This window comes from Letharia lupina (genome assembly GCF_014066315.1).
Source record: "Letharia lupina isolate WasteWater1 chromosome Unknown contig_18, whole genome shotgun sequence".
Classification (NCBI taxonomy): domain Eukaryota; kingdom Fungi; phylum Ascomycota; class Lecanoromycetes; order Lecanorales; family Parmeliaceae; genus Letharia; species Letharia lupina.
In genome coordinates, this window is record NW_023502987.1 from 80,985 (window position 1) to 308,515 (window position 227,531).

General features: G+C 50.0%; 75 protein-coding genes across 75 annotated transcripts; 40 read left to right on the top strand and 35 right to left on the bottom strand.

Annotated features, from left to right (window-relative positions):
• Positions 1-4,159: 4,159 nt before the first annotated feature.
• HO133_003540 (uncharacterized protein) lies at positions 4,160-5,378 on the bottom strand (the record flags this gene model as incomplete). Its single annotated transcript, XM_037294462.1, has 5 exons — positions 4,160-4,613; positions 4,662-4,699; positions 4,753-4,824; positions 4,874-5,131; positions 5,217-5,378. The coding sequence occupies 5 exons, from the start codon at positions 5,376-5,378 to the stop codon at positions 4,160-4,162; spliced, it is 984 nt and encodes a 327-aa protein (XP_037149150.1).
• A 3,732-nt stretch (positions 5,379-9,110) lies between these two features.
• On the bottom strand, positions 9,111-10,423 carry HO133_003541 (uncharacterized protein; the record flags this gene model as incomplete). The annotated part of the gene is made up of 4 exons (XM_037294463.1): positions 9,111-9,184; positions 9,237-9,627; positions 9,683-9,946; positions 9,998-10,423. 4 exons carry the CDS (start codon positions 10,421-10,423, stop codon positions 9,111-9,113), a joined length of 1,155 nt encoding a protein of 384 aa, XP_037149151.1.
• A 2,376-nt stretch (positions 10,424-12,799) lies between these two features.
• Positions 12,800-13,625, top strand: HO133_003542 (uncharacterized protein; the record flags this gene model as incomplete). Its single annotated transcript, XM_037294464.1, has 2 exons — positions 12,800-13,166; positions 13,312-13,625. 2 exons carry the CDS (start codon positions 12,800-12,802, stop codon positions 13,623-13,625), a joined length of 681 nt encoding a protein of 226 aa, XP_037149152.1.
• Positions 13,626-16,546: 2,921 nt separating this feature from the next.
• HO133_003543 (uncharacterized protein) lies at positions 16,547-17,927 on the bottom strand (the record flags this gene model as incomplete). The annotated part of the gene is made up of 2 exons (XM_037294465.1): positions 16,547-17,710; positions 17,772-17,927. 2 exons carry the CDS (start codon positions 17,925-17,927, stop codon positions 16,547-16,549), a joined length of 1,320 nt encoding a protein of 439 aa, XP_037149153.1.
• Positions 17,928-18,417: 490 nt separating this feature from the next.
• HO133_003544 (uncharacterized protein) lies at positions 18,418-20,892 on the top strand (the record flags this gene model as incomplete). Its single annotated transcript, XM_037294466.1, has 1 exon — positions 18,418-20,892. One exon carries the CDS (start codon positions 18,418-18,420, stop codon positions 20,890-20,892), a length of 2,475 nt encoding a protein of 824 aa, XP_037149154.1.
• Positions 20,893-21,958: 1,066 nt separating this feature from the next.
• On the top strand, positions 21,959-22,418 carry HO133_003545 (uncharacterized protein; the record flags this gene model as incomplete). Its single annotated transcript, XM_037294467.1, has 2 exons — positions 21,959-22,033; positions 22,071-22,418. The coding sequence occupies 2 exons, from the start codon at positions 21,959-21,961 to the stop codon at positions 22,416-22,418; spliced, it is 423 nt and encodes a 140-aa protein (XP_037149155.1).
• Positions 22,419-22,876: 458 nt separating this feature from the next.
• On the top strand, positions 22,877-23,696 carry HO133_003546 (uncharacterized protein; the record flags this gene model as incomplete). Its single annotated transcript, XM_037294468.1, has 2 exons — positions 22,877-23,292; positions 23,639-23,696. 2 exons carry the CDS (start codon positions 22,877-22,879, stop codon positions 23,694-23,696), a joined length of 474 nt encoding a protein of 157 aa, XP_037149156.1.
• Positions 23,697-24,269: 573 nt separating this feature from the next.
• On the bottom strand, positions 24,270-25,142 carry HO133_003547 (uncharacterized protein; the record flags this gene model as incomplete). Its single annotated transcript, XM_037294469.1, has 1 exon — positions 24,270-25,142. One exon carries the CDS (start codon positions 25,140-25,142, stop codon positions 24,270-24,272), a length of 873 nt encoding a protein of 290 aa, XP_037149157.1.
• A 1,319-nt stretch (positions 25,143-26,461) lies between these two features.
• Positions 26,462-28,000, top strand: HO133_003548 (uncharacterized protein; the record flags this gene model as incomplete). The annotated part of the gene is made up of 4 exons (XM_037294470.1): positions 26,462-26,488; positions 26,555-26,636; positions 26,980-27,393; positions 27,477-28,000. The coding sequence occupies 4 exons, from the start codon at positions 26,462-26,464 to the stop codon at positions 27,998-28,000; spliced, it is 1,047 nt and encodes a 348-aa protein (XP_037149158.1).
• A 728-nt stretch (positions 28,001-28,728) lies between these two features.
• Positions 28,729-29,346, top strand: HO133_003549 (uncharacterized protein; the record flags this gene model as incomplete). Its single annotated transcript, XM_037294471.1, has 2 exons — positions 28,729-29,280; positions 29,338-29,346. The coding sequence occupies 2 exons, from the start codon at positions 28,729-28,731 to the stop codon at positions 29,344-29,346; spliced, it is 561 nt and encodes a 186-aa protein (XP_037149159.1).
• Positions 29,347-30,050: 704 nt separating this feature from the next.
• HO133_003550 (uncharacterized protein) lies at positions 30,051-30,890 on the bottom strand (the record flags this gene model as incomplete). The annotated part of the gene is made up of 1 exon (XM_037294472.1): positions 30,051-30,890. The coding sequence occupies one exon, from the start codon at positions 30,888-30,890 to the stop codon at positions 30,051-30,053; it is 840 nt and encodes a 279-aa protein (XP_037149160.1).
• Positions 30,891-33,667: 2,777 nt separating this feature from the next.
• Positions 33,668-35,024, bottom strand: HO133_003551 (uncharacterized protein; the record flags this gene model as incomplete). The annotated part of the gene is made up of 5 exons (XM_037294473.1): positions 33,668-33,956; positions 34,047-34,157; positions 34,217-34,334; positions 34,395-34,785; positions 34,836-35,024. 5 exons carry the CDS (start codon positions 35,022-35,024, stop codon positions 33,668-33,670), a joined length of 1,098 nt encoding a protein of 365 aa, XP_037149161.1.
• A 1,512-nt stretch (positions 35,025-36,536) lies between these two features.
• On the top strand, positions 36,537-37,520 carry HO133_003552 (uncharacterized protein; the record flags this gene model as incomplete). The annotated part of the gene is made up of 1 exon (XM_037294474.1): positions 36,537-37,520. The coding sequence occupies one exon, from the start codon at positions 36,537-36,539 to the stop codon at positions 37,518-37,520; it is 984 nt and encodes a 327-aa protein (XP_037149162.1).
• A 125-nt stretch (positions 37,521-37,645) lies between these two features.
• On the bottom strand, positions 37,646-38,689 carry HO133_003553 (uncharacterized protein; the record flags this gene model as incomplete). Its single annotated transcript, XM_037294475.1, has 1 exon — positions 37,646-38,689. One exon carries the CDS (start codon positions 38,687-38,689, stop codon positions 37,646-37,648), a length of 1,044 nt encoding a protein of 347 aa, XP_037149163.1.
• A 472-nt stretch (positions 38,690-39,161) lies between these two features.
• On the top strand, positions 39,162-41,319 carry HO133_003554 (uncharacterized protein; the record flags this gene model as incomplete). Its single annotated transcript, XM_037294476.1, has 6 exons — positions 39,162-39,677; positions 39,738-39,840; positions 39,929-40,057; positions 40,250-40,734; positions 40,824-40,916; positions 41,038-41,319. The coding sequence occupies 6 exons, from the start codon at positions 39,162-39,164 to the stop codon at positions 41,317-41,319; spliced, it is 1,608 nt and encodes a 535-aa protein (XP_037149164.1).
• A 2,552-nt stretch (positions 41,320-43,871) lies between these two features.
• On the top strand, positions 43,872-45,224 carry HO133_003555 (uncharacterized protein; the record flags this gene model as incomplete). The annotated part of the gene is made up of 3 exons (XM_037294477.1): positions 43,872-43,962; positions 44,019-44,272; positions 44,346-45,224. The coding sequence occupies 3 exons, from the start codon at positions 43,872-43,874 to the stop codon at positions 45,222-45,224; spliced, it is 1,224 nt and encodes a 407-aa protein (XP_037149165.1).
• Positions 45,225-46,396: 1,172 nt separating this feature from the next.
• HO133_003556 (uncharacterized protein) lies at positions 46,397-48,013 on the bottom strand (the record flags this gene model as incomplete). The annotated part of the gene is made up of 1 exon (XM_037294478.1): positions 46,397-48,013. The coding sequence occupies one exon, from the start codon at positions 48,011-48,013 to the stop codon at positions 46,397-46,399; it is 1,617 nt and encodes a 538-aa protein (XP_037149166.1).
• Positions 48,014-53,354: 5,341 nt separating this feature from the next.
• HO133_003557 (uncharacterized protein) lies at positions 53,355-54,794 on the top strand (the record flags this gene model as incomplete). Its single annotated transcript, XM_037294479.1, has 1 exon — positions 53,355-54,794. The coding sequence occupies one exon, from the start codon at positions 53,355-53,357 to the stop codon at positions 54,792-54,794; it is 1,440 nt and encodes a 479-aa protein (XP_037149167.1).
• Positions 54,795-56,209: 1,415 nt separating this feature from the next.
• On the top strand, positions 56,210-57,562 carry HO133_003558 (uncharacterized protein; the record flags this gene model as incomplete). Its single annotated transcript, XM_037294480.1, has 1 exon — positions 56,210-57,562. One exon carries the CDS (start codon positions 56,210-56,212, stop codon positions 57,560-57,562), a length of 1,353 nt encoding a protein of 450 aa, XP_037149168.1.
• A 623-nt stretch (positions 57,563-58,185) lies between these two features.
• HO133_003559 (uncharacterized protein) lies at positions 58,186-59,215 on the bottom strand (the record flags this gene model as incomplete). Its single annotated transcript, XM_037294481.1, has 3 exons — positions 58,186-58,635; positions 58,681-59,148; positions 59,192-59,215. 3 exons carry the CDS (start codon positions 59,213-59,215, stop codon positions 58,186-58,188), a joined length of 942 nt encoding a protein of 313 aa, XP_037149169.1.
• Positions 59,216-60,246: 1,031 nt separating this feature from the next.
• HO133_003560 (uncharacterized protein) lies at positions 60,247-61,545 on the bottom strand (the record flags this gene model as incomplete). Its single annotated transcript, XM_037294482.1, has 2 exons — positions 60,247-61,310; positions 61,482-61,545. 2 exons carry the CDS (start codon positions 61,543-61,545, stop codon positions 60,247-60,249), a joined length of 1,128 nt encoding a protein of 375 aa, XP_037149170.1.
• A 4,009-nt stretch (positions 61,546-65,554) lies between these two features.
• Positions 65,555-66,702, bottom strand: HO133_003561 (uncharacterized protein; the record flags this gene model as incomplete). The annotated part of the gene is made up of 2 exons (XM_037294483.1): positions 65,555-66,493; positions 66,580-66,702. The coding sequence occupies 2 exons, from the start codon at positions 66,700-66,702 to the stop codon at positions 65,555-65,557; spliced, it is 1,062 nt and encodes a 353-aa protein (XP_037149171.1).
• A 381-nt stretch (positions 66,703-67,083) lies between these two features.
• HO133_003562 (uncharacterized protein) lies at positions 67,084-69,814 on the bottom strand (the record flags this gene model as incomplete). The annotated part of the gene is made up of 4 exons (XM_037294484.1): positions 67,084-67,358; positions 67,423-69,167; positions 69,217-69,666; positions 69,717-69,814. 4 exons carry the CDS (start codon positions 69,812-69,814, stop codon positions 67,084-67,086), a joined length of 2,568 nt encoding a protein of 855 aa, XP_037149172.1.
• A 1,009-nt stretch (positions 69,815-70,823) lies between these two features.
• On the top strand, positions 70,824-73,316 carry HO133_003563 (uncharacterized protein; the record flags this gene model as incomplete). The annotated part of the gene is made up of 7 exons (XM_037294485.1): positions 70,824-70,928; positions 70,977-71,002; positions 71,063-71,312; positions 71,376-71,763; positions 71,823-72,040; positions 72,089-72,879; positions 72,929-73,316. 7 exons carry the CDS (start codon positions 70,824-70,826, stop codon positions 73,314-73,316), a joined length of 2,166 nt encoding a protein of 721 aa, XP_037149173.1.
• Positions 73,317-74,556: 1,240 nt separating this feature from the next.
• Positions 74,557-76,340, top strand: HO133_003564 (uncharacterized protein; the record flags this gene model as incomplete). The annotated part of the gene is made up of 4 exons (XM_037294486.1): positions 74,557-74,901; positions 74,966-75,371; positions 75,711-76,111; positions 76,179-76,340. 4 exons carry the CDS (start codon positions 74,557-74,559, stop codon positions 76,338-76,340), a joined length of 1,314 nt encoding a protein of 437 aa, XP_037149174.1.
• Positions 76,341-76,754: 414 nt separating this feature from the next.
• HO133_003565 (uncharacterized protein) lies at positions 76,755-79,488 on the top strand (the record flags this gene model as incomplete). Its single annotated transcript, XM_037294487.1, has 5 exons — positions 76,755-76,859; positions 77,375-77,386; positions 77,437-77,746; positions 77,799-78,359; positions 78,413-79,488. 5 exons carry the CDS (start codon positions 76,755-76,757, stop codon positions 79,486-79,488), a joined length of 2,064 nt encoding a protein of 687 aa, XP_037149175.1.
• Positions 79,489-82,182: 2,694 nt separating this feature from the next.
• HO133_003566 (uncharacterized protein) lies at positions 82,183-83,266 on the top strand (the record flags this gene model as incomplete). Its single annotated transcript, XM_037294488.1, has 4 exons — positions 82,183-82,223; positions 82,274-82,425; positions 82,600-83,043; positions 83,115-83,266. The coding sequence occupies 4 exons, from the start codon at positions 82,183-82,185 to the stop codon at positions 83,264-83,266; spliced, it is 789 nt and encodes a 262-aa protein (XP_037149176.1).
• A 1,463-nt stretch (positions 83,267-84,729) lies between these two features.
• HO133_003567 (uncharacterized protein) lies at positions 84,730-86,328 on the top strand (the record flags this gene model as incomplete). Its single annotated transcript, XM_037294489.1, has 1 exon — positions 84,730-86,328. The coding sequence occupies one exon, from the start codon at positions 84,730-84,732 to the stop codon at positions 86,326-86,328; it is 1,599 nt and encodes a 532-aa protein (XP_037149177.1).
• Positions 86,329-86,502: 174 nt separating this feature from the next.
• On the bottom strand, positions 86,503-86,952 carry HO133_003568 (uncharacterized protein; the record flags this gene model as incomplete). Its single annotated transcript, XM_037294490.1, has 2 exons — positions 86,503-86,719; positions 86,822-86,952. 2 exons carry the CDS (start codon positions 86,950-86,952, stop codon positions 86,503-86,505), a joined length of 348 nt encoding a protein of 115 aa, XP_037149178.1.
• A 1,061-nt stretch (positions 86,953-88,013) lies between these two features.
• Positions 88,014-88,871, bottom strand: HO133_003569 (uncharacterized protein; the record flags this gene model as incomplete). The annotated part of the gene is made up of 2 exons (XM_037294491.1): positions 88,014-88,597; positions 88,703-88,871. The coding sequence occupies 2 exons, from the start codon at positions 88,869-88,871 to the stop codon at positions 88,014-88,016; spliced, it is 753 nt and encodes a 250-aa protein (XP_037149179.1).
• Positions 88,872-92,267: 3,396 nt separating this feature from the next.
• Positions 92,268-92,722, top strand: HO133_003570 (uncharacterized protein; the record flags this gene model as incomplete). The annotated part of the gene is made up of 2 exons (XM_037294492.1): positions 92,268-92,451; positions 92,502-92,722. The coding sequence occupies 2 exons, from the start codon at positions 92,268-92,270 to the stop codon at positions 92,720-92,722; spliced, it is 405 nt and encodes a 134-aa protein (XP_037149180.1).
• A 5,015-nt stretch (positions 92,723-97,737) lies between these two features.
• On the bottom strand, positions 97,738-99,222 carry HO133_003571 (uncharacterized protein; the record flags this gene model as incomplete). The annotated part of the gene is made up of 1 exon (XM_037294493.1): positions 97,738-99,222. One exon carries the CDS (start codon positions 99,220-99,222, stop codon positions 97,738-97,740), a length of 1,485 nt encoding a protein of 494 aa, XP_037149181.1.
• Positions 99,223-101,644: 2,422 nt separating this feature from the next.
• On the bottom strand, positions 101,645-104,542 carry HO133_003572 (uncharacterized protein; the record flags this gene model as incomplete). Its single annotated transcript, XM_037294494.1, has 2 exons — positions 101,645-103,880; positions 104,148-104,542. 2 exons carry the CDS (start codon positions 104,540-104,542, stop codon positions 101,645-101,647), a joined length of 2,631 nt encoding a protein of 876 aa, XP_037149182.1.
• Positions 104,543-105,394: 852 nt separating this feature from the next.
• HO133_003573 (uncharacterized protein) lies at positions 105,395-105,771 on the top strand (the record flags this gene model as incomplete). The annotated part of the gene is made up of 2 exons (XM_037294495.1): positions 105,395-105,515; positions 105,677-105,771. The coding sequence occupies 2 exons, from the start codon at positions 105,395-105,397 to the stop codon at positions 105,769-105,771; spliced, it is 216 nt and encodes a 71-aa protein (XP_037149183.1).
• A 492-nt stretch (positions 105,772-106,263) lies between these two features.
• On the bottom strand, positions 106,264-106,543 carry HO133_003574 (uncharacterized protein; the record flags this gene model as incomplete). The annotated part of the gene is made up of 2 exons (XM_037294496.1): positions 106,264-106,404; positions 106,430-106,543. The coding sequence occupies 2 exons, from the start codon at positions 106,541-106,543 to the stop codon at positions 106,264-106,266; spliced, it is 255 nt and encodes an 84-aa protein (XP_037149184.1).
• Positions 106,544-106,617: 74 nt separating this feature from the next.
• On the bottom strand, positions 106,618-107,879 carry HO133_003575 (uncharacterized protein; the record flags this gene model as incomplete). Its single annotated transcript, XM_037294497.1, has 3 exons — positions 106,618-107,345; positions 107,399-107,466; positions 107,521-107,879. 3 exons carry the CDS (start codon positions 107,877-107,879, stop codon positions 106,618-106,620), a joined length of 1,155 nt encoding a protein of 384 aa, XP_037149185.1.
• Positions 107,880-110,486: 2,607 nt separating this feature from the next.
• On the top strand, positions 110,487-111,868 carry HO133_003576 (uncharacterized protein; the record flags this gene model as incomplete). Its single annotated transcript, XM_037294498.1, has 6 exons — positions 110,487-110,764; positions 110,815-110,959; positions 111,014-111,515; positions 111,569-111,608; positions 111,667-111,767; positions 111,828-111,868. The coding sequence occupies 6 exons, from the start codon at positions 110,487-110,489 to the stop codon at positions 111,866-111,868; spliced, it is 1,107 nt and encodes a 368-aa protein (XP_037149186.1).
• A 2,604-nt stretch (positions 111,869-114,472) lies between these two features.
• Positions 114,473-115,625, bottom strand: HO133_003577 (uncharacterized protein; the record flags this gene model as incomplete). Its single annotated transcript, XM_037294499.1, has 3 exons — positions 114,473-114,671; positions 114,728-114,974; positions 115,025-115,625. The coding sequence occupies 3 exons, from the start codon at positions 115,623-115,625 to the stop codon at positions 114,473-114,475; spliced, it is 1,047 nt and encodes a 348-aa protein (XP_037149187.1).
• A 4,739-nt stretch (positions 115,626-120,364) lies between these two features.
• HO133_003578 (uncharacterized protein) lies at positions 120,365-121,717 on the top strand (the record flags this gene model as incomplete). Its single annotated transcript, XM_037294500.1, has 1 exon — positions 120,365-121,717. The coding sequence occupies one exon, from the start codon at positions 120,365-120,367 to the stop codon at positions 121,715-121,717; it is 1,353 nt and encodes a 450-aa protein (XP_037149188.1).
• Positions 121,718-122,931: 1,214 nt separating this feature from the next.
• HO133_003579 (uncharacterized protein) lies at positions 122,932-124,374 on the top strand (the record flags this gene model as incomplete). The annotated part of the gene is made up of 1 exon (XM_037294501.1): positions 122,932-124,374. The coding sequence occupies one exon, from the start codon at positions 122,932-122,934 to the stop codon at positions 124,372-124,374; it is 1,443 nt and encodes a 480-aa protein (XP_037149189.1).
• A 514-nt stretch (positions 124,375-124,888) lies between these two features.
• Positions 124,889-127,163, bottom strand: HO133_003580 (uncharacterized protein; the record flags this gene model as incomplete). Its single annotated transcript, XM_037294502.1, is given in 2 exon segments — positions 124,889-127,135; positions 127,155-127,163. 2 exon segments carry the CDS (start codon positions 127,161-127,163, stop codon positions 124,889-124,891), a joined length of 2,256 nt encoding a protein of 751 aa, XP_037149190.1.
• Positions 127,164-128,329: 1,166 nt separating this feature from the next.
• Positions 128,330-130,426, top strand: HO133_003581 (uncharacterized protein; the record flags this gene model as incomplete). The annotated part of the gene is made up of 4 exons (XM_037294503.1): positions 128,330-128,366; positions 128,420-128,630; positions 128,898-129,524; positions 129,748-130,426. 4 exons carry the CDS (start codon positions 128,330-128,332, stop codon positions 130,424-130,426), a joined length of 1,554 nt encoding a protein of 517 aa, XP_037149191.1.
• A 1,628-nt stretch (positions 130,427-132,054) lies between these two features.
• Positions 132,055-132,969, top strand: HO133_003582 (uncharacterized protein; the record flags this gene model as incomplete). The annotated part of the gene is made up of 1 exon (XM_037294504.1): positions 132,055-132,969. The coding sequence occupies one exon, from the start codon at positions 132,055-132,057 to the stop codon at positions 132,967-132,969; it is 915 nt and encodes a 304-aa protein (XP_037149192.1).
• Positions 132,970-134,569: 1,600 nt separating this feature from the next.
• On the top strand, positions 134,570-135,439 carry HO133_003583 (uncharacterized protein; the record flags this gene model as incomplete). The annotated part of the gene is made up of 2 exons (XM_037294505.1): positions 134,570-135,306; positions 135,403-135,439. 2 exons carry the CDS (start codon positions 134,570-134,572, stop codon positions 135,437-135,439), a joined length of 774 nt encoding a protein of 257 aa, XP_037149193.1.
• Positions 135,440-136,908: 1,469 nt separating this feature from the next.
• HO133_003584 (uncharacterized protein) lies at positions 136,909-138,136 on the top strand (the record flags this gene model as incomplete). Its single annotated transcript, XM_037294506.1, has 3 exons — positions 136,909-137,092; positions 137,154-137,425; positions 137,498-138,136. The coding sequence occupies 3 exons, from the start codon at positions 136,909-136,911 to the stop codon at positions 138,134-138,136; spliced, it is 1,095 nt and encodes a 364-aa protein (XP_037149194.1).
• A 177-nt stretch (positions 138,137-138,313) lies between these two features.
• On the bottom strand, positions 138,314-139,830 carry HO133_003585 (uncharacterized protein; the record flags this gene model as incomplete). Its single annotated transcript, XM_037294507.1, has 5 exons — positions 138,314-138,448; positions 138,558-139,006; positions 139,089-139,628; positions 139,693-139,713; positions 139,794-139,830. The coding sequence occupies 5 exons, from the start codon at positions 139,828-139,830 to the stop codon at positions 138,314-138,316; spliced, it is 1,182 nt and encodes a 393-aa protein (XP_037149195.1).
• A 535-nt stretch (positions 139,831-140,365) lies between these two features.
• Positions 140,366-142,671, bottom strand: HO133_003586 (uncharacterized protein; the record flags this gene model as incomplete). Its single annotated transcript, XM_037294508.1, has 6 exons — positions 140,366-140,410; positions 140,465-140,809; positions 140,862-141,057; positions 141,106-141,884; positions 141,940-142,395; positions 142,504-142,671. 6 exons carry the CDS (start codon positions 142,669-142,671, stop codon positions 140,366-140,368), a joined length of 1,989 nt encoding a protein of 662 aa, XP_037149196.1.
• A 708-nt stretch (positions 142,672-143,379) lies between these two features.
• On the top strand, positions 143,380-143,725 carry HO133_003587 (uncharacterized protein; the record flags this gene model as incomplete). The annotated part of the gene is made up of 2 exons (XM_037294509.1): positions 143,380-143,552; positions 143,608-143,725. 2 exons carry the CDS (start codon positions 143,380-143,382, stop codon positions 143,723-143,725), a joined length of 291 nt encoding a protein of 96 aa, XP_037149197.1.
• Positions 143,726-144,835: 1,110 nt separating this feature from the next.
• HO133_003588 (uncharacterized protein) lies at positions 144,836-147,888 on the top strand (the record flags this gene model as incomplete). The annotated part of the gene is made up of 8 exons (XM_037294510.1): positions 144,836-144,889; positions 144,948-145,026; positions 145,081-145,155; positions 145,210-145,331; positions 145,386-146,689; positions 146,741-146,856; positions 146,917-147,275; positions 147,484-147,888. 8 exons carry the CDS (start codon positions 144,836-144,838, stop codon positions 147,886-147,888), a joined length of 2,514 nt encoding a protein of 837 aa, XP_037149198.1.
• Positions 147,889-149,853: 1,965 nt separating this feature from the next.
• HO133_003589 (uncharacterized protein) lies at positions 149,854-150,532 on the top strand (the record flags this gene model as incomplete). The annotated part of the gene is made up of 5 exons (XM_037294511.1): positions 149,854-149,954; positions 150,008-150,074; positions 150,139-150,319; positions 150,375-150,447; positions 150,502-150,532. 5 exons carry the CDS (start codon positions 149,854-149,856, stop codon positions 150,530-150,532), a joined length of 453 nt encoding a protein of 150 aa, XP_037149199.1.
• Positions 150,533-153,739: 3,207 nt separating this feature from the next.
• On the bottom strand, positions 153,740-155,057 carry HO133_003590 (uncharacterized protein; the record flags this gene model as incomplete). Its single annotated transcript, XM_037294512.1, has 2 exons — positions 153,740-154,333; positions 154,911-155,057. The coding sequence occupies 2 exons, from the start codon at positions 155,055-155,057 to the stop codon at positions 153,740-153,742; spliced, it is 741 nt and encodes a 246-aa protein (XP_037149200.1).
• A 758-nt stretch (positions 155,058-155,815) lies between these two features.
• HO133_003591 (uncharacterized protein) lies at positions 155,816-156,317 on the bottom strand (the record flags this gene model as incomplete). Its single annotated transcript, XM_037294513.1, has 2 exons — positions 155,816-156,065; positions 156,277-156,317. The coding sequence occupies 2 exons, from the start codon at positions 156,315-156,317 to the stop codon at positions 155,816-155,818; spliced, it is 291 nt and encodes a 96-aa protein (XP_037149201.1).
• A 627-nt stretch (positions 156,318-156,944) lies between these two features.
• HO133_003592 (uncharacterized protein) lies at positions 156,945-157,440 on the bottom strand (the record flags this gene model as incomplete). The annotated part of the gene is made up of 3 exons (XM_037294514.1): positions 156,945-157,007; positions 157,070-157,276; positions 157,351-157,440. The coding sequence occupies 3 exons, from the start codon at positions 157,438-157,440 to the stop codon at positions 156,945-156,947; spliced, it is 360 nt and encodes a 119-aa protein (XP_037149202.1).
• Positions 157,441-158,015: 575 nt separating this feature from the next.
• HO133_003593 (uncharacterized protein) lies at positions 158,016-159,415 on the top strand (the record flags this gene model as incomplete). Its single annotated transcript, XM_037294515.1, has 2 exons — positions 158,016-158,339; positions 158,393-159,415. 2 exons carry the CDS (start codon positions 158,016-158,018, stop codon positions 159,413-159,415), a joined length of 1,347 nt encoding a protein of 448 aa, XP_037149203.1.
• A 65-nt stretch (positions 159,416-159,480) lies between these two features.
• HO133_003594 (uncharacterized protein) lies at positions 159,481-160,113 on the top strand (the record flags this gene model as incomplete). The annotated part of the gene is made up of 2 exons (XM_037294516.1): positions 159,481-159,668; positions 159,918-160,113. The coding sequence occupies 2 exons, from the start codon at positions 159,481-159,483 to the stop codon at positions 160,111-160,113; spliced, it is 384 nt and encodes a 127-aa protein (XP_037149204.1).
• A 3,523-nt stretch (positions 160,114-163,636) lies between these two features.
• HO133_003595 (uncharacterized protein) lies at positions 163,637-164,593 on the bottom strand (the record flags this gene model as incomplete). Its single annotated transcript, XM_037294517.1, has 2 exons — positions 163,637-163,758; positions 164,068-164,593. The coding sequence occupies 2 exons, from the start codon at positions 164,591-164,593 to the stop codon at positions 163,637-163,639; spliced, it is 648 nt and encodes a 215-aa protein (XP_037149205.1).
• A 1,598-nt stretch (positions 164,594-166,191) lies between these two features.
• Positions 166,192-167,212, top strand: HO133_003596 (uncharacterized protein; the record flags this gene model as incomplete). Its single annotated transcript, XM_037294518.1, has 3 exons — positions 166,192-166,369; positions 166,548-166,695; positions 166,750-167,212. 3 exons carry the CDS (start codon positions 166,192-166,194, stop codon positions 167,210-167,212), a joined length of 789 nt encoding a protein of 262 aa, XP_037149206.1.
• A 795-nt stretch (positions 167,213-168,007) lies between these two features.
• Positions 168,008-170,275, top strand: HO133_003597 (uncharacterized protein; the record flags this gene model as incomplete). Its single annotated transcript, XM_037294519.1, has 5 exons — positions 168,008-168,025; positions 168,233-169,267; positions 169,326-169,487; positions 169,544-169,736; positions 169,794-170,275. 5 exons carry the CDS (start codon positions 168,008-168,010, stop codon positions 170,273-170,275), a joined length of 1,890 nt encoding a protein of 629 aa, XP_037149207.1.
• An 8,738-nt stretch (positions 170,276-179,013) lies between these two features.
• On the bottom strand, positions 179,014-179,331 carry HO133_003598 (uncharacterized protein; the record flags this gene model as incomplete). The annotated part of the gene is made up of 2 exons (XM_037294520.1): positions 179,014-179,103; positions 179,158-179,331. The coding sequence occupies 2 exons, from the start codon at positions 179,329-179,331 to the stop codon at positions 179,014-179,016; spliced, it is 264 nt and encodes an 87-aa protein (XP_037149208.1).
• Positions 179,332-179,829: 498 nt separating this feature from the next.
• Positions 179,830-180,127, bottom strand: HO133_003599 (uncharacterized protein; the record flags this gene model as incomplete). The annotated part of the gene is given in 2 exon segments (XM_037294521.1): positions 179,830-180,002; positions 180,019-180,127. 2 exon segments carry the CDS (start codon positions 180,125-180,127, stop codon positions 179,830-179,832), a joined length of 282 nt encoding a protein of 93 aa, XP_037149209.1.
• A 5,027-nt stretch (positions 180,128-185,154) lies between these two features.
• On the top strand, positions 185,155-185,761 carry HO133_003600 (uncharacterized protein; the record flags this gene model as incomplete). The annotated part of the gene is made up of 2 exons (XM_037294522.1): positions 185,155-185,317; positions 185,340-185,761. The coding sequence occupies 2 exons, from the start codon at positions 185,155-185,157 to the stop codon at positions 185,759-185,761; spliced, it is 585 nt and encodes a 194-aa protein (XP_037149210.1).
• A 1,119-nt stretch (positions 185,762-186,880) lies between these two features.
• On the top strand, positions 186,881-187,576 carry HO133_003601 (uncharacterized protein; the record flags this gene model as incomplete). Its single annotated transcript, XM_037294523.1, has 1 exon — positions 186,881-187,576. One exon carries the CDS (start codon positions 186,881-186,883, stop codon positions 187,574-187,576), a length of 696 nt encoding a protein of 231 aa, XP_037149211.1.
• Positions 187,577-190,584: 3,008 nt separating this feature from the next.
• HO133_003602 (uncharacterized protein) lies at positions 190,585-191,919 on the bottom strand (the record flags this gene model as incomplete). The annotated part of the gene is made up of 2 exons (XM_037294524.1): positions 190,585-191,233; positions 191,330-191,919. 2 exons carry the CDS (start codon positions 191,917-191,919, stop codon positions 190,585-190,587), a joined length of 1,239 nt encoding a protein of 412 aa, XP_037149212.1.
• A 1,914-nt stretch (positions 191,920-193,833) lies between these two features.
• HO133_003603 (uncharacterized protein) lies at positions 193,834-195,008 on the top strand (the record flags this gene model as incomplete). Its single annotated transcript, XM_037294525.1, has 3 exons — positions 193,834-194,082; positions 194,421-194,628; positions 194,722-195,008. 3 exons carry the CDS (start codon positions 193,834-193,836, stop codon positions 195,006-195,008), a joined length of 744 nt encoding a protein of 247 aa, XP_037149213.1.
• Positions 195,009-196,443: 1,435 nt separating this feature from the next.
• Positions 196,444-197,295, bottom strand: HO133_003604 (uncharacterized protein; the record flags this gene model as incomplete). Its single annotated transcript, XM_037294526.1, has 3 exons — positions 196,444-196,966; positions 197,021-197,044; positions 197,108-197,295. 3 exons carry the CDS (start codon positions 197,293-197,295, stop codon positions 196,444-196,446), a joined length of 735 nt encoding a protein of 244 aa, XP_037149214.1.
• Positions 197,296-197,507: 212 nt separating this feature from the next.
• On the bottom strand, positions 197,508-198,594 carry HO133_003605 (uncharacterized protein; the record flags this gene model as incomplete). Its single annotated transcript, XM_037294527.1, has 2 exons — positions 197,508-198,328; positions 198,381-198,594. The coding sequence occupies 2 exons, from the start codon at positions 198,592-198,594 to the stop codon at positions 197,508-197,510; spliced, it is 1,035 nt and encodes a 344-aa protein (XP_037149215.1).
• Positions 198,595-198,943: 349 nt separating this feature from the next.
• Positions 198,944-201,253, top strand: HO133_003606 (uncharacterized protein; the record flags this gene model as incomplete). The annotated part of the gene is made up of 5 exons (XM_037294528.1): positions 198,944-199,014; positions 199,076-199,233; positions 199,298-200,566; positions 200,628-200,882; positions 201,144-201,253. 5 exons carry the CDS (start codon positions 198,944-198,946, stop codon positions 201,251-201,253), a joined length of 1,863 nt encoding a protein of 620 aa, XP_037149216.1.
• A 503-nt stretch (positions 201,254-201,756) lies between these two features.
• HO133_003607 (uncharacterized protein) lies at positions 201,757-202,995 on the bottom strand (the record flags this gene model as incomplete). The annotated part of the gene is made up of 1 exon (XM_037294529.1): positions 201,757-202,995. One exon carries the CDS (start codon positions 202,993-202,995, stop codon positions 201,757-201,759), a length of 1,239 nt encoding a protein of 412 aa, XP_037149217.1.
• A 6,224-nt stretch (positions 202,996-209,219) lies between these two features.
• Positions 209,220-210,736, bottom strand: HO133_003608 (uncharacterized protein; the record flags this gene model as incomplete). Its single annotated transcript, XM_037294530.1, has 5 exons — positions 209,220-209,548; positions 209,666-210,108; positions 210,161-210,284; positions 210,355-210,496; positions 210,560-210,736. The coding sequence occupies 5 exons, from the start codon at positions 210,734-210,736 to the stop codon at positions 209,220-209,222; spliced, it is 1,215 nt and encodes a 404-aa protein (XP_037149218.1).
• Positions 210,737-212,798: 2,062 nt separating this feature from the next.
• Positions 212,799-214,470, top strand: HO133_003609 (uncharacterized protein; the record flags this gene model as incomplete). The annotated part of the gene is made up of 5 exons (XM_037294531.1): positions 212,799-212,961; positions 213,189-213,264; positions 213,373-213,782; positions 213,837-214,269; positions 214,377-214,470. The coding sequence occupies 5 exons, from the start codon at positions 212,799-212,801 to the stop codon at positions 214,468-214,470; spliced, it is 1,176 nt and encodes a 391-aa protein (XP_037149219.1).
• Positions 214,471-216,743: 2,273 nt separating this feature from the next.
• HO133_003610 (uncharacterized protein) lies at positions 216,744-217,216 on the top strand (the record flags this gene model as incomplete). The annotated part of the gene is made up of 2 exons (XM_037294532.1): positions 216,744-216,858; positions 216,888-217,216. The coding sequence occupies 2 exons, from the start codon at positions 216,744-216,746 to the stop codon at positions 217,214-217,216; spliced, it is 444 nt and encodes a 147-aa protein (XP_037149220.1).
• A 1,773-nt stretch (positions 217,217-218,989) lies between these two features.
• Positions 218,990-219,991, top strand: HO133_003611 (uncharacterized protein; the record flags this gene model as incomplete). The annotated part of the gene is made up of 2 exons (XM_037294533.1): positions 218,990-219,002; positions 219,138-219,991. The coding sequence occupies 2 exons, from the start codon at positions 218,990-218,992 to the stop codon at positions 219,989-219,991; spliced, it is 867 nt and encodes a 288-aa protein (XP_037149221.1).
• A 995-nt stretch (positions 219,992-220,986) lies between these two features.
• On the top strand, positions 220,987-222,844 carry HO133_003612 (uncharacterized protein; the record flags this gene model as incomplete). Its single annotated transcript, XM_037294534.1, has 3 exons — positions 220,987-221,917; positions 221,983-222,349; positions 222,493-222,844. The coding sequence occupies 3 exons, from the start codon at positions 220,987-220,989 to the stop codon at positions 222,842-222,844; spliced, it is 1,650 nt and encodes a 549-aa protein (XP_037149222.1).
• A 929-nt stretch (positions 222,845-223,773) lies between these two features.
• HO133_003613 (uncharacterized protein) lies at positions 223,774-224,383 on the bottom strand (the record flags this gene model as incomplete). Its single annotated transcript, XM_037294535.1, has 2 exons — positions 223,774-223,863; positions 224,021-224,383. 2 exons carry the CDS (start codon positions 224,381-224,383, stop codon positions 223,774-223,776), a joined length of 453 nt encoding a protein of 150 aa, XP_037149223.1.
• Positions 224,384-226,548: 2,165 nt separating this feature from the next.
• Positions 226,549-226,882, bottom strand: HO133_003614 (uncharacterized protein; the record flags this gene model as incomplete). The annotated part of the gene is made up of 2 exons (XM_037294536.1): positions 226,549-226,767; positions 226,823-226,882. The coding sequence occupies 2 exons, from the start codon at positions 226,880-226,882 to the stop codon at positions 226,549-226,551; spliced, it is 279 nt and encodes a 92-aa protein (XP_037149224.1).
• Positions 226,883-227,531: the final 649 nt, after the last annotated feature.

The following is a 227,531-nucleotide window of genomic DNA, read 5'->3' on the forward strand; positions in this document are numbered from 1 at the left end:
TTGGTGGAAGCTCCGATCTCAACACTAGCTGGCTGGTGCAGAGGTGTTGTTTGAAAACAAGCATGTCATGACAGCGCGAGAGAAGCCCGTAAAGAAGATATGATCTTCAAGGGCTCCCAGCAACAGTATACCACCAACATCGAAAAGAGAGAAGCTGCTATTTTTATATATGTAGGAAACCAAACAGGACAGGAGAAGTCAGAATGGACAAGAATACGGTTCTTATAGTCTGGACACTACACCGTATAGGCCCGGCCCGGCCCCAGAACGGCCATCGCCCACGGGAGAAAGGTGCAACAACAGACCTTCTCTACAACATCAGGTCAAGGTGAAGGTCAGTATTTAAAGGCATCAATGAGTCCGCCAAGAGTCAATTCACTGCTCTGGGTGAGGGATCCACTCTTGCCTTCCGCATCACTTCTGTCAGTGAGCCCGTATCCACGACTGTATTCATTTCTGTCAACTTCCCCAGGCCGGCGTCAATGTTCCGAATGGTTTCTGAGCACTCTCCGACCAGTCTGACTAGCCTCCCACTATCTAACCCCGAACTCGATATTTTGTGGGTGCTGAAGAATCCACTAAAGCCTCCCTATGAATACGAGTCAAGGCTGTATTCCAGACGTAGGACCTTTTGTGCTGGCGGTTCGAGGAGGAAAGCAGTTTGTAGCAGTTTGTTCCCATTCTTGATTCTTGACCCCAGTATCCACCAGTTTCGGCAGGCCATTCTGGTCTTATTCAAAGCGTGCAGAGATAACCCCGCATACAGTAACCTGGGGCCTCAGGTTCCGCCAACTCAAATATCCAGTAGAGGTCTTACCTGCAGCCTCCCTGCGACTCAGCCCTCACGACCGCATGGAATAGCCTATTCGAGAAAGAAAACGTCTTCACGGACGGCAACATGCTCAAAAAGTGACATTTTCTCAAAAAGCATGAGTACGATGTTCTGGACCAACAGCCCTGGGAAAGCAATGATAGTGGATCGTCCGGTGAATACACAGCGCTTTGGTGGCAAAGAAGGGTGGGTAGACGATTTTTTCCAAGCACATTTTGGACTTTACGCTAATTCTGGCGGAGGTGGATGGGAAGTGCTCCACCGTAGCCGCATCCCAATCTCTCGTTGGAAAGACTTGAAATTTGGGGCGGTAGCAATGAGAGGCTACTGATCTTTCTTTGGGCCATCCTGCTCACAGACATGGTATGGTCAAACCTTGTAGAGAGCAAGCGCTTGTTACGGTGATTGAGGCAGCCCAATTGTTTTTTGATTGCTGCGATACTGTTGTGGTTCGTAATCTTGCAGAAAGCAGTCAATGAAGAGCGCTCATGTCAATAATGCAGCCATCCAATGGTCAAGGGTGGCCAGCTCTGGTTTGAGCCAAGCCGAGCGGTATGTTGACCTTGTCGACCTTGTGTTGCACTGAAAAGGCGGAGAATTTATATCTCTCCCGAGATGTGTTTGGACTTGGAGAACGGGGTCCGAACGTTGGCGCAGTCACCCGTAGCGTTGTGGCGCGTGTATTAGCGTATGCACTAAGGTCCGGAAGGCTTGCCGCTGACAAGAATAGAATGACTTTATCGTCTCCAATATCGAAATTTACTTCCTTACTAGTACTACCTTCGTAACAAGTAAACTTCCTATATACATTGCTTAGCCTTTTCTTCATTATTTTCTTCTATCAATCCCACATAGCTCCTATTCAACGTCCATTGAATACCATCCTTTCTTGACTCAGTAAGCAATTTCCCACAGTAAATTTCCATTCCTTTTCATCTCTTAGTCGCGCTTCTCCCTTCAAGCAGCTCAATATGTTGTATTCTCAGAAGAACACAACAGATCCGGAGCTCAGTGCCACCTCCTTGTTCTATAATGAAGGCACACGGGCCACCCGTACGCCAGAATTATCTTATCTCAACAGGTCCATCCTCTCTACTGTAGCCCGTCTATGCGATCCCAAATAAAGATCATCAAACAATTGAAGCCAGCGGAACAACTGCGGCTCTGCGCCTTGCTATGGATGGATTCGTTTCGCCTTTCGCCGGAAGCAGGTACTAAGGCTACCCGACTAACCGCAAAAGCGATTTAGCGGCCAAACCATTTACGCCAAGTCAAGATCCTGACACCCTGACAATGACCGGGGGGAAAACAAGGAACGAGCTCTAAGATGCTGACTTTAAATAGTGCCCGAGGGCCCCCAATTGCTAGAAATTCAATCTTGCAAACCGACCTGACCGGAGTGCAAACCAAAGCCTTAATTAAACCGTCGCCGCCATGTATATCTCCAGCCTGACCATCTTCTCCCTCGCCATCGTCACCATCCACGCCTGCAACCCCGGCACCGACGGGTGCGACCATCCTGGGAACTTCACCGGGACACGTGAGCCATTCATTCTCCACTCCCACCCGACCGAGAAAATTAGCTGACGACAGAAAAAAAAAACAGTAACCGCACTCAAGGACCCCGCGGCCGCATACTGCAATCCCGGCACCCAGACGTCCATCTACGCCAGCATCCCCGCCTCCTTCTACAACCCGCCCGAGTGAGTCCGCCACACCCTACCCACCCCACCGGGCCGCTTGTCTTTCTTTCCCACTCAAGCAGCGGCGACTAAATCCCCGCCAGCGAGTCCCCCTGCGACGCACCCATCAACGTCACGAACCCGAGCACGAAGAAGACGATCGAAGCGATCGTGATCGGGGAATGCACGACCTGCACCGGGGACAACATCCAGCTGACGACGGCCGGATTGGAGGCGTTGTCGCCGAGTAAGTGAACGCCTTGTTCCCAAAGAAGATTGATCCTCTCGAGGTGCGGAGCGGAAGCTGATGGCATGGCAGATGGGAAAGCCAACAAGGCGCCCACGACGGTCAACTGGACTTTTATCTAGGCCACTTCGGTCCTGCGCCGAGGGGAGGAATGATGGGAGCAAAAAGCATGAAATGGTTTCCGGTCATGATCTGGACGAAGCGATGGTAGGGAGTTTCACGGGATATGGACAAAGATTGAAAGCGTCGGCATTGGCGGGACACGGCGAGAATAGATATATGTAATGTACATGGAGATATGACAACAGGAAGCACCATGTCCAATCCAAGAAACCGAGTACAAGGACAGAGCACACGCGATTGCAAGACCGAAACCGCACAGTAATTCCGCGTGTAGAGAAACCCGACACCGCTCACCAGCAAACCCTAGTTTCGAGTAACCATCTCGCACCGTCTACACCCGACCCGAACCTGTTGTTAGAGGTATTTAGTTCGTATTAGGTTCGATTCCTAATGGCACTGGTACAATGGTGTTGCGGTGCTTCTTATTTTCCGAACCCCCACCACTCCCCCCACCCCCCCTTCCAACACGCCACCACACCACCCCCAGAACCACGAAAAACTCAAATTGCACCAAGAGCACAAACCTCCAGGAAGCGTTCACATCACATCACATCACATCATCCCGCAGCAGCGAACATCCCAACCCCGACCCATCCATCCATCCATCCAACAAGCCCATCAATCGCCCCCCGCCCCACCCTCACACAACATACCCCCAACAATCCCCACAACAAACCATCCCCAAACCATCCCCAACCCACCCCCCCTTCCCTCCCTCCCCCCCCTCCCCCAATCTCCCCATTCCCCTAACAACCCCCCCTACACCAACCCCTTCTCAACCCAGCCCACTCGACCCCATCGAACCCTTTCCGCCAGCGATCCCACATATGGGCGCCAACTGCCCGGACGCTCTGGGACTGGGGGGGAGGCGGTGAGGGGGTATCCTTGACGATGGGAGCGGATGATGTCTGAGCGGGGAGGTGGGCGGGTAGAGGATGAGGAGATGGGTGAGTGGGGGGCGAGTGGGTGGTGAGATGGCTGATGGAAGAGGGGGAGGTGTGGAGGGAGGGGGGAGGGAGGGAGGGAGGAAGGGGCAGGCGTGTGCTGGGTCAGTTGCTGTGAGGCGTTGGCGGCTTGATCTTCACCGTCCGGACGATCTGACGGGGTTGGATCGAAGTTTGGGATGGATGATGATTCTTCAGCTCGATGAAAGATTTCCTGGCTTAGACCCGGCTGTTATCGGGATATCGATGGCAAACCTATTCTGCCCTTCCTCCTTACGGCCTTCACGTCGTGTACTACACAACAGCGGCGGGAAATGTCCGGTCAGATTGCTTACCGCATCGCCTCTGCTTTCTCCACGATCCCTTCGATCAACTTCTTGAACTCCGCCCTCTCCTCCAGAGGCAAATAATGTCCCCTGCCCTCAAAGATCCTCTTCGTCACACCCATCTCCTCTCCTCCCAATTCCTTCGCCAGAATCTCCCCGTGCGGGACCGTGATCAGATTGTCCGTGGTGCCGTGTATCACGAGAATCCTCTCCCTGCCCACCTTCTCCGCAATCTCCGTCAGCTGCTCCGGACTCTTCTTGTGCCATCCTGCGGCCAAAGCTTGGCAGATGAAGCCCTTGCGCGTGAAGCCTTCGGTGTCTTGGCGCTTCGTGAGTTCCTGAGCCGCGAACCGGTCGCCGTTGGTTGGATAATCGCCGTCTTGGTCCGGCTGCGAAAGCCATGAATCACTGACACGCGTCTTGACCTCTGCGATTTGCTTGTCGAGAGACTTGGGGATGCTACGACCGTCAACATCGAGATTCAGCGCCCGTTCAGATGTTCCTTACAAGATGTTGATGCGATCCCGTAGGTTTTCGAAGTAGCCCTTTTCTTTGTCAGTGAAACTCTCCGCTCAGCTCACCGGCTCTCGGAACGTACAATGGTATTCTTAAGTTGCGCTGCTGTTGATACCAGTGAAAGACTGGCCATTCTTCGAGGGTCCAGACATGCCTAGGTTCCCGTCAACACCGCTTCCAACGCTCCGGCCGCGGGTCTGTACCATCTCCTGGGCTATCATACCGCCCATGCTGATACCGATGACGTGGACGGATCTTTCGCCAATCCAGCCAAGGTGATCGAGCAGGTCAAAGGTATCCTTGGCCATCTCGGACGTCGAATACCGCATGACCGGCTTGTCACTTTCGCCCATACCGCGGTTATCGAAAATGAGACATGAGTACTTGGAAGGCTGGTCATGACCGAAATCTATGGTCTGCCGTTGCCAGTACCATTTGAAGGCGCCAAGACCCATGATCCACTGGCTTCACCTCTCAGCCTTGGACACACTTCAATGTTTTTGCTCGTAGCCCGATCCATTCTACCGTATCTTGGATGCGACTTACTACTAGCTTTACAGGCCCAGCGCCATGGATCTCATATGCGATATCGACGGGACCCCCTCTCCCGTGCGCAACAGCACATCTTCCCTTCTCCGTTGGCTTGAGATCCCAGATGACAGTATTGAAAGCCGGATGTTCAACGACTTCGGCAGCAGTGAGAGACATGTCTCGTTTTTCAAGGAGACACGCCGTCAAGCGTCGCTTCGACCTTTTAGGTGTTGAAGCTGAAGATAACGGAGTAAGATAGTGGGTGGGTGCACGGACCGCCAAGATTGGGCACCATGCGGGGGGTCTCCCGTGATTATGCTCCGAAAGTCTTGGCTGTGAACACGGGGATTTATGATTGATCGCATGTTAAACAAGCCATTCCTTATTGCATATATGAGAAGACCTATCGAATACCTTGTCCATCGTAAGCGACCCAAACATGTAAACAGCGTGCCACACATCTTATGTACTTTAGTGTTTCGTGTGGCTCATATGCATACTTTATGCAGTTGCGCCAGCTGAAAAGGTAATTACCCCTGTCAGTATGGGTTGCCGTAGTAGGTAATCATGGTATCTCGGTACCCGGCGGGCATGCCCGAATCAAGGTTACTCCCCGAGCTGCCCCGAAGAACAGCGGGCGGGGCCCCCGAACACGCACCCAATCAAAAGTGCAGCTGTGCCGACACGAAACAACGGCGCCTCTTGGGATTTATTCCCCCGCTCCATCATCCGCCGCAGGAATCCCCTGAAGACGTGCATGCTCAATGTGAAACCATACTTACTTTACAATATCAGCACATATTATATCGCAGATTAAACACACGGAGGGGGCTGACATGATGATCACTGTACAAAGGGCTGGGCTTACGCTCGCCTGCCTTTCTTCTCTCTCTGCTGTCCATTCAACCTTCTCCTTCTACCTGCGTCTGCGATTACTGAACGCATAGAATCCCCAGCTGGTCTGCGATTCGACCTCAGTCCCTCCCACCCTTAACCCGTCCACCAAAATGCTCCTCCTCAACATCGCGCTGCTTGCCCTGAGGTGAGTGACTCACAATCCCTCAGGCGCAACCCCCCTCCTCTCCCACCCCACCACCCAAACTGACCCACCAACCCCACCAGCGCCCTCCCCACCGCCCTCACCAAAGCCCCACCTCACCACCTAACCCACCCCCACACCGCCAGCAGCACCTTCTCAACCCACCCCGCCAGCAGCACCTTCTCCACCCACCCCCCCGCCACCAACGCCACAACGCCCCTGACAACCACCCGCCCCGTCGCCGACACCGGCTGCCCCACCGTCACGAAGACGGTCGCCAAGACCGTCGGCGTGTGCGAGGAGATCCGGTGCCTGCCCGTGCTGGTGGGCGGCACGACGCCGGTCGCGACGTCCACGTTCGCCGTCGGCTGCGCGTGCCCGGCCGCGACGCCGACGGTGACGCTCAGTCGGTGCGATTTGGGGTGTGAGGGGTTGACGGCGTGGGTGTATGAGACGGCGGGGGGGTGTTAGAGAGGAGGGGGGGTAAAGGAGAGGGGTGGAGCATATGAGATGAGATGAGATGGGATGAGAGAGGGGGGTTGGGGGCAAAATGGGATGAGTGGAAAGCGGAGACTGACTGACTGACTGACTGTTCATTCGTTGTATATATCCACGGATTTTGTTGGATTAGATTAGACATCTATAGGGCAAGAGGGCCTTGTCGGAGCTGGTTCTTGAAATGCTAGGCAGTCGCTACCGCCGGGCGAATTACAAATTCATACCCCAAACTATGGGATTCTTACAAATTCATACCCCATCTTACATTTTCATACCCCTCACCAAAAAAATGGGGTATGAATTTGTATCCCTATACCTGTAAATCATTAGAAGGGTATTTAGGGTGTTCCAGGCTACCTACCCCAATTGTTAGTAACCCGAGTTACCGCTAAAGGGTTGAATAGGGGTGTTTGTACTTCACGCTGCAGACATCCCTAAGGGGCCCCGCAGGGCCCCCGGAGGAATAATTCCTAACACCAACCCGCCCTATAGATGGCAACTTACAAAATCATACCCCCATTAATGGTATCTTACAAAATCATACCCCTATTAGTGGCATCTTACAAATTCATACCCCGTTGGGGTATGAAAATGTAAGGATCGCATAGTTTGGGGTATGAAAATGTAATTCATACCCCGAAACTATGAATCCTTACCGAATCATACCCGTAATTACTGAATTATACCCCTAGGGGTATGATTTAGTAATTTGCTATTACTTGGGGTATGATTCGGTAATTTGCTATTCATGATAAAAATCGCAAAGGAGAAAATTCGCGACCTGGGCCATCCGACTGTAGAAAAAAGGAAATATCTCCGACCGTATTTAATGGGTGATCTACCAGCTTAAATATATTAGACGAAAGCCGAGTGGGTGTTAGTAGCAGCTCCCACGGGGGCTCTATTTAGGTTTAAATAGGGGTGTCTAGCTGTTAAGCGTAGATACCCCAGAGACCATCAGCTCAGCTAAAAAATAGTCTCGGGGGTGTCTGCGCTTAACAGCCAGACACCCCTATTTAGACCTAAATAGGGCCCCCGTAGGTAGGGCTGTCGCAGAGCCCCCCGTGGGGGGGCTGCTGCTAACAGTGGGCTAAATTTAACCCCCCAGCCTGTCTACACCCAGTCTGTGACTCTCACATATACTCTTTATTCCTAATAGCCTACACAGGTATAGATACCTAGATTACACTCTTACCACTATGGCAAGTTTGATAAATTACTAAATCATACCCCAAGCAATTAATCCTTATCGAATCATACCCCAAATTTTGATATAGGGGTATGATTCAGTAATTAAGAATATGATTCGGTAAGGATTTATAGTTTCGGGGTATGATTCGGTAATTAGAGTCTATCTGGGCTATAACGATTCGCTATATAACGATATTCTGATTGTAATAATTATATAGTCATATAATAATTATTTTTGATATAGAATAACGATAACTTATCTACTACAATATCGTTAGTATTTATCTAATAAATTCAGTAATATCGTTATATTTAATGACTCTAAACAATATATCCTCGCTATCGTCGCCGCTATTGAGATAGAGTTTTAGTAATCTTAAAATATCTATATCCCCTCTACCGTTTAATTCTACTCGAAAACGATATTAGATAATTATCGACGCTAAACGACGAGACCTACGTCTATATAATATAACTAGATTAGATAAAAAGCGTAAGATATAAACGCTTCAGGCCTGGTTCTTAGAGAAATACGGTTATCAATTAAATTAATCTACGATCTCTGAGAGCCTGTCAGCTACTAAAATGTCTATAATTATACGAGGAATAATAAAACGACGGCGATGATATACTAATTACACGTCTGAATCGATATAAGAGAGAAATTAGGGCTCGTAAGGCTTCTGCGTAAAAGTAGGCATCGATTCAGGCGTATTTCAGTAGTAATTAGTGCAAATCTAGGCTTAACGATAATTTGGTTGTAACGATACTGTCTCCATGAAACGATATATCGTTATAGCCCAGGTAGACTGTAGCCCACGGAACGAAGAAATGGGAATATCATGCCGTTCAGCCTCGCCTTGCTCGCTGATGTTTATGTCGCTCGTTATTCGTCAAAGTGTCAAACACTCCACACTCACACTCACATTCACGAAAATGAAAAATATCTGGACTCTTGTGCTCAATCGGTTGTTTTTTTAGCTGCACCTCTACATCCATGTTACAGCCTTAGACCTCCGAAACGATTCTGATACATGTAAAAGCAAGCAACAAGATCTTCTTTCCCCATGACCGTATCCTACATCGCAGCTACAGTACTTACCCCCAACGGGAAACCAGACCAGCAACAAACACCGTGCGCACGGCTTCAGGCCCGCGACCTACAACCAGCTATCGACCACCTAGATGCCAGCGCAAGGATTCGAATTGACGGCATCTTTCAGGTTCTGCGGGATCGCACCCGCCGTCACGGCCGCTGCCCACGTTTTTCAGTGCAACTCTCGAGGCATAACTCGAAGGAAACTCACCTTGATACGACCACCTCCAATCATTCCTCCCCGCGATATAATCCGCCTTCCAGCTCCAGAAGATCCAGCCGTCCTGCTTCTCGTACGCCTGGATCTGCGCCGCGAACCACTTGGCATACCAGCCGACGTGGCTATCCGGCGGGGCGAACTCGGAACTGTTCCACTCGAGGTCGTCGGCGACGCTGAGGCTGAACTCGCCGACCACGGTGGGCCAGTTGCCGCCGCGGTCGTCGTGGCAGGATTCCTTGAGGTAGGCGGCAGGGGTTCGGCCGGTGCCGGGGTCGTTGATGCCGTTGTCGTCGGAATATTTGAGGTAGCGGTGGTCGTCGTAGGCGGCGAAGGTGTCGTCGGTGAGGTGTTGGTGCGGGTCGCCGGAGCCCCATTTTGCGTTCTACGTTTCGTATCCATCAATCAGTATTCTTTGATCGGGTGTGGGACTCCCTTACCATCATCTGGATATGCAGAAGGTTGTTCGGGCTGATTTTGAGGGCAGCTTCTGCGGCTCGGATGCGCGCCCATGCGGTGGGGTAGAACGTTTGCCTCATGGAATCCGTTTCGCTGTTGCTGCCTTGGACGGGCTGGCTGAGGATTTCCAGCATGCCGACATTCCTGTAACTCTTGTCCGTGTGGATGATGTTTGCCATCCATTCGAGGAACTTGTACGCGCGCTCGTACTGGTAGTCAACGTAGAAGCCTGGCGTCGAAGCATCCTGGAAGTTGGTCAATTACTGTCCGTCTCCACATCTCTCTGCCAAACATACCTGTCCGGTATCTGCATTCCGAGCAACCTGGGCTCCCGGCGCACCATGCAAATCAATAATGATATAAAGTCCTGCGTCGCTCGCCCATCCACAGATCTGCTCCAGATAGTGGAGTCCCCCTTGCGGAAAATGTTCGCTGTCAGAATACACCAGATCTTCACGGATCCAGTATCCAACAGGAATCCGAATAGCATTCAGGCCGTACGACCGCATCTTAGAGATATCCTCCTGGGTGGTCCAGGTGTTCCAATGCATTGCCCAAACCTTGTTGGCTTGAGTCTGACCAAGCTTACTGACGCAATCGAACTCGGATGCTGTACCGCCGCAACCCATGCTGTTCCACTCATCACTGGCCATCCAGGGCTCGACGACGAATTGAGAGCCGAGATTGACTCCACGGAGTGGCAAGGTGGCACTCGAGGGCATCCATGCCGCCGAGAGGCTTGCAGAGACCGTGATTGCAAGGGTGAGAGACCGCATCGTTAGTGACACACACCGAAATGTAGGTTGAATGTTTGGGGGACCGCTGATGATCAAATACAGAAGCAATGAAAGCTAGCTTGATAGTCAAACCGAGGTGAGAACGAGAGTGAAAAGAAACCAGATCAGATACTGGATTTGAGCATCTTATATACATATGCAGTGAGATTTCAGGAAGTCGGCATATTGTGCGTGAGCAGAGCCTACCTTTGGGGCTTATTCATTACATTGCGCTTCCTGCACCCTCCTCGATCCTACACATTCCTGCAGTCAGCTTTAGCCAAGGCACCAAACTCTGCTGCGTCTTGTGATCCGAGTTTGTGCGTGTCATAACTCGCAGGTGCACCTCTTTTTCGTAAACGGACCACGACGATGATGGCTACGTTACCTGAGGATTCTCTGATGCCCAAGGAAGAGGAGCATCAAGATCTTAGGTGTCTAGTCTTGGTAGAGCTACTCATTCTGTAGCCACATCAAGGTGTGCAGCTCAGAAGATTGACGAGGCTGAAGTTCTTGTAGGTGAGAGGATTGTTCAATTACTCACTTATTATTCTATGAAACAGGAAGCCTGCAGCAGGATATAACCCCACCAAGCAAAGCAAGCTAATTCATCCCATCGGCTGACAGCGTGTAAAATTCAGCAAATTCAGGGGTTCCGCCCGAACATCAAAAAGTCCCTTCTTACAACCTATCACAACTCTACAACGAGGGCACGCACGAAAAAACCTATAAGTTCGTAATTGTTCTTCTTCAGCAGATATCAAATTTTACAGCCAATTATTATACTGTAAAGCTTGTCATTAAAAACTTACTACGTCATTAAAATATGGCACTTTGGATGTTCTGCCACAGACATTTTACACGCAGCTTGCCAGTCACACTTGCAAGCCTACTCTACAGCCCGACCGCCCTCCGCCTCGCCATCCTAGAAGCCGACACGCCCATCGCCCCTTTCCTAGCCCTGCAGCTCTCTGAAACCGGGTTGGCAACGGTTGAAACATTTGGTTCTAGGCGCTCCAACTGCAATCGGATTTGAAATCTTCAACCAATTACCCGTTATATTTATAGAAAATAAGTACTAGTTATCAGATAAAATAATCGGGGAGTGATTTCAGTGGTTGAAGACCAGAATTTCCGTCAGGTGAGGCCTCTGCTGATATATCTTTTCTAATCAGTGTATTCCCTACTATAGAATACTACGCTTTAAGCGATACTACTGTAACATTCGATCATTTTGGTAGTACCTTTAGGTGTGAGGGTGATTAAAAAACTGGTGGGACAATGGGGCTTCATGAATGGAACTCTCTACACATCGCATACCAGAGGGCTGAACCGTGCTAGAAATACCTCGATATACCTTTTACTGATAGATCTCAGCAAGCACGACTTATTCATGAGGAAGAGGTAAAATGAAGTATGATGTGGTCCCAGGATGTAGCTCTACCTCTTACCAGCCTACACTGCCCGTAGTGACTTCGAACGATGTCGTCAAGGAAGAGAAAGGAGGAAGAAGGAGCCGGTGACTAGCTGAATCAAGGAGTTGTTGAAGAGAGATGGCTTGATAGAGGGCGGATAGCTGAACGATGGAAGAAGAACAATCGTCAAGGCTGCAAATGGCTTCAAAGTAGCTATGTCCACAAATCACAAAACTAACAGTTGAACCATTTGAAATAGTTGGTTTCAAGATCAAAACTGCACCAATTACCAACCGTCAGACCTCCAACTGCACCACCAACGGTAGAAATCGACAAGTTAACTGGCAGTGGAGCATTTAGTTGATGCACCGTTACCAGCTTTGCTCCGAAATCAAAGACGAAACCAATATGTTGTACCAGCGCCATTACGAATCGAACCTAAAAAGATTGGGTAACACTACCTCGACCACACACACTCTCTCTCCATTCCTCCGTAGCTGCCATCATGATCGACGTGTTTGGAATTCCGTCTCTAGTTGGAAATCTCATAAGAAGTCCGCCTCTGATGTCCTAAATCGAACATCTGGTCCATAGAGCGCCGTTGAGAACGAGGGTTAGAACGCGACAACAGCTTATTCGCAGAATTACTCATCCCCCCGAGTAGGTCCGTCGCACATGCTCACGCGAGCATATTGTGATCGACTGCGATCGGGGATTTTTCTAGACGACGCGCACCAAAGGGTTGACGGCTCGGCTTGCGCAACTCGCATATACACCACTCTCACCCCCCGTGCCCCCACAATCCTAACCACCTTTGAAGAAAACTTGTGGGGACAGCGTCTCTTCTCGGGTAAACCAGCGCGCTCTCCGTCACGAAGTTCAGCACGCTTCCCAGCATAGTCTCAACATGATCTTGTATCTTCTTCTTCTTCTCCTCACAGACATCCTGCTACCTGCTGCCCACGCGGCCAGCATTCCCTCCTCGTCAAGCATTTCCAACATTCCCAGCTTCGTCAACCTCACCTCAGCCAGGGAAGTCAGCCAGTCTACCAATCGATCTGCCATCGAAGGCGACTCTTGGGAATGGTACTGCACTCCGATTCAGCGATGGAATCAACCTCCCATGGAGAAGGAGGACTGCCGGGGAGTGCTCGACTACTTTTACTACGAGACGATGATGGATGGCGGCAGAGGACCCATGGAGTTCTTGTCGCCGGGCGCGAAAAAGACCGAGCACGCGAAGGGGCAGATGACGCCTCGGAAATATACATTCGGTAAGCGCCACGGGACTCCGGTCTCCATCTCATTCTCGGTTTCTCCCTCTCTCCCAGTCCCAGTCATCGCCGCTCCAATCTCAAATGAGACGTTTTCGCACACGGCACCCGCTGGGGAGACTAATGCCACCCGGGTCCGAGCTAGGCACATGCACATTAGCTTTGATCATCGTTCGAGACTTCCCCATCCCTGATATGCTGCCGGGAGGCTACAAGACCGGGCCGCCGACGGAAGCGACCACCTATCTCAACCTGAACCGGGTGGCGGCGAGCCTCGTCGAGAGCTGTGTGATCCGGAAGGGGGAGGCGGGGTGGCAGCCAACGGGCCAGGACGACGGCCTCGGGGTGTTCATCTGGTCCACGGATTCTCAGGAGGACAAGGAGATTGAAGATGAGAAGGAGCGGTTTGTGCTTCCGAAGTTGAGAATATCTAGCAATGACTCTGCGGCGACTTCGTAACAGTGTGCTTATGCAATTGCCTCTAAAGCTACATTCCAACGCTCAGCAAGTACCAGAAAATCAAGTCTATAGCATAGGTAGTATGCAAAGCATCCCTTCAAAGTACAAAATAGCAAGTAGAAAGAAACAGAGCAAAGCATCAGAACTCGCAGTATTGATATTCGCCCAAACACGCGCACAGATCTCTCACATTCTCAAGCCATCCACCTCTCCAACGCGGGCTTCGGACGAATATGCCAGTGCGACCGGCCCCCCAAGCTGCGCAGCTACAACAGAATCCTGCCCCCCCTCTGCGAGAAACCCCTACTGCCTCCCAGCCTGTTCCTCCCGTGCTCTTGCTTGCCGCTAATTCTCAAGTCGTGTGAGGAATAAAGCTCAACCAGTGTACAGACTCGTAGGCACTGGGAGGTAGTGCTCGGAGACTCGCGAAAGCCTCGGCGATCATGAATAGCCGGACGAGAACGTAAAGCGAGACAATGACGAGTTGCGCCCAAAATGAGACCATCTCCGCCGTAGCGTCTCGAATCCAAGACAAGTCTACGCAGATCCAAGAAATCGATGTCAACAGAAGGAATAGCAAACCTGCGGTGCAGCAATATAGAGCGCTTGCTCGCCACAACCACTGTTCCACGTTTGAAAGAAGTCTGATGTTCCATGACGCAACGTGAATGGCGCCGAAGATTGCTGGGCAAAGAGGAATGAGTCCCCATAAAATAAAATGTGCCTTATCGCTGCCGAAAAAATGTTTACCCCGCTGCTGGCCTTCCCAAAAATAATCTGTCAAGTTAATCTTGCTATAGTACAATGGATCCTTTGTACTTCTTTTAGGAAAGTCTTCATCAGAGCAGGGAATCATGATCGGCAAAGTAGCATTCTGTGGTTTCTCCCACCAAGCGACATAAGCAGTCAATGCACAGGCTACGTACGCCGATGTGCTGACTTCCAAGAGCGTTACAGCCCGATGCTGACATACTCGAAATATGACTTGAGTCACCAACCATAGCGCCTGGCTACAAGCAATGAATTTCACCAGGGAATTTGACGTGGCGTGGTCGTTGATTTGAAAATTTTCCACCTCCTTGAGCTTCTGAAGCCAGTCTGGAGATCGATTTCCTATTTCCTTGCCCGCGTCTATTGCAGACCGTAGTTCAATGCCATCGAACTGCAGACGTTTCCCTGAAGGGGTTTCAAGACAGAAACCGCCCATTTGCAGAAAGAAAGTATGGGTCAGAGTCCAGTTCATTTCGGTTATCCTTTTTTGGTGCTTCCAAGCGAAAATTAGCTCCTTGATGGCGGTAAAGGTCAAGAACTCCGGGGCGATGACACTGATCACTGCTGGCACGATCCCATTTCTGATGATCCAATTTCTCCAAGACCGCGATGGTTCGCCTGGTATGGGTTGACCATTTTGGAAAACTGAACAACATGGAAGCGGAAGATGGATCACTGTCCAAACACAGAGGAGTATAGTGGAGAGGCAACTCCATAGGATGTCGCTCGTCCCTCGTCCACAATCGGTCGATTTCCAGCCATGTACCAAGGTCTGGTTTGCCGTCATGTCGGATATAGTTGTGGAGATTCTTTTCGTAAGTCTTGAGGAACGTATACGTTGGCGGATGGAGATTAGGTGCTTGGTATTCACTGCAACAGCCACCAGGCCTCGGGCAAGCACCACGCGTGAGATTGTTTTGGCTCTCAAGCACAAGGGTTTGCCGGCGAAGGTTGAAGGCTTTGCGAACAAACAGACTTGGCGTGGAAGCTGTGGAGAACACTTCCTCTTCAGCTTTGGGATCGGCCGGAAGATACAAGCGTCAGAATTACCGACAGGGCTATCAGGCTTTACTTTTTGTCGTCGTTTTTGAAAATTTGACTGTGGACTTGGACACTTGGTTGATGGATGTTTGCGCGATTCAGCAGATGCTTTTAGTTGCGTTTTTCTAGATGACTTAGACGGGCTTGCTAAAAGATATATAGAATGAGTAGGCGTGACTGTTCTCAACGCAGCCTTGTCCAACAATGTCGTGAAAGTCAGGAAACTAACCGAGCTTGGAAGACTTTGCAGTTATAAAATGAGGAATAGACAGTGAGGCGTATGCCAGAGCGCCGAGAGGAGGTGCACAGGAAAAATTACTCGGGAGAAACTTGTCAGAGAAGCTCGGGGGATCATCAGACTATGTATATGGCATTGGGCGTTAATTCTGCAGCTTTTCAAACTGCACCACCTCCTCGTTTTGGAGAGGACCAACCGCGTTCTTTCACCACCCACCCTCAAGAGATGCAGCTTACGATGCATGTGGGGCTGGGTTATTTTTGAATCACTAAATTTGGGCAATAGCCGCTCGCACATCATGCAGGTGGCTTCGCAAAGCACATTGACATGCCCAAGGGTGCTGCGCGGCCAGAGTGGTGATGTGGAACTTTGTAGAGAGACCCGCGACATGAAAAAAAGAAAGAGGGAAAGCTTTTTGATCCGTTGAAAATGAAAGATCTCACTCATATGGACGTCAACCGAAAGTCATGAATACCAGGGCTCCTGCGCCAAGATTTTGAATAATGACTCCTAGCCAGAAGGATTGCCTGGACGATGCGCTCAAAAATAAGGTTTCTCAAGGCTGAAATCTGAGAACACGCTCGCAGGATAAGATTCTACGGTTTCTCCGCGGAGTCTCGCCACGGGATTGCCTTCCGAGAAGAGGGTGAAGGCTGGTAGTAGCAGTGGTGGCAATGCTTTGAAATTTTGATGCCAACCCGCCGTACATTTCCAATGTCGCGTTAGCAGGAAACAAGAAGTCTCAAGAAAAGGAACGCAGGAAGAAGGAGCCATCCTTTAAGGCTCGGGCGGTGCGGCGTTAGATTTAGGGGCCGTTAGCCTTAGGGTGCTTTTAGAGACTACTTTACTTTAGGGAGCGGGCTTTAGGGACCTATCCGGCGCTGCTTGAATCGCTTATGATCCCTAGGCGCGCCATCACTTCAAGCAACGAGGTATATTCAAGTCTCATGGACTGGAATGTTAAACATATGGTTGCTTGTATACCAGGTTCCTCCACACACGCCCCAATTCCAGCGCATCGAGTCTGCCTCATAATCATTCGCGTTACACCCAATATTGCTGCAACATATGGGCAGCGCTGCGACCAAAATGAACGCTTTCGACCCCTTGTATGATCCGCGTCCTTTTTCCCTGTCCTCGTTGCACCAGCTAGGATTGTACCAATTGGCCCAATCTCTCCAAATCGCGACTCTTCCTCTTCAGGTCCATATGCTCGCCAATGGCTCGTAGATAGTCTGAGGCCGTAGTCCTCGAATTGTATTGTTTCGCCAGTAGCGACATCGGTGCCTCTTTTCCTTCTTTCCTTCTTCTTCTTCCTCTCCTTCGATATCGATGTAGGCTTTCGCTTCGCTGGGCTGGCATGCATTTTGTGGGACGGTTGCGGCACGATGACCATCTTGGCACAAGTTCCTAGATGATTCGACGTTGTTCCATCATCGGGTACCACAAGGCTAAGCGGTCTGAAAGGACACTCCTCGGTATCGTGGAGGTCGCAGGAGCATTCGACGTAGGGGTTGAAGACAGCCTTCAGAGCTTCCAGAGTTGCGTTGGGCTCCGGGATCTCACGGTGCCTTTTCGCCGGCTTGGGCTGGCGCCGAGTATATTGTCTCCTCTTTTTCTTCTTCAAGGTCGACGTAGGGTGTAGACTTGGATTGGCTGGGGTGGGATTTGCGGGACCGGTGTAATTGGATCGGCCTGTAAGGCAGTTCGGGAGGTGGAAGGTTGTTGATCCGTCAAAACGAGTGTGGCACATGGCCCTCGCTTCTTCACGGACAGCTTCGTCTTCGGAGTCGCTGAGCATGTCACAGCAGCAGCATTGTGCGAACGGGTTGCGGGCCGGGTTGACAGCTTTCATGGCTCCTGCCCTTGCCTCCAAGTCTCGAAATCTTCGCGCCTCCTTTCGCTGGCGCCAAGCATTCTCCCTCCGTGTGTCTGCCTTGGACTCCTCCCTCTTCTTTCCCCTGAGACCCAGGTATGATGTTGGCCTGTCGGGGCTTTTACGCCTCTTACTTGTCTTGGAGCGTACGGTGCGGAGCTGAGGGCATTTCAGTAGGTGGTAGGATGTCCTCCCGGTGTCATGGTATAGAGGTACGAACCATTTCCGGAGACAAAGTAGTCCCGCCATAGGAGATAGCCAGATCGCACGTGCACGGCGTGTAAGGATTGAAGATTGGTTGCCTTGCTTCAGCTCTTGCCATAGCAACTTGACGGCGACGTGAGGAACCTTTCAGATTTAGCAGTGGCTTGAACATAGCGACGGTCGCACAATGAAGTCGTGGGTGTTTCCTGAGCTCGCACAATTCGTACGTATGGGTTTCATCAATGAAGGTTGTGTTGAGATGGGAGACGCGGATACTTTGTGTGCAGGCGAAAGGCGTCTAATTTAATTTCCGATGCGGTTCTACGCAGTCTTCTCACTACAACATAGTTAGTCGTCGCATCTTTACCAGCGAGGTGACCTAACAGTACTGAAGGAACGGATGCCTAGAATATTTCTTGGATACTATCCAGGCACAGAGTGCTGACCTAGGGTGCTGCCTGCTGGAGCCTCGATGCTGCTTCAGCCACACTCCAGCCTTAGTATACGGTGACGGCTGTTCTCGAAGACCAGAAAAAGGCTTCTTGCCAGACATTAGATCTACATCATAACCCTACGGAGAAGTGCAAGGGTCGCAAAGAAACACAACTAATGCAACGACGATTTCGAATGATCAATACTACTCCTCCAAGATTAGCCAAACCATGAACTCAGAATCGCAGGAAACTTCAAGAGTGTCTGCTACAAGCGCCGGATTCAATCTTGCGACAGCTCTTCTCAACCTTGCTAATCCCGCAGGGGCGGTTGTGGGATATACACGAGATCTACTGAGATGGCTTGAACGCTCTGGCGTAGATGAGGCCAATTTCGAGCGTTGTATGACTGCGGCTCGAAGCCTCGCCTATCCAAACAAAAATGGAATGATACTTTCTGGCAGTGTTGCTCATGCCGATGAACGACTGCAAAGGTTGCAGAAGAGGCAATTGCCACTAGCGTTGACCTTTTCTCAAGCGCTTGGCCGATACATTGTTAAGGAGCCCGAGATCTGTTATATGGCTTCCACGACAGCCTGTCTTCTCGCACACCACGACCTGCCTTATACCATGTCAGCACTTACTTCGATGGTACTTGATAAAGGTGGACACCAAACAGAGACCAAGTACAGTTACGAGGTCTGGAGGGCTCCAATCAGGGCCGTCATTTCAAAAGTGGTCGAAAGCATCTTTCTCAATATCTCAAATGTTGGACATCAAACAGGAAACCTTCCTCCAGAATTGGCAAATCTCCATGTCCATCCCGTGGATGATACCAATTTTGCTGCGATTGTGATGCAGACACAGAGGGCGTCCAATGATCTAGTACTGCGCGCCGACAGGTTTCCTGGTGACGTTGTTCTGTGGCTGCTCAACCACTTTGAGGGGTACCTCGAAGTGTATGTGAAGTCTGCAAAGATTTACGAAGCTAAGCTTGGCGCTCATACCAGAAAAATCATCACCATTATCCAGGAGACCTGCACTAATGATCATAGAGCCTGTAACAGCCGAGCATGGCCGGTGGTGCTCGCTGAGATTGTTGATGGCGAGCCTTGCCGCTTGGTTGGGGGATCATCATCTGAGCATCTGAAGCCCCGTTCGTACCAAAGACAAAAGCTCTACACGACCGAGAACTTCATGAGCACTACACACAGCTCGTACAAGGTACATCTTGGCAAAGAAGAGCGGAATGATATAAAACACGCGGCGAGGCGTATTACAAAATGGCTGATGCATGTTCCTATCAACGTAAAAGATTGGCCCCAACATGCCGGGTTTTGCTTCAAATCTGAGCTTGAGTTGGATGAAGATCGGGATCGCTCGCGCGATCATAAGATTGCGCAACTCCTCTTTAGGTCACCTCGTCTTTTACAAGAGAAAACTGGGGAATCAGGGAGCTCAGCTCCGCCTTTTAGAAGACCTCTTTGGCAGGGCTCGCCAATGAGCTCGCAGAACACTGACCCAGAGCAGTGGGGGTCCAACGCCACTCCAGAAGAGGTTTTGAAAAACTTTCCCAGCGCCGAAGAAATGTTAGAGACAGTGCAGAAATCTTGTCAATGTCCAAATTGCCGATCCGAAGGGAGTCTTTCTGGCAGCAAAAGGGGCTGCTTGCGCTACTCCGCTGTGCTGGAACTCGGCATCCTCGTCTCGCATGCCGTAGCTGATGCTCTCGGAGCGGATGATGTTTCCGGAGCTCTGGACCCGGAAGACGCGAGGGCGGGGGTCATAACGCTGCTCTCGGAGATTATAGATCAAGAAATCGTTCGATGGGACACTTGGTTTAAAGTAGCAGCCTGTGCGGTCACTGGCTGCTCATGGGGCTCATATGCCGATGCCCCCGAAGACTCAGGACATATAAGCAGACCCTCCTGGGTTGGGGTGCAATATGGGAGTCTTGCCGTCTTAGCGCCGTGGTTAGATTTCCGTGCGCCCCTTGACATCGCGGGATCCTTCAGAATCCATATTTATGAAGGCATTATCCAGGGCATCAAAGACGACATAGCATTGATTCAAACCGAGCGAGCATCTGCGGCCCAATACGACCACTTTGACCGGATGGATGTAGTCTCAAATTCATCCGAGAAGCTTGCCGAAACAGATGACACACCCCTCGAGGTCCAAAAAGCCTTATTTCGCGCCGAAAAATCCCTACATAGACTGTTGGTCATCGTTAAAGTCAACAATCATCTTCGCCTTGTGGATCCGACTCAATCAATGATGAATCTTTCAAGGAGCCATCAACCTCTCTGCACCCACAGTCGGTCAAGTCAAAAGCCTGAGCAGCTCGAGGAAACGCTGGGGCCAAACCTGAACATCAACGCCTGCACGTTCGAAGATATCTTCACTCAATGGGTAGACAATCCCAGCAATGGCTCCAGAACCGATTATAGTACAAGCTTGAATACGTCTCTTGTTTTTGATGACACGAGAAAGGTGCATATATCGCTTGCGCTCTCAGGCGGCGGCGTAGTCCTCCGCAATTCGTGGAGATGCTGCTTACCATGTGCTTTGAAAATTTGCGTTGACTCTAACGCAGAGGCCGATGGTCTCCGCTCTATACTTAGCTTTGATGGCTTGCCACGGGGGCAATTTGAAAGACTGGCAAACACCCCAGTCAAACAATCGTTGAGCAGAACTCTGCCCTGAGCCGTCATATTGGTGCAACAGACCGTAATACTATGACCTCCAAGGAACAATTCCTCCGGCTTCTTGGGACCGGCTCGCCGAAAGGCTCCGTCAATTCAAGGGTCATGGTTTGGTGTGTCGTTTCGACAGCGCATGAGATATGTCAAAGGGAATGGCCGGCTCACCCAAAATCAAGCAAATTCAAAGCGACATGAACCTACTACTTATGGCATCCACGGATAGTGAGCTCGGTACAAGTTCGGGGTACATTTCTGACATCTTGGCGGACTCCTTGCGGAGCACAAATGCTCGTTCCGCTCCTCCATAGACTTTTTATCCTATTGTAGTCATTACTTGTCTAGTATATCTAATTCATTACCGAATACCTCATTATATGTACCTCTAGGGACTCAGTTTGTTTGGCTCCTATTTTAGCTCTAGCAAATCTGTGTGAAGCGCTCGAGTTGATGACCAGTCCACTTGTTGGACGTAACGCAAAGCTTTCAGGTTTGATTCATATGTTGCATTCCACATCAACGACCCGTGTCGGGAGCATGAATAACTCGCTCTGATTTGGACTGCGATAGTCTGCAGACATTGATCAAGCCATACTTGAGCTAAAGATGCACACTTTCCTATGTATCCCTTAATTTGAAGAGGTACACTACGAACGACATCTTTCTCCGTCTGACGCATGGGACCGGGGTCGAACAGGAAGAATCATTAGGTACTCCGGGTTTCGCATTTTCTATGAAAAACACCCAAGAATTCAGGAATATTCATTGGGGGCATTGGAAAGAACTTCGACGCCCTGAATCCTAGGCAAATCGCAATTTTAGTGTTTCCTCGTACAGTTCTCGTTGACTTGTTTGTCGCTGAAGTAGCCCCAAAGATAGCGGGACTCTACGATATAGATAAAGCGAGGTCTGCTTCAAATTCAACCTTCCAGACTACAGTGCCTGACTTGCTATGAACTGACACCAAGGCCATGTATTTGGTTTTCGTGTCTTGAGAATTACTATTTCTAAACAAGAGCTCTACTGCTGCTATTCTGGTTCCGGCGATACCACAAGTCATTTCAATCAGCATGTCTCATCAGATCTTTAACGTGACGGAAATAGCCAACGATGACCAGAAGCTCGAGCAAAAGGTCAAGGAACTGGTAAGAAAAGACTTCCAGCCCTACTTCACCATCCCAGACAATTCTCATATCTAGCAAGACCGCTATGAGCGCCTTTATAGGACCTACACAGCCTCCACATGATCCCGAAACCGTGTTTCCCAATGGTACCTTCGCTATCTTCATCGCGCAACAAAGCAGCTCAGACGTCATTCGAATTACCACGTGGGAGAAGGAAACCGCTCCCGTATACACTTATCAAAGGAAACCCGTGAACTCTTACATTCTAATTGTCGATAAAGATTATAGGTTTAGGATAGAAGGAATCCCGGTGGTGAGATACTTCAGTCTGCGCAAAGACATTAAAGAGGTCGTGGAAGCCGATAGGGCTATTCGAGCCTATAAAGAGATCTACAACCATATCTGATAGAGCTTTTGTTACTTCACTTCCTTCCGACTTCACTTGGCAAAGGTCTCTTGGGGGAAATCATCCTTCATGTCAAGAGAGCCTCTCTATCAGTCAAGACTAACAACCCCTTCTACGAGCTCATGGCTCGCTCGTTCTTGTTCTTAATACACCCTCTTCGAGATATGCTGACAGTGATAGAGTGAGACACCTTACCAGAAGGGACGGTGAATGCTTGGGAACCTAGACGATAATATGTCTGACGAGATTCCGGGACTCGGAAACAAATTACCTAGCAGACTTTGCCTGAAAGCCTCGCTACTTCTCATGAGGTCAATCCTTCAAACACTCTCACTCACTGTGCAAGACAAACGTTTCGAGACAGCGCCCTCAAAACCCTTCCGCCCCATCCACCCAAACTTCCACATAAGGCCCCAAACCCCGTCATCCCCCTCAAAGCAGACCTCACCATCCCCACCATGTCCATCCCATCCGACTACCTCCTCGTCGCAACCCACCTCGCGCACTCCCCCTCCCTCCTGGAAGCCTTCGTCCACGAAAGCCTCCTCCGCCTGACCAACATCTCCATCCCGGTAACCATAGACGACGTAACGCGCAACCTCCCCACCTCCCCACCGACGACCGTCCCCGAAGACGTCGTCGCCATCCTGATCCGGCAGCGCGCACTTCCAGCCACGATCGGCGTGAACGGGGTGGAGGCCGGGTACGTCGTGACGGAGACCGCGAGCAGCACCGCCGAGGTGTTTTGGGTGCTGTTTGTGAATTTCGGGCCGGGGCGTGCGTGTACGGTGGAGGGGGCGGTGGAGGTGCGGTATTTTTACCCAAGGGATGCGGACGCGCGGGCGATGTTCTTGGCGGCGTACTATGACGATTCGTGAAGTTGTGGAAGCTTTCGGAGGGGACGGTTGAGGTTTCGATTTGCTTGATGTCCCGTGGCGGAATGTAGAAACGTTGTAAGTTGAAGCAGAGTTATGGGAATTCTGGCATAACAACTTTCCCAAGTAGTGAATTCTCTTTCCGAACAAGGCTCCAATGCCTTCTCATTCGTGGCCAGACTTCGAGGGTGTAGATCTCATACAAGGGTACTTACCCCCAACATGTTCGCAAGTAAATCGACCGCCTGGATTTGACTTCTATGCTCTTCCAACATCGTGCCTCGATACAAACGCACCCTCACAGTCATCAGAAGCTCCAGCCTGCATTCTAACCAACATTCTTAGGGTCATCGCCTTCCGCGTCATCGAGATAGCGAACGACTCTCAACGGGTCGAGGACTAAGTGCTCGTCATAATGAACAACTTTCCAGATATCCTCCCACCCCCCTACCCCCCGACACCCGAAGGCCCACAAGCTAAACATCCACAAGACATTCATCGATACCACCTTGGGTTTTGAAGATGTTTTGAACAATAATCTTAATGCCAAATACATCCACGTCCACGACGTCGTGATGACCAAATCCGAGGTCAATTCTAGCAATAGCGTAGTAGTGACATTATACGGAGCGAGTTCCATGTGGGTCAGAATTGTTTCTCTGCTCGACCCCGACAACCGATACATTATCATCAAAGTTGCTGAAGTAGAAAGTGTGGCAGATAAGAGGTCCTGCGGTACGATACTTTCGTCCTCGCGAATGGATTATGATACACGTCGATTGACTGCGTCGGAACGATCTAACCCGAAACGCTGTCTGAACCCTAGTGAATTTGTGCTCTGAGCTGAAGATGCATGGATCCTTGCGTCTGGGTGTGTATCTAAGCCTCCCTGTCACTCTCTCCACGTTCTCATGAAGGATCTACGCAGCTTGTCACAGGTATCCTCTTCGACACACAGTTCTCCAATTCCGATCTCTCACCTCGAAGTTGCTAATTCGTGTGGTGGCCTCGGATTATACAAAATTAAGCCCTCACCAGCTGGCTTACCATCGTAATCGATCGTAAAGGACAATCCCTCCCACCTTTTATCCCTCAACGTAGCATACCCCAAGGTGCCGTACTCCCAAACCGTGAACAAAGCCCGTATGAGTATGCCCCAGGTAAAACTCGTGCATGAGATATCCCTGCGTACGTTGATTGACGTGTGACGGTCCTCGCTGTAGGCAATGATTGCAGCGTCTGTTTCGTCATGACCGTGTACCGCCGCAGTGGCCAGGGCATCCAGGTAGGCGGTAAAGATCTGACTAGACGAGATTTTCACGCCGTCAAATTCGTAGTAGATCTTCAACTTCGTGTCGTCAGGGTCGAACGCTGTGCCGTGGTCTACTGTCAAAATACTACTCGGTGACAGTTGCAGATCGGATTTTTGACTTGAAGCGGCGATCGAGGTGTAGTTCACAGGATTATCGCCATTCAAAAGAAGCGTGCTATTGGTCGGGTACCCGGACAGCCCGGGCAATTTTGTTTCGTATCTTCTCGTATCGTAGGTAAAGAACCCAAGCGGTCGACCCTGCAGTACCATATCCGCTTGAAGCCTAGCGTGCTTGCCTCGGCCTATTTGGAGACCTGTTTGATAGAGACCCCAAACGAGGTACTTTATCTGAAGCGGGGGCAGTAGAGTGTCTACTACAATCTGTGTGGTAAAGCGCCGCCCAGCAAAAACCGTCACAGGGAAAGTTCGGAGCTCACTGTTCCAACCCAGCACAGCCAAATCCGCCATGAGGTCGATCGTGTTGCTGTATACCTGCTCCCATTTGAATTTCACCTTCTCATTCCACGAGTACCTCATTTCAAAGTCTGCGGGCGGCGGTGGTGGTGCCGTAAGTCCCGTGGCACTGGGGTTTCTACGGTAAGCTTATTTGGCTGGTCGATGTGAGTCATGCTCTGAGCTTACTTCTGAAGAGACAACAAATCTAGAAATGTATCATTCACAACTACAGTGTCTGGATAAGTATCGTTCGGAGGTAATTGAATCGCGGCGGTGATCGACAGGGCAGAAACCAGGGCCGGGTTGCCAAAGGAAAGCAAAATTAACAATAACTTAAGTCTCACCATGGCCTAGGTCAAACAGCCAGCACGTTCCGAGTAAAACAGATGAGAACAGATGGCAATTGAGGTCCTGGAAATGAGAAGGTGGCGTCGCTAATGTTTTTGTTTCGAAAGCGGATATCGCCTTAGGGGACTCTGGCGTCTAGCGGCCCGCCACGAAAGATGAAATCCCTGCTGGCGCATTGAAGGGAAGAAGAGATTTTACGGGAATGCATCGAGCACGGTGCTGAATGTTGTGTCTATAACGGTCTAGTCCAAACACGAAGTCCTGGTTCTCGAATTTCATGGATATGGCAAGGCTGAAACCTGATCACTTGGGTCCACCAGCATCATCCCTTGAGCTCAGCACCAATGCCGGCATAGAAGCTGTCGCTCTCCCATTTTTTCGTCGTTGGCTTGGCCATGATTCTGGGTGGACGACAATGCCAACGGCAATGCTGCTCTTATTCACATTCAAGTGATTCAAATAGTGTGTGGGCGGACTGGTGTGATCGTGGACTTCACTACTTGTAGTCATCCAGGTATGGAGACAACGGAAAGGAGATCAAATACTGAAGCAAGGCATTGTCTTGCGAGTGTAAGTCTTGCATTTTGTCTGTGGCAAATGTACAGCTTGTGACTATGCTACTGGTGGTAGCAGCTAGCCGCTTTGCCACTACGGTAGATAATCCTGCCAAGGCGCCATTCCCGTTTGAGGTTTCAAACCTTGCCACCGTGGAATTACTCTACAGAACCAACTCACTGATTACCTATAGGTCCAATGCCAAAACCGTCACCCTTTACTAACAACCTTCCCGCTGTCGTTTGCTTGTTGCTATCTGCTTGACGCTACATTTACTTGTACCTTGTATGATGCTTTGGAAAAGCTGACGCTTAGCCACGACTCGTCTGGGAGCTGTGTCCGATACCCTCCTCTGCTGCGTGGTGGCAGTTCTCCGACCTTGTGAAGTCTGACAAAGTACTCACAGACGACCGACTTTACTATCGCCTTCGCCCAACCAACCAACATAAGCAAGAATTTGCGGGTGTTATCCTTCGGACAGAGACATCATGTCATGGATGGATAGCTGGTCTCGACCTACAAAGGTACGCTTCTCAGTTGAACACAGACAGGCCCACAAATGACGCAAAACTGTACTCAAACTATTACAGCACGCCGCTACGCCTCCACCACTCTATCTGACACCTGGAGGCGAGGCAATTCCGTATTGTCATACTTGTGGCCGCATCATCAGTGAGTACTGCAGAAATCCATTTGTGACTCTTTATCCTCGTTCTCGCTTCCATCTTGTGCCCACTCTGCTTGAGACTCTACGCGAATTTTCATACGCATAGGACGAGCTCCATGACTCCGGATTCCAACATGCCACAACGCTGAGGGGACCGTCAAACCCATGTGGACATCTTGTGATAGATTCAGACTGTTCAAGTTCCTCCGTTTCGCTTTCCCTCTTTCCATAGGCGATGAAAAGCATGCTTCCTTTGCTCTACCATGCGATTTACGTTTCCTAGGAACCTTTTCTCCCCTAATGTAGTTCCCCATTGTCATGCAGCATGTACTCACTCTACATTCAAAGGCACCCGGAAGTCACAAACTACCAAAGCCGCCTCAACTACCGTCAAATACTGCTCCGATCGATGCCGTCATAATAAACCAAGCCAAGCGCCTAGCAGCACCGACCGTCGCATTCAAGACACATTCATCGCTTTACTCGACGGTAAAGACCTCTCGCTGTTTCTGTCGCAGGACTCTAACACTGTAGTATCACCCAATCCATCTGTCCTCAAGGGTACCAAAGGCGTCTCGAAGAAAGTCAAAGGCGAAACGCGTGTCACGGTATCCTGTGCTGAAATCGAGGCGCTTGTTTTTGGCGTAAGACACGACCCCGAAAAAGCATATGGGAGGAAGAAGAACAGAGCTCGGCGAGGTGCTCCCGAACCGAAGGAGTGGAAACCCGTTGATATGGAAGACAAAGATGATGATGCTGAAAGTGAGTATTCGAATTGACCTACCAATAGAGCCTCTCCATATAATCCTCCATATAACATCCACGCGCTAATACGTCTGCTATAGATCCCCTCACCGTCAACCCCGTCGATGCTACAAATTCGTCCTACTCCTCTGAAACCGAGTCTGACATCTCTGCCACTGGCCAGGTCGACATGATAAGCCTTCGAGTCCGACCCCCTCAATCGAAATCTGAAGTGAACGGCAGCATAGGCGGCGAGAAAGGCTGGGCGGAGAAGATTACCGAAACCCCGGAAATGCTAGAGAAGAGGCTAGAAGGGCAGAAGCGGGCGGAGGAGAGGGAATTGGTAAGGTGTGCGGCGAGGAGACTGTGTGCTTTCGGGGTTGTGGTTGATGATTTGGTTGGAGGTGAGGATGGGAGAGATAGTGGAGGGAAGGGGAAAGGCAAGGAGAAGGGCAAGGGCAAGGGCCACGGCAAGGGAAAGCAGAGCGTTGGATTACTTAGAGAAGATGGTGATGATGGAGGAGGAAGGCAAGAGTCCAGGAAGAAGTGCGAGGCTGTTATGAGCGGGAATGTGGTCGAGGCAAGTTATGCGAAAGGGGAATGGGGGATTCGGTGGAGGGAGTAGACGTTGTAATATGAACTACAATGGTTCAACAGACATCCACGTAGTGTCTCTCTCTAGCCTGACTGGAGTATTCGACATCACGTTGATCCACAAATCCAACCCTCTGACACTACGATGTGATTGCTGTCCGGATGTCGAAACTCCTTTGGCGTCACTTCTTCCTGTGTGCACAATCAACTGCTTTGACAAGACACCGAGGAATGCATAGGTAAAGGCCGACGGCCATACCGTCCATTGCACATGAAAAAGCACAGGCGATGATTGGAAACCGGTGCCGATATTTTGGATTTACTCATTCGACAAGAAGACCAAAGCTCACCCTGCTGCTATTATTAGAGAAAATCAGCCCGTTTGAACGTGGCTCGTCACCATACAAACCGGAAAAGCGTATCTCCCCGCAGCCCTAAAGATGCACGTTATTCTTTGCGCCAACATTATTACCCGCCCAACATCATTCGTCAATTTTCTCTTGGCATCGTATTTCGAGCACCTAGGTAATGCGAAGAACTGCCATTCTTTACCACTTTTCATGGAGTAAGTGTAGTCGTAAAAGCCAGCTCTTTCCGTGTTCATGCCCCAAATTGACAATGAACCAAGACAGTCTTAGCCTTTCAGACCGTCACTATCTCTAGCAGCTTACCTGGCCGACATACCTCTCATTTCTAAAAGTATCCCGTCTTTGGACCTCCAATCTCATCGACAAATTTCCAATCTACACAGCCCTCATCATGCCTCCTACCATACGGCAGAGACTGTCCAATCAGTGCGACGCCAATACTCGAGAGCACGTTTCATCCCACAACCCACCTAAGAAGCCCAAAGTCGATCGCTCTTTACTCACATGGGACGATCTCCCCTCATGGTCCCAGGACAACGAATACATCCAAACTGGCTTCCGGCCAACCTCGAACTCATACATTGAGTCCTTCCTCAGCTGCATGTACGTGCACAACGAGACCGGCAACATCTATAGCCATCTCCTGGCAACCTTATGGATGATCGGCCTTCCTATCTTCTACTACCCGTATGCCAAACGCCATTATTCAGATGCGAACACTGACGACTGGGTCGTCTTTGGCCTCTTCTTTCTCGGCGGAGCTCTTTGTTTCGGCCTGTCGACCGGGTATCATATCCTATCAAACCATTCTCATGCAGTCCATGATGTTTACCATCGCTTGGACCTTCTTGGCATTAGCGCCGTGACCGCAGGCTGCTTCCCGCCAGGTATGTGGTACACCTTCCCGTGCTCGGCGAGGAGTACGAAGATGTTCTGGATCAGCGTATGTACAAATCCCGCCTTGACTTCGAGGCATTATCCGAGACCTACCACTGATTAGGCCTTTTAGCTTGATCTCGTGGCACAGATACTTGCAGCAGTCTTCGTGCTCTTCGTACGCCGTGTCCGCCAGCCGGCATGGCGCCCTTTACGTGGCTTTCTATTCTCATTCATGGCTTCGTCGGCTTTCTACCCCATTATATACGCATGCTTCGTGCATGGATATAACCAGATGGACGTCGAGGCTGGAGCGACCCGATACGCTATCACAATACTTGTGTATTTGAGTGCCGTCACGATTTACGGGGTAAGTTACTTGAAAGACGAGGTCTCTGCTCAAGGGCACAAAGCTAAAGTCCGCGGCAGACTAGAATACCCGAAGCGTGGCGACCAGGATGGTTCGACTCGTGGGGCCAATCGCACCAGATTTTCCACGTGCTCATGGCTGTCGGCCTCACAGTGCATTTTTTGGCATTCGCAAAAGCCTTCGATTATGCGCACAGGGTGAAGCAATGCTAGAGAAGACTGCCAATGGGACGTGAATTAAACCGTCCATTTCGTTTCTCATTATTCTGGACGGGGTTTGCGGCTTACGAGTGTTCTGAGTATCCTTTACCGTCCTTTTTGTGACTACATAACCTCATCACCTGACTGACATTCAGCTACCGAGATCATCAACAGTCAATTTCATGAAACTCTACATCACATGCTCTTTTTATCAACAAATCAACCCCTCTCAGCCAATCTCTTGGATCTCCATCATGCACAACAGCATTACTTTCGCGCCGTAGCAAGGGTTGCCGGAACACGAAGCTCAACGGATCCATCTTCCTTCCCACACTCCTCCTTAATTATCCTCTCAAAGATCGGCCTAGCCTCATCCACCTTACCGCCGAGCGCCTTGAACGAGTCAAGCACCTTCACATTCCCTGGGTTGCCTCCCTCGAAATAGTACCCGGACAATGCCTCGACACTGTCCCATCGCCAAGCCACATTTTCCACCCAGACGTCCACGTCTCCGAACCCCGCCTTCTCAAGTCCCGCTTTGACATTCTCGGCAAGCGTCCATTCGGCGGGCATGATCATGGGAGGCTCGTAGTCCGAAATGAGCCTCCGGCACGCCTTCTCCCACGGCGAGGAAAAGGGACCGAAGCGCGGATCGCCCCACACGGCCAGACCGAGCACGCCGCCTTGTTTCGTGACGCGGTGCATCTCGGCGACGATCTTGTCGGGTTCTGGAGCCAGGCAGACCATAAAGGTGGAAAAGGTGTGCGTGAAGCTGCCGTCTTTGATGCCTTGGAGGTTCCGGCCATCGACGACTCGTGCGGTGACTTCTTCCAGTTTCTGAGCTTGAACTCGGCGCTTCAGGATGTCAACCATGCCATCCGAGTAATCGGCTGCGAGGAGCGGGACATTTGGATTCTGTTGTTTTAGAATGGTGGTCAGAACGCCGGTACCGCAGCCGTTGTCGAAGGCCGTAGTGTTGGGGGCATTGAGCGGGAGGATTGCAGAGACGCGGTTTAGGAGTGATTGAGAGGGCGGGGTGGTGACGCGTTCGACTTGCGCGTAGGCTGCGGCTGCGGCGCCCCAGCCTTCGACATCGGTTACTGACATTGAGGGTTTCCTGAGGGACACTTTGGTTACTAGCTTCGTGCTCTGAAAACCGGTCTAGAAGCGTTGGTGCTGGTGGTGCCGAGAATGATCAAAGGGGGAAAACTGGAGGTTCGTTATAAGGTAGGAAAGACTGGAGGTCGCGCAAGTGATGATGAAATCCCCGAGCACGCCCGGAGACAAGAATGGGATAGCGCTTTTTCACTTTGAAGACCACGAGTTGCCTGCATGATATCCCCGTACCTGGCAATTGAGAGAAAATAAACGTGGGAGATCTCTGCATCGAAAGGGGACAGCGTGACCAATCGCAGATGCGCCAGGGAAAACTTAACGCAGTCGGCTTGCATAAGCTCGACATTAGTATCGACCTGATTCGGTCAATATGCATGAGTGACGCACAAACCGCGGGGTAAAATTCATCGGACGAGATCTAACTCAGTATGTCTCTTTTGCTCGAAGGAGAAGGTATGTCGCGCCGCGTGCCGGAATGGGTAAGACTACAGCACATAATCGTGGATGCACAGCCACAAGGGAACCTACATCTGCTACCCCATAAGGTTGTGAGTTTTGACCTCAGACAGTAGACAGCGCCCTTCTTCCCCGCCAGAAATCTGAGGGATTCAATTCTTAGTTTGCAAGACAGGGGAAAGGCGATACATACCATGACGTACGAATCAAAATACTGGCTCATAGCCCAGCGTTCAAGCAGCAGCTCAGTGTCGATGCATTGCCTCATAAACAATGGCAATCCTGCACTCGATACGCGTCAATGGCCCGGGATATGGCAGTGCATCTAAAACACCCACGTCGCCGGCCTCCTCGCCCGTTACCAGCTGCGAGTCATCAAGCGCAGGGAACGGAGCCAAACGAGACGGGCAAATTTTCTTCCTACCGCTCGTTTCCTGCTGTCTCCCGCTGCGTGAGCCCTGGTAAATGGTTCTGTCCCCCGGACTTATCGCCCGAGAGTGCTTCTGGAGAGATGATCAGGGTTTCCCTCTAAAACCCGTTTCCACCATCTCCCAAATGAAATCACTGAGCTCAACAACCCTCATCAACTGGCCATGCGTGAGGATGCCGAAGACGCGGAGGAATGTCCCTGCAGAATGGAAGCCCGGAAGAAGCAAAATGCCACGACCCCCTGAAGTAAAGACGGGCAGTTTTGGGCCCCCGAGGACCTTGCTAAGTACTGCTGTTAGACTTACCTTGAGCCCAATTGTTGTTAGAATCTAGCGGGCTGCGGACCGTCTCGGGCGCGGGGGGGTCGTGCTGCGGGTGGATCTCGGATCTCGAGGTTCGGTGTCTATGACACAGGAAAGGAAACAGAGAAGCATAGAGACAACACTATCCCCTCCAATGATCCAAACAAACAATCCCGCCAAACGAGATCGACATCCCAAAGACGTCCCCTGGTACCACCGCTCGCTCCTCAATCCGAGCCCAGCACACCGCTCGCTCCTCGAACACTACACCCACCCCCCTCTTCCCCCCACCAGAAATTACCACCCACGTCCTCAAAACAGTAATCCTCCGTCCCGCCATCTCCATCTCCATCTTCTCCCGAACCTCCAGCAACGCTGACCTGCAGCCAGCGAGAACGATCCTCGTCCTGACTCCCACATCCCCTTCCTCTCCCTCTCCCTCTCCATCCCCATCACCCTCCAACCCGCATCCTCGCCATCCCCACGATCCCCACGCACGCGCCTCGACCCCGCCTACTGCCGCTGCGCGCATTCCCGTGCGGAAAAGACCCGCGTCACCGACGGCGTGCGACCCCGACCGGAGCTACGATTGATTCTCTAGAGACGGAGATAAGTACGACGAACGGGCACTTCTTCGACGGCAGACGGCCGTGGCGAACGACGACGACGACGACGGTGCATGCTCTGGACCGGTTCAGGTTGCGGGGGGGAGATGATGGACGGGGTGTACGCCGCGGATTTCTTGCATGGGACGGGCGGGTGAAGATTTGCGAGAGGGATCGATGGGCAAGACGGCGAGGGCTCGGAAAGGATGTCTGGGGTATGGAAGGCAGCTGGGGAATCTGATAGGGGAAGAAGGATGTGGCTGGCAGGGAGAAGTAGAAAGTCCTGGGGTGAGTTGGATGAGGAGGAAAGCGTGGGTGCGTGTCGTTGGGCCGAAAGGGCATTGAGGTTCGGGGTCGAGGAGAGGGTGGAATGATTGTAGTGATGTGGCATCTGCTAGCCTATGGCGGGAATGGACCGTGGGGCTTTCTGCCGGGATTGCGTCCGATTCAGGCTTTGGAACACGAAATGCATGCTTTTCAGGAGTCGAACCATCGCGTGGTTGATGCTTTGAGATCAAAAATATTTGACGGACTACGTATTGTCCGATCAGTAGGGGCCGATAATTTGCGGATCCGGACCTCACAGTCCACCATAGTGACCGCGCTTGCTATCGGTTCGTGAAAAGGACACGCTGATGCTGAGTTGCTTCAGCGAGTTCGGAAGCCGCTCACGACGCGAGAACTAGAACCTTGAGCTTGCGGAATGTGACAATGGGGATGATGTTGAAATGTTTCGCATCGGAAGCACAACATGATGCAAAGGGAAATTTCGAGCAACACAATATCTCGAAGGATCCAATGTTCACACCTACCAGTCCCACGGTAAAGCTTCACTGAAACTTACATATTTCCTTACAATGCCTCGTTATACCTTGCTTGTTCCTTCTCACGTATTTCCGTTCCCTAGCGCAAGAGCCCATTATCATCAATAAAAATATATTCAGGAATCTCATCTCCCCGGCGGCCATCGCACCGCTTAAACCCTCGAGTCCGGCGGACTTGCAGCATCAGACGCCCCATCATAGCGCGCTTGGCTTACTCTGGAGTCCCCACTCGAGTTCAGGGAATTTGCCAAGGAGGAGGGCAGCGTGCTCTCCAGGGTATTGAGGGACAGTATCTTCCGGCAGGCCTTGTCATCGTCCAGTTCAGGGGTCTCGGCCGCTTTGCCGGATCTGAAAAACCTGAGGTGGGAAGGACGTGAGTGGTCGAAGAGGGGTTTGAGAGTCGGGATGCAAGCGGCTATGATGCCAACGTTTACTTCCAGGCTTCGAAACAGTCAATTGCGGTTAGCGGTGACCGATAGGAAATGGTGAGACGGTAGGAGGACAAGCTAGGTAGAGTCCGAGTCTACTTACATAGCCCAGATAGCTTTTTGAGCGGGACCGCTTTGAAGGTATTCGTCTGTCGGTTTGAGAAAGGGTTGTTCCTTGTCCAGGAGGGTGCGGACAAGGGCACATATTCCGGTGCTAACATTGGGCGTATCGGTCAGCAGCAAATTATGCTTGGGCCGCGAAGACGAACGTACAAGTAGCCCATTCCCATCAAGGCGCATATCCCCACCTTGACCCGGACCCTCATCTGTAGATTCCACATGAACACGATTGGTAAAGTTGCCAGTATCCAGTCGCAGAGCACTGACGTCACTAATATAGTCTTAGCAAGCGACTCGAATGTAAAAGCGATTCAGGCGCATTGATACTTACCTCCGTACGCATAACTCGTGCGGCTCAGGATGAGAGGTGACCAGCAAGTCCCTGGTGACAACGGATCCCATTGTTTCCGAATCGGTTGACAATGGGCAAGGAGGATGATGTGGGTGGGTATCACCACGGCCGTAGCAAACGCCATCACAGCGTAAAGACCCATTCTCCATGCTCTGATCGATCGAAAGATCCGTAGTAAGAAAAGACAGACGGAAAGTCTAGTACATAGACCAGAAAATATTCCGACTGGCAACGACAGAGCAAGCAATTTTTGAGCAAGAGTGAAATTGCTGATGGCTGCGACTGTTTGACCTTGGGAGCGATCGGAGAAGTATTGCTGAATGTAGTGAACGGAAAGGCTGGTCATCGCACAGACGACAAGAGCGATGACCTAAATGTGGTCAGTACAGCAGAAGCCTTGTGCTAATCAGGATCATTTACCAGACCAATCACGATGAACATGTCATCTAGACCAAATTTTTTGATAATGATAGACCTTATATAGATCCGTGTCAGGACTAAAAGAGTCCCAATGGCAACGCTGGTCGATTGAGTGGCAAGCCATACAGAATCTACCTTACTATTTGCGCCAGCTGAAGATGAAGGTGTGGCGTTGCTAGATGGCGCCATGAGGTGTCGATAAGATAAGACAATGTGACGGATGTCGGCAGCTTTCTAAAATTCGCAAGGGTGCCGTTGCATCACAGAACCAAATTGAAAGGTGACTGTAGGGAATAAGTCTTTCTTTTGTATCTGAGATGGAAAACATTGACGGCATCTTATGGAGTTGCCGAGAAACGGCAGCAACGGCGTAGCTTAATTGATTAATATTCGTGTGCAAGATTTTACCTGTAGAACATTTAGCATCGACAAAAGGGCAGACACACCCCCACCCCCCCCTCCGCCATCAATTTATGTATCATTGAACCCTTATCGGAGATTTTACACGTACCTAGTCTGATGACAAGGTTCCATGTCAGGAATGTGATCGAGCATCTATAGCTGATATTTAAACGCCCTCTAAGATCTTCGTAGGGTAAATTGTAGAGCAGGCAGAATTGACCATTCTTAGGCCGAGATACCTATTCTTAGACTAGGAGATGGTGGGCCTATAAGGGGTGTTTCCATGGTACCCTTTCATAGGTGTGCGCGATGTTCTCGATGCCGAGACTTTGACCAGGGTTCGAGGTCCACTTCTGACATAGTAAGGGTCGGGAAGCTTTTTCTGTACCGTAATTTAGCTATATCAGGCATAACACTGAACTAGCGTCACTTTAACGTTTACACAACAGAAAGTAGTTTCACTGCTGTGGTCCTAGTAGTGGTGCATGATGCCACCGAATGGCCAGTCGAATGGGGAAAAAGAATCATACAACTGGACTGCGTGCAATCTTCATTGTGACGGTGGACAGGTCTGAAGCGAGATCTTGGGGCTGGCGCAAAAGAACCAGACGTGGCCATGCGCATGAAATGGTTGCATTGTGTCATCATGGCTGCAGGATGACTGCATTAGGACTGAAGTCTAAGGACTCCTTCGCCGTAGAAGGCTGAAGCCGAGGATCATTTGGCCAGCGCCAAGCCCTGAGAGGAGAGCGAGAGGAGAAAAGAAGACCGTGGTCATACTCATAGGAACATTTCTGGCGACTAATGAAGCCATGAATCAACAAAAACCATGGATCAACGAATCTATGAATCCACACCTCTCATCAGCATCGCAAGTCACATTCGAAGCTCGGAGGTGTAGAAGAGTCTTCAATAAAAGATGGGCCAGGCTGAAACGGATCAGGCTGAGATGGACCAGGCCAAGCTGTGCCCGGGAGTTGCTAACTTAGTGAAAAGGTCTGATAGGCTGATGGCCGTTCTAGCAAGTAACATGGTTAATGATCCTGCGACGCCCATTGGAAAAAGATTAGACGAGAATCTTGGCGCTTTGATTGTATGTTGTAGAGTACATGTGGTAAGGTACCATGGGTACTTGTACAACAGGAAAGAGGCTGAGAAGAGTCTTGGCGCCAAGGAGATTCATTTCCTCGGTACACCTTCCTTTTTAGATATCCACGCGGACTTGAAAAACAGTCGCAGATCGCGGTCGAGGGAATGCTGAGCTTGCAAGAGAGTTCTTTTCTCAGCGGAAACAGAATCATGACCATGAATGATATTGAGTCACAGAGGCAAGAGAACATCAAGCGTAACCGAGAACAACTGACGCAACTCGGCATTTACCTCACTCCATCAGCCAGCTCTCCTCCTCTTGCCAAGGGACCACCAGCAAGAAAGCGAAAGCTTGACCATCCACTCCCGCCCTCGCGATCCTCCGCACGCATAGCCTCAACGCCCGCCAAACCCTTCTACGTCTCAGAAAATGAAGCCGAAGATTGGAGACACTCCCGCAAGAAAGGCTCGCGGGTAGGCCCAAAGAAAGCGAAGGAGCCCGTGATCAAACAAGAAGCAGTGGCCATAGCACCAATACCAGCGAAGGACATAGAGAGCATACGCGCCGGCTGGATAACGTGGGAGTCCAATGCATCTCCTCCAATCCGAGATGACGATTCCACTTTTCACTTCCAAGATCAATCGTCTTTCACGCCTAACAAGTCACCGGAAGAGCTGATACGAGAAGGCTGTTTCGGTGGCTCCTACTTTCGGCCCCTATACTCGCGAAGACTCGGCATCACAGTTACCGATGACTATAGACAGCTGCCGTCCACATGGTATGCCGGCCTCGACGTTTCCCGATCTCTCACCTCCCCTACCTATGATGCGGAGATCAATAAGTATAAAGTCTCCTCCGGCCAAAGCATAGAAGAGTGGGAAGCTGCCGGGTGGATCAATCATACATATGATGTAAGAGGATGGTTTCAATGGTACTGCCGCTTCTACATGGGACGGCGGTGTGAAGACGATGAGAGGCAGATCAGTCGATGGAGGAAATGTGTAGGGGAAACGGGGAGGTGGAGAAGAATGCTGTTGAAGAAATATGTGAGCATGGGTATCAAGGAAGTCTTTGATGACGGAGAAGACGAGGAAGGGCGAGATGTCAGTCCGGTTATGCATCAGACTTGTCATCATTGGGCGTATGAAGTTAGGCAGGGGGACTTGGAGAGATTTTGGAACGCGGGAAAATAAGCAGCCTTGGAGCTCGTGTCCTTTTTGGAATGGACCATCTCTCCCCGACGAAGTATGCTTGCCGTCAGGCTCCGACTTGGGTCCCACTCTGACAATCATTCGTCCATGTTGATGTGGCCTGGAGCCTACAAGAGAAACAACCTTCCCCACTCCGAGTACTTGCCCTTTTTCGACACGAATATCAGACCAAAATTATCAATCTGAACAGTGCGTCGGTGCAATTCTAATGGGAGGTGAAACTCTATGAAGGCGAACCGGAGATCGACAGCGGCATTTTTCCTTTCCCGAAGCCAAGCGAGAAGCCTTCGCTCTTTTGCCTTGGGCAAACCCCCTTGTCTCTCAACCCACACCAAGTCGATGCTACGGATTGTGAGGCTCATAGCTCGCACGGTGACATTGAACACAGGGGGTAAGGGCTTTGGTTCAGTGACTGGGATATTGTTCCTACCTGCACTCATTACTCGGCCTTGGTGATACACTGCCAATGCTGCCTGGCGCATCTCCAATGTTGAGTTCTCCATCAGCGAATTGTCTATCTTCCAGAACGAGACGGGTGGTGCGGTTGGGAAATTGATCCCCGTCACCCCAGGCTGTACAATGGCTACTCTGGGGGTTGGCTGAATTTTCTCGCTCTTAACATTCGCCTTATCCCCCAGCACGATGTCAATTCTGGCCATCACGGTACGGAAGATGAACCTTAGGTATTCAACGTGTTCATTCGTCATGTCCGCGAGCTTCACCTTCCAGGGTTCCTTGTTTGCCAAATCGTACATCTCGCCCTCCTCAGCAACCACAACAGCTTGCATCGCCTTGACCAAAGATCTTTTGCGTTCGTATAGCCACAACAAGAGTGGCTGAGTCGGATGCTCGTTGGGCGATTCGATCGCTTTTTCAAGCTCGTCTTGACGATTCATCGCAAATTGCAGAGCATGAATAGCATCCGGGTCATTCTTGTCGCCACTGATCATCGGTGCTTGCTGGTGGTTGACTTTCTGGTAGAAACGTATGCATGATTCCGTAACGCGACCTACTTTTCCTTTGAAATCCTGCGATAGCTCCGATATGAGGGTAGAATTGGGTTTCCAGTAATTTGGACCTAGCAGATCTTCCGGCCACTCCAACCGCTCGAGGTGCTCATAGCCTTTCTTGGTATTCGGTGGTGGTGGCATTGCGATAATTTCGAGGGTATGGAATCAGAATTACTTGATCACATGGAGTCACGGTTTCACGTTGGCAAGTCGTGGCTAATATACTCACGGATAGTTTTTCAAGTTTGAACAAACACACCTTCTGCTGGCGTTACATTTCTTGGCATGTCATCAAACATGACAGCACATAGGTCGAATCAAAATACCCTCCTGATTTTCAAACTGAGGCGAAAGTTTTTTCCCCACCAGTCTTCAATCTACTGAATAGGAACCAATCTTTAGTAGGAGTTCGGAAAGTGCAGCATCCGACTCTCCGACACGTCATCCATACATGCAAGGGGCTCAAAATCTGCAGAAAAGTACTCGGTTGCCTGACGCTTATGGGAATTGCTGCCTGCCTGTGCTCTCGCTTGCTCATCAGCTTAAATGCACCTGACTTCGCGCTTTCTTCGCGTTTTCCACATCTATTCGATCAAAAACCCGCTCAGTAATCATGGCTGACGGTCAGAGCAACCATGGAGTGCAAGAGGGCAACACCGCGCTGCTACAGAAACTCGCGTCTGCGGTCAACGGGCATGCTGCCACTGCTACTTTTGCTTGCGGCGGATCCGTACCTATCTCAGACCTAAGTACGGGCAACCTTGGGACTGGCGCGCAGAACTTGTTTCCATCTGTCACCATACGATGGGACTCGGAGGATCACTATATCAAGCAATCAAAGATTTCCTTTCCTCTTCCACATCAACACGATGGCTCATTCCGAATGCTCAACGGCCTCCTTTCTAGTTGCAAGCGTGCGACATTCGGCGTTGGTGGCCACGATGTCCTGGACGAGAAATACCGAAAGGCTGTGAAGCTAGACACATCGCAATTCTCCACTGATTTCCACCCGCACGATTGCGGTATCTTGGACTCCATCCAGCAGATACTTCTTCCGAGCACCATCAGAGGCGGACAAGCTGTCGGCATTGGTCCGCAAGGCGTTCGGGGGGAGCTCTATAAACTCAATGTATGTACATCAAAACAAGACTACTGTCAAGTCGCAAATGGGACTAATTGAGAGCTCCAGATTTATTCTGCACCCTCTGGTAAATTCCTGTCCCATGTGGATACCCCACGCGGAGTCATGCAATTTGGCTCACTCGTTGTATGCTTGCCTTGCCAACACGAAGGTTCGTGACTCGGATTTTCGTGACTCGATTTCCCGGCACCAGTAGCCAAGCGCTTTGGTTACTGTCACTATGCTGATTCTTTAATCAGGCGGTGTACTACGCGTCAAGCACCGCGGCGAAACAGTAGACTTCGCATGGGGCCATACCAGCCCACAGTCTGTCCAATGGGCAGCTTTCTACGGAGATTGCGAACACGAAGTCCTCGAGGTTACGAAAGGTCACCGTATCACCTTGACATACAACCTATACTACTCCTCGATCGGAAAGCTTGCGCAACCAGTATCCCATCCTCATCATCTGCCGCTTTTTGAAATTGCGAATGGGATGCTCCTCCAGCAAAAGTTCATGAGACAAGGCGAGCTCCCCGCATCCACCGCTGAATTGATCTCACGCTGACATGATCTCCTAGGCGGAATCCTAGGATTCTTCTGCCACCATCAATACGCACACTCTCAGGGAAGCGGTCGTAAATCGATCCCCGGTGCTTTCAAAGGCGTCGACCTCGCCATATTCTCCGTATTCCACGCTCTGGGTCTCAAGGTCGGCGTTCATCCCATCATTGAGAACAGATCAGAGAACATGGGAGGCCTGTCTGCCAGGGAGCTAATGCGGGGCCCAACCGTCCCCAGGGAAGGGGATTTTGTCGAGAATTGCCTCACGAACCTCTCCGGGAAGCCAACACACCTTCGTGGCGAGGGATTCGATGAGGATGTTGAAATCTCGTATGATGCAATGGATGACAGTGACAGTGAAGAAGAAAAAGAGGGTTTGTACTACTATAACAATCTTGAAGACAAATTCTCTAAATGCGGCCAAGCAGAATACACCACCATCGTTGGGACGAAGCTCCACGGGCCCACTTTCGATAAATCCTACGAAGAGGAGTCCAAAGAGGTGAGTCCCCCCAACAACATCCCCCCCCCCCCCACAAAAACCCAATCACCATGCTCTGCGAACCTAATCTCTTCTTTACTCACCGCAAGCCCGTCACCGCCGCATGGCCGCACCAGAAAGTACCTCAGATCGTATGGCTAAACGAACCCATGCACAAAGAATTCGCGCATGCCGGACTGGCGGTACGTACGAAGCCCCAACTAAATATAGACCATTCCCATACCCACCCATTCCCCCAGACTCCCCCCAAGAAACCGCCAACGATAACAACGCTAACTCACTTCCCTTTCGCCACAACCACAGTACGGCAACGAAGCGACCCTGAACTACCGCTTCTCCGCCGCCGCGATCCTCGTCGTCGTCCCGCCGAGCGAGACGCGAATCCACACAGCTGCACCACGGGCAGAACGAGTCGTCTCGTCGAGCTTGTCGCCCGGCACCGTCGTCGGCACACCAGATTCCAGCGGGAGTGTAGACCCGGGATGCGTTTACGCGTCCGGCGCGATGGGGGCGCGTTGGGATGGGGAGGGGGGTGGATCCGGGGGGATGATTGGTTGCGGGGAGATCGTTTCTAGATCGAGATGAGGACGGTTGTGGTGGATAGCGGTTCTTGCTGTGGGGATGGATGATGGTGCTATGTGGAGAAGCGCTGGGACAGGCATGGGAGGGGTGGAGTGGATTGGGGGGGGGGGAGGGGTTTTGTACGAGGGGAATATGTACGCAGTGATTACGAGGTGCGTTTCGGTTGACTCCGATAGATCTACCAGTTTTCAGATCCCTATAGCCGACAAAATAATTGCATCAAAATACATGTTCCACCATCAACACTTTTCTCCGACAGAACCTCCTCCCCCCCATGCTCTCCTTCCCCAACCAAACCCAAACCAAATCCAATCACCAAACTTAAAATCCGACCGATCATCCCCCATATCCCGCAACAACCGCATCCACACCCCTCTCCCCCCTTCTCTCCTCTCCTCATCCTCCACCCCCAGCCCCAGCCCCAGCCCCAGCCCAACCACAGCCGCCACGACCACCAACGCCAACGCCGACCCAACCGAACCGCAAACCCTTTCCATCTCTAAAGCGACCCCTCTATAGCAAGCCGGGAAGACAAGAACGACCAGTACCCCGCCCGCCCGCACGAACCCTACGCCGATCTGCAAACTAGCATTCTTGTATTTCCCGCGCAGGTCATTCGCCATCAAGGATCGAAGCAGCGAAACCGAGATCTAGAGTACGATTCAGCTTCGAACGAAGTCGGGAACTGCATATCGTATCGTATTGTATCGAGCGGTCATGTTATGAACGCCGCTCTGATGCGATGAGGTGAGAATGCCGAAGAAGCTGAGTAAGTAAGTGGGCGGATTTGGCCGGCGGGAGGGAGGGAGGGCGGTGTTTTGGGTGGTTGGAGAGGGAGGGATGCGGTGGTGGGGGGTGAGTTAGAGAACAAAAGGGTTGAGACGATGAGGATGGGGCCGAAGAGGTTGATAGGGATAGGTTGATGCGGAGGTGGCTGTGTAGATTTGGATCGGAGTAGAGCGACTTGGCGAGGATTGGCAGGATAGACGAGCTTATCTGAGTTAGATCTTTCGATGCGTAAGTGGGCGTTTGGCCGCCTGAGCATCAGGGGTATCCATCCTGGCTTGAGTTGCGCCTTAGAAAATTCTCGCCTCGAGCAGCTTTCGCTCTTCATCGTTCAGAGAGGCCGCCTTAGGTGGTTAATCTGAGATAAGTGAAACGGCAGAACAGGCCAAAGCCATATTGATAAGGATCTTGATGATGAACATCCATTTCCACCTCAATTTACCATCCGTGCCCGCCGTCCCCACAATCGCATAAGCCAGCAACCCACCCAAAGGGGAGGCGAAGCGGTTGAACACATCAAGACGCTTGGTCTTTATTGTAGCTGAGAGCGCGGATAGTATGCTGCGAGGAGGAAGACAGTGCCTGAGATAAGACACAGCTTCAAAGATACTTACAAAACCCTCATGGCAATCAATCCTCCATATATCTTTACTACCCTTCACAATTTGTGAAGACACCTATGGACAAGGTTTGGCTGCTAAGCTATACTGGTAGGAAGGTTGTCCTCATGCCGAGATTTCTTAAGTGCCTCAAAGATGATAAAGGGGATGAAAAAGACGACGAGAGTGAGGTTATTGATTGCCCGTCACGCGAAGGTCTGTTTCCAAGCCTTGGATGCGGGCATTGCCGATGTTGATGCAATCGATGAAGGGGAAGAACCAGATTAGGAAGAGAGGCGGGATGAGGTGGCGATCGCATTTTTGGGTCAATTTACGGACTCTATCGTGTTCATAGGTAGTAGCGGTATACTCGAGAGCGGACACGGGGACCTTGTCGTCCTCGAAAGTGAGTGGGGATTGCCTCATGTTTGAGCGCACAGTGTGACTTTTGATTTTGGGAAGTCATAGTCCAAGCTGTACAACGATAAGTTTTCCAAGAGGAAAAGGAAAACCATAGGGTAAACATGGCATTTAGGGCATGCTGCCACACCAGATCCCAAGAGACACGTCATAATCTATACATACCGTAAAGACTAGAGCTGGAGACGCATCGTGCTGGGAGGAAGATCAAAACGAAGGTTGAATATCTCCTCACATTCTCTTTTCGACATTCTGATGGACCATAAGAAGTAGACTTGTTTGGTCATATTCCACTCCTCTGCCAACAGGTTGAAAACAGGAGCCAGAGACAGTCATCCAAATATCTACTTCTAAAGCAGGCTTCTCTGTTCGGCTCAATATTAAAGTGTTGTAAGATGAAAGCCGCAAGACCAAACATCCAGTATGTACGGGGGAGAAAGGGGGGGCAGGGTGATGAACGAGGAAGGTGAAGACAACGTCCGAGCTTCCCTCGTTGGTCAACGGCCGCTAGCGTGATTGGGGCAGGTGGCCAATCAAATCTCCACTAGGGTCATTCTGGTCGACGACATGACCTCTCAGCAGCTTTCTTTTACGGAAACCAACCTCCAATCCCCTGGCCAAGAGGAAACGCACGGGGCTTCCCCACAACATCAGCAGAAGCAAGACGGTCCTTATAAACATGGCAGCATCTGCGTTTAACCTCTGCAGCATGCACTTCCAGCAGACCCCGCTGCTCCCATCTGCCTCACTATGTTCTTCTCCACCACGGGAGCGAGCCTTTGCGCCGCCATAGCAGGAGCGACAGTTGCTCATGCTATCCTCCTAGATGTCATCGATGATAGTACTTCTTACCCTCTTGCAACTCTTAAAGCAGCCCATTAACATCACTTCTCCTAGACTCCATCCGCAGCGCCGCCTCCACGATAGCCTATGGCATGATGACCTACTACACCGGCAACCAAACCGGAAAAGAGCCTGGCCTCCTCTCTGCTCCATACTATTGGTGGGAAGCCGGCGCGATGTGGGGGGGAATGGTAGAATACTGGCACTACACCGGCGACACCAGCTACAACGATGTGGTGTCGCAAGCTATACTGGCCCAAGCAAGCCCGACGGACGATTTCATGATGCCGGAGGAAGCGGGCCAACTCGTGAGTCGTCACCTTGCTCTCATTTGCAGGAGCTATCATTGATTGGATTAGTACTGATGGAGGATGACATTAGGGCAACGACGACCAAGTCTTCTGGGGCCTCACCGCCATGACCGCCGCCGAGCGTTCCTTCCCCCTTCCCTCTACCGCCAACGTCACCTACATCGAGCTCGCCAAAGGTGTCTTCAACGACATGGCCGGCCCGCGCTGGAACACATCCACCTGCAACGGCGGGTTGCAATGGCAATTCAACCCCAACAACGCTGGCTTCTACTACAAATCCTCCATCGCCAACGGCGGCTTTTTCCAACTCGCCGCACGTCTTGCAAGATACACGGGCAATAGCACCTACAGCGACTGGGCGGAGAAGACGTACGACTGGATGGCGAGGATTGGATTACTGGATGGCAACTACTACGTCTACGACGGCACAGACGACACCATAAATTGCACCGGTATCGATCACGACCAATGGTCCTACAACGCAGGAACGATGCTCCTCGGCACCGCCGTCCTCGCCAACATCTCCTCCTCTCCCAACAGCACCTCCCTCTGGGCGACACGAGCCCAAGGTCTCCTGACCGGCGCGCAGCACATTTTCTTCTCCCCCTTCCCCAACGCCACCAACGTCTTATTCGAATTCATGTGCGAAGAAGCCTCCACATGCAACAACGACCAGTTCAGCTTCAAAGCGTATCTTTCGCGCTGGATGGTCGCCGCCACGCAGATGCTGCCGAGTCTGAAGGCGCAAGTCTTGGATCTGGTAACCTCGTCGGCGCAAGCGGCGGCGCTGTCCTGCTCGGGGATGAACGCGAGTGTCTGCGGGACGAAGTGGTATGTTGGGGGCTGGGACGGCACGAAAGGGTTGGGGCAGCAGATGGCGGCGCTGGATACGATTCAGGGGCTGTTGGTTAATGGAACGGCACCTCCTTTGATCGTGCCGGGGAGCTAGAGTGTCTACTTTAGCACATAGCCATCTTCAAGTCTACACAACCCCCCCCCGTACATAAATCTCCAAACCGCACATACCACCTACGCCATCAACCCCAACCAAACCATTCGACTCAAGACTACAACCGACCCACAACTCACCTCAACTCACCTCACCTCACCAGATCCCATCCCCCCCAGCCCACCAACCTCCACGAAAGAGATGTCCCAACCACCCACCTAACCAACCAACCACCCTACCCATCCATCCATCCATCCAAGCGCAAACCCACGAGAGATACCATACCGCTAGACACCATCAAGGAATCAAATCCACATGTCCCAAATCCCAGTAATGAGAAGAGCAACGAGTTCGATCTACATACACACTCAATGCAATGCAATTCTGCTACTCATTTGCGCATGGAGGGGTTCATCTGGTGTGTCAGTCAGTTGGGGAGTGGGGCTGTTTGTGTGTGTTAGAAGGATGGGGTGGGGTGGGGGGGGGATGGTTCTGGTGAGAGGGGATGAGGGAGGAAGATGGGGAGGGGTGTTTGTTTGGTATACAAGGCAAGAGGGTTTATTGGTATGATTTTAGAAGCGGATGTGTGTGTGTGTCTGAGGGTTGTGTATGGTTGTAACGACGATGGATGAGGAGGGGTTGTTATTTGGGGAAGGACTGCTTATTGGTACAATCGAGACGCGGCTGTTTGTGTGCTATGTATGCTTTTAACAACCCATGGATGAGGAAAGGTTGTGATTTGTGGAAGGACTGCTTATTGGTACAAACTGAGAAGCGGCTATGTGTGTGCTATGTATCCTCCTAACAACAACGGATGAGAAAGATTATAGTACAAGAATCGAATATGACGGAGCGGAGGTGTAAAGTAAGTATGCTTGATGTGCCCTCGTATGTACGAAGAAAATCCTCCATACAGCTTCCATCATACACAAGCGTGACAAGCGACTCCCCTTGTTAAAAGTAATCGATGCATCAGAAAGCTCCTATCGTATCAGATAGATAAGCGACTCCCCTTGTTAAAAGTAATCGATGGATCAGAAATTCTCCTATCGTATCAGACAGAGCATGGGGCTTCCGTACAGTTGGTGATTCCCTCATGCGGTCCATCTCGCTTGCCACACTCCTGTTGTAAAACGTACAGTCGACTCAACAATCTAGGCGGCGGTGGTGAATCAGAATCGATCCATGATGGCCTCGTCGGACTCCGTATCCACATACTCCCAAGCATCCTCGTCCGGATACACATAAGCACGGTAATGCTCCTCGGCCAGAGCGTTCAAATCCAGCAACGGCGCCGCACCACCCTTGACCAAATACTCCTCAACCGCAACCTCGATCTTCGCTCTCTTGCCCCCATTGAGACCGGCCGGGAGGTCGAAATAGTAGGACTCTTCCGGATCGTTGCTTCTCAGCTTGCCAGAGAGGACTGCTTTCTCTAGCTTGAGAACTTTGCGTGCGCGTTGTATTAGGGGTGCCCATGATCCTGTGGTCAGGAGGATCGTATCCAGGCGGATCTTTCGCAGGGTGCTAGCGTGTCTGGCGAAGAACTGGACTAGGCAGTCTTCGTCGGCGCTGATGTAGGCGAAGGCTGCGACGCGTAGAGCATGCCATTTGAAGGTGCCAACACTATCACAAAGGCTAGCCGGAGGGTAAGGATCGTCGCAGTCGAAGTTGATGTCCAAGCGCTCAAGGTCTGGGCTCGCGGTGATGAAGTCTTTGAGATGGGAAGTTTCGTGCAGGTACTTGGCACACTCTGGTACCATGACGTGACTGAGATCGTCGAAATACATGTCATAGTCGTACTCGCTACTGGTTGAGATGTACAGCTTCAGGGTTCGTAGAGACCGTACAGTTCTTTGCATTTTCCGCAATACTTCGGGGTTCTGCTTGCTTGAATCCATGAAGAGACTCCAGTCCACGTTATCCATGTTGTCGGCAGACAATGCCTCGAGATTCTGCTTGCTTGGGTCCATGAAGAAGCGCCAGTCCAGGTTACCGGCAGAAAGCGTCTCGAGCTCCAGACCAGCAACATCTGCGGCGAGGAGTAGAGACCGTAATTGCCCGACCCCACAGCCTTCCGCTGTTGACCTGTCCCCATATGGCGCTGACAGTCCATCCTTGAAAGCTTGCTCCATCCTCGTACTACGGCCACTGTTGAGACAACACTCTGTTGACATCTCGATGGTCTTCAGGTTCGGCATCTTGATCATAGCATCCTTTAGCATCTTCACATTGTAGTCTTGCGCTCGAATGCTTTCCTGATCCGCTAGGTACCCCTGGAATATGTCGTATGCCCTTGTCAGCAACCTATCCGAGTGCGTGAATTTAGGCCCGTGCATCGTCTTCTTCAGATCGCGTTTGTAAGCCCGCTGCTCCCTCTCACTAGCCGTTGGTGGAGGAGGATGGAGATCCCCTGGTGACAGATTCTTATACCAACCCGGAACACAAATGTTCTCTTTCCATACTTGCATTGAGCCATATCCTTCCATGGTGTCGGCTTCGTAGAAGAGGGTGTTGACTTTCTTGCTGATGGTGGGATGTTCGGAGATCTGGCGGAGCTGTTCAAATTGGCTGGATTTGAAGAAGAGATGGACTTCGGAGAGGAGGTGGTAGTTGCCGATATCAGCGAAGCGTTTGCAGACAAGACGCAGGCGGGCGATGTCTCGCTGTTGGTATCCTCGCGTCAATTGTTCGAAGACCATGTGTATGATTTCAATGGGTAGACGATTGAGGGGGAATGCGGTGGAAGCCATTCGAGGTGAATGCGGGACGATAGCTGTGGTTGCCATTTTGACGAGCTGTCCTTGATAGGCCAATGTCAATGTCTTCTTTGGATCTTGTGTGACTACGAGACAGTGAAAATCTTTGGCGTAGGCGAAGCATTTCTCAAGTACCTTACTAAGCGTGCTAAGGCGCGTATGACGCTAATTACGCGATGCCGGCTACCCGGAGTACCCATGCCTGATCTAAATCCGATAAATCCGAAACTCCGTAGTTACCTAGTCGTTTGCAAATAGTGTAATTATAAGAGTCTCTGACCGCCTTGCTCACCATACAAGTATAGTCTTCGGCCAAAAGACTAGGGTTTCTCTACCCACTGATGAGCCATGAGACTCGGAAGGATAAACCTGGACAACCTGGGCCATCCCAAAAGGCAGACGCTCAGATACCTTAACAGTGCGCCAGCGGCAAGCAAACGGTCCAGCATCCTCACAAAATCACAAAATCGCTTGACCTTGGTCCCGGAATATCGCACCATTCAGCGTAATTCGTAGGGAACCAAGGTTGACCGAAGCGCCGAGGAGGAAAATGATTCACTGCGCGAAAGTGTCTCTTCGTCAAAGAAGGTATATCTCGGTATAATGGTTCAATATCCGCGAGCCTTTTACTGCTACTAAACCTATGCATAGAGCATTTTAAAATTCCGAAAAACCCACGACGCTTTTTTACTGTAGGAAAAGCTGGTAACCAACTGCTTGTCTCTACTTTTCTTTTACTCGCTTACTGTGTTCCAGATATTTGTCATTATTCAGACTCGCAAGGCGCATGACCCCCAGGTTACTGCTTCGAACAAGTTGAAGTATCAGAGCGTATTTTACGACGAAATTGTATACTCGTCCACTCACCCTTTGTTAGTCGTCAACGAGGCCTTTGATGGGGACTTCTTCTAACAAATATGAGGGCTAGGGAGTATGAGCCAAAAGTCCGAATGTGCAAAAGGTCCACGTTATGCTCCATTCCACAGAGATTCCCCCATCCAAGCAAGAAGCAGCAATTCACATGACAAGAAATCCCCTAGCAGTCCGGGCGTACTGTTGGTCGCCGCCTGGGGATCATCGCCCAGTTGATCTACGGGTGGTATGGCCCATCTACTACGATAATAGAGTAAGGAAATTGGGAATGGTGAAACGTCAATCTCAGAGGAAGCTACTTCGCTACCGACAGGAACACGAGTCTGGAAAGAATGGCCGGCGATTGCGTATCATGAAACCAGAAACTTCCATGTGGCACTGGGATTATAAAGCTTCCGGGTCATCGACCAAATAAGTGCGCTGAGATTGAATACCGAGGAGACAAGAGTACCATCACGAGTTATGTGCACGGATTTTTGTTCAAGAGAGTACGTGGTCCGGACAACTTCGATGAGCCGTCCTTGTCGAAGTCTTGTTTAGTGTTAAAAAGAGATCCGCGATAACAGTATCAACCCGCAGTCATTAAAATAATCGAACTCGCTGAAAGTCTGAGGAGAAAGATGATGGCCAAGTCTGTTTAAAACATCGATGCCGCCAAATAATTGGAATAGGCCATCTTTTCAACTCTACTTTGTTCACTGACATTTAGAAGCGCAACTTTGTATCCACAATATTCATGATGCTTTCATCGTTACTCACCCAGCGCTGGCAAGCAGTACTTTGTCTTCTCGATCTCGGAAGCAGAACTTCAACAAGAACTGCATGTAATTACAAACACCTTATGCGATAACACGCCATTCGGGAAAAGGAGATCGGGCTAGACGGTTTGTTCTAAGAAGTACATAGATATACTTTCACTGTGGTTTGATTTGAGCTCGTGTCTAGGCCACCACAGGCTGCTAGCACTTCAGAGCAATGCCAGGGGTCCAGTGCAAGTGTAGAACCAGCGGATGAGCGCGTTTCGCACAAAGGAGAGCACGAAGGAGTGCCGATCGCCTTTTCATATTTAAAACATCAATTGATAATACAAGTTATCTCGTATCATTCAAGTCCGTAGCGAAGGGGAGGGAGCAGAGCAATTTAGGCGCGTCGGACATGAGAGGCGCTAGAATTTGCCACCTCCACGCCCGATCGCAGGGCTTTTCTGCATTGCCAAACTGCCTTGAAAGACCTCGTCAATGTTTACTCGTCGTTGTTGAGGATTGTGCTCAACTACCCAAAGAATCTCAATTACTCTGGCCATGCTGACCCGAATTTCATGAACATGGAGTTCGCAAGCAACACTCCCCGCCATATCAAGCCGCTCGCGCCCACATGTTCCAGTGGCTTTTCAGCAAATTCCCATGCCAAACAGGCGCGTTCTCAATTCGCAAACCCCTCGTCGCAGCTCCGATGCATCTTGGATCAGCACGCCCAATCTGACACGTGAAACCGCTTCTATGACCAAAGAGGACTATCTTAGTATGCATTCAATAGTCTCACCATGAGTCTTTAGCTGATGCTAAACCTACGACGGGGGGGAAGAAGGCCGTCAAGTACCTATCAATGATACAAATACATCGTCCGTCATAAATAGTCGGCACCGAGGGCCCTTTTGTATTACTACCATGTGAGGTTGAAGCTTGGACCAACGTAGAATTTTTGAAGATACTACAACACCGAAAGGAGACTTACAACAGGGGAGAGGAAGGCCGGCGAATACGCCCTCGAATAAAATACTTGGCACTTGCAGCTCCTTGACAATCTCCTAATAATTTACGCCGCGAGCGAATACCGCGAAGATGGTTTGAAAACACCCAGCGAGTTCAGCGCATAAGGCCGTCTCGGGGTGGATAGACTCTCACTCAATCTACAGCATCGTCTTGAGCTCGAAAACAAGTCTATATCAACTTGCTCTGCGGACTTGGAATGTGTATTCCAGATCGTCTAGCTTGAGGCGGTCTTTAGAGTGCCTTGCTGTTCAACGATCCTTGATCGAAACATCACTTGATGCTCTAAGCTGAGCAGAGAATTGTCACCATCAAACGAGGGAGGGCAGTCAATGCCCAAAACTCTACCACCTCTCTTCGCCAGCAGATGCCGCCGATAGTGCCGTCTAACACACTACCACACTCAAATCAACCTGCAGAGCAAGCACGAGCTCCTCAAGCCCAAATTTACCGTTGTACTGCAGGCAGAGGCAGTCGCTGCACGTTATCCACCATTCACAGCCTTCGTTGAAGACAGCCAGTTGACATGAACTGCTTTCCAAACGACTTCTCGGAGCCCTCAAATCACTGGTTCTGGTCATCGACTAGACGAAGCAAGATGTGACGAGCGAATTTATATTCCATTTCTTAGCTTGATCGGCCGCACGGATGGATCGGATATGAGGAGAATGCTGATCTCCCGAATGGTGTAGGAAGTCATTCGGAGGTGTTCGTTCTACTTTCACGGGATCGTTGGAGTGGGTGTACGCTATCCTCAGTCCACGTACTCATCCTTGTGGGCAGGTACTTTCTCCGATAGCCCGCGGTCTCCAAATACTATTGTATGTGGCGAAAATCGTTCTGGATGGCTTCGATCCGCCGAAAGCCTAGGTTTGGGAAATGGACACGGGAAGCCGCATGGAAAACTTCAATCTTGGCAGCATGTCGATGGCCATTCACATTGTTCACACGATCGCCATGACACAGAGACCGCATCTTCGTAGATCCAAGGCCGTGCAGCTTTCCTTCACTTGTTCTTTGTCATTCTTACGGTCCCAAATAGCCACTTTCAGGAGTCTGGGTTCCTTCTTGCTTCTCAATGATGAGATGAAATAGTAGATGCACGCTAAACACAACGCTAATTTCTTCCTCGTCGGAGATGTTTTTTGCCATCAGTTAGCCTTTTCCTAGTATGCTTGGTCGGTTCAGTGGCTTTGATCCAAAATTCGATGTCATTGGCAGGGAAAGTAGCCTGCCACGCCATATGCAAGATCCAACCGATCCGGAACCGAGACCGAACGTCTCTGGCCGGTAGCGCGATACGCTACAACCTCCACCGGTGTTATTAGTTATGCAATCATTGCCGGAGAATCTGCCAGAAACTGCCTCCTTAGGCATTCGACTTTCCTGAGAAGAAATTAGCACACTTTTGGCTCCTTTCTCATTTTTTGAGAACGACACAAGAAAATTCACGCACATACATAAGCGTAATCCCGGACGACAAACCGCACTCTTAGACGCTCCACATACCCTCCCATTCGACATTCAATCTCCTCACCTCCCTCTTCCACTCCTTCGTCAACCTTTTCCTTACCTCCTCAATTTGACCCTTCCCAAATCCCAGCAACTTTCCCTTTTCCATCTCAACCCTCGCCTTGAAGGTAAACTGCGCCTCTATGGCTTTGAGCTTATTCTCGTAGCAGAAGAGGCAGAACTCGATACTGTGGTGTCGGATATGGCATACGACATCGTTTCTGCCAGAGCAGATTTTGTGAAGCAGGTCCGGTGTGCGTGGAGAGAGGTGGCGCACTGGGGTGGTGATGGTGTGGGAGCAGCCGATGCAAATCGACTGGTTCATGTAGCACATGGTAATGACTAGATGAAACTACGCCGGTGGAGGTAGAAGGTAGAAGATAGCAAAGTCGTCGACTTTGTCTTCGAAGGGTTTTTTTCAGTGGTCACGTTCAGTCAAGAAAGTAGGCTGGGACAGCTGAGCACTGTTGACATCCTTTGTCTTCTCGGAATCATCCTAGCATTTTTCCGGACTGCGGTTTGCACATCACGAACAAAGCGATACCCACTCGCTTTTTGGCAAATGCGCTGTTTTGGGAAGTTTCCCCCCAACGGAGTTTCTTCTTGTGCTTTGGTTAGGAATAGAGTGTGCCATTTCCGGAATTCGATGTAAATGAAGTAATCTTCATGCGAAAAAATTGCAAGCACTGGGAGCGCCCAATTATGCGCAATTGTCAGGTCTTTTAGCCTCTTGAGCATAATGACTGTATCTAGGCACAAGCGCTAGGGAAGGCGGAGATGCTGCTATTTAGTACCAGGTTCAACTATTTCTTCGTTCAGGATAAGTCCAGCTAGCAGCGTCCTACCAATGAATGCTTGCTTTATGGTTTCTGACCGGACAGGTTCCCCAGATCATTTTCACTGGAAGGTGGCCGAAGCACCGATGGCAGAGACCAGCGATTGACGACAAATCTGATGGCAGGAGGTTAGAGGTTGTGGAAGTTAAGGATAATGCCAAGCGGGGTTAAGCGAGCCAGTTCAGGCACAGAGGCAAAACATCGCGTTTCCTTGGCACTTTGGCCGGGCAACGACAACAACAAACGTCATTTCTGACTAAAGCTCCCCGAGTCCCCTGCGGTGATTGCTACAGTACATTACGACATCAGAAAAGCAGCAGCGCGCGTTGAAATCCATCGCCACACTGCTCAGTATCTATTTTCACCAAAGTCGCACTAAACATGCAGAGCCCCTCTTTAGACACGCTGTGCATGAGGTCAAATCCTTCAGATAGCACGACACACTTCGTTGAACACATCTACGAGCAACATAAATTCCCCAACACTTTGCAGCCTATCTTCTGCACCCCATTCTCTCTTTCAGATCATCCTCAATTAGAGCGCAAGCCTAGTCAGAAACGGCGCAAGGTGGTAGCCTACAGCACATCGAGCCTTGATCGTGGGAGAGACACCTACTACAAGGACTGGACGGCGAAGGACGCAAGATCTTTCAAACCAGAGCCGACTTTCCTCACGGAGACCGATTCAGAAAGTATTACCACTTTGTGGGAAAAGGTCAGTATGGCAGGTAGCGAGCGTACCCTGCGTTCACAAACAGTTTCTCAATCTGCATCAACGACTTCCAGTAAGAGGCCAAAGCGACCTTCACCTTACGACAAAGACTTTGATTCCCGGATTCTGGTTCCCCGCTCAATCGCAATTGAATCGGGCATCTCCGTCAAGGCCTACATACATTTCGGGGTCAAAGAGCCGACGGGAAATCGCTTTCAACATTATATAAAAGAAAGGGGAGCCAAAGATTCAACACTATGGCTAGAGGATGATGAGGACTTTGTTAACAGGATTGTGGCGGAATACGTCTGCATGGTCCAAAGCGGCTTTTGCGAGGCTGAATTCGCGTTCTACGCCGCTGGGACAATCTTGAAGGCAGAACCTCGTAACGTGAACCTGGCACTGAAGCGTTGCTGGAGAACCGAGAGAACGGTCCAGCTCGTCGCAAAACCTATACTAAAGCAGTCATCGAATTGGGTTCCGCCGCCAGTCATAGCCAACGACAATCACGATCATTCGACAGAATACGAATTCGACCTCCGTCCAGATTGTGCTTTCTGGTTATCTCTTCAACCCTTCAACCAAGATTATGTGACTCAACTTCAACGCATGGTCTTCGTAATCAAAAAACGGATGACCTGCCCATACCTCACAATTGAATTCAAAAAAGACGACGAAATGGAGCAGGCAGCGCTCAACCAGGTCGCCGGGGCTGCGGCTTTAGTCCTCTACAATCGCTTCATCCTGCGGAAGAAGACCATTGGAATTCTAGGGAGGAGTTGGACGAAGTCGCTTGTAAAGACCCTTAGACACTATGGCATTACCTGGACCGGATCGGAGTTCGATATCTGGTGCATCGTACCTGTACTGACCCCGGAATTCGAATGGGCAGGTTGTAAGATGACGGAGGTTTATCATGGAGACTGTATGAACACATCCAGCGTGCGGGAACTGATCAATTGGCTCAATGAGATCCACTGCTGGGGATTGACTGTCCATGGCCCTAGATGCGAGAAGGATATCAAGTTTCGTATGAACGCGCAAGAATCTGGACTGAGGATCTCTGACATTGGCGCGGATTCCGAAGATGAGTCTGATGGATCAAATTAGAGCTGTAAGGATGATCAAGAACGAAGGCATTCTCCTGTACCACAACTCTAGAGTACGGTTGCAGATAGGGAAACCTCCCTTAATCTCAGACCACACGGCGACTTACATAGGACTACATTTGTTCAGTAGCCATGTGGGTAGGAACGTGGACTGGTTAGCAGGCGCGCTGCCAGTAACGGTGGAAGTCGCATTGGTGGGATTCCTGAATAGATACGCGAATGCAATAGCGTTGATAAAGACGGAGATGGCATCATTTGACATTTGACTCAACTGTTTCCTCGTCCAGGATGCTCCACATAGCAGTGTCAACTAGCCATTAAGAGGTTCGTGGCTTGGGAGGTATCCAGGATTGCCCCCCACTAAATCTTGGGCGTAGAACCAACGGAGCGCTGCTCCCTTTCAAACCGAAATCTCGATGTCTTCAAGGATCGGATGTACGATCATAACTACCATGCCTCGTGAGATTGCAAAGATGGCGCCGTTGACCGCATGATAGGTGAACACTACACGATAAGTCAGGATTTGCTTTTGTCGGAAACGTTCGGGAACGTATGTCGCAGTTCGTTCGTATTTTCAACGACTCGATCAGTGCCTCCAGTGTCCAAGGAAATGAAAGTCCTGCGTTAAGAACTCTTCTCCTTGGGAGGATGGTGAGTAATATACAGAAAGACGGCTCTCAATAGTGCGTGAGATGCCCTGGCTTTCCTTGGTCCACTCAATCTCCCTCATTCTCTCTCATTCCTCAACCTGCGAAATAAATTCGTGGACATTTTCTGAATGCTCGAAAATACTTCCAACGGCAGAGATGAAATCGATTTCCAGCCCGAACGAGACAGTGCTCCGAATGCAGCTGGTGGGACCATCGAGCTTGTCAGGCTGCAAAATGCAGACGCGGAATCCTGGGGTTTACAAGTCGAGCTCTACGTAATAGACGATAGCGGTGGCCATTGTCAAGGCAAATTGCCAGTGTGACGGTTCCAGTTGCGTTTTCGGGCCTGGGACAAGAAAACCTATCGTTGTTTCTGGAGATAAAAAGGAGAAGGAGGCAGGTAATCTCCATTTACAAGGCGTCTCGCTCGGAGACTGTATTTCCGAGTTACGAGGCACATATTGAGAATCAGCAGATATCTGATACTCTTGCTGTAGGTGTATCTTTAAGATCAGTGAAATTCTTATAGTCTTGACAGTCAACGTCTCCTACTTAGTGTTTGCTATTGTTCATTTTCCTGATACGAAAGGCCAGGACCGCCTCCGTTATCAAGCTCAATGCCGCCGATATTCGGATGGGGCCTAACGCGCTCAAATATACTCAGCTGGTGCCCCACCATACAACGCGCTGGTATTCACTCGTTAAAAAAACTCTCCCTCTTGAAGTCATTCTCTCCTTTCATCCACCACACCTACCCAGAAACGAAATGGCAGGATTCTCTGACCTTTGCAAAGAGCTCGTCTTGGAGATCTTGCGGCATGTCGCTCCTCGCGATCTCGGTTCAGCATGTGCCGTCACCAAATCTATCTCCTACTTGGCGGCGCCGATTCTCGCAGAGCACCGCAGACTAAAACAATGGTTCTCATCCATCGATAATTTCGGTGATCGAGACCCTGCGTTAGCTAGATTCCTAATCAAGATCCTCGCTAAACCTCGAATCGCTCACTACGTGCGCAGCCTGACCGTGGACAGCTGGGGGCCTGTGTGGGAGGCCATAACTGACAATGCTCGAAGTCCTGCGTCTACAAAGTCCCAGAAATCTCGGTGCCGTTCGAACAATTTGCAGCTCGTCAGGACCGCACTGCAGAAAACGCAGATCATTCGGGCAGACGAGGTAGATGAGTGGCTGCAGGCCATTCAACACTCTACCGAGGATCATCCAATCCTCGCTCTGCTTTTACTCCAGCTACCCAACTTGGAGGATCTCGAGATATCTTCAATTGGAATGCCCATAGAATATCTTTCGAGAACAACTCAAAGGATCAAAAATGCACCTGCAGGCACATACCTCTCCCATTTGAAGCATGTCTCGATCAATATTGACACGGATTGGGAGGATCCTGACTTGATGAAGATTTTCGACTCCTTTATATCACTACCTTCCCTGGCCTCATGTTGTATAGAAGGTTTAACGATTGGCAATGAGGAGCGCGATTTCGAATGGCACCTGCGCCCGCATGAACTAAATATCGTCGACCTCGCTTTCATTCATTGTAATATTGGCGAAAAGGCGCTTTTTGAGGTACTTGGGTGTACTAAGAATCTCAGATCTTTCACCCTTACCTCCCTCAGATCGGATTCCCTTTCTACACGGCAACTGCCGGACTGGTACTGGCTCGGCGTCGGCCTGTTGCACCACGCTAAGCAAAGCCTTGAGAAGTTGATCTTGCTGCCCCAAGGCACTGCATATACTGAGAGCTGTAGTCTTCGCGAGTTCAAAGTGCTGCGAGAGATCGACACCGAGCTGGCTCTGTTCTTCAACGATCCTGACTCCAGTGTCCGAGGCTTTCCCGAGATGCTGCCGCCTTCGATCCGGATCGTCCGTCTAAGGCCTCTAACCTGGCCTTTCATGCCTTCCATGCGCGACGTAGATGTATCCAGAACGTTAGAGCAAATCCGTGAAGCAATACTAAGCACCTTGGAAGTAAAGGACGTGCTGCTACCGCAGCTATCTGAAATTCATGTGTTCACTGGGGACGACGCGCCAAACAATGTCTTTTGGGATATACCAAAAGCTTGCGATGCACAAGGAGTCTTGTTCTCGTTCAGTGTGCGATGACACCAATTATATCCACACCGCCCGTAATATTGCTCACACTCCATCGGGCGGCCTCCATGTTCCCACGCCAACCGCCTTTTCCAACATCTGTTGTTCCATACCTGCAGCTCACGTACACCTCTTAATGCAACAGACAATGGCGTACTCCCTCAAAGTTGCCAACATGATGTGACTTGTTTAATTCTGAGTCGTATTTGTATCATCGTCCGCAAGGGCTACACAGCCGTACCTTTCTGAAAACACCACACCATGACTAACATCAGACACGTGTACTTAGACACTGAAAAACTTCCATAGCCCAAGTCAGCGATGCCGGTGTTCTTAACAGCCTAAGATGAAACAGCATGTTTGAAGGCAAACAGACAGCTGATTGGCCAAATGATTCTTTAAAGTTTTCCCATCTTACATCGCTTAGCAAAATACCCTTCCTTTTCCTTGGACACTCAAGTCAGATTTTACGCTTTCGGAACTACCTAGCATCCGCAGCCGTGAATCCACTACAATATTATGAATCCCGATCGATGACGAAGACATCAACATCTCGGTCGAATTTGAAGAGCTGTATGTCCTGGCATATCCCCACGGCCTGACTGCGCTGTTGCACCAGGACGCCGTCGCTAGCCTCATGCCATAAAAGCCTGCATAGTCCCAGCGACAAGGCCACCGAGAGACACAATATACGCCGAGACGGCAAAAGCTGTTTGAACATCGTGTTGCAGTGCAGCCCAGCATATGCCAAAAGCAAGGCTCCCGAAGATGAACAAGATGAGGATGAGAAGCCAGACTCGTGCGACGACCCAGCCTTCGACGAGGTGGATTCCCCATCCCACGCTGGTGCCTTGCTGTGGACAAACTGAAAGCTTGGCTTTGCGCTTTTTCGGCGCTCGGAGACATGTTATCGACCTCTCATTCGCATCCTCGGGGTGGTGGAAGAGATGCGCCATCAGATTTTCGCCTACGGGAGGGACCAGGTCGCAAGGTTGGTAGAGGTATTCATGTTTTCTCGTCTCCGGGGGCATGTCGGGTACCTTGCGGATGTCTACGAGATCTTTGATGTGCAGTTCAAACTGACCCTTTGCATAAGCGAGACCTCTTTAGGCGTGTTTTTATTGGCTTACCTGAACGAAACGGATACTCTGGACCTTTTTGAATGAAAATACCCGGGCCCATTTGCTTTTCAGTCTCACATAAGTTTGCTTGAGATCCTGGAAGAGCTCCTTGTCAGATGAGGTGCAACAGAGGTCTAGTTGCGTAAGACTCGTGGGCCGCTCCTTTGATCTCGCACAGACTAGCAGCCAGTGGCGTTCCGGATCGCAATCTATGGATATTGAATCGTCGGCTCTGCCCCGTAAACATGGCTCATAGGATCGAGATGGAGTCTCCAATGATATATCGTTATCCCACGAACGCGGGCTTTGGGCACTGACAGTGGTTGGTGGACTTTTTGCTCGGGAGTTTGCGGCCGACCTTTGATCTTGGCTGGGTCCAGAGCCGGTTGCAGCCTTCTTATTCAACCGCTTTTCAAGGTCTCTGGCAGCGCCAGGCCGTCGCTCTATAAAGTCGTCAAACATGCGACGGCCGCAACGCTGTTAGACTTGATCAGTACAAAAACTAATCAGTTTGGACTACCAAGGATTGCTTACGCATTTCCATCGCACGCGACATTTGCCTCTTTCTAGTAATGGCTCACTCAGACCCACAACTCGGAGGCTTTTCAGAAGCATGGCCTTCATCGTGCTGAACACCGTCACCGAGGGAATAAAAGGTTAGGCGTATCACTGTTGACGCCGGAAGTGATGCAGGGGTGAATTTGATTGGCGCTATCCAAGGCTCTCTTGCGTCCTTGGTTCAGTTTATGTGGCTTGTCTCCCACAACATCGTTGGACTCGTGATGCCTAGTCCGGTTTTCGTCGCGGGGCTCGTCAAGGCTGGTAGATCTTTCAGCTCTCGAGTTCCAACATAATACTCTTGTTGATTTGAGAGTCTCAAGATTCCGTAAGACCAGATTTCGCCTCGAGCTTCCTGTTACGCATGGCTGGTCAATCAGAAGACTCAGCAGCCTTTTATGATTGCCTTTCAGGTTGGACACTCTCAGAGTGGCATCGTGGCATTTCCGGCATTCAGTACGACCTAGACGGATTTTGGGCAGAATTCCCGCCTGGCACTGTCGAGGCAGGAGAGATGGTCTGCAGAGAGCATGCCAATAGACTCTGGTGAGATTGCCGAGAACAGTGTCATCGATAGACGACAGGCAGAAAGCCCTGACATCGGTCTGAGCTTTGGTACCATAACATGGAGATCGCCAAAGAACGAAGCCGCTTTTGCAAGTCCAGAACCCGGGGAAGGGTCTTGAAATCCATTCATCGATGCTAGATTGGTCTTTCGAGCCTTGGCACTCTCTCAACGAAGGAACAGCTGCTGAAATTGACTGCCATCGACTCTGGCGAAGAACCCACTGTAGTATTCTATACAGATGGCACAGGGTGATCGTTGACAAACTTCCTTGGCCAACATTAGCAGGTTCTGTAAGGTATAGTCTTCACAAGCTCACCAAAAACTTCAAGCGAGAAAAAAGTAAAGGCTTGAACTAAGCGAGCGGCCAAAGGACCTGTTGAACTTCTTTTCTCTGCTGATATTGCCTTTCTTTCGATACAATCGGCACCTTTGACGGTAATTATGTTCAGTTACTGAGGTTTCGTTATGAGAACAGGTTGAGCATTCGGAAATGTGGATCCATCAATAAAGGCTCGGACATTATCACGGAGGAAGACCATGACAAGCTTTCTCGCATAGATGCAGTCATAGAATGGTCCCTCTAGAAGCTTTCGTTCGCCGGCGGTCAGTGCAAATTCGCTTGGTTTAGCGTGTGAGATGTTGCTCGTGCGCATCAGGGCATCCGACAGCATGCTCAGTATGGTGTGCAGTACGCTGGTACCGAGATCTTGCGACATTCGGCGTATTGCCAACCATGGTCTGGGGGTCCTTGTATGAACGGACGCCAAATCATCCATCATTGATCCAGTTGGCGCTTTAGCGCAAATGCTGTCCATACGGCTCTTGATCACGTCTGGCTTCATGAGGGAAATTGTGTCGAGGAAATGGTATCTCATAATCAAAACTTGAAGCTGAAACCGCGGGAAGGTTCTCGACGCCTGTGTGGTTGCACTTATATTTGATGGAAGCTGAATTTTGGGAGGCCCCGCGCTCATCCATGAGTCGATTGCGGAACTGCTCTGCGATCTCGCCAGGGTACTTCTTCGTGTACAATTCTCTTTCGAGTTGCTTTCCCGAAGGAGACTGAGTGGGCAGGCTTTCCATTCTGCGAGCTGTAAGGCATCACTCGCTCTTGTCGCAGACGGCGACGCTCTCGGCAGAGAAGGGTCCCCTTCAATGTTGTCTTCTAGCTTGTCCGATGGCGGCGAAGGACTAGATTTGGTGGCGATGCTTGCGGTAGTGGTGGCGACCAGGTCCGCGCTCTCAGCTGTGGGCCCAAGACTGGCACTTCCAGTATTCTCAAGATCATAGCCAGGTGTCGTGATCTGCCGTCCACGCCTCTCCATTTCAAGTTTAAGGATTTCTTGCTGCAGTTGATTGATGATGTCGATCGATCGTTGTACCCCTTTGTCATCAGCCTGCTCCTTGCTTTCCAAACATTCTATGCGATCCCATTCCTGCTGTTGCCCGTGGCGATTTGTCGTTATCTTGTCGCAGAGACTACACTTCTTCTGCAGTTGAAAGACCTCGTAGGCTGTTTTCAAGCCGCAAGATCTTCCACGCGGACAAAAGCGACTGCAACGACGTCTGAAATGGCCGAACTTGAAATCTCCGCAATCGAACTGGTACTGATCGTAAAAGCACATGGTGAATGTCGAATCCCAGGACTTAGAAAAAGACAACACCAGTCAACGACTACCCGTACGTGCCTTGATCAAACAGAAGAGTAAGTGGATGAAAGGGGACTTCTTTTGCTGAGGCGGTTTCATGTTGCCGTAGGATTCATCTCGCGACGAAGAACAGAGACAAATACTCAGAGCCATGTCCATACACTAAGACATGACGTACCCGATGCATCAGCCACTCTTCACGAATCGCTTTAGTCTCACCAATCGACGAAATGATGGCTCGAGCGTATACTCTATGCGCCATCGCGCGCTGCAATCCTACTGGCTAAGCGTACAGCCTTTTACCACAGCCTTGCGCTAGCAATTTCCTTTGGCATGACACAAGGCATTCTTAGGCAAAGGCGCGCATGATGTCGTGGTAGTCTATGCTCTGTACAGCTCGACCTTTGGGATATATGCGACATTCGAAAATGGAACTGCCTCCTTCTGTCAACCCTTTGACATGTCAGCCTCCTTAGAAAATGTTTTTTATTTGGGTTTTGACAGTCCTGTACCATACGGTGTCTCATGGTCTCACTTGAGCCAAGGTGAGATGAGACTTGGAGGAACAGATGACTGTTGACAGAAGAACGAGATGGTATTGTATGACCAGCTGCAATTTGCGAGCACGAAAGAGGCAGTGAACCCGTCCTTGCGAACTTCTCACATATCTACTTACGTCTGCTTGTCAGACGTGCAATAAAGGAGAATCACATGAAGAGATTGCATAACGCCAAGCCATTCCCACACGGCCGACCATCGGTCGGTCTCATCAGAACATTCCTCCCGCCTCATAAACTTCCTCATCAGCCAGCTCCGCCATCGTTCCTTTCCCGCCTCCAGCATCATGCCGTAAAGCTTTCCTACCATATGCCTACGATCCTACGTGCGATTTCTCATGATCCCACTGCCCACCAGACCAACCTGTCTCTCTTGCCAATCTCTCCAGATCTCTCCTCCGCCTCCGCTCAGTCCACGCCGCAAAAACCAGACTCAGCAGGAGCAACAGACCCAGCGGAACCCCAACTCCCACCCCAACCTTGGTCGCGTCAGAATTCGAATGCCCGGCGGGTTTCGCAGTCACCGTGGTGACTGCAGTAGTACTCGTGCCGTTGGTGCCGTTGACCGTTGACGCCGCCAAGGTGACGGGCGCATACGGCCTTCCGAAAACGTTGCCGAAGGTCGCATTGCAGCAGCTGGTGGTCTGCTCCAGCGAGCAGCAGAACTCGCCGTTGTAATTACCAGAACCGCCACAGGGGACTGCCGCGACCGATCTGAAGGGGACCGCTAGGATAAGGGAAACAGCGATCAGCTTGACCGAACATTATTGCCATGCCATCACCAGTTCCTGTTCGATGCCGCCCGAGATTTACAGAACGGATGGAAGTGACTCACCATCCAGGCAGTCGCTGGCGCAATTACCCGAATTCCACGACTTGTCCGTACAAGCGCCTCGATACGGATAGTACTGATTGTTCAAGCAGTAACCGCCGGTGGTGCAAATGTCAGCCGCAGTGCAGCAAGCGCTGCCCGCGCTGTCAGGGCCCGCAAGGGTGGAGTTGCAGAGCTCGAAGCCGGTTGCTATGCTCTTGTCGGGGTAATAGCACGTTGCATGTCAAGTCATCATGAGCCTTCGACCGCTGATATGAGGATCTGTAGGAAATCATAGGGAGTGCCCTGTTTTTGGGGGAGGATACGCAGCGCATTGGGATTCCCAGGATCCGCAGCTGGATACAGTGCGGCATCCTTCGTTGAGTATTGCGATTCCATTTAGGGGCTGTGAGGCTGCGAGATGCTCCCGCTGCGCCGCCATGGGACGTCAGCTTCTGTTCTGAAACGGCCGACCGGAGTATCAGCTTGAGTGAGGATCGGTCTTGGAAAGGGAAGCTCGTAACAATATAGATCTTTGACATTCGAAGAAATCCTTTAACGAGGAACGTAGATTCATGAATGATGTTGTATCCGAAAAAGATGAATGGGGGCACCGCGGAGGGAAGACAGTAGCGATGAACGTGCCAAGTTGCATCTAGTCCTCATAGTCGCCACTATCATCTAAATGCATCGAATCAGACCAACGCGAAAGATTACTGTAAACTCCATACCTCCAATTGCTCCCGTTGAGAAACACACAGCCCTCATATCATATTTGAACACGAACATATTGGACGATGAAAAAAGGACATCGATTTAGTATTCTTTCAACAACAGGCACACGCGTTGTTTTCCCGGCTCCTAGAATTTCCCCTTGTCCTGCACCCGAGATCATGAACTCCGAACGGCACGGATCCCTCACAGCGCTCGAAAATCTGAAGCATCGCGACTTCTACCAAAAAGGGCCACCAGCGAAACAGCCTAGCCTAGTATGAAGACAACTCCAATAGCTAATGCTTATTAGAACTCCCATACGTTGATAAGTTCAAAGACCTCAAAGGCACAGTCAACTCTGCAGGCCTTACTCTAATGTCAAACATGGGGCTGTTGGCGGCGCTGCCATCTCTCCTGGGCATGAAAGGTTTCTTGTCTGTCTTGCGGTATCTTTCAGTCCTAAGTGTCTAGGAGGACACGCCGTCCAAGCCTGTCGCTTCGAGTCCGAAGACAAGCAGTCGTTGACTCTCCCGCGCTACTGATAGCGAACAGCTCGAGGTTCAAATCGAGGAGATAGACATACTTCAATCTATCCCAACCCTCGCTTAGTCGCAGCCTCTCTTAACTCGTCGTCTCCAAACATACTAGACGACCCCTCTCCAATGAACACACAGCGTCAAATATCCTCACTCAAAGCATTCTTGGAAATTAGCATCACATCCACCTCGCCTAGATCGCAAAGCTACCTCATGGGCGCCGGGAACTGTAGGACGGCAAGGCGATTACAAAGCAATCCAGCAACTCTGTACTCTTCCCCAGTGATCAAGCGAACCATACATCGAACGCTGGTCGACGCTTTCAAGCTCACGAACGAGCCAGGTGGAAATAATGCTCTATCCTTCCATCCATCGACAGCCACAACCTCGACATCCAATCAGATGCAATCAGCCAAGAAACCCAGTACGGAGCTCGAGGACGGCGAAGACCCCGGGGTATACGGAGTCTAGAGCTAGCGACTGGCGAGAGCTAATCGTCATTACTCATGTGAAGGCGTCCGGGGTAGCACGAGCGTCGAGTCGACGAATGACTAGACATCCATATCATTGTTGTCGTGCCACACGACCCCTTCACATCCCACATCCCAAGTCTCGATCTATCACGTGCGGTGATGCTCAACGGACCCTGCACACACAATTTCGCGGACTCGAACGAGATATGCGAAGCGAGGGAAGGAAAGTCGATATCAAATCCGGCGGGTCGGTTTTTACCCCGACGGGATGCAAACGCATGCTCGATCTCCCCCGCAATCCGTGCGTGATGCCCGCCACGCCAGGCTTCACTGCCTTCGATGACCCATCGACCGTAGTCAATGGGGGAGTCTGGAGATTTGACCGAAGCAGCAAAATGCGCGTGGATCAGCAGCCTGGGTCCCACATCCACCGGACAGCGATGCGCTCAACCATCGGAATCTCATTCAGACGAGGAAAAGAGGAGGAGCAATGCAAGAGACAATATCATGGCCGAAAATCCCGCCGAACGGTCGATCGCAGAAAAACGCTCGACCGGGACGGTCTCCGGCGGCGGGGGCCGAGCCCGAGTCGATAGGTACGTGAAGAGACGGTGGGTGTTTTCCGCGCCGCAGTTCTTGACGGCAAAGGCGTACACGACTATGCTCAGGGGAGGATCGCCTCTGCGAGTGGACAGGATCTGTTGGGTGAGCGGAAAAAGGGAAGGAGGCAAAGTGTGATCTCGCAAGCCGATCTTTTCTCATATGCATCGTCGGGTCGCGCTCTCGAGTCTCTGGGAGGTTTGATGCGGGATCTTATTCAGCAGCGCTTGACATATCTCGTCGGTGGTGAAGGAGCTCGGAAGACATTGAGGAAACGTGAATGCAAGATAAATGGCGATTGTAGGAAATCCAATATATATATATACATAGTCGTGCACCTCAGTTTATGTCAACGTTTAAAAGCAGAAAATCCGAAGATTATAGAGTTACCATGATGTCGGATCTAAATCTATGCAATCAATACCGTCCCAGAACCACCCCTCCGTCACCCGCAAACTCCTCATTCAACCCATCCAACGCCCCCCACATCTCCGCAATCTTCATCCCCCTCTTCCTCTCCTCTTCCACCTTCTCCCACGTCCACTCCCCATCCTCATTTCCAACACCAGCCTTCAAGCTCGCAACTACCACATCCTCCGTGTTTCCAGGCGTTATGTGATCGACAATCGATACAGCCGCAGCAGTGTTCGACGTCGACTCTGGAGTCGACGTTGGAGTGGCGGAAGGAATTTGGTAGTCTGCGGGTTTTGGAGGCAGGAGCTCGGAGGCTCTGAATACGCGTTCGGGGGGGATGGTCAGGCGGCCTTTTTTCAAGACGTATTTGGCGATGCCGGTGGCGAAGATGGCGGGATGTGGTGACGGTGTTGTGTTTCCATTGGCAACAATTCCATCAATTTCTGCGTCGTGATCTTTCTGCCGTCTTCCGTTCCGCCAAGGCTGCAGCATATAACTCTTCGGCCTGAAAACCCCGGGCTTAACGAAATGCGAGATTACATAAAACCACTTTCGATCCCAACAAAGCACCCGAGTCCACACTTCGAACTTCTCATACGGCTTGATCTCCTTTCTAAATTGACAGCTCACACCACCTAATCTGATGTCAAATCTCCCCTTTCCCATTGCTCCATCACCTCTTCCCTCTTTCTCTTCCAGTGCAAGCTCCTTCCTCGTCTTGTCTAAACCATGTGAGCAGAGGGATACTAAGAGCTCGAGTCGCCCGACGTCAAAGTCGGAGAAGTAGGTCGAGTTGGATTTGTGCAAATTGTAGTCGCATTCGAGGAACCCGGAGCGGGAGGAGGTTATGAGGGGTTGGAAGAGTGTAGAGGGGCCGGGAGTGGTCGTTAAGCGGAGGCGGGATGTGCGGCGCTGGGCGAAGAGGCCTTTTAAGAGCCGGATCTGGGGAGCGGGATGTCAGTCTGGAGGGCTATGATTCAAAGGCTCGGTGTATGCGATAAGAGGAGAAGGGAACCGGGAGGTCTTACGTGCCAGACAAAGGGTAAGCTTTTAAGATTCAGAAGGGCGAAGATGAGAGCGAGAAACTTCCAGACGCCAGCCTTGCCAGCGAAGCCGAGCTTGCTGCGCAGAGTGGACAATGTTGGCGCCATTGCTTGAACTGGGAAGATTTGGTAACTTGCTCGGACGCGGTAAGGACAGTGGTGAGAGCCACAGATTGAATTTGAAGAAAACAAAGGCAAAGGGATTTAGACATGGCCCAAGGGCGAAGAGGCTGTACTTAAGCCTCTCCCTGCCTGCACATGGACGCCGTTATTAGGAGACAGGAGACGGAAGGCTTGGAATCCTCCGATCGAGGCGGATTGACACGATATTTACCTCGGCATAGAAATGCTTGGCGCCAAGACATGGCATGCTGCTGCCCCCTTTGAGGCTTCGCCGCACGGCCGTATACCATTTTCTAAGTGTTAAACTAATTAAATGATGTAGATGTCTTCTGTTAACCAAATATACAAGGCCTCAGGCCTGTAATTTCATATTTCATCGTCTTCCTCCTCTACAGCCGCCTTTCCATGCCCGTTGAGTTTCCGCATCTGTACATCATCCTGGCCACTCATAGCCATAGCCTGCCTTCCCGCATTACTCTCCTCTAAGAACTCTCGCAGGCGCTTCTTGCCCTCCTCCAATGCTTGGGCTGAAGCTGCATTGGCCATCTGGTACATTGGACCCCAGAGATTAAGGGTGTAGGTGACATAGGCGCCGACGCCAAAAAGGATCAGGAAGATGAAATAGACAGGATTTCGAAGCACTGTGAGTGTATGAGTACTGTACGGCGTTGTGATAGTAGAGGGAGCAGGAAATGTTCATCTCACCAGCAACAATCTCATTCCATCCCAGCGCCAGAAGCAACCCATAGAAATACAAAGGCACCTGAGTCATGCCTCCGATAGCACTTCTCTTCGCCTCAACATAAACCCCATCAGCAGTCTTCTTGAACCGAGTCGTCACATCCTGTTTTTTGGCATCACTCAATATCAACATTTCTTCTTCCAAGCTTTTGCCTTCTTCCTCATCCACACCGCCGATTGGCGTGAGGTCCTCTTCGTCTGCGGGAGTTGCTTCAGGCGGCGCATTGCCAATCCAGTCATCCAATGGTGGTGGTGTCGATGTGTGCGAGGATTGGAATCGCGACAGCAAGGGTATCAATGTGAGTGTCGACTCTCGTGCTTTGGTGTAGATGCCTTCGATATCATCCGTAGGGCGCCATATCCTTGGCACACCAGCTTCGTCGTAGCGGAACTTGTCCTCGAAGTTCTCCCGAAGCTTCAAAAGCAAGTTCCCTTCCATCATCTCCTCATCAATTTTCGCACGCAGCACACCCCATGATTTTCGTCTCAGTCTCCATAAACCCACATCCACCTCACCAGGACTTGCGTCGAAGCTCTTCGCACGATCTGTGAACCTTCGCTCGGCTTCTTGCACAGTCTTGATGAAGACGTTCCATATCCGGTCCCAAATCTCTGTTTCACTGCCCCTTTCACCTGTCTCTGGGGCACCTGAGCCCCCTCTTCCAGACCCCAGCGCGTTGAACTCCAAGCCTACTAACTCGCCGAGCCGTGATCGTACCCAGCGCTCAACACGCGTCGCCAATCGGCGCATTTCCTCTCGTCTGAGTCGTCCGCTGACCTCATTCAGGTCCTTCTGGTAGAGGGACATCTCCTGCTTGTAACTGCTCCATGGTGCCCCTTCGACCAGAACGCCCCTGGCTTCTTTGTCATACTTCGATAAAGCATTCTTCTTCTCCCGATCTACGATTTCAGCGAAATCGTAGCTTGCACCCTTTTTCTGCCCAGCTTTCACAGCGGCGCTCACTGCATCACTGAAATCTTTGACTCCGGACTTATGTGCGGCCGAGAGCTGGCCTTGGAACAGTACCTTGAGACGTCCGTCGATCTTGCTCTCCAACTCTCCCTTCTTCCGTGCATAGACACCCTTATGGTATCTGCTTGCCTCCGTCTCAAATGCCTTGACCGTCTTCATCCTAGCTGTTCGCATTGCAGCTCCTAAGCCTCCAAGGACCTCCAGTTGGCCCAATCGAGTGCCCTCAGCCTGCTTATTCTCAAATGGTATGATCGTCTCATCGAATCCTTCAAGGACCTCCCGCGATATCTCGTCACACCGGAATTGTGCCATCAACTCTTGTTGTGTAGGCAAGTCCAAGTCCTTGTTGTTCACAATCTGATCCCAAACCTGCTGTGCGTAAATCGAGAATCCATCCGCAGGGATCCGTCGGTGGTACTCCGATAGGAAGACCCCATCAGACTCTTGATCACTTTTGAAAGCATCCCGTCTTGGATCTCGGAAGCCTTCTCTGAATCTTGAGCCCAACTTCTCCACCTCGGAGACAAACCGGTCTGGTTGGAGTATCTTATGTGGCAGCGCCGCGAAAGCAAAGTCAAAGTAATCCCCAATCTTCGACTTTTCCAAGCCTGGCGGTTTGTTCAGGCCTGACCAGATGCGCGTGAGATCTTGTATGAGCGTGTTCCGAAGATTTGCGAGTGGCGTAGTGCCTAGGTGATCGCGGATGACGAAGAAGAGTAATGACCGTGGATTCGATCTGTCTCCGTTTAGCACCTTATTCACAGCCCAGAGCCTGATGCGCATACTTTTTGTCCTTTAGGAACAGTTCGAGATTGACCTCGAAGACCACCTTCAGCAACCCCATGTTTGCACCTTGATACAGTCCTACTTGGTGCTCCCAAATATTGACTATGAGAACTTCGCTCGTGGCCAACGCGAACAAGGCACTCTTGCGTTCGAAGTCTTGGTCCTCGCCGCGTTCCCTGCCGTCTGTGCCCTCGACATCCATGACCAGGATATTGTCCGCCATTGTCTTTGAATCTGTCACTGCATGGGACTTTTTATTCTTCGACATCCATATTCCCTTTGTAGTCTGCCTCCTATCGTCCTCGGCCATGACCCCAAACTCAGTACCAAACAGGTAGTTTAGCAGCGTAGATTTTCCGGTTGACTGCGATCCAAAGACAGATATAAGATGATAATTGAAGCCAGCGGGCGAGACTTTCTCGAAGGATAGGTAATTCGGGAGGGTAGGACTAGGTCTGGTCAGTCTTTCCCGAGCCCACGTACGGACGCGGGCGCCTACTTGAATTCCTGGTTCTCGTTGATGACCTGTATTCCACGCTCATACTGCTCTTTTGTGGGCTTCTCGCCCATGTTTGCAAAGTGGCCATTAACAGACATGATGGGAGGCGCTGTGGGGTGCCGAGTGCTGATGGAAGGGCGACGAGGTGAAGATAGGGCAGCCATGACGCAAGCAAGGATTCAAAAAGGGGTACAAGCTACCAAGGCTCCAGATTTGATGTGGCGGGCAGTGATTAGCTCAAATTGGTATTGGGAGTGTGATCAACCTTTTTTATTTTTTTGGTTGGTGTTCGCCCTCACAGCGAATAGCTCCCGGAGTGACGCCAAGCCTGTCTGCTGCTAGATTAGCGCATGTGCGATTTAACGGCCGAGGTCTGACCTCACCCATGTCACCAAGACCTTGTCGTCTGCTCACATCTCCCCATCGTCTTTACGCTATCAATTATCAACAGATTTTTGCAATATTAAGAGGATCGCATGAAAGAGCTATGGGCACACTTTCTATGTGGTATACGCCTGGTCATCATAACAAAGGCATTCATACCCACTCTGCTTACTATTCTCTGCGAGAGTGGCATGCTCAAATTTGTAGCAACCGGGCTTGGAGGAAGATACAACCTGGCAAGGGCCTTGAAGTAACAAACAAAAAAAAAGGGAAACGCCTTACCACTGTCTTAGGACACTAGCTCAATGAAACCAAAGAATTCTCTGTCAACGAGCGAAGAGCGTGGACTAAAGTCTTGTTGTCGAGCCGTAGTCGCTGAAGGAGATGAAAGTCTGGAATGCGTAGACTCTGTTTAGGAGTATCGATTGCTCTAGAAGGGGCATTTACGATCGGTGGCTGAGTCGAAAAGACACGATGTCCTGTGCTCGCCCTTGTCTTTTTCACTTCAAATTCAGAGCCAGCTCATTTCCTGTTTCTGCGGCTTGCATGACATGTGCATGTCGCATAACCTCCTTTGGGTCTACTGCATGCATTTTCCCGTCATTTCTTTGGCCACTAGCAAACAATCTTCCTTCCCTCACCATCACTTCCATTCTTCCATTCTTCCACAGAACAGAACGGTCTCTCACCGTACACTACTTTCTACTGCAGATTGTGCTCATCATGGCAGACAACTCATCAGCAAAGAGCCTGGCTGATCCTGTCCTCTTGGAGACGATCGACAAGCTGTTCCAACACAACATTGGCGAATACGTCTCTCTTCCCCAGGTAGGTATCTAGGATCATCAGGCGAGAAGCTGACTGACATTGCCATAGCTACTTGTAGTAGGTGATCAATCAAGGTACGTCAAGCAGCGGCAAGCAGCGCGTAGCAGCCAATCAGCCACTAATGATTCATACAGTGGAAAAAGCTCGGTGCTTGAAGGCCTCACAGCCCTGCCTTTCCCACGTGACAGTGGACTTTGCACCAGATTCGCCACTCACATTACATTCAGAAGGACTGCCACGACAGAGGTCTCCGTGTCAATACTTCCCAGCGCAAACGCGCACCCTGATCACGCAGAGAGACTCAAGAAGTACCAGAGAAATCTCGAAACTTTGGACCAGCCAAAATTCGCAGACGATCCAACGTTCGCAGAAATCTTACGAGAGGTGAGCCTTATCAGACCATCCCAACAATAATCACTTTCGGCTCATGCACTAAACTGCGGAAAGGTACACAAGCTCATGGGCCTCAAAGGCTTTGGAGCTCCTGATGAAAGAGCCGATACATTTTCTGACGATGTGCTGAAGATTGAGATCTGTGGCCCGAAGCAACAGCACTTGAGCGTCATTGACGTTCCGGGAATTTTCAGAAATACCACAGTAGGCGTGACCACGGACTCAGACATTGAGGTTGTCAGAAATATGGTGAATCAGTATATGAGGAACCCAAGGTCGGTCATTCTTGCAGTCATCCCAGCAAATGTCGATATTGCCACCCAAGAGATCTTGAAGATGGCGGAGAAATGTGACACAGAGGGTCAGAGAACCTTGGGGGTTTTGACCAAGCCAGATCTCGTCGATAAAGGGGCCGAGCATCGCGTCGTTGATCTTGTGGAAGGTAAGTCACATGTTACAGACCTCCGCAGAAAAGATGCCCACGGTACTGACCTTCAATAGGTCGAAGCTATAAACTCAAGCTCGGCTGGTCGATGGTCAGGAATCCTGGGCAATCGGAGCTCGAGAATCCTAGCTTTGATAGACACGCCTCGGAGAAAAATTTCTTCAAGAGCAAAGAACCCTGGGCCAGACTCCAGAAAAACCGCGTTGGCGTTGAGTCTCTTCAGGGACAGCTCCGCGACATCCTGACGGAGATGGTGAAGAAGGAGTTCCCAAATGTATGGCTTGGTCTCCAAAGATGTGGAATTCCGCAGCTGATTTTCTAGGTAAAATCCGACATCAATAGAAGACTGAATGAGCGCAAGAGACAACTGGAGTCGCTTGGGCCTTGCCGGGAAAATCGAGAACAACAGCGCGAGTATTTGCTCAACCTTGCGACCCGATTCCATAGCACAACCTCCCTTGCCTTGGCAGCCCGCTACGGGGCCGACGACCTCTTTGACAGCGTCCCGGGCCTGAAATTAGCCACAGCTGTGGCTGATCGCAATACGATCTTCGCTGACGATGTTTGGAAGAGAGGTCACACTATGACATTCAGCCAAGGTTCTGAGCTGTCCGAGGAGGGTGATCACGTCGAAGGAACCGAGGAGGATGATGACGAGGACTCCAATGAGCAATCTCACAGTGTTCGTCAAACAGGGCCCGAGCCTGAACTTGATGACATCCTACACGAGGACTGCGAAGTGCCAATGCCAAAGCCAACGGGTATCATACCGTGGCTCGATAAGGTCTACAAGAGCTCTCGGGGATTTGAGCTGGGAACGTTCGATGCGTCGCTTCTTCCTATCATTTGGAAGCAGCAGTCCGCCAATTGGGATAATCTCGCACTAGGCTACGTTAGTGATGTCGTGTCCCATGTCCACAACTTCATCCTTGCTCTAATTGCAGCTATCTGCGAGGACCAACGCGTTCAGTCGGCACTCGTGTCGGTGCTCATGGATGGTCTGATAGAACGCTATAAAAAGAGTATCGATCATGCAAACTTCATCCTCTACGTCGAGAGAAATGGCACTCCGCTAACAGAGAACCACTACTTCGCCGACAACCTCGAGAAATGGTATGTACAGAGCACGAAACCCTCAGCTACCGACACTGACATTTCAAAGCCGACAGCAACGTTTGAAGGCGCTCATGGAGAAAATGAAATTCGACGTTGAAGATCACGGCGACGTGGTGAGAGTTGACGACATCCTGCAAACTTCGACCGCAAGCAACACTGATCACACTATCCGTGACCTTCATGATATCCTCAAGTCCTATTACAAAGTGGCTCGCAAGCGCTTTGTGGACGTCGTCTGCATGCAAGCAGTGGATCACTACCTTCTTACAGGACCTACTGCGCCGGTCCGGCTGTTTTCTCCGAACTTTGTGAGTGGGTTGGAGGAGGCTCAGTTGGATCGTATCGCAGGGGAAGATGTCTCTACGAAGAGGAAGCGGGAAGAGCTGAAGCGCGAGATCGAGAACCTGAGAAATGGGAAAAAGATCCTTGTCTAGTCGAGCGAACCACTTCGGCCTACAGTTGTTCCTGACTCTGTGTACGATCAGACAGACAATACTCCTGCATACACGAGTAAACTGTCCAACTCGAAACCCGACTGATACTTTACAAGATCGCTACAAAACTGGCACGAAAAGACCAAACGCGTATAAATATGCTTCAATCAGTTCATGAAGCGCCCCTCACAATGTCTCCAAATGGAGATCACTCCTCCGCAGTATCCCTCCCTCGTCCGTCCTCATATCTCCATGGCTGTATGTCTCTTCCGATATCTCTTCCGTAGCTACTCTTCACTGTACCCTGCTCAGCAATCTTGAAGCCTCTATCACTAGAATCGGGAGACCAACCAACGCCTCTGCCCAGAAACCCCACCGTATCACACTTCCGATAAGAGCCTTCTCCACGGCGCATGATACGATTCGTTTGACTCTGAAACATGTTATGTCACCGCGGTCAAGTTCCACCGAACATTTGGCCAACACAACCTGGTGAGTTGCTAAGGTATCAATTCGATTGATGATAAAAACCTTGTTTCCGTAAAAGCCGTTCCTATGCTCAGAATATGGGGCGTTCCTTGAGATCACTGAAGGGGTTGTCTCTCTTGTTTTCGTCAGTCATCTTGGAGATTTTTGTTCTCTGAGCTTACGATACAACCATAGCTTCTCCAGCACTGCTTATTTTATGTACGTTCTCGAGTCTGAATTGACAAGGCTGAGTAGCGCCGTAGTCCTAAGTCCAAAACATAAGGCTGCCATTCATACCACGACACCATGACTCAAATCTCCTTCAAAACCTGCTGATTCAGTTTTCCAAGTTTGCAAACCCCGCATACAGTAAATCCACTCATTAGTGCTCGCAAACAGTGAGGCCATACAGAAATGACGCATGCACAAGTAGATATGTAGATATATGATTGGGCATATCCAACACTGGGGCAGCTAAGACCTTTCTGGACATGCAAATAGCCCAGAAAGGCCCCCCAGCGCTAGAAAAACTCCCATGTTTAAGCGACATGACCTGGAGTGAAAATGAAGCTATATATAGGTGTGGGTGGGAACAATTCGAATGAAGAGCCCACTACTGGTGCAGTGACCATACAAATAGTACTCGCCATGGCCACCTGTCTCCCTACTATCGCATATCGCATATTGATGGAACGGTTGATCAAACAACCACCAACGCTATGGCCTCATAATGGACCCACTAACCCACAGTCCCACTGTTGCGAACACCATCATGTACGAACACCAGATGAAAGTCGACTTAGGAGAAGAAATGTACAACACCTGCGACGCAGGCTCCCTCTCCGCCATCCTCGCATACCTCTCCAACCATAAACTCCAAAACCCCTCCTCTGATCCCCCTCTCTCAACCATAATGTACGTCGCCGCCGGCAAGGACCACTCCCTCATCGACCAACACTGTCTCGCCTCCGGCGGTAAAGTGACCAGTCAAGTCATGGACCACATCCGCAACAACCGCTCGATCAAAACCTACGACGCCATCCTCGCCGCCGAAGCCGTAGACGTCAACGACGTCATGGGGTACATGGGAGACATGCTCACCTGGTTCGCGACCGATGTTCGTCAAGCTCTGCCTATCCCATGGCGCGGACACCAATCGCAACCTCTTTGGAAACTATGAGACCGCACTGGCGATGGTAGCCGAGGAGGCTTCGGTAGCGATGGCTGTACGCTACTTGACAACCAAGCTGGAGAACAACACCGTGGACATTACCCCGCACGCCGCAATCCCTGGTAACCTCCTCCCACCAAGAGACGCATCACCTTGTCCGCTCGATGAAGACTGCGGCCCAATAGTGGTCGGTCCAACTCCGACTACCACTTCGTCCATTTCAGTTCCATCAGCCACGACATGCACAGTCCATCATGGACCGGTCCCTATTGGCACAGAATGTTTCGAGAGCGGACCTCATGCGGGACAGTGTATCACCTTCGAGTGTCTCGAATTGCCAAATGCTTGTGGTTGTCCAAACGCATCGCCGCCAGCGGCAAGCAAGGAAAAGCGAAACGAAGCTGCTTCGTCTGACTGTGAGCTTGACGGAGGATGTAGTCCAAATACTGTCGATCCTATCGTCCTAATGCCGATTTCCACGTCATCCGCATCACTTCCATCAGGCACGACATGCACAGATTATCGTGGATCAGACCCTCTTGGTTTCAAATGCTTCACGAGCGGACCTCACGCGGGACAATGTATCAACTTCTTGTATCTCGAACACCCAGATGTTTGTGGATGTCCAGCGCCAGATGTGAAAGAACGCAGCGAGGTAAACAGGCATGATCCGTGTCTCGGTCGCTGTGTTCTTCGCTCTAAAAACTCCCTGACCCATATGTGACAGACCGCACCGAGCAAACGCTAATCCGAAGGCGACAATTTCATCGGCGAGCCTACTCCCGTCTGTACTGACGAAGATCCCAGACGCGGGCAATGTTCTCAAACCACTCCACGCCGCACCGTCTTACCCACGCTCGTCAAAACATCCTGCGAATTGGACGGCTCGGGCTGTGTATGCCTTGATTGCGAGGAAGAAAAACACAACGAATCTGAAGATATTGGGGAGGTCTGCTTTGTGAACGGAACATGCGCTCCGACTATCGAATGCTTAGAGTTCCCTGATTCCTCAACATGTTTGACACCAAAGGAGAAACGTAGCGAAGCTCTTCCGATCGGCTTCATCTGCTTCGAAAACGGAACATGCACAACCTTCGAATGCCTAGATCACCCTGATTCTCCAGGCTGCGCGACAGAAAAGGAGAAGCGTAGTGAGGTAGGTTGTATCCTTTACTCATCAAGACTTCTCTACCAAAGATCGTTGCTGAACACATTTGAATCAGGACGCACAAGTTAAGCGTGACGACTCAGCCTGGCCTATGCGCGGAGGTTATGGTCCAGTCTGCGTCGAGCCCGTTTGCGAGTCCTGTCCAGATCTCCCCGAGTGTGCGGGTGTTCTCAAGCGGAGCCCACAGGAGACATGTCACCAATGTGGCCCGTCGTGATGGGCATGGCGTTTATTCGTGCAATGAACCATTGTTGAAATAAATTGAAACGGCTCAAAAAGAGTATTTTGGTAAGCATGGATGATAGCTTCGTATTTTCTTATTCAGTGCTGTACGTTGCGAGAGAAGGTAGATTGACAGGTAGCTCGTGGGGATTACACGCCCGTTCAAACACATTGGCTTTTTGTAGCTTGCAGAAGTGACACCCTCCCAGCCTGTCTTAGTTCTATTTTCAAATTTCCATGCAACTGAACGATCGGATTTTGCTTTCTTATCTAGGAAATCTGAGGACGCATTGATTCCCTGTCGGTTCCTCTACTGTCCAAGTTGCCTTCTCTCAAATAGTCCAATCAGTATCAACCACCAACAGACTCGAATCATCAACCCGATGTGCATAGACGAGATACACACTGGATGGCTCAAGCTGTCAAAGCCCGCGATGGTAGTGCTGTGAGAAGCGATTATAAAGCGAACGACGCAAGCTTGGCGTCAGGCCATGCTATGGAAATAGACATGGAGGTACGAGCTCTTACAGGCACGCATTAGAAACAATGCAATGTAATTGTTAACGACGTCTGCAACATTAATGACAGTCTTCTTCCTTTTCTCTTTCTTTAATCTTATTAGTAGCTTTCGATATGCACATCAAAGATGGAAGGATGACTCATGCGAGGTCTTCATAGAGTGGGCAAGATTGCAGTAGAGGTGAATTTCGAGGTGGTTCTAGTACCTGAGATGCTATTACATGTAGAAAATCAAAAACCACTACACCATTGTACCAGCGCCAATAGAAATTGAACCTATTACGAATTAAATACCCTCTAACCTCATGTTCGATTGTTCGTGCCAACAAAAATAGCAGAAGAGCACAGGAAGGAAGCGCATATGAAATCCCTGGGCTTTTCACCTCAGCTACCCGGCGCCTTGACCGCTTCATTCTCAGAAGGTTACGACAGCACTGTTGCTTGTCACGACCGGCGCTACGACTCCAACATTCACCCAGACATTTGGGTACTCAATCCAATATGTTCAAGAAGAAGCCAAATGTACCTGATGTCCTGACCCTTCCACGCTCCGTTGCTAAGCCCTCGCACAGATCAAGCCCCTTGCCCCTCTTCGCTCCTCGGACAGACGCAAAATAGCAGACCAGATAATCAGAGACTTCGACATAGAGGTGCCTGGCAATGTTGAAGAGCCATTAGACAAGATTCACGAGGCATCACCTGCCTTGAGCTTGGGTAGCCTACGCAACTCTCTAATGCCGGAGAACGCCCTTTCAGCCAGGTTCAGCACGACGGCAGGACCTGATTTGAAGCAGGTTTCTGGGACGGTTTACGCTGGGACACACCCGGGAGAGGAGCAACGCATACTGTGGTTCAAAATTGAAGAGAGGCTCATCCCGACTGGTAAGCCCTAAAGTCGTCGACCTTGGATCAAAGGTAACTGTGTGATTGGCAGTCTACACACTGTGGCGGCATCCACAACTGGTACCTCTCCTCTACACGCCTGAGATTGTCTTGAAAAAGCTACGCAGCGGTGCTCCTCTTATGACGCCAGGCTTGGCTCGCGGACCGCCGTTCCCGTCCAAAGCAATTAAGGACTCGATTGTCGCCATCGCCAGCCTCGACAAGCCCAGCGTGCCTATGGTCGTGGGGATCTGCGAGATCGATGTTGCTTCTCTGCAAGAGGTGAAAGGCGCCAAAGGACATGCTGTCCGAGGGGAGCACTGGGATGGGGATGAGATCTGGGCATGGAGCCCAGCAGGCAAGCCTGGAGGAAGCGCCCCGGAACGCATTGAAGGGTGGGATGTGGATACTACTGATGCAAGCTTGAGGGGAGGCGTGGAGCACTTGACCATTGAGGACGACGACGATGATGATGATGCTGAGGGGGGAGTATCTCTCAATCAGGAGCCCGAGCAGCACACGAGACTCGGATCGCGGAATGACTTTGTCGAAGGTGAAGACGCTAGGCCATATGAGGTAGTGGGAGAGGAGGACAAGGAGTTATCAACTAAAGGCACGATGCCAATTTAACGAGCCTGGAAAAGTCCCAATGCTTACAGATCTCAGACATCGATGACGCTTTCTGGAAGGCCTTCATATACGGTGTCCACCACCACCGAAACACCCATAAGAGCGATCCACGTCAAGGCTTGAACTTCCCAATTAACCAGTCACTGGTCATCTCCAACTTCGTCCTGCCATACTTACCAATCTACTCGCCTGCCCAGGCGGCATCCCTACACATCAAGAAGACAAGCTGGAAGAACGCGAAAAAATTCATCAAGGCTCTGGACAAGCAGAAGCTTCTCAAGTCCAAAGACCGTGATGGAGGCGAATGCGTTGTTCTGGACATTGCCTTTGATGACGAAATCTTTACTAGTTTCAAGCCTTACAAGTTGCCAACGAAAGACACGCCTGGTGCAGAGTCTGGCGGAGGTGGTGGAGGCAAAAGTATCGCAGCAGGCGACTCTCCGAGTGACGACTCAATTGGGCAAAAGCTCCAAAAGATCAACCTATTCAGACCCAAGGAGGCGTTCTCGCCAGTCTTCGAAGCATCCAGTGCCAGTGTCAAAGCGCTCTATCTGCCCACAGAAATACGCCCGATAATTGCATCCTACATAGAATCTGAAAATCTGATATCAGACAAGAACAAGCGCTTGGTGAACCTCAACCCTATTCTAGCAAACGCAGTCTTTGACGGCAATTCCTCCCTAGACCGCGAAGTCATCGCCAAAGGCAGCGTACCTCGTGACGCTCTCATCGACCGTATGTTGCAAGCCTGCTCGCCGTTCTGGGTCATCCTTCGAAACAACGAAACAAGGGAGACGGTCAAAGCCAAGTCAGGAAATGCTCCCAAAATCCAAATCACGCTTGAGACGCGTTCCGGTAACAAGACCGTGACCAAGCTATCTGGTGTAGAGGTTTTCCACATCAACCCGCAACCTCTGGCCGAGGAATTGCAGAAAGCTTGTGCGAGCTCCACGAGCGTTGGCCAATTAATGGGCAGCAGCCCAAAGAAACCGGTACAGGAGATCATGGTTCAGGGCCCGCAGAAAGATGCCGTGGTGAAGGCCTTAGAAAAGAGAGGCGTGAATAGGCATTGGATTGAGGTCTTGGATAAAACGAAGGGGAAGAAGAAATAAGAGACAGCATAGTAAAACCCTCATGTTGGGGGCTGCCGGACTGAGGACGAAGCAGAAGATGAAGAAAAGTTAAACACAAGGTTCGATAGAATTCTCCATATCTATGAAACCTATCTGGTGCACTGCATGTGCTTGCCAACGGCTTCTCCACGCCCGCCCATAAAATTAAACTCCAGTAAGCCATATCAATGAACATACTAGCGACCACAAAGGCAACGGGAAAAATTCGGCATAAAATCCGCCCCCAGTGTTCAAACCGTCTCGCTCACGAATATGTAATGCACCTTAGTGTTAATCAACTCAGGCGCCGCCGTCATCTGTGAGCACGATATTCTTGGACAGCCGGGCAGCAAGATGGCCCGTGGTTGCTGGTGCGTTCGTAGTCTATGAGATCAGCACACATTTTTATCGTTTGGTTTGGTTTGGTATGGTTTAATTCAGTTCGTCTCGTCTGACAACGAAAATGTACGCGTATTCAGGGAGCCGAAGATACCATCGACGGAACCGTTGCTAGGCCAGAAAAGCGTGACCACGTGCCAACCAAGCGCAATTCTGCTCATCAGTGGCGTTCAAAACGCGTGTCAACCAGTTACAGAACCAGGAATACTACATCAGGACACTGGCCACAACATGAGCGCTAGCAGGTCATCATCTGTCAGATCCATTCTCCCGCAGAAGGACGAGAAACATGCTTTGGAAATGGTGTCCTGCAAAGAAGCAGATACCGCGCTGGTGATGAGATTTGACAAGTTGGAACTGCCCATCCGACCCGCAGCCTCTGGGTCGTCAGCTCGTGCCCGATTGATACGTTTACAGAACTGTGGATTGAGAAGAGAGCGTGGATGGAGGAGGGGAGCAGTTGTTGGAAGTGTACGCTTAGCGTCTCACTCGCTTTTGGATACTGTGAGTCCTGCAATGTAGAAGTGAAGTTGGCATTGCCCTTTGCCAGACAGACTGAGCGTTTTACGGCAATCTCAAAAGCACGCTCAGTTCTGAAATGATGGATAGACATGGCATCAATCTCACATTCCCATAGCCCAGAGAAAAGACATGTGTGCCCATGTGCAACCCCAGAAAGGCACAGTTAAATAACTGCTTGGGGAAATTCAACAAGAGGCAGAGCGCGAAGGATCACTCCTTGTTGATTTGCATTATTCGGAAATGTGCACCTTGAGATTGGGGAATGATTCAAATGCAGATGTTACGTTGAGGGGGGTAGACAACCAACGTTGTCATTCAATCCGCAGTGTACAGATCTGTTGTCCGTGTTTCAAGAACGAAATATGACTGATTCTACTTACTGAAGGGCCATTCAAGAGCACAGTGGGCGTTACGACAATTATCATGTAGGTCTTGTGAGATGACCCTGACAAAGCGTGTAAGGTCGCAAAGCCAGAGGTCAAAAGAGGCATGGGAAGTCCTGTCGAACGTTCATTCTTCTGCATCGCTCGCTTCCAAGCACCTCGAGATTGATTAGCTCGAGGTGCAGGTAGAAGCGCTTAGGGATGGTCGGTGGACAGCTCGGCAACGCCTCGAGTCCAAACTCGTCTGTCCACGATGAACCGTAGTCTACGAATTCGTCTCTAACGCTTATCGGTGAGCTTCCCCGTTCTGTGCATAGTGTGGGCAATCGAAAGGATGAGATCAGAGTAGAGCGAAGGTCTTATGGGCATGTTTAGTCATCCATGTTAAAGCTATAAACGCCACGTCAGAAGACTTATGGCTTCGTCCTACACTATCTTGACGAACTGTTTACGAAAGGACGAACGCTATTCAGTGATCCCAAAAAGCTCACTGTTTAGAGCACCTGGGAGATAAAATGGGCAACGGCGCTCAGAGCATTTCTTTCTTTTTCTGCATTCCTCGCAAAGCTCGCAGCATGAGATTGATGAACTCATGAACAGGTGTGATCGTGAGTATGGGAGTAGTGACACCATGACCGGAAGTAAAAAAATTGTCACGTGCCCACTATGATCCGTAGTCTACGAGATCATCCTCTTAGTACAAAGGGCATGGTGCGCATAGCATTGTGGTGGTAGGAAGCAAGAAGGAAAGGTGAAGGAAGTTTTGCATAGTTCATAACTAGTCATTCTGAAGCTGTGAAAACTCCCCAATGGATAATGAAATGTCCGCATACTTGCCCCAGTCACTCCAGCCAATCGGGTGACTGGAAGTCAAATAGTCGCGCCGCCAAACGCCATGTTGTATCAGTCTGCGTATCTCATGACCGCGCACTTTGAGAGAGGTTGAACCTCAAAGGCCAGGATAGTCATGAGAACGTTCCAACGCTAGTGCCTGCGAACATATATGCTCAAGATGACTCGTAGTCTACGAAGACACTTGAAGCATAGGTGTGGTAACGACGTGTTATGAAGGATTTGATCGTGTAGTGCGTTGCATTGTAAATTTTGAAGAAAGAAAGAAAGAAAGAAAGAAAGGGGCCGAGGAGGAAGGGATTTTGCGTTAATCGGCATTTGATTCTGCTTAGTCACCATGGCAATGTCCGCCAAGCCAAGAATGGCATTGCGTCATGCTGGAGCTTCCTCGGAGCCGGATAGCGGGCATGGGTGCTTCTCCGACCAACATCCCATCTTTTTCTGGGCCAATTGACCTACAACTCAGCGCTCTGTAGCTTGCCCGAGCTATTGTCGACATCCTTATTCTCCCCTCTTCCTTTTCTACGGCCTAGCGACTATGAAGATTCTTACAAAGGAAGAGGAGCAAGCTCACTACAAGTAGGCCCCCTTCAACATCACCTTCCCTCCAACATCGCTAACGATTGCAGTGAGACGCTCAAGGGTGGTGCTCTTGGTGGTACCGTCGGACTAGCTCTCGGCGTTGGAGGAGTCTTCGCAGCCGCAGCACGATACCCTGCCTTTCGACAATTGACCCTCCCTCTCCGAGCCTTCTTATGTACATCGAGCGCTACATTTGGCGGTGCGTGCGTCTCATCCAATCTCCCTTCTCTGCGTTGTGTGAACTACAGAGATACTGCAATGCTATCTACATACGGGCTCGCAAGGCGTCTCAGTGCCTTAAGCGAGCGATCCTACTTTAATCTTCTCCCCCTTCAATGATCTACACACCCACTAACATGTGCTCCTCTTACAGCAATCGTAACAGCCGACCGATTCTCCCGCTCCTTCGAAGCCTCCCGCCACCCCGATGAAGGCTACCAAGATGAGGCGGCCCGCATGCGCGCCGAACAAGAAGCCAAAAAGTCATCCTTCGAGCGCTTCATGGATTTGGGCAAAGAATACCGCTATCCCATCGTCGGCACGTCATGGGTCTTAGGCATGGGTATCGCGCTAGGCGTGGTCGGTCGATCACCATATCTGTCGACGCAGCAGAAAATAGTGCAGGCCAGGGTGTACGCGCAGACGATAACGATAGCGGTGCTGTGCGCTACGGCGGTGTTTGAAGTGGGTGATAGGGGGAAAGGGGAGGGGAGATGGGAGACGGTGAAGATTGTGGATCCGAATGATCCTACGCATAAGCATCTTATCGATAAAAAGATTCATCATGAGAGATATGAAGGGGAGGACCAATGGAGAGGTGGGTTTTCCATGCTGCTTGTGGGCTTGGGGGTAGTTACGAAGTGCGATTCACGGCTGACTTGTGATCAGATATGGTTGAGGTAGAGGAAAGGAAGATGAAAGAGAGGGAAGCGGCAGCGCATGAGCAGGATAAGCAGCATCACAAACAGCATGCGAAGAAGAAGCCGGAGCACGAGGAGGAGAAGAATAATGAGAAGAAAGGAGGCGGAGACAAGAAGTGATGAAGTGGGCTCGATGCTTGGAGTCAGGGTCACCGTTGGACCCCACGTCCCGCAAATATATATGCGACATTCCTCGTCATCTGCTAATCGAATTCCAGCGAAGAGGCACTCATGTACATACAGCTTGGGTCCAGGCAAGTCTCATAGGAAAGCCGAACAGCGGAGAAGTGGTTTGGGAAACTTTATTGGCTTTGTACCTATCAACATGCAACAGTCCCCTTCAGCACAATCCTATTGCACTTTACCACGCAACCCGCTTTTTCAGATAAAGTTGAGCATCAATCCCAGCAAATCTCGTACGGTTCCAACCCTCATAGCTAGCGCATTGGAGAACCCCTGTCCCAAAGCCGTCTTCCGCCGATTTCGGTCCAAGCAAGTACACCTCACTGATCACGGAGCATCCTCCGAAGCACCTCGTCCCAGCTCCCCGCATGCACGCCCTTGATTCCTCTCATTCTTCGTCACCGGACAGGTAGGCTTGGTGTGGGATGTGATACCGCAAGCACAATTCCGCTCGCATAGTCAGCGGACATCTATCCGAACTAGGGGTTCTGAGTGAGCGTGCCGTCTCCCGCACACTGGGTTTTGATTCACCTACGGGTTTGTAGCTGAGGATTGAGCTTAGCTTCGAGAGATGTGATGAAAGATGAAAAGTGAGGTTATATTTACCAGCCTGAGTTACGTTGATATTCCGAAAACTTTTCCATCACTCGTTCATGGGCGAATTTGCTCGAATCCTGTACACCACCTTCACAAGCACTAACAACTAGCAAGGACAATAATGATATTCCCCTTGAACACGCTACCTGAAGGGGATGTTTCTGGAGAGTATATTTGCAATTTGGAAGTCACTGCAACGGTTACTTGTCATACAATGGTCTGTAATGGGGCCTTGCTTCCTCTCTTGGTGCCTGCTTCAGATAGATTGCAGATTCAGCACGATGTTGTAAATTCCATTTGTATGCTACTTCATTGCGTTCCAACTTTGACATAGCCTCTGAGACCTCAAGTCTCCTTGACGTACCACAGATAGTTCTACCCCTTCGGATTTCACAGCAGTTCGATCAAGGCCACGGACATCATTCCTCAAAAAGAAAGGAAAGACGGAGTACAGCAGTCAAAAAGCCTGCATGCCACCACCTGTCACTTCGCATGTCAAGATATCGGCCAACGTGGCGCCTGGCAAATACTTGGGGGGCTTTCCAGACACCTCCGGCAGCAACCGCGCCAGATCCGGGATTCAAGTTGGTCGCGAAGTCGGATAATACTCATGTTGATGCAGGACAGATCTCACATGCGACGTATGAGCAGGAGCGCCGAGCGCGATAATACTGGATGCGTCGCTATGTGATAGCCGCCGGCCCTGACCTTGCAAGCTGAAGAAGGGACCATGAAGAAACGAGACTACAGCTTTTTTTCCCAGCAAATCCGTCATGGTGCATCTCTTTAGCTCCACCTTTGTAATGTTCGCCATCATCTCAAGGGGTCTGCTCCTCGGCTCAAGTACCGTTGCAGCACCTCTTCAGCTTGCTGGCCCGAATATCCTCAACGCTTCATCACTTGACAGCTCAGGCGCATTGACCTCGCACGCCTCGAACGTTTTCCAATGCTTCACTCCTTCATTCCGGCCACCAGGCCCCTTCTATCCTATCAAATACCCAGGATGCACAGATGCTGCTGATGAAATACTTGCAAACGTGCGAGGGGATGTGCCGTTGCTCTTCAGCCGCAGCGAAAGCGCAGATATCCAGCTTCCGTGGCGAGCGCGCAGCGCTAATTGTGTGATGGCTCTGGATGTGCTTAATGATGACGATGAAGACATCATTGGTATCCAAGACGCGCATGGAATTGCTTTAGCTTTATGTAGCAATTGTGTCAAGGGGTATTACAGGTATGGTGGGAGAACGCCAGTGGGACCAAGAGGAGTGGTTTATATCTCGGTCTATGGGACCATGCCACTTTCAGTCGGCGCCGCAAGCCCAGTGGCACCTCAACCGTCTAACGTCGTTTCTACGCGAATCGAGCGTAGAGATCCAGGCCTGCTCGATGCCCCATCACTTGCCATCACTGGTATATCCATTCTAAACACTTCCAATCCGGACAAAGGGGAATGTTTCAGCGAATCTGGTCCATTGGCCCGCAAACCTCTCTACCCAGTCAAGTCACTGGACTGCATGAACGCCGCCGACGAGATGGTGAAAAACAGGCGAGCTCATAACTGGATGACATTCGGCCGAAGAGCTGGCATGGACTTCAAACTTCCTTGGACAGCGCGGAGCAAATCTTGTGTTGTCACCGTGGATGCCCTCAACGATGTCGACTTTGACACAATCGTGCTCTTCGAAGTATACCTAACGGCATTGAACCGAATCGGAGAATGCACGACGGGCAAAAACATCTTTGGCGGGAGCAAGGTAGTGGGACCAAAGAACGTGATGTACGTTTTTGTTTTTGGGATTGGATCGCCGCTTCAAGTGTCCGCACCCGCTTCGCCTGCACCCACTCACGTTGTTGCTCGAGCGCAAATCGAAAACAGCGAGCTGAGCCTGCTGAAGCCGCAGACCACCGAACCACCCAACTTGACGACCGCACCGACGACAAACGCCTCAACTCTCCGCGGCGTACCAGAATGCTTCGACCCACCCTCCCCCCGCGAGCGTTCCGTACCCATCTCGAACTTCGCCGACTGCGAAGCAGCCACGACAGAGATAGTGGGTTCCAGACCCCCGACCCAAATCTACATCTTCAGTCGGAGGCCCAGCGCGGACCCGGACCACTATCAGCTCCCCGCAACTTTCCGGACCGGAACCTGCGCGGTCCATCTGGACATGGAGTACGCGAACGACGAAGACACCGTGAGGTTGTCTTACGTCGAGAGTACGGCCTGGGTGCTGGCGCGCAAGTGCTCGGGCTTGGAAAACCCGCAGCAGAAATGGGGCGGGACGATGACGGTGAGTGTGGGCGCGAAGGATCTGATCAGGGTGTCGGTGTACGGGGTGTTACCGGGCCCACTGGACAAGCCTTCGCCGTCTCAGGTCGCACCTTTGCGTGAGAGCGAATAATAGAACTTTTTGTAAAGCAGAATCTCACAAAATTCCCCTTTTCGGGACCCCAGCATACGCATTTCCAACGCGCGAACATGTGCCAACAAACGCCACAGCCCTCCCCTCGCCCTGTATCCAACCCATCATACCCCCTCGCCCCCTCCTCAACGCCCACTCCCCACCACTGACCCCTCACAACCCCAACGGATTCCCCGCCGTCCCCTTCCCCCCCGCACCCCCCTTACTCCCACCCCCCATAACGGCCTTCTTCCCCCCATAGCTACCACCGCTCACACCCAACGGATTACTCGCCGTCTGCGCCCTCGGACCCTCCGCCTTCGTCCAATCCTTGACCGCGTTGCCGTAATTGGACGCGGAGCCGCCGGCGCTGTTGGACGCGTTTGTGACGCTGGGTCGGTGTCAGGCTTACATGGTCGAGAGGAAGTGAAGGGGGAAGGAAGGGATGGAAGGAAGGAAGCGTGTTGTGGAGAGCGGGAGGAAGGGTACGTACCTGTCGCCAACACCGCGCCCAGCGCCCGAGACGCTCTTGCCCGCCGCGTCGACGACGCCGCCCGCGTAGCTGCCTGCGGTGGCGACGCCGTTGTTGACGGCGCGGGAGATGAGATTGTCGTTCGGGGCCATGGTTGGTGGGTGGGTATGAGCCTCTCTCTGCAGGAGTGTCTTGTGGAGTGGGCTGCAGCGGGCGAACGTCACGGTGCATAGGTGCGCTAGTGTTGGCGTGTCTGCTTTCTAAGGGGCTTCCTGGCCTTCTTCATCCACCATTACATTAGCCATCAAATTAAGGTACCGCAGCCTTTGTCTACAAGCCACCTTGTAGATACCGTCTAAGCGGGTGATTCTCCGTGTATAGCCCCATGCCTACTCATTGTCCATCCCAAATAACAGCAGCATCATCCCATGGAGGTACATCCTAATCTAAATGCATTCATTGGGCGAGCAAGCATCTTGCCCTCTACAGAGATGGACGGCTGATTCGCGTGGGTTTCATCTACGTGGAGGTGTTGTTGATACGCAGAGGAAGTGGTGAAGCTTGAGACAACCCGTAGCCGTCAGTGCGAGGGGTTATTGGGATATCTCGTTTTGGAACTAGAGACGCAAAGGGTAAATCTAGGAGTTCGAGTATCGCCAGCAACGTCCGTACTAGATAGGTAGTTGGCGATAATTATTGGGAAGCGTAAGCCAATTATTCCGACTTCGAGTGGTGCGGGGCTCTTGCTTAACGGTACTCACTGTCCATGTGAGAGTCTCGAGGCGTATAAACAGGTGTGTGTGTGTGTAATGCTGAGGCGACAAGTGAGTGTCCTCACACAGCGCCGAGTTCAAAGGAAGGTCAAAATTGACTAACGGGAGAATGAAACTCAGGAGTTCCGGTACTCCACCAATAGATCTAGTGGCGGTGACGGAGACTATATCATTGGACGACATACGTATCTTATTCGTTACAATCTCAGCTATGGCACAGGCACGCTACTTGTTCCTGCAAGCCCCGTCTCTGAGCCGTATCCCCTGGTTTTATGATCCAGGCCTGGAATTCAAGTGCATAAAATCTCAAGCGACTTTGTACGCTGTGTATAGGCTGCGAGGCTGTAGATGCGCTCTATGCGCAGTTTGTGATCAATTTGACTAGAATCATCGATTTGCAGCTCGTGGAGGTGGCCTCGAGATCTAGGTGCGCAAATCTCTTAAAGCGTCGAGCGACTAGCATCCAATTCCGCATCTATTCGGCCAACAGACAGTTCAAGATGTCTCTGATGGGCGTCCAACTCTCCCATAATCTTCTCCCCCTTCACAAAGGTAGCCGGCGTCTGGGACGCTGCTTGGGACCTTCTGCGGTCTGATTTCGTCTTCTTCCAAATCAGAAAGCCAATGAGACATATCATCGCGATACCGAATGGTATGCCAACTCCCAGACCAATTGCGGCTGCTAGGTGAGGATTGGGATAGGATGTTTTCGATGGCCCTGTTATTGTTAAAGCTGACGGCGTGGTTGAGGTGGTCATTGACCCGTGGGTGGATGCGGCCTGAAGTTTCGAGGGGGTAGGAGAGCCCGAGGAGGTGGTGGAAAGAGCTTGCAGGTTCCATGTCATCGTTTGAGAGATCTCCCCAAGGTCGTGAACGACGTTGAATATCGCACTGTCGTACTTTTGCTGGATTCCATCGTTGGTGTTGTAATTGATATTGAATTGTCCAAGAAAATCTGAAGTGGTACCAACGTCTAGAGCGACACTTTTCGAGCCATTTGCCGGCACGGCTTCTATCACACCACCTGTGGAACAAGGGAACGTTTCATTAGTCTTCGCTGTTAATCACTGACATCGACCCTGGATTGTAGCGGTGGATTGTGGGGAGGAGAGATAATATACAGACATACTCAACGTCCAATTTGCCGGGGCATCCGTGATATAGTACCATAGGGTAAGAACCCCCTGGGTAGCGTAAAAATCATCGGTCACCCAAGAAGCCACTATACTGTCTCTGAAGTCGAATTTGAGGTTGCTGTTTTGAGGAGGATAAGTAAAGTTTCCTGATACTGCGTTCATGTTGGCTAGGGAACAGGCTGGACGATTGACGCGGATCTTGGGCTAAGTGTGTCCTAAACACAACCAGCGATTGGAGATTACGCTGATGATGATTTCATCATACGAATAGTCCACAAGACTGTAATTGCAAAGTGGGTGCAGTCGATCTGATCGGCGAGTTGGTGTAGACCTAATTCAGAATTTCCAAGAAATTCAAGGCAGCTGGGGAAAGATGAGAGAATCATTGATGGTAGGATCCTCAATCTGACTAGGCTGCGCACTGAAACCAGCAGCTGACCGCATTAAATGGAACTCGAGGCGTCGCTCAGCCTCTGTTCGGTAGCATTGCCATCGATCCAATGGTGGCTACATGAAATTAGGCAAGGCACTGTCGTTCTGCCGACTACTCAAGTGCTGGGGGCTGGCAACGAGATCCACCTATACGTGGTGCCGGCTACGAACCCTCTAATAAAGATTTTTATACCTTCGAAAGTCTACTCTATATCTATTTAATAGCTACTACGCGTTGATTGGGTCTCGATTTATCAGCTACAGTAGACGTAAATTTACGATTTAACACGTTAGAGGAGCTAAGAGATCTTAAGGAAACGTATATTTATATATAGATATACGATCGAGTTTTTCGATTACGATAACGATTAATTACGTATAAGCGAAAATTAAATAATAAGACGCGTTAGATCGAGGGTTAATGCGTTCCTCTTAAAGAATTCGATATTATCGATATAACGGCGAGCCTTATCTCTCTTAATCAAATAATACCTCTCTCTCTCGCTAATTAATAATTTTTTTCTAAATATTATAAATACTCGACTTCAACTATAAACGAGTTAGCTCATTTATAAGAATTATATAAAGATTTTCTATAGAAAAGAAATTAGATAAGAGAGTTAAATCTAATATGCTTAGAAAATATCCTCTTAATAGCGGAGTCAGCGAGTAACAAGTGATGGCTATATATCTTCTAGTTAGCTATCGATATACGAATAAGCCTCGATTAGATCTCGTATCCCTACGAAAATCGAAGCGAGCTCTCGACTTCGGTTTGACAAATGTCACTATTCTCTCTCTTACGTGACGATATACAATGAAATACTAGGTGTCTGAGGGTACATAGAACAGAGAGGCTAGAGCTCGGCCCGGAGAAACGAGGAAAAAGCTTTGGGGTACATTGCAGAGTGTAATGGTGTCTGGTTGCAATGGAGGCTTTGGAATTCCCAACATAATGTACATAGCCGTGGTTCTCACGATTATCTGCCGTACCTTAAATGGGGTACGGATGCCGGACATGGCCGTAAGGCCGAGTGGGTAAAAACGGTTGCACTCTGGGCTACGCCTTTCAATGGGAAGGGGTACGAACAGAGGCACGGCCCTCCGATGTAGGAATTACACACACACACACACACTCAAGTGCTGGGACTGGAGCACCCTTCATGCAAAAGACGTCTTCTGGTACGAGGCGATATCCAAAGGCCCGACAAGGCGGAGATGCCGAAAGGAGGTTACACGAAGCGAACTGTAACGGCAGAATGAATGGGAACCGGACAATGATGCCACATCATCTAATCTTCGGCGAGCTAGGGCCATGAGCAACGTTGCAGGTTAAGACTTACAGCAAAAGCCTTGGGAACGTGAAGGTTGCAAAAGCCTCTTTTCCTGAGGCTGTATTCGAAGCACAGGTAATCAGTTAATGCAACACAGGGTTAGATCATCATGCGTTAAGGTAGGCACTATCTTGTATGGCACCAGTACCGCCAAATTCAAGGAGAAGGAAATAGGGGCTCTTCATTCCGGTCTTACTCGTGGGGTCATTTGATTCGACCGAACACTCTCCGCGCTTGCGCACGTAAGCCCGACGTGCATAACGACTCCCCGTTCAGAAAACGGACATTAGTCCCTGATCCGTGTCGAATCCTTTCGTCTACCTAGGCACAGGCGGGGACTCTTCCGTGGGTTAAATTCTAGGATCCAGATGATAGTCGTATTGGCGCTTCATCTAGAGCAGATACTGCGAATTCCTGTGAAGAACATGTGAATACTGAGCGGATTGACCTGGAGTTCTGTATCGGCCGCCCAATCGACCAAACGCAGTGTTGAGGAAGCAGTGCCGTAAAGGATGGCGTACTGCGGCTCACGAGGCGTCTTTTCGTCCGTTAATTATTGCTAATTTTGAAGCGCCTCAAACGTGACCTCACAACGTTCATATGCATCTAGTGACTAGCTGCATCCCAGCCTTATGCAATGGATGGCGGTAATTGCCTCGAGAGGTCAAAAGCTTCTCATCGAAAGATGCGTACCTAGAATTTGTTACCCTTATTATGGCTTATATGTTCTACCGCAGATCTTGCTGGCTCAGCCCCGGAGCTGACTTGGGTCAGGTGCAAATAACATGCAAATACTTTATCGCAGTCCTCATTAACAGACGTAGAACAGGACTACTCGTTCCATAGAAACGGTGCCCAGACTCGGAAATTTCTCGTTCACAAGACTCATAGTAGGGTGCTATGAATGTTCGCATATGTTCATGGATAGCGTACCCTTCCATGGATGAAGACCGTGGACGAGTGGCGTCGAAGAGCTGGCTAACAGATACTTCACGTGACCCTGGTCTTAGCGCCGATCACGTTGTCGAATTGTGTGAAACATGAGGTAGTCTGAACCTCCTCCCTTCTCTTCTCCAACTTTCAGACCCACCTAGCGGTCCTTACGACTCTCAATAATACCCCCTGGCAGTCATCTAATTGTCCATCCAAATTCCTGGCTTCCCACCGTGCCCCACTGCATCTCCACAGCTCTACACCTACCATATACGCTTACTTATATACTGCCGATTTGGCATACCTGCAACCCAGTGTGTTGACCCCTGCCCCGGATTGTGAAATCTAGCACCCTTGCTTATTGAGAGTTGGATTCTGTGAAGTATCTTGACTACAGGGAAAGAAAGCACGGTCATTGATGCGTTTTAAGTACGCTGCTAATATAGAATGTTAAATGTCAAACGTTGTTAGCGAGTAGCTCCATTTACACTCCTGGAGAAGACTGATTTATCTTGCGAGTTGGGTGATATTTGGCTTTTCTTTACCACCTCAACTCACCTGTTGAAAATCCCAGATTCCGTTTGTACGGTCGTCTGGGTGATACAGCAGATGCAAACATGTCCCTGTTCCAAGGTATACCTGTGGCGCGCTCTCTACTACACCATTATAGATTTATGGTCGACCAAGCACAACTAGTATTAGAGACTGTTTTACACCTCGCCAGCTGCTTGAAGAATGTTTGTCCGAACGCTTTCAGCAAACTCGAGACTTTCGCTCGGTTATTGCCAGTATAAGAGCAGTGTTGTGGTCATCTTTTCTCTGCCATCTCTACCACCACTTACGGCAGAACGCTTTCAACATGACCTCGAACGCAAAAGACATCAAAAAGCTACTCGGAAACAGATACGAACCACATCACAGTCCTCCCTCAGACTTCAAGATCGAATGGGAAAAAAGCGAAGATTTCCACCACGATCTCAAAACCCAAATGGAGGCATTGGAAAAGCGCATCGAGAGCCTGAAGAAGGAGGAAACGCGCCAGCGTCAACCATGACTACCCTTCCTGAACTTCTTCAAACTGACAGACATCTAGGGTCCCCTACAACCTCGGTCTCGTATATACACCCTCGGATTACTTCCTACAACGCCCTTTTCGACGAAATCAGCCATCCACCGTGTCGTGGGGAAGCAGTGGTTTGCCTCGTGCAAGAGATCTGTGCAATAGCAATGGCGCTGCAGGGGCTGAAGAATGAGGAGGGAGAACTCAAGGAGAAAAACGGAGTTGCAGAGGGGTCTGGGCAATTGAAAAGCTAGGGTAGGATAGGTGAGGAGCAGCAGAATTTCAGTCTTGAGGCTTGGGGGTTGCGTTGAAACGACTTGAGATGCTGGGATTTAGGATACACATGTTACAATAAGCGGTTTTAGGGCACTTACTCAAGGACTTGTGTAGCACCATCGCGCGAACACTGCGCCCGCTAGATTTGTGACCAAATCCTCCAAACGTTGCGTCTTATTGCTGATAAGGCACATGCGCCACTATGCAGAGATGCTTGTTCTTTCCGCAAAGAGTTCACAAATCGCGGAGTCTTTCCTACCCTTCGCGAAGATCGCATTACGAGATTCGCAAGTCGCCAGCATTCCTAACGCGCGCTGAAAACCATACGGGAATGGGAGGGTACTCCTGGTTTGGAGATGCCAAGCTGAGAATGACTTAACAAGAACCGGACGGGTGATGGTGCGTACTGGTGCTGGGGAGAGAAATGGAGGAGCAACGTGGGCTATTCCATCTGTGGCGGGGACTAGGCAAGTCATCCACTACTTGCGGACAGATGAAGGGGTCAGCATGAGCTACGCTGCGAGTGAGTTCCTGACGGCTCATCAAACATTGAGGGAGAGTCGGTAGGCACTGCAATAGTCAAGCAAATAACTTTCCGCCCTTCTGCAGACTGTGATTCTGTGCGTTCTTCAAATAAGTCTTGCCTTTCTTGACGGCACCAGTGGGGCCATGTACCGACGGAGTCCCCACCAACCGCTCTGTAGCAGCTGGGTGTTCAAAAATCATAATACCGTGCCAAGATCACTCGGAGACGACTAATCGGACGCTCATTCCCATTCCGCAAGGGAAAGTGTGTTTGGCTACACGTCAATGCATATGCCTAACGCAATCTTCTTAATTCTTGTGGTACCCTATTCAAATTGAAACGTCTAAGTGTCTTCGACTTCTGGGATGCATGTCATCTCGTGCGTACAACATAAACATCAAATCGCCTCTCCATCACGAAGGCAAATCTACCATCGACTCCTCCCCTATCCATTTTAGCCTGCAACACTACACTGCCTGCGTAGGTCTAGCCTAGAGACCCAATTATGTCACAGCATCATGCACGCCTGGCTAGATCCTCTCCCGAAAGCTGGTGCCCTGTTTTCGTTCCAGTAACGACGGCCCAGCATACTGGAAAACACAAGAATTGGCACACTATCTTCACCTCCCACATCAGGCCTAATAATACCACTAAACCTCGCAGCTTGCTCCACCACCTCCGCCACAGTGACGGGCTTCACCAGAGGCTTTATCGGAGGCTTCACCGCAGGCTTTATATTAGTAACGACAGCGAAGTGGAAGAGGTAGAACAAGTTGGAGGTAGAAGAGGTAGTAACGATTTTTTTGAGATATGGTAGGGCGATAAGGCCTAAAAAATGGTGATTTGGGCTCTCCGATATAGAAGCCTTAGTATTAATGAAGGATCATTGTTATTGTACTAGTTTGTCATACAAAAGGTGAGAGGTAGGCATTTGGGTGTTGCGTCGGGATTATCGGATTTAACATGGGCGTAAATGGGGGCAGGGTAGACACGATTACTCCTTCAAAAACCGAAGCCTTGAATTTAGATACCAGGCAATGGCTAAGCGAGATATATAGGAACTTTACCAGTTACGAAGGTAGTCATTGAATTACGATATTGAAGAAGATGAAGCTATTCACTACTATTCTTAATGGGGTGTGTGCGATTTTCTCAGCGCCAAGGATTCAGGACCTTTTGTGCAGACGCTAAATATTCATGCATTAAGCTTGCATTAAATATGCACGACCTTGCATGATGTCTTACTTGACCTTAACATCAACAGCATTCATTTCACTAGACGGCCCTTGGCGTTCTTCCAACACAGGAATAAATTAGCGCTGGATTCTGGTTGTACAACGATGCTGCGTGGGTCGACATCACTCACTCACATACTCGATAAGTCCCTCGCCGCTGACCGCATGTTTCTCTACAGCACCGCCACCACTTCCACTCTCAATCCCTAATACGCACACGCAGAACCCGTTCTCCTGGTCAGACGAATGTTGGTGCCTAGCAGCTTGAGGCATCACCGTAAAGAAGGAAAGCGAATTACGTAGATTGGTTTTGTCCCTTTGTCAGGCTGAATTTCGGTCACGGCAGACAACACCCATAACCACGTCAATTAAATTCACTCGCAAAACAGCCACCTCTGACGGGCATTGGAGCAACAGTATTCGATCACAATACAGTCAAGCACGTTGCCGAATACCGTGTCATGACAGTTCAAACGCCACGACACCATAGGGTCAAATCTTCGACCCGTCTTTATCAATCCACAAACACCTTATCCTACACTCAATCCCACGCCGTGATGGGGAACACACCCAGCTTCCTGCAAGGTGATAGCATTGGTTCCGTGCCTGGAACAAGCGTATCCATGCTTCAAGGCCTAGCCTATCCTGTCGATGAAGGAAACGGAGCGCTGCCCAATGACGGACTGCGGTTTTTTTCCTTCTTCAAGCTCCCACTAGAACTTCGTCGAGAAGTCTACAACTATGTTCTAATCGAGGACAAGCAGCCGTTGCGCCTTGTAAAGAGAACGAAGGCCGACGGAAAGTCCAAGAACGACTCCATTGCCCTCTTAACAACAAGTCGCCAAGTCAATCTCGAAGCTTACCCAATCTTCCTTTCACTCAACACATTCGAGATCTGCGGCACCAACAGCCATTGGCAATGGTTGAAAAAGCTCGGCCCTGACGGTCAACAGGCGCTTCGAAACGTTGTGTTCTCCACTGGCTCGCTATCATACAATCACAGCCATTTTCGCACCTTCAACATACTGGCCGGATGTCCCAAGATATCGTTAACCCTCAACGTTCATTTCGACCAACTCATGAATCTGTACCGCATGGGTATCTTCCGCTATCTACATGGATTCTCTCGGGCAACTTGCGCTCGGACGACTGTTGAAGCAAACGGAGACTTGGATGCAAGATGCTCAAAGCACGGAAGTGGATGGCGTTTACTTATACCTTGCGAGGATTCTTGGAGCGAATATGCAGGCAAGCGTGTTCAAGTGCTGCTGGAACAATCCTTGTCGGCATGCCCAAAGAACTGTAAGGTGCATAAAGCGAGGACGGAACCACATACTGCAAGCGTTGTACATTTCATGTATGGCGACGGGTGTCCGGTTTGCTATGCTCGTGTTAGTAGTGGCCATTAGGCCCCTCAAGTCTTGCCCAGATCGATACATTGTACATTAAAAGCCCATTTTCCACGAGCGCAGCGACTACTTCCCATGACTGTGCTTGATGATCAATACTTTGAGAAAGTTGTTACTCTTTACACGTTCGTTCATTCGTTCTTCCAGAGTGGACAGTCACGCCCCTGCCACGCCTGTTGAACTTTCAGTGTTGCTCGCCTGGTCGGCTGCCTGCCGAACTCCCAAGGCCAAGCAGACCTCTATGGCTCCGGAAGTAGACTCGGATCTACTTCCCTGACAAATCACCGCTTCAAAAAGAATAATCTTTCCACGTCCGACATCAACTCACTCGTCTTGCTTCCGCTACCCTCTATTCTACCTCACGCCCCAAGGCGCTGCGCAATAAACAGAAAGCACGCTCCACGTTACGATCCTTCTGAAGCTTTGCTCCGACTTTATCTTAGCCGCTCTGAAGTACCCCCAAGAGGCGGCCTCGCATGGTTGCACTCTAGCTCGAAGGGTACTAGCTACTTGTAGAGTACAGTCTGCTTTAGCATCCGGTTCTGGGATCACGGATTTAAGAGTGGCCCTACCCATCTTGAGTCTACTGCAAATTTGGTGCATTCTTCTTCGTAAGACTTCCGATTCATGGCCACTTCTTTCGTCGAGTCGAGTCGGTCTTCTCGATCCCCGCCTTGTTGCTTGACCAGCTCCACATCTCCTTCCGAGGGGGTAGAGCCACGGTAACCTGCTACAGAAACTCCTGACATTTCCCGCTGAGTGACGCACCCAGCAAGGAATCTCTGACACATCTTGCGCCAAGCAAAAAGAAGTCAATGGAAACGCGGCCATGATTTCCACCTCCGAGATCTCGTCTCGAATGAGAAGATGTGAAATGTATTGCATCTATTGTGTTGTGAATGCCGAACTGGTCTGTAACATTCAGCTTTGCGTTGCATACTAACACGAACTTCAATAAAGTAGCCTAGAACCTCTGACACCTCGACCATGTGTTCCTCCTACGAGCCTCCACTGATGGTTTTGCGAACTCCAAGTAGGAGAGAAATAAGGTCCAGCATTGAGCAAAGGCAGCTCAGAGCTAGTTAAACATGGCGGCGTTGTGGTTCATTACCAGCCATATGCCGTTGGACTGTCTTCCTTGAGACTCGATTGCCGGAAAACCCCGGCAAGCATAGCATCCGCCAGCACACTTTCAAATACTCGTTTCAACGCGCCATATCCTCCAATAAACCGACAGTCACAGTCCGGAAGTACCGGTTACCACCACCGCCACCACCATCACTTTCCCCATATTTCCCACAAAGAGAATCTCCACGCCTCTACCTACATTCCCAGAGCTGTTTGTAGAGTCCAAGAATTGCAAGTTGCCGTCTTCGCTTTGGATATTAATGTTCTTCACTTCGTCAGTTTATAACCGTCACTGACCTACACAACGCGAAATAAGCGCGCATTATATAACACTCCACACATGCATCAATCAACAAAGAGCTTCTCATTCCAAGTGTATATGCGGGAATCTACGCCTAGTTGAAGTGCACTACTACTTTCTGCACTGCGGCTGAAGACCGTAACCCTCTTCACACAGGTCGTCCGCGACGATCTTTGAGGTCTGCATAGATAGAACCATGGTCAATGCCCGCAAACATGCTTGACATCAACCTTTGTAACATCCCAGCCAGCCTCTCCCATTCAGTAAGCAAGGAAGCAACGCGTCGGAGCCTTCGAGAAGTTATTCAAAAGATATCCACCGTTCAGCCGTTCAGTCATCCCACATAAAACCTTTGCTCAGCGTTGCATATATAATTCCTATGGATGATCAGTCGTCACGTCGCTTGCCCCATCTGTTCCAGTTCCGTCAACTCTTCCTCGTCATTTGATTGTCTGGGGCTGGTAACCTGGTCCTTCGACTCATGTGTGTGTAGCTTCATATTTACAAACATAGCAAACAAGCCAAGATCATAGCAGATCCGCAAAGCTCCCGCAACCACGAAAGCGATCCAGAACCTATCATTACCGGCGAGTAAGCCGGTAACACTAGGACCAACCGCCGAAGCCAATGTCCTTAACATGCTTGTAATTCCCATGACTGCTGTACGCTCCTCAGGTTTCACTACGGCTGCTATAAAGGCTGTTCTTGGCGCCTGATCCATATTGTTCAGACCCGTGCGAATGAAAAACAGAGTCACAGTCAGAGGGACTCCCTGAGGAATAGGGAAGAGGAGAACAGCCGTGGAGGACGGAAGATGTGTGAAAACCATGGTGTTAATAAGACCAAGGTGTCGAGCAAGGGGCCCGGCGAAGACCGTGGAGCAGGAAGAGAGTAAATAGCTTGCAGATGTTATGTCTCCAAGGGTTGACTTTGATAGATGGAATTTTCGGTCGATGTAATAATAGGTCAAGGATAACGAAACCATTCCGTCGGCCAGGGAATCGATAGTCAAGAGAAACCATAGTTTGTACATAATCAAACGAGTCTCTGACGATATCTGAGCAAACAGAATTTTCTTCTGAGGTGTTTCCGGCTTGTGAACCGGAGCCGAATTCAGGTCCTGGTTGTCCTCATCATTGTCCTCATCCGCAGCTTCAGCCCTTTGCTGTCTCTCGTCAAGCAACCTCTCAGACGCCTCAGCTTCCGGAGGCGTCTCTGCAACTTCGCACTTGTCGCTCATTAATAGCGTGAAGATTATAGTCACTATCCCCATAACTATGTACAGCCAGAATATCGCATGATACGCATTCGTTATTGTCCAACCGTTGAGCTTTCGTAAGAAATCAACAGCGCGTCCAGAAAACTCGGTACCAGCAGCCGACCCAAGGCTCGAGACTGTCACATACCAGGACAGCACATCCGAGCGTGTCTTAGGCGTAGTGAGATGGGATATCGTCGACTCTTCGATCGCACGGAAGGGCCCGAAATCACCACCAGTCGCGCTGATAACACCAACCACGGCAGCAACGAGGAGGATCCAGAAATTCTCGGAAATGGCAAACACTGCCCCGGATAATACCATCAAGGAAGCGCCGGCCAAGAGGATGCGGCGCCGGCCGACTCTGTCCGCCACCAGAGTCATAAAAAGAGAGAGGAGAACGTCTCCGAGGAGGGTCAGGGTCATGAACAGCCCAATCTGGAAGTCTGAGAACTGAAGAGAGGAGAAGAAGAGAGCCATGATAAGGGAATTCGCTCCGTAGGCGAACATGCGGCAGGATCGTCCGAGGATAACGAGCCACGCATCGCGGCCGGTGTGATAGACAGAGGCGATGCCGAATTCATTGTAAAACCATTTGATGGGCATGAAAAGGGAAGACATTCTCCGCCACTAGAGGTCTGTGATATGGGTTAATCAGAAGGGTCACTAGGATGGTTTCGTTGGGCTTAGAAGACGCTACTCAAGCGTCTTAAAAGAACTAGGAAAGGGTGCCGATCACCGATAGCTGCAGCATCTGACAAGGATGCTCGCTCTGCCATGGCTAAATTTCGGGGCTTTGTACAGCGTTCGATTAATGAGGTGTAGAGTTCGAAGAAACGCAATCGCTTTGGACGACCCTAGTTGCTTGGTCATGGATGGAAGTCCTGGACAGCGCTAGTAGAGCCCTAACCCTACTCTCGGAAGGTGGCCCCGTAGTGGAGGACCTGGGAAGCGGGAGAAGAGGAGGGCAATGTCAGCTCCACATTCTATGCCCTAGTGCACCTCTTCGAAAGGGCCCCTTGCAAGCGCATGCCCCCAGCTAGAGTCGCCGATGGAGGTCTCCCAAATGAGATCTACACGCAGATCATCAAGCATGTTACCGACATGGAGACACAAGAGTCATGTATGGAAGTGTCGAGGGCATTTCGTCGTGTTTGCCAAGAAGACCTCCTGTTCGCTGAAGGCATAATCTTGGAACCTTCCCACGCCTGTCAAGGCTGCGATGAAGCGGATAGTATCCCTGACTGGTTCGAGAAGTACGACGTCGCCACCGGGACCCACTCACAGGTTACATGGAAGGGAGCCGGCGGCTTCCGTGACAGCGGAGGCGAGTCGTGGAAAGTAGCAATTGGGTCCAAACCCAGCAAGAAAAGTCTTCTAGAGGAGTTGGCGTTCAGATTCGCCAAGGTCTGATAAGCAAGCGCCTTAGTGGCACTCCGGCTCCTGATATTCTACACATGCATCTCTGCGAGATTCCGAGTGCAATATGCTCAACTGTTCTCGCTGCTAGATAGGTTCTTCTAGAGTAATCTATGGAGAGTAAATCCCATATTCTCGAAAACCCGCCTCTGATGAAAACGAAATGGACGTAGACATTGCGAACGCCGAGTCCACGCTGTAAACATTATCCTGAGATGCACCATCCTAGCTCCTGATCCATCAAAGTCAACACCTTAGACCTCCAATACCTGCAATCCTATCAGGAGGACGAACTCAACAAACGATCTCCATTCGAGCAAACACCATGGCCTCAAACTCATCCTAACATCCCAAACATTTACACTAAATACCTCATTACCACCCACCTAGCGACTCAGCCCAGCATCGCACCGCAAGCCCCCAATCCCCCAGCAAGCTCACCTACAATCGGAGACAACCTCTCAAAAGCACCATTGAGAATCTGTCCAAAAAGCATCACGATGCCGTTGATGACAGAACTTTGCATCCATATTGTAGTCCGTCACCCCACGTCTACCCAGCGTCGATTTTACCTCCCTACCTAACTAAACAAAAAAGACAGCGCCGCCGCTCTACCGTCGCGCGATCCGATCTGAGTGGTTGTCAAAAGGAACTGATACCGGTACCATACATCCGCTTTTGATACGTTGGCCACCCACCCCCCTCTGCACATCCGGGTGCTGTCTCCCGACTGAGTGATCAGGCCGGGCGCAGTCTCGGGGTGTCTCAAAGCCCGTACCTATCTGCAGGGTCATTTATTTGCGAACATGATTCTCGCTCCCTTCGGGGGTCGCTTTGTATGCACTCGTTCGTTTACTCATTTGGTGCGTTGAAGCTTAAACAGACTAGCCCTTTCGGGTTGAGAGGGTTGTTGGTTATGATCAATAGATATTTATGTTGATCAGGAAGAGGCTATTGAGAACAGAAAGTAGAGTACGTCGAGACTTACACCTATCGTACCTGCGAACTGTAGCCTAGTCGTGCCTGGATGCGGAGAGGGTGTATATGTATCACGTCAATTTACAATGTAACACATTTGTATACTTACTTCGGTAGATAGATAGATCAGCCGGGTGATTTACGTACATACAATCCACCTACTGTCATTGCAATACGCCATTGTCCCGTGACATGCTCCATCTGTACATACAACATGCGACCTCGAGTGCCTACAGTCCTTCAACAGATAGGGTGAATGGAGCGTGGCTGGATAATACACCACCGGTAGACCATGGGTAAGGGGCAGGAACGTCACTGTGGGGTTTGGAGTATGGGTTTTGAGCATGAAGCTTCTGAATCTTGTCTTCTAGGAGGATGGACTTGCGCTTTCTAGATACCCGCGACATCGGATCTGTTTTCCAGATCTTGCGTTCTGAAGAAGACAGTGCCTGCAGATTCTTGGAAACTCTACCATGGGGCGTGGGATGCTCGGTGTCCGAACACTTCGAATCGCTGGTACGGTAGCTGTTCAGCAAGTGAGCAAACCGGATCTGGAATTGGCAAAGCAATAGATTGAGATGAAGTCAGCTGCAGCTCTGACGAAATTCTATCACTAAGTGCAAATTCTTCCGATCACCCCGAATGATTATTTGGCTCCATATTCCTTCAGCACTCTGATTAAGACTTGCTGTTCGCTTTTGGGATAGACGTGGTGGTGCTCACGAAGCCAGGACAACACAGATTTCCCATCATTTCTCTTTGCCGATGGATCGGCCCCCCTTTCACATAACAGCTTCGCTATGTCCTTTCGAGTCACAGATTCAGCGCAAATCGCGCACCATTCTTTGTTACAATCCTGGGGATGTGCGTAACAGAGGCTTCTATGTAGCACTGTCTCGCCGTAATTCGTTCTTGCTCTTTTGTCCGCTCCGGCAGCAAGGAGCAGCTCAATGCTTGTTCTATGGCCCCAGTAAGCAGCGAGCACTAGTGGTGTTTGACCAAGGTCTTCGCGTGCTTCCAGGTTTGCTCCAGCTTTCAACAGCACCTCAACTACCCCAGTATGGCCCCAATAGACTGCGTCATGTAAAGGTGTTATACCCTTATCATCTTTCACATTGACTGACGCTCCAGCTTTCAACAGCACCTCAACTACCCCAGTATGGCCCCAATAGACTGCGTCATGCAAAGGTGTTATACCCTTATTATCTTTCATATTGACCCACGCTCCAGCTTTCAACAGCACCTCGACTACCCCAGTATAGCCCCGATAGACCGTGTGATGCAAAGGTGTATCACCCTCATTATCTTTCACATTGACCGACGCTCCAGCTTTCAACAGTACCTCGACTACCTCAAAACGGCCCCAATAGATCACGTCATGCAAAGGTGTATCACCCTCATTATCTTTCACATTGACTGACGCTCCAGCTTTCAACAGCACCTCAACTACCCCAGTATAACCCGACCTAGCCGCGTGATGCAAAGGTGTATTACCCTTATCATCTTTCACATTGACTAACGCTCCAGCTCTCAACAGCACCTCGACTACCTCAGTACGGCCCCAGAAGGCCGCCTCACTCAAAGGTGTAGAACAAAATTCGTTTTTTGCATCGACTGACGAGCCAGCATTCACCAGCATACTAGCCACCTCGGTATGACCATTTAACGCGGCTAGAGAAAGCGATGTATTATTCCCCCCCTCCCTCGCATGGATATTCGCACCGGCTTTTAACAGACAGTCTACTGTCGGTGCCCGACCCCAAGAAGCAGCCAGTGAAAGAGCGTTCTCGGATTTCTGTTCAATATCGACGCCGCTTTTCAACAAGATTTCAACAACTGGTGTATTTCCCTTTACGGCAGCAAGGTGCAAAGCAGTAAGACCCTGTTCGTTCTTTACATTGATATCTGCATTTCGCTCAACAAGTAGATCGATCAGGGCGGTGTTTTCTCCATTCGAAAGATGGTGCAGAGCCGTCTTTGCATTGGCATCTATTGCGTTCACATTGGCGCCCTTCCCCAGCAGATATAGAAGTGCCCCTTCTGTGTCAGAGCGGCTTCCCACGCCTTGCCCAGCTGCTGTCTTGGCCAGCTCAAGGAGTGCGTCATTGGAATTCCACTTCTTCGCCTCAAATCTCATCATGAGAGCCGCCACTAACTCTTTTGCAGATTTCTTGTTGTAAGACGTACCCACGTTGGGGTCCGCTCGATGTCCAGTTGGAATCTGTTCGAAGGCTATATCGAGATCGAGGTCTTCCTCAATACTGACAGATTTAATCTTTTCGTTGGGTTTCCGGTGTGCGAGCTTTTCCTCGAAGATATCCTTCGTCGGGGTTTTCCTTCTATTGTCCATTCTTTTCGGGGGGCCCGGACCCTTGCCAGTCTCTGAAGTAGACCCTGGCATTCCCGCTTCATTGATCTGTTGCGACCGTCTGCGTCTATTCAAGCCGATACTGCTGACGCTGTCATCGGGCATCAGCTCACTGGCGCTATCAGATTCTGATCTCGGTTCCTCGTAATTAACGGTCAAGCGGGTGATCCACTCCTCAATGTCGCACTTTCTTAGTTCTTCCGAGAGCTCTCCAGAGCTGGCAGATGATGGATGTTGTCGATCTTTTCCACTCACAATGGTAGACTGCGATTCAATAACAGTACTTGCAGAGGCAATCACTGCCTCTGCAGTGCGCTTCAATTGCTGAGTATGTCCCGCAATATGAGGATTTCGGAAGTCCATCGGTAATTTGTCATCTTTAGTAGTCCACTGTGACGAGAGGTTCTCAACTTGCTTTATCAGACCTTCGACTTTCGAGACGAGAGGGAGGATGGTATCGATTTTTGGATTGATGACATTGAAGATATTATCATTGGTCCGACAATTGATGGCCCTGTTAATGACTGAGCACAATGTTGAGCCATATATGGCAACGAGACTTACAACGCAGCTGTTTGGAGCCCCATTTCTGCGCAGATTCCGAAGTCAGCATCGTCCTTCGCGGATAATTTCTCGAGTTTGCAAGACAGATATAGACACATGATAGGAGAAGAAACAGGGTCATTGCTCCCAGTTACGACCCCAAAAAGGGCCTGGATGGAGGACAACCAACTCCGAGAAGTACGTACGAAGGATGGTTGAGTGCCAATGAACTCTTGACCTGATGTTGCTGATCTCTTCTGAATTGATATTCAGTTGTACCTGCTTCACGGCCTTCTTGAAGCCATTTGTGACTTTGCTAGGAGGCCCGAGGCGATCAAGAACCTTCTGCAGAGCCTCGATTGTGCGCTGGGTATCTTGAATAGCATTGTGTATTGGGTCCCAAGCGCCATCTGTTCTGGACGAAGCATAACTTGTTTGAGCGATGACGGTATCTTTGGGAAACGCCTCGATATCCTCCAGCACCCGGGTCAGGCCTCGAACCTCTCCTTGGAGGTCCTCCAAGGACTTGCCAACCTTCTTCGCTGAGGTGATGAAGGTGTAGAGTGTCGTCGTGACAGAGTACAAGGTTTTAAGAGCCGGGCCGACAGCGGCCGCTATGGAGACTGGATCCATGTGCTATATCCGAGACAGTGCTCGAACTTAGTGATAGCGTTGATCGGTAAGTATGAACAAGCTGACATTTGAGTTGGAGCTTTGGCGGGGTAATCAGGCAGCACACCACGCCTCGCTTGCGGCTGCCTTGTAGAAGTCTGGGCATTGATACCTTGGTACCGGAGGTACAGTCTCAACTACAGCCTTGTAAAAGAAGCCGCATCGCCGAAAGCGCCTCTGAAACATTCAACTGGGCCCTTTCCTTTTCATTTCGAATGATGGATCGAATTAGCACAGGTAAGGTAAGAGACTATGGTATGATAGGACAGCATCGTACAGTAAGAGAACATGGTAGGGTAAAAGAACTTTGCAAAGTGAGAGAGTATCAGATACGGTAGAAGAATATCGTAGGGCGAGAGAGTACGGAGGCCCGCACACAAAGTCGAATGCCAAGACTTCTTCTACCTTACGCCAAGATCTTGGATAACGCCCTGCCTGGAGGTTGCCTTCGACTTCGGAACTGCGCCCATCCTGACCTCACTTTGGGGTCCATTGTCCCTACCAGGCCCAACGGAAGTCCGCCCTCCGCTACAGGGTCACCTTCCGAAAGTACATAGCGCTTGTCCTGCCAAGCCAGGACCCCTGAACCCCTGCCAAGGCCCCATCGTCACCGAGTCGACCCCGCCAACCCCTCCTTCCTTGATTTATCTCCAAACATACGATCTCCTCGCTCTTCCACTCACTCACTCACTCACTCATTCACCCACCTACCAAGACCACCCACTCAACAGCCAACCCTTCTTTCAATCACAACTACCCCTACCAATTACACACACCCACCCCAATCTACACACAACTCCCACCTCACACACAATGGACAACATCGAACAAGACGCCATGAAAGACATGTCCGGCGGCGGCGGAGGAGGAGGAGAAGGAGGAAACCAGCAGGGCGGAGGCCAGTCCAGTGGCATGGACAAGACCATCGATCAGGGTATGCCGCTCCCTTTCTCTCACCTCTCCACATCACCTTCCCATCCCATCCCATCCCATCCCATCCCATTCCCCCACTTCCCTCCCCCACCATCCCATCCCTCCACCCCCACCACCACCCGCATCCGAACCGACCCGACGCTAACGCCCACGGCACCGCAGGCGTGGACAAAGTAGCCAGCGAAGAAGGCGTGCCGGGCATGGCGGACGGGGCCATCAACAAGGAGGTGAACTCCGAGGTTGGGAAGTTCACCTGAAAGGCGGCTGTGGATAGGGTTGGTGCGAGAGGGGATGGGCTAGGGACGTACATACATACATGCGTACGGTTGATGCGTATAGAGGGGACGAGACAAGGCAAGGGAAGGGAAGGGAAGAAAAGAAAAGATGAGATGAGATGAGATGAGATGAGAAAAGGAGGGTGGAATCTTGCTCAAGACAATCACAAGCAACTTTCAGGCTTCAACTTCAGCTTCAGATCAGATCAGATACCCTCTCTACATCACTATCCACAAATGCCTTCGTCAAGATGCTCAACCCCTAGGCAAATCGCCCCACGCCTAACCCTCTAAAGCCGCCCCCTCTCACTTCCCTATCCTCATCCTCATCCTCATCCATCCATCCAGCACAGTCCCCATCCCACCCCCACGCCCCCTCCCTCCAATCCACCCCATCCCACCCATCCATCAATCTCCCACACCAACAGCCCACCCCCCAAATTTCCAAAATTACATACATACATCAAGACCAGCTCACACCACACAAACCCGAGCGAGCGGCACTGTTCCCTTCTCCCGCTCGATCCGTGGCCGCTGTAGCGCAATGCCTTGCTTCTTCTTCTTCTTCTTCTTCTTCTTCTTCTTCTTCTTCTTCTTCTTCTTCTTCTTCTTCTTCTTTTTCACAGCACGCGACGCGTACCGCCAACGAGTCTTTCTCTCCCATACGTCTTGCGTCCGCTTGTATCATACCCGACCGATCGATCCTCCTCGTAGGCGGAAACCTCTTATCCGCAGGTCGTAGCAATTCTAGCATGGTCGGTTGGGTATCCGAGTCTGATCTCTTTCTTTCTTTCCAGACAGCTCCACAACGGAACCCCACGACGGGTTTCAAATCCAAGTGCGTCGTTCGCCCGTCATGGGCCAGCCCGCGCTCTCCATCTTCTTCCTCATGCGGCGGGAGCGCTCCTCGCGCGCGATGTTGTCCACGTCGTTGAAGGCGTTGAAGCGGGACACGCCGGCCGGCTTGGTCTTTTGTGACGTTCGCGTTTCCGTCGCGCGCTCGATGTCGTAGGTATCGTGCCCCTCCTCTTCCCCCTCCTCCTCCCCCTCCTCCTCCTCGTTTCTCCCGTCACGGATCGGCATCGGCTCGTCCGTGGGATCGGGAGGTATGGGTTGGTTGGCGCCGAAGGAACTCCTTTCTGTCTGGTAGCCCTTCCGTAGCAAGTGGCGGATAGTCTCTGCCGGTTGCGTTGACCGCAGCGGCTCGTCCTGGAAGTCGGGAGGTAAAGGTTGGTTGAAGCCCCAGGAACTCGAGGCCGTATGCTTCCCTCTGCGAATCATGTCCCGGATAGGTCTCAGTCCGGCGTTCTCCAGAGCCGGTGGAGCAGTGTTGTGACGGGGCCATTGTTTCAAAGACCATCTGTTCTGGCGGTCCGTGGACTCGGGCTCGGGGCTGGGACGGGCTACGCGGCCGGCTGTGGAAGGTGTGCTTCGCTCGGTGTCAAGTATGCCAAAAATTGCGAAATCGAGGAGGGGTTGCATGGCGGCGAAACAGGCGCAGAGGACCCCGGTGCTGGTTTCGAGGGCGGTCCAGACGCTGAGGTCAATGAGATCATCTGTGGAGGAGTTCTTAGCTATTTACGTTAGAAGGGAGTCTGGGTTCGCGCACAGGTAAAGTCAACCGAATGTTTATGGACGGCAATGGTGTTCAAACGAAGAGTAGCCGCGATGATGACGCTGGAAAGTGCTCGTTAGCGAGTTGGATCGTCCTGGGGATTGCTTGTTACTCACAAGCCGCCAAGGGTGAAGACGAACAGAAGTCCAGCCTTGTGTGACGATAGAGTGATGTGGGATCTCCACAGATAGGGCAGGGGAAGAATCATGATCACGACATCCAAGATGATGTTGGGTATTTGTATGCCCAGGAAGTAATGCAAGGTATTAACGCAGGCTTTGTTCGTAATCTGGGTGTCCCAATAGGCATTGATGGGATTGCAATTGAATATTATCACCACTAGTGTCGTTATTCCCCAAGATATGACTGACACACCAATCGTCGCGGCGTATATTTTGAGTCGAGGGACATGGAATATGCGGTAGAGTAGGGACAGTATCGAGCATTTAATGAGGACCACGGATACTGGGTACATTATTTCCGAAGCGTAAAGGTAGATCCAGAAGTGCCTGATATCGGAGGCTGTCGCCCACTGTATATGCTTTCCGAAATTGAAATGCTGTACACCTGAGGAAGCGAACTTTCAGTCGCCAAAGCCATGCACGCATGGGTGTGCTTCTTACAGTATATCATTAAGATACTAGGGATCCATGCCACAGGCTGTTTGCGAATGTCAGTCGCATGTTCCCAGAGAGAGTTGCGCGGGCATCACTTACCAAGGCGATCAAAATCAACCAGTCATCCCACGAGAGTTGCACCCCGGATAATCTCCTAGAAGCAAAGCGAAGGGCCACCGCTATAGCCGACAAAGCGATCATAACAGAACATACTCGGACGAGATGGGGACCTTTATTCGCATAGATGTCGAAACCTGGAGCATTTGAAAAGCTAAGGTAAGACATCAATGAGGGTGACGGGCAGCGACGACGTTGAAGACGAAGGATAAAAGACACATTGGTACATGCAGTCCCAACTGACTTCTCCAGATAGAAACGCGAAGTCGCGATCCATGGGCTGGGTCTAAGGTACCCAAGGACCCCGCCGAGAGCACAGACCAGCGCCGGCCACAGAAAGGCAAAATAAAATATAATAGTCATTGAAACACGAGTCAGTGCGGGAAAGTTAAAGTTCCCTGAGATGACGAGGCACAGCGACGTGAACCTCTGAACCAGAAACACTACCCGACCCGTGAGCCAGCCTAGACCACAAATGGGCAGAGAAGCAACGGGGGAAATTGATTCGGGCCTATGACTCGTTGGTAATTGCCACGAGACACGGCTAGAGCCGAGTTGAGCCGCCAACGTGCATTTGCACATGATTGATATATCTCTGACGGACAGGGTACATCTCTGTTTCAAGTCATTGTCGTATTTCCTTGCTACCTTCTGTCTCGTTCCGAAGCCGGTGTAGTCACTGTATCGACCAACGTTTCGACCTTGCCATGGCGTCAAACAAAATCCAGTGGCTAGAAAGTCGAGTCCCTCTAGGAAGAGGATGTCTCCATCGAAATTGGCATGTAAGGTAAGGTAGTCTGGTAGCTAAAACTCCAAGCTTTTCCCTTGTAGCTCTCCCGTACCGAGATCGCTAGCTCCGGAGAAATGGAAGCATTGACCGAGTGGGTACTGACGATGATTGGTCAATGCATCCTACTTTCAAAGCTTGTGACGAGCTTGTGTGAAATTAAAGCAGATGGTATACGATACGGTAAAGCGAGCTTGCCGACAGCAAAGACCAATGAAACGCTTCAATTTTACTTTACCATCGTCTGGGAAGGAAGAGCGTCAAAAGCACCTCTTCCAAGAGACCAGAGCCTTTGCGCCGAGCAAAAACACAAAAAAGCACCTCAGTTTCTCTGAAGAGAGCAAATGGAAAGGGTGGCGGAAAAAGAGGCCCGTGACCAGAATTTGGATGTAAGCAAGCTACCACTCGCACAAACCAAATACTTAGAAAGGCACTCTCCATAAGCCAAATTGCGTTCTCGTATTCGAGAGTTCTGCACATGTCAAATGTGAAATGAGACTTAGGTACGACAGCACTTCCGTAGCTCCTCCTAGCCGGTGATCCTATAGACTGTAACGGACTTCATCATTATTTGTTAAACATTTCACATCTCTCTTTCTGGAAATCATCGGAGCCAAGGCCCAAAGAGCCGAAGGGTTGAGCGATATCATCTTGAATACGGTGACGTTGAATGGTGAGCGATTGAAGCCGCCGGCAATAGTTAATCTTCAAGATCTGAAGTAGTGGTGAGACTGGCTGGCTGCTGGCTTGGTCCGAGAAGGACCGCCCGAAAACATCGGCTTCTAAATGCTCAAAGGGACTTTTATATCTCTCAAGTCGAATGGTAATAGCAGTATCGGAAAACGCAGCGTTGAGCACGCGTCATGCGTCCAAGTTTGAAAATTTAGTATCATCAGACAATCGCTTCTCCATCTGAGGCTCTGAGCAGCTCTGCCTACCCGGCTGCGCGGTACTTGTCAGGGACCGCTGGAGCATCAAAAGTCCTCTTAGCATCTGATTGTGAAGCAGACCTCTGAATGACAACGATAGTGGAGATCTATTGACATTGAATGGCGCTTGCATGGAGAGAGAGAAAACCCTCCAGTTGAGCCGATCCTGCCAAGCATTTACCTACCTCAGCACGTGCTCAGGTTTTATCTTTCCGTGCCAAGGCTTGGCGTGCATTCAATTCATAACGCGGTGGGCTTTCGACTTTTTCTTTTCTCGCAAGTCACGTTGCACCTGCTGTTTGCAGGAACGCTGGTGCAATGATGTTATTTGAATTGGAAGATTTAAAAAGATCATAAACGTTCCTTCGTGGTCACGTCCCTCAGCTTTGTTTATTTATTATAAGGTCTGTGGTCCAGACTTATTTTACAGACGCCAAGGACGATCAAAAGCTACGTAATGCCTCGGGCCTCAGAATGCGGGGATATGGGACATCACGGCATTCGTCAGCTTTTCTTCTCTCTCAAACACTCCTCTCTCATTGCTCAATTGATCCTCTCATCAATCGCCCTTGCAGTGTCCTTCCTGCTATCTTCCTGTTACTTCTCAATTTTGTATTCTATGTTCAAAAATCATGGTAGACGGTAAATCCATTGCCCAGAGCCGGCTAGGCCAAGTCAAGGACTTCCTTACACTGAACAAGACCGCTACGACCATCCCTTTCGACCCCAATTGCACCAAGTTTCCACAGCGGAAAGACGTTCCACAAGCCCCTTATGCACCTCCAGGAGTGCCGACGGCTTGGGTATGGGGCGAGACTGATTTCGTAGGGCGTCTCAATCTATTAACGCCGACGAGGGTTAAGGCTGCCGCGGCAAGCGAAATCAAGACGGGCGACATTGTCTCATTGAAGTAAGCCAGCCGCTATGGTCAACAGAGGCGTGCTAAAAGCAAGACTGTAGTCTCCCATTAAATCATCCGGAAGTTCCAGCTTTCGCCCGAGAAAGCTTCAAACACGAGATCAAGACTCTGGCCGAGAATATTGCATACGATGATAAATACGAGTTGAACACTCAGAGTGGGACGCAATGGGACGGGTTCAGACATGTTCGTCTCACCAACAACCGGCGTACGTCTTGATGTCCGCTAAAGGCTTCTTAGTTTGGCTGGATACCCGCCCCAACCTTCTACAACAACACCCACGGCGAGGACATTGTCGGTCCCAAAGCGAACCACAAATGCTCCATCCACCATTGGTCAGACCACGGCATCGCAGGTCGTGGTATCCTCCTTGACTACCGCTCTTACGCAGAGAAGAAAGGCGTCGCTCTGAACTCATACGAAGCGGATCGCATATCATATGCAGAGCTCGAGGCTTGCGGAAGAGACCAAGGCATTGATATAAGGCCTCAAGCGCAAGGAGGTGATATACAGATTGGCGACATGTTGTTCATCAGAAGCGGGTTCATCAAAACATACTACAGCAAGCCGGTAGAGGAAAGGAACCAGCTAGCACTACGACATCATGAGCTAGGGGAGAATGATGGCCAACGGTACGCGGGCGTCAAGCAGGAGGATGCGATGCTAGACTGGTTACACGATTGTTACTTTGCCACTGTTGCGGGAGATAGCCCGACCTTTGAGGCGTGGCCTTCGAATCAAGGTCTCTATCTAAGTCTCGTCTTGGAGTGAAGCCATGCTAACCCTGTTTGGCAGAGTATTACATCCACGAGTACCTGCTTGCGATGTGGGGCTGGTAAGATATTGGACCGACTAGCCATAGAGCCTTTCAAAGACTAACTTGCGGGTCTTAGTCCTCTCGGAGAAATGGTCGACCTCGAAAAGCTGGCGCAGACCTGTAGGGAGAAGAACAGGTGGACTTTCTTCGTTACTAGCGCGCCCGCAAATGTCCCTGGTGAGACGCTACTCCTGCCCCTTTATTGCTTGTGCTAGATCGTGCTAATGCTGGACCTAGGTGGCGTTGCCTCGCATGTGAATGGTACCGCTATTTTCTAGTCGTCTGCTAATGAAAGAAGCCATTCCCAAGCTTCATGCCCGACGTCTGTACATATATGCTTTTAAGTCATTTCCATGTGCGAAGATGTCTTGTTGAGCTTAAAACGGATTAATTCGTTTCCCGTACCATGGTACGCACATAGGACCGAGCCTTCTGAATCATCTTCAACCTTGGCTATAAGTGTGCGAGCTTTCATAAAGGACTTCATGAAGAGTTGTTGCACTGTTCTTCCATCTCTTTAGTCTTCGATTTCACTGTCAGACTCCATCGACAACGTCCATTCACTCTTGGCCCTAAAGACCACCAGTTAAAAAAATTCCGTAATGTGATTACTCTTCGGAAACGGATACAATCTTGCATTTTGAAGTTTTTGTTGTTGGCAGGGGAGTGATTGCGTCGTGAGAACCCTCCGTGCCCCTCGCCAAGCTTGTATCCTCTGGCGCTCACTCCACCAGAGGGTGCACTGAATTACTTCACTCGGACCTGGTATCATTCTCACCCATCAACTCTTGCAACGTAGAGTTAGGGCCAGTTCGGTAACCACATATTTTGAAAATAACCCCTACTTATTTTCAACTTAGCGTCATATATATACAGGGTATCGTTCGGTTACCATATTTTCAGAATATATTTTCAAAATATCTGAAAATAAGCCTCGAGCCTTGTTTTTTGGCAAAATAAGGCTAAGCACGCTAAAATAATGGATATTCGTGATCAATATACATATAGGTATTAGGGTTACCCTAACCCTAACCCTATCAGTAGGGACACCAGTAGGGATACCAGCAGGGACACCAGCAGGGACACCAATAGGGACACCAGCAGGGACATCAATGGCAATGATGGGGGCAATAGAAGTATCAATGATAGTTAAAGCCTATACATCAGTAGCAGCAGGTGTCTCCCGCCATAATAACGTGGAATTATAGAAATTCAATGGTCACTGATAGAGAAGATGATTTTCTCAATTTTTTACGACGTTTCTGACTCAGCCTCAGAAACAGGGTTACCGAACGGAATCGTATATATATTTTACATATTTTGAAAATAAATTAGTGTCATTTTTAAGCCATATTTTCATTTGCCAAGAGGTGGCGTTATTTAGTGAAAATAAGTAGGGGTTATTTTCAAAATATGTGGTTACCGAACTGGCCCTTAGAGTGCAGTACAGAGATCGGAACCGAAAGTCCTGGAGGGCGCTAGTACAAGCCCTAACCCTAGAGTACCTACCTACCCTCGGCAGCCAGCCCTACTTGTATACTTTAATCGGGGCCTCTACTCCGTAGAATGAGGTCCTTAGGTAGGGCGCACGAAGTGGATCCAGGGACCTCTTTTGGGCGCAACACATATAGGCATTGAACCCCAAATTGTTTCTCGGGATCTCCAAGGCGCATTGTCCAGGGCCGGGGCGCTATCCGAGATCTTGGCGCATGAGTCTTGGCGTCCAGGACTGTCGGTGCCGACCTCTGTAGCGTCAGTCAGTGACACGATGCGGATCGAGCACTTGCGATTGTGTTGGCCGGAGTTAGACAATCTCGTCTTCCGCCGGGGGGCCTTCCCCTCACCGATTAATGGAACGCAGCAGCGCCAAGCGCCACGCGGACTACAGAAACGAGAACATTGCTGGATGACACTCTTGAGATCCTGGTATCAGCTCTTCTTTCGCTGAGCAACGGCGAAGTCTGTAGAAATCCCGGCAATGGCCTCGGCAGTACCCATGCAGGCGTCTTACCGGCAAGCCCATACGCTGCGTTCATTCAGGCTAGGCCGCAAGATTCAGAACTCGTCAACATATCGATCATGTTCCAACTCAGACACTTCATGTCATTTCACCCTTGCTGCTATTGGAGAGGGATGCGAAGCAGCCGGTTTCTTCGGTTTTTTTGGTACAGCATCTCGCCAAGGTTAATGCGATCAGCGCGCAGGAATCGACTGCGCCAATGTCTACTGCCTCGCCTACAGGAATATCCACCACGCTAGAAACTACCACATCGAAAAAGCAATCTACGACTTCTCCGGCGATTCCAAAACAATCCACATCGACGGGAAAATTTCAACCACCTCCAAGAAGACCTCATCAACAACCAAACCTTCAACCACTTCCAACAAGACGACCTCGTTAACCAAGCCCAGAAAAACCCCTCCCACTACCGGCCAAAGAGTCACCAGCACTTACCTGACATCATTCACAACAACCGAGACCTCCGGTACGTACAAAACAACAATAACAACAACAAAAAAGACCACAAGCACACACACAACAACAATAACATCAACCAAGAAATCCAGCACCACCACCGCCACCAAAAGGACCTCCACCAAAAAAGCCACTTCAACCAGCAAAGCCTGCAAAGACTTTGCGTCGAGCTTAAGCTACTATGAAGCCGACGTCGAAGCACTCAAGGCCGCTAAGATTGCTGTCCCTCCCTACTTGGCGGGAGCTCTGACCGCGCTACAAAATGCTGAGGAGGCGGCGGGGTGCGCGACGTGATATAAATTGTTAGGTGGATTCGGATGCTGAACGTATCGTGTATATAGTCTTGATCAATTGGGAGATGTGTACGTTCCGATATGCTGCGACATGCTATCAATCTAGATCAAACCTAAGAATTGCCACTTGAGGACTCGGGCGCAGAAATCGCATCTTGAAGTGGAACGGCCTTCTCAACCTCGTCTTGCGGTGGTGTACTCGACGTCGACGGCCTTGTTCCATCGTGACCCACGATTGCCCAAGCTGCTTTGTCTTCTTCATCCGTTCGTGTCGGGAAAGGGAACGATAGGCATAAGATATGATAAGCGAACCTGTGTCCTAATGAGCCCGCGTTTCAATATGACGGAATTTGGACGTCGAGACTCACCCAGAGAAGAGAAGTCCCTCGAGCCAGCCCAAGGAGGTGAAATCCACGTAGTTGCGTGATACTCCTTTGATCATGGGATTGATTTGGTAGGCGAGACCGGGAAGTTGTGGTACCATACCGACAGTGAATGCTGCCACCGCTCGCACATTGATGCCTGCTGTGTACCAGTAGAGGCCGGATGGTTTGTAAAGCTGGTAGACATTCAATTCACCGGACCTTCTGACTAGAAAGAAGTCGGATAGGAGGACTATGTCAACACGTTAGAGACCACCGAATGAGAAACAGCATTCGACCTACCGCCAGCGACAGGCCCAAGAAACGGTGCCGAGTATCCGTTGAGGAACGCCAAGAAGCTCTGAGCGCTCGCCTCGATTTTCCAAGGGCAGATGGCGAAGCCGAGGATTGCACAGAGAAATTGCCCGCGTCTCAGGTTCATGTATTTCGGGAAAAGCGCCATGGTGTCGTTGGCGAAAGGGACTGAGTTCCCAGCCACGTTCGTCCCAATCATGGCGAAGGCGAAGAGAAGACCGACGAAGAATTTTGCAGCCCGATTATCCCACATGAGAACGATCGTGAGCGGGTTCCACTGGATTTGGCCATATATGACTTGCGACGAGGCTGCCATGACGACGCCGAGGAAGTAGATGAGCGTCATGCATACTGGGAGACAGATGGCTTGAGCAATGGTGGCAGTCCGCGGATTACGGGCGTAGCGCGTCAGGTCAGGGATGTTGATAGCAAAGGTTGAACTGGCGGAAATGGCGGTCGTGATGGCGTAGCAAAAGGCATAGCCCAGAGACATTCCATCCTCGATCTTATTCGGTATTCGGAGTAAAGGGCCAAATCCGTGCGAAGCAGTCACCGCCCATGTGAACAGACAGATCCCGAAGATTGGCATGATGATCACTTTGATCAGGAAGATCCAGCGGGGGCAATCAGATAGGCTATGAGAGCTATGCCAGGATTGAGACCCAATGCGACACTTGCTGATGCAGTCTGAATCTGGGAAGCAGAAAAGCCTTCAGCGATCCAGAAGCCTCCGACGTGGTACCACTCCCACTTCTTCTGATTCCTCGGGACTGGATCTAAGTCTGAATTGCTCCAGCGGGAGATTTGGCCTTCGGCTGTGAAAGAGCCTGAAGAAGGTTGGAGAATCAGGCGTCGGCGGTGGAAGGACTTGAGCCTCTCCATATTCCTTTTGGATCAAGCTGGCTTTAACGACAAAGGATGGGGAATTGAGTGCACAGTTAAGATTGCACAGAGACAGTTACGGTGTAAAGATATTTGAGGCCCCCTTTCAAACCCCATATCTTTGAGCACAGCGAAGTTCTGCTGAATCACTGACTTAGAACGCGCATATGCATGATGATATCATGATGAGCGGTGGCCTCTGCGCCAACAGCGAGGTGACCAATGGATTTGCATGTAATGCTGCAGGTTACCTCATACATTTAGTGGGATGAGAGAGGTATAGCAACGAATTTCGATGCCTAAACAATTCGCACGCTAACTACATGTCGTAATAGTTTTTTGAATGCCGTATTCAAGATATGACGATGGGATTCGAAGCGAGTCTGACAATTTTCAGCTTGTCAATCATGTAATTAACGGACTTGATGATGCAAAGCCACAAGACATTGCGTTCTTTTGCTGCGATACTTCCAGACATAAATGCTTCATGTAGAGTACAAGGTTTCAAAGAAAGCCATCCACGCAAAGTCGACGTAACACATTTCTGGTAAATCTAGTCAAGCCTGGCGGTAAGGAACTCCAGCTATGGTCTTGAATGCAATGTGTAATACCTTTCGGCCTCGCTAATGCTGCAGGCTCACCTCATACACAAACTCTAGTAGGAATGAAGCTTTGGGGAGGCATAATAGCATAGCGACTCGTAGATGCCCACCACATCACCAAGTCGATGGAGAGAGTCATCTTCCTTCTCGACGCATAGATGTAAATGAAGACATGAAGCAACATGATCTTTGAAGGAGGTGGGCGTGAGGGTGTGAGGCAGATTGCCATCCTGTAGGGCTGGAAATGCTTGGCGAGGGTTGGTGTGACTCCAGCAGGATTGACTGTCTTTTCATTGATGGGCAACGGCCCGGCTATATAAGGTACTACAACATACTACGTGTTCTCTGAGTATACGCGACAGGTTCGATAAGACCCTTGGCGAGCTCGTAGAATACGTAACTCGGTCCGGGTTGAAAACCCCAAGAAATGACAAATTATCGAATCGTACCCCAGAATTTGGTGGAATTTGGTGTAGGGGTATGAGTTGGTGATTAAGGGTATGATTCGGTAAGGAACCATAGTTTCGGGGTATGAATGGGTGATTTGCCCGCCTCATTCCTCCGCGTCAGACCAGTGTCGCCGTATCTACCCAGTAATCACCTTGTAACGAATCGGCACCTAGACCTCCAACGCGGGCAGCGCACTACGGTGCCCAAGACCGTAACATAACAGCTCTTTTCCTTGCGAACCCGAGGGATATCTACATATCACTGACCACGCTTCCAGCGTCCGTGTCCCGAACATCCGACCTTCCCGTAATCCCACTCTCCATTACACGATCTAAATCCGGTCTCGGCGAGCCTCGATTCTCGCGCTCTCCTTCCACCCCCCTCTCAGACCAGACTAAATCTGTCGTCGATGCAGACTCGTTGAAACAATGCTTCCCGGACGAGAGATTCTGCATCTGGCTCCGGCGCAGTACGATCGGGATGCTGCCCGACGCGGGAGATTCGATAGTGTGTATTGCGCGCTCGGAGTGTGGGCACGGGCCTCGAAGCTTGCGGACTAGGGGTCTGAGCAAGGGCAAGCAGGCACTTATGACTCCGAGGAGAGCTTCGAGAGAGGTCAAGAGCGCGACACGACAGTAGGTGTCTTGCGCGTGCAAGTTTGTGGGGTCACCGATCGTGGAGGTCACTTGGACGCGGTAGATTGTGATGGCACAGATCCTACGGCGAGAAATGCGTCAGCGGTTTCTTTTTTCTGTTTCCTTTCTTTTGCCTGGAAGCGCCAGGAGCTGCTCGGCTTGAGAGCCGTACATGATACCTATCCCGAAGACGCAGCTTAGCCCCACCTTCTTACTCCTCGCCATTTGCAACCCCCACAGTATCGGCGTCGGTAGGACCACAACCACGACGTCCTGTAGCATATTGAAAATAGCGATAAACATATCGAGCGATTTCTGATCTCCGCAAGAGCCGTCAACCATACTTGGTGCCCACCTGTACGTTATTGGCCAACAGATGAGGCAGTCCGCGATGACTGCGCTCACGCCAAAGATTACATTCACCGCCAGCGCCGCATAACACGCGATGAGAAAGGAGCGGTTGGGCAAGACTTGGATATAGAGGGAAATAATCGCGGCGCGGATTATCGTCACGGCAGTCACCCAGAAAATAGGCGACAGAAACAGGAACTGTTGTACCCAAGTCAGACCGGCTCATTCTGAGACAGACAAGCCTTACCTGGAGGCCTACTACTTCCGGTACGGTGCCCATTCTCCGTAAGAATGGAAAACAGCAACCTGGCAATTGTCATTGACCGTGCTCAGTCCAGAGAGGTATTGCTGTGGGTGAAAAGACCTACTATAAATATTGACACCAGTCTCGGCGAGTGCGAAGATCTGCGATCATCCATCATCAGTGGATAAGGCTTGATCCGTGACGCTTGAGGGATGCTCACCAGACCCAGTACTGTCAAGTAATCATGAAGCGCAAATGTTTGGGTTTTTATGTTTCGTGCCCAAAATCTCAGTACCACAGCGGCGGTTGCGAAGCTGGAGAAGACTACAAGGAGGATGAAGTGAGCGACATGGTTTTGCATTTCCTCAGGTGCGTAGCCGGATTTTGCGGAGTTCAGAGCTCCTTGTGCTGTGACTTTTGACATCGAAGGAAACAGGAGCAAGTGGAACTCAAGGGTGACGGCTCGGAATGGGAGAAGAGTCAAGATTGGTGTGTCGTGATATAAGAGACTACTCTAATGACACAGTAAAGCCGGATAGAAGATATCGGAAGATATAGAAGCATTAGTAACAGCTGGAAGCACGAAGGATTGTATGCCAAGAAAAGGACACTTAGACACGGTCGCAGTTGCAGAAGGGACTGGCACTGCCTAGTTGCGCAAAAATGCGATCAGAACATGTGGAAGAGCAGTACCTAAACAAAAACCGTAGCAAGGCTGCGAGGCACTGCGTTCCCTTATCATGCCTTCGTCTTGAGAGAGAATGGGGCGTTTGATTCGGCGATAGGCGTGTCTCTCAGCTTGCATTGCATGCTGGTAATTTTCAGCCTCTTTCCTCTTCCCTCTTCCTGGGTTAGAAAGCCCCGCCGCGGAAGTGTACAGAACGAAGTGATCATGGCGTACTTCAAAACATGATGAGCATTGTATAATCAGCAGGTCCCATTCAATGTGTGCGCCGCCGCAAGATGGGAGAAGGTACAAGAAACTGCGTAGACAGGCACGAACAAAACGCACAGTATCTGCGAAAGGGGCTGGTGCTGACGCTTTCGCAGCAGCATCCACTTCAGCCGCACCGAGGGAGCATCATAAGTACAGAGAGGGGTTCTCTCCTGATACGAGGGAAAAGAAGATAGGTTGGTGGGGTATTGACGGATAGCCCCGGATATGAAGAAGGCGCATCCCGAGCTGCAGAATCCTGCGGACCATCACCTAGTTTCATCACGGTAAGTGGGTTCCGGCGTTCCAACCGCGCTCTGGGTTTTATTTACTGTGTAGCACCAGCCGCATCATCGGCACAGTCTGGGCCCCATTTGTGGTCAAAGGTTTTGCGGCTTAGCGTGCGTGTGAGCGTGTGTGGAGGTGCGGCTCCTGTGTACTAAGCACTGCTCCCATAGAGGTGTGACCTCCTTCGCAATATTTTCCGGATCGAGATCTTAACCGTAGAATTTGTCGGAGATCTTCGTCAAAATTCAGCCCACTTCGGAAGTAGGTTACAGCTCGGCAAGGGTGAAAAAAAGTTCGGTAGAGGTGAAGCTTCGGCATACTCGCTTCACCCCGGATGAACTCATAGCATATACTGAACGTATCCGTTTCACCCCCGATGAACTCGAGCCGGGTCGAAAATAATATCGGTACTTTAAGAGGGGGATAGAGGCATATACTAAGCATATACTATTAATTTTTTTATTTCTAATTAATATAATAAGTAAATAACTCTTTATTATTAATAATTATATTAATAGATATACTATTTAATAAATATACTATTTAATAAATCTATATATGCTAAGCATTAGCTCCGTATACCTATCTTACATATAGATAGGGATTCCCGTATCTCGCATACGTAAAAATCGCTGGACTGAATTTAATTTTCTTCACCCCCGATGAGGTGCTGGCATATGCTGAGTGTATCCCTTTCACCCCGGACGAGGTGCATATACTTAGCATCTACTCACCCCTACCGAACTTTTTTTCACCCCTGCCGAGCTGTAAGCCCCCCTCGGTGGGCGACTCAAATCTTCTCAAACCCCACCACATTCGGGTTACAGCTCGGCAGGGGTGAAAAAAAGTTCGGCAGTCATTCTGACTCACGAGACACGCAGAACTACGCACATCATCAATTCAATCAATTCAGTCGACTAAATCAATTCAAGCTTCACAGAAATGTCTCAAAATTTTCGCATCCCAGAGCGATGCAGCAGCAAAAGAGCCTTTGCAGAAATCGAAGCTGACAAGCAAAAGATAAAATATCTTGATGGCGACATTGAGAGAGAGTCAAAAGAAATGAAGGTAGCGGAATATTTTGATTCCAAGTACTGGACAAAGCTCAGCGAAGTATCTGAGCTTCAACTGAAGCGCTCCCAGCTAAGTCTCAGGGTGCTGAGAGATGAAGTAACCGAGGGAAGTGCGTGGAAGGAGAACGAGCAAGTGAAGCGATTGCAGGAGGAGGAGCAAGCTCACACACTAGAGGCTCAGATCTTCAGGAAGCAAGCGTCGAGGGTAGAGGTGAACCCCCGCGATGATGGCAAGAACCGGAGAGAATATTTCATGCAACTCTGGAAGACGAGTAGCAAGGGGCTAGGAAATACTGGCAGTGAGACGGGGAGAGGGAAACGGTCTCGAAACACCCAAGAGCAATTCCGGGAGAACTTGATCAAAGTCTGCAGGAGCAGAGACCCCAACCCGAAGGCCGATGAGCTTTGGTGCCCTATCCTGGGCCATTTCTTCCCTGATGACGATGCCATGCGCGCAGCTCACATTTTCCCCTGGACTGAAGGCCAAGTAGCGATGGATGAGATCTTCGGTAGAGAAGTTGGGAATGTGGAAGAGCTTAGTGACGTTCGAAACGGACTCATGCTCTCGAAATACGCTGAGAAACGATTGGCAGATGGCGACATTGTTCTCGTGCCCGACGTATCAAATGCCGCCAGCCAAAAGGAAATCGACGCTTGGTCTGCCTCGGAGCCCAAAGAGTACAAGATCAGAATCCTTAATGGTGGAGCCAAGGGAATGGATATGTTCCATCCGGGGTGGATTCCTCCAAGAAAAACTTGGAACGAGTTGGACGGAAGGAAGGTGCAATTCTCGAGTGACCATCGGCCCCGCGCGCGATATCTCTATTGGCAGTACTGCAAAACGATGCTGAGGCATGCGTTGCAGGAGAAAGGTACAAAAGCGGAGGGCGTGCTGATGCAGGAACGTGGCAAGCAATTTTGGGGGACCAAAGGCCCGTACATTAAGAAGAGAATGCTACTCGCGTTCGTCGAGCAGCTAGGGCACGACCACGAAGCTCTAATGGAAAATGCCATGGTGGAAACAGAGGATGATAATATCCCTGAGTCAGACCCCTCCGCTCTCTTGCTGGCTAGCAGGGAGATCCGCAGAGAGAATCGCAGATACGGCGATCATTGGGACGAAGAGGACGAAGGGGACGAAGAGGACGAAGGGGACGAAGAGGACGAAGGGGACGAAGAGGACGAAGAGGGCGAAGACAGTAGCGACGACGAGTTGTTTTAGGTGTTGGTGTCTGACGTTGGTGTTTGCTGGCCTCTGGGTTTGTACACAGAATGGAGAATTTATCAGTAGCTATCAGTAGCTACTCCGACAATGTTCTTGCCAGTAACAAGGATCAAAGCTCTGAATGTTTGGCAAAGTCGGGACAAAGGTCTTAGACCGTAGTAGGTGGGTCAACCACACGAAAATCAAGTTTTGATTTTTTGATTTTCGCGAAACCATAGAGTACCTGTAAGAATGGCCGCACTATCTTAGAATAGGCTTTAAAACTATATCTAGCCTAAGGGTTCCTTAAAGTCCAACGTCTATATTATATCTGAAAGAGACTTTAGAACTTCATCTTCTCGACTATCGAATGATAATTCCAGAGGAAGTCTATCACTTAGTAGTCCATATCCTCAGTGAGTTAGTGTATATTAGCTATACGAAGTACGCGAATAACTCTTCTCGAATTCCCACCTGAGGTCTCAAGTCAAGGATGACCACAACATGGAAACACTTCGGACGCGCATCGTCGAGGAATATTGCGTCAATGTCGTCCGAAAATTTGCGCGAATATTCCCTCTCGCCTCCGAAGATTGAATGCGAATGGTCGCGTACTTGTAACAAGTCGCTGGTGCGTGTGCGCTTATCTGGCCGCCCGGAACGATTGCAAAATGCCGCTACAATAGCGAAGGAGACCGTCTTGTGGCAAGAGCGATACTCGAAGAGATAGGTCATGCCATTGGTGTTCGTCAAGTAACACCTCAGATTTCAGAGCTTTCTGACCGAGAGTCAGAGTCCTCATTCGATGTGAAAAGCTGCGCGGAGACGGTATTCAATAAAGGGTAGCCCAGCGACTCCAATCAATAGCATTCGTTTCCTCCACTCCGGGAGAGTACCATTTACTTGACCTTGTCGTTCAATCATATCTTGTCTCCCTCGGTAGTTCCACGAAATTGTGACATTGGAGACACATTCGGCGCACTCTCGTTCATGAAATTACAAAGTACATGTACACGCTCTCGAGCCAATGCCAAGCATTCCAGAGAATTTTGAAGACGCTAAGAATCTTGGCGACGACAACCACACCTCGTACCCTTCGATCCCTATTAAAGTATACCTTAACGCAGCGCAGGCGTCACGTCCCCGGCATCCAAAGACGGTACTCTCTCACATTAGTATCCCCACCCAAATCGACTCCATCCCACCTCGGGATCGTCCCGCCACCAGCAACCATGCCCCGCGCCCTCTCCACCGCCCTGCGCGCCCGCATCAAAGCCGACCTCGCCGCCGGTCACGACATCAAAACCATCATGGCCACGCACGCCATCTCGGACAAGAAAGCCCGCGCGATGAAAAAGCTCTACGACAACTGCGGCGAGGTATGGCTGCCGAAGAAGAAAGGCGCCCGCACCGGCCGCCCCCCCAAAATCACCCCGGACCACGAAGAGCGCCTCCGCGCGTACCTCGCCGACCGCCCGGACGCCTACATCAAAGACATGTGCAAGTTCCTCGAGGGCGCCTGCGGCATGCTGGTCGACGAGAGCACGATGTGGCGGACGGTCCGGCGACTGGGGTGGCAAGCGCAGCGGGTCGTGAAGCCGAGGGACGCCCGGGGGTTCTGGGTGCAGACGCTGCCGCGGGACGAGTCGGGCAACGTGGTGACGAACGCGCAGAGGAGGAAGCCGACGAAGCGGCGGGAGCCGAGCATGGACCCGAGCCGGGCCATGGTGAAGCAGCTGATGGCGAAGACGCGGGGGTTCGTCCGGGACTGCATGGCGCGGGCGCCCTTCGACGTCGCGCACGACTACGCGCACGTGCGGCGCGTGCTGGCGCTGAGCGTGGAGATACAGCGCGTGGAGCAGAAGAAGTACAGGCACATCACGTTTGACGCGACGGTCACGGAGCTCGTGGCGCTGATGCACGACATCGACGATCACAAGTTCCGGCAACCTCCCCCCACGCAGAACCACGCCTCTCTCCCATCCCCACCCTCGAACCTGGACCCACAGTATCCGAACCCCTCCCCCATCGACCCAAACCTCCACCTCCCTCCCCCGCCGCTTCAACCCCCCATCCCGCCGACACCAGCCGTAGAATCCCATCTCATCAACCTCGGCTGGCCCCCCCACATCGCCATCACCGTCTCCATCATCTGCGCCTCCATATCCTACACGACCGAAACCCAGCACCCGGACATCCACCTCTCCGCCCTGCGGCGCTTCCCCGAACTGGCCATCGTGCAGGACGCGGACCGGCTCGACGCTCTCGGGGCCATCGGCATCGGGCGGACGTTCGCCTACGGCGGGGCCCGGGGCAGGGATTTGGGGGACACGATCCGGCATTTCGAGGAGAAGTTGGTGAAGTTGGAGGGCATGATGAAGACGGGGGAGGGGAAGCGGATGGCGCGGGCCAAGAGCGAGAGGATCTCCATGTTCAAGGAGTGGTGGGGGGAGGAGATGGGGATGGTGGGGATCGGTGTGCCGGGAGGTGGGGTCGGGGTGGGAGACGATGGTATCGCTTTTAGCGGTGCCGAAATGGGAGACGGTGGCATGGGTGGCGAGACGGCGCGCAGGGCAAGCGATGAAGATCCAGGGAGGCAGCTGATGGAGGCGAATGACGGCTCGGATGACGACGGTGAAAGCAGCGGGGAAGGGACTTCCAGTGATTCAGCTTGAAGGGGGGCGTCCCTAGCGGTTCGAGAATATGTATGACCTCTGTTGCATATGCTCATCTATGATACAACCTGCAGCTCAGGAGCCAATATCAGACAAGGCAAGCTTTATCTACACCCCGCTCACGCTATGTTCATGTGCAATTGTTTCAAGCTCACTTAACCGTTCGTGTATGCCTTATGTTCAATTTGTTCAGGCGAGATGATCGCTCCATGTACACCATACCGAACGCCACGCTCAATGGCAACAGCAAAGCCTAGCCAATTTGAGCTTCGCATCGCTTCGTCAAAGGTACTGTACTATCCAGCATGTCTGTGTCCTAGGGGAGGAAGGAAGAGGAAATGAGAGAGATTCGTGTCTACCGTTCCCCCAGGTTCATGACGACGGAGTATGTAGTATCGATGTTCCGCATCGAATGAGATTGAGATCCTAGGAGAGCTGTCCGAGGGTCGAGAAAGGCTAGTTTCAGTCGAGGACAGATCCGCGGGTTGGCCGAATCTTGCTGATAGAGTTGTGCTCAAAAGACGTCATCGTCCCACTCAAATTCGTTGGTCTTAATGTCAGGTAAAGGCTTATTCACACTCGCTCGTGCAGCTTCTGGGACTTCCGAAATCGTATCTATGGGGGGCTTCGCAGCAGAAGGATCCGCTTCTTCATCCGCGTGAGGCGATTTTTGATTGGCAGGAATAGGTAATTTCTCCATAATAAGATCTCTATGGAACTTTTTCGCAGAAGATAGACTTGGCGGTGGAGGAGAAATACCACGCTTTGACGCTCGGGCTCGGGTCTTCATGGGTGAGACGGAACCAGGACGACCAAGGAATGGTGACGATGGACGATCTCCATGCGAGACTGAAGTAACATCTGTGACCTTTTTCGATACGGTCTGGCTGCTCATATATGCCATCAACTCGACTTCCGTGGCCTCGGGATACTCCTTTCGAAGGTTCTTCATGTCGTCCCAGGCTTTCCCGAACGGAGCGTGGCTATCAGGAATGGCACGCATGGCCATGATTCCGGCTTGATTGACGCTTGTTGGATCGAAGACTGTGCCCTTCGCAGGGACAGGTGGCACTTCATCCTTGTTTGTCATCGGCGAATTGCGGGGAGTCCTTGCATAGACCTTGGGCGGGCGGTTGTGTACCGCAGAGGGATCGTGAATGCCGGAAATTTTGATTTCCTGGGATTTCCTAGGTCTTCCGCCCTTTTTCTTCGAGGAAGAACCTTTCGCTGCCTCGGACTCCAGAACGTCATCAATCTCGGTGTCGGCCCCCAAGGCCTTAGACTGACGCGCTGCTGCATTTCGTGCTGCAATGTCACTGGCCCTCATGTTCCACAGCGCTTGTTTCGCGGCCTCTGCACTCTCATTCTGGGCATTGGCATTGTGCTTTCCCTTTTCTTCGCCTTTGTCGCTTGTGCTTGTGGTAGGACTGTATACATCGACAGCGTTAGCGGCTTTCACATTGTCTCGATTCGCGGCACTATCATTTCTACGGGTTTGCGGCGTCAGCAATCGTTCAGAAGGTAGAGAGGCAAGAGCTCCTGGCACAAATCGTTTTCGTCCAATTCGCGCGGGAAGATCCGGAATGGCTGGGGCCTCTTGAATTGACAGCTCCAATTGTCGACGAGCGATCTCAAGCTTGTTTTCAAGGTCGCTCACTTTCTTACTGAGCTTGTATTGATTTGCGATGTCCTTCTTTGACGCTTCGCTGCGTAGCCCCGGCCCTGCTACATCAGCTGTTTCAATTGATGGCACAGATGGCCCATCCTCAGCGTGTTTTTTGATGGACGGTAGATGAATCTGGGACTTGACTCTCTTCAGACCCTCCAACGAGGGTTTGTGAAAACGAATAGATGATCGGCGTCCAGCACTAGCATCGGAGAAAGGACTTGCAGAACGACGACCTGCCGTTACGGCTGGAGGAGGCATGAGTTTTTCAATAGAGACAATGAATTGATCGCTGTCCTTTCGATCAAGTGACGACCGATAATCGTCGACGTCTACGCCAGAGTCACGAAAGGAACTCCGTCGAAAGTCATCGGTATCCTCATATTTAATTGCTGGGACCTCCTGAGTCTCTGGCCGAGCTGGAGCATTCTGAGTGCCCTTGTAGCCGCTCTTCTTCAACTCGGCATATTTCAGCTCTGCTTTAGCCTTCAGGGTGTCCTTCTCTGGCTTCGCTCGATTCTCCTTTTCTTTCTCCTTCCAAATGCCGTTGAAGCCTTGCCAGACATTGGAAGAGTTGAAAGCATTAGCGATGGCTTTGCCAAATCGGAACATACCCGAGGGCTTGTTCGATTCGATTGCCGCATCGTATTCCATATCCACATCTTCCATGTCCGCACCTGCATAATGTTCCATTGCCTCTTCTTCACGGATGTAGAGACTCGGAGGCCGCTGACTAACTTTGTCGTTCATGCTGCCTTCCACAAACCTTGACGGTCGTATGCTCGACATACTATTCCGTTTTTGACAGGACGAGGGCAATTTTCGGTGTGCCGGCCGTAAAGAATTGTCAGACTCAGCTGCATCATCCGAGTCCTTGAGAGGCCACTCTTCTACCCGCATCCGCTTTGGTGAATGCGGGTCACCGGCCTTATCAGCATGCCGTAGGATATCCTCATCAATCGTAGTCTCCAGCTGTGCTGCTGGGTCATAGCTGTGGGGTCGCTTTCGGGGGTTGGTCCAGGAATTCGAGGCTCGTGTGTTCGACGATGTAGAGCCGTTGGCCTTCTCATTTTCCTGCTGAGCGTCACGTTCCATCTGAAAGTTCCATTAGTACCTCATGCATGTAGGCGGGCCGTTGCAGCAGAAGTGCATGAGTGACAGCGTGGGTGGAGTGAGGCTTGGACCTACCGCTCCTGATAATCTTGTTGCACTCATTTGGCACGCCGCTTATCTATGGAGTAAATATGTACAACGATGGACACGGCACAGCGTATTGCGGACTTGTTCGGTACTCTAATCATGTACGTTTTGGTAAAGCGGTTTTTGTGTACGGGTGGTGCGGGAAAAGTAAACAGACACCGAGAGACCCGCGCCGTTGCCAAGACTTCTGCAAGGAAAGTATGCCGAGACATCCGAAGTTTCACCAGCGGGAAAGCCTTCTTTCGTTCGAACCTTGTCTAATTCACCCTTACCTAATTGAGCTTGGTACATCTTACATCATCGAGCTTCTCACCTATTCTCACTAAGGTATAGAAGGCACTACTGTGCTGAGATTTGGGAATCTGGAAAGCTGCTTTTACGCAGTGCCTGCTCTCTTTTTGAGGCTTTGGGAGTCACCAATACCTAATATTACAATAGGTTGCGTCGTTTTCGGTGTTATTACACCAGTATTGCTTTGTCCAGGTTTGGCTATGACCTTGACTATTCTGAGCACTAGGTGCTTCTCGTTGCCAAGGCGGGTCGGCTCTTGCGCTCCAATGAAAATCCATTCTCCCTCCCATTAGCTAATCGTTTCTCATAAGTAAACATCGAACGTTCCAAAGTGTAGTTCGGTTTCATACAACATATTCGAAATTTTCATTTCAATGCTTCCATGGAATCATAAATTGCAATATGAACTGGCCTATCATTTCCTGTCAGTGTAAACATTATCTGTTAGTGTAAAGAAATGATAGCATGGTCTAGCGAAGTGAGCCTCTGACTCCGCCTCAGAGTCGTTTTCTACTCCAAACATCTACGTCGTAAGTATGGCAGCTGCTACAAGGTCGAAGCTTGATCATTGCAACTTTCGTTCTCTTCCTTCTACTCTTATAATAATCCTCCTGAATTCCTACTCGAGGCTTCTGATTTCGAACGCGGCACACAACGAGTACACGTAAAGCCTTGATTCTTTTTCTTTGTTTCATGATTCCAGCGTTCTTTCCCTAAAGATGATCTCGAGCAATCTTTTCCCTTTCTTTCAGTGTACACTTCCGCTTCTGTTCACGCTGTCCATCGTCCACCTGGCTCATGGCGCCCCGCAAGCCGCCCCAGTATCTTACAGTGTGTACACCTTCCAAGAATTGAATTCGGGGTTTGTATATTTGGCCTCCGAGATAGGCGCGGCCGAGCGGAACTCCGCAACAGCTGGCAATAACAGTTCCAGTGCCACAACATTTTCCGCTGCGGCGTTAGTGGCATCGATCGCCCAGCAACTTGCTCCATCGGAATCCTCAGCGTCCGTGGCCTATCAGATATCCGGAGCATCAGCTGCAGCTCTCCCAGTTCCTTCCTCCCACGAATGCAGTGACAGCATCGTCCGCATCTATAGGTCAGCAAGGAGCGTCTTCGCTTGCTTGGCCTTCGTCTGGGAACGGACTCGTTGCAGCTCCCACTCCGCAAGTAACTCCAACCTCACAACACAATCCCACTTCTGGGGGGTCGCCGGGAAACGGATCGGCAGTAGCGCTCCCCACCGCCTTCTCTGCTTCCCCCTCGAGCCTGAGTGGTGGCGGTATATCTTTTTCGGGACAGGCACCCTCAAGCAGCGCGGGCCTAATTCCCACCATCACCACTAAACCGGGTCCGGCACAATCAGCGGGGGCCTGGAGCCTGATGGCGTCAGAATCGTTGGCGCTCCACCATACACGCCGACCATAGGAGACGGGGATTCATCCCCACCACCGCCTTACGAAGCGCCACCACCCTACTCGCCGTCTCCAAATGGACCGCCAGCCGACCCGGAAGATCTCAATGACCCAGATGATGATGAACCAACCAATACAGACTCACAGCCATCACAGACATATTCACGGCCTTCTTCCATTACATCCAGTGCCTTACGAATGTCCAGCGCCGTATCCTCCGCTTCATGTACCAACACCATGTCCGGTGGGTGCTGCTCGAAGGCAACCGCTCTCACACTTTCAGGTACCGAACCAACCACACTCTGCAATCTTGTTATCGATACCTGGGTCGACGTAGCCTACGACTTCATGACTGGCTCTATCGCCGTACCAGCCTCTGCAAGCCCAACATCGATGCCAGCAGCCCCAATCACAGTATCAAACGCTGGCGCGGTTTTCTCGTCGCTTGCGAACGCCATATCTTCTTATCTCTCCAGTCTATCTCGTGCCTCTGGCCTCCCAAGGAACAAGACAGCCAGCGCAACAGTGGCAGCATCTTCTACCACGCAGCCTACACCCACAATTTTGGTCATGACCACGTAAGTTGCCCTCATTGCGAGCGCGTTTGTCTTTCCGGCGGAGGAGTAAGCACTGACAGGCTAGCATTTCAGTGTGAGTGGGTACGTCTTCTGTTCATCTGGGCACGACACCGCTGGCCTCTCCACGACCACGATCGACCGTACCACAAGATCATGGTGCGCAACGCCCGACGCTACGGCTCCCTCTTGTGGCACTACCAAGTAAGTGCCGTCCTTTTCTTAGAGCGCTTGCTAGTTCCCAACTGGGCGGCGAAGAACTAACGCCACCCTTTCCTTTCCAGCTTGATGGGCAAACCCTATTGTACCTGCGGAGCGGTTATAGCTCCCCTTTTAAGCACGGTGATCGCCGATACTACCAGCTCTTGGTGAACAACGCCCGGAGTCGTAATCCCAACAGGTCCTCCAATCAGCTCAGTTGCACAGGCTGCTCCTCGTCCGACGCAAATGAGTCCCATATCGCCCCCCACCACAGCTCCCACTCCCACCCGTCCATAGGGGCCTTCGAAACCTGGCCTGAAGACAGCTGCGATGACATCGGCTGCACGAGTAGCATCTACGGCTGGGACCTAGGGGCTCGCGCCAGCGGGTCAGGTCATCGATCCCTGCACGAACAGCAAGTACACGTACAATTGGATTTCGCTCAAAACATGCAGAACGACAACAGCAATTACACGATCACCATGACGGGGATCCATACGCTTGGGTACAAAGGGATGAAGTATCTGGGATCGAACGATGGGTACTACGAGGCGCCCAATATAGTTACTCGGACATTAGTTCCGTCAGATGGAGACGAGAACATCTTTTGTCAACCTGTCCCCGGAGCGGTGGCGAAGAGTTATTCCGGGTCCAACAGTCTCGACGAGGATAATTGGACGCCTATTAGTTACTGTCTTCGGTAGTAAGGGAGCTTTCAAGCGAGGACGGGGTCAAACGTTCTATTATTTAGGGCCTTAACTCATGTTTCAATTCACTCAAAGGCCCAGTACTGACCCTGAATACAAGCCGCACATGTGCCGATAGCCTCATTACCGGGGAAATACACACCAATTCCTATTCGAGCATCATCGATCTTTGCTTGGCCTTGCCTACCTAGGTCCGTCCGATTTGGGAAGCCCTTCATGGGCATGAATAACATCGATTCGCTCTCTCTCTGTTTGTCACAGGTCCGTGACTTCGATAATGCGGTCTCGTCTAGTGTATGCATAGCCAGGTGCTAACGACGGGATTGCAAGGTGCTGGATTCTACCGTAGCCTCTTTCGCGGTTTTACCAACCCAAACGACCCGGATCTGAGGGACCCGCCCAGGTTGAATAGCTTTTCCAGGTGGAATGGGAAAGGCAAATTGTATTGGGCCGATATACCGAGGGTGTATATGCCACCTAGGAGTTAAGAGGGGGAATCCCAATGGACAATGAAAAAGGTATTTTTAGAACCTCGAGGGATTTTTGGGCAATGTGCTTTAGTCTATAACGTGGACAACGAGTTTCGACACCACCCTCGCCCAACCCAACAGGTCATCACTGGTCTTCCATTTTACTTCGACTTAGAGTGACAATCTACAGTCCCTCGGCTGTGGTGATCGGGAGTGGGGGCTTGAGAAATTGAGACTTTTGGTGGTGACGCGAAGTGGTGGAGCCCAGAGACAAAGCTCCGACATCAAATCGACGCTCTCACCGAACCGAAGTCACTGTTTTAAGCGGTAGTAAGTTTGATGCCTTGTTCTCTATACACGTTCTTTCACATTGTGCTCCTCTAATGTGTCGACGACGTTGCGACTTGATGCAAAATGTACAAGGTTAGTCGTTTGCAGTTTTATCGCTGTCATATTCAAGTTGCAGACTAGAGAGGGCATGGATGGGAGTTGGGGAGCGCGATAAAGAGAGGCTAAAAGAAGAAGTGCAATAATAGAGTAGTGAAGGGGAGGGGGGCAAAAGGAGGGGCGGGGGGGGAGGGATGGACAAAGAAACGCGAGGGTTCCCTGCGGCGGTGAGACGATCTGGCGTGTTGAGTCCTACCGTCGATTTGAGCAGCATACACGAAATGAAAGCAGGTCACGATACGGAGTCGCCAGATACAATAATAAATACGTATTTTCCACGATGACGTGAACGGCCAGCAACAGGGCGAGGGAAAGCCTATACGAAAGTCGAAGGTGGTGGCATCAGCTACCGAGCAGCCAAACCGCAAAAGGATAGAGCGTAAAGTGCGCCCGTTGCCAGGTACGAAAATTCTTCCACTCTCTAGCTGCATATGCAAGCTGCAGGATGCGGCGATCCCTTCCCAATACCCCTCCCTCTTCTCCGCATGTGATGGTACAACCCATTACCACAGGATGAAATAGGTGTTACTTTGATACACGAGCTTCTACACTACCTGTCCTGCACCTTATTGTCTTTCCGCGGATTGCGAAGATAACACATTCAGTCGACTGGCTGAGAAGGTCCGGAGAACCAAAAGAAACCCCCCACAATCGCATCGACTTCAGAGGACGAGAGGACGATTCCAGATCCACGACACAGCATCGACAATGCCAGTCGGACCCAGCGAAGAAGAAAGTCCCCGAGAAATAAAAGACAATGAAACCAACCCGTACATCTCCAGCATAGCCCTGTACAACCTTTCCCGAGCGCATACTCTCCTCGCCTCCCTCGCCACCAAGCCCAAATGGACCAACGCCGACACCTCCTCCGTCGACTGCATGCACTATGACGGCGACACCGCCCTCGAACACTGCGCCTCTCAGCTCGATCTACAGCCGAACCAGCACGTCCTAGACATCGGATCAGGCTTCAGCGCCACGGGCCGCTTCCTCGCGTCCAAGTACGGCGCACATGTGACCGGCATCGAACTGCAGCGCGAGAACCACGAGCTCGCTCAACGCATCACCGTGCGGAATGTCGACCCGCGCGTCGTGGAGAGGGTACGGAGTGTGAATGCGGACTTCCTGCGCCTTACGCCGGAGAGTCTCGTTGTGGTCGGCGGTGATGGAAAACCATCGTCTGCACGGTTTGACCATGTAGTGTCTTTGATGTGCATAATGCACATACCCGAATCGGCTCGATCGGCTGTGTTCCGACAAGCCGCGCGGTTCCTGAAAGCTGGGGGGAAGATGTACATTGAGGATTTGTACGACAAGTCCTGCCAGAGAGATGCAGTATCGCATCTCACTGAAAGGGAGTTGCATCAGTTGCGAGAGATCGTGGCATGTCCTTACCTTCCCTCTGCCTCGGGATATGTTGCCGATGTAGCAGCCGCGGGCTTTGATGGGGTCGCGTTCGAAGATGTCTCGGAGAAGTGGACAGGATTGGTGCGCGCGCGCACGGAGAACTACAGGGGCTCTGAAAAGCCCAACGCGGACCTACAGAAGTTTTATGATACCATTGCCGAGGTATTTGAAGGGGGTAGTGTCGGTGGGGTCAGATTGACTGCTGTGAGGAGATGAGGATGTCAAAGTGCTATGTCACGTCCGTTCCAAAATTCCGGAAATTACTCCGTTCTTGTTAGATGTCCTCAAACATGTCCGTGACATTGCATTGACCCTCGAAGAACATTCGGTCAAATACTGGTGACCAATTTGATGGGCCAGTGTCTGATAGAGACTCCGCGGAAGCTGTTTGTTCGATGATTGGAAGGGAGCCGATGTCGGCTTTCCTCTGCGTAAATGTTGTTCGCCAGATGATCCATCAGAACGCGTACTTTCAAGCCAGTCATATCATAGATCAATGCCTTAGTGCTCCAATCACCCCGCTCCTCGTATGATTGAAGTGTTACAGGTTCGGCACCCTGGAGACTCGCAGAATCATCAAAGCCTTAGAGCAAAGGCTCCGTCCACCTTGAGGATCTGCCAGTCATCATCGATCGCATGTTATCAAACCTTGCGGAAGGGAGGATTCTAGAGCAAGAGTGCGTGATATGCATTCATTGAGCGATGCGAGAAACGCCCAGTCATCGAGAATGGATGTCTCTCAACCCCACATGCTGCGATGACAGCGAGGTGAGGCCTGCAAAAATCGACTCCCACGAGTAGTGTATGTAAAAGTTGATCCCCTTCATCGAGGACTTATCCTATTATCCCCCCCCCCCAACAATTCTCACCATCTCTTCTTCAATATTGATCTGGCTTTCCACGTTTTCGGAGACCAGATTTGTTGGCCCAGCTTGTTACCCTTCTCCCACTCATACAATTCCTCAACACTACTCACAACGACCGCGTCCCCGGCTTTCACCTTAGCACGGATCAGATTTGCCGTCACGATTCGAGTTTCTCTCCCTTCCCGTTCGTGGTTCTCCCTCTCTGGTCATGGCGAGCATGCGGATATCATCAATGTCTTGTCTAGGCTGGCCACGTCAGAAGCTATCAAAGTTTGTCTGTCAAGCCGTCCTTGGAACGTTTTCGAGAATGCCTTGGGGAAAAGCACTAATCGGAAGCTGTTACTTCAAGACTTGAACGCTCCAAATATCAAAATTTACGTGAAGGATATGCTTGACGGCGATAATGAATACCCTCAGCTCCATGTTCAAGATAATCGATACGAAGAATTGGCAAAGGAAATTGTCAACAAAGCGCAAGGAGTGTTTCTCTGGGTATTCTTGGTTGTGCGTTCTCTTCGCCGAGGTTTGACTAATGCAGACACCCTTCTTGTTCTCCAAAACCGGCTCCGCCAATTCCCGACTGACCTCAAGGAATTTCACCTCCAAAAGCTGGGAAACATTGAGGACGTCTATCACGAACAGATGGCCCAGACCCTTCATATCGCCGTAGCGTTCTCTGGACGACCCTCCCCGTGCTGCTATATTCTTATCTGGACGAGGCAGATGAAGCCTACGCCGAGAACCTGGAAATACAGCCTTGGAGTGGACCATAAATTGTTGATCGATGCAACCTAACGGGGAGGCGGCTAAATGCTAGATGTGCAGGTCCGATCGAGGCTTTCTGCGAGAAGCACATAAACACGATCTTCAAAAATAGAGTAGACTTCATGCACAGAACGGGGAGGGACTTTCTGCTCGGACAGAAGGTGCAAGACCTGCTGACTTGCAGGATGCAACGTCCGTTCGATGTCAGAGCTTATCTATGCAGAGCTCTCTTGGCTCAGATCAAGCTCATTGCTAGCTTGATGCCAAATCATGGCATGAGAGCCCTTGACATGGTCGATCACCGATCTCATCTACTCCCTGACCTTACAAGGACCTTGGACATATTAATAAACGAGGTCTTGCATCCTGTACATGAGATTGAGAAATCTCGTGGTCATACAGAATCTTCCATCCTGGATGGAATTGAACGTGTCATTCTTACCAGAAAGAAATTCCGTCCCAACAGCCCACCAACTGGACTTGTATTTGAATACCGTAAGGCGTTCAGACTTGACTGCTTAGATCAACGAGGGTGGATGTTGGGGAAAGCCATTTTTGCCGGCCTTACCGTGTACGTTAAGGAAAAACTCGAGAGCGATCCTAGATACATCAAGAATGTCTATGGACGACCGCCTCTACATCTCGCAATGCATGACAATTTCCCCAGTCCAGACATGGTACGATTGCTCTTACACTACAGTGCATCTCCGAACCAAGAACAAGCCGGTACCACGCCGTGGAGCAAACTCCTCTATGTTATCCAGCTCGTTGAACCGGAGTCAAAGGGTGGAAGTGGTGACTGGGCTGAACTCATAGATGTAATGGTTGGTGCCGGCGCTAATCCAGATCCCAATCCCTTTGGCAGGGAGGATGCAACAATAGCAACTTTGAAAAGGTTCTGTACGCCGAGCGATGTGGCTCGGTACGTTGTTCTTCTTGAGCAGAGACGCTCGTCAAGGAGAAACGCCAGGCTTAGAATTTCTAAGCTGCTACGACAGCTGAAGGGACGTCGGTGTAGGACGCGGCAATTGGGTGCAAAGCTTCTGCAGTCTTAAGTATACTAGGCAGCAGAGCTTTTGGGGGAGGTATAGTTTCCTCTATCTAAAATGGTGGTACGGTTACCTTATAAGTCTTATGAGTGTTGCTATATAAATGTTAGGGTTGCGAAGATTCAGGGCAAATCCTCTTGCTGTAGAATTTGATGGCGGACTGCCCTTCATGTGACCTCGGAGTCGGAGTAGTCCTATTTGTCTTGACTCTCGAGCCAACACACGGATGCTTATTGAGGCAAGAGGGGCTAATTACTAATTCATACCCCGAAACTATGAATCCTTACCGAATCATACCCTAATTACTGAATCATACCCCTAGGGGTATGATTCAGTAATTTGCCATTACTTGGGGTATGATTCGGTAATTTGCCATTCATGATAAAAATCGCAAAGGAGAAAATTCGCGACCTGGGCCATCCGACCATAGAAAAGAGGAAATATCTCCGACCGTATTCAATGGGTGACCTACCAGCTTAAATACATCAGACGAAAGCCGAGTGGGTGTTAGCAGCAGCCCCCACAGGGGCCCTGCGACGGCCCTACGGGGGCCCTATTTCTCAGCGAGGCACAACGGTGATGATGTAGAATGCATGTAGATTCAGTGGAGGGGCCATCAGCTATTATGTAGCTGATGGAGAACAAAGCACTGCTATCTATGGCTAGCTACATGAAAGGAACAATGATGGAATATGCATGGAAGGATGTAGGAAGGACGCATGCATAGAAGGAACTAGACACGCTGACACTATTTAGGTCCAAATAGGGGTGTCTGGCTGTCAAGCGCAAACACCCCCGGGATATTTAGGTTCAAATAGGGGTGTCTGGCTGTCAAGCGCAGACACCCCCGGGACTAGGCTTTTTTTGCGCTTGACAGCCAGACACCCCTATTTAGACCTAAATAGGGCCCCCGTAGGACCGTCGTAGGGCCCCCGTGGGGGCTGCTGCTACCAGTCGGCTAAATTTGACCCCCCAGCCTGTCTACACCCAGTCTGTAACTCTTACACACAGTCTTCACCCCCAATAGTCTACACAGCAAGTTTGGTAAATTACCGAATCATACCCCAAGCAATTAATCCTTACCGAATCATACCCCAAATTTTGGTGTAGGGGTATGATTCAGTAATTAGGGGTATGATTCGGTAAGGATTCATAGTTTCGGGGTATGATTCGGTAATTAGCCCGAGGCAAGAGTCTCTGGATGACACTCAAGCAGTCTTCGTTGTAGATACCCTTAGCCCAGGTTACAGGTAGTAGACCTTTCCATTCTCCAAACTAATGCAGAGGATCTGCACGAATTGCTGTCATACCAACAGCCAAGACTGTCATCGCTTTAGAAGCGGCCCTGCATTATCACGTGCCTTACGGTCCTAAACAAGACTAGCGTGATATCTCAACCTAGCGTGCTCCGAGAGCTTGAAGCTCATTTCTTCAACAAACACCACCTACACCCCACACCACCTCTCGCCTCCGTGATGCCTGCCACCACAGCCGAAACCCTCTCTCTCGTCTCACGAACCGTATCCGTCGCCCCCCTCGTCCTCCTCTCAGCCGCAGATCATTTCGGCCGCTCAGGCAAAGGTCTACGAAAGCGAGTGGTAGGCGTGCTACTGGGGCAGAACGATGGCAAGAACGTGAGAGTATCAAACAGCTTTGCCGGTGATTCTTTCTTACGCCTCCCTTGTACCTACAAGGCCTGTGCTGATTTGAGGAAACGCAGTTCCCTTTGAAGAAGACGAAAAAGATCCCTCGGTATGGTTCCTGGACCATAACTACGTGGAGGGCATGAACGACATGTTCAAGAAAGTCAACGCGCGGGAAAAGCTGATAGGATGGTACCATTCTGGCCCAAAACTACGAGCGTCGGATCTCGAGATCAACGAGCTGTTTAAACGCTACACGCCCAATCCACTGCTCGTCATCATAGATGTGCAACCGAAGGAAGTCGGTGTGCCCACAGACGCCTACTTTGCCGTCGAGGAGATCAAAGACGTAAATCTGCCCTCTCCCACCTCTCCTCTCTTGGGTTTGAAGCCGCCGCTGACAGGAAGGGGTGGTAAACAGGACGGCACGACAACGAGCAAGACCTTCATGCACACCCCCTCGATAATCGAAGCCGAAGAAGCCGAAGAAATCGGCGTCGAGCACCTCCTCCGCGACATCCGCGACGTGGCCGTCGGCACCCTCTCCACCCGCATAACGTCGCAACTGCAATCCCTGCAAGGCCTGCACCTCCGGCTCCGCGACATCGGCCAATACCTGCAGAAGGTGATCGACAAGGAACTGCCCGTCAACCACGCCATACTGGGGAATCTCCAAGACGTCTTCAACCTGCTCCCGAACCTGTCGAACCCGACCGCCACGCCCTCGGAGACGATAAGTGGAGGCCAGGAAGGAGGGGCGGGGAAAGAGGGCGATACGGAACTGGCGCGCGCCATGTCTGTGAAGACGAATGATCAGCTGATGGCGATATACCTGTCCAGCCTGATACGAGCGATCACGGCGTTCCACGACCTGATAGAGAATAAGATCCAGAACCGGCAGCAGCAGGAAGAGAAAGATGCGAAGAAAGAAGAGGAGGGGAAGGACAAGGACAAGGATGGGAAGAAAGCGGGCGATGAGGTCAACGGGGTCAATGGGGTTGATGGGGAGTTGAAGGAGCAGGAGAAGGATGGGAAGGGGAAGGGTGATAAGAAGCGGTAGTCCGGGTCCGAGTGGCTAGGGATTCATGATCATTAAAAAATAGCGCGGCATAGAGGAAAGACCACGCTCTTCGCGGTGGGAGGCTTTTGATGTACAATATGATTCATTCGGAAATCTATGTACAAGCGAGCAGTCGTCGCTCGAGCTTTTGGTGTCCACATCCTGCGCTCTTCCCACTCACAAGGAGACTGGATACTCCGTCGTCTCGATCTTCTCCGGGTACGTGACCCCTCCCTGTTTCCTGACCTGATCCATCGTCTCCATGATCACGACACTCTCCTCCCATCCCATTCCCGCACTTTCCAACTTCCCCTACGAAAAGGAAAAGTCGATGTCAGCGTCTCTCCTCGTGCACAGATGCCCGCAAAACATGTCTCCCGACCAAACCGTGGCACGAAAAGGGGGGGAATGTTTCACTCACATCCCTAATACATCTACCACACTCATCCGCCTCCCAAAACATGCCCTGTCCCGGAATCTCACACTCCACCTCCCTCACCTTCTCATTACTCCCCTTCTTGACAACCTGCGGATCCAGATCGTCCTCCGCGGGAATGAACCTATAGTGCGTGGGTCTGAACGCCGGCCCATCGACCTGAATCTCTCCCTTCGTCCCTTGGATCCGAATAGCAGGTTTGGCCGTATTGAATCCATCAGGCAATGTCGCGACGCGGAAGTTTGTAAGGGCGATGCCGTGAGCGGTATGTTTGCCGCCGGGGGCAGAGGGGAAGGTCAGCAGGATGGAGGTTTTTTCGTCGGCGCCGGTGCTGTACTTTTCGACGGCTGCGAGGACGGAGGGGGCTTTGCGGTCGGAGGCGGGGACGGTGTGGTAGAGGGTTTGGAAGCACCACGTTAGCGGGTAGACGCCCACTAGTCAGCCCATGGTGTTAGTTTACCCAAGACCATCCTTGGTGATGGGGGCAGGAACCGATGGCTAGAGGGAGCGACTTACGATCAAGCATAGCACCACCCGCCAAATCTGGGTTCACCATCCTATGCTTCGCGCCATCCGCGCCCCACGTATTCTCCACGTCCTGACCAAAGCTCAAATCCGCAATGACCCTATGCACAGCCCCCAACTCTCCATCCTCAATCATTTTCCTAATCTGAATGCTTAATGGGAAAAACCTCGTCCAAACCGCTTCCATCAAGAACAGCTTCTTCTTCTTAGCCGTCTCAACCAATTTCTTCGCCTGCGCCGCATTGACAGTGAACGCCTTCTCGCACAGTACGTGTTTGCCTGCTAGGAGGCACAGCATGGTGTTTTGGTAATGATGTGAATGCGGGGTGGCGACGTAGATTATGTCGACGTTTGGATCCTTGACGAGTTCTTGGTAGGAGCCGTAAGCAGAGGCGGAGGCGGGGCATTTGCAGGATTCGAGGAACTGTTTGGCGCGGGAAGAGGACGATGAGGAGGCGGCGGCAGTGACGGTGTGTTTTATATCGGAGACGGAGCGGGTGGAGGGGTCAATCATTAGATCTTTGGCGAATTCTAAGACCGTGAGTGTTGGTTAGACGTGGGCCATTGAGGGGGTAGTAAGGTGAAATGAGCTCACTCTCGGCGATGCCTCCGGTTGCTGCGTCTCAAGTCAGCTCTGGTGTCGAAGGTTACGCAGCAGGACCATTGCATGGTAAAGCTGTAGGGAGTGGAACATACCTAGGATTCCCCAACGGATAGTGTGAGGCGACGACATGATGATTGACCGTGCTGGCGAATTTTGTAGGTGTTTTGAGTATATATGAAGGACAGTTGTTGAGATGAAGTTCGTACAGAGGCCTCAAGATTTCATAAACGACATTGTCATTTCGTGGGGAAAGCCCATGCGGGGTCGTACGTCACTGGCTGCAGGCATATTAGGCTAAATGCGAGAAACACGCGACACCAGGCGACATTGATCTTCGGCACTCGGGTGTACGAGTATCGAATATCCTGCAGGTCCGTGGTGTATAGGAATTTGAGGCACAGAAAAGTCATGCGTGAGAGTGAATGTGTTTAGATCAAATGTTCATTGTGTTCTGCAGCATGGGATTCGGCAAGCACCCATCTAAAGCCCAACAACCTAATGGGAGAAGAGCGTGTAATGATGCCGAAGATAGAATGGAAGATACTTCAAAACCTCTATGCATGCAAGAGGCATGGTTGAAAGAGGTGCGCAGAAAAGATCGCTCGAGTATGCCGAAGAAGAGGAGACGTGAGAACACAAAATGCACAAATACCGCTTACGAACATCATGCCTTGACCGCTTTTGCATTGCCTGCGTTATAATCACCGACCTAGAGACTGGTCAATTCTTGACCTTTTCAAGTCAACAATGTTTCAGTACTAACCGCCTTCCTCTTCCCCAATACACTATCCGGCGTGCTCGTTCTCAGAGGTGTAGTGCCGCCTTCTTTCTTCACCTCAGAATGGCAGCTGGCATGATAAATTCTAGTCCCAATTTTCATCGCATCCATCCATACAAAGTCCTGGACTTCGTCATTCCATACCATATCGAACTTCTCTTGGCAGATAGGACATGGCTGATTGGCAAGAGCTGGGTCGGATGGTACAGGGATGTGCTTGTTCTTAGGATCGGCTGCAGCGAGAGATGCAGCAAGTGCAGCTCTTGTGGCATCGGAGGAGGCATCTGTAAGTGGAGCATCCTCAGGATTGTCACGAGATTTAATCCATTCCTAGATTTTTTTAGTGGAAGAGTATGGAGAGATAGACAGTGGAATGACTTACCAATTCATCAACGTACCAGCTTCGATTCTGGCCCCGCTTGGCAGAGTCGGCTAGGCGTTGGTTCGTTCGGAAATGCCAATCCAAATGACGGGCCTTCTTCTCTTTACCCTCTGCTGTAGCGAGGAATCGTCTACCGCATGTTGAGCATTGATTCGGTCGAGCTTCGTATAACGTTGAGACCTGGTGGATCCGGGGTCTTACAAATGTTAGTAGAAATGGGTGGACAGAAGATGATCAAACCTACCGCTTCAACGATGTCGATATAACCTCAACATCGTTAATCAATGCCGGACGTGGGAAGCCTCCAGGTATAATTGGTGGGGTTTGCGTGACAGATGGCGGAGGTGCATATCCATGGGAGCCATTGACTGGTGTGCTTGAGGTACCAGAGAAGATACCTTTGGCTTTGAGAGATGCCAGCATATCACCTAGATTGGCCGACGAAGACGGTGTGGACGAGTTGTGTGGGGCTGGTTGCGCTTGGGAGAACGGTGCCTGGGAGATTGGCGGAGTCGCTGGCGCTTGCTGAGCCTTCGCAATGATATCGGCCAAGTTCTTCGACGATAGCAAGGACTGAATGTCCGGATTTTGCGGTGCCGGTACCTGTGCGGGTCGTTGCTGCGGGGAAATTTGTTGTGGAGGTACGTAGGGAGTCGAAACCGAAGCACGAGGAAGCGCCGAAGCCGCTGGTCCAGAGGCTCCATAGACCTCAGCGAAGAGCCGGGCGACCTCATTCCGAGCGGCTTGAAATTCTTGGGGTGTAAGGGTCTGCGACTTCAAAGCACCCTGCAGAGCTAGCAAAGCCTGCAGACGTATTCGCAGCGAGTCGTCGTTGACATTGCTCGAGAATTCAGATCGTGCGGCACTGATGAGTTTTTCGACGTCTTGATGTATGGGATCTGAGTTGTTCGGAGGATGTTGGTACTGGGGATACGCTGGTGGCTGTGGGTAAGGTTGCTGATAATTGGTCGTAGTTGGCTGTGGGGCAGGGTAAATGGCAGTCTGAGGATACTGCGAACGTGCCTTCCCGAGTCAGTAGGTACGCGCGCAGAGTAAAGCGAGTAAAGATCTGATTTACCTGATAGTTACCGTTAGGTATATTCTGCTGACCGTACATTTGCTGTGGCGGAGGGTAGTAAGGACTGCGGGCTTGAGGTGGTGTAGGGGTATTGCGCCACTGTGGATTCGGTGTTGCCATTGGTCGACCGCGAGCCATCATCTCCTGTTGGGCCCTAGACTGTTGCTGTTGTTGCGCCTGGACGGCGGCAGTGCGAGCTTTAATCAATGCATTCTCAATAGGTCGGATAGTTTCAGCTGGAAATACAGGCCTTGGATCCAGTGACCCAGGCACTGGCTCTTTCCATGTCTTGAGCATTTCATCAAGCTTGCGGCGTACCTGATTGTTAACCAAGCTGTAGGCATTCATGAAGATCGTGTACAGATTACGACCAAGGAATAGCGTGTAGGGCGTTCCAACATTTTTAACCACAGAATCTAGGACGTAAAGTGCTGGTAGCTTGCGGTCTGGAGGAGTCTACAGAGATGTTAGGTTCTTCTTACTAACATCTTCGCATGGTCATCGATAAGATATTCCCGACTCCTTGCCATCACAATACTCTTCGGAAGAGGTATAAATACTTACACTCTTGATGTGATTCTCCAACACCCTTGATATTGCCATAGCATGCTCTGTGTTCTCTTTTGCAATGACAGTTAGATTGCTGATCTCATATCTCGAGTTGATAGTCAGATCTTCGAGGGAGTTTTTGTAGTCTTCAGCGACTTCATCGGAAGGAAGTCCAACAGACATGATGGGCTTTGACGGTTGCAAAGGTACAGGAGCTGGTATGGTTAGAGGAAGACGCAGAAAGGAAACGGATGTCTGCTGGCTGGATAAGAGTGGTTTTTTAGGGAATGGTCGTTGCACGAAGCGCTATTGATGATTGCTTTTCCCTTGCGACAATAGGCAGACCACAACCTCAATACGATGCTCTTGAAAAGACAGAGGCACTGATGTTTTTGAAGTCACTGCTAGCTATGTTCAATACCAAGCATGAATGCCTGGTATCCGCAAACACAAATTGCGTTCCACCGCCAGTATTTTTCCTCAGTCTCCAACACCCGCCTGTCCTTCCCCCTTCTCCAAGATTGAAGCCTTAAGCAAGAACGAACCTTTGAAGATATGGGTGGTATGGTGTGATGGTAAGCTGGTAGTGAGCGACCTATCTGGGAGGTGTTGTATTGGATGGATCAGGTAGAAAGGATCGTGGTGATGGTGGTGGTAAATAAGTAACAGAAGTCTGACAAGCCAAGTGAGGTGTCCATTCAAGAACGAAAATAGCCGCTTAGTCACAGATCGGGTAAGGCTTAGCGCAAAATGTTCTTGGCAGCCTCGGCAGCGAGACAGCCTCATGAGGCAGGCGACATTTGTCTTTGTTCTTGCTTCACTACATCATCTATCACTCTCAAGTCTAATTCTCAGTCCTGTCCTTTTCACTCCGGGGTCCAGCTTTCGATTATGAAGATTCAAGTTCTTCTTGCGCTCTTGGCCCTGGGCGTTAACGGACTGGCACCACAGCAGCAGTACCTCATCACATATCCAAAAGATGCTCCACAGTCCGACATCGACGACTACAAGCATACCATAATGGCTGCTGGGGGCCAAATCCTACACGAATACGAGCTCATCAAGTAAGAACACCTGCCTTGAGAGATAATGGAACATGCATGCTGACTGCGTCTGCAGAGGTTTCGTTGTCAAGGCTTCTGCACCAGCTCTCGATACCATTCATACGTTGTCCCAGAAGTATGCGCCGACTATTGAAGAAGACAAGACTGTGACGATACAAGACCAAGGCTTATGAGGCTGTCTGAGGGTTTGGCTTCTATGGAGCGGATAGACAGGATGTCCGGTGTCCCATCGTCAGTCCTCGAGCTACTCGTATAGAGGATGTTTTAGGACGCGGATAACATCTTACGGCTTGTCATAAGCATCTATGTATCAATACAGTCAGGCTGGAATACGGGAGCTGTCCGAGCATTTCTCACAGAGCGAAAAGGGTGCGCTTGGTCCCAGAATACTCACTGAAGGCTTGGGGGGTTTTGACAGCTAGAAGCCATCAGCACGCTTCGTAAAAAACAGAGATTTGATACCCTATACAGAGTCCTTTTTAAGCCAACCTTGGTCCTTTTGGTCCTGTCGATAGTGGCTGGCGAGTCTCGTAGTATCCGATAACCTCCCACATGTAACAAATCCATTTTTCCTACTACCCCTCGTACCATCTCCACCACTACTCCACTCCCACCATATAATCTACTATGAATGGCTTGTATCTAGTCTAGAGACTACATAGCAACTACCCTATCATGAAATCGCTTTACATAGTGCCCTTTGCGACATAAGAAGACTTTATATACACTGCACCCCCCTTAGTCCTTGGGGAAATACCACTATTACTATTAATCTCTCTATCAAAACTTCTCCCCTTAATGTCTATGCGACATTGAACACACGTACGACTATCCTTCAAGTCCTGCCAGTTATGATTACCTCGTAAATGCCCTGATAGTATGATAATAGGGGGTGGAGGTAGATTTGTTACATTAGATCCGGGAGGTTATCGGATAGTACTGCATTCTGGCAAAATTTTAGGAGAATTTGAATCACCGTCTTACGCTCCTTTCACAGAAGAACAACAGTATCTTCAAAGCCAAACAATGTGTTGTATTCAAAAACAATCGGCCTTAAAAGCTCATGAAGAAGTGGCTTTGTCAAGTACCTGGCACGCTAACGGAGCTTTCAAAGCCCGACAGACAAGGGTGCCTTTGGTGCTTTGTTGAACATCGCGTCTCCCCAGGCCACTCCGCAATCCTCGTTCATGCCCTATGCTCACAGCGCCCCGCCAAAATGCTCCATAGCTTTCCTTTCTACTTTTCTCATACCTACCTGAAAACGAGACCACACAGACTACGCCATGGCAACGAATGGAACTCTTCCCCACGGAACCGAGGCGGCGCTGGTCGTCTGGGTAAGTCGCGCTTTCCCCAACCTGCCAAGGCTGCCACAATGTTGACATACATGTCTAGGTCAACTCTTTCCCCCTCACCAATCATGTGAATTCGCTAAGCGAGATGAATGATGGACAGGCTCTTTGGGAGATGCTCCGTAAGTACTACCCCATGCAGTAAACGAAATGCATGCTGATCAAGGCTGTTTTAGGCGAAATACATGCGGAGGCATTTACAGGAGAATTGCCAAGTAAGAAACAATCCGCCTATGCACGGCAGCAGAATTGTAAGTCACTCTGAATGTGAAGCCACTCGAAGCATGAAGGCTGAGATGAAGCAGTGCAGCACGTATACAGGAAGATAGCGTCACACCTAGACGAACATGACGCAACTTTCACTATCTTTACCGACGATGAGTTGAGGGATATGGCTGTCGATGAGTCAAGCACTTCTATTGCCAAAGTGCGTTTACCACGGTCGTGGACAACAGCCACAATGACTAACCTCTGGGTACAGTTCCTGCAGCTAGTCCTCCAGGTGGTCATCACTCCTCCAAATGAAGCCATCTTCCAAAAACTCCGAATTTTGCCAGACCCCACTCCGCAAGTCATTCTGAGACTTTGGCAAGAGACGATGGACCAAGCTGAGGATGAAGAAGTGGACGAAAATAGCGACATGGGTTCCGGCCGAAGAAGTTCGAACAGCGGCTCTAATCTCTCATCAGCTCGGGTTATTGATCGGGAATTGCGGCTCGAGCAACATCTCGCCGAGCTCAAATCACAGCTGGATCGCTGCGAAGCTGAGGTCAAGGACTTGAAGGAAGCAAAGGAACAAACAGATGATGCATACAATCGGCTTTCAGAGAGTTACGACGCTATTCGGAAGGAAAATACCGAGATCGATAAGCAGCTGAAGAAGTTCACCGCAACGCACAACGAGAGGGAGCAGCGGTCAGTGAAGGAATTGGAGACCAAGATCTCACAACAAGAAGAAGTCATTGGTCGCCAAGAAACCCAGATCAATGAATCTCGATCAAAAGAGGCAGAGATGCAACGAAAGATAAAGAAGCTTGATGCGGCCGACGACAGATTACAAAATCTTCAAGATGACTTCGACGTGCAGAAAGTGGAATTGGAGCATCAGACAAGGAAAGCAAATGCGGGTGAAAAGTACAAACAGAAGGTCCAAGCCAGTCAAAATCTTGAGAAAGAGCGCGACTCTCTGCGCAAAGAGCTCAATGAAGCTCGTTCTAGGCTTGAAGAGGCTGGGGATCTCCGCAGGGGCAATGTGAAGCTTCAACAAGAGAATCGCGAAATCAGCCAGACGCTCTCTCGGAGTGAGAGGGACAATACTGAACTAAGGGAGACAAAACAGGCATATCTTGGCGAAATAAATAGGCTCCATCACGACTCGAAGTCGCTGCGGGACGCTCTGGCGCAGTCGCAAGACAGGATAACAGACTTGGAGGAGAGATTTGGAGGCCCGGAACGCCATTCGTCAGTGGATCATACGCTCGATTCCGAACTCGCCGAAGCCTTGAACCACGAACAGCAAATGCAAGTTGCCAGTACTGTTCTACTGTGGACACGAGTACTGATGAGTAGCAGGAAAATCCGGATTACCGAGCTCGAAAAGCTGGTCCGGCAGTTGAAGAGTGATGCGAGTGACAGAGATACTAAGCTCGCCATGCTTCAAGGGCAGCTTGACAGTGCCCGAGAAGACTCAGCCGACCAATACAAACAAGGTTTCGAAGTTCGCCAAGAGATGTCTGTCCTCCAGTCTTCTCTCACAGAAGTCAGGCAGGGCCATTCGATCGAGGGGTCTGTATCCGCCGTCCCACTTGTTGATCTTGTGGCTTACGATGTTAAAAGCACGGAGACATTCAAAAGGATGCGCGAACAAATCAAGGCTCAGCAGAAGCAGTGCGCCCATCTCGAAGAAAAGCTGTCAGCAGCACAAAAGGTCCTCGAGGCAGCAGAGAGTGATCGTATGTCGTCCTTCGAGAATCATTGCATGTTGACAGATCTGACCATTGAACTCTTTGAAGGAGAACTCATGGACAAACCGAAACTTCAAGTTATCGAAGAGGTAAGGATGCAAAACTCGCTAGCAATGACGCAACTCCAGAGCGAGCATGATGCTTTACGAAATCGACACAATCGACTACATGATATGTTCGTTGACCTAACGGAGGAGCGCAATGCCGCCTGGCACGACTCTCATGAAGCTGTCATGGCGAAGGCTGAAAGTGACATGAAGGCCGACGCCGACAGCCAAACCCTCCAAGAATCGACCGACCTCCTGCGGCAGGCTGGGACACTCGGTTCAATTGACGAAAGTAAGGGCATCAAAATATACGCAAGCAAGATCGAGGAAAGCAGAGAACGGCTGGCAAAGGCCCAGAAGGTATGCAAAGAGGCCGCTCTCTCAGACGTCGCTTTCCAGCCTGTTTCTCATCCCCAGCAACCGTCATCACCGCACTCTCACTCCTCCTCATCGCGCTTATCTTCACTCGCCTCCTCACGCCTTTCCTCAACCTCCTCGTCCCGCTTCTCCAGAGGACTCTCGATGTTGGATTTCCGCGGCGGCTGATGCTGACAAAACTTGGCAACAGCACATCGAAAAACAAGATGCCCTTGTCAAAGACCTTGAGGCCCGTCTCGAGCAGACCAACGCCTCAGCGCAAAACAACGTGGAAGACGCCAATAAACTACCAGCAACGAAGGTCAGTCATCGGGTATTCATCACGAGCTTCTCCATATTCAGTCCTCTTCTCGTCGGCGGAATATCACACTTTACTGATCATAGTACCCCCTCTCAGAATGTTCCCACGTCCGCTGAACGCTCATATACGCAAAACCTCGAGCGTGAGATCAAGCTCATTGCGTCCGCGTATCACGATCTCGCAGGCCGGTTGCAGATGAACAACGTCATCTTGCAACGGAGAACAGAAGCTCCGAAGAGCTGGCTGGGTAGGCAGAGGAAGGCGATGGAGGGGGTTGGGGGTCTTGTACGGTAGTCTCGTCCAGCGGGGAGTGGCGGGGCTTGGAGGTGGAGTACTGTTTTGCATAGCGGTGGAGTTCTGTCGCTCTCTATTGGGATATGAGAGATGTTTGGCGTTCTTGGCCGAGCGGCATTATACCCATTTAGATTCATGTTTTCATCTTCGGGGTCCTGGATATTTCATACTTCTTCTCCCATATATCGTGCATGCATGACTTTTGACCGTATCTCATTCAGTGCCTTCCCAAGCAGCTTCTTCCGCAATACGGCAGGCAGTTCACACGCTCATAATTCTATAAAACTAACAGTACCTGCCTGAATGAATCATCCTCGCACAAACATCCATCCGAAAGCAAGCTCATTCCCGTCCTTACACTCCTATCATGAAAGAACTCCCTAGCTAAGGTAAGAGTATGTAGCAGAAGTCATGCATAGAGGGCCATCCGAACTTTAATTTTTTCTAAGTCCTACAGTGGTAGCCCTATAGAACTTTGCGGAGAATCATTGATTTCTCCACTGTAGGACTTAGAAAAATTAAAGTTCGGATGGCCCTCTATGCATGACTTATGCTACATACTCTTACTTTAACAGTCACTCCACCTAGCGCACGTCTTGAAAACTGGAGTATGTAGAACAGTAAGCTCGTCCCGTGCCACTTGACCAATCTTCCCTTGCTATGCAATTCACTCAACTCGCTTGTTCAAGTGGCCCCTTTTGCTAAAAATGATATACGGCAAAGCAAAGGCGGAGCTTGTCTCATTCGTTTCGCACCGTCTTTATCATCCAATTGCTTCATCAATCAGATGGGATAATCCGAATGGCCGCTTCCCCCGGAAAAGTATCAATCGTCGTCACGGTATAGCTTTGGGAACGAAAGGAACAGGCATGTGCCCAGCCGTCTTTCAAACCGTTTTCCGTGATCAACTTCGAGCCTTGCTTGCTTGCTTGTTTGCGCTTACAAGGCCGTATTTGATTTGGTAGAGTTCTGTGTTCGGGGCAGACTTTGGTTGACAACCGCCCTCAACACGACACCCATCCCCCTTCCAAGTCTCAGGGGCTATCGGATGAGACGGTGGGACGTGCAAGGCTTGCAGACGACTGGACTGTTCTGAATCCCAGCATCGCGACTAGTCTAACGCCTCACAGGCATTCATCAGGCTCCGACAGGTAAAGAAGCGGTGAAGAAGGCAAGGATCGTTTCTGCGAGGAGGATAATTAGGGAAGTGTTCAGAGAGAGAACGACCTCCATCGCATGGAACCAAGACACGTTCCTGATTCCTGGTGCGCAACTTGTACATTTGGGCTTGAGGCTGGAAGCCGGAGCTAAAAGATGACGGCGCAGAGGAGAGCAGGCTGCGGAGGAGAAGCGACACGGGCTTCAGTCGAGAAACGGAATACACAACTTGAGCGAGACGCTGGCTTGGGGTGATGTTTCCGGATATTGCTGACAGGACCAAAGTTCTAGACTTGTTGATGATGTGCTCGGAATCGCTCGGAGAAATTCGCGCAAGGTAAATCTTACCGTTTAGAAGGGAGAAGGGGTATGCATCATGCAATAGTCAGCGCCCTGTACATACGGCGATTTTATGGCGTGTCAACCACGTGCATTCTTCCAGAAGAAATGTGGTGCGCAAATTTCGCGTCCACTGCTATGGGTCAGGCTTTTTTTCATTTTCTTTCCTAACGAGGCGTATGATCGCCATCTCATACACTGTTATGATCGCTGCAGGCTCTTGGTCGGCCAATATCGGAGACGTGTCGATGGCTCTTTGAAGACCTCTGCATAAATCCCTCACCGCTTGCAGTAATCAAGGCTGTGACCATCGTGGATGACCACATGGAATCATTGTGCTGAGTCTGGCTAGTCAGACATATAAGGGCGAGGTTTACGCACCCAAACCTTCTTCCTCAACAATTCAACGGAGAACCCTATCTAGTTCAGGGATACCCACAAGTCAATTGGCAGGACAAATCTTCCACAATGTTGCTCAGTTACACCTTCGTCGGCTTGTACCTGGCGGCTCAGAGCTTTGCTGTACCTGCTGCGAGCGGCGAGGATGCATCTCTAGAGCGCCGTGTGACGTGAGTTGAGTCAAAATATTCCATCTCAGCATTCTGACACATTGTTTGTACAGTCACTGTGGCGATGCCACATACTATACTCAGGGAGGAAACGCGGGATCCTGTGGCCAAACCAATCCGGTGTGTCTGCCATTCTCATACTACTCGCAAAAGGATCTTGCTGATGTGCGCTTCCTGTTCTTAGGATAGTGCATATATCATCGCTTTGTCCAATTACTGGCAAGACAACGAGTCGCCAGGACCATACTGTGGCCGTAAAATCCAAATTACGAACCAGGGAGGCGGTGACGACAACAATGGACAGGGAAAAGTGGTCGTGGCTACGGTCCAAGATACTTGCCCCTCATGTGACGAAAATCATCTCGGTATTCGTATTCTCTCTCTAACAGTCAGGAATGTGCTTACATTTCCTACTGCTAGACTTGAGCGAGGGAGCTTTTCAGGCCTTGACAGGTGGCAGCCTTGATCCTCCAGGGGAATTCAATATCTGCTGGTAAGGCCTCGTGGCATGTTGATATTCGATTTTGCTGACTGACACTTCTACAAGGCACTTCTGTAACGCAGATGGCTCGTGTTAGGTAATTGCGATCCTCGAAGGCTGCTGCCGCCGCAAGTCAGTGTTGGTAGTGACGGAGTCAAACATGGCACTGCCTAGTCTATTTCCTTAGCACACTCATTGGCCAGGCGAGGGACGCCTCCAAGGTCTGGTCTCCATCCATCAGATAGAAAGTCTAGTACTGCAGCATAAACTATTCCCGCAGCTGTTACCCCGATGAGTGAGACAAAACGGGAGACGCATGTAGACGAAGGAATGTCTGTCGTAACCAGAATTTGAGGGGCTTAGGAGGAGATGAGTCGCGCGCAACAAAAGGGATAATTCTGATAGCTTGAGAGACCTCTAGTAGGAGGTGATCTGAAGTAAGGACATGCTTCTCGTCTACCGGTATGCGAAGTTAACTGCGGGGTATACAAGTATGATTGGAAAAGAGGAACACAAGCCTGGAAGATGCACCGGCAACTCACCTTGCAAAATGCGACCATTCTAGTATCTGATATTTCTTTGAGAGTGGAGGAATGCCTCCCACCAGACTCCGTAGTATCAGGGACTTCCTCGCGGCAAGCATCTAAAGTAGATGAATCGTGGCAAAATGATGGCGAAGGTGAGTGAGGTGGCTGTAAAGTAAAGTAATCGAATCGCATAATTTACGGTACGATATGCCGTTGCTCATCTTCCGGGCTTCATCGCGGGACGGACTCGGGCGGGCTAGTCGGGCCGGCCTGGCGCCAGGTTATTTCTCATGCTCTCATCTCTTCAACTGTTCGACATCCCCACTTCTGAAGCTTCCGGGTGAAATCAGAGAGAAGATCTTCTCCCTCACTGTCGGGCATAAATTGATACATCTTCGGTACTATGAACAACGGAAAGAGTGGTACCTCCCTGCAAGTGGAAGATTCCGTCACACCGTCTGCACGGCCACCACCTCTGAGAATGAAGCCTACGAGGGATTCATGACCGCCCAGACTCGCATCCCTTCCAATGACTCTGCCGAAATCCCTAGCGTTACACTTAGAGCGCGTCACTTCCACTGCCAGTCCCGGGTCATGGAGGACGAACGATATTTTGACGAAGAGCAGATATGCTTGTCCAAACTCGAGACTACGGCAGAGCGGCATAAATGGATGCTCAATCTATCGATCCTCGGGGCATGTCGACAGACGTATGAAGAAGGAAACATACTACTTTGGACCACCAACACCTTTTCGTTCGATCATGGCACGCCGATGACAAGATTTATTGAGGGCCTTCATTCGACGCAGAGGAACGAACTCAGATACTTCATGCCACATTTGACCAGTATAACGAGGATCTCTTGAGCCCTTCTCCTACCATGGCCGATTCCCAGCGAAACGTCTTGGGACCTTTGTCCAGCATGCAAATACTGCCTTTACAGCACGTGACGGTTGTGATCGGTGATGACTTCAGAGATCCGTATTCCCCGCGACTCAGGTGGACAATGGATAAGAAACGAGAAGTGGCAGAGGACCTTCGAAGTAAGCCCCTTGACCCCGATGGTTGCCAGGTCTTCGCAGCAGAATTGCAAGCGAAGGAGGCCCTGCCATAGATAGCACATGCCGTGAACTCCACCCAAAAAAACGCAAGCACGCATGACGAGGTCTACAACGTGAAAATACGAACCTGACCCAAAGTCACCTGACCATATCAAGATTTATCCAACCCAAAAGAAGTGCACAAACATGACCTCAAAACTACTCATCCCTCACTAAAAATCCTCAAACAATCCATCTAATTCCGGGCCGTCCCCATCTAAACCGCCCCCGCTCATGAAAAAAGGTATGGGACAATGTTCCGCCATTCCAACGCCTCTCAGCCCGAATGATGCATGCCTGGAACGGGGGGGCTTAACAGTATCCTTCGTCTCTGACACAAAGCCCGAGCCCTCAAAATCCCCCAACCCAATCCGGTATCCCCACCATAGTCCTGCTCCAAAGTCTCACTGCTGAAAAAACTTAGCGACTGGATGGCGATACTCTTCAATGTGTACGCCGGTATGTAACCTTCGATCGTGTTAACGATGGAGGCGCAGATGAAGATTCCGAACACGTTCGGATGGTGGGTGTCTGACTGTATGGTCACTGTAGACGCCCGAAGTGGATATTCTGGAAAGGTTAGCGTCAAGTGCAGCGAGTCTTGCCCCGCCGGTGACAGGATCAGGCAGGCTTGCGTTAAGCTATCGTCCGTGTTGTGTAACGTAATGTTTGGAGAAGGGTCAACCTGCATCGCCGCAATGTCTCGCAAAAGGCGTTGACTGGAGCGGGAATGCCATGTTTGCCGCTCGAAGTTTTATAGCGAAGATCAACTCGGTGGGCAGTAGTTACAAGGAAAGCCTTGCAGTCACGAGTGCGGACGATTGATGGCTTAGTGAAAGGATTCATAGAGTTGTATTTGAAAGAGTAGTAGTCAGATGATAGCCTAGTGAAAGGATCGAATGATAGAGGTTCGCAAACTGCCGTGAGAGGATGGACAAAGAGATGACGAGGTCAGAAAGGGGAGTATTGGAAACTGGTGCCCGAGAAAATGATAAGAATTGGGTCTCATGTTGTGCTCTTAAATAGAAAATACACAATGAGTAACTAAAAAGTCAAGACTTCAGGCAGGCACGGAAAAGAATCAGAAAAGCCTCTTATAACTCAAAGTAAAGCCAGGTCGAATAGTTGGGGTCCTTCGAGCGACCATTTTTCTCTTCGGAGCAAGCTTCTTCCCAATGAGCTGGATTACCTTTAAAAATGGCTTGAACACGAGTAGATACTCCAGTCTTCCTTCATAGGTAAGTCCGGATTCAATTGCCGTAGCTACAATATGTAGAGATTTGAAGCTACATGCCTTACCAAGCTACTTGAGGTTTCGGGCACATACTGTGTAAGAGCAAGATGCCCGGGGCCCAAATAACTGTTCCCACCATAACAAAGCATCTAGAGGGTATGACGTGTAAGAGTATCCGGCAATCTTGAATTCTGGAGTGTGGTCTGTAGGTTTTATGTCTATAGCGTTAGCGATGGGTCGAAAACTGTCATGCCAAACGGAGACTCGTTTCGACGAAGGCGGTGCATAGCGCTTGCGTCTTAGAATATTTGATGCGAGGATTTCAATGATTCATTACTGGAGGATTCGGATTTTTCTGTTATCTTGCTGTTTGTTGCACAAATCGGCATCTGTCACTCCACATGTCTGTAGATCACCCGTATCTACCGTACCCCTCCCAACTTCATGTCAGCTTCTCTGGCTTGATGGTCCGGAACTCCTGATTGAGCTTCCCGTCGCCGTCACTGACCGTGGCCCTAAATTGAGCGGAATCCTCCGATCTTCTTTGTTCGTAACTTTTCGCGCTTTCTAGAACGTCCTCAGGATCTCTGACGAAGGCGAACTTCCATATACCGGGCGAAGGCATGTGTCGAAAGTCTGTGATCCCGTCGCATATTTTCCCGAGGGACTGATCAGGGACCTTAAGACTAGCCAGCTTGGTCTTTCCGAAACGCTCTTCAACCGGTTGCCATTCAAACGTTAAGAAGAACTCGCATGCTTGTTCACGCGTTGGATGTGTTAACTCGGTTCGACGTAACGACCGGCAGTTCCTGCACGCGGCGCGGAGATGTATCTGCTTCGTAGGCTTTCCAAAGAGATGGACACGGTCTCGTAGGATGAGCGTCTCGAAGGTGGACGCCAAACCCCTACGCAAGCGGCTTGGACCGTGACGGCGAATCAGAGAATGGAAGGAGAACATCAGTGGCGAATCGTACGTTTTACCGCCAGCGAGATAGTGCCGAGGATCTTCATCGTTCACCCAAGGACTGGAGGGGATCTTGAGATTGATTTAGTCGTAGTCTGAAGACTCCCTCCACCAGACCTCGCGCTTCGTGGTGCTACAAGCGTCCTATTTTGAGGCTCTGGAGGCTTTTGAGCTTCGCCAGGACCCTGAAATCCAAGGCCAAGTCAGACCAATGACGCCAAACTCAGCTGCGAGACTCGTCAAAGTAAGAACATCCTTGCTGAAGATACCAGTCATCAGCACGAAGTTCTAGGCGTTTCAAAGTATATATCTGAACAAGTTGGCTCAGCGTTTCCCGGTACAAAGCTCCATCAAAGACACAGCTGGTAAGATTCGGCAAGAGAGGAAGCAATATTGGTATTGCAATCCCCAAAGATAATTGTGATGCTGATGGCTAGTTGCGCAAGGCGTGCGTAAGATCGCCTCTAACGTCGACAAGGAGAGACTCGATGTATGAGCCTATGCGTGCAAGCTTGTTCTCCCTGGCAGCGTGCTTTGCCATGAAGTGGATGTTCCCACCACATTCTGTCAGACCGGGCCACCATCACAGCTCGGGGCTGCCTGCATTTCCATCAATGTCACAAGGAGAAATGTCCAAGTGAGACCATACCCTGGGGCACGAGTACTTGTAGAACACTCGACGAGTAGATGACCAACTGATCTGGGTCGCACGATCCGATGCTTCGATGATGAGGAATATGATATCTTCCGGGGTCTTCGACCAGATTGATGGATCCATGTGTACCGTTCCACCCATGGTAAATCCAGAGACCGGCGGTCCCAGGATGGGTCAGACAACAAATTCTCAGGGAATCTCAGGGAGTCTTGCACTGCTAACGAAGTTGCAGGATGTTTATGAAAATGCAAAACCTGCTAGAGACGGGGAAGAGCTTGGATTCTTGAAGATGAGGGGTTGGTAGACTGGTATTTACAGGAAGTGATAATCAGGTCGGGAAATCGATGCCGGAGCCGGGCGATATTCGGACAATGTCGGCGTCTATAGGTGTCGGGATGACCATTTCGGTCGCTCTCACCTTTTGATGAGATAGCTGACAAAATGTCATAAAAATTCCTTGTAGTATTCATGAGAGCCTCGTATTACAGATTCTCTCAAAAACTTCGCGACTTTCACCTCTGGATCTGAAGGTTTCTCATGGATGTTGCGCTTTCTCCTCGCTTTCAACCACATGTTGAATCCAGATTGCGGGAAAATTATTTCGTGCTGAGATCTCTCGTTCATTTTCCTTTCAACGTCTCTTAGACATAAGAAGGACGCTCTGGATTTTAGGGTCCGCCAGAGCTCCCGAAGCCGCCGTCGTTACCGCAGAAGCCCACTGGAGGGATCTTGGAACCTATACAGTATGTTGCGAGGGCTGAAGGGAAGGCACTTGTTGCTTCTCGGCGTACTCTCAGCTTCCTTTACTGCCACCTCAGATAACAGTGAATGATATTCCTCGTTCTTGACTGCGTGATCCCAGCCCTGTCTCTCGTAGCTCTCAACGTTACTCCCTATTTTCACCACTGCACCGCTTCCGAGATGCTCCTCTTGATCCTCCCCCATCCTGTACTGGCTATTTCAGCATAGCCGACCTCTCCTCCAGGTCCATTTTGACTTCCAGTCTCTGGCTTCTGGTTGGGCATTTGGACTGTCGAACCGGCGATAGATGTAGTAGCCATGCCTAGCCGCTTCTCGTTTTCTTCCCTGCGAATACGCATGCCAGCAGCCGAAAAGCCTATGAATAGGGCGAAGAGAGGGTCGAGTGTCCTGAAACGATGTTGGTAAGCCCGGGTGAAGATTGTCAGGGAAAGGAAACGCATAGGAGAGAGAATTGTGAGGGAAAGCGCAAAAGAATCATTAAATTTAGATAAGAAGTGTAGAAGCGGCGTCTCAAGAGAAAATCATGGCTGTAAGAGATGCTAATGCTGATAGTTCATGGCCTTGGGAAGAAATAGAACGATAATCTCTAAGAACGTACCTCGAGATGATGTAACTGTAACGTGGGAAGGTAGTAGCCATTGCTGGAGATGGACAGGTGAAGGGATGGGCTTCGAAGAGGTTGAAGTGGTCAAATTTGTGTCTCGAGTGCTGGACAATGGTCGTTGGAGAAGCTAAAAGTTGCAAAGTGGACATACGAGCAGAAATTCCAGGCTTAGCTCAACAGCTTTAATTCAACTACTCGGAAGCACATTGTTTTCACTGTGATTTATAATTCCCGCAAGCTGGGTTGGGGCGTTCTATGGAAGCATCTACTTTTGCATATCAAAGGGAGACGATTTATGGAGAATGGCAGCGTTGGAACAGTCACGCATGATCTGCAATGCAGCCTTCGTTTTGGGCTAATATCAGAGACGCATGGTTGGAAGAGTTATTGCAAGAGCAGTTGAGTCCTAGCCAACAAGTATGACAGCTGTCCGTCCAACTTTCAAGGACAGTCTTGAGAGCAATATTGGTAGCACTTCGCCTGTTCCTTGTCCATCACTTTCCAGAGCAGTAGTGATCTTCTTTTAGCAAAAGTCCAATATCTATCCTCCTTTCATCAAGCACGCACAATTCGCATTGAATCACATGTCCATCCGACCGACTATCCCGAACGCCCGTGGCTCCTCATCCGCCGTTGCAAGCGCATCTTTGAAGGTCCATCGTCTAGGCGTCTGAACCGAACGTGTTCTCGCCAGAGTAGGTGATGTACAAGAAGCCATCCTCATCCTAGAAGCATGTTAGCCATCCGACTTGCCCTCAACACTTTCAGGACCATAGGCGGTACATACTTTGTGCTCCTCGTAGATGGAGCTCATGAGCGCAGCAGTGGGTGGCAGGACCTCATCGACGAAGATGAAGATGGCTTTCTCAGGCGAGAGCTTGATGCGCTTGCGGATGACATAGACGAATTGACCAACGGTGAGGTCGGCGGGGACAAGGTATTTCTTCTTGTCGATGGTAGCGATGTCCGATTTCTCCACTTTCTCGCAGATTACCTAGACGCAGACAGCTATGTCAGAATACTGTCTTGTCAAGAACAGGAGCCTTGGAAGGATGTCTAATGACTTACAGGAATACGATCTGCATATTTCTGTCGGATACGCTCAGCTTCAGCCTTGCGCTTCTCGAAAGGGTGCTCGTCCTTGAACTTGGAACGCATATTGACGGTAGATATGGATTTGTGTGATGAGTGTAGTTGTATGAGTACGGAAGTTGATGAAGTTGTGAAAGGGATTTGTAGGTGTGTAGATTGGTGACGGAGGCTCGGAGTGCTGTGTCGACGATTAGGCCCCCGCGATGAGTAAGTCTTAAGGCGGTAACTAGCGTTATCCTTCGCCTGTGACTGTGACACTGGAAAAGGGTCAACACTTATTTACTCTTTGTAAATCACATGCAAAGGTCACTCTTCTCTGTCAGTGACTGACAAGAGGGATGTGTTAAAAAGATAGTCTCAGAAGCTTCTGTCATTCAGGCAGTGTATCTTCCTTGTCTTCCTTGTCTTCCTTGTCAGCATTTCATGATCCTAGTCTTGGCAGGCAAGGCGGGGCGAAGTTCTCAGCCTTATGGTCAAATTAGGAATAGCTCTTCATCAAAAAGAAGCGTCACTGAATTTCTCCGAGTCTCTACAAGCCAATGTACCAACCTCGATCTTGAACAGACAAACTCCGTGCCATCTGAAACGAACTCGTTCAGCCATTTCTCTCACAGCTTTTTGTTTGACAGAGTCTTTCCCCAATGGCTCCCACAAAGACTTGCATGCGATGGGCAGGCAATCCATTCTTGCAAGATGCATTTTCCTGCCGAAAGCCACTAAGGCGTTATTACTCTCGCCCAATTCGCCCATACTCTTCGACCAATCAATCAGCGAAACCACGACCATATATCGATCCACCTAAGCGCAAACCGCTGGTGGGAACGAAATCCAAGGCAACACCAGCAAACCCATCCTCCATACCTAGCAATTCACCCAACGCGAACCCCAAATCGGGAGGAGTTGCTGCTCCCTACTGGCGTATATCGCTCGGCGTCGTCCTCTGCGGCTCCCTAATCTACTCCATGGTACCTTTGCTTCCTCCCAACTCATTTCGAAAGCTCACCTACATGCATGCCAGTTCTCCTCCCCCCTACAACTCGAACCCCCCTCCATCGCAGACCGAGACACCCTCGTGAAGCGCGAATCAGGCGTAACGCCCTCCTCGCCCATGCGTCTCCGCATGGAAGAGTTCCTCAAAGCTCAGCAGAAGGAGATCGTCTCAACTCTCGAAACTCTGGACCCTTCGAAGAAGAAGTTCCGCACAGATACCTGGACGCGGCCGAATGGTGGTGGTGGAACCTCGTGCGTGCTTCAAGATGGTACCGTCTTTGAAAAAGCGGGCGTCAATACAAGCATAGTCTACGGCACCCTTCCTCGCCCAGCCATCGAGAAGATGCGCGTGAACCACAAAGCCTTAGACCCAGACGTCAAAAGTCTCGAATTCTTCGCAGCAGGTCTCAGCTGTGTTTTGCACCCTCAGAACCCCAATGCGCCAACCGTGCACTTCAACTACCGCTACTTCGAAACCATGGACGCGGAAGGCAACTGCAACGCCTGGTGGTTTGGTGGCGGCACGGATCTTACACCTTCATACCTATTCGACGAAGACGCTATACACTTCCACCGCACGATCAAAGAGGCATGCGATAAGCACGATCGAGGCTACTATCCGCGCTTCAAGCAATGGTGCGATAAATACTTCTACATTCCCCACCGAGGCGAATCTCGCGGGATCGGAGGTATATTCTTTGACGACTTGGACGAAGAAGAAAAGGAGCAGGAACAACTCTTCTCATTCGTCAAGGATTGCTCGACCGCTTTCCTGCCCTCCTACCTCCCCCTCATCGAAAAGCGAAAAGACATGCCCTTTACAGAAAGAGAAAAGGAATGGCAGCAGCTGAGAAGGGGACGATATGTCGAGTTCAACCTCGTCCACGACAGAGGCACGAGTTTCGGCCTGAACACGCCTGGCGCGAGGGTTGAGAGTATCCTGATGAGTCTGCCGTTGACGGCGAGGTGGATGTACATGCATGACGCGGACAAAGGCAGCAGAGAGGAGAGGTTGGCGAAAGTGCTAAGGGAGCCGAGGGACTGGGTGTAGACGGAGCCTAAGGAAGGTATATAGATCTCGGCTTCATAGCTGCTCCAGAAATCTCAACTAGAGTAATGGAAGACCTTCTTCGCGATGTTTCTTTCGGCCATCATCTCAAACAATCCAAACCCCCACTGCCCAACCAATCCCTCCAACGCGAACCTACGCGAGCCATCCAGAATTTCATCCTCAACAAACACATCACCGCACCAGTACCGCCAGATTCAAATCCCTGCACCCACCGTCCTGTTGCGCGATCGCCGTACGTAAAAAACCCGCGCGCGCAGTGACCACGTTTCCCCGTTCCGAGTGCGTGCACGCAATCCATAGATCGAGACGTACCTCATGAACCGCGCCTGCGCGGCCAGATCTCGCACCCGATGTGACAGCCACCACGGATCGGTGGTAGAGACGGAGTGTGTGGTATGAGTATGTGAGGGAATGGATGGGTGAGTGAGGGATGGATGAGCGTTTTGGCCGGTTTCTTTGCGTTGTCGATGGGGTAGGATAGAGAGAGAGAGAAGAAGGAGGAGGAGGAGGAGGAGGAGGAGGAGGAGAAGAAGAAGAAGGAGAGGAAGAAGAAGAGGAAGGAGAAGAAGAAGAAGAAGAAGAAGAAGAGGGAGAAGAAGAAGAGGGAAGAACAAACAAACGTCGAGGCTGCGGCGAGATTCTCGCTCTTTGTCGGTGAGGAGAGAGGGATAGGGTAGGTAGTACGATATTCTAACAGGATGGAGTAGGGAAGAGGGGGGGGGAAACACCCTACCAACTCCGGACGAAACGCCGGCCAGGCCTCTCTGAATGCCCATCTCGTTGACCGCGACAGCGGCCGCCCAGACCCCGAGCCAAGATGCCATGTCGAACTCTCGGTCCACCGGTGCCGTGCAGGTGTACGGAGGCGTTTGGAATCGTCTCAGCTGTTGTTCCGTAGGTTTGATGGCGCGGACACTCGGAGATATTTGGTAGATAGGATAGACAGACAGAAAAATGCAGCACTGACCTATCACAACCCCCCCTTTCCGCCATCGTGGAACCTGCACGGATTTCCGACGAGATGGGGGATATTGCCGAACGAAGCAAAATGCGTGAATTGGGCGAGTGGCAGTTGTGCCTGACAGCTCGGTGCGATCGCCTTCGTCTTGGTACTATGACTTAGGCATGCACGATACATCCGGCCGGTAAGACTGGACCTGGATGACAGGCCAGCAAATCGACAGCGGAGGATGCAGTAGTCAAAGCAGTCCACGGTCTCATCCATGGGAAAAAACCCCGTCCTACCCACCCACCCAACCCTCCACTCAAGCCACCGACCGGCCGTAGCCGCGTGCTCTCGCCGCGCAACACGCATTCGTCTCAGACGTGTTCGGCATCCGTCGAGGATGCAGCGTCCTTTGCCGCATCGCCAGTAGCGCGTGCGGCAACTCCGATGGCGCACAGAGCGACGAAACGTCGGTATCAGAACTCCCGCACCGTGACCCCGAGAACCGGAGCGTTGACCTTGCCGCGCAGGAGCCGATGTGGAAAGCGGGCCCTCACAGGTGCCTTTCATCCGACTACCGTAGGTGATGGACTCGGAATCGGTCGGGATGCTCTTCCAAGCGTCTAGACGGCTTTCCTTGTTCAAGCCGGACCCGTAGATGCGGCCATGGCGAAGGACAAGCGTCGTTGGTAGCGTTGGTGAATTGTACATGAGGAGTTGCGCTGGGCGTATTGAGGGTCGCGAGAGTGCTTGAAGCTGTCGAAGGCCGGATTGGAAAAATTGATAGCTGGATCTGGAGACAGAGGGGCTAGTCCGTGAGCGACTGCGAAGAAGATGAAGAAAAACAAGTGTCGGCTTGTGAAAGACATCAGGATATTCCATAGCGTCATGCAATATCAGGATTGTGGTCGGAGCATTCAAAAAAAAATAGCTCTCAAGAGACTGCATTCCGTGTGGTTTTGCAGCAGTGGCAGGCGACGATTTAGTGGTCAGCCACATATGAAAGGAATATGGCATGGATGACGCTTATAGCGATGATTGATACGACGAAGCGGAGCGGAAACGAAGCCCGAATGCTCGTCAGACATGAGAGAAGAGCGACCCATTGTATCCATCACAATGGGCTGACTGTCTGCGAATACATGCCACCAGTACTTCGTCACAGTGGAACCCATCTTAGCTACGACATAGATAGTGTTCTATTCAATAGTGTTCTTATCAAGCTGCAATACACGATGAACTCACACATATCGTTGAATCCCTGATAGATCTCAAGGTCAGCGTGACAGCAAGTATGGTGGCTAGGAGGTTCCTCGCAGGGTCAAGGTGGGTTGTGACCAGCGATTTGCTAGGAACAACGCTAGTATCCCATGGGCATCGCAAGGGTTTACTTTAGATCCTTGGAGTTGCTTGAAACACCTTTGGTCAATTCTGCTTCTGGTGCTGGCCTTCAAGCTCAGTAATGTAGGTAAGGTACTCGTGCCAAGCCTTCAGTGAAACCCTGCCGACAAGTCCGGAATGGCAAGGACTTCCCATCCAAGACAATGTCTTCCATGCCTGCCTGAAATCAAGGTTGCATCCATGAGGGGGAAGCTAATGATCGTAAAGGAAAAGCCTTCTGTCAGGCATTTCGGTCATATACAGATCTGATGGCAGATACCCTGTTAAAGGATACCAGAATCTGTGACTGGGCAAGTCTCATATCTGATGATCACAGAGGGAATCCTTCGCCGTTGCCGGAGCGGATTTGGGCATGAGACTTTCTCCCTCCGTCTCCCCCCGTCTCCCTTGGATGTATCCTGTTCTCACAGAAAGCCCGTCGCGTACTCACATGGGTAGATTCTCATCTAGCAAACTATTTACCGTCTTGAGGTACGACGATGGCAAAGCATAGATCGTTGCAAGTCTGAAGGCTTCAGAAAGTCCGTTCAAGGCCGCCAATTAGTCCCAGGCTCGCGAAGGTGTCGCCGAAGTAGCTGTGCTGGATACTCCAAGAAGAATTGGTGGCTGAACCGAGTCCTCATAAAGTAAAGCAAAGTCGTGTACTGCCAAAAGGACTCAAGCGACCAAGGTCAATGATTGAAACGCCCTGTGACGAAGTCTTCATCGAACGACCGATATGTAGCCAGCGTAGGTAGGTAGATACTCCGTAGCTCGCATGCTGCATACCCACAGAAATAGCGGCTCGCTCTCATCTGACAGATACGCAATTCCAATCCGACGGCCTCGCCTCAACTCCCCCCCGCAATCGCACTCGCTGTTCCGACGTGGCCGAACCCATCGCGCGCAAACCTGAGGGAGGAGGGTCTTACGTTCGAGACGGACCGGAGAGTTTCAGCTTTGGCGACGTCGCCCTCAGCCAAGGTACAGAGGTCTCGATGTTGGACTTGGGGTTTGGTGCAGACGTTGGACTTGGGGGGGGGGGGGCGGCGGGTGGGCACTGGGAAGGAAGCAACATGGGATGAAAAGGTCCGGGCAGGGTCAAATGATGTATGTTGAGGACAGGTCATGGATCTCAGGTACGTACTGGACCGGGAAGCGAGCGTGTGGGGGGAAGGGAGGAAGGGCGGTTGACTTGGAGGCTTGCCGACTGCATGCATGATGGATGACAGGCATAGACGATAGGGTTCTCGGGCCCTGGCTGATCGGCCCTGGATTGCGATGAGTGCATATGTACATGTGCTTGCGCGACGCGGGATGCTCTGTGGAGATTCATCGATGGGGACTTGGGGAGGGAAGGGAAGGGGACCAAGCGCTAAGAGGGGATCACAGTCTGGGTACAGCATGGGTTTTGAAAGTTTTTTTATTGGTTTGCTTTGCTTGACGATGCACCCAGCACTTCCCCTTTGGCTCCACGCTTGCTCATCGCCTAAAACGCGCCCCACACAACAAATGAAAACTGGTAAATGGTGTTTACAGAAATGTAATTGTATCTCCCCCGCACGATCATCCCTCCCCCCATCAAATGGCTTATGTAAAATGAAGCGAATGTGGTGATTAGATGGCATATCGATATAGCTTGATGACATCCATTCGTGACAAGTTTCCCATCGCTGTGAGAAGAATGCGCACGTTGTCCATATCACCTGCACCTGGTAAGGCGACTGAGGCATTTGGACAACATGGCAGATGTAGAAGAGAGCCCTGCTCCCACCCGGTACAGCGCCGCGCCACGTCGCGAAATATGATGCGAATCCAATGCTTGAAGAATATGGTAAGGGAAAAGCGTGAACGTAGGCGTATATATGATGAGGCTATGCGCCGTGTCGCTTCTTGTGGATTTTGTTGTGAGCATGTTGGTGGAGGTGATCGTGGTCGCGCTTCCGTTGTTGAGAACCGCCAACGTGCTCGGTGACCCAGACGATCGGGGCGGTTTCTGTGACGGTGATGATGACCTCGACCTCATCTTCCACCACCACTGGGCTGGGCGATGGAGATGGTGATGGTGATGGCGATGGTGATGGCGAGGGCGATGGCGAGGGCGAAGGCGAAGGCGAGGGCGATGGCGAGGGAGATGGTGATGGCGACGGTGAAGGCGACGGTGATGGCGAGGGAGATGGGGAAGGTGCGGGGGCAGGGCTCGAGGGTGGCGCCTCCGACTGTTCATGGACAATGGGATTGCCAGGTACTACGACGGGCGACACTGGTGCTGGTGCTGGAGACGAGCTGCCGCTTGAACTCCCACTTCCATATGCACCTGGCTTGTCCCAGCAGATTTCGACCAGCAGATCCGCAGTCTCCGGAGCAGCAGTGGTGGCAGAGTTCTCGGTGGGGGTGTTGTACGCTGCCGCGCAGTCTTCAATGCCTGCAGCGCAGGAAACGCTGACTGAGTTGTCGGAGCTGGTCAACTTGACACCGCCCGCCATGAAGGGATAAGGGATACCGTTGATGTTGGACAAATCGGTGAAGACCTTCTCTGCCCAGCCAACAGTGTACTCGAATTGAGTTATCGGTGGGGGAATGTCAGAGCAGATGGTTGTTTCGAGGGCGATTTTGACCGATGGACCGCCAGATCCATCGGCTTTGGTCTGGTAGGTACAAGGGTCGGAGCTGCTGCCGGCGGGGATGGTCAAGACTGTCTCGCAGGAGTCGACGTCGTGGACATAATGAATGTCTGTACCGCAAGAGTTCTTGATGGTGAAGGTACCAAGACCAGAGGCGAGAGCAAAGAAGCCAGGCATGGCCGCGAGGGCGATTGTCGAGTATTTCATTTTTGCGACCGTGTGTTTGATGCGACTAAAGAATGTTTAGGTATGTGATGATGATGATGATGATGATGAGGAATTGGATTGATAAATTGATAATCTATAATGAAGACGGACGTGCACTTGAAGGAGTGAAAGTGCAAGACTGCTTCAAGCAGTTGGGCGTCGTCGTGGTTGCTGTTCGTTGCTGTCGTCGATAGCGTAAAGGAGTGATGCTAATGAAGAGAAGTTGAAAAGTGCGAGAGAGACGGACGAAATTAACGGGGGAAGGAACAGGGAACCTAAGGAAACAGGAACCCTGTCGAAAAAAGGGGTGGGGGGGGGGAGGTGGATAAAGAGATGTAAATTTAGGGATTAGTGTGCTTTGTTTCCGGACTTTGCTTTCTTTTTCGCAAGCGTTTGAGACGTGATGATTGGCTCAGGGGCTTTGAAAAAGGGAAATTAACATTTCTTTACTCGGTAGCGCCCTTTATCCGGTAATAGGCAGTGTCAGGGGTATTTGATATTATTCCGCTTACATCAGACAATGCGACACTGCGATTTGTTGGACCATGGAACCCGCAGTAGCGTCAGGGCAGAGGAGATGAGACGCCTAATTCTACGCAATGCAATCATAACAATAATAATCATAATCATCATAATCATAATCATCATAATCATAATCATCATAATCATCATAATAATCATAATCATCATGTGCCATCGTTGCGAGTTTCCGTCTGGAATTTCTTACATAACAACGGCCAACTGGATGAGACTTTGGTTATGGATGTCAGAACCAATGGTTTCTCAACGGCTACTCACTCATTAAGGCCGGCGATATCCACATGTTACATGCTCATCTCGTGAACCACATGCGCCAATATGCGCAAGGCTAAATTCCCAAAATGAGGCAATTAAAAGAACCACCGAATGACATGTCATTGCCAGTCAATCTTCTTGTAGGTAGATTCATTGTGCCAGCGATGGCAATAGCCGAGGACTTCCATTTGAGTGTGAGAGAAATGGAATGAAAGTCTTCAATTCGGGCTGTAGTCCCCAAAAGAGACAAGGACCAATGATGTGTATTTTTGCCGCCTGGAGTACCGTATTCGTAGAGGGGATTCCTCCTCTGAAATTGGGGACACCCACCAGACCGGCGGCACTGACAGTAACTCCCGAAGATTTGAGATTGTTGAGTGTTCCCGTCGACAATGTAGCTTGTTGTTCTTAACTTCTTCTTGTTGACGTGCTGAAGAATGCTGGAATGCCGGGCTTCCCCACAGATCGTCTGGGCTCGGGCGGAGGTTATGTGCATGTGCATAGCTGCCTGATGGAGAAATCAGCAATCAACGTTGCACAGTATTTTGGAGGAACTTGGATTGGAACTCCGGAGGGCGAGGACAACTGTGAATTGGCTGTGTACCAAAAAAATTGATGACTAAGCTAAAGCTACGGCGCCCCAGGCGGACCCAAATTGCGCTAGGAGCTCTCTCCACCAACAGCCGGTCCTTCTCTCCGCCCATCGGACCCAGGTTGCAGTATACAGAACCGTGTACGCTTCCTCAGCTCGCCAGATCCTCCTCTGCCTTGGTCAGGCCCCGTCCGCGTCCTTTCAATCCGCAATGGCTCCCATCACAGACGACACGGTTGAAGCTCTTCGAGATACCATCCATAAGCTGGAATCTCGGGTGCAGCAGTTGGAGGCCAAGTTAGGGCATGGTGATGGGTCACCTCCGGCGGGCAGCTCGAAGAAACCCCTTCAATCCGTCCGGATGATTTTAATGGGTCCTCCTGGAGCTGGTACGGGCCCAACCACCCAGAAAGCCTTCTCGCGCTAGAGCTTACGTTTCGTATAGGCAAGGGAACCCAGGCACCGAAGATCCAGGACAAGTACTGTGCCTGCCATTTGGTAGGCTGTCTCAACAATGCCTTGTGTGCGATCCGGCCGTGAATGCTAACGATCTATTCTAGGCAACAGGGGACATGCTGCGATCTCAGGTAGCAAAGAAGACCTCGCTCGGGAGGGAAGCCAAGAAGATAATGGATCAGGGCGGGTTGGTCAGCGATGAGATCATGATCAACATGATAAAAGGTGAATTGGAGAACAACCAAGATTGCAAACAAGGGTAGGGGGGGGTTCGGGAAGCTCTGTAGGCACGTTGGCTAATTCGGCTTCACAGCTTCATACTTGACGGCTTCCCGCGAACAGTCGCACAAGCTGAGCGACTAGATGGCATGCTGACAGCGAAGAGCCAAAAACTTCAACACGCCGTCGAGCTACAAATCGACGATGGCCTTCTGGTCGCCCGGATAACAGGGCGCCTGATTCACCCAGCTTCCGGCCGGTCATATCACAAGATCTTCAATCCGCCAAAAGAGACGATGAAGGATGACGTGACCGGCGAGCCATTGATCCAGAGATCCGATGATAATGCGGATACACTGAAGAAGCGACTTGGGGTCTATCATGACCAGACCTCGCCAGTGGTAGCCTACTACAAGAAAACGGGGATCTGGAAGCCAATCGATGCAAGCCAAGAACCAGGGCAAGTGTGGAAGAGCCTACTGGGGGTCTTTGAGGGGGACAAGTCTTCATCTTCAAGTACGACCGGCAGTCTCCTTAGCAGGATTGGGCTGAAATAGTAGGTCTCACCTCCAAATTCCTCGATCTTTGGCATGCCAAATGAAGGCCATCTGGACCAAAAGCATGTTTGATTGGACTTTTCAACGAAGCCACTGGAAGGATCCTGAGCTTGCAGGGCGGAGGACATGGTTTGTACACCATTTTGTACTGCATACGCATTGTAAACTTGCCAGCTCCTCGAAGGCTTTGTGCAATGGCTTCGAGTTCATACTCCTTATGTTCGCCGTGAAAGAAATGACCATCCTGACTGTATTGACCTGACATGATATGACCCTTATGCTTCTCTATCTCCTATGCTGAAATCTTGCATACCTATGTAAATGATGAATGCAGAGAATCCTGAAGCCACCCTTTGAGCGATAAAGAAGCAGGCCTGGTGGGACACTAGCCTATGACCAAGCCACCGGTCACAGACATCAGCCCGCCCTGTCCCTCAAGTGAACCGGAGACAGAGTTTCCAAACAAGCAACGAATACACTGTCCGGACACCGGCCGGAGATCTAAGTGTGCTACAAAACATATCCCCGTTTCTTTTGGCATATGCGCTTACTATGACTAGTGCGCCGAGCTTTTTGCACAGTCTGCAAAGGTTCACTTCCTCTTGTAATCTCATTATCACAATCACATACCAAGTCATACACCAAGACATCAGCCATTAATTGTTGCTACTGCTTTTGTGTTTGAAACGGGATGCAAGTTGTTTACTTATAAAGCCCTAACGACGGGAGCGTTAATTCAAAATGTAAGCGAGGACCCTGTCGATCATACTGCTTTCCCATCCAAAGTCTGAACACATGAGTGAGAATGGCAAAGTTCACCACCCTCCACTTTCGTGCTACGCACTCTCAAGCTTGATGGGGAAGCTCTGAGCTGAACTCTGTCTTTCTACCAAGCCTTGTTGCGATCTACCTACCTGACATCACTTCCAAGCACGCTACCTCATACTACAACCTCCTCGAGGCCTCACCTCACTTCCGTAGCTGACATTTGGCACCAGGTCTCTTCCCTTTCGCTTGCAGCGTGAGAAACACTGCGAGGAGCTCAGCAAGACCAAGCCCAAATTCCACGAGGCCACTGACATAGAAGAGAACGAGGAGTTCTCCTGGCCAGGTGCGCTAGCTGACGTCTTCGCGCCTCAACACAACAAGCGAGTAGCAGAAAACACCGCCTCCCTTGGCAAGCGCGTGCCTCTTACAGCAGCCGATAAGAAGAAGATTGACAAGGAATCTATCGGTCTTCCAATTCCCCGCACCCTCAAGCTGTTCACGTATAATTGCAGGCCTTTTATCCTTGAAGATACTATCCCTTTGGAAGAGTATCGCGAGAGATACCCTGATCAGCTCGTCCAAATCCGTATCGATATTGGATCCGGCCCCGTCTTTGAGACCCGCCGATCACAGTTGTACTCAGCTCCTGCAGTTCAGCAGCGGACCTCACTGAGCGGAACTACTTTGCATTCGACGACCAAGCAACAAACCTTTGCGGCCCTTCAGGAACTGGCGCCAAGACCTTCCGAGGATTTTCAGACTCGTCAAATTTCTAACAACACTGCCTCTCCAGTAATCCTTCACTCACACCAGAACAACATCAAGCCAGAGCTCCTCCTGAAAATCTACACTTGGCTGGATCACGTCAGCATATCCATAGCGGCTGAGCCAGAATCCTTAGACTCAGTCTCAGATTTAGTCATCGACGAGGAAGTTTGGGAGTTGATTGAGCGAAGCGCCCGTCAGCGGAAGTCCCGTCTTCGCCAAATACCTAACACCATGTCGACCGAAATCAGCAACACTTCCGTCCGTGGAAGCAACAACAATCGCCCCAGTGGGAGCTACCGACGTCCTGGTGAGGGCAACACTCACACAGCTACCAATCTTATCAAAGACCACCCTGGCACATCAGCCCGCGAACCTAAGAACATGCCTTCCGGAAGTCAACTGCCCTCGTGCTGGAACGACGACATGGACGAGTTCATCTGCCACATGGAGGCACAATGCGAGTTCAGCACCAAATCTATCGTCAAGGCGTTGAAGCATAGATTTGCAGGTTTGAGGGAGGTGAGTGCTCCATTCTTCTCGTTCAAGCTCTTGTGGTTGTTGCTGATGACTCACTTAGCATGTGATCCAGGAAGAGGCCATCCAGCGTCGGATCGACACCCTTGACAGTCAGGATAATCCTTACTTCAAGAAAGGAGCGGAGCTGGCTATTGTTCAGGCTGAGGCGAATGGATATGAGGTTCCACCATTCGATCCTGCCAACTATCCTATCATCAATTGGGTATGTTGAGCCTTCTCCAGGCCTTGAGTCTCTGAGATCTGACTCTTGGTGTATAGGAGGTCAAGCCCGACCACATCGTTCTCGGCTCAAGCCCAAGCAAGGAGGTCATGAACCCAGATTACGAGTACAGCCTTCAACCTCGCGTTGCAGGCGGTGTTGACATTGACACCATCAAAATTGGACCTGACACGCCCAAGAAGACCCTCCCTATTCGCACTCGCCAAGAAGCAGATCGTCGCGTCCAGAACGGTAAGTCACCTCTCACTGGTTCATGCCCGTATCCGAAGCACTGAAACACCATTACAGCAGCGACATACTTCAACACCAAGGGCCTGAAGGGTCTTGCAGACATCACCAACATTTCTTCAAGCCGCGACCCGAAGCAGGAACCCAGCAACGAAGGCGGGTTGGCCGACATCACCAACACCATGTACAACGCCCGTATAGCCTCCAACCCTAACCACGACCTCAATGGCAGCATATTGAGCGGTCAAGTATACAGTACACCCACCAAGAACTCCAAGAAAGCAATGTCCGAAACCAGCAACGATACCATCCGAGCCATCAACAACGGGTCCCCCACTCCAACCCGAGGACTCTATCGCTCTGGTCGTGACAACGCCATGTCGAGCTCTACTACAGGCACCAGCATCTTGGGTTTTGGTCGTGAGGGTTTTGGTCGGGAGAATTCTGGTGGCCCTACTATCCTTGAGCGAAGGAGGGCTAGACAGGAGAATCGTGATTCGTCGCTGGTCCATGGTGCTGGTGGTTCGCCAAGGACTCCTTGAAGTATGATTCATACTTTACAGCCAACAAGCATGATCGGAGGACTATTCAATAGAGAACGACGAGGAACGATTGGCGGACGAAATCGATATTCGGCGAGAAAGCTGTGGGAATTGCGATCATCACGTCTCACGGCGTGATATATTGCGACATTCAGAACAGAAGCCCAAGAGCTTTTTCCTTTCCACGTCCGAAAGCCCATCATACGTTTTATGATTCGGCGATAGAGCCATAGGAACTGTGTTATCCCCACGTCCTATGGCCCATCAGGCATTTCAAATTTCGATGATGAAGAAGCCGCGGGAACTGTGTCCCTTCACGTCCCAAGGCTCCTTTTCTGCACATTAGCTAGCGACACCACTCCACTCACGTCAGCCATTTCAGCGGTTCAACGGTACGAAATAGACGGATCAGACAGGCCCATAGCAAACCAAAAATCAAGCATACATAAACAATCCCCAATGGCCCGCAAGCAATCATAGATCCGTATCTCCACACTGCCCCCAAGCCCCTCAGCCACCCCACCCAGCAGCCCACCCAGCCATCTCCTCCCTCCCAACCTCCCTCCCCTCAACCAACCCCCCAGCACCGTCCCACCGCTCCGCCAACACGCAAGCGAGGAGATGCTTGCAAAGCGGCACGTCCTCCCCCAGCATCGATCCGCCCCACGCCGCATCAAGCACCATCCCCTCCCCACCGCACTCCTCATCCCCACCACCCGGACCGCAGCGATGACCAAACGCCGCAAACGCGTACGCCGCGCAGCTGCAACTCCACCCCCGGACCCGGACCTCATAGCCCGTCTCCCCTCCCAAGCCCCCACACCGCGAGCCCCGGCCGGACGACCGGACATGATAGAGTACGCTCCCCCCGCCCCCACCCTCGCTCAATCCCATCCTCTCCGACCCCCGCAATGCGACGTTTCCCCGCGACGACGGCGCGTAGAGCAATTTGGTGACGAGGCGGCGATCGAGCAGGTCGAGGGCGGGCAGGAGGGTGGTGGGGAAGAGGGCGTGGAGGGTCTGGAGGCCGGGGACGGCGCGGGCGGGGAGGGAGGTGGCTGCGTCGTTGGCGGCTGTGGGTTCGGGGGGAGGGAGGCTGGTTAGGAGGGCGGTGAGGAAGGCGCGGGGGGTGGGGAGGGGGGGCGGTGGCATTGGGCGTGCGGGGATTTTGGCGGGGCGGGGTGGGCGGGAGGGAGGAAGGGGGCGTTTCTGGACTGTCGCTATGGATCAGGTGGGTGGGGCTGTTTTACAGGGTTGCTTTGTGGGAGTTGTTCGTATCTTACACTACCATCGGTCTGTCTGGGGCTGTATCTATGACTCTCGCCGGCCAGGTCGACCGATCCTCCGCACTCCGGCCATAGGGCTCTGCGGGACAGATTCTCGTGGGTATTTATAGTCTCTGCTGGTCGCACGCCTTCGTTACTTTTATGACCTCAAGATTTCTTACCCTCTGGTCGGCCTTTTCCGCTGGGCGAAAGAGCACAGGTGTATACGGATCATCGGGATTTCTTCAGTCTGTCGATCTGCCTACGGGGGAATTGGCTTACCTCTGCCTCCTAGCTACTTTACTACTATATTGGTCGGAAATGTGAATATAAAGAATGCTGGTTCCTGAATCTGCGTCGGTCTGACATTGGGAGAGGGAAAAAGCCTGACTTAGTAAGTACTAGTACTTGACAGCGATTGATCAAGCGTGAAAGCGTTTTCTACAGCAAATAGGCCACAGTATCCTGCGATCTCTACTTGACAAATGTGTAATTCTCTTTGGGAAATGGACAGAGCAACGAGACATATTTGAAGAGCAGAAATACCCTTTCACTGCCGAAAGATGGCTTTTCACCTACCCCTATTTTCGTAATCATTGGGAAACTAGAAAATTAGCATTGAGGCTAGCACCCCCCTCACCCAAAATCCTACTATAGACATGCCCACCATATTGTTATTCTCACAACCCTCCCCACACCTCGCTATCGCTAAATATAGCTACTAGTATACGAAATAAGCGGCCCCTTAATAGATTTGATGAGGAGACCGCTTAAATCATCGCCGACGCTATTAAAGAGAGATCTAAACCGAAGAAATCTTCTAAGTTGAAGAAGAAACTCTTTTTACTTATCGATAATCATCTGCAAATCTGAAAAGTTCCTTTCCGCACGATTTCCGCCGGGTCCGCACCATAAGCACGATTTAGCCTATTCAGCAGACTTTGCCTATATCCAACCCTTTCCGCCGGTTCAGCAACTATCTTAACTCTTTCCGCCAGTTCTATCAGTTTAGCAACTTCAAAAATTTTCAGCAACTTAAAAATTTTTGCGTAATGCACTCTAATATACTCTAAGTACTATTCTATATACATATGATATCAATATATATCATTATCAATATACGCATCATTATGCGCTATATCAGAGTATCACCTACGCGACTAATTTCATTAAATCGTCCAATTCCGTAGCCAAATTTGAGTTGGCGTTGATACTCGTCGCCGTAGAACCTTGCCGTCGCAACGTCGATTATTAGAACTTTTCTTTTTTCGTGTGTATTGCTGTTATTCTCGCGGTTAGCAACTTCAAATTGCTAATCTAGCAGAATTTTAATAAAATTTTAGGACAGTTGCTGAACCGGCGGAATTTGGGCGGATTCTAATCAGAGTTACTGATCCGGCGGATTTTGTGATTTCCGCGACACACGCGCGATCAGCAATTTCAAATTTTGCAGGAACTTTTTAGATTTGCAGATGACCCTAATATAATCGATATTAGCCCTTCTTCTATTATCTAATTTCAACCTATTAACCCTTCTATAAAATTACTAGCTTATTCGATTAATATGAGTATTCTATAGAAAGAGAAGAAGATACGCGCCCGTTTTATTATCTCTAAAAAATTCGATTTCTATAAGTTTAATTTGAAGGCTATTTAAGAGGTTAAATAAAAAGCGAAAAAGAAAGACTATAGAGTAATCCTTTAGAGCGCTATTGCTACGCTCTTATTTTTAAAAAATATTAAGACTATAAATAATTAATACGGTGATATTACTAAGTAAGAGAATATTAATAATCTAATAAGATAATAATTAGTTAAGAAAAAGAGAAAGGGGATTATTATAAAAATTATATATATCTATAATTCTAAATAAGATTTCTCTAAGTTAGAAATCTTTATTATAAAAGAGTTTTTTTTAAAGAAGTAGAAAAAAAGTAGAATTATCGACTAGAATATCTCTTTAGATAACTTCGATATTATATTAGATGATTTTAAATTATTTAAATTTAATAAAAAAAAGAAGAAGAAGAAGAAGATACCTCGATTTAATAGTACTATCGCTAAATAAATTTAGTATATAAAGAAGGCGAAGAAATTAAATAGAAAGCTTAAATCTAAAGGTTATAAGATTATAAAGCTATAGCTATATAATAAACTCGATTATTAAGAAAGATCGTATTACTACTAGTAATTAAACGATTTTAAAAATTTATATTATCTATTTACTAGCGATTAAATTATTAGATAAAATAAGGCTATAAAAAAGAAATCTAATATTATTATTATAAATCCGTCTATAAGAATATAAGAGCGATTAAGAACTTAATAAAATTGAGTTAAATAGATAAAGGCTATTAATAAAGAAGTTAAGTCGACTAAGAAGAAAGTCTATATAATTATTAATACCCTTACTTCTACTTCTATTTCTATATTAATTAATATATTATTTAATAGATTAGATATCTTATTCTCGCTAACGTAAGATCTTTAATAATAGTAGTATAATTTATATTAATAGTAGTAATTTTAGCAGTAGTAATATTAGAGTTATTCACTCTATTAGCCTATACTTTAATAATCTTAAATCTTTCTCTTATAATAATACGCGTATACTTAGACTTAATTTATTTAGCCTCGCTTACTTAATCTAATTAAGCTATTATCTTATTTAGATATAGTTAATTAATCGTTCTTTAAAGCGCTTTAGCTATTAAGTAGTTCGATTTAAATAGAGAATAATATAGATAAACTGCGGAGGGCTTATTTTATCTAATAAATTTAGAGAAATCTTAGTAAAGAAGCGATCTTTATAGACGCTCTAAAAAAGATTAAAGTAGAGTTCTATATACTAAAGTAAATACGTTATATATCGCTTTCTAATTAAAAAGAGATAGAGGTTTTAAGAGAAATAATTATACGATTAAGAGATAAAATAAAGAACTTTATAAAAGTGCTACGGTTTTATACTATTATCTCTATAGAGAGAGCTAGTTATTAGCTATATACTTTTTTAAATACTCTTATTAAAGCTATTCTATTAAAAAATAAGATTATAAATAGAAGTAGTAAGAAGGTAGATAAGAAGGAGAACGAGGATAAGGAGGCCTAAATAGCTATATATCGAAATTTGAAAAATAAGATTTAATAATTAATAATTAGCGCCGGCCTCGTAAAAGTTATAAGAATCTTAAATATTTAATATATTTGAAATTAATTAATTATTATATAGTTCAAATTATTTAAATAATATAAAATTATAAGTTAAATATACGCTATAAGTTAATAAAAAAATTAAGAGAATCGATAGTATTTTAATATAGTAACGTTAGTTAAAAGAATTTCTTTTTTAAACTACGCTAAGATAAGACTTAAAACTCTATTCTTTAGATTTTCTCACTACTCGAATAATAGTTCTTATCTTCCTCGAATAACTCTTCTTTCTTCTTCTTATAATCGTTTATTAATATATCGATATAAGCGAAGTAGACTTTAATATAAACTTCTATATTATACGTCTATATAGCTAGCTTTAAGTATTATCTAAATAATATACCCTTCGCTAGCTTAAAATACCTCTTTAATTAAGTCTTAAAAATCGAAAAGAACTCTTTAATAAAATTAAAGTTCGGTGAATAAAGGGGTAAATATAAGAGTATAACGTTTTTATTTTTATATATTTATCTAATACTAGCGGTATAATATATAGAGTAATTATTTATAACGATAATCGATTTTAAATTAGAAAATGAATTATATCGAGAGAGAACTTCGTTTCTAAGAAATTACTTAAAATAAATATTATTAATATTATTTTAATAAATATAATAATAAAGAATTTTATCTAAGTAGTATATTAGTAAGATACTATAACGCTTAGAATATTTAATTAAGATCTAAATCGTAGATCGAATTCCGAAGGCTATATAGCCTCGCTTTCTCTATATTATATACTTATTAATAACGCTCTTATCTAAAAAGATAAGTATATTATAAATAAATTTACTAATTTTTAGAAAGTAATAATTATAATAGATTTATAAGCGTTTTAAGATCTTATAACGAAGACTCTTTTTACTAATCTTTATAAAGCGTAAAATCTTTAAGATCGTAAATACGCTTATTATTAGAACTAGCATAGATGCGATATTAGTATAAGTGAGATAGAACGAGAATAATAAGACTATCGAACTATGTATGTGGGAAGGAGATATAATATAATAGAGGATACCTTCGTTAAGGCTCGCTAGCCATAGAGCTAAGTAATGTATTAAGAGTACGCTCGTAATAGTACTCCTCTCTCTTAAATAGCCATAACCTTCATGGCTGATAGATCGGAGATATAGGCCTATTACTTATCTTATATCTTTAAATATTCATAGTCGATATAGGCCTTAGCTGAAGATAATTAAGATCTCGAAAATATAGCTATATCTTACTTACGTATTGATAAGATTCTTTAAATTCTTCTCCCGTCTAGTCTACTTGCCGTAGGCCTTCGAAAGAAGTAAATAATTTTATCATATATATATGTTTTGTGCTCACTGAAAATCCATAAAAATAAAGAACTTTTAATATTAGTATACTAGGTTAAATTAATATCTTTCTTTAACGGCGACGGCGATAATAATATTACGTTCCGGCGATTCCGCTAGCGCGTTATCTTACACTTTATTATAGCGTTAAAAAACTTTTAATTTAATAAGAATTCATAAAGAATTGAATAAATAATAATCGAAAAATAATTTGCCATACGATGGTTACCTAATTTCATATTTATAATAGAGAAGAAATCGATGAAATAATGCAATTTGATTAATTAAGGTCTTTCGAATCGAATCGAGTCGTAAGCGCTAAAACTCTAATTTAATATTAAGTGAGTTTCTTCATAGAATATCATATAGACGATATCGATAGAGGCTATCGACGGCGATAGTAAGATCCATAGATAACGCACTATGGCTTCGAAAGCTTTTTAGACATATAATAATAAGAGAAGTCTACTTAATAGGTTTAATATAAGGCTATTAATAAGCAATATAAGTCTAGAAAATCGATTTCCTAGCTATAAAAAAAGGAGGCTATTCTAACATCGAATAATTTTAATTCGTTTAAAAATACGATATCTAAAGTATTGCCGGGTCGCTCATAGAAAGCCCTAGCAACTAAGCTCGTATACTTCATCGACATTCATATCGGGTTCGAAGTATTTATTATGCTTTTATACATAAGCCCAGTTCTCATTTATAAGATCCTCTATCTTAGTAAGACTTAAACCCTCTATATTAAAAGTAAGGCGAGTTATAATCGAGTATTTACTCTTCTTTACGTTAGCCTCGGCCTTTACTTTTACATATTACTCCGCGAATCTTTAAGCCTTCTTTTCGGCGAATTCCTTAGCAGATTATTAATATTAAAGCTATATTCTCATAATACGTTTCTTTAATTTAGATATAGTTTAATCCCTTGCTAATAGATTCATTAAGTTACATAAACGGAGTTTCGATTTCTTTCGTATATCGTTTATCAGACTATTATTTCTAAAATTATATTTAATATATTTAATAAGATTATCGTAGAATTTAAGAAATAATTAACTTTCTTAACTTATTTTATCGTAAGTATATTAATAGGTTATCTTAAGAATAAATAAGAGTATCTTATATACGTTACTTAAATAATCTAGAAGATTATCGACTATAGAGTATAAGCGATATCGTTATCTAATAAATACGTGCTAACTAACTTCTCCTTTAAGTCTCGCTATAATATAGATAATTTTAAAAGCATTAATAGAGAAATAATCATTATTATAGATAAGCTTATCTCGAATTCTCATTTTCTAATTATTAAATAATATTAAATTAGTGTTTATAAAGATAGATAAATCTAATAGCCTTGAACTGAGTGGCTATCTAGTTTGTGATTATCGATTTACTTTAAATATCTTAAAATCTTATAGAGTAAGTAGTAATAAAGATAGAGGCGGAGGCGGAGTAGAGATATTAGGCGAGTTTTAATCTTATATCTTACTCGAAACTCTATAATATCGCTAATATAGGTCCTTAGTAGATAGAGATCGCTACACACGTGGTATATAAAGTTATAGCGAATTTAAAGGCGAATATCTCGTATATAAGTTTTCGTAAGTAAGATAGAGCTAACTACGATATATAGGAGATCGTAGCCTAGAGAGAGTATTCTTATATCGACGATATAAAGAGCGATATCTTAGTATTAATATAGGTGAATTTAAAGAATTTATAATATATTAAATATAGATAAGAACGAAGCGAAGAAGATAGGCGTAAAAATGGCGATTTTAGCTAAGTTTTCTTATAAAGATTTATTATAATATCGAATAGTATCTTAATCGAGTAAAATAGAGAGATCTCTAAAACTCCGATACTGTGAAAATATACGCGAGTTGAGAAAGGTAATAGATCTCTATATTAAGTGTTGAAATTTTATTTCTTCGCGGGGGTCTATAACACTCGTTTCTTAATTAATTAAGTTGTCGTAAAGACTATAAATACTCTAAATAGTATTCTTTCGAATAGTAGAAAGTTCGCCGAGGATCTATTAATTGATAATAAACTTTTTATAAAAAATGAAGCGGAGAAGGATTTCTTATATTCGATGTAGGGGAGTCGGTTTTTGATAAATTAGACTACCGTTGATGGTGTAGGTTATTTAATATAGATTATTTAATATAGATTCTTTCGAATAATAATAGAGTATCTATATAGTAGAAATACTCAGCGTTTTCTTTATCAGGCTCGATCGCTTACTTTAAGTAGAAAGTGAAAAAAATTCATTAATTCTCTTCGCCGGGCCGAGGGGGGTACGAAGGAGCCTTATTATAATATCAGAACCAGCATAGATGTGATACCAGTATAGGTGAGGTAGAACGAGGATAATAAGGCTACCGAACTATGTAGGTGGGAAGGAGGCATGATATAGTAGGAGATGCCTCCGCCAAGCCACTAGGCCATAGGGCTGAGTGGTGTGTCAAGGGTACGCTCGTAACACTACCCCCCCCTCTCAAATAGCCATGGCCCCCATGGCTGGTAGACCGGAGATGCACGCCCATTGCTTGCCCTGTGTCTCCAAACATCCATAGTCCGTGTAGGCCTCGACCGGAGACGATTTGCCGAGGTGTAGTGGTAGTAGTCGAAAACATCGGATCGCATGCTGGTCTTGACTGTGCTATCCATACCTGCCATACCCAAATTGTTCTACAGAGATCCTGGAGATGTAGCCATATCTTGCCTGCGTACCAGCAAGATTCTCCGAGTTCTTCTCCTTGCCCAGTCTTCTTGCCATCATCCTTCGGTAGAATTGAAGAAAATCCAACGCATGCATTCACCTCCAACACCTTTTGGCAGCCTGGCCTGGGAGCTTCACTGTAGATTTGCCCTGTGTCTCCCATGCTCTTGCCATCAAAAATCCATTCTCCGCTTCATTTCCTTTATCTCAACTCATAGCCATCTTGCTTCGTAGTGCTATCCATTGCATCCATCCGCCTTGTAAGCCTACCGCTTCGACTGCCGGTACCCCGTAGGCCTACCCGTCCTAAGCTGCCATAGCGAGTACTCAGCAGCCAATGACCTGACTGACATAGACCACTTCCGTAAACTCATGCACTTGTCGATTCGTAGGTGTGATAAAGAGGTAGGTGATAAGAATCGAATGTGTTGAATGCCATTTGGTAGCAGGCTCACTATGTGTGTTGTCGACATGCTCAGTGAAGAGGTCGAATCGTAGTCGTTTCGGGGCTGTTCCCGTCGCCATTGTAGCAGGCTCACTATGGTGTGGGGGGGTTTGTGACGATTTCTTTCTACTATCAATTCGCTAGTCGTACGAATGGTCCCTGTGCCTTATTTATCCCTCGCCCACAGTTTTGGCGAGGCCGTTCCGCTGTCACACTGTGCTCTTTGGAATCGAGTTACCCGTCTGGTGGGCTTACCCAGGGATACGATGGCTCAACTTGGTTTCTTGCCAAAGCCCCTGCCAGCGCATTTCTTTGAATTCGTCCGCTAATTCGAATGGAGTGTGTCCGATTGCATTTCTCTTCGCCGGGTATACGAAGGAGCCTTATTATAATGTCAGGACCAGCATAGGTGCGATACCAGTATGGGTGAGGTAGATCAAGGATAATAAGGCTACCGAACTATGTATGTAGGAAGGAGGCATGATATAGTAGGAGATGCCTCCGCCAAGGCCCGCTAGCCATAGGGCTGAGGGCTGAGTGGTGTGTCAAGGGTACGCTCGTAACACTACCCCCCCCTCTCAATAGCCATGGCCCCCATGGCTGGTAGACCGGAGATGCACGCCCATTGCTTGCCCTGTGTCTCCAAACATCCATAGTCCGTGTAGGCCTCGACCGGAGACGATTTGCCGAGGTGTAGCGGTAGCAGTCGAAAACATCGGATGATTTTTTTTTTGCCGGATCGCATGCTGGTCTTGACTGTGCCATACCTGCATTATCCTTCAGAGATCCTGGAGATATTGGCCATATCTTGCCTGCGTGCCAGCAAGATTCTCCGAGTTCTTCTCCTTGCCCAGTCTGCTTGCCATAGTCCTCCATTTTTTTTTTGCCTTCAACACCTACTGGCAGCCTGGCCTGGGAGCTTCACTGTAGATTTGCCCTATGTCTCCCATGCTCTTGCCATCAAGTCCATCAATAGAATTAAAGAAAATCCAACGCATACATTCACCTCCAACACCTTTTGGCAGCCTGGCCTGGGAGCTTCACTGTAGATTTGCCCTATATCTCCCATGCTCTTACTATCAAGTCCATTCTACATTCCATCCTTTATCTCAACTCTATCGATTCATAGATGTAGTAAAAAGATAGGTAATAAGAATTGAATATATTGAATGCCATTTGATAGCAGGCTTACTATATAAATACCGCATATGCTCTTATAGTAGGCTTACTATATATATTGTCGATATACTTAGTAAAGAGATCGAATCGTAATCGTTTTAAGGCTATTCCCGTCGCCATTATAGTAGGCTTACTATATGTATTATCGATATACTTAGTAAAGAGATTGAACGTTTACTGCTATTGTAGTAGACTTACTATATATGGGGTTTATAATAATTTCTTTCTATTATTAATTCGCTAGTCGTATGAATAATCTCTATATCTTATTTATTCCTCGCCTACTATTTTAGCGAGGCCGTTTCGCTATTTTATAAGACTCTTTAAAATCGAGTTACCCGTATAGTGGGCTTATCTAGAAATACGATGTCTCATCCATTTAAGGCGTCTTGACAAAGCTTCTATCAACGTATTTCTTTAAATTCGTCCGCTAATCCGAATAGAGTATGCCTGAATTACATTTCTCTTCGCCGAAGAGTATAAAGAAGTCTTATTATAATGTTAGAACTAGCATAAATACGATACTAGTATAGGTGAGATAGAATGAGGATAATAAGGCTATCGAACTATGTATGTGAAAAGGAGATATAATATGATAGGGAATACCTCCGCCAAGGCCCGCTAGCTATAGGGCTGAGTAATGTATTAAGGATACGCTCGTAATACTTATAATAAGATCGAATTAATCGAAAAGTTTATATTATATCTTATTTAAATATAATTACGACTTACTCTCGATAAAGGTTCTTAATTTAATTCTTACTACTTAAGATATCTTAAATAATCGCTCTCTCTTAGTTATAATAAACGCTATATAAATATTAAAGGCGAGAATATTATCGATAATATGATATACGATACTCTTTTTAATATCTTTAATAAAAGTAATAGAGATAATAATAAGTCTATTAACGATATAATATTAAATGCGATTCTTATAGACATCGGATAGTAGAGGAAACGATATTTTAGAGGCCTTCTATATATTAATAGAAGGCTCGATAAAAGAAATATTAAGAATTCTATATTAGCGAGTAATTCTAGTTTTAATTTAACGATAGCGAGGTATAAGGAGAGTTATAAGAATGATAATATGGTGGGCATGTCTATAGTAGGATTTTGGGTGAGGGGGGTGCTAGCCTCAATGCTAATTTTCTAGTTTCCCAATGATTACGAAAATAGGGGTAAGGAACAAGAAATTTCTGGAGGAGTGAAGGAACTTTCTGCTCCCGAAAACTGGATCGTGGCCCCAATCTGCTACCAAACAGAACGAATCGATTACTCCGGAAAGTATTTACCCTGGGCAGATTTCAGAGTCAGCGTCGCTGTTTTGAAGTAAAAATCCGAGGAATGAGATAAGTTTGGAGAGCAGAAAGAACCCTTCGCTGTCGGAACATGGCGTTTCACCCAAGTAAAAAGACAGTGCTGGGAGGTGAAGAAGCTTTCTTCTCCCGAAAAGATGGCCTGTGGCCCCGATTTGCTACCAAACAGGAAAGATTTTCTCGAACAGTACCACCGTTCTGCTTTTCCCGACTCTTTCTGCGTTGATACTATGGCTTCGAAGGCTAGCAGAAGGTCAAGGGACACGTTCCTTTGCTTGTTACGAACGTGTGAGGGTGCCCAAACCGCTTGTTCAAGGATTTGTACTCCCGTCTGGTTTCCATTTCTTCTGATACAGGCTGCGAAGTATGCTTTATGTTCATTCAAGCACGCGCAACGTCGCCCAGCTATTCCCTGGACCGGATATCCTCGTGACGGCCCTTGTTCGTTTTGCCAGTTGGGGCGAGTCTAAATCTGGGGGAAAAATGAAGGGAAGGGCCGTCATTCCTTCCGATGAGGAGCTTAACCTGTCTCCGTATACTCGTGAAGTCTTTGCTCTCCAGTATCGCCTACTGTCTGTGGTTCAGCACCGCGGCACCAGAGCGTATTGGTCACTAGACGACCATAGCTAACTAGCATCATCCGCGATGTGGACCAATCTATTCTGCGGGATAGATGAGGCTGCAGTTACGCCATATATCTTATTCTGGGCCAGAGTGGACGAGAACGTAGCGGCGGAATCACCAACGGACGATGAAATGGCCTCGACGGATTAGAAGGAGTCTGAAAAGGGGAAGAAAGTACACGGGGAGTGATTCCAACCGCGCTACTTCTTTGGGCTGCTGCCCCTTGACTGAAAGCAATTTTTCCGAGGCACATGCTCGCGACTCGGCAAAGACTGGGGATTCTCCAAGGTTTGAGACCGTTGAGACCAGTTCAGATCCTATATATTTAGCCAACTTAGGGGGTTTTCTCGCTTCTACATTTAGGGTCCAGCACGAGGATCGCATGTCGCCCCGATATAGTATGGGATTGTTCGCAGCGCAAATGGCGGCTTTGGAACACGCCTTTAGCACCTTTCTTCGGCCCAATGACCCCTACAGCCATTGTATTGCTTCTAGTTTTCTTCGAGTGTTTACTTTCAATTGCGATGGAGCAATTTTCTCGGTATCGTAGAGAAAGACCATGGCTAGCCAACGATCGCTACCTGACATTAAAATGTTCTCTCCTCCGAGCTCTAGCACTACGATTATGCACAACCCTCTACGGCAGCCCCAACCATGCATCCTGCGAGTATTTATCGCACGGCGATGGCCTGTCCAGTGGCTACACCGGCATCGGAAGTACCGACCGAAAAGACCATCTCTTCGCACGACCTCTGACCTGGCGACCGCCAGACATCACCAGTGTACAGTGGGACAACAGAGTGGCCCTGCCGATCATTCGATTAAACGCTAAGTTGATCCAACGATGCCTCCACGGCCCCTACTGAGGCCAGCCCCAAGTCTTTTGCAAATTAGCCCTACTGCCTCTACGGGACAATTTCCAGCGACCCAAGCCACTACCTCGATTCCGCCCGCACGGGCGACATGATCCAAAGAGCTTGTGTCTCAGCCCTGGCGGAGGCCACTCCCGCTCCGGCGACAACAACAACCGCCTCCTGTCCGTCCTCTACGCGCGCGACTCCGACATCGACAACAGAGTCCGCCGGCAGATCGCCCATCTGTGGACTCGAAACCGCAGACGGCGACATCGTCCCCGGCGCCAGGAGTGAATGGGCCGGTGTCGATGATACGGCCTCTTCGACGGGATCTGCCGGAGCTGGGCAACGGTGCGCCGAATGGTCCGGAGTGCGGGCGCTATTGTTGGGGCCCCGGCGGGCCTTGCGATGGGGCGGGCGGATGCTGGGCATTGCTGATTGCGTGGCAGGGGGTTGGGAGTGCTTTTTTTTACCGGGAGGTGTAAAGTGCCGTATCGGTCATCTGATCTGCTTTCTTCTGGGCAGGAAGGGCGGGAGCTGGTGGCAGCTGCTGCAAGCAGGGTTCCGAATTCGACGAATAATGTCTCCGTCGGCAACGATTCGATGACTGAGGGTGCTTCGACAGCCGACTTGGCGTGTCCGTGTAACTGTACCTATGTATCCAGAGCATGCTGTAGGTCAGCAACGGGCACTGTGCACGAAGCGCCGGCGTCGAAGCTGGGGATACTAGAAGCGCCGAATTCGAGTCTCGTTTGTGATGGTACGACGGGTCGGTTCCGGTCGAATTGGTTGGACAGAGCATTGTTGAGGTTGTAGGGATGTCGGGAACATGTACTTGAGTTTGGACGTTGCTAGGCAACTGTAAATATCCACTTCGCTCTTTTACGGATCCATTGAATTAGTCCACAATGCTATACCAAACCGCAACAACCGCATCGAGATCCACCACATCAGAATACTCCCCATTCAACCCCTTGTCCCCCTGCTATCCCATCCACTGGCAGGGTTCAATAATCCGGAGTTCCCAACCGAACATGAAAAAGTCCCATATCTAACCCATCGCACTTCAACAACAGGAATGCCCACAAGAAAAGATTCGATTTTGCAACTATTCTTCTTAACAAGGTCTAAAACCTTGCAGCTGAAACTTTTATCGTAAAGGCTGTCGCTCCAAAATTATTGTGTTGCGAAAAGAGCCATTTTTGATGTCCTGCCAAGACTTATCGAACCCAAGGCGCCAGTGGATGGGATACGCACGCTGGAGCAATAAGATTGCAAATCCAAAAGACCCGTAAGCCGTCGCGGCGACGTCATCATCGCTGTCGTCAAGCACTCAGCGCGCGGCGCAGTGCATAGCCGCCGTGCAGAGGGATGTGCCGCCGAAGGAGCTTGGAGCCGGCGAAGAAGGGGCCTATCTGACGAACAATTGGTAGTGGAATGGGGCCCTCAGATTAGCGGGTTTGGGATGAGGAAGCAAGCTATCCGAGCCCATTCAGAAATATGTGGCTGTTTGAGTGTTGTAAGCGTCCATCGACAGGCTTGTGTCGAGATGATAAAGCTTGGCGCGTACATGGATGGTCCAAGAAAGCCAGGCAGTTTAGGATGGAGAACTGTTTCAGTAGTGTTATATTGACCCGTCGGATGAGCATGAAACGTGGAAGGAATGGTTCTCTCGTGATCGCCATCACACCACCCTTATTTTTTCCTACCATTAAGCGAAACCCATGATGGGAAGTTTTCAAAGAAAACGAGTCCTGACCCCAAGCACAACCTTTTCAAAGCGATAGGAAATGTATTTGTGCAACCACCTCCTCGGGGTCTAAGCACACCACCATACTCAACTGCTCACGGCTCTTCGCCAAAATCGTCCGTCCCCGCGGATCTTTAGGTGGATCCCGATCGCACCCAGATATATATCCGAAACATGGCCGCGACTATCGATATGAAACCAATCGTGAATTATGTGAAACAGATTGATCCCTTTGGAGTTGAAACACCCCCACAGGACATTCACATCGTCAGGTCTGGAATTTTCAGGATTCGAGTGGATCCAGTAGTGGGTGGATGTATGCTGGTACCCGAACAGAGTAAGTGGCACACGAGGGATAGGATCCTCCGTTGCGGTGACGCCTCTCCATGCTTCTCGCGACGCCGTGATGGACGTGGCAGCATTTACAGGGTTCGAGTTCGGGGACGTGAACTTTGTCCATTTTGTGAAATCTGAGGCCCAGCTTTGCTGGGACTTGGAGCCGCGGAAGAAAAGGACAATGAGCTTGCTACTGTGGGAAATGGCGATGAAACCTGGTGCAATTGGCAGAAATCCTTATTGTTCCTTTTCCGCAGGATCTTTATGTTGTACCGTGGTCATCAAAACGGGCGGTATCCTTCCATTAGATATCGTCATGTACTCCCCCTTTTCCACATCTGGACAACTGCCTGCTGGCACCTTTGAAAAACTATCACCAGAGCACTTCAGCAGACCACCCGTCGAGTTATTATTGCCGGGCAAGTACGAAGCGGCTGCAGAGTGAAAAAGGAAGCGAAAACTGTCCAGTAAGCTTTGGTCTATGCCTCTTTCTTCCGCCGGGTCCTGACAGGTGTGAAACGGAGGAATCCCAGATCGCAGTCTTCCGGGTCATCACCGCAGTGTGTTGTAACTGATACACTGCAAGCGACGACAAAACAGATCAAAAGGAGGAATGGTCTTGTTGCGAAAGAAAGGTACATTATCAGGGGAATCTTCAGAAAGATGAGAAAGGCAAGACCCGTCAATCGTGGTCGCTTTGCAGCGATGTACGTAGCAACGGATTCCTGCAGCCAGTCAAGATGTTGCAAGCAGAAGGCTTTCTTTCCACGCACACAGATGTGTGTAAGGACATTTCGTCATTGCGTGACGATGAGAAGATTAGCGAATGATAACTTGGCTGTACAGGACACTGCGAGTAATTGAAATGTGTACAACCATCGGAAGTAGCCCAGAATTGTTTGATTTAAGTGAAGTAGGCGTCGTGCCGCAACGGGACACAACGATTGGGGGTGTGTTTCTTAATGCAAAACTGGCGAAACATAGCACCATTTGTAAATTTTGCTTCCACCACTTGGAACCTCAGAAACCGCACGGGTCTCACACATACAGCTCCTCTTGAGGGTTCAAAATATATGATCAAGTGGAATGTAGATTTCGAAGAAGGGAATGTGAAAGACAAGGACTCCGCCGGAAGTACGTTCGCGGATGGGCCGTAATATAGTAGGCTTGGAAAGCTATATTGCATGTTGACGTTGGAAGAGTTGGAAGAGGTGGGAAAGCCTGCGAAGCATGTTAATCTTCAACTTGTTTTGATCAGGCGAAGACGGCTGGTAGAGACTGGAAGGAAAGTATAGGTAAGCTGTCAGTCAGACGTGATGGCAGTCTGAGGCGCTACTCTTAGTAGGTTTATAGCCTATGAATCCAAGTCCATTGTAACGAGGATCAGAAGGCAATATCTTATACTGAATCCTTCATGTTTGATCTGTGTTGCTTCATTTTCTTAGCGTCCCACCAAGCAAGACTACTGTCGATCTCCCGCCACTAAGGATCTTCTCGATGAGGATGCCTACAATTTCTGACACCTCGAGATTCGAGGCACGACAACTCGTGCACTGCGCCTCTCATGACCTCTAATGTTCCGAAAGGGAACATCAGACAATACGAAGAGATCCATGTTCACCAAGTCTATGAAGAAATAGCTTCACACTTCTCTTCAACTCGCTACAAGCCGTGGCCAATCGTCGAGCGCTTCCTCAAAGATCTTGCCCCAGGCTCAGTTGGTCTCGACATTGGCTGTGGGAACGGCAAATATTTAGCTGTTAACCCAAACGTCTTCATCGTGGCCTCTGATCGATCTGTCAACCTGGTCAAGATTGCGAGCAAGCATCAGCCTCATAGCTATCTGCTTGCGGATAACCTGACTTTGCCACATCCGCTTGGATTATTCGACTTCGCAATATCAATTGCCGTGGTCCATCACCTGTCCACACCTCAGCGTCGGATTCAAGCAGTGGCTGCTGTTCTCGAATTGCTTCGACGATCTACAGGAGCAGAGATTGGGGGAAGAGCGTTGATATACGTGTGGGCACTCGAACAGAAGCACAGCCGCCGAGGCTGGGACGAAGGTGATGATCAAGATGTCCTGGTACCCTGGGTGATGAAGCAGGGGCCCGAAGAGGGCAAGACTTTCAATCGCTACTATCACCTGTACCGCCAGGGAGAGCTTGAACATGACATTGTCGAAGCTGGAGGCGTGGTTTTGGAGTCTGGGTATGAAAAGGACAACTGGTGGGCGATTGCTGCACCCAAGCCGCCATGAAACGGCACAGGCAGCTTTAAGGTCTCACAGTCGATTTCACGGGATGGATCTTCCGGACGATCTGGGTGCTCAAATCACCATTCTTTCTTATCCTTTTGAACTGCACTGGTGTCTCCGTGCCTGTCTACTGTTGTATAGTTATCAAGAGTCATTTGCCGCAGCCATCAGTGCGCAGATCACACCTGCATTGGGATCGACGCAAGCGGTTAGGCTGAATTCCAAAAGCAGATCCGATCAGTTCCGGCATAGCAGGACTCCAAAAGGGGTCTTTCAATTTTCCAACGGCCAACCACGCTCATCTTGAGTAAGGCCTAAATCCCTCCAAATTCAAAACAGCATGTCGTTCATCAGAGGATAGAAGCAGCCGCATGCAGCATGCAACAATGGAAATTCCTGCTTCGTATACCACCACAATGCCTGGCAAATGGCAAAGAAGCGGAACTCACCTGCATACGATTGCAGAATGCTCGACGGCCGGCCCGCTTCCATGCATAATCGATGGGCAGTCGATAGTAAATTACGCTTTCGCTGATTGGAGACACTCTCACACGGCATTCGGGTCCATGCGTGTGGGAGTTGGGAATGACAACCAGTTAACACTGAGGAGCTTGACGCCCCACTGCCGTGGCAAGACCTCCTGCAACCACGTCTGGAGCATGGCCTGTCTGCCTACGAATATCCCGGGCGAATGTGCTAATACAGAACCAGGCGACCAAGGTACCAAGGTCCCGGGCTCATCTTTTCTACAGCACGTCGTCATCTCGCATACGGCATCGGCCGCAATTCCACTCCTCCATTGTCGGAGATGGGAGGGGGTTTCGAGGTTAAAGGACTGTTCATGCGACTGAGCGACTCATTCCTGCAGGGCAGGAGTTCTTCTGCATTTGCTTGACAGCATGGTCTGCGCCTCAGGCGAACCAACCCGGTTGTTGGTTCAATAACGATTTCCCCTCAATTCGCCTCTTCTGCGAGATTCGTGGGGCCCTGCATGGTGCAGACAATACTCTAACATTATTCCAAATACTTCTGTGGTGCATTGGTTCATGCAAACAAAACCGAGTTCTTGCTCCACTCTTGCCTGCTGCTCTATGCGCCTGATCCCATTGGACCACGACATCCGATACAAGCCAGCTGATCACCTTTAGCCCGTCCAACCACATCCAGTCCCTCAGTTTGGAAATCGGATGTAAAGAGTGTCTTGCGTTAGCCTCTGCAAACTCCAGATAAGGCATATTGTGGGGAGTCAATGTATCATGTATCACGTACCATGCACGTCATTGTCCTCCGACTGCAGATCCAGATAAGGCAGCATCCTTCGCTCGTGCCTCGGAACATTGTGCTCCACGGATGATCTTTTCGGTCTGCAAATCAGGGTTCCTGAGGTTGGCCCTGGTTCTTTGAATTGATCTACAGATCCCTACCATTTCGGGTGTGTAGTCTTTCCGAACTGCAGGGATAAACGGGGTGCGGTTTCGAGCACGCTATCCAGCCGAAGTGGTAGCAACAAGGTGGCGCTGCGTTTGAACCGTGACAGGTAGCCTTAGCGTGATCCCGAGCTCCAACGTCTTGCGGCCGTCGGCAGCTCATTTCCCTTCCCCACCACTCATCTCCGACCTGCAACCCCAGGGCCGCTTTCTCGAAGACTTTGAGACAATGGGTTGTTGTGCATCCAAGAATAGCTCCTGCGAATACCCCCGGAATCCCTCGTGTCGGCCGGGGGTTGCCGCTGCAGCACGCACACCCTTGACTTCGAGCACTGGGCGGCTTCATGCTTGACGAGTGCTGCCTGGACTCGAGCCAATCCCAGAGGCTTCCACGCACCTAGTGACCGTCCGCGCTCAACGGCCGAAGAGATCCACGTCCTGTCGCTCTCACGATCACCTGCCAACCATTTCCGAAACAACGGGATGACATGCATTAGCTACACCCAGGCGAACACTTCCGAGATCTCAGCCTTGCTGAGAGAACCGGATGGCGCTAAGACGACCAATGACGGCTCGCCTTGCAGACAACCCTGAGGTCAAGATTGCACACGACGCATCCCCGCCCGTTTTCAAAATGGATCATAGACAACGGCTTTCAAATGTCTTGCATTTCCCAAGAAGTCCTTTGCCCCTTGCCCATCAAATTGCCGGCAACGGGGTGGCATCTGACAAATACGCCCAACATCAACGTCAATCCCGATTGCCAAAGCTCGGAGCCGTTCACCCAATCAATCACCCGCGGTTCTTGGCGCCCATCGTACCCAGAGCCGCATCCCCCATAATCACCACCCGAGTTCCCAAATGCCGACAAATTTGAAACGACAAGCCACACTGTGCATTAGCTCCAGCAGGCGACCCATTTCTCATGCACGTCATCCCTTGCCGTACACGAGGTGGCGCCGCCTTGTGAAAAAATTTCGACAACCAGCCGTGCTCGTGGTCCAAGTTTCGAGGCTTACGTGATCTTAATGATCCCTTGCCGTGAAGGACAGAAATGAGACACGGCCTCCACTTCAATTTTAGAAGCGCTCGATTCGTCCTAGCGTTTTTCTTTTTTCTTTTCTTTTCTTCTTTTCTTTTTTTGCTCAGGCAGGGCACTCTCAGGGCTGTGTGGGTCGCTGGCAAAGTAAAGTGGAGATGCTGCGGATTGGGAGGATCAACGTATGGGACAAGGAGAGGGAGGTCACAAAGCCATCTATCTGCAGAAGAAACGGGCCCCGTGTGTGCGAAGTGATTGTCCCATCTATTGTAGAGTGTATGGTGTGTTGCCAAGGGGGTGGGGAGGTATCTAGTATACAAATGCCAATGCATGCCATGCCGTTGCCTCTGCGAAAACTCCCCGAAAACAGAACAAAACAAAACAAAAATGATATGCCGAAATGCACGCTTCGTGTGTTTCCTTTTTGTGTACCACACCGCACCGTTTTGTAAAAGTGTCGATTCCCCACCCACGCCAATGCCTCCGTAGAATATCCATCTCCGCCCCCGTAGACGCGTCAATCCCCCAGCCAACCCGGCCAACCATCAACGACTGCGACGGCTGGCCCCCGACCCTCCGGATCCGCCGGACCCCCTCCTGTCATGCTCGTGCTTGACGCGCCGGCCGGGCTCCTCCAGCTTGACGCGCCTGCCCGCCTCGGAGGAAGCGGCGAGGTCGGCGGCGATGGTGCGGTCGAGCTCCGCGACGCCGGGCAACCGGGTCGCGCTGCCCAGCCTGCGCCGCCGCACGCGGGGGCCCTCCTGCCGGCGCTCGTCGTCGTCGTCGTTGTCGTCGTCGTCTTGCTCTTCCTCCTCCTCGTAGCCGGGGAAGCCGTGTCCGGTGCCGATGGCGGGGAGGCTCATGGGGGACGGGATGCCGGCGTAGGGGGGGCCGTGGCCGCCCTGGGCGTTGCCGTTGCCGTTGACGCTGTGGAAGGCGGGAGAGGTGATGGTGGTGATGTCGCGGCCTTCGAAGACGCGGGTGGAGCCACGCATGCGGTCGCGCTGGGCGACTCTGCCGGCACTGGGCGCCGGAGCGGAAGCCGGCTCGGGGCGGCTGGTGGCCATGGGGAAAGGGAGTACGTGGGCACGGCGACACATGTCGGCTTCGCCGAGGGCCCAATGCATAGCTTCACATGCGCGCCAGGGCACGCCGAGCTCGGTTGCGATGGGGTTCCAGAGATCGGACTTGAGTCTGCGAGGAAGATTAGCTGCTTGGTTCGCACGTTTGCGGGTACGGCGAATTTGGTCTTGCCGTTGGTAGAGTTTGGAGAAGAGAGAAGGATCATACCGATCGTAGACTCTCGCCAGCTTGTTGCGTTGCTCCTCGTCCCAGTCGGCTCGCTTTTCGAGGTAGTTTTGGTAGTGCAGTCTGCAGCTGATGGCGCTGCGGCCTGGTATCTCAACGCTGATGTCGTCCCATTTCATGCCACGGCCACGGAGTACGATGATTTTTGCATCTTCGGCTGGCGTCCATTTGCCTCTGTTCTTTCTGGAGGAGTCTGAAGAGTGGCTGCCGCTCGGTGGGGGACGCTTGGCAGATGCTGCAGCTGGATTCAGGCCTGGATTCTGCTGGAACACTGCTTGAGCTGTGTTGGAAAGCGGCGGTGGCGGCTGTGGCGGGAGCTGCTGAGAGCCGTGGGCTGGCTGTCGACCGAAGGGATTTGGTGGAGCCGTACCGGCTGAGTAATGAGACAGAGAGCAGGAAGCTGAGGAAGACGGCCTATGCGAATATTGGGTATGAGGGGAGGTAAAGCTGCTTGATCGTGAGAAGGCAGAGGGTTGTGTCGTCCTGGATCGGGGAGAGGGACTCTCCTCGATGAGATCTCTGATATCCAGCTTGGCGACCGGACTGAGGAGAGGGTTTTGGCAATCGCACATCTGGACGATGGGCTCAGAAGCTTGTTGCAGGATGAAGATGACGCAAGATGGTGAGGCTGTGGTGGTTTTATGAATCAAGCAGAGGGTGTGAAGCCTGGAAAAACTTGAAATGATCGATGTAGTATTATGGTCCCTCCGATGAGATTAGAGTCGGAGATGATCGACCAAGGGGGGATGTATCATTTTAACCATCAAGTGTTACCAATTCCCAGATCATTCAACGTGTCCGATGTGCGCAATCGGCTTGCCATGATGGAGCTTAGACGCGAGTGGGAAGAGCCAATAGGGTTGGTTATAGCGGACCCGCGTCTAGCATTGGGCGGACGTCAATGAAACATCACTCATCGCCTTCAAATCTGAGTGAATGCAGAGATCCGAAGAAGCATCAAGAGCAATGTGCGCGATGTACTTAAACGAGAGCAGGGATGTGTCAAGCAGGTAGCCAGGCCCCACGTTACGAGATCTATCCCCCCGCCCCCCCCCCCTTCTCTCTCTCCCTCTCCCTCTCTCTCGGGGATATTCATCCGGCTATCGTAGCTGCATAGCCTCCTGTTCGCATAACGCCCAAAGGGAAAAGTAAGGTAGCTGCCGGACTTTAGTGCAGCTGGGCTGTAGAAAGTTCGACGCTATGAGAGGAAAAGCGACAGGACGAAGCCTCTGACCTATGTTTGGAAGAGAAAATAGCAAGTGGATTTTTGGCGCGGGGGATGATAGGAGAGACAGGAGGAAGGCGGCGAATGATCTGTCAGCGGAGAGTGATTGGTGGAGGAGGCATGAAACATGCAGATGTCATTCTTAGCATTCTTAGCATTCTTAGGCCCAGCCAAGAATGTCACCAGTCAGCGAAGGGAGAACGAACGGTGATCTGCAGCGTTAGAGTGAGGCTTAGAATTCTTTAAAATGACGCCGTCCGAAACCTTTGGAGCCCGAATGAACCGTCTAGTCTGTCTAGTAGAGGTCGTCGCGACGCTGATGTGTTTCTGCAGGGTTTGCCTCCCATCTTGCCGATTGGCGGTGAGGGCAAGCATCATCACCGATTAGGAGAAGCTCGGTCAAGCTCGCTTGAAGTGAGGCAATTCGAGAATATGATACCCCGTAGCACTGCAATCTCCACTGGCAGCTATGCAACTGACATGTCGCCTTCGAAACAACAAACGTTGGAGTGCTGCCCAAGGCCATTCAGCTCATATTTTGGCTCTGCAGGGCGTGCAAGCCCTAAGTTGGGCCGACTTCAGGCGGTGAGACAATAGGCTATGGATGTTAGTACAGGGTTCGTCAGGTAGTGTGTAGGATAGTGGCAAGCAGTCGCAAGACAGACTTTGCGATTGTTTGCAGGAAAGGTTGGTCTGATGTGCTGGCCCGTACCGCTCTTGGCGTCCAGGTTGGCACATTTCATCCACGACGCGCGCAGTGCAAGAAGCCGAAGATGGGGATGGATCAATTGTGATACAGCTGTATCACCAGGATATCCAAGTCAGATATATGGGAAAAGGAGGTGAGTTTCCAGCTTCAAAATGTTACTCATTCTCAAAAGGCATGTGCATATTCTGCAGCAGAAGAAAAGTCGGTGGGAAGGAATTGATCCTGGTTCAGACTTCAAAGAAAAGCGCGCGAAGGAGCGGTCAGGAACTGTCACTAATGCATGCACCTGATGCAACTGGTTCAAAAGGCTAATGCAATATGCATCTGGCATGCAGATCTTGCGAGATGATTAGACTGTGACGCTGTGAACGTTTTGATGTTTGCTACGCCTGCTACGGTATTCCCTCTCTGACAGCGTTAAATCGTCGGTCCTCATCTAACCGGGAAAACACCAGACCAGTCTAAACAAACCGTCAGGCTCGCCCTAACGTACGAACAAGCTACCTCACCTACGTCAATTCCACCGGACTAGGACCTGCAATGCCTCAATCCATGGCCACCGCACGCGATATACCCGTCCTCATCACATCCAGCGCCTCTTCTTCAGAGCGCCGCATCACCCCGTCTTGGACAATTGCACATCTCAAAACCAAGCTAGAGCCTGTAACCGGCATTGCACCCTCGTCCCAAAAGCTTACCCTGCGGCTGCCGGACCAGCAGCGAGAGATTCCGATTGAAGCTGAGGATGAGGACGGTGTTGAGGTCGGCAGGTGGCCCTTGGTCCCCTATGCCGAGATAAAGGTACAAGCGGCATCCTTTCTTCATCATTGCGGTCATTCGTTACTCGACGCAAAGCCAATTACTTTGGCACGAAAGAAATGCAGATTGAGCTGTCATAACTGCACGTCCCTGCATGTATCATTCTGCCGGACTCCCGGACTCTGTTCAGCTTCAATTCCCTCCCTTCACTGTGGCACCTGTTGCATCCGCCATGCGTATTATGATATTCTGCAATCGAGCCGTGAGGCTGTTTCGCCTTGACGGGGCGGCCCTCGCGATTGGCCTTCTGAATTTCAACAACTGCCTCTTTCGATCAGCTTCTCCTACCACAGGACCTCATCTAACAATCGACTCTCAAGGTCACATCTCTCAACCCGAACCCCATCTCCGCACTACCCCCGCTCTCCTCAGTGCCCAAATATGAGATGCCCGAATCCAAGTACGAGGCCCTCCCCGACACGGTCCGCGCCTACAAGAAGGACCACCGAATCGGCCGCTTCGACCCGGCCGCGCCGGAGATCCAAGAACGGAAGGTCCGAGAGATGTGGAACGAGGTCGAAGAGAGGGGTGAGTTCCCATCGTGGTGTCCAACCTGATTTCTTTCTTCGTGGCTCCTTCACCAGCACCGATCCAAACTTCACCGTCCTGAGCATGACGCAGACATCACGCCCCCCTCGCGCTGCCGCCTCTCCGGCTCGTCCACCAAGCGGGGCACCGTCTCCTTCGTCGGCCCCATCCCCACCCTGCCAGGGCCCCCCGGCGCGCCCTGGATCGGCATCACGCTCGACGAGCCTGTCGGCAAGAACGATGGCAGCGTCCCCTCCGGCGAGCGGTATTTCCAGTGCGGGAAGAACAGGGGTGTCTTCGTCAGAGCGGAGAGGGTGGAGGTGGGAGATTTTCCGGAGTTGGGGCTGGAGGCTGAGGGGAGTGACATGGAGGAGATATGACGAGGGAGGTTTGAGGGGGGGGGGAAGCGGGAAGTTGTACATTATGCCGTATGTTAAGTTCACGTATGTTATGATAGAGATGATGGAAGTCTGAAAGTCATGCCTCTAGCATTAACCTTGTCTAATGTTCTATTCTACGATATGATTCTCAATACGGCATCCACAAAGGCTTCCTCTTCTTCCAAGGAGCTGTAGGCTCAACTCCGACGCAACGTCTTGGATCTCCGTACTGCTTGACCATTTTCGAATGATGTTCCCGTGCTGAAGCTCACCACCAACTCTCTCCTTATTTTACCATCAATTGCCACAACTCAATGATGTTCTCATGCTCAATGAGAGCATAATGCCACGTCGGGATAGTCCTCGTCCCCTCCCGTTTCCTCTCGTTGCTGCTTCAGACCAAAGTTGCTCGCCGAAGGCGTGCTCCACATGCTGCCGACAGTCGTCAGCGTTCACATGGCCAAGAGTAGAGCAAGGATGTGAGCGGTGAAATTCTACAAGCAAGATTAAGGTTGTCACCAAAGGGTCACGATATTGGGTGACGGATTGGCTCACATTGCCGCTCGGGATCTGAGGAGGTAGACGCAATCTCAGGGTTTCTTTGAGTTGTCGGGTCCACACGACGGTGGAGTGGGCATCGCACTCTCGGAGTCGTGTCTGGATCATCCGATTCCACTAAAGATACCGTACCGCCGAGGCTATACGCGAAGACCTGCCGATAGCCAGCTCGTCTAAGAAACCTCCCGCATGGTTAAATTTCGAGCTTCGGCGACTTTCCAACCATAGTACCTGAGATGGAGTGTGAAAGTGAAGCTGATGTCGTGCATGGCATTGTGGTGCTATCGCTACGCTGCTCCGGGACCCGCTTCAAGAACGCCGTCCTTCTCGGCCGCGCGGAAGTTCAATGGCTGAAATCTTCTCAACGCGATGAAACGTCGTTCCCACAATATAGGCAAACACTGGAGCAACGCTTTGGCCTCTGCCAACAGCTTCTCCTTCTCCTCCCCTTTCAAGATTGTCACCATCTTGTCTACGGCCCCATTCGTAGCTCGATACAAAGATAGAAGAAATTCGACTTGGGGTTGGTCTGACCGTTACAGGTATGTTTGGCACAGTCTTTCCGGTCTTGAACTATGTGCCAGCATAGAGTTCGACAGCGGGCGGCCATTTGATCTCTTCTTATTGGCAGCGCTCTCGTTCAGGTCATCCTCAGCATCTCTCTTTCTTCCCAAAGATGGAGTGATACCTATGTCCGTTGCTATGGCGTCTTCGAGCTTTTACCGCTTACTTTTGGCTTGTTGAATGAGAACGGCTTGAAGATGCGAGCTTGGGAAGCTGCTGCCTTTAAACTATTGTCGCAACTCGACCCCGGACGTGGAGTCAAAGTCGACCACTGCTGGAATTGCAGATGCCGGTCTCTATATTTATATTCTGGTTAGAAGGGAGGATTCACTTTTCGCGCTGGGTCTCCAAACAGAGTTCGCATGGCTGGGGTCGAATACATAGCTAGCGAGTCCATCACGGTAGCATTCGAAGAAGTGGGCGAGTGCGAGCAGGGAAGGCGGACGTTTCTGATGAATCTGCCGTAGGAACCTTCATCAAAGCACTTCCCCGGAAGTTGGAAGTCGGGCGAGTTCCAATAATGCGTCTTCTGGAGCTGAGCTGCAGAAGCGGCGACAAGCTGCTTGTCAATGCCACAACGTCCTGCGATGCCGAAGAGGTATTTGAGACCAGGGTTGACTGGCAAGTCGAGACTGTAGTAGAGGCGAATGGCCGTGCGATAGAGGGAGTTGTTGCTGTTGAAGGCGTACCAATCAATGTCGACCTTTATTTCAGCTGTAATGGCTGGTCTCGGCCTCTCGTCCGCGGCTGAAAGCCAGGTTATGACTGCTGTTGTAGAAGCTGGGGCGGACTGAAAGCTTGCCTTGAGATTCGAAGCCAAAGTACGGCTGGTGATGCTGGTATCGTGATTGAATCAAGCTCATACTCTCATCTGCAAGTAGCATACTCACGTACTTTCCTTTGATCGTGCATAACTTCGGACTCGAAGTGAGCATCGCAAAAGTCTCTGCCAACACCCAGTCCACTCTCTTCGTTACTTCTTTTGACTGGTCTGACAGTCGTTGGCTGTTTCGCTGCTCTTCTCACTCCTCGCCCACCAGAGGCGTACTGCCTCGAGTTCGACTTGAGAGAAACCGCTGAGTTCGGCAGCCATGACCGAGAACCGGGAGTCGTCGTGGGGCATAATCCACATGTCGACCGGAAGACTCGAGTCCTTCTCTGACATATCGAATTGCCTAAGGTCTTTACTCGCCCATCAGGGGTTCGCTGCTTCAGCTGCGAGTTTATAGCCCTAATTGATGCCGGCAGCGCTCTCGGTAACGCGATCTTGAGGATCCACGGTTACATGTTTATGTACAATGCAGGTTCAGCTGCGTAAAGAACCCAGAGGCGTAGAAGATGAAATGATGGTGTATAAGATATGATTGTTTGATTTTCTCAAAAGACCTCTTCCGCAACAGGCCTGCCAAACCAACTCGTGAGCTCATTAGATTCTTTATCTATTGCACCGTCTGCTGTAGTCGAGAAGAAGTCAGTCACCCGCATGCCTTGCTCGTCATCTTCCACCGGCCAATCGACTTTGGTACCGGTACCCTTGGCTTCGAGCAGATCTTTGGCCGTACTCCAGCTGAATCGGCACTCACTGCCCCAACCAAACACGGGATTCATATGCCCTTTTAGCCATGTTGTGCATCTTGCATCTGACGGGTACCCGGATCCCCAGCCTTCTGCAGCTGCTTGCGGTTCTTCTGGTGCATCAGCGGCAGATGCGTAAGTCTGATAGCAGACTTCGAGCGCAGCATCTCTGGTGACTTTGGCGCATACGGAAGCAGCTGAAACGCAAGGGTAAAGTGAATCAGCTTTCTTAGCGACGGTGATCATTGTTGTTGGAAAGATGCGTTCCAGCTTCTTCTGGTACATCGCAGGATTTCCAATCGTATCGATGTAGATCTCTCGAACATTGATTCCCTTTGCAAAAACATCTTTTATGAGGTCGATGGTTGCGTCCATTGCCTGAGCATTCAGATTGTAGGTTCCCGCGGGCTTGAGCATACCAGAGCCTATGTCGCGGGCTGACATGACCCTTGTTGCCCACCCACAATTTTGATAAAGATCGGTGCCAGGAGTGCAAAGAGCTTTCATAAGTGAGGAGCGAAAAGTTGGAGTGAGGACTTTGGAGTCATCAAAGTGATGTGTCTGGGCGAGAAGTGATCGGTGTTGTATAAGTGGAAGGTAGAATAGACCGTAGACCATAGGACCTTTTAATCGTGGTGAGTGTTGCCATATTGACGAATAATTGAGATAAATTACCGAGTACTGGGCCTCTGCCCGCCTCATCGACACCCAGGATACACTCTGTTGAGAGATTCCGAGATACAACTTCGGAAATCGGGGAATGATGTGTGTAAGATGCTCCAGCGAGAATGGCTTGTCCGTGAATGGAGGGCGCAATGAATACGTCTTTAGCAGGGGTTTCTTGAGGAATGTCCTGTGAAGCCATGTCTTGAGACTCAATTTCTTCCATGTTGGATGCAATGATTGTGAATAACGAATTGAAGCTTTCGAGAAGATCGAATGGAAGGCGCCTCGAGTAAATGCCTTCATCAATCACTGGGAGACGTGTTGATGAAAAGCGCGTAGTACCACTGCCGAAGATTTACCTTTCCTGCGCTTAGCGTGTTAGGCCTTGTTTTGCTTGGCACTCTTCTTCACACCTTCCCAGTCCGCATCACGGACTCGACGCGCATTCCTTCACCCCCGAACTTTTCCATATAAAGCTTTGTGCCGTGTAACACTAATCTGCGTGGGGAAGGACATTCATCTGCATTAAGTTGGCATAGGAGACTGCGCAAACCTCACAGCATCACCAAGCCATGGCTCCAAGAAAAACACCGCGAAAAGAGAGGGGACCTGGAGACTACACAGCGCTTGGCCGTAAGGGAAGGTGGGCAATAGCAAAAGCTTGCAACCTTTTTTCTCACCGATAGCTCACAATCAACGTCTAGGCGAACTGGTGTCGAGCTCAAGGATACCGGTGTTAGAGATGAGAACGGCATGGAGCCCATACCTTCTTTCTCCTCACCAGCCAAGTCGGTGTTCCATCCAAATGGCATATCCCACGACGTTACCGATTCTGCAGATGATAGTATGGACATTGTTGAAAGTAAGCCATATACACTATGAGATGTGGGTCAATATATTCGATTATTAACATCCTATTTTCACAGGTACGATACCGGAGCCTTCCGAACTGGTCAGGAGCACTCGAAACGGCAGGATCAGCCTCCCGCCACGTGCGACTTCCCCCATCAAAACTCATCTCAACTCATCACCTAGAAGGTCCATGCCTCGATCTGTGGGACCAATGTCTTCACCCTCACGGAACCTAAATAATGGAACTCCTACCAGAGCAACGTCACATCCGCCTCCGAACAGGGTCAACAGGCAGTTGGATTTTTCGATGGATAAGCCGCGAATGAGTATAGAGAGGTCGCCGGCTAAGGCTTCAGTGCCTAAGCTAAAACAGCCCAACTTAGCCTCTGCTACTGGCAAGAGCAAGAACAAACGGCCCTTTGATCTAAGTATGGGGAATGACTTCGATGATGGAGACTCGGATGCATTGAATGGCGAAAGCACTACCAACGGCATAATATACGATGAAGACGATGCTATTCTGCCGAATGGGGATGATCACGCTACCGGAGAGTCCACACTAGAACCGGGAATGCCAAGGGAAGACTACACCGAGCAACAACCGCAAGGCTCCGAGCCCGAAGAGAGCCAAATGGCGGAACCAGAAGCCACTGCAGGAGCCAAGGAAGCCAAGGAACCGAAAAGGAAGCCAGGGCGTGCACCCAAAGCCGTGATGGTCGACCCAAATGAGTCTCAGATGTCCCTTTCAATGCCAGCGCCTGCGACACCTCGCCGTGGAAGACCAAAGAAGGCGAGGACTGACATATTCCGAGACGAAGAAGTAGAACAACCTGCTGCCCCTCTTCCTGCCCCTGCCCAAACCAGCAAAGGGAAAGGAAAGAAGCCGACCGAGCGCGACCCCAACGTGCAGATGAAGGCGACCAAGAAAGCGAGCGACAAGCCATCATCTGTGCGTGCTAGGTCAGCGTCCAGGTCAAGATTCAACCCACGTAGCGAAACCCCAGCGAACGACAACGGCGCTCTTCTCACTAGGAGTGGAAGACACTCTATCAAGCCTTTGGCAAGCTGGCGTGGGGAGCGGTTCGTATTCGGTGATAGAACCACTGATTCCTTACCTGGGATCAAAGAGATTGTCCGAGTGGACGAGGTGGTCGAAGAACGGCCAAAGCAAAAATATCGATACAAAAAGAACCAATCACGAGCGAAATCCCATCTGGAAGAGGTTGAAGAAGAGGATGAAGAAAAGGATGATTGGGAACGAGACACAGGTATTATGCATGCAAACGTGATGGATTGGGATCCAAGTACAGGCAAATTCAATGAGGAGAATACCTGGGAGCAAGGTCCGATCCCCCTGTGGAAAACGCTGTCCTTCCTCACCAGCTCATACTAACTCCGAATTAGAGGTCGCATACTCATTCGAAGCTATCGAGATGCGCGACATCAGCGGTGCCGATTTCAAGTTCGCAAAAACCCTTACTCTGGATTTCTTCGGCTCCGGAATGGTCGACCTGCCACCTGGAGGAGCCAAACGCGTCAAGAACTCTAGAAAGATGCAGATGGTTTTTTTCGTTTTCTACGGCCGGGTTGAAGTTAGTATGGGTACGCCGTTGAAGACGTTCAGCATTGGCAAGGGAGGACAGTGGCAAGTCCCTAGAGGTAAGCTATTTCGCTCTCTTTCGCTTTTCATTACTGCTTGCATGTTCCATTCGAAAGCAAAACTAGCGCGGAGGCAGAAGGAGCAACTCTATCCACGATTTGTACGCACCCACACCCACGTTGTGGACGAACTTCAGGCGTTAGTGCGGACCTGTCAACTTGCATTAGCTAAGATCTTGTCTTCTATGGCAAGGGATCTCGTTGCTGCTCTTGCGTTCAATTCTAGAGTCTACTGTGGATGCTGACTGGATGCCTGGATAGGAAACTTCTATTCGATCACCAACCGCTCCCCCACAAAACCTGCTCGCATCTTTTTTGCCCAGGGCTGTGAGGTTCTCGCCAACACTTTGGATGAGAGCGCTATGAGCTAGATGTGGGATGGCGTCGCATCAACAGATAAGGCCTGTGCTGCCAGATGTTGATACCAATGGGGAGGGTTTAGGGTACTTACCGGCGTTCCGGCCACTTGGTTGCATGATGAAGATGACGCTCTTCCCACCCAGCAAAGCGATAATTTGGTTTGGGCGTACATCTTCGGAGGCATTGTGTGCCGCATATGTGTGCAGCATACTGTATTTGTGTATTAGGATCATTATGAGATGCCTGCTCGATGAGATGATTAGTCACTTGCTCGACCTTCGAAGAGTCATGAAGCTCCTGCTTACTGTACTGCTTCGTCCAAAATCCGTTTTGCATTGGATTGCCGTCCTCAGTAGCATACACAGTAAAGCCAACCAAGATTTCACTTTTGACATTGAGATAGACGCTAGATTGCTTCGCTCTGCTCCATGGGTCTGAAATATCGCTGTACTCATACAATAATTCCCTCCCTCCACACCGTCCACCAAAAATACACTTCCAAAACCTCCCCTGCCTACAAAGTAGCAGTAGGGAAATAATACTCCCCCCATAGATAATCATAATCCTCAACCACCACCCCGACCATATCCAACACCGCCTTCCCCTTCAACCCCCCCGCCACCCCTTTCACGACCCCACTCGTCACGTTCTCATAAAAAGCCCCCCGCATCCCCCACCACGCCATCCCCCAACCCCGCCTCTTCAGTTCCTCCCTCTCAACCCCCGATAATCCCCTGATCCCGCCCACGACGCTATCCTTCACGTCAGCCTTGCTCAATTGCCGCGCCGCCATCTCCATGCTTAGCCCTAACAGCCAGGGGCGCCAATCCTTCCTGTTCGCCTGGCAGCGCTGGAGGGCGAGGGCGTAGACCACGGGGCGCAGGATGTAGAGCAGTTCGGCGAGGTGGCCGGGGAGGGAGTGGAGTTTGCGCACGAGGCGGTGGGCGGATTTGATCTCGTCGGCGGTTATGACGCGGGAGGTGAGGAAATCGATTATGCTTTCTCCTCCTCCTCCTACTCCGACGATTCCAGTGGACGAGGAGGAGGGGGGGAGTTGGGGCAGCCGCATACCCGTACGAGGCATTTTCCATTCGCCTCCTTCCGCTCCGTCTAGCTGGGCACCTTCTGCGTATGCGTCGTCGTCTGTGGGCGGAGTATCGACCCTGCGCTCCGTCCGTTCGTCCCCGACGCCCGTAGCGATGACGGGGCGGGAGCCGGAAACGCGCCCCATGCACAGCCGACACACGGCCTTTACGACCTCCAGCACCACTATGACCCGCCACCGGGCTTTCTCCCCCGCGCGCTTGGCCAGCATCTCGAGTAGCAGTTGCGTATACTGTACCGTCCTCAACAGCGCTGTGCACCGCGCGTAGACCCTACTCTTGGCCTCCCAGAATCTTTCGTACCGGCGTTGCGGGGAGAAGGGCGGCGAGGCGAGGAGGTGCGTGTTGTATGCTGTGAGTAATGAGAGGAAAGTTTGCAGCGATTCGGATCTGAGGGGCGTGTCGGCGAAGCGGGTGCCGGGGAGGAGGTAGGTGAGGGAGCGGAGGGCGGATTCGAGAGAGGAGACTTGGGAAGAGTTGTGCTGGACGAAGGATTGGTAGGTGGAGAGCCATTGTGATGGGATGGTGGTGTAGGTGGTGGGGATGCGGAGGCGAGCGGTGAGGGAGGTCGTCGACGTGGAGGGGGAGGAGGAGGGTTTCGGAGGAGCGCCGTCAGGGATGGGGACACTCTTAGGCTGGTCGGTTGTCATGCTGCTGAAGGTCGAGTTCAATGCTTCAAAGTGTTGCGTTGCTGCTATCGTCATCAATGTTGAGCGCAGAAGTTGGAGTCGCGAGCGCGCTGATTTGCCGAGGTACCTCAGCCTAACAATGACAGGGATCGCTTTCGGTAGTTCAGGAACTCTCACTTTGATAGAAGCACAAGGTGACAGGGTTTGCCAAAATTTTTACGACTAGACCAAAAGGTGGTCACTAGTAGTCCATCACTAAACAGTAACTTATACTAAGGTAATTATAGGCTTGCAAGCGTATGACCGCTTGCCCACATATCTCACACCGCAGATCTGTTCAGTAATCAGCAACGCGGTACCTGTTTTGGAAATGGTATGCACTCAATGGTCTCATATCAATGTAGAATGATTGTTCATTGTCATGTTCTATAAAGAAGTATGTAGTAAGGATGGAGGTGACTACCTATCTATGGTGTGAAGCCACGCTAAGGCTATTTGCCACCATAAGGCGTAGTCACAACACCTATTTGGAACTTAGTAGTGTGTAGAAATCCTGGCCTCCTATTGGCTGATTCCAACACTCCCACACAGTCCAAATGGTGGGCTGGAAACACTATTAGTTCCAACACTCCCACACAGTCCGAATTTGGGCTGCTCCCTATCCACTCTTCTTGAGTCCAATTTGGTTTATGAATGTGGCAAACTTGTCATTAGTAAGGGCCTTGGTAAGCCCGTCCGCAGCCATTTCATTTGTGGGAACCCATTCGAATGTGACTGCCCCCGTTTCCACTTGGTCCCGCACGAAATGCCATTGGATATCAATGTGCTTCGTGCGTGAGTGAAAGCGAGGGTCCTTTGTCAATGCTATGGCCCCCTGGTTGTCTGCTTTGATTAGTACTGGTCTGCCAGGTAATCCGAAGCCAATATCTAATTCGCTTAGGAGTCTGGTCAACCAAACAGCTTCCTTTGCTGCCTGAGTCTGAGCCATATACTCAGCCTCACAAGATGACAGTGCAATGGACTGTTGTCGTTTAGACGTCCAACTGACTGCCCCACCGTAGAGTAAGAACACATAGGCTCCAAGGGATCGACGGGTCTCTTGGTCCGAGGCCCAATCAGCATCCGTGTAGCCTTCCAATGCATCAGCCGTCCCATACGTGATGCCATGAGTTAGTGTTCCCTTTAGGTAACGGATGACTCGTTTGACGGCTGCAATGTGTTTCGAATTGGGGTTGTGATTGTATCGAGAAAGAATTGTGACGGCAAAACAGATATCCGGACGAGTCTGAATCATGGGGTACATGATCGATCCCACCATTGATTGGTACTCCTGAATAACTTCTGGTTTGGCCTTGTCGACCAGTTCCTCTTGTAGTTGAGTGCCCACTACCATTGGTGTAGGGGCAGGTGCACAGTTAGTCATGTTGAATCGTGACAGTACCTTCCTTAGGTACGTCGTTTGCGTGATTCGAACGGTTCTCTCCCTCCGATTTCTCTGGATTTCCATACCCAAATAATATGAGCATGGCCCGAGATCGGTCATGGCGAACCGTTTGTGCAGGTCTCGTTTGAGTTCCGATATCAGTTTTGATCCTTTTGGACCATAAATCTGAATATCATCCACATACACGCTAACGATGAGTCGTGTTTTCTCATTAACAAAGAGTGAGTGATCGGATTCGGTTGGTTTGAATCCTTTGGATACAAGGAAGTCCCGTAGGGTGAAGTACCATTCTCGTGGCGACTGCTTTAGGCCATATAGTGCTCTAAGCAGCAGACATACTTTGTTGCCTTTCTTCTCATACCCTTTGGGCTGTTCCACATAGATGGTTTCCTTCAGCAGTGCATTGAGGAATGCGGTAATGACGTCCATTTGCTCACAGTCCAGGTCGTAGTGTGCCATGATTGCAAACAGTACCTTGAATGACATGGACTTGACAACTGAGGCGAAGGTTTGGTCGTAATTGACGCCGTAGATCTGTTCAAAACCTCGAACTACCCAGCGTGCTTTGTAGAGGATGGAGCCATCAAGTTTCTTCTTTATCTTGTAGACCCACCTACCAGTAAGGACTGGCATATCCTTCGTCCTCGGAACAAGCTTCCAAGTGTCCATTGTGGCAAAGGAATTCATTTGCTTGTCCATGGCCTCCTTCCATTGTTTGGCATAGGGGCCAGCCATTGCCTGGTCATAGGTCAATGGCTCGAAATCGTCAATCTCCGCAGTGGCCTGTTGGCATCTCATGTCAGCTATTTGCTGGACAGCAGCAGCGAGGTCGAAGACGGGATCGAAGTCATGATGGTCTGGATCCTCATGACTCAGTGTGGCTTGCCTACAGTATAGGCGTTCCGATTCGAGGGTCTTATCACACTTGGTGTGGGCAATGGCCCTCTGGGCCCACATTTTAGTGTCACTCCATTTATCATTCAGGAGAACTTTCTGGGAAGGCATGGGAGTTCGTTTTGGTCGAGAATTGTATGTCGCATCGGGACATGGATCTGGGTGAGCGATAGGGCTACCTCGAGGTATCTCTTCAACGTCGTCGTCGTTGGATCCTTCTGGGCCCACATCACTATCTCCCACATCTCCGGCTTCTCCGGTTTCTCCGGTATTTCCATTGAAAAGGATATTTCTGATTTTGTCCATGTTGGTAGGGCCCGCGTCGGTGTCGACGACGGCCTCAGGTGTGTGTTGGTGCACTGTAGAGTCACCCCCTGCATCAAATACATCTACCACATCGTCACCAGTGGCCTCGGCTAGCCAATAGCCGGTGTCCGAGACCGCAGTGGTCATCATTCGTGATTCATCAAAATCGACATGGGAGGATCGTTCCACTTGCCGAGTGGCTGGATTCCACACCCGAAAGATATTCGTACCTTCGTAGCCAATCAGGTAGCACTTCTTGCTACGTTCATCGAGCTTCTTACGCTTTTCCTTAGGTATGTGTACCCAGGCAACGCAGCCGATGATCTTCATGTGTCCGAGGTATGGTTGTTCGCCTGTCCATGCCTCGTGTGGTGTCATGCCCTGAAGGCGGGTGGTGGGACTCCTATTCTTTTGATACACTTTGGTATGAAGTAGTTCTGACCACAAATAGCGGGATAACTTCGAGTCAAAAAGCATGGCCCTCACCCCATTCATGACAATCCGGTTTTGTACCTCGCTAAGTCCATTTTGCTCAGGCGTGTAGGGTACGGTAGGCTCCCATATGATTCCGGAGTCCTTGAAGTGTTCTTTGAACTCACTATTGATGAATTCGGTACCATTGTCCAGACGGACTATCTTGACCTTGCAACCGGATTCGTTTTCCACCTGAGTTTTCCAGTCACGGAACAACTTGAAGGTCTCGTCCTTGTGCTTATACGTGAAGCACCAGGTCCGGAGGGTCGCTTGGTCGGTTAGAAGCATGTAGTACTTGGCCCCATTGATGGACGGTACGTTGAAAGGTCCTCCCAAGTCCATGTGGATCTTACCGAGTTTTTCGAGTACCTCGTGTTGTACTCTTCTTGAAACCTTTCGTGTGGATTTGGCCTTGGAACAGGCCTCACATATTGGTCTGACCCGAGGTTTCTGAGTCAGTGTGATGCCCTTGCTCATGTTGACCAGTCTCTTAAGGTCCGCCTCGTTTAGGTGTCCCATTCGACGGTGCCATAGCTCGACAGCTTCCTCGTTGAACATCAGGCTTGTTGTTAAGGCCCTCATGTTCTCCTGAATAAGCACCGAAACCTTGGCTGTAGACTGTGAGATGCTGAGGATGTAGGTATTGTTTACCTTCGGAGCGCTACCAATGAGCTTGCTACCTTGAAGGATATGGCAGTCGTCACCAAGGAAGGTGATTCCAAATCCTTTTCGTGTGGCCTGACTGATCGAAAACAGTCCGCATGTGAGGTCCGGAACATGTAAGACTTCACTGACTTTCACGATGTTGCTGGATCCATCCTGCAATAGCCATTCCATTTCGACTGTACCGCGGCCCTGCGTCCAAACGGTAGTCCCATTGGCTATCATGACACCTGCACGGTATGGCTGGTAGTCGGTGAACTCGTCCTTGTCGAAGAACATGTGGTTAGTACAGCCTGAGTCCATCATCCATTCGTGTGTGGTAGTAGGTTGACTATCCACATGTGCTGCATAGGAGAGAAAGTGAGTTGAGGATTCGTGTGACAATTCGTCAATTATTTCGTCCTCTGGAGAATTGGGTGGAGAGTCAAGGATATTTTCAGCCTCCCGGCTTGCCTCACCACCCAATTTTGGGCTGGCGTCAAGCTGAGGTGTTAACTGATTCCCTGCGTTCTCCCATGGTTCTTGCGATTTAGCCATTTCGACTAAGAGATGATCGAGAGACTCAATTTCGAGCTCTTTGTTCATCACCCCTTCACCTGATTTAGGTGTTGAGCTGTTGGCTGGGTAGCCCCAATACTCTTCGTCTCCCACAGCATCCCCACCATCGATTATGGTGTGGGCCATTGCTGAAATGTGAGTGTGGTTTTGGTCCACGAAATCGTCCGGCCTATTGGTTGTATTGGCCACATTCGCTTTGGGCTTGGAGTTCGAATTGTTATTGCTGTTATTGTTGTTATTGTTGTTTCGAAATCGATCAGGTATCTTTTCGTTATGAAGGGTCCAGCAGCTATACGGCCAATGCCTCTTCTTGCTTCCATTTGGTAGTGGTGGGCACTTTGGACACTCAGGTGCGTCACCTGATCCCTTGTAGTAGGTACTATTCGGGTTGTTTGACGGGGGATTGGAGTTGTAGTTGTTGTTTCCACCGTTGTTTCCACCCCGGCCTTGTCCTGAAGTATTGCCCCCACGTCCTGAATTGTTGTTACCTCTGGAGGCCTTCTTGTCCTCCTGTTCCTTGTGGTATTTCTTCATGGCAACGGCCATGGCTTGTTCCTTGTTGTCTCGCTTGAGGAGACGGTCTTCTTCGTGAAGAAGTGTGACAATTTTGTCAAAGTCTGGCATGTCATCAAGTTGTGTGACAAGACGGTGTACGAAGTCCTTGTACTTTCCGTCCAAATTGTTCAACAACAGGGCAACAAGGATCCATCCATCGATTGGAGCTCCCATACGCTTGAGGTCCTTGGATTTTGTACGTATGTTGGCAATGTAGGTCTCAATCGAGTTGTTGCTGTTGGCCATGGTGGTGTTCCATAGTTCCTGCAACTTCGTGAAGCGAAGTACGAATCCGGAGTCGGTGTAGTCGGTTTGGAGTCTGATCCACCTTATCATGGCTACCTCCTCGTCTTCTATTGCTTCGGCTGGTTTGTCCTCACACATCGAGTAGATGAGTTCCGATGCTTGGTTGTTAAGGTCCTTCCAGGCCTTCACCTCGGCATCGTAAGTCAAAACCTGCTGGTTGGTAGGCCCCGGCACGGTAGTTCTTGTGCGGTGGGTTCCATCAGCTAGTGTATCCGTGACAGTGACTTCCTCTGGTAGGTCGTCTGGAAACAGTGCTGATCCTTGTTCCACTACGTCCCATAGGCCGCAGTACTTCAGGGCACTCTTCATCTTCTTTGACCAAGGCTGGTAGTTTTCCTGCCCTTTGAGCTTTGGAAAATTCCAGATCTGAGTCAATGCAGCTGCGTGCATATTGAACGCCTGCGTAGCCATCTTGTATGGCTACCTGTTGAAGAAAGGATGAAAGAGTGGATAGAAAAATGTATGGTAAGAATGTGGGAATGTTCGTTTAACTCCCACAACACCAAATCATCAAATAGGTGGGTGTTCCTAGTTGACAGTGTAGAGACCACGGTAGCGGAATTCCGGGCTCATAACCTATTGGAAATGGTATGCACTCAATGGTCTCATATCAATGTAGAATGATTGTTCATTGTCATGTTCTATAAAGAAGTATGTAGTAAGGATGGAGGTGACTACCTATCTATGGTGTGAAGCCACGCTAAGGCTATTTGCCACCATAAGGCGTAGTCACAACACCTATTTGGAACTTAGTAGTGTGTAGAAATCCTGGCCTCCTATTGGCTGATTCCAACAACCTGTTTCAACGAGCTGAAGCTACAAAGTTGGAACAAAAGGTAGGGGCCATTGCCGAAGTGCGTGTCTTGGTACTCATGGTGCAGTTGCATCTCTATCCTTGGATTCTACCCTAAACTAGCATCTCATCTCACCTCATCTAATCTTGCATCACACAACAGCTCCCATGCATTCACCGCGTGGCATGCCGTAAACGTGGCTTGCCGTAGGAAGCCGACCAACGTTTCTAGGTCTTCGCACTTCTGCGAACCTATTCCTGGGATTCGGCGCTCTTGAATGCCTCAACGACACCCTCCCCACCTCTTTCCGCAGTCCAAAACCCTCCTAGCTCTAGCCCAACCTCGCTTAAAAGCTTTATCCATTGGCTTTTTGTCCGTTCCAGTCCAGCGTGTAAGAGCATCATTCGGACATCTGTACAGGCGGTGTAGAGTGGCACATTGGTATCGGGAAGGATGAACTCACGGATGATGAGTTTCGAGTAATTTGGGGTCATGGCGTCAGCGATGTGGGAGAGAATGGTGCGGCATATGGCAGTGGGCCAGTCGTGGAGAATCGCTCGGAGGTGATAGACCCGGGCACCTTGATTGATGTTTGCAGTTAGCAATTGGAAAAAGGGAAAGAACATCGGCGTCGATGTCTCGTATTAGGCTCGTTCCCAGGTATGGAGTCCATCCCTCGCGGAATGGGGAGACGCACCTTTGACTGGCTGCGGTTCGAAGAAGTTGTGAACCATGGATTCAAAGCTCGTAGCGCTAATTTCTCGGGTGCCTGCCACCAAATCTTGTAGTATCAACCGTCCTGGTAGACCTTTGTCGCCGTATTGATCACTTAAGCTCTTAAGATCATGACCCTGACCGCCTCCGATGTCGACCATGAAGATCACATTCTCTACGCTCGTACCCTCCACAAGACGTTCCTCTACGGGATAGTAGTCGAGCCAGCTCGCTTTTCCGACTCGGCGTCCAGCCATATACAATTCAAAACAGCGGAGTGTAGCTGGATTTTCTTTCATCCATTCGAAGAAGGAAGCACCGAACGCGTAATCGAAAGCAGATTGCGACGCATCAACTGGGTTTTGGAATGCATGCTTGTCCAAGCATGGTATCAATTTTATAATGGCAGGAATCTCGACATCAAAACTAGCGTGGACTATCAACAGTGCTGTCAGACATTTTCAGGGGAAAGGCTCACTGGAACCTGACACCAGCCGTGTACCCCGGTTGCAATATAACCTCGTTCAAGGGGTTGGACATATAGCGTTCTGGCCCAACCTCGACGCAGATGCCCATGGCTGTTAGTACTCTCATAAGGCGTGCTGTTCATTTTACGCAATTAGAGCGGCTCGATGCGTACAGTATATGCAAAGCGAGGGAGCGGATGCACACCAATCAACCTTGGATCACCGTGAGACCTCCCAGCTAGTTGCGCGAGACTGATCCCTATCTCAGGGATCGGCGAATTTGCTGTAGAAATGATCTCGGGCAAGCCCAGTTCAACAGCTACCCTTAGTGCGGCATTCTGCAACGGCTGATATTGATGTCGTCAGGGTTTTGCTATCAAGAACCGACCAAGCTTGAGATAATGGCTTACCTGGGCATATATTCGTAGTAGAGAGTCTTGCGGAGCCTCGACTGCGTCTCTTAAATTCGTGATTTTCATCAATAGACCAGGTCGTGCAGCCGCATTGCTGGCATCATTACTCTCGATTGCAGATCTGATCTCCTCCACCAGAGCGAGTAGCCGTAGAGTTTTGGGACAAGTAGCCATGCTGCGCTAACAGATTCAGGGCTGGAACAGCGAAGGTAGATGAATTAAATAGATGTAGATTGTTAGTCTGGTCATTTGTTGGGTGAGGTTTGGGAAGCCCAACTAGCGTTGAAAATGATCATGTCTAACACTCGCATTCTCGTGGGGCTTGCGGCCATTGGTTTTAGCCTCCAGAGGCACGTCACTCAAAGTAAACCCTTCCCTCGGCAGAGATTCAGGCAGATCCAATCTGTGTTGACCATATGCAAAGCCATGAAATGCCTTTCAGTGAAAGCAGTGAGAGCAGACGCCAGACATATTTTTTTTATGCCAAATAATAAGTCGCAGTAGCCACAAGCAAAAAATCCGTTAAGTCATAGATTCTTCATAGGGCAGGGCTGTGCTGCTCCAATCAATATGGGTCATTGTCATGTTCCCGCAAGTCATTGAATTCAGTCAATTCCAAGCGCTCTAAAGTTTTAGCATCTTTTTTTTGGAGTACGCTAACCTTCAGTGCCCAGGTCTGGCCATGTCGTTGGGGCAAACGACCTTCAACCCTAAGCTCCTTCATTACTGGTGGACGACGTCAGCCTAACACATTGTGCGAACACTGTTAAGCTGTGTTTACTGCCTGCAGTACACAGACTCGCTTTGGGGTCTCCGCGAAGTGCTGAACACATACGCTTCGGATACAGAGATACTTGAATCGAGGCCCACACACGGCATTGGACATTCAACTTGACGGTCTCAGGTATTTTGACGTACTGCCATGGATTTTCTATAGGCCGAAGCGGAGTCGGTGGTTAGCATTCTCCCGATACTGCGAACTTGGTGAGGTGGCGGTGAGGGGACTGGTAGGACACTCTCGGAGCCACACTGTCTGCAAGCACTGTGTTATGCTGATCCCAGCGATCTTTCAGTCGTAGGATTTTTGCTGACAAACAGTCCTCGATTTTTGGGAAGAAATTGCCTCCCTAAGTGCGGCAAGAGACGTAAGATTTTAAATGTCGGCTCAGCCGACGATGTAAATATTATGTTTGGTTAGTTGTCGGGACCTTTACTTTATATCATTGGCCTCACTGCTACGGAGCATGCTGGAACGACACTGTGTTGTATTGCCAGCGGCTGGCCCGGAACATTGTCTCGACCGAGTACAGCAGCCTTACCCCTGATTGCATAATCCTTGAGAAAGAAAAAAAAATTCCCCCGTTCTGGCACACCCCAAAATCAAAAATCAAAAATTTCAATTTTTCTGTATAGGTTCACAACCACAATTAATTATAGTCTAAGAATTATAAAATATATACTTTATACATCTAAGTATTTATTATTAAAGTATCTAAAAAATTTAACTTATATAACGTAAGTAAAATGATAAAATGTTGATTTGACATTGCCGAGGGTACGCTGAAAAATCATCTGAATAAATGCCAAGATTTTTTTTTCTTTACCTCGGCTATTCTAAAGCTATCAAGAGTACTTCGTAAAATTCGCTATCATTCTATTTTATAATATAACGAATAATTTAAATCTTTTAAAAATTTTATAATCTAATCTACACTCTATTTATTAAATTTTGATAATTTTTCAGATTATAATTAATTGTGATTAAGAACCTATATAGAAAAATTGAAATTTTTGATTTTTGATTTTGGGGTGTGCCAGAACGGTGGGAATTTTTTTTTTTTCTCAAGGATTATGCAATCAGGGGTATATGCCACGCTAGGGTCTCACGGTCTTTAGTGCCCTTCAGCCCCCCCCCAGGAACCCCAAGCGAGGCATGATTATCATGATTATGGAATCCCTCAACCTTTCAATGCGCCTTTGGGCGTCTGGATACAAAAACAACTGCCATTCTTCAATACGAGAGCAACATGACACCTTGTCCTTTAGAAAGAGAAACACTCGTCACTGCTCCTGTGTCATCCGCCCACCATCATCCGACCATCCATCGTCCAACTCAGCCAATCTCTGCCTTATATTTTTACCTTCTTTAACTAAAATTAGTAATTGATATAATCTTGTTGCTCTACACGGTTACTCTCTTTCAGAAATACTCCATCAAGCTTCTCCCTCACCCAACATGTCTCAAGCTTCTCCGTCCGAAGAGGCTTCGGCTTCAAACTCAGCCTCCCCTCCTCCAGGAAAACCTAGGCGCGAGGGCAATGATTCTCTATGGAAGCGGGCAAGACGCACTTTGGGCACCAATTCTTTGACCTTTTTGCAACCCACTACTAGACCTGCTGGTACGTCTCGTACGCAAAGCCTTTCAATCGTGGGCATCCAATGGCCCTTTCCAACTGCACTTTTCCCTGCATATTCTGGTGGTACGCAGTCTGCAAGTCATGGCTTCGATATTTCTCATCATGACACAATAATCGGCGCAGGCACACAAGTTCGTTGATGGCGGTGTTGGAAACGCAATTAGATGGTACGAAGATTAGGCTAACATCAGAATTTTATTCCTCCGCAGGAACGGCGGCTCCTGCCACTGGATCTGGTCCGGCCGCGCCAAGCAAAAGGAGGGAGCAAGTGCGGCATGCGCAACGGTATGTGTTTTCAACCTGGTTCCTATTACATTACCATGCTTATCTCTTCCTTTCCCCCACATCACATTCTCTGCCAATCACACTCATGATTACTTACATATAATGCAGTACCCATCGTCAGCGGACGCAGAACTACATCAAGACTCTAGAATCCGAAGTCGTTCGTCTTCGAGAAGCTGAAACGAGCTTGATGCAAGAACGAGACAAACTCCAAAGCCAAATCGTTAATTTGAAAAACACCATCATCTTATCCAACATTCCACTCCCAGAGGGTACAGAAGACATCGGAACATCCTCACCACCCCTTCGACCATTTGCCGATCTCGACATGCCGGCAACAGTCTCATACTCCAATGACGCTCTTAACCATCCACGTCTGCATGTCAACTTCCCTCAACGTCAAGAACCTACTAGCCAAGGATTGGACTACCCAACCCAAACCTACCCTCTTTCCTCACCCTACCAAGAGCATCAGCAGTACACCAATGTTCCTCAATCTGCGCCGGACCTCCCCAACGGTTGGTGGCCCATTCCTTATCGTATGAATATGTCTGGCTGAAGCCTGCCACAAGACTTCTCACTCAACACGATAAATCTCTCGTCATCAAGTTCAAAACACGGGCCCCCAGCGAATGCCAACGCCACCATCGTTGTCGACACAATAGAAACAGCCATCGATTTCGTCCTCGCGCTGGAACATCCATGCATGCCACATATTCCCTATCAAGACCCTCCTTCTGCCGATCCAGCCAACCATATGATGATGGCCTCGACACCGCTGATGGCTCGTTCGCCGGAGCCTCCGCAGTTCAATTCCACGTGGACGGCAAGTGGCGCGATTATCAAAGAGTTGCTGAATTTATCATCGAGCATCAATCTTGAAGGAGAGATCACGCCGGTGGAAGCGTGGCATAGACTACACGATCATCCAGACTTTTGGAAGCTTGGTAGGGATCAGATTGAGAATTTGAAGCGAGAACTCAGCACAGCCGTCACGTGCTGCGGGTATGTTGGCCCTCCAGCCACAATCATAGCATCAACCACATTGCTTTTCTTTCTCCAGCCCGCATTTTAATTCCGGCTAGTACTGTTCCAGCTGACATGTCTCCTAGATTCGGCGCAGTACTGGATGAGAATGTATTCTGGAACGCTGTGAACCGATCCTTGGCTTCTAGTGCGGTTGCGTCTTATGCGAAGCAGAACTGAGGTTTTTTCCCGGACATTTACTGCATGCGTCTAGCGAGCAAAAAGGATCTAATGCAGAAGTCTACTAGCGTGCGTTTCTCATTTAGCGATAATAGTCACACGAGCCTAAAATTCCTGTTACCGATGGTCAATTGCAGCTCCATGAACCATCATTACATGATAATACGGCTTGCTCATCTCTTGTGGGTAGATGATTCGCAGCCCGCAACGGAGGAACAGACGCCGCAAACGTACCTGCAAGACCCTTCAATGGGGAGCCATGCCCACGATTGAACAACCTTTCGTTGAGGATACAGTCCGTCTCGCAACCTCCATCGCTTGAGCGAGTCTAATCCTTCTTGTCTGCAATCCCGTGTCCGGCGTCATTCCCCAAGATGCCGAAGTCTGCTAAGCCGCCAGTAGAGAGACTCAGTCCGCACATTCAAGCAAGATCCGGGACGTATCCGGATTGAGGTTGTTGTTGCTGTAATGGCACACAGGAGCTTGTCGATGTCCTCAACATGAGTGATCGTTTTCATGCCCAGAGAAGGTCGCCTTACGGTTTCCTTTGCAGAGGCTCAGCTTTTCAATGGGGATGTTGTCGGCCAACACGATCACTTCCTTGTTCGTTTTATTTTGATCACTAGTTGTGACTGTGGCTGTGGCTGTGGCGATTGCAGCATGTCTGAGCATACGATCGATGTCTAGGCGGCGCAACAAAATCCAAATCAACTTTCACATCGTGGCGGCTTTTGATAACGAATTGGGCAATCCGCAGGTGGTAAGACTTGGGCAAGCGAAAGGCTTCCTGCGGGCACGCAGCGGCTTGTTCGTCGTTCCTCAGCCTCTGGACGAGATTGTGAAGTTGCAAGCTTGATCTGGGACTGCAGATTGGATCACATAGGAAATGAGTCGTCACATGACTCAAGAATGATGGTGTGCTTAGCAATTCAGTCTAAAGAGTCACTGTGGGCAAAATCCCACCATCCCACTTTTTAAAAATTATGCAGTGCTCAAACCCCTTGCATGACCCGAGGAGTCGAGCAATAGGGCCATAATGACGTTTGTATGTCTGTATGGGTGATATCTTAGTCTTCCGAAGTCTTAACTATGTATCTTGACTGCTAGCCTAAGCCTAGACCCTAGAGTACATCATAAAGTACCTACACGGCGCTTCTCTCGAGGCTTGGGCCCGCTCATGCCGCCAACAACGACCTTGTGTCCCGTCACTTACCCTAATTACATTCAAGTGGTTATATGATTCTGGTGAAAAGATCGTCGATCCATGCCGAAAGCGACAAACCTGGAGATGGCAGCTGTGCTAAAGGAACTGGGAAGACCAGAAAGCGGACGTAGCACGTCGTCACAGACTCTTGGAAGCTTTCCCAGGCGACATCCTCATGAAGGTCTGCAACTATGCATTGCTTTTATTCCAGCCTGCAGAAGTCATAGCTACATCTGCATCATTAAGGGAGGAAACTGACTGCCTCTTCGGGCAGCGGATTGTCGCTGAAGGTGATCGGCACAAATCAAGGTGAACGTCAACCAGCAGCGGTATAGGCGACGTCCACTAATGAGAATGAGAGGCACCTCAATGGATGGAACCGACATAGAACACCTTCACTTCACCCAAGATGATACAGAATCCCCATTGAACGTGGAACTTCTACATTTCGGCGAGGTGGAGTCTACTCAGACCTTAAAGTGTGCTTCTATACTACAATACTTGGCTGGCTGGTTGGTACCAAGAGGCTACAAGGCAAAGTCATGCTTGTAATAAAGGAAGACCCCACATCTCCAGGGGGAATTGCAGTGATGAATCAGGGGCTAGGCGAATTCGCCGCCCGCGCAGTACAACAGTTTACAGAGAAGCAGAAATTTTCCTCGCGGAGAATATGGATCTCATCGCTGGTCAAGGGCAGACAATATGGCATCTTTCCCTTCCGGGCTTGTTCCCTGGACGGGATATGTCCCGTGTGCAACTCGACATGGGGAAAATTGCCGTCATCGCTGCCAACACGGCAGTCTCCTCGATAGGAAAGTTTCGGGTGTCAGACCTCGCTCTTGGACGATAAGGCTGCCCAATCATCGCCCCCATTGACTGGTCGCTCTTCAACCATCCCACAAAGAGCCATGCAGCACAGAAAATTGGTGGCATAGCCAATTTTTTAAGTTCTACCGATAGGAGATGTAGAGGGATGCTACGATTTCGATACGGGTCAGGCAATGTTTTCGTTGATTCTGCGGTCCGATACATTACAAAGGGGGAGCTCGAATCTAACAAAGTTCACGAAATGGGAGCAAAAGCAAAGGTTGGTCAAGCAATCGTAGATGAGATGTTACAACAGCCGTACTTCGTGCACGACGTCCCGAAGACGACAGGGAGGGAGACTTTCGGTGGCCGCATGGGTGAAGAGATATGTAAAAGCATGCTAAAGAAGGCGGCAAGCCCAGAGGATTGCGTATCACGGCATATTCATTACTTGAGCACTACCGGCGGTACGGCCCCAAACAATTGGGCGAGATTTGTATGGGCGGCGGTGGGAGCTACAACCCAAACATTGTTAACTACTTGAGGGAACAAACGCCGACTACTAGTATCACAACAATTAATGAGATTGGCATTCCCATCGGCGCAAAAGAAGCACTGAATTTTGCTTTCCTTGGGTTTGAAGGCTTCGTGGGGAGGCCTATCATCATCCCAAAGAACGCCAGAAAAGGGGCCATTGGGCAGACCGAGCCAGGAGACAACTACTTCCACATTTAACGACAATGTAATGCAATTCGGGGGAGATTACCCTGAGGAGCAGGTCAAGCGTACGACAAAGCTGGTAGTGATAAGGTAGCGAGATCAATGAACACAGGCAAGCTGTCTGAAGATGTCACCGCTCTTATGTCATCTCTTTTGGCGTTTGCCAACCCACTGATATCAAGCGCAAAAAAACTGACACTTGATATGTGGCGTTTCGCGCGAACAATGAATCCTCCTTCCATTGCTGAATCTTCCGCCTTCCTGGGACTCGTACCGCTGTAAAGGCCAATTCTAACGGCAACATTCCTTTAACCTACCTAGGAGACTATCTTTTCATCCTCAAGCTTGAGCTCAAGCGCTAAAGCTCTTCTTTCTGGTGCTTGCGACCTTCGATAGTATCTCGGAGAAATCTTCACGGGACCTAGGATCGGGTATGGGTACGGTGTGTGCTAAAGGTGCTGATCTCTGGTGGACAACGGGCACACGCTAAATTCAGTTACACATGGCATTACTCCGCAGGGATTCGGCTTTGTCATGACACGATCCATCATGTAGCAAGGGGTATATGTGCGAAAGCTGATTTGCAGAACATGGATCATCTGCGCGCGTGTGACCGCAGGGGTAGGAGTTGCCCATATGAACGCAATAGTAGCAACCCGGGTCTCCGAAGTGTCTGAACTCTGAAGCCGCGCATCGCGGTTGCTCATTCTCTGTGGTCTACTCGGCAAACTATACAGGGATAGCCTTTTCTTACAGGCTCTCCTGTGGTCTGAGCTCCATAGTCGGTGGCATGTGGCCCCATACGCTGGCGTCTACCATTCGCTATCAATGGCATCTTTCCGCTATTTCTCTTCTCCCTGCTACCGGTCCTCCCGGAGTTCTGCGAAAAAGAGATCAAGGAGCTCGAAACCCTTTCGGCTGAGATCAAAAGATCTTTCGGTCATCAGCATAAGGTGCGAAGGACATGGGCCTCGATGAGGTTTGTTGTAAAGAAGCAAGACTTGGAGGATATCCGATGTCGGCTCACAGACGCGAAAATGGACTTGCAGTTCGCGATATCGAGTAACTCGTGGCAGTTACAGTATAGACCGACGCGCTTTGGGTGGTAGATATTCGCTGACAAAGACACAGATCATATCAAATACAAAGCTTCAGAGAGGACGAGGTAACTAACGCCACGATTTCAACTTTGCTCAAAGGTATCGTGGAGGATGAACAGTTCCAACCGAGCGAAAAGTGCAATTTCCGCCCTTCCAGTCTGCAGAAAGCTTGTTCCCTTGTCTCTATAAAGACCCTAGTACCTTGGTACCATGGAGTACTCGGAACTGTGACCGTGCGAAAGAAAACGAAGTACAGCACGAGTCCGCGTGCTGTAGGAAGACCTGCCATCACCAGCTTGAATTGCAATACATGCAGAGCTTTAGCCATATATCCAGAACTTTGAACGTCTATCCCGTGCTTTCCCACACTGAGGAGGTATCCTCAATGTGCGTGCACGGAGAGGTAGAGAGCCTCCAGGACCTCTTCAGCAAGAAAATAGTGTCACCGTTTGCGTCGGACGAATGTAGTTGGACTTTACTTCATGTTGGTGCACTTTCTATCTCTTTCTGAATGGTTCCTTATTGACTGAGATTAGTTTGCCGCTTACGGCTTTCAGCCAGGCGTGTGCGCCTTGCTTCTCCAGCTCGGTGTCGATCCAGAACGTGTATCTTTTGGCGGACAGTGAGTGGATAGCGCCTGATCGTCACCTCATTGCTGAAACATGAACACAGAAAAGCCATAATAGGAATGGGTGCATGTGGTAATTTCGTCCTTGCTGATAGAGAACAGTTCCCAATTTCCAAGGGGACTTTGATAGAAACATTCAGAACCCTCGCTCAGTCACAGGGTAGTCTTTCTGCTAGTGATATATCTGATATTCTATTACATTATGTAGGCCCACCTGAATCAGCAGAATTCATGTTATCACGGGACTTTCTTCCGTTTGGGGCCTCCGAGCCTACCAACGACGTAATCACCTATCCTCCTTTAGCTATGGCTTTGCGGCTTTATGCTGTCGCATACCTAGCAGAGTACAAATACGAAGTTCTGCACGACGCAGAAGTTTGGCACGACGCAGAAAAGGAGCAGTGGGAATCTCTGATCATAAGACTCCTTCGCACTGGAGCAAATCTTCATGCACCTGTGCCACATTTCGTTGAAATGCGTAATGAAAGTGATGTCTCATACGAAGTCACGAAATATGGAACACCACTTGATGAAATGTTCACGTTCACCGACACGCCGGCTGAAGCGAGAGCTGTGGCGAACGGGTGGCTTCAAATCCTTCGAAGCGAAGGCTACGATGTTGTCGCATACATCGAAAAAGAAAGTGATCTGCATTACACACGATCGCAAACGACCTTTCCCTTGCTTCAACGTCACGAAGAACATGACAGTCCTCGTGAGTTGATATTCGAATTGGAGCAGGAGAAGCAAAGCATATACTGGGATTGGTGGACTGATCCTTCATCTTCCATTTACCTCTTACGCAGCACGTTGAAGCCAATGCTCATGCTCTCTCGTTCTTTCATTACGTACCACATGTCGTCGGAAGTAACATGGCCTTTCCATTACCCAAAGTGGTATGGATATTGCCATCCAACACGGGAAGACGAAGAGGCCGTGCAGCAGCAGCTTTATGATATGGCTCAGCGACGAGCGAATCGGCGGTTACAGAAGCGACATGCCAAAGAGTCACGTTCTCGAGGTCTGAAATATCCAAGCATGCCTGGTGCTTGGCAGAATTGAATGGTAGAAGGTCAAGGTACTGCTCAACATTCCAGCATGAAAGCGGAGTTGAAGATCATACCCAGAGCCCAAACATACATGTCTGTTCAACATTCGAGTACAATCTTGGGACGACGGAGGGGATTTCGTACAATACAGATCAAAAGCACGGCCAATATATGAAAGCCACGTGACCATTTTGAGTCTTAGCATTGACCAAGTCAAGAATGTCGCTACGACACCCTTCACATCATCGGGCTTTGGGCGGGAGAACTAACAAGTCTTCTGATTAGTTGGCTGCGAGGATGTGTGAATCTGGCATTGTTTTCGTGGTACTGTTTAGCCTTCGAAGGCCCTTCCGATGTCTTATGCGCGTAAAACTTCGTCCGTACCTCTCGATAGATGGTCTGTTGCAGCGTTCGTGCCAGTCTCTAGTATTTGTTCGCAGGGCAGGAACAGCATTGCTTACGAGACAGCTGGCCTTTCGTGTCAATATTCGTGAGAAGATTGAATGTGTTGTGAGCTACGTTTCACTAAGCTCAAATCAATTTGGCATTTGCTCTTCATTTCGACAAAGTTTGTTGAGAATCCAGACATCAAGTATAGGGTTGTTTGAAACTTACCAAGGCTGGCGTTCATGTAGTAGGTCAGTCACGTGAAAAGTCGCCCGAAGTTTCGCCTAGCGCCTAGGGGGATTATTTTCCTCCAACATCAGCCCCGAGTTCAATCTACTCGACTCATCCCTACTCCGGGTTAAAGAACCTGTGAAACTCTTACCCTCTCTCTGTTCGACCGGACCATGACCTGAGTGCAAGGCTGGAACAATATTTCTGGCTTCTCTATGGATTAAGTGATTGTTCCCTAGTACCAACAAACCTTGGCCAGGCTAGAAGAGCATTAGTGGACATGAGCTGAAGAAGCAAAACTCCCCCATTTCCAACGCACAACCGTCCCAGTAAAATAATTCATCTCTATCGCTTTGCAACCGCTTCGTGCATTTACCTTTTCTCGAAAAGATGCCTGATCTACTAACCCTACCGGAGGAATTACTCTGCAAAATCTCGGGCTTCGTCCACCCCCAAACTGTGATTGAATGGGCATGCACCTGCAAGGTTCTCTCGCGTTGTTCCTTACAGGCTTTGAAAACCCACAAACAGCGTCGATCAGAGCTTCGTGTGGTCCACGATCGCAATCCGATTACCGTTCCATCGTTATTGCGCGATAGTCTTTCCGAGCCGGAAATCTTATGGTACGTTCGGTCCTTGGACATCTGGGATTTGAGAGAGAATTTTGAAGAATGGATGAGCCCAGATTTTGTAGAGGAGAATCCTCATGTGGAACTTGATGACTGGAATGCCAAGGAGTCCTTGACTTGGCCGGGAGAATACCATGATCCCTCGCATCTTGACACTACGTTCTACACCGATGAGGAGCTTGAGCGCTACCGGACCATGCTTTCCAAAATGTTGCACCTCAGAGAGCCTTTGGTAGACAAATGGATGGAACGACTGCGATCCGGAAGTGATGAGCCTCAGAAAGTGCTCCTAATGGCCATGTCACCAAGACTGAGCCAAGCCACATTCGTAAACGAAGACGACAGCTGGCAAGCCGGAGAAAAGAGCCACCCTTTTAGGTTGCTGGCGTCTTCGCTCCGAGCACTAGCACCACTACCATGCCCCGAGTGGCCATGTTTCCAAAATTTAAAGATAGTCTTTGTCGGGCAATATACTACGCTAAGGCACTCGTTTGATGCCTATCACCCACATTCGCGTGTCATCGCACCCCTGTTCCTACTACCTGCCATTGAGGAGTTACACCTCAACTTGTTGTTGGGAGAGGAAAATGATGCGGAATCTGACTTAGAGAACGATGAAGAAGATGGCAAAGACTCTGTGCCATATGTCTGGGAATGGGAAATAGGCCGGTCATCCTGCCAGAAGCTGGCTTGTAAGTCGTTCAAATTTCCTCGGCTCATAGACTGAGAGCCAAACGCTAAATCTAATATCCAAAAGTCGACTGCTGTGAGCTCGCCACGGAAACAATTGCCAGCTTCATCGGCGCAACGCACTCCTTGCGCTCTCTCAACGGGGTGATCAGCGACGATGAGATCATCTCAGCCCTCCTAGAGCATTCGAAACACAGTCTCGAAACCGTGAACTTTGACCAGCAGAACCTGCTGCCGACGCCCGATGCTGTTCCACAGCAATCGTTACAGACTTTCCAAAAACTCGCAAGCATTGCGCTTTCTACAACCCAGCTTGTAGACATATCCACATACAAGCCATCGCAGATTGAATACACTGTGGATCATGGCATTGACATGGAGAAGAGTGCGTTCGGTACTACAGATTGGGTTGATCTACTGACTTTTCTTCCACCGTAAGCACCCTTCCGACATCCCTTCCCCATCAATGCAACACCAGCTTGAGCCTTGAGACCTGAACTGGGATCAAGACCATTTCGACTACTCCTACGACTCAAAAACTGCGATGGAATATACAATTAACCCCCCCATTCTTCAGGACGCTGCAAACACTAAAGATCTACCAAAAACGCACCCGCCTATTCGGGCACGAGATCGAAAGCCTCATGGACCACTTAGTGGCCCTAGTCAAAGCCAAGCGGTCTCCATCCAATGGCGCCTTTGGCGCTCTAACTGAAATCTGCCTCGCAAATCTATTGGTGAAATCAGCAAATCCTCGCCGGGTATACGAACCGAACGGGCTCGATCCGTGGCTCGGGGCCTTGAAGCGGGTGTGTGAGGAGGCGGAAGTGAAGATTCACACCAAAGCGAGGACGACGTGGATAGAGGGGTCGTCTGGGGATTCCTACCCCTGCAGCTCTTGCCGGCTCGATGAGATGGGGCAGTCTTGACTATGCTCTTGTGGTACCGGAGGCGGAGGGAGAAAATTAGAGCAGTAGACGGCGAGTTCGCTCCCGGTACTAGTACATTGATTGGTATTCTGGCTCTACAATGATCATTATGGCATCAATTTTTGAGATTATCGTCGCTTTCCCAGGTGGATACCAAAGTGCCGATGTGAAAATTCACTATTTCTTCTGGATATGGGTCAAGTAAAGTTGCATACTCAGGGACAGTCACGATTGGTGCAAGGAAATGTAGCATTCTTCTCATCGAGAAAACCTTTGAGCAAAGCAACATATCCTGCCCAGCCAAACCATGCTCGCAGGAACGCGGCCCGAGACCTCCTACCCTCAATCCAAGCTCCCTGTTCCACAAAAGCGGCATGTTCTCCTGACGACCTGTTCCTTCGCCCATTCGCCCCGGGCCTCTAGCCTGAGAAGCGAAACTGCGTGTTGGGCGTATCCTTCCTAAACCAGCGAGCACAATTTCGTCAAGAGAAGTCAATTTGGATGAAGACAGAAGAAAGACGGTCCATCCTAGTCTCCGCATTGCCCCACTACCTCCCCCGTTCCCCTGCCTCCTTCCCTTTGGTATCAGCATCCGGTAGGCATCCTGAATGCAGTCCGCCAACCGCGTTACCACTCCATTGCCTCAGCAGCTTCACCATCTGGAAGTCAAGAGCCTGATGAATTCATCCACCTGCAGTCACGGGAGAGTGAGACGGCCTTGTCGCTAGACAATACTGCACACATGAATCGCTTTTGTTGTAAGCTCTTAGCAGTGGAGCTGAGGCGGCTTCGACTCGATACCGGAGAGCTAGCTGTGCGTGAAAAGGCACGTGTGGGATGCATTGACGAGTATGTGGAAGTCACAGCCGGGGTGAGAGATACGGTATGAATTCGGTTTCTCTTCAGGCACAGTGGGCTAGAGAAAGGATTTACGTACCCCCAGACGAGAAGATGTCTTGTCGACCACTGCAGTGAGCCCAGTAAGCTGCATCTGAATCTTCCTTCCCGATACTGCGAGTCTATTGACGGTGTGGTGGCATAGGTTGGCGCACGATCCGTTGTGGGTAACTCATACCCAGTTGTGCGGACGGATCTCTCTGCAGGAGAGCCTTTCGCGCGCAATAGTCAGCAAAGTCAGAGGTGCTGCGCTCGAATCCATTTGGAGACTGGCTTTACACAGCCCCGGAAATCTCGAGTATCTCGAGCGTCATCTTCATCGAAGGCTTCGTCGTTCTCAGAGCCGAAATCCGGGGAAATTCCGTTCCCGTCACGACTCGCGGAGTCGGATAGGTTTTCGTCGTCGCTTGCATCGGGGTAAGAATTCGGTTGAAGAGTTGAATCGATTTCAAGTACATCGGAGAACCTCGGATGGTTTGGAGTAGAAGCTGGGTTGCTCCTGGGGCCCGATGTATTGCTTGGAAGTTTCTTCTGGAGCGTTCGAAGGAACAACGGCTGTGTCTGACGAGAGGAGGCATGTGCGGTTGCTGGTCTGGTTCTTCCGAAGCTGTTTGAGGGTTTGAACGCGTTCTTCCATGGCATTGCGCAGCAAGGTTATTCCTTGCTTGCATTGCCGTGTTGATGACAGTACGGAAAATGACCAGCGGAACTCTACTCTACTTGAAAGAAGAAGGGAAATTGCAACATGCGGAGCTGAAACGTGCAAGATTACGAAACCAAGGGACAAATCTCTGAGGATCCAATGACACATCGGGTGGCCCGAAACCATTTGAAGAATTAGACATAATGACCGCTGCCGACGTCTTGGTTCGTGATGGCGTAGGCCGAGGCATAGACTTGAATCTCGTTCGCAAGGCTCAGTGTGAATGATATCGATAAAGAACCTCCACCAATTGGACCTGTGGCGAGTCGCAGGGGTGGCTTTGATGGTACGGAAGTCGAGGACGTCTTTGGCACTGCAGCGTGCCTTATACTTAAGTTTCACTTCGTGAGTCGTGAAACTACAGTCTCTACCGCCCATGTGAACTCAGAGAAGTAAAAGTTATGTTTATTATTGATGTTTCGCGTCCCAAAGAGACTATCTTCTCTACCATCGACCAGGACGTAGAACTTGGCCTACGTTACAGGCTCCATCCCCCTGCGAGTTTGTCTTGCATCGGCATTGTTGCTTTTAAAATGAGATCTTTCTCCTATCTGGCTCCGTCTCCGATAGTAGACCGACGAACAGCAAAGCAAATTTGAGACGGTCTTATAAACGCTCACCATACTAATACGCAGCACCGAATAGTTTGATGGTATGGGTGGAGTTAGGAGGAGAAGTATACGAAACAGAGGCCGCGGTCTCTGATGGGACCTTTGAGGACCTAGATATCTTGTCCATGAAGTTTTAAGGCGAGGAGAATAATGTAGATGACCAGGATGCAGGTGAGATGATGAGAATAAATATTACCAGAACACAGATGGCGAGAATATAGGTGACCAAAATTTAGGTGACGAGAATTTAGGTGAGGTTCACGTGCGAGCGCACGCCCGCAACGCGAGCAAAAGGGGCCTTAGCACATGTCAGCGCAATCTCTCAGTTGCCTGGCATCTCTTCCACTCACGAGAGGAGACGGGAACAGCGGCGGGAGGAGCTGTCAAGCCTTCTTAGCCAAGCACGTCTTCAGAACAGATGTGAATGCCTACCAGCAACAGCGGGGGCAACAGGAACCACGACAGCCACAAGTACTTGGTGGCCCGCAGGGCCACGAGAACGAAGGTTGGATGCCACTGTCAACATGTCAGCATGCTCCTTATGCTGTCCAGAAAGCATCGCAAAGCATCCTTCAAGGTGCTTGTTGTGTGTGAAGTTGATCTGAGCGACTTCAACCTCACTCAACTGTCACCTCAACCGATGCATGTGCCATGCTGTTGCGATGATGCGCAGCTCGCTGTCGCGATACTGCGATGGGAACGGACGAAGGCAAGATAGCAGACATGAAGAAGGACTGAGCACTTACTTGTGATGGTGTTGATGTTGGTGTTGTTGCTAAGAAGAACAAAAGTCAGACTGGAAGTGAGGCTTTGTACCCACTAGCGCGACGGAGAATGTGGGTGACGAGTTTCTAAGCGATGAAGGGAAGATGCTGGTCATCAAGGAGGTCCTTCGTAGCATCGCCCGCGCGAAATTGTAAGGAGCAAGTCAGGACGAGTTTGGCATCGGCCATTATGTTTACCAACGCGACGCCAACCCGGTTGCGTTGGTCGCGCGGGCTTTTCGGTAGGCCTCCCTTGTTTGACGAAGTTATCAACAACTGTGCTGATACGCACTGACAGAAGGGGCAAAAATGGGTATCAAACATGTATACGAACGTCATCTACCATGCCATATTCCTTGCGCCAGAGTCCCACCACAGCGTTCTTCGAAAAGTTCAAATGAGCCGGGGTTCAATTAACACTTCGGAATAAACAAACATTGAAGTGGCAGCCGCAAGGGAGCAGATCTTTCATCGCGGTACCCCATCACCAGCCATGGGCGGCTCATCAGGCGTCGGCTTTCCCAAACGTTCGGAAACTATCCAGGCTTGCACGGGAGACACTTGTAGATTTGTCCGGACCAGAGTTTCGAACTTTTCGAAAAGTCAGTTCGGATTCTTCGAACCTGCTTGGGAGAAAATTGAAACTCACCGGAAGCGACACTATGCGGTGTGGTGGCGACACACTCAACGCCCGCGCGGTAAGTAACCTGACCCCGGGGACCCGCTTGTTCATATTCGAAGCTTTTTCATCTTCTTTCCCACCCTTTCAATGTCGACATCAAGAAGCTTTCTCTTATCCTTGTCCGCTCCAATTTCCGCAAAGGCTCTTTTGCTGCTAGCTCGCTCTGGGATATCAAACATCTGAGATATCTCAAGCCTGCGGACGATGCTGTCGTGTGAGAGTAAATCCGGTTGCTCGTCCGAGGACTCGTGCAGGAGGGGGATCAACTGAAGAAGGGTACGTTAGGGGACAAGGCCGTCAGCTTATGGTGTGCTGGCTGACCTGGGGTAAGGGAGAATCGCCTTCATAGCGAACGCGACTCCCTCGAGGTGTGCGGTCCATCGTGAATGTTTGACTGCTACAGGTGAGTAGACAGCAAGGGTCGTGGAGTGAGGCTGTTCTACCGTGGTTATTATTCTGTGAAGCTCGAATTGATCCCTTCGTTTGCATCCTATGAATTGAGCCGTCCTGCTGCTCAGGGTACTCAACGAGAATTTGAGTTGCTCTGAATGATACCCTTCAAACGAAAGCCACTGTAAAGAAAAATGAATAGAAATATCATCAATGATCGTTGGGAGAATCTACTAGGCTTTTGCATGCCTCATCGATCTCTGTAAGTCTTTCTGTTGCGCTCTCGAATGCACGGGACAGGTCCGTCATTCTTCCTAGGCGATGCTGCTAGACATCGTACTAGTCGAGCCCACATACTCGTATACATCACCTTCCTGTGCATAGTTCCACCAAGCCCAAAATACCGTCCACAAGAAAGTAAGAACAAACGCGACAATCGGCCCAATGCCCATGTCGAGGATTGCATTCGAGGTTTTGCGCTGATTGCTATGCGTGATATCTTCTGCGACCATCAGGGAAAATTTAATTCGTCGAGTATCTGTTGAATACCTCTGGGTAGCACACCGGTCTGAGTACTTCGTGTTCCGCTCAGGCGCCGGTCTATTTGTCGCTCGATCCTGTAATTGGCGGTGGTGGTGGT